Source organism: Episyrphus balteatus, chromosome 2 (genome assembly GCF_945859705.1).
Source record: "Episyrphus balteatus chromosome 2, idEpiBalt1.1, whole genome shotgun sequence".
In the NCBI taxonomy this organism is placed as follows: domain Eukaryota; kingdom Metazoa; phylum Arthropoda; class Insecta; order Diptera; family Syrphidae; genus Episyrphus; species Episyrphus balteatus.
In genome coordinates, this window is record NC_079135.1 from 29473923 (window position 1) to 29713394 (window position 239472).

At 32.1% G+C, this 239472-nt stretch overlaps 15 protein-coding genes and 1 long non-coding RNA gene across 27 annotated transcripts; 7 read left to right on the forward strand and 9 right to left on the reverse strand.

Annotated features, from left to right (window-relative positions):
* Nucleotides 1-8610: 8610 nt before the first annotated feature.
* LOC129910783 (probable chitinase 2) lies at nucleotides 8611-23935 on the reverse strand. 2 transcript variants are annotated; one of them, XM_055988324.1, is made up of 5 exons: nucleotides 23509-23935; nucleotides 15855-15951; nucleotides 15501-15665; nucleotides 9614-10113; nucleotides 8611-9460 (listed from the first exon to the last, which is right to left on the reverse strand). In XM_055988324.1, the coding sequence occupies exons 2-5, from the start codon at nucleotides 15946-15948 to the stop codon at nucleotides 8753-8755; spliced, it is 1467 nt and encodes a 488-aa protein (XP_055844299.1). In that variant the 5' UTR covers nucleotides 15949-15951; nucleotides 23509-23935; the 3' UTR covers nucleotides 8611-8752. The 2 variants fall into 2 exon arrangements, with proteins under 2 accessions (XP_055844299.1, XP_055844298.1); XM_055988323.1 differs by lacking the exon at nucleotides 23509-23935 and adding an exon at nucleotides 23325-23407.
* An 8053-nt stretch (nucleotides 23936-31988) lies between these two features.
* On the forward strand, nucleotides 31989-176946 carry LOC129910916 (DDB1- and CUL4-associated factor 8). 2 transcript variants are annotated; one of them, XM_055988516.1, is made up of 8 exons: nucleotides 31989-32564; nucleotides 32649-33081; nucleotides 39057-39423; nucleotides 41761-42275; nucleotides 42332-42477; nucleotides 42553-42697; nucleotides 44933-45025; nucleotides 176472-176946. In XM_055988516.1, exons 1-8 carry the CDS (start codon nucleotides 32479-32481, stop codon nucleotides 176532-176534), a joined length of 1848 nt encoding a protein of 615 aa, XP_055844491.1. In that variant the 5' UTR covers nucleotides 31989-32478; the 3' UTR covers nucleotides 176535-176946. The 2 variants fall into 2 exon arrangements, with proteins under 2 accessions (XP_055844491.1, XP_055844489.1); XM_055988514.1 differs by lacking the exon at nucleotides 176472-176946 and adding an exon at nucleotides 45110-45428 and having other exon boundaries at nucleotides 31991-32564.
* On the reverse strand, nucleotides 47427-67454 carry LOC129910911 (dynein axonemal heavy chain 12). The gene is made up of 14 exons (XM_055988507.1): nucleotides 65304-67454; nucleotides 65058-65238; nucleotides 60141-62795; nucleotides 59764-60078; nucleotides 57459-57701; nucleotides 57154-57393; nucleotides 56933-57097; nucleotides 52405-56875; nucleotides 52161-52322; nucleotides 48934-49091; nucleotides 48137-48876; nucleotides 47919-48068; nucleotides 47730-47868; nucleotides 47427-47671 (listed from the first exon to the last, which is right to left on the reverse strand). Exons 1-14 carry the CDS (start codon nucleotides 67352-67354, stop codon nucleotides 47477-47479), a joined length of 11865 nt encoding a protein of 3954 aa, XP_055844482.1. The 5' UTR covers nucleotides 67355-67454; the 3' UTR covers nucleotides 47427-47476.
* LOC129910915 (ankyrin-1) lies at nucleotides 86913-95667 on the reverse strand. Its single transcript, XM_055988513.1, has 7 exons — nucleotides 94879-95667; nucleotides 88806-89213; nucleotides 88513-88747; nucleotides 88299-88452; nucleotides 88056-88234; nucleotides 87889-87992; nucleotides 86913-87818 (listed from the first exon to the last, which is right to left on the reverse strand). Exons 1-7 carry the CDS (start codon nucleotides 95053-95055, stop codon nucleotides 86928-86930), a joined length of 2148 nt encoding a protein of 715 aa, XP_055844488.1. The 5' UTR covers nucleotides 95056-95667; the 3' UTR covers nucleotides 86913-86927.
* On the forward strand, nucleotides 98114-106920 carry LOC129910919 (eukaryotic translation initiation factor 3 subunit I). Its single transcript, XM_055988523.1, has 3 exons — nucleotides 98114-98247; nucleotides 98442-98931; nucleotides 106382-106920. The coding sequence occupies exons 1-3, from the start codon at nucleotides 98245-98247 to the stop codon at nucleotides 106864-106866; spliced, it is 978 nt and encodes a 325-aa protein (XP_055844498.1). The 5' UTR covers nucleotides 98114-98244; the 3' UTR covers nucleotides 106867-106920.
* LOC129910922 (DAZ-associated protein 2-like) lies at nucleotides 107076-112849 on the reverse strand. The gene is made up of 5 exons (XM_055988525.1): nucleotides 112716-112849; nucleotides 112581-112657; nucleotides 112129-112458; nucleotides 111915-112031; nucleotides 107076-107288 (listed from the first exon to the last, which is right to left on the reverse strand). Exons 1-5 carry the CDS (start codon nucleotides 112729-112731, stop codon nucleotides 107253-107255), a joined length of 576 nt encoding a protein of 191 aa, XP_055844500.1. The 5' UTR covers nucleotides 112732-112849; the 3' UTR covers nucleotides 107076-107252.
* LOC129910914 (E3 ubiquitin-protein ligase listerin) lies at nucleotides 115242-131537 on the forward strand. The gene is made up of 16 exons (XM_055988512.1): nucleotides 115242-115395; nucleotides 115464-116245; nucleotides 116301-116474; nucleotides 120991-121999; nucleotides 122066-123379; nucleotides 123440-123672; nucleotides 123737-123920; nucleotides 123981-124170; nucleotides 125371-125459; nucleotides 125522-125808; nucleotides 125887-126046; nucleotides 126105-126216; nucleotides 129101-129318; nucleotides 130892-131083; nucleotides 131155-131322; nucleotides 131399-131537. Exons 1-16 carry the CDS (start codon nucleotides 115348-115350, stop codon nucleotides 131456-131458), a joined length of 5220 nt encoding a protein of 1739 aa, XP_055844487.1. The 5' UTR covers nucleotides 115242-115347; the 3' UTR covers nucleotides 131459-131537.
* Nucleotides 127761-129060, reverse strand: LOC129910918 (uncharacterized). Its single transcript, XM_055988522.1, has 2 exons — nucleotides 128200-129060; nucleotides 127761-128138 (listed from the first exon to the last, which is right to left on the reverse strand). The coding sequence occupies exons 1-2, from the start codon at nucleotides 129002-129004 to the stop codon at nucleotides 127846-127848; spliced, it is 1098 nt and encodes a 365-aa protein (XP_055844497.1). The 5' UTR covers nucleotides 129005-129060; the 3' UTR covers nucleotides 127761-127845.
* Nucleotides 135370-157084, reverse strand: LOC129910912 (ubiquitin carboxyl-terminal hydrolase 32). 4 transcript variants are annotated; one of them, XM_055988511.1, is made up of 17 exons: nucleotides 156835-157084; nucleotides 147864-148098; nucleotides 147302-147807; nucleotides 147042-147247; nucleotides 145778-145964; nucleotides 145422-145697; nucleotides 144991-145353; nucleotides 144362-144930; nucleotides 143907-144300; nucleotides 143539-143847; nucleotides 143028-143311; nucleotides 139379-139920; nucleotides 138929-139095; nucleotides 138704-138858; nucleotides 138457-138642; nucleotides 137799-138389; nucleotides 135370-135855 (listed from the first exon to the last, which is right to left on the reverse strand). In XM_055988511.1, exons 1-17 carry the CDS (start codon nucleotides 156890-156892, stop codon nucleotides 135583-135585), a joined length of 5301 nt encoding a protein of 1766 aa, XP_055844486.1. In that variant the 5' UTR covers nucleotides 156893-157084; the 3' UTR covers nucleotides 135370-135582. The 4 variants fall into 4 exon arrangements, with proteins under 4 accessions (XP_055844486.1, XP_055844484.1, XP_055844485.1 ...); XM_055988509.1 differs by having other exon boundaries at nucleotides 142971-143311; XM_055988510.1 differs by having other exon boundaries at nucleotides 143028-143320; nucleotides 156835-157083.
* LOC129910920 (ras-related protein Rab-8A) lies at nucleotides 164773-177930 on the forward strand. Its single transcript, XM_055988524.1, has 5 exons — nucleotides 164773-165269; nucleotides 175149-175209; nucleotides 175289-175493; nucleotides 177018-177158; nucleotides 177218-177930. The coding sequence occupies exons 1-5, from the start codon at nucleotides 165146-165148 to the stop codon at nucleotides 177314-177316; spliced, it is 630 nt and encodes a 209-aa protein (XP_055844499.1). The 5' UTR covers nucleotides 164773-165145; the 3' UTR covers nucleotides 177317-177930.
* A 2484-nt stretch (nucleotides 177931-180414) lies between these two features.
* On the reverse strand, nucleotides 180415-198400 carry LOC129910917 (bifunctional 3'-phosphoadenosine 5'-phosphosulfate synthase). Of its 5 annotated transcripts, none has more exons than XM_055988517.1 (9): nucleotides 194458-195008; nucleotides 185047-185441; nucleotides 184737-184986; nucleotides 184408-184681; nucleotides 184212-184348; nucleotides 184004-184159; nucleotides 183675-183945; nucleotides 183460-183611; nucleotides 180415-181389 (listed from the first exon to the last, which is right to left on the reverse strand). In XM_055988517.1, the coding sequence occupies exons 1-9, from the start codon at nucleotides 194563-194565 to the stop codon at nucleotides 181183-181185; spliced, it is 1950 nt and encodes a 649-aa protein (XP_055844492.1). In that variant the 5' UTR covers nucleotides 194566-195008; the 3' UTR covers nucleotides 180415-181182. The 5 variants fall into 5 exon arrangements, with proteins under 5 accessions (XP_055844492.1, XP_055844493.1, XP_055844495.1 ...); XM_055988518.1 differs by lacking the exon at nucleotides 194458-195008 and adding an exon at nucleotides 189328-189384; XM_055988520.1 differs by lacking the exon at nucleotides 194458-195008 and adding an exon at nucleotides 186997-187113.
* Nucleotides 187200-188728, forward strand: LOC129910923 (uncharacterized). Its single transcript, XR_008771561.1, has 2 exons — nucleotides 187200-187292; nucleotides 188435-188728. It is a non-coding gene; the product is annotated as an uncharacterized LOC129910923 (long non-coding RNA).
* An 8616-nt stretch (nucleotides 198401-207016) lies between the features above and the next one.
* Nucleotides 207017-219516, forward strand: LOC129909013 (mediator of RNA polymerase II transcription subunit 12). The gene is made up of 11 exons (XM_055985925.1): nucleotides 207017-207796; nucleotides 212099-213200; nucleotides 213260-216218; nucleotides 216279-216466; nucleotides 216527-216776; nucleotides 216847-217089; nucleotides 217175-217459; nucleotides 217845-218112; nucleotides 218181-219098; nucleotides 219166-219319; nucleotides 219376-219516. Exons 1-11 carry the CDS (start codon nucleotides 207181-207183, stop codon nucleotides 219383-219385), a joined length of 6993 nt encoding a protein of 2330 aa, XP_055841900.1. The 5' UTR covers nucleotides 207017-207180; the 3' UTR covers nucleotides 219386-219516.
* Nucleotides 219517-221256: 1740 nt separating this feature from the next.
* On the reverse strand, nucleotides 221257-224635 carry LOC129910607 (isoleucine--tRNA ligase, cytoplasmic-like). The gene has a single exon (XM_055988042.1). It carries the CDS (start codon nucleotides 224508-224510, stop codon nucleotides 221283-221285), a length of 3228 nt encoding a protein of 1075 aa, XP_055844017.1. The 5' UTR covers nucleotides 224511-224635; the 3' UTR covers nucleotides 221257-221282.
* A 3859-nt stretch (nucleotides 224636-228494) lies between these two features.
* Nucleotides 228495-233380, forward strand: LOC129910182 (eukaryotic translation initiation factor 2A). Its single transcript, XM_055987455.1, has 7 exons — nucleotides 228495-228606; nucleotides 228926-229575; nucleotides 229718-229868; nucleotides 231970-232139; nucleotides 232222-232397; nucleotides 232457-232725; nucleotides 232867-233380. Exons 1-7 carry the CDS (start codon nucleotides 228573-228575, stop codon nucleotides 233358-233360), a joined length of 1944 nt encoding a protein of 647 aa, XP_055843430.1. The 5' UTR covers nucleotides 228495-228572; the 3' UTR covers nucleotides 233361-233380.
* A 4211-nt stretch (nucleotides 233381-237591) lies between these two features.
* Nucleotides 237592-238167, reverse strand: LOC129910584 (small integral membrane protein 8). 3 transcript variants are annotated; one of them, XM_055988012.1, is made up of 3 exons: nucleotides 238139-238163; nucleotides 237882-238029; nucleotides 237592-237816 (listed from the first exon to the last, which is right to left on the reverse strand). In XM_055988012.1, exons 2-3 carry the CDS (start codon nucleotides 238017-238019, stop codon nucleotides 237658-237660), a joined length of 297 nt encoding a protein of 98 aa, XP_055843987.1. In that variant the 5' UTR covers nucleotides 238020-238029; nucleotides 238139-238163; the 3' UTR covers nucleotides 237592-237657. The 3 variants fall into 3 exon arrangements, with proteins under 3 accessions (XP_055843987.1, XP_055843986.1, XP_055843985.1); XM_055988011.1 differs by having other exon boundaries at nucleotides 238106-238154; XM_055988010.1 differs by having other exon boundaries at nucleotides 237882-238167.
* Nucleotides 238168-239472: the final 1305 nt, after the last annotated feature.

Here is a 239472-nt window from a genome sequence, read left to right on the forward strand (position 1 = left end):
ATTTTACATATGTTCTAAATTACTGTTGGATTAATAAAAGACGATTTTTATAAATCAACGAAAAGAAAATATTAGATTTTATTCCACCAAGTACAAAATTCTTTTTCATTTGTTTTATTTTTGAGGTTAGCAATTTTCGCAGAAGTCAATGAGTGTTCTTGATTAACGAAAGCAAAGACTTAACGAGAAAATACAAAATCACTTTCCGAAGTAAGTACGTTCGCTTAAGAATTTAAAGGCCTTAAAAGCCCAACAGTAGAAGTAGAGCGTACGCTGTGGTATGAAAATAAACGAATACATACAAGTCATATGGCGCAACCATAATGGTGGATTGCTAAGTTTCGTTAAGTTTTATTTTCGGATGTCCCATTCCGGACTAAATATAACTAACTAACTTAATGTTTTTTTTCTACTTTCCATTTGAGAAAACGGAAAGAAATGGTTTGTTGATGTGCTGTACCTGCAATTGGTTCAGATGAAGTCGCTATATAGATGGTTACAATACAACATATAAACTTAACGAAACTTGTTACACTGCCTTTTGATTGGTTTCAACTTAACGTCAATGCAATCTAGATTTTATAGCCTTCTACCTTAATTTGATTTGAAAACAACAATGCAAGATTATTGTACTCGTTAAGAAAGAAAAGTAATCCCAATTATATTTTTAAAAAATGTAAGAAATCATGACAGTTGCATAGAGAAGGTTAAAGGTACAATGACACTATGAATCAATATTTTAGAAAAAAAAAATAAAAAAGAGAAACTAACCCAAAAGTAGCTATATAGTAAATTCTCAAGTTCAAGGAATTTTGTATTCAAAATCAATCTTTATATACTAGGCCAAGGATCTATATCATAAATGCACCACACTTATATTGAAACTCAACCGGATGAATGTATCATGTTGTTCATCGAAAGTAACCTTAAAATTTTTAATTATCCGTCCTTGATTTCCTTCAGAAGCAAAAGCATCAGAAACATGTGAACTGGTTATTTTCGATGTCCTTCTCATCATTTCGTGTGTGTGCATGGATATATAGACAGTGTATAGATGTTGTATACAATTAATGATTTATTTTTGAAATCGTCCGTCTGTGTGACATCAAATAAATTTATCATATAAATGTTTTTCGAGTACTTCTTTGCCTTAAATGTATATACTATGACTGTTCGATGAGGGTTGTAGGTTGTCTATAGATTCAATAAATTTATTATTGAGGTTATATCATATGTTGGGTTCTTGAAACTGTCAATGATTGAGTGTCCTTGTTCGTTGCTGAAGAGCTTCTCCATACATTTGAATTATTAAATTTAATTTGTTGTAACATTCGAACAGAAGTGCCATGTTCAGGTAGAGTTTTTTTTTTGTATTTATTCAATTTATAAAATCTGAAAGATACAAATAGGTCGGTCGATGAAATAGAGTCTCACTTTCCTTTATATTTTGTTAGTTGAAGTGTTTCAACAAAAATTGATGACATCAAATAAATTTGTGCCCCAAAACTAATTATCTCTTTTAGAGCCAATTTTTCAATCTTCTAATAAACAGTCAGTTAACTGTTCTACGAATAAAGTTATTAGGCTCATAAACAATCAGATAAAAACATTAAATTTTTCAATCAAAAATAATTTATTCTACAGAATAACAAAAAAAAATTGTCAAATTCAAAAATATTTAAAATTAAACGTCATTTTTATTAATGATTGTTTTTGTTTTCTTGTTTTCCACTGTATTTTTTTCAAAATTCTTTTAAAACAGCTTTGACAACTGACACAATATTTTTGTTGAGATTATTCCTCAGAATAATTTTTATTCGTCTCTGAAAGAAGCAGATAGTTTTATTCTTAGGAATAAGCTATATCTGCCTGTTGAAAAATTGATTTTTTCTCTATCTTTAGGAATAAGTACAAACTGACTGTTTAACTGACTATTGAAAAATTGGCCCTTAGATTTGTAAATATTTATTAATAAAGTTAAAAAAAAAAAATAAATAAAAAATAAACAAGGACATGCTTTAAAAAAAATATATTTAAAATGAAATATGAAAACAGGTAGACAGAGATATAAGTCATATTTAGTTTTAATAATATAGCAAAAAAAAAAAAAAACTCATAGAGAAGAAGGGTTCATAACTTGTAATATTATAAAACCTAAACTTTATTTGTTTATTATGTGATTTTTGTTAGTTTGTTAAATTAATTGTTTGTTTAGTTTGTTTTTTTTTTGTAATCTGGAAAAACTATCAAAATAAATTAAAATTTAAACAAAAAATAAAATAAATAAAATATATTTAAAAACATGTGTAGATTTATAAGCTTATGAATAATAAATATAATAACAAAAAAAAAAAAAACAAAGTTAGTGTATATTAAAAAAAAATATTATAGATAAGCATGATGAAGATACATGGATTGTTAACAAGTAAAATTAATTAAAAAATAAAATAAAATACAAAAAAAAAAAAATAATATTAATGTTAGTGCATAGTTAAAAATTGTACTATTAATTGTAATGCTCGAAAAATATAAAGTATTCTTTCAAAAATATACATAAGTTACAAATACGTAAGTTTTTACTTTTTATTTTGGATCAATAGAAGGACGTTTTTACAACGCAAAGGTTGACGTTAAAATAAATACGCTCATGAAACCAAAAATCGATGGCCTGGCGATAATGGTAAGTTCATACATCATCAAAGTTCTCAGGCTTGAGTCTTCTTCGCCAATTTGTTGGATCGTTGTCTGGTTTTACCTTTTGAATTGAGTTTTCGAAGGCTTTAACATTAACTTCAATCAGAATTAAAATAAAATGCACGACGCACAGTGGGGCAAAAGTAGTGGTTTTGTGCGATAAATTATTTTGAAGAGTCTAAAGTGACTTTTTGTGTTTAATAGTTATGTAAAATAGTAAAAATGAGCTCAAATTTAATTTTTACTAAGACAAAGTTGCTCAAACATAAATTTGCGTGTTTACACAGGAAAAAAAGGCATGAGTACGATAACTTGGGGGAAAAGAATTGATAACAGTATTTTGTAGAAGAGTTCAATACAATTATTTTTTACTATGGGAAGGGGGGATCTATCTCCCCCCGTTTAGGCGGAAGGGTCAATTTTCTAAAATATGACGAAAAATTAAAAAAAAATTATTAAAAAACAACGGCACCACTTACAAGTATAAATGATACCTTTTTCAAAAGTAGGAACTGTACACTTAATTTGAGTTTTAAAATCAAGTTATTTCAATTAATTGTTTTTAAAATAATCGATTTCAAAGTCAAAATTTGTGAAAAAAAAAATTTGAAAAAACAAATTGAATACTGTTTTTATCAAGACTGTGACTTTAAATATAAAATTAATCGATGAAATAAACTAGAGCTCTTGATACCCGGATACCCGAGTACTCGCCCGAGTACCCGGGTACCCGAGTTTTCGGGTATTACTCGGGTAGACGGGTACCCGGGTATTCGGGTACCCGGGTACTCGGGTATCAAAAGAAATAAATTGCACGACTGGGGTCGCACGTACTTGCTCTTATGCTTAAAGTAACTATAATGTTAAAGCTTTTTATTCAAGAAATTTAAAATTTGATATTTTGAAGAAATTTCATAAGTAGTATAAAAAAATTAAATCTGTTTTTATAATTAATAAAACTCCTTTTTAAAATATCTTAAAAAAAAAAACAAATATGCCATTTTATTTCTCGTATAAAAAGGTATTTTTAGAAAAAAAATTTTGAAAATTGTAGGAGCCGTTTTTTAAAAAAATAATTTTTTATGTATAAAAATTTTTTAACATTTTTCAAAAAAAAAGTTGGTATGCCATTTTGAAGAAATAATTAATTTACACATAAAAACTAAATTTCAAAATTTTTCATTGATCCGTTTTCAAAAAATTGATTTTTTTAAAAAAAATTTTGAAATATTTTTTAAAAATCCAAAAATGCGTTTTTTGAAACTTTTCTAAATTTTTAATATTATCTTTACTTACACACGTTTGTATAAAAATTTTCATTTAAATCGGGTTAATGTTGTACGAGATATTCAGAAATGAAAAAACCCGTTCTATGACAGGTACCGTTAATAACGGTACAAAAAATATTTTTTTTATTTAAAAAGTTGGCTCTTATGTGTAGTACTACACACAAAAATTTTAATCAAAATCGTTAGAGCCGTTTTTGAAAAAAATTAACTTTTCTATTTCCGTTATATGGCAGGTACCGTTAGTTTTGGTCATAAAAAAAAAATTTCAATTTCCCCTCTAGGGAATCACCAAAAACTGCTAACTACCAAGTTTGAAGAAAATCACTTCACTCGTTTAGGCTGCAGCTCCAGATAGAGACAGACACACAGACAGACAGACAGACAGACAGACAGACAGACAGACAGACAGACAGACAGAATTGCCGGACCCACTTTTTTGGCATTCTCCATCATCGTAATGTCATGTAAAATTGTTATCTCGAGTTCGATTTTTTTTACGAATCCTAAACTTGCCCTATAGTACCTATATCGCAAGTAAAAAAGTATTTGTTACACTGAGCCAAAAAACAACATAAAATCAATCTAAACCACTTTGAATCAATGGAAAATCACTACATTTTTAGCCTAAAGTGGAAAATGATTGAATCAAAGTAGCACACTTTAAATCAAAGTTGTTCACACATTAAATCAAAGTTGTTCACACATTAAATCAAAGTTGTTCACACATTAAAAAAATAAAAAAAGTAAAATTGGCATCCGCTGGGGATCGAACCTGCTATACCTGGGTTGACAAGCTTGTGCTTTACCACTGTGCCATCTCACTTATAAAAATTGATGTGACAAACTGTAAGTTAAGCATAGGACGACTTTTTAGAAAATTAATGAATATATTTTTCACCATTGATTCAATGTAGAACGGATTAAAAATTACTATGCGTTTTTTCTCTGGGTGTAGGAAAATTGTTGATACTGAGCATTTTAAACGGTAAATAACACACCATAGGTATAAAATTGAAGGCAAAAATTAAATTCAAAGCAGTTCTCCAGTCAAAGAGAAGAATTGTCGTCAAAAAGAGTTTTAACTTGGTTTACTAGCAAAAATCAAAAGATGCAATATCCGCATCGTCTCCATTCGTCTGGGTGGCCGAACTATGCCCACCGGAGAAGGGTCGTTGCCGTGTGCAAAGATACCTTTCATTTTGTTTATTTTGATTTTTAAAAATTTTCCAAAATATTAATAAAAAAAAAAAAGCGCAGAAAATGAGGTTTGAAAAAAGCTCCCATAGAAAAAAATAATCAAAAATTTGTTTGACATGGTTGTATTGAAATTTTAATATTTCGAGATATACGCAATGCATTTTTCAGATCAAAGTCTTAAATGGATCCTGATAAGATTGTTGAACAAATATATATATAAAACTACCAAAGTTTTTTCGAAAACTTAGAAATAGAAATAAAAAAGTTTCCACTTTTGATTTTTTAAAAATCGAAAAAAAAATCAATATGGCTACCTTCAAACGCTTATAACACAAGAACGACGCAACTAATGTTAATGGTTATGGGCTTAAAATGTTGCTGAGAATATACCAATGATTCTTGGTTTTTTGTGAAAAAAAAAATTTTTTAATCCAACATGGATGCCATGGCCTCCCCACTTCAGAGTTAAAAAAACAAAAAAAACAACAGCAACATTTTTGACAGACAGCTGCCAAAGTGTATGTACAGTGGTGCCAAATGTTTGCATGGATTTCAAAAATCCTGATGTCGTTTTTTTTGCACAAAATCTATATAGATAAACAAAAAAACACACCTAACGTTAGTGTTTACTGTCTTAAATTGTAGCTTAGAATATACCAATCATTTTTGGTTTTTGGTAAAAAAAAAATTTTACACCCATCATAGATTCAATGGCCCTAATACTCTTAAATCAAACGCTTCCAAATAAAACAAACAAATGGCTTTATTGTACCCGGGTACCCGGGTACTCGGGTATTATAATACATGAAACTACCGGGTACCCGGGTACCCGAACTACCCGGGTACCCGGGTACTCGAGTAATACCCGAAAACTCGGGTACCCGAGTACCCGGGTATTTGTGAGGACGGGTACTACCCGGTCGAAATCAAGAGCTCTAAAATAAACTGCCTCAACTAATTTTTTATCAAATACTGAAAACCATATGCTTCAATGCCTTCTAGTTTCCAAGAAAATTGAAAATAAGAAAATTACCTTTGTATCAGATTTTCATTTTCTTGGCTATTTTCGCTAATATTAACACCTTTTTAACTTAACTCCTATCCCCCTGCCAGCCCCCTGCTTGAGCACAATATAAGATTTGGGCTGGGGGCAAGGTTGGGTATGTACAAAGTTTCTTTTGAATTCGAAAAACTTGAATTTTAAAGAAAATTTGCCTGCACCCAAAATCGCACCCACCCGAAATACTATAATAGTGAGCCTAAGTAGGGAGGTTGCCATGTTTATGTAAACACGAAAACATCTAAAAAATACAAATCTGATAAAAAAGGAGTTTTTTAATTTCCTCAAAAACTAGAAGTCATAGAAGCATACGGTCGCACGACCTTGATCCTAGAGTTCAAGTTGCTTAAATTTTTAAGACTTTTTGGTATGCAATTTTGTAGAAATCACTAATCAACATCTAAAAACAAAATTTCAAAAAAATTCAATGTTAAAATTTATTTTTATAAAATCAAAAAATAATTTTTTTTTCGAAATTTTATTTTTGGCTTATATTAAAATTGTATAAATGCTTCTTTGGTTTATTAACAATTTTTTCACATACCCTCAAAATTTGTGTGAAAAATTCAAATAACCGAGTTTTTAATTTTTTATTTTTATATTTTTCAAAACAAACAAATTTTCCACGAAATTTGGAGAAAACTTACCTTATTACGTCCCAAATATACTTTAACTTATTTGTTTTAATATATGTATGTGTTTATTTTTTCACCTAAAATATCAAAAAATATCAGCTTTTTTTCAAAAAATCGGTAGACATTTTTTTGTTGAAATCTCTACTTTCTGATGGTGCATTTTTAGTTTTTCTCAAAAAATTCGGAGAACGGAAATGTGGCCTTGCCGTTTTTGCAAAAATTGACAGACATACATTTTATTAGGTTGGTAGGATTTCATCAAAGCATAATCCAATTTTAATCAAAATTTTTAGACAGGTATTTTACTTATCGCTTTGAAGTGTAATATGTAAAACAAAACTTTTAAAATAAGTTCGTGCGAGTCGTGCATTTTATTTATTTTAACACAAAAAAAAACACATTTATTATAAAAGATTTCAAATTCACAAAGCAGCAACCTTGTTTTAATTTAACAAACATGGAGAAACAAAACATGCATATTTATGTTACACTGGACATTATTTTTTTTTAAACTTTTTTTTTTAATATATTAAACATTTAATGAATAACAATTTTTTTAAAAACCATAAAACAACGTTTTTTATGCGATAATACCAGTTCATTAATATTGTTGATAGTTGTCAAATATTGCTTCGTTAAATTGACAATCATAATAAGATTCAAAAATTTAAATTTTAGCACAATGATCAAAAGCCTACTCAAATAATAGAGAAAAATCTCGACTTAAGTGACTACTGTAAAAATTTCTTCCTTAGAAATTTTATGGATAGATATTTTGTATACTTATGTAATAGTTGAATATATTACTTTTCCTTGTTATATTTTTCAACATAGCCATTACTTCGACATTTTTTTAACGAAATACAATGTTTTTGGTTTGAATTTTTGCCTTGAAACCAAAATTTTTATTTTTAAAAAGACAAAGTGCAACCAACAAAGCCTAATTATGTATGTAGTTTAATATTTATTTCACTGTAAGATAAAAAATCAATTGTCAAATCTCAATTGTTTTCATTTTCTATTTAAAATTTTTATGAATTGGTATAGTTGTAAATTAACCGGTCACTTTGGCGTATGCGTAACATTTTTTTCAAACGGATTTTTACTGGTTTACAGAACTGTTTCAAGTTATCTATGTGATTCATTTTCAGTCCGTTTAAATTAGGATGTTGACAGACCAAATTTCCCAAATGACTGTGGACTTTTCAGAGTTAGGGTAAATCGATAGACATACCAGATCATGAAACCAAGTTTTAGATAAAGGTCACTTAAACCAAATATACTTGCTCCAAATCTACCACAGTGTCAATAACATCATGCACTTTTCCGAATTTCAAAAAATGCCCCCAGTTTTCCCGGTTTAATTAAAAAAAATATTCGTTCAGAAATATTTCCACCCTTAAGGAATAATAATACTTTGTGAATTTTTTCTATCTTTTTTTTTATTGGATGAATATCTGCCAAATTTATTCAAAAATGAAAATTTAATAAAAGTGTTTTTGAATAATCCAAAAATCGCAGACTTAAAGTAAACCAATAATTTTGGCAAGATCTTTACGCTCAAAATTTTTAACTCGTTTTTCTTTTTTTTTATCAGACAACCAACATCTAACTCCTACAATTTTTTAACAATTTGTGTTAACTTCCTCAAAAAACTCTCGAGAAGCCCGAAATGCCAAGATTAAAAATAAATTTCCAATCAAACTACAAAGTGAGAAAGTTTTTTTTTTTTTTTTTTCTTTTTATTTTATACAAACGTCTTCTTCACTCTTAAACTAAATATTATTTTTACAATTTTATTTCTTTTTTTATTTATTTATAACAAAACAGGCAAACCAACTAACATTTTTAGGAATCTCGCATACACAAAGCTTTGTTCAACAAATAAAACTTACAAACGAATACGTGACCAGAATTGTTGACACCGCTATCGATGCAACACTTAAAGCTCCCGAATGTTTTCCCTTATGATCATCCACACTACCATGTGGAATCTCATTGTGTTCAATATGATGATTCCGTTCATTATCAATAGCATTTTGTTGATCGATTTCTTCGATAGCCAAAACAATACCTTCGTTAATTGTTCTCAAAAGTGGATAGTTTGTATTGATTCTTCTAGGTATTTGTAGTTTAACACCTTTTATGTTACCAAATTCAGCAAATGTATCTGATTCTGGTTCACATTCTCCAAGAAAATCATCAGTATCTACTGACCATACCATTGCACCAGCTAAATTCTTTTGCACAGCAAAACGCACCTTATTCGCTATTGATCTAGTACTGTCGTATGTTACAACTTTTGTGACTCCTCCTTCTTCGTGCAAACGGGCAATTGCTTGTGAGGTTTTGTTATCCCATAATTTGGTCCAGCCAGATGTCTTATTACTCAATAAGGGACATATTTCATTATAACCAAGGAAACCATCTTCTCTTGTAAATGGTCCTTGGAATCCGGAATCATCAGATTCATCGCCAATGTAACCGTCTAGAGCGGTCTTGAATGTTCTTCCATAGAACGGAAGACCTACAACAAGTTTTGAAGCTGGACAACCCAATTGCATTAGGTATTCAATTGTGAATCTCTGTAAAAAAAAATATTAAAAAGTTAAACCAAATACATTCCTGCACTCCCGACTAATAATTTTGCTGCTATAAAGCTTTATAGGTGCTATCGTTGCTTCTGTAAAGCTTTATAGAAGCGAAATTGTTTGTAGGGCTTTTAAGTAATAACTTACCACACTCAAGAATCCATCATCTTCCAGTGGAGCATTTGGGCCAATTTTTCTATCCCAACTGCCGTGATAATCGTAACACATTATGTGCAGGAAATCCAAGTATTTGGAAAGTTCTTTGATATCGTAGGCTTCATCAATAACAGTCTTTGAAGCTCCAATGGCAGTTGTCAAAAGAAGATTATGTTTTCTAAAATTATTATGCAGATCTTTGGCCAATAACACAAATGATTCACGATCTTTTGGATCTCCTCCTCTTTGTGTTGGATATTCCCAATCCAAGTCTAGACCATCAAAGTTATACTTTCGAATGAAATTGGAAGCTTGTTGTACAAAAGCTTGCCGACGAATCGGATCACCGGCCATAATGGAATAGTTCTTGGAACCTTCATTCCAACCACCAATGGCAAGGGTTACTTTCAAATGTGGATGAGTCTTCTTTAAGGCATTTATGCGATCAAAACCGGCCTTGCCATAATTATCTTTCAAGTCTTGCCATGGATCTATTAAGAAGAAATATACAAGATCAACATTAAGGTATTATTTAACTAAAAGCTTATAGTAGTAGTAAGTTGTATGCAAAATTAAAATTCTTTACGCACGATGAAACACCACACACAATTTCGTTTTTGAGGAAATGTTTTATTTTCGACTTTGGTGTGATACATGACACGAATTCTAATTATATTGGTATACGCAAATGTGATTTTTTTTTATAAGACTAGACTACTCTAAAGCCTATTTCTTGCAAGACAATTACTATGGTTAAATCACAACGCATGTTAAGAATTTTATTTTGTTACTATAAAATTGGTTAAATTAATTGAATCAATAAATTTAAGTTATAATTGGTTTTCTATTTAAATTTCAAGGTAATTTAAGAAAATTCAATGTTGTTTGTTTTCAATTATTTTTTGCTATGCGATAATTAAGTTTGGAGGTTTCAATGCAATTTTAGGGAACTCATAAACAACACACCAATATTAAAATTGGAAGCTTGAGTTTTTAATCGATAATTTTTGTATCATAAGCTGAGCACTAAAAACTTTTGTGTAAGAAAATTAATAATCATTTTTAGCAAAAAAACAAAACCGACTTCCATGGATCAAAACTAGGTTTTATGGTTTTTAAAATAGTTCCTATGGCAAAAAGTGAACGAAATTGAAATGGGACCACACTGCAGCCACCAGCTTTTTTGCAAACGGTTCAAGTATCTACAATTATCTACAATTCAAAAAAAAATTTAGCTTTCTACTACCCACGGGAGCCGAGTTATTATAATTTTAAGAAAGCATTAATCCGTAAGAAAATTCAAAAAAATTTCCCTTGTTTATGATTCGAATACTAGTTCTCAGTGAGAGGGGTTGTTTTTGCAAAATAATAAGGCAAGAGTTTGCTAAACAAAAAAACGACTTTGACTTAATATTACTTATTTTTTATTTGTTTCAACAAAAAGAATGTGCACTAAATTGATAGAAAATGTTGTAACGAACAATTCATTGCTTTATTTTTTGGCGTAGGACATTCTGAAGTCGAGTAATTCCCAAAAAACGATATTTTTGGGTGTTTTCGCACCGGTTTTGCATGCGTTCATTTATCAATTGCTCGGCCATCTTTGGTGATAAAGAGCTCATTTTTTCTTTAAAATGCAGGACATGAACAGGGCTACAAAATTGGTTAGAAAAATGTCAATCATGATATAAGCTTTTTTCGAAATAATGACAAAAATGTGTTTTTTAACAACAAGAATTTGACTTTAAATGGCTGCCATTTTATATTTACTCACTCAAATACAATGAAATTACATATAACGATAGAAAATATTATAAGGAAGAGAATGTATGTTTAGTTTTTGGTCTACGACAATCTGGAGCAAAGATATTAGCGTAGAAGTAAAATATCCCAAAAAATGCATTTTTGTGAATAACTCCGCTAAAAAGAATGATCAGGTGGTGAGAAATTGGGTTTAAGCCTTTTAAATATACCCCTATCGATATATGAAATAAAAACTGACAGTGCCTCTCAGCGCAAGGTCAAATGACGCTTTGACTGGAGTAAAAGGCTTCTTATTTTAGCCTTTCACGTGAATCGAATAGCAGAATAGGGCCGTTTGATTCACCTAATTAATACGAGTCTTAATGCTAAACTCCAATAGCCACTTTTTGAAAAATTACAGCATCAGAAATTAGCTCGATTAATTAAATTTTAGGGGTTAAAAATACATAACTCTTAAATTGGATTTACAAATGTTCGATGGAGTAAAAACAACAATTAAAGCAATAAATAAACAAGAAACTTAACAGAAAAGTCTCTAAATATATAGATTGTTAAAAAAATAATGTCTTGAGTTCTATAAAAAGCACCGCAGCGATATGTGCTAGGGTCTTCAGATTTAGGCAAAATTATAAAGTATCAGTTTGCATATATTAAGAATGTGTTGCTCAGCACCTTAAAAACTAAATTAAAACTAAATCTAAGTCTACGTTATAGTACAATTACAAAAATGGATTTGGTAGTTTTTTTTTTAATGTAATGAAAACTTATAGAGACTGTTTTTTTTTACCGCCAAAAGCTCGTATGGTAGTGTTCTGTATAGCACAAGTTTTTTCCTATTATTTCAACTAATAGTTACAAAAAAATTTAATTACCTAATGTTTTTTTCAGTAAACTGGAACAAAACATTGGTACAGAAGAAGAAAAGATCAACTTAAATAAAACTTTTCTTATTCACATATCAATTTAAACTTTAGTCTATAAATTCAAATCTAGTTCTCGGACTAAATCTTTATTTTAAATGTTAAAAATTTGAGTAATAAGTGAGTTCGATAAGGGTTGCAAGCATCTAACATACTTGTATCCTTTCTCAGCCAAACCCGTTAACAGATTTTGGCTTATGAAGCTCTCAATTTTTCATTTTCAGTTACTAATCGTCACTTCAGTTATAAATCGTCACTTAGAACTCATCTCCGAAATACCCTTACTGCACTAATTATTCACATCTTATGCCCCGATATAAAAACCTCCATCCAAACCCCTTTAACTTCTCTTTTTTTTAAGCTAAGTTATTAATATAATTTATGGTTTTTTTGTTTCCTATAAAGAAACATTAATGTGGGCCTTAGGGCCCGGTCTTACTACAACAAAAACAACACAAAACAAGAACCAAAAAAAAAATCAGTCTAAGCTAGTTTAAGTTAGTATTAATTAGTTTTTAAGTTATAGCTTAAATAAATAAATGTATTTATATTCGGATTTTAAACACATGTAAGAAAGATTTTCCTGACCGTTTTTAAAAATTGAACTAAGAATAGTCGTTTTTGATCAAAAAATTGATAAGCTTATCGTTATCTATATGATTCCCAATGTATAGATGATTTCCTACTTTTCTTAACAAGAATAATAAATTAAATTATTTTGTTTAGTTTAGTAAGTGTGATTATGGCTATGACACAGTGACTCAAAAGATACTACAAAATATTGAAATTGCATTACTCCTCTCAAACTATTTCCGAAAAGAAAAACTTCTCATAAAAAATGTATCGATACCTTTCATCCAGCTTATGGTAAACGCTAACAAAATCATGAATGATAGAGAATATTAAATTGTAATTTGTCCAATACTAATACCGTCTTCTACTAATAGAAGTTTTCTGTAAACTTTTTTGTCGATTACACTGGTCGGCAACGAAAATGGAACTTTTCTATAGGACTTTTGTGTGCTGATTCCGAATCTGTAGTCAAAATTTCACAGGCACGTCAAGTTTTCGAAATATTTAAATATTAACAGGTCAAAAACGCGTTTTTGTGGTACTTTTGGCGTTGAATTTCATCACCGTTAAATTTTTTTCGCAAAACTACATAATGCAATATTCAAATCCATATTTTATCGTCTTAAATACGTTTATTTTTATTTTCAAAATTATTTTTTTCTAAAAGATATTTGGTATAGAATGGTATGATATCTCAAAATCTTGGTGGTTAAAATAACTTATGGTTTTTGAAGCAGATTTGAAGTAAATTTCAGTTTTCGACTCCTGATTCGGTTGAAAAAATAGCAAAATATTACGAAAAAATAATATTTTTAGATCAAATGTCAAAAAAAATTTCATTTAAAATTAGTTTTTGGGACTTTATAGCTAAAATTGTAATGAGCAGAGCTCAAAAACTAGACGTGATGGAAAAAATCTGTAAACTGTTTTGAATTCAGCACACTCAAGTTTATTAAAATTACCTTACAGAGTTCTTGCTCCCGACTGTTTTAGTTTTTTTTTGCCGGCCAGTGTTACTATAGATAGATTCTGGATTTTAAGCCATGCTTCAATTCCTACTAGACATTGTTTCCAAAGATACTGCATCTTACGAGGAATCGACAGTCAACATATTTCCTACTTCTTAAAATGATTCATCTTTTTCATTAACAATAAAATGGCTTATGAAAAATCAAATTTTTATTTGCGTTTTTTTTTTCGAAGTAGATTTCATTGGACATTTCCAATGGAATCTTCAATTCTTTTTTCAATCTTCACTTTTTTTAAATTTTACAGTGTCAATAAAATCCATAAAAGTAGCTAATGTAATTAATGACTTTTATACTAACTTTGATATCCTTTTAGTTTCATGGAGCAATATCGTATTAATTTTTCAATTATTTATTTATTTTTTTATTTATTTCGAAATTATCAAAATTAACAAAAGTTAAAATATGTATTGTGAAGTCAATGAACATTTGCCAAAATCATTCAATATATTAAGGCGGTAATAAATTGTCATATTAATAATATTTCGTTCCAAAAGTCGTCATTGTTCAAACTTCCAACAAATGTATTAAGCAAAAAAGCTAAACACAGTGACATCAAATGGTACTTTATCACCAAAAGTCATAGCATATCAAGTTTATCCCAAAATATAACAACAACGAAAACAAAGCAATTTTATGAAACATATTCAAAGTAGGACCATCATTAAAAACAGGATTTGTTATGAGACGTACAGAACAATTTTTCGTCAAATAAAGAACTTCATTCAAAAGGTTAAAAGATTATTATAAACAATCAATTGGTTCTATTAAAAGTCATCTATGCAGATATTGAATATAATTAATGTCTATAGAAAAAAAATGTTACGTATACACCACAGTGACCCATCTTTTAAATAAAAATATATTTGAAAGTTCTTCTTAGATTTTACAACAAAGATATCAAAGGAAATTAAATAAAATGACTAACATATAATATCCACACTGAATTTGTAAATGCTTACATTATATTTGTTTACATTTTGCATGCTAAGAGTTCTTTGATAAAAAATACAAAAACACTGTATTTACATTATTAAAAACGGCCCATTGACTCTATCAACCTTAAAGCCGACCCTGGGAAGCTACACATATCACATCAAACCCAGACACAAAACAAGCGAGATATATTATGCAAAAGTTGTCATACAAAATGCAAATAAATATTAAAACCGAAAGTTTCACAACAAAGTGTTAAATAAATTTCAATACCATAAAAAAAAACACACAAACTAAGCTTTTGTTTGTTTGCTAATTTACCTACTTCCATTCAATGCCCTCAATTCAAAAATAAAAGCAAAACATTATATTGAAAGAAACTTAAAACCTTTATACAAGTAGACCCACAAAAGATTACAAAGAAGTCCTTAAACGACCTCATGTATACGACGAGAACCTACATGAAAAATACCAAACAGGAAATCCAATTTGTTGGAAAACCACAGAGTTTCCTTTATTTTCTGAATAAGAAGACAGAAACAGATACCGCATTCTTTTTATAGAGTTCGCAAAACTTCCTTCTTATTCATTTCCTATCGATATCAATTTACTTATTTGACTGGCGAAACTTGAAAGGAAAGAAAATTGAAGCCTTACCTAAGGATCTGATGGCATTTTGTGTGATGTCTAATCCAACAAACGCATACACAACATGGGTGCATAAATTTGCATCGAAATTCTCAATGGCGTAGGAACCTTTGCCAGGGCGGTAAACGGCCCATGTGGACAAGTAGCAAACTACAACTTTGTCATGTGTTGGACCTGAAATGGATAAAAAAAAAAATGTTAAACATGTTTAGTTTCATTTTAATCTTTATATTAAAAGACGAAGAAGAGGATGAAGAAGAGCAAATAAAAAAAAAAAAAATAACATTTCGACATTAAAATAAAATTAAATGGCGTTTCATTCGAATGCCCACTCTTTTCTGACCAACAACGAGTATAACTTACCGGTTTTGGCTAATGTCAGAGCGATGCATGCTAGTGCCCCAACTAGAACCATCAAAGGCCATCGCACAGTCGCTGCTGACAATGAAATCATCATCACCTGGAATGGAAATAACAAAACAAAAGTTTTTAATTAAAATCTGAATCGAATAATTTAGTCCAATTTCTTGAGAAGTTTTGCAGTGACACTTTTTTTTTTTTTTTTTGTTTTGGATAAACAAAGCCATGAGTAAATAACGTTGCAAGAGGTTTATTTATACAAAAAAGTCATCAATTTATCAATAAAATGAAAGTTCTTAAAAGTAAACAAAAACATCAAAATACATACAAATAGGTAATATGATTCATGGCACAATATTATTGTCAATAAAACCTGTTATGGGTCAGCTATGTTCTATGGATTGATAGTTACTGGGTCATACCACTTTTATTGTCACAAGAGTGCACATATCATCATCATGATATTCATTAAATAGAGAACTGAGAAGAGCGAGAATGATACATAAAAGCAAATTGTAAAAAGTCACAGGAAAAGTAATACTGATTGCTTTTTTCAACTTGTTTAAGCTCTAAATAGATTTTTTGTGAAAAATGCAAATAATTTTTTCCAAATTTAAATTTTTTCTTTACTTCAAAGTTTGCAAAATTGTAAACTTCGCAAATGCAAGCAATAGAATTTGCGATTCGATTAGTGACTCTTGTGACAATGATTTCACTGTCAACAACAACGTCTTCGTCAATATTAGACCAAAAAATTTTTCACAAGTCACAAGTAAGAGTTACAAAATCGAATTTAGTTTTTTTCTTTTACGTGGATTGACGGAATGTATCTGTTCATACGATTCGCAAAGAAGCATCAAAATCGAAATCAATTGTCGTTTGTATGTAATTTTATCAGCGCGAATAAAGTATCATTTCATTGTTATGAAGTATTTATTTATGATTTCTTGAATTTTCACAACACAAAAATATCAAATAAAATCAGATTCAATGACTAACATAATATCAAAACAGAGTTTGTAAATGCTTTAAATTATTTATAATACAGTAAAATAAGGAGAAAAAAGGGGTAAATCTCGGGATGAATGTTAGTAGAAATTTTTTTTGGCCAATATCTTCCTTTTGCCATTCTATAACATATCTCAAAAGTCTAGAAAAATCTCATGTCCGCTTGTCGCGATTTCAAGGTCAAATCGCGAAATGGAGATTTTCAAAATTAGCAAAAATAGGCTATGGTATTATATACACATATGATACATGACTTCAAGGTATTTTTTAATGCTAATTTCAAAAAATCTAAAATTAAGGCAATCTGACGTCTCTGGAAAAAGTTATACCTGTTTTTCATCTGTCAACTCATATTATTATAACAGTTGCAAACTTACTGCCGAAAAACCCTTAAAAGTTATGGTAGATGAACCAAATTTTGCATGAAGATTTTAGAATCCATCATTTATAAAAATCAAAACAATCCCTTACAAAAAATATATATACCTACGAAATAATGGTATTTTTTGATGGAGGGGCAAATTTTAGGATATGCACCAAAGAAGATTCTTGTTCATCTTAGGAATAAGTGCAAATAGGCTAATTTTTTCATTTTAATTTTTGTTTGGATATTCTTTAACTACCCTCAAAAATCTAAAAAAATCTCATGTCCGCAAGTCCTAATTTTCTTGGTTTGAAAATAAAGTGCAGATTTTAAAAAATTGGAAAACTACACTTCAGATATTTGTGTCAGATCAACATGAATAAGGTGCATTACTTTTCAGGGATGGTCAGGTTGACTTGTTTGTGAGTTTTGTTGGAATTAGTGTTAAAAAATACCTTTAAATCATGTCGCTTATGTTGGTATACATATAAAAATTTAAACTTTTCTTATTAATTTTTTAAAATCTGCACCTTATTTTCAAACCAAGAAAATTAGGACTTGCGGACATGAGATTTTTTTAGATTTTTGAGGGTAGTTAAAGAATATCCAAACAAAAATTAAAATGAAAAAATTAGCCTATTTGCACTTATTCCTAAGATGAACAAGAATCTTCTTTAGTGCATATCCTAAAATTTGTCCCTCCATCAAAAAATACCATTATATCGTAGGTATATATATTTTTTGTAAGGGATTGTTTTGATTTTTAATAATGATGGATTCTAAAATCTTCATGCAAAATTTGGTTCATCTACCATAACTTTTAAGGGTTTTTCGGCAGTAAGTTTGCAACTGTTATAATAATATAAGTTGACAGATGAAAAACAGGTATAACTTTTTCCAGAGACGTCAGATTGTCTTAATTTTAGATTTTTTGAAATCAGCATTAAAAAATACCTTGAAATCATGTATCATATGTGTATATAATACCATAGCCTATTTTTGCTAATTTTGAAAATCTCCATTTCGCGATTTGACCTTGAAATCGCGACAAGCGGACATGAGATTTTTCTAGACTTTTGAGATATGTTATAGAATGGCAAAAGGAAGATATTGAGCAAAAAAAATTTCTACTAACATTCATTCCGAGGTTAAACCCTTATTTAACTGGATTATTAGGTACTTAAATATATTTGTTTGTTTTGTATTATTATTTAAAATTTAAGGTTATGTTAAAGTGGCTGCCAGAAAGAAAAATATAACGCATACACCACAGTGACCCATATAATAGATGTAGTTGAAAGTTCTTCTTGGAAAATATCAAATAAAATCGGGCGCCATTTTGGTAAAATTCAATTCCGAATCTTAAAATAATATAATGTAAATAGAAACTACTCAAAACAAAATAGGGCCCGCCTAAGAATTATTTTGAAATTTGTCAAAGCTATTAAATGCATGTAGATCTTATATGTTTCAAAATAAATATTGATAATAAAAATAATAATACAAAAATTTCAAAAATTTGATATTTAAATATCATCCTTATGCTAAAAATATAATTTTGAAAGGTATTTTAATTATCATAAAACACATTTTCCAGCATTTTTTTGCTGATATTTAAAAAATGTTAATTTAATATTAAAAAAATGTTATAATAATGCGTGGTTTATTTTTCGGTGCAGAAGACTTGAAGTTAAAAGGCTATGCGTTATTGACTTAACGATTATCAAGCATAACTCAAACAAAACTCTGAGTTACATTACTTGACGCAAGGTCTCGTTATACAGAATGGAAAAGTTTACTGGAATATACTGTAACGGACTCACTTCGCGGGTTGAAAGAATTCAAATTTCAATTTTTCAAATTTTTATTTAAAAATTTATTTAAATGAAGAGAACATTGTGATTCACCCTTTCGATATCAAATACAAAATGGCATCTTTATCCCCTTTTTAAGCGGTAGCAACGTTTGTTAAGAAATTGTTGCATGTTTAACCTAATTAAAAACGGAAATTGCATTGAACTAAAATAGTAAATTTTGGGTTATATAAATATTGTAAAGTGTGTAGAGTAGACCTTAAGCAATTGTTGTAAGGATATTGGCCCAACTCGAGTTTTAAAAACACATCACAATGCATGCTAGGAAATTTGGATACGTATATGTGCCCTAGATTATGAAAGTGGACTAAGTCACTTTTTGCATTGTTTAAAGAAAAACTTAAATAATAATTTTCTTATAACGATTTAATTATATTTCTTTTATGAAATCACTAGAGGAGCAATAAAGAAGTTTATTTACTGCAATTTCGCGTTCAAATAAACTTTACCCCTTAAATAATAATTATTTTTAGGCTAGATTTGATGCCATTTTTAGGAGTGACTTAGTCCACTTTCATAATTAAGGGCACATATATTTGTTCTACCCAATAAGTAAGTACAGTGAAGAATATCACAACTGTGCCCCTATTCACTGGCGATAAAATGTTTGAATGACTTTAAAATTCGTTCTATCTCATCAAAATAAAAGAAATTTAGTTTAGAACCATACGTTCTCAACTCATAAATTTTGAATTTGAAAAAAAAAAAAAATTGCTTTATTAACGGAAGAAAGTGAATTTTAAGACCTTAAAAAAAATGGTTATCGCCAGTGATAAAGTTATAGAACAGGGGGAATGGTTTGATAGTGGAGGTTATCGCAAATACAAATTTCCTCATGAATATTCCCTTGTAAAACATGGGAACGAAACCGATCCTTAAAAGTTTCGCTCGGAAGTTATTGCAATAAATTTTCCGGGCTAATTTAGCTGTAATTTTATAGGATTTGTTGTTTTCGTTCAAAAAATTACTGAGAAAAAAAATATTTCCAGGCAAACAAAATATCCCTGATTGTAAGTCTGATTATGAAATGACATTTGTGGGAAACAATCCCCAAGTGCTGCCAAGTTATTGCAAGAAACATAAAATTAGATTCAGAATTGTTTGAAAGTCCGATTGGGTATCACGAGTAAGGAGTTACGAGTTCAGTTAATCTAGAGATAGTTCACCAAATTAGTGAGGTTAAGTCTTGTTCAAAATTTTATAGATTTAAAGCCAGAACCATAATTGGCGGATGGAATCGGAAGTAGGGCTGTAAAAGTAACGACAAAATGAGTACCCGCATGTATACGTTACTTTTGATATTAGTACCCGCATCAATAATATCGTTACTCGTTACTTTCGTATGTTTCGCATTTTTCGCATATTTCGTATGTTTCGTGAGTTTCGCATGTTTTGTAACTTTCGTTACTTTCGCATGCTTCGTGTGTTTCGTACATTTCGTATATTTCATGTATTTGATACGTTTCGTATGTTTGGTATTTTAAGTATGTTTCGTACATTGGTATAAGGGTGTACAAATTTTTTTTTTTTTTAAACCAAAAACAATTTCTATAATCTAAGCTACATTTTAAGGTCATAAACATTAAAATTAGTTGCGGCATTCTCAAGTAATAAGAGTTTAAAGGTATAGCTATATTGAATTTTTTTCGTTCTTTTTTAATCAAACATGGAAACTTTTTTGATTTTTTTACAAATTTTTAGACAAAACTTTGGTAATTTTTTGTTAATATTCTTTCAGTAATCTTATCACAATTCTTTAGAGACCTTTATTTCAAAAGTGCAACGCACAGATCTCGAAATATTAACACTTCAATACAACCATGTCGAAAAATTTTTCATTTATTTTTTCTATTGAGACTGATTTTCAAACCTCATTTTCTCTGTTTTTTTTTGTGTTGAAAATTTTGCACCGAAAATAAACTAATTTTTTGAAAAACCAAAAAACTTTTGTTCATTCTTAAGCTAAATATCAATACCATTAACACCAAGGCCATAAACAGATTGGTTGCGTCGTGGATACCTATACATATTTCGGCCAAATAGAGAAAATACAAAAACGTCTCTTTTGATATTTCTGTATAAATTATCGATAACACAATGATTATTGAACCTTGGCACTGCTGTTTTAATCGAGACAAAAGTAAACTCCAGATAATTATCTGCAGTTAGCATTCTGACTATGGTTACGATACCGACACGAGATGCGAAATGCGACAAATTGAGTGTATCACTTTCGTATCTCTTACATCGGATTTAGTATTGAAACTGGAATCGCGTCGTTACTCGTATGTTTCGTATCTCGTACGTTTCGTATGTTTCGTTACTTCAGTACCCAGTAACGAAACATACGAGTAACGATACTGTTTAGAAAGTAACGTTTCGTTACTCGTTACTGAAGTGAATACCCGCATTTTAGTAACGAATACATACGATTTGCTACAGCTCTAATCGGAAGCTACTATCAATTGTTGCTGTTTTCTTTGTATTTTCGATAAGTTTTTATCTGTCGAGTGTGATTGCGAGTGCACAAGAAAACAACAACAATTGACAGTAGCTTCCGACTCCATCCGCCAATTATGGTTCTGGCTCTACCCTGTTAAGAGTTCAATTTCAATCAATTCAATTTAAATAATGCTTAGAAATTTAAATTTTCTCAACAACAAAACTAATGAGATAAAATTAATAAACTATATCTTCTTCAAAATCAATTTTTATTTAGAATTACTAATGCAACGACAGCTTACGAAAAAATTCCACTTATACAATTAATCGATATCTAAAGCAAAATAATTATTCTATTCAAGATTTATTGGGACAAGCTTAATCCGGTGAAGAGCTTGTTATTTTTTCAAGTTAATTTCTTTTTTCAGGAGATAGTTAATTAAGATGTAAGTAAGTTCGATAAAAACAATTTTGAGATTTCTACCGCATATCCAGCTCACATAAATGTACAAATATTAACCTCGGTTCAACTCAAGATTTCATTTAATTTATGTTTAACCACATCATAATGTAAATGTTACTAAAGTATACATTTTATTTCAATTAAAAAAAAAAGAAACAAGAATTAATAAAAAAGAATCTTTAAATTGGTAAAGTAAACAGAAAATCCAAAAAAAAAAACACGTTATTTTTTCTAATTGTATATTCCAAAATCCAGATTATCAAGAACAACTTTAATTTATTCGAAATAAAAATAACACAAAAAAAAATTAACTACCCTTCTTCAACAAACATTTAAATTTATTATCATTTAATATCAATACACTCTGTGTGTGAAAAGTAGTGGGGGCGCATCGCAGTGTTAATCAGAATTAAATGAACTAAGTAAACATGTTAGATTGGACAGAATTAACAAAAATGTTTTTATTTTAATATATTTTTGTAAGTAAAGTAACAAAAAAAATATCACACAGAATGTCCTGTCCATTTATATGGAAATAAGCATAATAAATCCAATGATGAGTAATGCATTTAAAAATGTGCAATTGCAATTTATCGCAATTTAATCCGGATACATTTGTATCTATACATGAACAAATGTATAAAAAAAATGTAATTGGAAGTTTTTAAGCCAATTTAATGAGAAAATCAAATTGGACATTCAAGTGAAAAAAAAATAAAATAAATAATAAATTTTTAAATAAATTTGCAAGTTCAACATTAAAAATTGTGCAAATATTTAAATTTTTAATTATTATTTAGTGTGGGCATACTCTCATTTATTTTATGGATTGACCTCATTGATTTCCGTGAAATGAATATCAAAATTCACCATAAAATAAACTGGAGATAATAATATACTCAGGATGAGTTTTTTTTTTCTTCTATTTGACATAAATGCAATTTATGCCACACCTACAAAAATTTTAAAGAAAACAATTTTACAACTTGTATAAGTTGTACAATCAAGATGAACATAATTATAATAATTTTATAATCACTCTCTCAATTCAAGTTTCTCTATAATACAAAAGAGAGAAACGTCAAAATTATCATAATAGTAACTCAGTTGACAGTTCTCGGATTCATCTTCACCACACTACTTATTATTTGAGCAAGTTAGTAAAACATTGATCCATTGAAGGTTAACCACTATAATCCCGCATCAACCATGTGGTAAAACTTTAAGCTTTTTTATGATCTTTATAAACATACTAGATTCAATAAGTGAAAGGTTATTTTAGTCATTTTTATTACATTTTAAAGATTGACTTTCAATTTCACCTCGATTTGAAACATCTTCTTATAGTTCACATGCACTTCACTAGAAAATATTGAAAACAAGAAGAAAGCCTATATGCGGCATCATGCATCTTTAAATATTAAACAAAAAAGTTATTAAGACTGCAAAAATAAACCGGAAATATAGGTGCGTGATAACTTTTATTAGCAATATCGCAAAACTCACCTTTTATGGGGGATTTTGTGGTAAATTAAGAAAACAACTCTCAAAACTTGAATTCCGATTTGAATAAACAATTTGTCAAGATATAATGAAAAAGAAGAGATTGAAGAAGAGTGGGGGGTCTTATAAAATAGTCTTAAAGCTCGAAACCGTTAAAAAAAAGAGTAAAACAAAAGAAAAATATACACAACACGTAGGTAAGCCAAAACGAAACGAACGAACTAACAAACGAACCACTTCAACCAGGTCGATGGTTTTTCTTTAACTAACTCAGCTCGAAATGGTGAACTCTCACTTAAGCCATGATATTACCTATTCCCGCATATGAAACCTTCCGGACGGACAACTAAAAACCGAAAACGACGACGACGACAACGATAACGATGGAATGGAGACGGATAGTATAGTTTTCTTCATTTCTTCATTCTCCAACTCCTAAGCTCGCGATTGAATATAATTTTTAAGCCACTCTGTGAGTGACTTGACTGACTTTTTTTATATATAAAAAGTCGACAATGACGATGAAATTGTTTATATTATTATTTGTTGTCACGGTAGTAACTTTTTTGTTGTTGTGTTTCTCTGCGTCTTCTGTTAAGTTAAAGAAATCCCACATCTTTTCCGTAGTTAGGTCAGGTGAATAAAACAAAAAAAAATTTAAAGCAGGTATTGTTATTATAGAACATGCATACACAATGATAAAGTGTAGTTTCACTGTTACAAGTCGGTTTTATTGAATTAGGGTGAAAGTCATTGTTTAACTAAAGTATCCCGAGGGAGGGTTGAATCGCATATAGAGGTATGGTATACAAAGGTATAATGCATATTTAAATAAATACAGGTGGCAACTTAAAAAAAAAAAGTGGGGTAACTTAAAGTGTCTGTGAAACCTTCAAATGTTGTGTAGAATTTTATGTGACACATGGCTAATAACAAACTAAGGGAGTATTGTTGACCACAGTAACCGCTGTTCCATTGATACCTTACCTACACATTTCATTTTACGAATAGATAAAAATAAACAAAACAAACTAAAGTGCAACGATGACAGTAAATCACTTTTTGTTTTTTTTTTTTTTTTTGAACTCTGAGTCTTCTGAAAATTCAACTTCTGAACAACTCATGAAAAATTTAAAATCTTTATGATCTGGTAAGAAAATGTGTAAATTGGTAAAGATTTGTACTCTGATAAGTATCTACCTAAAGATTTGTTCTCTAAAATTGCTTAAGGATTTTAGGCTTCTATAGCTCACACTAAGGTGTAAAAGATTCCCTTGAAATCAATTTGTTGGTTTTATATATGTAAAGCAGAGGCAAATTAGAAAATTACTTTATCAAATTTTTTGCGGGACAAAATTTTTTTCATGGAATGTTTTCGGGTGGTTGTTCTTATCATAAAAGTCAATTTGTTGGTATTATAAAAGGTCGGGAGTGGCCGCCATCTTGAAAAAGAGAGTGAGTTGATTAAATACAAATTTATAGTTGGTAAAAGTGCGGGTTTTGTTTTGGGTAATTCTTGAAGAATGAACTATATAGGTACTTATAATTATCTATAAAATGAGCCTACAATTGTTATTGTAACCATCATATTGTAGAAGTAATCTAACGCTGAAATCTGAATTATGATTGGGTCTCAAATGATCCTTCTTTTCTAATATGAACCGTAAATTTAATTTAACGGCCATATTATTCACTCTGGATTTAGTTTGGATTGAAGGCCTGGTCATATAAAACTCTTGGAAAAGTTTAATTTTCTCAAAAATGGCTTCAACGATTTTCTTTAAAAAATTCAAGTATGTATTAGTTTTTTAGCAAGGTCTTTCTTTTGAAGAGAAATTTGTTTTTGAAATCATTATCAACGGTACCTGCCATAGAATCGTTTTTTTTTTTTTTTATCTGATTTTCATTCTCATTCTACTCATTCAATTTCAACTATTTTTTTTTTTATATAAAACCATTTTTATAATTTTAATATGAATTAAAAATAAAATTTTGAAAAAAAAATAATTTTTAGATTTTAAACAAATTTTGAAAAAATTGATGGTTTTAGATATTGATAAGTAATTTCTACAAAATGGCATACCTCCTACAAATTTTATTTTAAAACTCTAAATGGCTGATTTCATAACATTTTTTGTATGGAACAAACGTCATTTTAGGACGTAAAAGCCTGATAAATATTTAAAAGGGCTTTATGAAATTGGCCATAACGATTTTGAATTTTTTTTTGTAAAAATGCATCTTAATCAAACAAATCAAACTGCGTACTTGTTTTGGAGCTCAATTTGATCTTAAATACTGTTTTATGTCTTTGAAACCCGAATTTTATGGTTTTTTTTTTTAATTTTTTTTTTATATAACAAATTAACATCATTAAAAATTTAAAAAAATCAAATGGATTCCCTAAAAGTATGCAATATTTAGGTTCGACTTTAACAAGTCTACCATCTATTTGCGATGCCTTTGCTAAATTTTTTAAGTCAAATTATATCGATTCTAGTAATGTCACAAACACCTCTTTCTTCCAGTCCCTAAATAGTCTAAACATAGGTAATTTAAGTGTTACCATATCGGATGTGGAATTAGCTCTATGTAGTCTAACTGAAGACATTAATTCTTGTCCGGATGAAATTCCACCTATTGTTTTGAAAAAATGTTCCGTCGCTCTATCTAGAGTTTTGTGTTTTGTCTTTAATAGTTCGTTAAAGTATGGTGTATTTTTGCCAGAATGGAAAACGTCCTTCGTTACTCCTATTCACAAATGTGGTCCAAAACAGGAAATAACAAACTACCGACCCATAAGTAAATTGTCCTCAATACCTAAATTATTTGATATGAAATTGTTTGCGATAAATTGAATTTTATATTAAAAGAAACCATATCCCCGTACCAACACGGTTTTGTATCCGGTAGATCAACTTCCACTAACCTAACCATTTTCACGAATTGTATTCTCAATTCATTAGAAAAGGGTTACCAAGTGGACGTTATCTACACCGATTTTGCAAAGGCGTTTGATAGGGTGCATCATCAAATTTTATTACAAAAATTAGAGAACATAGGTTTTCATTCCAACATGCTTCAATGGCTGACAGCTTATCTTACAGGACCCAGCCAGATGGTTTCAATTGATTCTATTATCTCTCATCCCTTTTCTGTAACTTCCGGCGTTCCACAAGGGAGTCATTTAGGTCCAATGCTGTTCCTTATTTTTATAAATGACCTTCCTGATGTCCTTACTAACTCAACGTGTCTTATGTTTGCGGACGATTTAAAATTTTTTAGACGTGTAAAAAATTTAACAGACTGTACGCTTCTCCAAAATGATGTTAAAAATCTTATCAACTGGTGCAATATAAACCAATTAGCCCTAAACATATCCAAATGTCAATGTTTTTCGTTTACTCGTCGTTTGTTACCTATCGTTTACGATTGCAATATGCATAATCATGTCCTTTAAAGAGTTTCTATTAAAAAAGACCTTGGAGTAATTTTTGATTACAAGCTAAACTTTGTACATCACACAGAATTCATGGTAAACAAAGCCAACTCTATGTTGGGTTTTATTTTTCGTAATTCGTTTGGTCTTATTGACCCATACTCTCTAAAAGCCCTTTATGTTTCGTATGTTAGATCGGTCCTGGAATATTGCTGCGTAGTGTGGAATCCTCATTACAATGTTCATATTACAAGGATAGAAAATGTCCAAAAAAAATTTACAAGATTTGTAGTACACAAACTAGGCTGGAACATTGAAATGCCTTCGTATAACGTTAGATGTCAGCTTATTGGTATACAGACATTAGAAAACCGCCGTAAGATGTTTGCTATAAATTTTGTCAGTGATATTTTATCATATCATATTGATTGTCCCTATTTGTTATCGCTGATAGATCTTTACGCTCCTTCTAGAGAACTAAGAATTCGAACCTTATTCCGCGAAAACGTTCATAGAGTAAATTATGCGTTTAATGAACCTATGACTCGCAGTGTTAGGGAGATTAATAATGTGTCAAATAATATAGATTTTAATTTCCATTTGAGTAGAAACTCATTCAAAAATATGTTAAATTTGTATTTTTTAACTAATTAAATAATGTAAATATATAATTTTATTTTTTTGTGTAGCTTTAATTTTATAATGATTCTATGTATAATTTAAAAATTTCGTTAGTCTATTTGAGATTGTAAACTCTAATTGATATTAAATAAATAAATAAATAACATATTTCTATATAGGTACCTAAAAAGTTTTAAACATTTTAGCAACTTGAAGTCATAGAGAAAGTTCGTGCAACCCAATCGTGCATTTTATTTTAAATTAATACCGTTATAAATTCTTCACCCATATTATTTTTAAACATCCAGAATTTTTTGATAAAAATTGTTTTGTGTTTCTTCTTTTATTCAATGTGTTTGATTGTTATGGGGACTTTTCACGAGTCGATTTTTGCCGTGCGGCTAAGCTTTTCGACTCGTGTGAACGTAAGTCGCAGGCGACTAAAGTGACATTCCCCATAGAAAAATCCTAGTCGACCGACATATCGTGCGGCTGAAATCGACTTGTGAAAAGTGGGCATTATTTTTCTACTTATTTGGTGGTGTTTCGTATCAACTCTAAAAAAGTTGACAGATTTAGATAATTACACGGTGTTACAAAAATGAGGTTTCAAAATATACGCGGGCGGAGACCTATCAGGTTTTGTAGAGCTAGTCGCACTGATTACGAAACGGTATTTGAAAATCCCCTAACACCCCCAAAATCTGGAGTTACGGGCAAAAAACGGTTTTTTGGACCTTCACCCATTGAAAAAATTCTAGCTTCGACAATTTTTTACCCATTTTTTACCCATTTTTTACAGTTTCTGATAGAAGATAAATATACCTTTTCAACAATGTATAAAACATGTAACTCGGTTAAACCACTTAGAATTTATAAGCTGTCAAAGTTCAAAAATTTCCATTTTTTTCGTCATTTGCCCAACTTCGGCATCAATTTAAAGTATATGTTTTCAAAACAATATGCTATTTAAAAAATATATTCTAAAAATATATCTATTTCTCAATCAATCGAGGTACTGTTTAAGAAAATCACTTCAAAATTGGCTTAGAAAAAAAAATTTTTCGATTTCAACCCAGATACAGAAATTCGAACTTTTAGGTATAGAACAAAAATGTTGTTTCGGCACGTAGTAGGATAACTTGGGCGCCAGGATTTGATAACGGGTTTTTGTAGAGGAGCTCAATACAAACATTTTTTTCTTTGGGAGGGGGGTCTATCTCCCCCCGTTTAGGTGGGAGGGGCATTTTTCTAAAAAAAAATTATCAAAATAAAAAAAAATTATTAAAAAACAACGGCAACACTTACAGTAATAAATGATACCATTTCCGAAAGGAAAAATTGTACATTTGATTCTAATATTTAAATCAATATAATATAACCAATAGTTTTTGAAATAATCGATTTCAAAGTTAAAAATAGGCGAACAAAAATTTTTTAAAACTCATTTTATACTATTTTTGTCCAGACTGTGAATTTTAGTAAAAAAATTACTCACACAGAAAACTGCCTCAATTGAATCCTTATCGAACAGTGAAAACTATATGTTTCTATGTCTTCTAGTTTTTGAGAAAATTGAAAAATAAAAACAAATAAAAACAAAAAATATTTTGAAAAAAGAAAAATCTGATAAAATAATTTTTCAATTTTCTCAAAAACTAGACGAAAAAAACGTATCGAGGCTTAACTTGGCAGCACTGCACATGGAATATTCCGAAAACAGCAGACACAAACAAAATTTAGAGTTGTCATATTTTTCGCTTTCAGGTTTTTCTTGTATGTTTTACAAAGAGATACAAAAATGTATGCTAGCAGAAATAATTAAATACCTATACATTTTATCATTTCAAACGTCAGTTTTCACGTTTGTAAAAAAATTTTAAACAATTTATGAAAAAATTAGTTTGGTAGCACATATTTAAAACTGCTCAAAAAGTTAAGCCCAGAGAAATCTCCGAGCTAAAACATTAAGCGCAAGAGGCTAAAGTGTTGTTGCATTATTAACATGTAAATTGCTTTGCCCCGACTGCGTTTTTTCGTGTCCAGTTAAGACCGGTTGTAATAAAAAAAAAAACACATCAAAAGATAGTTTTAGCACGACCAAATTGGTTTTAGTACAAAGAAATAACCACTTTAAACCTGGGGTCAAATCGTCGCATACGTTAACTAGTAACTTATGAACTAAATCTGTTCATTTGGCATGATCCCGACAAACAATTTTAGTTCTATAAAGCTTTACAGATGCAATTGTTGCTTCTGTAAAGCATTATAGAAGCAAAATTGTTACTATGGATGTCATACGTAAAGCAAACGACTTCGTATTCAACTGAACGGAATGTCATTCGTTTGGTTTAAAGTTTTCAAACAAATCGTTAAAGGATTCAAAAAGTAAAGAAAATATAAATATATCTTATTTTAAAAATAATCAAACTGTTTGAAATCACGAAAACATACTAGGGAATTTATTAACAAAATAAAATTTCACGAAAAGAGTTCAAAGCACCAGCACCAACTCCCATTCTTAGAGGATATAATATATGGAGTGCTTGTTCCTATACCTAATACATTGTAACGCCATATGCATGGATAGGGGTCGCTGCCTTCGTTTTTCAGTGCGAGTCCATTTCCGCAGCTGCAAATAAACACGCTTGTTGATGACAGTCATCTAATGAAAATAAAATGGAGGCATGCACTCATCGAAAAACTAAAAGAAACTAGAGCCCTCTATAAAAGCTCACGGAACTAAGAGCACAAGCACTCCATATATTATATCCTCTAAGCTCCCATTGCAGACCATTGATTTAAGAAAAAAATAATTCCTCAAATTAGAATTATATGGAAAAAAAAAATTAGATTTTAAAACTAAAACAAGGTGATAAGCCAAAAAAATAATAAAAGTCTTAAAATATGTATAAATCATGACGATCACGAATTTTTTTTTTGTTGAATTTTTTTTTTTTCTGAAAACTTGGTTTTGGTTCCGTTTGAAAATGTTATAGGCCAAATAAAGCCACAATGACCTAAAAAGTGAAAAAGTGGGAAATTTAAATAAGTAAAAATTTTGTATTTCTTTCTAGTGCTATTTGTTTTTGGAAAAACTATAAAAATGTTGGAATTGGAACTTGTATCAACCAGCGCTCTGGCAACACCCTGATTGTGACACCAACTATTAATCTAAATAATCTCATATGGTAATACTGTAACTATTTGAATTCAAAGACATTTGCTGTCAAACAATTTTATTCACTTCTTAAGCCTGGTACGCTGCTCGCGCTAAATTTTAGCTGAGATAAAATTCCCATACAAGTTATCGATAACTTGTATGGGATCCATTTTATCTCGGCTAAAAATTTTCGATAATTTGTATGGGAGCTAAAATTTAGCGCGAGCAGCGTACCAGGCTTTACTTTTGATTTTGCTGTGCTGCGCACAAATACTTTATATTATTCTTTGAACTGTTTTATTAAATTAATAAAGTCTTTTATTAATATTTGTATTTGATTCTTCAAAAAATTGCTTTCTGCATCATTATTTTTAATTTTGTGGTTGGAAAAACTGTCACACAAAATGAGTTTGAAAATTTTCACTTTTTAATTTTTTGCCAAAAAGTAGCCGTTGCAGTTATAGCCTGGTACGCTGCTCGCGCTAAATTTTAGCTGAGATAAAATTCCCATACAAGTTATCGATAACTTGTATGGGATCCATTTTATCTCGGCTAAAAATTTTCGATAATTTGTATTTGAGCTAAAATTTAGCGCGAGCAGCGTACCAGGCTTTTCCAATAGAAAATTTTCCTTAAATTAAATTATTTTAAAACAAGTGTAAACAAGTACTTAAACCGATTCCCATAACGATTCATCAAGCCTGGTACGCTGCTCGCGCTAAATTTTAGCTCCCATACAAATTATCGAAAAATTTTAGCTGAGCTAAAATGGATCCCATACAAATTATCGATAACTTGTATGGGAAATTTATCTTCGCTAAAATTTAGCGCGAGCAGCGTACCAGGCTTCAAGTACAAACATAAGCCTGGTACGCTGCTCGCGCTAAATTTTAGCTCCCATACAAATTATCGAAAATTTTTAGCCGAGATAAAATGGATCCCATACAAGTTATCGATAACTTGTATGGGAATTTTATCTCAGATAAAATTTAGCGCGAGCAGCGTACCAGGCTATACCCTCAAGACGGTGTTCACATTGGCCTCACTCCGCCGTCTCATTTTGACGTTTATGTGTTGCTTTCTCACTTGCACTTCATGGCGTGAAAGAGATGTCAAAAAGAGGCAGGAAATTTAAAACTCATTTAAACTCTTCGGACTCACATAGCTGTCAAAATGAGTCAGCGGAGTGAGGCCAATGTGAACACCGTCCAAAGTATTTCCTCTACGTTGTCGTTCGCCAGTCGGTCAACTGTCATTTTTTCTTTTAACAGTAGAACAACCACAAAAATCAAAATAAAAAAAAAATCCTCCTGCTACGAACGACGAACAAAATTTTCTTTTTCGTTGTCTTTTTTTTGCAAAAACAAAAAGTTTATAATAACATTTTTGTGTTGTTAAAATAAAAACAATTTAATTAAAATCGAATTAAAATACCAAAATCTCCTAATAACTTTGCTTTGATATAACAAAAATTTCCTCAAAAAAGAAAAGTAGTTTACCTCGTAATGACATTTCAAGATTTTTGAGGAAAAATTTGAAAGAAAATGTCCGATTGCTATTTTTTGTTGCAAATTGATTTTCTAATTAAAATTATTTTTTTTCCAACAAAAAAACAATCAAATTAAGTAAAAAAAAAGAATATAAAAACTATTTATTCTTTTTATTTGCCAAATACCCGTTGTGGTCTCTAGTTAACAAGAAATTTACCGAATAAAAAGAAAAAAAGAAAAAACTTGTTCAGAGTAAAAGAATGGACAAGGAAACAAGTCCTACTAGGACAAGCAAAAGGCGTAAATCTGATGAAACTGAAGAGAATGATAACCAACCATTGCCAAGGTAGATTCTATATTCTCTATTAAAAATGCTCAAAAAGTCTCATTTCCATTGCATAACACAAACACCCTTTTTTTTTTTTGTTAGTACTTCTTCCCAATCACAACAAAATGAAAATGCCAATTTATCAATTGAATTGGATGAATTGGATCCCGCTGAAGCGGCACTCGATAAAATTATCGCCGACAGTGGCATTGCTTTCGGGGAACGGACTGAAACAGATGATGTTGAAGTCGTCGATGTTACAACAAGTCCAACATCGCCGCCAACATTGCCACAAGATGGTGAAGGTGGCGGCGGTGGTGATTCGGATGGAACTAGTCCAAGTGGAGAAGTCCGATTTCGTGTACGTGGCCGTCGTTTGTCGGGTGTTAGACCCAGTAACTATCGAAGTCGAATGATAACTTCGTCGTCTTCGTCTTCATTGGATTCGTTGACTGAAGTGGTTGTGAGGGAGCCAACACGTCGGCCACGTTCTAGGCCACCATCCGAACCCAATGAAGCTTCTAGTGAATCGGATGTAAGTATATTTACCTTCCCAGGGCCTTATTTCATAAAACTATTTAGTGTTGTACTTGTAGACTTATAGTTAGAAGAACAAGCACAAATAATAATATAGTATGGAGTTGTATAGTTTTCTGTTTCATAAAATTTTTCATTTATTTTGTAGCAGTGGCGTCTCGTCAGGGTGTGCAAGGTGTGCATTGCACACCCTGGTGTAATGAAGAATCCTTCAACGAACAATGTCTAATATGCACAAATATGCACAATTACACAACCCATGAAACCTACATCACAAAGTCTACATTCATATTACATTCATATTCCAGTGCATTTATGATGTTCATTTTTTGCTCATTCAATAGAGCAGGGATGGCGAACCAATGGCACGCCATAAAATATTTCCGGCACGCCACCAATTAAGTAATTCAATTGCCATTTGAGCGACATTCAACGATTTTTCCAGTAAAATTTTTCATGAGATTTTGTAAAACTGTAAAAATCTCTTTTTCTCAGAAGAAGATACTCACGTTCTGAAGAACGGATTGAATTTACATGAAAAACCAGACGAAGTAAAATTAACTGAACAGTTTTTTATGAGTAGGTAATTAGGTTTTCAAAAAATTAAAGAATTATCGGAAATGCTAGGTCTACTATGGACCCTGATACGACATTCTTTGATAAACTTAACATGTCTAAATTTTACTGGTAGGAAATTGAAGAAATTGAAATGTAGCTGAACGAATTTGTCCGATATCGACTCAAAAATTAGTCGAAACAAGGAAAGAGTCGGAATCAATCAAAACTAGAGAGGGTGGAGGGCAATACAACGAACTATTCCAAATTAATGGAAACATGAAATTGGAAAAGTTGGAGATCTTGACAATATTTTCACATACTTACGCCTGTGAGTCATAATTTGTCCAAATGAATAACATTAAAGATTAGATTAGAAGCATATTGTCAGATGATTCCAACTTTATCTTTCAGTTCAACCTGCATTTTGCTTAAAGTGACGAAACGTAGCCCTGATATAAACTACTTGGCATCGAGTTCACAACAAGCGAAGTCATACTACAATATTTCTTTTCACTTTTTGTTTCTTTGTTTTATTTTGTTGAGGTACATCTAAAAATTGAAAAGTGAAAAACTTCAAATTCATTTTTTTTCAAACTCAGTTTTTCCGAACGTAAAATTTGAAACAATGATGCAGAAAGCTTATTTTTTTGGTTCCAAAAACAATTTTTGTAGTTTTTTTTTTTTTCAAAAACAAAAAACGCTATAAGGAAATAATAATTTTGTAAATCTCCCACTTTTTGCAAAAAGTGGCCTCTAATCTGGAATTTTGTTTTTTTTTTTTATTAAAACGAACTACAATAATTATCTGTTATTGTCGAATTTAAATTAATAGGTGTTATTACAAATAAAACGCTGCGTAGTTTAAAATTAATTATTTTTGCTTCTAGTGGTCACAAAAAAAACTAGATCAAAACTGTATGGCACACAGAAGGCACCTCAAATAAATATTTTTTTTTTAAATGGCACGAGGCTCTCAAAAGGTTCGCCATCCCTGCAATAGAGCATTGGCTGAATATCATTACCCTGATTTTTCGCACTTTCGAAATTCACCTTTCGGTCGCCGAAATTTAATTGCCTACCTTTTTTGTATATACAACTTTTATGTAGGATAAATAGAAATCGAGATATTCAACAAAAACTAAAATCCAAGATGGCGGCCGAAAGGTGAATTTCGCAAGTGCGAAAAATCAGGGTAATGATATTCAGCCAATGCTCTATTGAATGAGCAAAAAAAAATTTGGGGGTGGTACAAAAACTAAAATCCAAGATGGCGGCCGAAAGGTGAATTTCGCAAGTGCGAAAAATCAGGGTAATGATATTCAGCCAATGCTCTATTGAATGAGCAAAAAAAAATTTGGGGGTGGTACAAATTGCTGGGTCAAATTATAAACGCACTGGACTATTTCTAATTGTTCTTTCAAAATTCCTTCATCGATCGTTGAGAAACAAAATTAAAAAATAAACACGTACGAAATCTCGCTGTGCATATTAATGACAAATAAATTCATCAAACTCAACTCCATCCGAAATATATAAGGCTATAAGATTTTTGCATTATCCATCTCCATCGTCTTGGATGAATTTGTAGTATGAATGTGTATAATGAATTTGTAGTTAACTCGTGCGGCGGTTTTCTTTTGTATCTAATCTTTTTAATGTATAAGATCAAATCTCGTGAGAAAAAAAGTAATGCACGAGAGTCTGGAATGTAGTTTTGTTTTCTGTAGTAGGTACAATAAGGGTATTTTTTGTTGTTTTTTTATTTATTTGTATCGAGAAAACAACAAAGGGAAAGTCTATTTAATAAATTAATTAATTTGTTGATATTTTTATATTTATCGATACATTCCGGTAAGAATGTTTTAAGGGACATTTTTAAAATTGTTCAGGAAACGAAAAAAAGAAATACAATTTAATGGGACATAGAACAATAAAAACAGGGAAGTAGCCTTTTGAATATGAGCCCGAGTATTCTTGATTGTTCTAAGTCCCATCATATTTTGTTCTAAGTCCACTTTTTAATTAAGGAAAAAACGTACTTGTATAGGAATTGTTCTATGTCCAATTTTATGTTTTTTAACTTTAAAAAATATTTAAAAATAGTATGCAACTACTAATGAGGTAAACTTGTATATTTTATTCAAGAGAAAAGAACAAACTTTATAAAAAACATAACTTGAATGGCAAACAAACAGAAAATTGTCGCTTTAAACCAATTTGAAACTTAAAAATTGTCCCCTGTAAAATTTGGTTTTTGTGACTTAGAACAATTTTGCTTTACGGCGACGATATAACTAGCCGTAGCGTATTGAGAGGGGGCTCAGGGATCTAAATCCCTGCAAAACATCACATGCAAAACTTATGCAATTTTAAAACTCCATGTTTTATCATCTTAAGTAGGTATATGCATTTACTTTTTTTTCAAAAATAATATTTTTCTCAAAGATTTGAATTAGAAATTTTTGATATCGCAAAATCTTAGTGGTCAGCATAACTAATGGTTTCTTTAGGGTTGGGGTCAAAATTCTGCCGGGGTCAAAATTCTTTTGTCAAAATTCTGCTTTCAAAATTCTGCTTTACAAAATTCTGCTTTCAAAATTCTGCTTTTCAAAATTCTGTTTTTCAAAATTCTGTTTTTCAAAATTCTGCTTTTCATAATTCTGTTTTTCAAAATTCTGCAAAAAATTAAAAAAGGGTTTGGAAAATGTTAAAAAGCGCGCGCTTTTTAACATTTTCCAAACCCTTTTTTAATTTTTTGCTAAATTCTGTAAAATCATCTTCTTGAAAAATGATCTGCTTATTTGATAACTTACCTACATAATTTGCATTCTTTGAGTGCATATTAATTTTTGTTTTATAAATGAATAAATTTGAAAATATTGAGAAAAGGTTTTTAATACTACCTAAACATTTCTGAAAATAATTCAAATTTTTTATTTGTCAAATAAAGATGAATATTCAAAAATTTGAATAAGAAAAGGAATATCTTGTAGCAAACAACATCTGTTCCAATAAGTTATAGATTTTATTTGCAAGAAAGTCAGTCTTTGCATTTTAAAAATATTTGCGACACTTACTCAAAAAAAATTTAGGAAAGTACCAATGTTGAATTACATTAATGAGGTGTAGTTTTCTTTAGTCAGCGCATATGCCATACAAAAAAAGCAGAATTGGCAGAATTTTTTTTGTTCAAGTATTATGCTGGCAGAATTTTGAAAAGCAGAATTTTAAAAAGCAGAATTTTGAAAAGCAGAATAGAAAAAAAGCAGAATTTTGAAAAACAGAATTTTCGTTAAAAAAGCAGAATTTTGAAAAGCAGAATTTTGAAGCCAGAATTTTGACCCGATCCCGGTTTCTTTAAGCAAATTCCTTTCTTTCACTTTCTGCATTTCACTTTTGGTGCATTCGCTTGCCGATAGTGAATTTAGGTCTGCATTTTTTCAATCATTTAGGTTTTCTGATGCAAAATTTGGTTCCTCTACCATAATTTTTAAGGGTTTTTCGGTAGTAAGTTAGCAACTGTTATAATAATATCGGTTGACAGATGAAAAACAGGTATAACTTTTTTCAGAGACATCAGATTGTCTTGATTTTAGATTTTTTGGCATCAGCATTAAAAAATACCTCGAAGTCATGTATCATATGTGTATATAATACCATCGTCTTTTTTGCTAATTTTGAAAACCCCCATTTCGCGCTTTGACCTTCAAAATCGCGACTTGCGGACATGAGATTTTTCTAGACTTTTGAGGTATGTTATAGAATGCCAAAACGAAGGCTTTGAGCAAAAAAAATTTCTATTAGCATTCATTCCGAGGTTAAACCCTTATTTGACTGGATTATAGATCGATTCTAATTTTAAAACTCGTTTCCTAAAAAAACAGTTTTTTTAGTTATGACAGTGTTCAAGTAAATGAGAGATTTATCTATAGGTACATTAATCTATAAGGAAAAATAACTAAATTTAATCTTAATTGTTTTTCCGCTTAAGGGGGAAATCCCTGGAGAATTTTTTGCATTATGTGCTTAAAAAAATTTGTTTTCAGTGGTCTTAGCGTTATATGAAACATCAAAAGTTCGTAGATAGTCCCCAAACCCATGCACACCACAATCTAACGCAGAAGGTAACGATAAATTTAAACGCATTTTTCTCGAATCCGCGCCGTGCAACGTAACTCAAAAACTTATGAACTTATCGACTTGAAATTAAGTGCAAATTACTCGTAAATTTATTGCATTTATAAAATTAGGTATTTGTATTTTTGGAAAGATCTTTAAATTGTATGTTTGAGATGTCCAAGTCTTGTAGTCTCTATAGGGAGGGCATATGGAAATTTAAATGCAATAACAACGCAGTATTTTGAAGTAATTGAGATTCCTTAAAAATGGCTGGCACCAAGATGAATAATTACTAATATATCAAAAAGTTAAGTTAAATGCAGAATAAATACACTGAAAAGCTCATATCTTGAGTGCTAATTGCAGGGAGATGAATACACACACATTTCAAGGCCAAGACTATCTGTCACTAGACAGTAGGTTGTGTCAAAATGCTAAGTATGGAATTTTTAAATGTAATAGCTTTTAAAAGTTGCATTACTTATCAAAAATAAATCCTGCGTTTACAATTTTCATTTTAATTAATATCTTTGGCTCGCTCAAAATATAGGAAGAAATCGAAGAAATTTGAATTTTTAGAGATTTTTGAAATATGTTTTTTTTTTTATTTACGCCGTTTGAATACAAAAACAAATATATATATCTTTATAAGAAAAACCTTTTAAGCTTATATTTCGCAGCTTCCTTACTAAGTGTTCAATACTTAGTAAGGAAGCTGCGAAATAATATGCGAAGAAAAAAAATCATTTTTTCATATAAAATCGTTTTTTTCCTAACAACTTCAACCGATTTGAGCGAGCCAAAGACGAACGATATTATAATATTTTTGTGCATATTATTAAACCTTAGACCCTAATAAGACTTTTCACCACTATTAAATTGCAAAATTAGGGTACTTTTTTTCGGCCATACAAAAGTGACACACCCTACTAGACAGTGACCCTGCCAATAATCAAATTTAAAGCTCACGTTAATATTTACCTGAATTCTACACATTTCACAATACCAAAAAGCAAGCAGTTACTAGTCTATCCGTAATAAATTTTTCAGCAAATACTTTTATGAAGCAGAAACATTCGCCACATTTGAATTTTTGCTTGAACATAGTTACAAGTCTACGATACTTGTAGTTATTAGTATATTGGAATTTTTTATAAAACAGATATTTGCTTATAATGTACAAGCTACAAGTTAATTCACAAATAAATTATTAGTTTAGTTTTATGAAATTGGGCCCTAGACCGTTTGAATTCGTTTTGTTTTTTTTCTGTCAATATTTTTTGTATTTTCCTTCAGCTGGTCCATACAAGTGCTCCAGAATTCTCTCTGGATTCATCAATTACAAGTGACTCCGACACCAATAATTATGAAGACTTCGCCAGTAGTAATGATGAGGCTGCTACTGGGGATGAAGTGGATGATCAGGCTTTTAATGAAATAATGAATAAGCCCAAGCCTACATACGCTTGGAACGTGGCATCACAGGTGATGCACCGAGAGCATGGTCTCTCGGGTGATGGACGTCGATCTATTCACGGAGGGATCACTAATACCTTCCAGTCGAGATTCTATGGATCTCGACATGTCGTTGAAAAAATAAAACTCTTGCATTCTATGCACAAGCATAGTGGATGTGTAAATTGCTTGAATTTCAATCGATCAGGTAAGGAGTTCTCCTCTTGCATGGTGTCCGCTAAACGGGAAAGTCGAGGAATAAAATTTGGTCAGGAAATTTGGAAAGCGATCAGGGACTTTTTTTCTTTATTATTTTTACTTGCAATCAGGGTTACTATATCAAGTAGTGATGGGAACTATTGAATGATTTGAACTATCGATAGTTAGTAACTCAATGATTTGAACTATGGAATATTTCATTCATTCATTTATTCATTCGAATGAAAACTATCGAATAAACCATCGAATATTCTATCGAATAAAAACTATCGGATTAACTACCGAATAAAAACCATTGAATTAACTATCGAATAAAAACTAATAAATATTCAGTTATTTAAAAAAAAACTATTCGAATGAAAAAACTATCATATAAAATACTATTTGCATGAAAAAACTATCGAATAAAAAAAGTATTCGAATGAAAAAACTATCGTATAAAAAAACTATCGTATAAAAAACTATTCCAATGAAAAAATTATTGAATTAAAAAACTATTCGAATGAAAAAACTATCGATTAAAAAACTATCGAATGAAAAAACTATTCGAATGAAAATAGTTACTAAATGAATGAATGAATGATTTAAAACTATCGAATGAATGAATATTTTACAATTATCGATAGTTTTTAATCGATAGTTCCCATCACTATAATATCAAGTTATGTATTCGTTAAAAAAATAGTTGAGATAACAATCAAACATGACATTACGATGATAGAGAATGGGCACGTTCAAACACCTATCGGATAGGCTATCTGGGATACCCGTATCTGGAATATCTTTTTGAACAAAGAGGTATCCAGATAGCTTGCCCAAGCAGCTACTAAAAAAATATGTAAATATTGAGAAGAGGAAACTTTTTCTTTTGAGCAAATTACATTTTTTTTATTGTTGAGAAGTACTTGCACAATCGCTTTGACTTTATTTCTTGCAATTTTTATTTATTTTGAAGCTGAATAATCGCCCGAAAAGTAATCAAAATAAAAAAAAGCCAAATGTATATCAGCTGATCACTTTGATACCTGAGGTATACCAGAAATTCTGGGATACCTTCAGATTATTTTTTGACAGAAAATGGTTCGTTTCCTTGCTAATTTTTAACATGGTTTACAACAACAAAAAGGTATCCGATAGCTTTATGTTAGCTCTTTGAACGTGCCCAATGTGAAAAAAGTGGGTCTCGAAAGTCCGTCTGTCAGTCACACCGTCGGTCAGGGGTCGAATCACGGTACACGATTACGATCATACGTTAACATTTTGACTGTTGTCGTCTCTGTTAAATCAGTAGAAAAAGATAGGGACATATAGCGGCCATACGTTAACGAACGTATGCCGTGATTCGACCCCTGTATAATGAGCTACAGTCTAAACGGATACGTCGATTTACTTCAAACTTGGTATGTAGCAGTTTTAGATACTGTACAGAGGGATTTTGAAATTAATTTTTTTTTTTTTACCAAAAATACCGGCAACTGTCATATACCAATTTTGGGAAAGTTTCATTTTCTCTAAAACGTCTCCTACGATTTTGATCAAAAAATTCAAGCATAAGTTTTTAAACAATGTCTATTTTTTGACGAAAAACGTGTTTTTTCAAAAATCGTTATTATCGGTACGTCCCATAGAACCGATTTTTAGATTTGATTTTCTCCCAAAAGATTTGCTTAATTTCAACGAAATTTTTTTTACAAAAGCACTAATAAAGTTGTAAATTAAATCAAAAAATAATTTTTGGTTTTGAAAAATCGTTTTTTTCGAAAACGGGACATTGAATTTTTTTTAAATTTAGGTTTTAGGTGATTGATTGAACAACAAAAAATTCTATTTTCAGTTCCCGAAAATATTAGAGTGGCGCAAAGAAAAAAAATACATTCCTCTACCTTTAAATAGTTTAATTAAAAAAGAAAAAATCGCGTAAAAACATCCATTTATCCGTTTCTAAACACTTTTTTAACTGTCTCTGAACGGACAAAATGTTAATTTGTCATAAAACAAAACTCAAACAAGAACGGAAAGAGACAGATCCTTGATATTGGGGTATGTCGTATGTGTGTTCTTCATGTTTTTCATGGGCTATCATGAATACAAATTTTCCTCGGAATGTTTCCCTTATTTCAAACGTGAGAATGAAAATGATAACAAAATGTTTTCCTCGATTGGTATCGGTTATAAATTTTCAGAATAATTAACGATTTTTTGTTTTGATGAGGGAAAATTTATAAATTGGTAATGGAAAGTCAGGGAATTTTATTTTAAAAAAATAGTGGACACCATTTCTTGGTTTGTTTTTATATATTTTTTATCATTTCGAAACTTTTTATAGGAAATCTACTATGTACTGGTTCCGATGATATGCGAGTTATAGTCTGGGATTGGGCAATGAATAAAACAAAATTCTCATACAAATCTGGTCATCAGGCGAATATTTTCCAAACCAAATTCATAGAAATGAACGGATGCATGAATATTGTGTCGACAAGTCGTGATGGTCAGGTGCGTGCTGCCATTATTCCACCAAGTGGCGGTAAAATAAAAACTCGAGCTTTATATAAACATAGTTCGGCTGTCCATAAGTTAGTTTTATGTCCACAAAATCCATTTGTGATCTTGAGTGCTGGAGAGGATGGTAAAATTGTTTGCTGTGATTTGCGTAAATCACCGGTGAATCGTCTCAAGACTGTCAAAGAGGATAGAAAGAAAGTTCCACTCTATAGTATAGCTCATCATCCGTTCGATCCAGAGATTTGTGTGTGTGGCAATGATAGCTATGTGAGGGTTTATGACAAAAGGAATATGAGCAAGACTCTTCATAAAATGTGTCCTCAGAGAATAGATGATGTAAGTTAACATCATGCTCCCATCTATCATTAATGAAATAATTCCTTTTTTTATAGCAAACTATTACACCACATATAACATGTTGTGTTTACAATAATAATGGATCTGAGATTTTAGCCTCGTACAGCGATGATGATATATATTTGTTTAATAGCAAATTTTATACACCTGGATCATATGAACATCGTTACAGGGGTCATTAGTAAGTTTTTTTTATTTTTTTTGTTTTTTGTTCTCATAAAATAAAGTGATGATTTAAATTTTTTTTGTTTTTTAGCAATCATAAAACTATCAAAGGAGTTAATTTCTTTGGGCCAAACTCTGAATATGTGATCAGTGGCAGTGATTGTGGGAATATATTCTTTTGGGATAAAAACACAGAAGCCATTTTGAATTTCATGGAAGGTGATAATTCTGGAGTGGTAAGTACATAAACATATCCATTGCTCCTTAAAGCAAGTTAATTTCCGAATATTATGTGCACGTTCAGGAAACATTATCAGATTTGATTTGTATTCATTTCATTAATTAAATGACAGATATTTAATGGGCTTTAGGGGCAAAAGCTCACAAAATATTTAACATTAAATTAAAAAATAACTTTTTTACGATTAATAAAAGGGTTTTGTTTAAAATATTAAGGGTTTAACAATCGATGAGAAAAAAAGTGTTATTAAAAAAGAGCGAAAACACTAATTTATAGATTTTTATATGATTTAATAGTTTCAATAGTTTTTTTAGGACATGATAAACAGAAAAGAAGGTATGCTCATAGAACAGAAGTAAACACCATATCTCCATTTTGGAAAAGTGATGACGTATTTGCCATCTCCGAGTTTGAGAATCGAGTTTGTTTTCTGCATCAGTTTTTTTTTTTTTTAATTTTCCAATCGGAAAAACTGTAAAGAATTACGTTTGAAAATTTTCACTTTTGTACTTTTTAAATTTTTGAGCCAATGTAGTTGAGAATTAATATTGAGGGAGATATGGCGAGCATACCTTGTTTTTCTTTTTATCATATTTTTAGTTGTTTTTTATTAAAAAAGCTATTTTAAACAGTTATGTTAAATTGGAAGTTTGCTACGCCCACTGAATAAAAAATCTCAAATTTTCTATTTGTTCTTTTGTATGCACCACAAGACCATACATCATTATTATTATTATTATTAATCTTTATTTTTTCAAAGAAAAGATACAAACTTATAATTAAATAAAAGATATACAAGCATGGCTTATAAGCCGTCTGCCGGTTATTTCAAAGTTATTTCAATTTGAGAGAGAATTATTATTTTTATAAAGCATTTTAATAAAGACCATACATCAATTGGATGTTTAAGGATACAATAATAAAAAAAATCGAGTGTTAGCCTTAAATGAATAAAAATTAATAAATTCGGTCCTGAAAAAAAGTAATTTTTTAAAAATAAAAATCACTCAATCTCAAATAGGCAAAAAATTAGCAGCTGATGTTATTACTAATGTCGTTTTCGATTGGCTGTCCGGAAGCGTCCGGAATCATTCAGAGGCCTTCTGAAAGTGTTTTATTCACACGGATATGACAGGCAGAACGCTTCTCAGAATAGAAATTCTCTTCTTGATTTCAAAACAGAATTCACTCAAAATCAGTAGATAATATATAAATAATTAAACGCCAAACGAAATTTCCTAGTCGAAAAAATTTGTATTTGATTATTCACCACTACAGATATTAAATTGGATTTCAGAATGAGTGAATCCTTGAGTGAAACCAATCGAAAACGACATAAATCTGTGGCAACAAGGAAAAACATTATAAGTCAGTAACTTTATAAGTTTGTAATTTCGTACATTATAAGTTCGTAACTCAATTCAGAGTCAAGAAATTTGGTCATATGCATAAAAAATAGTAAATTCTTTTACTTGAAAAATTGTAAAGTATGAACGTTTTTTATCCTCATTTTGTGCATATCAAACCTAGTTTATACTTATTAATTTCATATTGATTGAGGCAAAAACATCTTTCCAAACATCTTCAAAATTTGCAATATTAAATGAAAAAGAAAAGAGGGAATAATCGTAATGCCAATACATAGTTCAATTACAATCTCCAATATAAAAAAAAACTAATTTTTTATCTAGGTTTTTAGATTTTCACACCAAAATTCTTAAAATTTTCCCAAAAAACAAAAAATAAGAACACTTTGACTACCATTATCAGCCGAGTCCTTCAATCGACTTTAAAATTTCTTTCATAAAAAAATTTTCGTTTAAATCGGTTGATTAGTTTAGTTGATTAGAGGAGATCAGAAATAAATTTTTTTTATCAAAATCGTTAATGTCGTTTTTCAATTCATTTTAGTCATATGGCAGGTACCTTTAACTCGGTCCTAAAAAAATCAATTTCCGTTCTAGGGAATAACCCAAAACCCTTAACTTCCAAATCTAAAGTAAATCGCTTTAATGTAGCTTGAGAAGACAGACAGATAGAATTACCTAATAGACCCACTTTTTTGGCATTCTCAGCAATGTAAATTTTGACCTCCCCTCTTATTTATAGAGGAATGGAGAAGAATTGGAGTTTTTGTAAAAAAAAGGATAATTTAATATAAATTAGTTTTTAATCTATTATAAGATTTTAAACTATCTATTAATTAATTAATTTTAACTTCTCATTTAAGGTAAATTGCTTGGAACCACATCCCTCAATACCAGTACTTGCTACATCTGGATTGGATTGGAATATTAAAATATGGGCACCAAATAGTGAAACCGTAAATCTTAGCTTCTTCTAATCGCTTCTCGAACACAATTTATTTATCCATCAAAAATTATTCTTTCTATCCCCAAAATTATAGTATCCTCCTGTAATGAATAAACTAGAAAAATGTGTTAAGAAAAACCTCAAACGATCTGTGGTCGAAGAGGCCGATGGATTTGATGATCGTCAGTTTTATTATTTTGTTCGGCAATTTTTACGAAATTCACGGCCAAGCGATAATCAAGATGCTAGCGGAAATGATCCTGATGCAGTAACCGTACGCACCAGCAGTTCTGAGTCCGAAGAAGATGAATATAATTTTTCCAATGATCAGATGGCTCGTGTTTTTCAACCTTCGTGTCATCCTCAATAAAAAGGCTCCCGTGCACGTAGTCTAACGGGAGTATTATAAATATTATATATGTATGATGATATATTATATTTTTGTTTTGTTCATTACTTATGTTATATCCGTTAAAACAAATGGAAACTTTTTATTTAGTTAATTACGTGGTTTATACATATAATCCATTATTAATAGTAATAATTAAAAAATTATTCACACGCTTATTTTACCTAATTTCAGGACAGTTTATTAAAAATTGGCAAATAAATTTAATTTAAATGCAAATAGATTTCTAATTGTTGTTTGCAATTGGACCAAATTCATTTCTCATTGAAATATATTGACTTGAGTTTGGGTGAAATAAATGTGCGAATATGCTCTAAACAAATACTTGATAGCTATGAAAGTGTTTGTTTAATTTATTTTTGTTCTCTTTGAATCTTTTATTTTATTTAAAAAAGTTTCCTTCCTAATTATATAAATTAATACAAAAAAAAAAAATGAAATATTAATGAAGATTAAATTTTTGTTGTTACCAAATTAATTTTAATGCGTAATATATGTACATTTAAATAATAAAAATCCTGGAATATTAAGAAAATTTAGTTGCTTAGTAATTTTTGGACACTTGAAAATTTAAAAAATGTCCGGGAAGAAATTTTTGCTTCTAATTTATTAATTAATCAGTCCTACAGTGAGTTTCACGTGAAAATTTTTCCAGCCGAAATATTTCCGCCTGGAATTTTAAAACCTATTGCATGTTTCAACTGGTTACAAAAAAAGTCCATTTGTTTTCTTTTACAAAGATTGTTATAAAAAAAAAACAATAAAAATTAGAACTGTTTTTCGTTTGAGAATTGGCTGAATATCATAACCCTAATTTTTCGCACTCGTGAAATTCACCTTTAAATCCATATTGGATTTTAGTTTTTATTAAATATCTCAACTTTTTTTCATATTCTTCTGTAGTACAAAAAATGTAGACAGTTGAATTTCTCGTCTGTTATGTTAAAAACACTTCGATATTCTGATTATTAAAAACGTTACAAGCCAAAATAGTAAAAATAAAAAAATTAAAGTTTTGAGCACTTTTTATCAAAATTTTGAAAAACACGTCCTAGAAAAGATTGTTCATCTTAAAATTCTTTACAACTCTGGTGTACAACTTTTTTCTGTATCGCTAGAAATACAAAAGTTATTAATACTTTTTTGTTACAGAAGGAAGTACAAAAGGTTAACAAAAATTTATAGCACCGCCGAGAACAAAATACTTTACATTCTAATTCAAATGGTCTAACAATCAAAAGGAATATAAAAATATAATCGTTCTTATAACGAATTTCGACAAAAAAAACTATCGCAGTATTCGTTCGTAATGGAAATTTTGATACAACGTCATTACGAGCAATCACTATGTTTGTGATTTTTGGGACTTGTATACGAATGATATTCATGATAAGGCCATTTTATAGCATTAATAAATTTTGTTTTGTCTTAAAGATCGAAGGATAATCTTATGTAAATATAAGTCACTGTGGTGTATACGTAACATTTTTTGTCTATAGACACAAGACTGATTCTGTCGCTAGCCAATAAATGGAATCACATATTTTTTAAATGATTTCTTCTTTTAAAGGATAACCATTACGCTGTAGTTTAAAAAATTTAAAATATAGGATATAAAATATACCGGAGGTCAGAAAAATATAACTCAGTCCTCAAGCTGCGTGGTTTCTCTTCTCTCGTACATATTGATATATGTACATATTGTATCTAATTCAACAATATATATTGTTAAACAACTATGTATATTTTTCGGAAAATTTTGGTCTATTTGATAGTAAAATTAAAATTGCGGGCCCGTCTTATTGCAATCTGAATAACCTCATTTACTGTATTTTATCACGAATTGCTGCGAATTCAGAAAAAAAACAATCCCAGAACGGATTCTGCTATTGATTATGATAACGCCGAATATAACTCCTCAATTTTCACCAATAAACATTTTTTGTATTTTTTATTCTTTATTATAAAAATATGTAAAATACTCATTAAAAAAAATATAGATTCGTACATTGGTTATTTAAGAAAAATATAAAAACTTATGGAAAAATTCCTTCAAGTATTAGTCTGACATATCAAAGCTGCACTCCGTTTCACCCAGTGTGTTGCTGGTACCAATGTTTCCAACAAAATTGGTATCACATAATTTGTTGAGTGGCCAGTAGTCGAAAGAATACCCTTTCGTTCTGAAGTCTTATAAAGTGGACATTTATAGCGTGTTCCTTCATCTAATTTTACAGTCAAAACAGGCTAAAACAACATGATTATCGTTATCGAATAAAAAAAACTTATCCATTATTTAACTTACCATCAAATGAATAACGGGAACATCAGCAATCAAAATCTTTGGTATTTGTTCGTCCAATAAATGTTTATCCCAATTCCAACGAGCTCCTTCTAGAAATATCCCATTGATATAAACGCCATCTTCTGGCGGAATTTCCATACTAAAAAAAAATATAAGTTTTTGAAAAAGTTTTCGAAAAAGTGAAATTACCTTTTAGAATCTAAAACTACAAAATCAAATGTAAGTGTATCAATAGGAATTTTATATTTTCTAGCAAAGTTTTGCATGGCACCGGTTAGAAAAGCTTGTGTGAAAAAGAATCCCGAAATCCAGAATGTTGCTGGTTTCCCATGATCATACCTGCAAAAAAAAAACAGAAGAATCATGATAACCCGAAAAAACCTATTCGATAAAATTTTTTTAATTACCAATCCTGTAGCCATTTTAAACGTTTATAAAAGTCGACTATATACGAACTTAATGGCTTCAAACTAGGATACGATTTCGACATCCATTTGGTGGGAACTTTCTTAAACTGAATCGCTTGTATGACCAATTCCAACTGCGGGGTCATAACAGAAATTCCTTTAATTGCTTTCTGCAATTCCACACAAGTTCCAATGATTTCTTTTTGTAGCTTTGCAAAACGTTCCATTTCCTGCACAATAACGGTATTCATTGATTCTTTATAATCAACAGGATATTTTTCCTTAGCCTTTTCGATATCGAATTCTGGTGGCATATTTGATTGTATTTGATGAATTGTTGCCAAAAGACTAGCTTCGCTATTTTCATCACTTGCATCAGCTGACGAACTACCCAATGTGAGGATCATAGAATCCAAAAGGGTATTGGTCATTTGAAGATCACGAGTGATGCCAGCGTTACTGTGAAGTCCGTAGACTTCTGGTGGCGGAAGCGATGGTATGTATTCGTTTATGTAGCGAAGGATTTCGCGGTGTTCGGTTTTTCTTGGTAAAATGTATGCATCGTCATTGGCAAACATATAACGGTGATTTGTAGCAGCTTGCTCATTCACATAGTCAGCTAGAATTGTTATGATAGCTCTACGATCCCATGCATCGGTTACACGTCCGCCATAGTTACATTCAGCTGTAAGGTAAGATATTGCTGCATAGGGAACGTGGTCATATTGGTTCAAGAACATCTAGATTTAAGGATCGTTAAAATTTTTAAAACAAAGAAGAAGAATTAAAAATTTTACGTGGAGCTGTTGAACAGATATTTGAAAATCAGACTCATTAAATCCGTATTGAATGTTCCAGCCCAGAGGTCCGAATTTTCTGCGTTCCTGTACAACGGCATGGAAGAAACAAATTCCATATAAAAGTCTAGTGAATGCTCGATCTTGCTTGGGGCAACCTAAGAATAGAAGTAAAAAGAAAATGCTATTTACTAAACCTATGAGAAATAGGTCCAAATGGGCTTTTAGAGTCTCTTTGAATTTAAACTTTGATAGAAGAAAAAATTTCTTCAAGTATCGCATCAAATAGTTTGGGAATATCAGAAAGTAGGTATAGCTCTTCAATTTTTTGGGCGATAATTTATCCGAGATTTTTGAATAATTATACGGCCTCTAGACGATGCAATTATGCAATCGTTATACCGACACTGCATTTTTTCCTTACAACCGTTCGGAGCTTGCAAAGGTTTTTTGATTTTATAATTTGCACGCTTCCAAGGGGTTATTATACCCTAAAAATGTTGTACAACACAGTGCGTGTGTTTGAAAAATTGGAGGGGATGAAAGAGGTGATACCAGTACAAATTGATTTTAAACAACCTTTGTACTTTACGTCCGTAATTGGGCTCAAGGGTGATGGGCATTCCTAGATGCTCGATTAATACTTTTGAAATAATAAATGGGAAGAATGCAGCTGGCTATTTAGTAAACCATCCCAAAGGTTTGAGTAAGTTAAAGGAGCACCTGCCCAAACATGGGAGTTATACTACTAAGGTAGTTTCCAATTCTAAAGCACACATTTTGATAAGAGATCTTGATGTCAAACTTTCTCCAAAACGATGAAAAGAATTGATCAGATCACCATCGGATCTACTTTCGTTCATTAAGAAGCTTTCGTTCCTCGAGATGATTAATCAGAGCTTCCATGAACTTGGAAAGAAGGGTCGTTGCTGAAATCGGCCGGTAGTTAGACAGCGAATTCCGTTTTCGATTATACAAAACAGAAAGAGGCAAGTAAAGGAGGGCAGATCGAAGAGTTTAGACAGTGGTTTTGCCAATGAAGGAGAACACATCTTCCACAGCAAGTATTGGGACCATCGAATTTATATGTTTGTCAAGATCTCTTTCCGAACTCTTGCAACGGAGCCAATCCAAAAGACGATCGGATTGGAGTCATGACGTTTTCACCTAAAATGGAATTTGAAGCAAATTGCTTTGCGAGAAGGTTAGCTTTCGCCAGAAAGAACGAGGTATTAGTTTTTACAAACAAACACTAACTTTACAAAGTTTTTAAAATCGATTTGAATCGTTTATTTTCAAAACATAATAAGTCCATTTTCTCAACAACTCTTTTATATTTAATGAGTTTGATCTTTACTTAAAATAAAAATATTATTCTTATATATCAAAGGATCTAGTCCAGTGCATTTATAATTTGACCCAGCAGTTTGTACCACCCCCAATTTTTTTTTTTGCTCATTCGATAGAGTATTGGCTGAATATCATTACCCCGATTTTTCGCACTCGCGAAATTCACCTTTCGGCCGCCATCTTGGATTTTAGTTTTTGTTGAATATCTCGATTTCTATTTATCCTACATAAAAGTTGTGTATACAAGAAACGTAGGCAATTAAATTTCGCGTCTTTTATGTTAAGAACATTTTTCAATATTCTGAATATTAAAGTTACAAGCCAAAAAATTAAAAAAAAAAAAAAAGGAAAAAATGACAATTTTAAAGTTTTGAGCACTTTTTTATATTTAAGTCTCTTCATTTCGTAAAAAAGGGGTATTTTTTAACAAAAAAGTATTAATAACTTTATAATTTATAGAGATACAATAAAAAAAATTTATAGTTGAGTTGTAGAGAATTTTAAGGCAAATAATCTTTTCTCTATACGTTTTTTCATAATTTTGATAAAAAGTGCTCAAATCTTTAAAATTGTAATTTTTTCGTTTTTTTTTTTTACTTTTTTGGCATGTAACCTTTTTAATATTCAGAATATCGAAAAAACGTTCTTAACATAAAAGACGCGATTTAATTTAATTGCCTACGTTTCTTGTATACACAACTTTTATGTAGGATAAATAGAAATCGAGATATTCAATAAAAACTAAAATCCAAGATGGCGGCCGAAAGGTGAATTTCGCGGGTGCGAAAAATCAGGGTAATGATATTCAGCCAATACTCTATCGAATGAGCAAAAACAATTTGGGGGTGGTACAAACTGCTGGGTCGCCCATATATGAACATCATAAATGCACTGGACTAATCTATTAATTAGGATTTAAGAATAAATAAAATCCTCTTTTTTGTGGGTTTAACAAAAACAATTCAAAATTGACTTATCATGTTTTGAAAATAAACGATTTATTTGTATTTAATAAAAAAATAAATTTTAAACAATGTTTCTAAAAATTAAAAAAAAAAACATAGTGTAAATATGGTAAAAATTCCTTCAACTCGAAAAAAAAAAAAATTCAAGAATATTATGTTCACGCATCTTCTTCTTCCTTTTCTCTGTGCTGTTATGATCTCGAAGCGATGTTGAGGGGATCATAACTTACCCACGTATCTGCTTCAAACTAGTGATAGAACTAACCTCCCGGTTTTGTATTGTACCTTTCTTTTTACTTTACTTTATCACGTTCAAGCATAAGGCTTTTTAAATTTTCATTTTCCAGAATGAAAAACAAAGTTTAAATTCCTATTTGTTCATTGAAAAAATATCTCAAAAGCTGAGTTACAGTCTTAAAATCCGTCAAGTGGGCTACTAATAAAGGTACTTAAAATCAAAAAGACTGTTTCCAAAAGTTTACAGCAGTTTACAGCAGCATTAGCAAATTTTGTATTAATTTTAAATGTTTAAACTTAAAGGGTCAACGTGGCGTATGTGTAACATTATTTTTTATTCATTTTTTTAGTTCGTTTCTATGGTAGCGATTTTCATCATTTTTTTTTTCATTTTAATGTTAAAGAAGAAGTTAGCTAAAAGTTTACCTTCAAACCACGCGATTAAAAGAAATTTAACTCCCTCTTATAAATTCAACATACTCACCTTTTTTTCTCAGTAAAACGTTTTTGAATAAAGAAAATGTCGCAAAATTTGTAGCGATTTAGTAAAATGCTAAAGCCATTTAAGGAAGCGAACTTTAAAAGCAGACTGATTTGTAATTAACTAAATTATTAAAATGGATTTAGCCATATACTAAATCGTATAAATTTTTGGGCCAAAAATTTAGAGCTCACCAGTGTAAAACTTATCATCGTTCATAGGCTCCGAGTTATATGACCGAATTAGATTTTGTTGAAGTCCAGTTGGTGGTTCATTTGTCATCTTGACTCCATTTTGAAGTAACGACACAGGAAACTCATCGCTAGGATAACTTGTTAGCCACAAACGAAATGTTGCTACAAATAAACAAAAACAATAAGGCTTTCTAAAATATCTTTCACAAATATTGTATACTGAAAAACCCTCTTTGAAACTTACGAAATGTATTATAACTATCCATATTCTCCCACATGTATTCCAATGTTGGCATCCATGAAGCTGCCAAATGACAATTCTGCAAACAAACCCAATAACCTGACTCTTGTGCTTCTTCAATCATCTTCATTGCTATCGGACCCTGGCCCTGTCCAAGAGATATACTTTTGAATGTTTCATCGAAACCCATTCGTTCAGCAAAGAGTAAAAGTGATCCCATTGGATCAGCACCAGGCGATAAAATAAAAATCAACGGTGTCAAACAATTTGACTCCTGAAAAGAATTTCCAATATCAAAGGGAGGCGGTGAAACGAATTTCACTCCCAATTCAGCTACAATAAACAGATTTATAGCCATGAAAATTTTGTCAGGTCTAAATGCTTGCAATATCAATATCTTCTCAAAACGTGTACATTTGGTCTCCCAAATTGATGGCAATGCCAGTGTTTGAGGATCGGAATGATCATAATACTCCCGCCATTCTTTAAGATTTGTCTTAAATGATTCAACAAATGATCGGAATACAGGAAGATGCTCAAGTTTTCGAATACACTGCCAGACAATATCTGATATCCATGAAGGATCAGGATTTGGTTGATCATCGACAACATCTTCTGTGCCACCTCCTGTCAGCAAATGCATCACATGAGCCATTTCAATTTGCTTTGTATCTAGCATAAGTTTGGTTGTCAAAATAAATGAATATAAAAGCTTGTCTTTTTCGAAAATCGATCGGCAGACATTATTGTAGAGATTTTGAGTTATTGCATCGACAAGAAATTTTACCCTTCTAGCTAGATCTTTTGATTTATTTGCATTCTCAATCGAATACATATACAAATTGATGTACCAATTAAGAGAAAATTGATACATTGGATCTATGTTGGGCAGGTCTGTTATTGTGTAATACAAGATTGACGAATGAGCTGCTACTGGTTTGTAGTTCAATCGGAAAGCATCAATTTTCTCCTCAGTTTCCTTCGAAGCCAATTGTTTTGCTACAATATCGACGGAGAGATTTTTAGATTCGTCCAAAATGCGAATGGCACCTTCATCTTCCAAAATGTCTCCCTGTGATGAAGAGAGAGTCTTAAGTATCATATCTTCGGCGTCTTTCAGAGCAGCCTTATTTTTTGCTGCTTGTTCGGTAAGAGCTTCACGCATTTCTTGCAAATCAGGACGCTCTTTCGCAACAACTATGCTCAACAGCTGATCTTCCAATCCGCTTTGAGTGAGTGCAAAGTTTATTATTGTCACTTTGTTGTAGGTTTCAGGCAAAAAATGTGGATTCCTAAGATTGCAAGTCATGTATAAGCGGAAATTTTTTGATATCGGCACAACATTGTCCCCTAAACTAACAAATTCCTGTCCACCTTGGACAAAAGTGTTTTTCAAAAGAATCGGATCTAAAGGAACTTCAAGTTCTTCCAAAATATTTTCTATCAGAACTGGTTGACCACTTTCGAGTGAAGTCTCAATAACTTTCATGTAATTCTTCTGACTGAATTTGACAACCTTTAGCCGATTATTCCGTTCCATATTCTTGATCCATTTATTTGCTTGACCCTGAGGATCAATAAAAAGACTGTATCTTCCAGAGTTTGCTGAAATTATGGCATTCTCCGAGGAGAAGACATCTCTTGGAAGACCATAAATATTCCACTGCTGAATGGCTATCTCAGTACCAAGGCTACTTATAATACTATAAACTGTCGAACAGGGTATGTTCAGAGATTGACACTTTTCGAACCAGTTTTCAATACATCGATTCCGGAATGGTGCTGTTAATGTTGCCAAATAAGCAATGATACCACAAGATAGGAGTATATCACCAGGAAGATGATCATAGGTAGCTTGAAGGGTTTCAGCTGCTTCCGTCCAGCGGCTTTTTTCTCCTCCCAGTCCACCAATAAGAGCTTCAGCACGCATAAGTTTGTTTTGACATAAATCCGCTACGTCCTGGGTTCTTTGCATTTCCATATTTGCTTTCTCCAAATGCTCGTTAAGAAGAGCCACTTTCCTCTCCAAGGCCTCGGCCATTTCACGTTTTTCATTTAGAATTTGCATTGTATCGGAATATTCTTTCTCAGCTGCTTGTAGTTTTGCTTTCTTTGGAGCTACAACTTTGGCAACGTTGTCATACAAATCCATAGCAATGATCCATTTGCAAAGACCCTCGGCAGCACTGGAAGCCTTGGCGACAATTTTCGGCTGGAAATCTTTGTGTGGAATGAAGTCTTTGCGAATTTTTTTCATTATCTCAGGACTAATGTTATCTTTGTCGAAATCTTTTAGAGCCTGGAGGAAGTTCATGTCACCCAAAATACGTTTACTGGGACCCCAGTAGTCATTGACCATTTTTCCAGTAGCTGGATCGTTGATTCGATCAGCCGGGACACCTTTGATCACGCAAACAGCTGCCATGACCAGCTTAATTACCGAAGGAGGATTTTTCATAGATTTAACCAGCGTTATGTCTGCTGGCTTCAAGGTATTCAAAGCTGAGATAGCTTCTTCGAGCACCGGAATTGCCTGAGCTAGATCTTTCTCGCATTCGTCTTTCAGTGACTGAGCAGCTTTAGCTTGCGCTCCAGCGACTATTTCATCTTTTTTCACTTGTTCAGCTGCTGCACTAGCAGCTATTGTCTCAGTATTGATCTCCTCCATCATTCTTCGGGAGGCGTTAGCCATTTCCAATAGTTTTGGTTGCAAAGCATTCAATTGAATTTGCATCACAGAAATAGCTTCTGCAGCAACTTTAAGAGTTTCCAGTCCTCCAATATACCGCATTTTAGCTTCCATAGTTTCTGTTTGCTTGCGACTTACCAACGTCCGAAATGAACGAATCAGTTCTAAAAATGATGCAGAAGTGATGTAAACAATCCGATTGGTCTCTGCGAAAAATTCCTTGATAACATCATTCGCGCTCAAATGAAAATACTGGCAACTGACAACTATGGCTTCTTTAACTTCTGGCTCAACATTGACATCTTCCATTGATATTTTTGCAACCATTTGGAGTGCATCTTCAGGCCAGATCTGGAACCAATCAATTGTACAACAATTAACTAGCGAAGGATATAATCTGATTCTGGTCCTCAGTGAGTCCCCAATTGGACTGAAACACAAAATAATATGCAACTTTTGACGACATCGGTTGACAAAATACGAAAACACTTGCAATGGAGAGATATCAATATTTCGATTGCCTCCTTGAGCGGCAAGACGAACAAGTTCCAATAGTTCTTGTTTTTCATCAATAGCATAGATATTTGGTACTTCACCTTGATTCAATAGACAATCGATATCCTGAAGGAATAGTTCCATTTTGATTTGATTTTCGGTCATTAGGAAAACTGTGTGTTTGCCAATACCTCCAGCTTCCTTCAAAATATTCTTTATATCATCATGCCAATCATTAACACCGTAATTCTTTGTAATTTCTGGTTGGAACAGGGACGTTCCACAAATAGTTGCAGCAAGCTTTGTCAGTGATTGCCTTCCAGACCCTCCAATACCTACCAACAAAGCACTACCACCCTGAATCGATATAATTCGACAGATCTTGTTCAAGTGTTGCAATGCATAGGTGAACAAGGCTATGTCCATTTTGGTCCTTCGAGTGGCATTGTATTCTTCGAGATTCTGATAGGCCACTTTGCTGAAAGCTTCCAGCGAAACAACTTCTTCATATTTCTTCTCATCCGGTTCGTTATCTTCATCCATGTAAACGCCGAAAATCATTCGATTCACACCTTCTAGTGTGACCTGACCATCTTCGCCAGCATACTGCTCGAAAACCGACTCCATTCGTTCTTTGAAATTCTCTTTGATACATTCGTTAAGTTTTTCGAAAATCCATCGCTGATCATTTTCGTCAACTAAACGATCATAAAACACACGCATCGCTTCGTGATACCACAGACGAGCAAAGATCTTCTTATTATCCACTGATTCCTTCTTCAAAAGGGCACAACCTGTTACAACACGGGAAATATCCCTTGGATTGAAGATGTAATGCGACTTATCTGGTGTAGCCCTCAACTCGGTTTGTACATACTTGTATATCTGCTGGGTAGCACTTACAATTTGCTGTGTGCTTGACAAAACATCATGACTGTGTCCTGATTTCTTGAAACCATTCAAAAGGACATTAACGAAGATCCTGTTCATAGTATCCTCAGCGAAGGTATTAATGGAGAATATATTGAAATGGGAAAGGAATCGAGCGTAAACATCTTGTCGACTACCACCAGGCAGTCCACATGCACAAATTATAAGCAGGTTTTGAAGAAAGATCTTGGAAGTGTCTTTGAGGTCATAAACGTGACCAACGTCGAAGTATTGGCGAAGAAGTTCCAATGGAGGTTGAGCACCATAGACTTCTTTAGCTGGCATATTCATATCATCGACGAATATGAGAGCTGTCTGACCTTTTGGAGGTCCGTAAATACCCCGTTTAAGTTTAAAAAGCTGTAATATAAAAGCTTACAGCATGCACGTTCAGGCTTTTTTGCTTTTAATTCTTACCTTTGAAATAATAAGATCTTGTGTCTGATTGGCAGTGATCATAACCGTAAAAGTGATAAAAGTCGACATGTATTTTTCAGGAGATACCTTATTCATAAGCATGTTCTGAATATAAGCACTCTTTCCAGTTCCAGTTGGTCCAACAAGTAAGAATTTCTTTTCGTGCTATAAACAAAAAATGTTAAGCTGATTCCTCTATATTTTGTATGCCCTCATCTTACCTTAATATGCATTTCCAATAAATGCATATACCTTGCAGTGTCTATGGTTGGTATTTGAACACCAGAAGCTGATTCTTCGGGTTCCATTTTTTTGACCAACTCTGGCCAATATTTCCATGTACCTTTTTGTTTGTACATATAAACATAATCAGCTAAAAGACCTTCTGAGGGCAGTGCTATTTCAAGTTTTCCAATAGCTTCGGGGATAGAATTTTTATCTTCTTCATCTTGACTCCAGAACTTAAATACACCGAAATAAATTTATTAATACATAAGATTTGAGGAGGATTAGATGTTCAACTTACTTTTCTTAAAAATTGGTCAAAAAGTTGACGAGAATTTGTATCCAATATCCCACCAATTCCCCAAACTATTGAATATAATATTGATGCTTGGAAATAAGTTATCATGTAACGTTGATATTCTTCGGGATTTTCTTCAATAGCTTCTTGCATTAACATTTCAAAGAGATCAAATGTTGTTCGAAGAACACTAAATTCTCCAGGTCGCAGAAGTTGAGTACATGATCTTCTGATAAAGGCCTGACACTGAAAGGTATAATTTTATACAGTTTTCGAGTTTAATGTTTCAAGATTAATAAGAGTTTTGTATGGAAATAAAAGGGATAACTTCAGTGCCTTGAAGTTCTTTCCGGCAAATTGCTCATAATTACGGGACAAGCATGGACTTCAATTAACTCTATAACTAGACCTTCAAGATACTTTTGGATTTCAAACATGAATAGAGCTTAAATAGACTTTTGTTTTATGTCTCACTCGATGGATTTGAAGACATTTTTTTGTATGCATTTTTTTCGAAAGTCTAAAAACATAGATTTGTAATTTTTGTACATAAATGGATTGATCTTTTCATGTTCATACTTTCCAACCAAATCTTGTTTTGACACTTAGGTCCGAAGATACCAGTTTTCGAATAAATTTAAAAAATACATCATACATATTTGGTTTCAAATAACTCTACAATTAGACCTCCAAAAAAAAAAAAAAAAAATTTGGGTTTCTTCCATGAATTGAGGTTGATCAGACCTACTTTCTCCATGAATTTAGTGGATTTTTTTTAAATCCATTTTTTAAGTTTTGGATTTTTTCAGAAAGCTAAAAAAAGATTGATTTATGTTTTGTGTAACTAAATGGATACGCCTGTTCACTAAGAATTCATGCCTTGCAACCAAATCTAATTTTGAGACTTATGTCCGAAGATTTGCCTTAGAATGTAAGAAAAACAATGTTTGGGTGCTAATAATTCAGAAACCAAACCTACAAGAAACGTATGGTTTTTAGTTATGAATAGCACTTAAAGAGACCTTTCTTTTGATATCTTACTCGATGAATTTGGAGAAAATTTTTTAAAATGTATTTTTTTGGGCAAGGGGTTAACCTTGATTTTTTCTCGAAAATCCGAAAAAAATAAAATTTAATTTTTTCTAACTAAATGCATAGGCATGAACTCATATCTGTAAACCAAACCTTGTTTCGAGACTTTGGTCCTCAGATATCTGCCTTAGAATGTAAGAAAAACAATGTTTGGGTGCAAACTGCAAATAATTCAGAAACCAAACCTACAAGAAACGTATAGTTTTCAGTTATGAATAGAGCTTAAATAGATCTTTTTTTTGATGTCTCACTCAATGGATTTGGAGGAATTTTTTTTAATGCATTTTTTTTAATGCATTTTTTTTAATGCATTTTTTTTATTTCGAAAATCTAACAAAAATAGATTTGTAATTTTTGTAGCTTAAAGCATATACCTGCTCAAGTGTTCACTGTTCACTGAAGATATCTGCATGGGAAATTTAAAAAAAAATTCCGAACTTGGTTTGCAGACAACTCAACAACCAGTCCTCAAAGAAACTTTTGGGTTATTTCCGCGAATAGAGCTTGAGGACACCTTTCCTTTGATGTCTCACTCGATGGATTTGGAGGAAGTTTTTCAAAATTTATTTTTTCGACAAGGGTTTTTTTTGAAAATCTAAAAAAAAATATTTGTAATTTTTGTACCTAAATGCATAGGCTTTTCAACTATGAATTCATATCCTCAAATCAAAATTTGTTTCGGAACTTTGGTCCGAAGACGAAGACTGCTTCCGAAAGTAAGGAAAAAAACAAACAAAATATAAACTTGGTATATATTCATGAATTGAGCTCAAAGAGACTTTTATTTGATGCCTCCCTCAATGGATGTGGAGACAATTTGTTAAAACAAATTTTTTGGGGTACCACTTGGATTTTTTCAAAAATCTAAAAAATATAATTATTGTAGGTAATTTTCATGCCTGAATGGATAGCCCAGCTCACTATGAAAGCTTTTTACATTTCGCACTATTTTTTTTATCGCGATAGGAATTTATATGATTTTTTTTTTTTTTTTTGTTCAAAAAAAAGATCACGTATACGCCATACACATTTTATTACAAATATATTTTTATAAGGTTTTCTGCATATTTTTGTTAAACATTAAAGAGAACCTGTTGATTTAATAACTGCTCGAAATAGCAGTTCGGTTTAATAACAGCATTAAGATCAATTTTTCTTTAATCCGTCAAAAACTGAACTCGTCAATTGCTGAAAAACTACAATTATTCAAACTTACCGGTGGCAAAAGCCAACTGCATAACGCCATCACATAAATCTTCCCTTCAGCATCTGCCCATGTTTCATCGCACTTATTTAGCCAAGATTTTGCAAAAGTCTGCCAACCTAAAGTAGCTGTTTCCATATAAATCATACCACAACGAGACACAGTAGCCGGTGAGGCTTGAGCCAAGTCCATTACTTCGAAAATCATTGACATTTCGTTGGTCATGGTTACCACTTCGCCCGAAGTCAAACAAAGCTTTTTATTATCATCCAGAACAGTATTCATGTTTTCAATCCAAACAGCATCTACAGGGCCGTCAAAAATTACCTTAAAAGAAAACAAAAGTTTTAATAAGGTTTGAAATTATCAAGATCTAAGAAAAAACTTACCCATTTACGATCTGAAGAATTATCCATGGCAAAGTTTCTAAATATCGTTGCAACAATTCCATCTGTCCATTCATAAGAAACTGGATCGAATGCACCATAAAGTTGATTCATGGTTATAGCTTTGGGATTGACTACACCTATTTGAACATCTTGAAAATACGGACTTGACCCGGAGTCTTTTAATGAAGACAAAATCTTTGCCAAAACATGTAAGGTTTTTGTTTTTCCAGCCATAGGCTCACCCACCATCATAAATCCATGACGAACAATCATCATCTCATAGGTTTGAATGACTTTTGTCAAGAAGCTTTCAGTAGGCTGCAGATTCATCTCTCCACATATGCGATTGAATGCTTCAGTGATTAGATTATAATCTGGACTGGGTAATCGAATTCCAGGGAATAAATCCGATATGATTCCTTCAAACAAAGGTATATCAAAAGACAGAAACTTGGGCAAGTTCACATCCAACAGTGATCTTAGAAGAAGAATATCTTCATTTTCATCTGGAAACATCTTTTTAATGTTTCCACAAGCTGAGAGAACACTTTTTACAGCTCGCATTCCATAATCGTAGTGATTCTGTGATGACAGCTGTTCCGAACAAAGCCTATAAGTCGTAACAATCTTTACAGCCAGATTTCTAGCATTGACAAAGCCAAATGAATAAAGAGAAATCTCTCCAATCATTGCATAATCTGGAACCATCATTGCTACTGACCGAAAAAGAACTTTTAAATTGTCAGGAAGTTCCGAACGACCAGCATATCCAGGATTCATTGTAATACAAACATAACAGGCAGGATTTAAGGTCAGTTCTGTTCCTTCAAACATGAATTTTGTTGCGTTACTTCGTACTGCTTGAATTATACAAAGAATTTGCTGAGCTACCACAGAAAGAACTTCCAGTTCAATACGATTGAATTCGTCAAAACATGCCCAAGCTCCACACGAAGCCAAACCTTTGAAAAACTTCCCCATTGCTTTGTAATCGAGACCATCGGAGCAATTGAAAACCTTACATTGCACGGCCAAAGCCTTGGCTAAATCTTTAGTGGTTTCTGTTTTACCAGTTCCTGCTGGGCCCTCAGGGGCACCATTCAAGTGAAGTTGGTAAGCTCCAATCAAAGTTCGATAACACCGATCAGTTAGCGGTGTGATCACAAGTCTATCGGAGTTTCCGAGATATTCATTTGCATAAGGAACCGTTGCATTTATGATCCTCACAAGAGTGTCATCTTTCTCCCAATAATAACGCAACTGCGATAGCCAAGCAAAGTCGGATTCATCCGTAACATTTGCCTGAATGAGTTCGTTGATCACATCTTTAGCGTGAACGTTTATGACTATTAACGACTTGATGGTAATTCTTGCCAAATTTGAAATATCCTTCCGCCGAATCAGAGCTACAATATCTGTCAATTCAACATTGAGTTGTTTAAAAAACTCTGACATTGCATTTAGTTCGGTTGATCGCAGATGACGATGGACACTTGCAGCCCAGTAAATCTGAGAAACACATAAGACAACCATTTGTGGCCAATCTACAACCCAATCGCCAAGCTTTTTTGTTGTATAATCATTATAGCTGAGTTCTGTTTGGTATCGCACTGCAGACAACATCTGTTCTTCCACACCCACCAACCACTTTTCGACACTTCCCCCGGCTGCAGATGTAGACACCATTTCGACAAATTTGATATTTTCCTTTTCTGAGCTATTCATAGATAGAACATTGAGTTGTTTATCAAATTCTAGAGTACTAATACCCTCGAAACATTTCCCCAAATGTGGCTGCACTCTGAGGGGATCTTTAGTTTCAGAGAGGATCTCCAACATTTCATCATTGGATAGGAAGAAAAATCTTGGAAAATACAAGCGTTTCTTTTCCAAATATTCATTCACGCCATTTGTTATATCTTCGAGTAGTTCAACAGCTTTGTCGAGTGATTCGAGCATTCCCACAGCTGGACCGGTCTCCATGACCAATGGATTTCGTATAACCATTCCCATGTTTCGTTTAAAAGTTTGTTCTACTTGTGCAAATAATCGACCTTCTTCGGGCATCTGGGCTATGATATCCTTCGACGAGAATATTGGCAAAAGATAGAGGAAGTTTGCCTGAACCTTACCCCATTGCTCTAGAGTTCTATTGACTCGAATAAGTTTCTCATACCAAGCCAGTACCTCTTTTTCACAAGGTTTCATAAAAGCTGAACCACGCATCGACAGGGTTTTGATAATATGATCATCGAGCAAAGCTTGAATATCATCCAAATTTGATAGGATTTGTACGTTAGTTTCTTTGTAGGGACCAGTTGGAAAATTTATTGTATCCCATTCTTTCATCATGGAAAAGAGATTATTTTGCAGTTGAAGTTCTTTATTTGCACTAACGCTTATTATTTCGAAACTATCCAATTTGGCATCGAGTTTGTAGTTGATTAATTTTCTTAGTGTTGTTCCAGCATCGGGAGTTATATCAAAGTCTGCTATTTGGGACATTTCAGTCCAATGACGTTTACGTAGAGCTGGATTGCACATTATGTTAACCATGAATACACCCAAACGGAAGTCTTTTATCCAATTTATCATTTTGGCACAGAGTTTTAAGGGCACCGGGTGTTGTTCAGGGTCGGGATCTTCTGTTTGTCCCTGAAAAAAAAAACGTCTTTAATAATTTCTTGTATACAGGGTGTCCCACAGTCACCGCCCCAAATGAAAACCATGGATTCCTGAGGTCATTTTAAGTCGAAAAACTTAAGAGGTAATTTTCTCGTTTTCGTCCCGTTTTCGAGTTACCACGGTTTTTATGATTTTTTCTCTTTTGTCCTTTAACTGGCCTTATCTTTGCCAAACTACGTTTGATTTGAAAGATTTTTTTTGCAACCAATCAAGAATTTATTGCAGTTTAAGTTTGTCTCAAAACTTTTTTTTCTGCGGACAACCGTTTCTCCACAATTTTGCATCAAACACAACTTTTTTCGTTTTTTAAGTTGTTTTTTACACTTTCATATCATTTAAGTCAAAAAAACACGTTAATGAGTATACATTTTTTGTGCATTTTATTAAAGTCCAGTTTATTTTCATAAAAAAAATAAGTTTTATTTCATAAAAAAGGCTACTGAAAGTAATTAAAAAAAATAAACAAACTGAGTGAATGAAAAAAAAAATAATTTTTAAATAAAAAATTAATTTAAATGAATTAAAAACTTTTTCTGAGCAATTGTGGTTAAGAAAAGAACAAATAGATAAAGCTCAGAAAAAGTTTTAATTCATTTAAATTAATTTTGTATTGAAAAATTATTTTTTTTTTTAATTCACTCAGTTTGTTTATTTTTTTTAATTACTTTCAGTAGCCTTTTTTATGAAATAAAACTTATTTTTTTTATGAAAATAAACTGGGCTTTAATAAAATGCACAAAAAATTAATACTCATTAACGTGTTTTTTTGACTTAAATAATATGAAAGTGTAAAAAACAACTTAAAAAACGAAGAAAGTTGTGTTTGATGCAAAATTGTGGAGAAACGGTTGTCCGCAGAAAAAAAAGTTTTGAGACAAACTTAAACTGCAATAAATTCTTGATTGGTTGCAAAAAAAATCTTTCAAATCAAACGTATTTTGGCAAAGATAAGGCCAATTTAAGGACAAAAGAGAAAAAATCATAAAAACCGTGGTAACTCGAAAACGGGACGAAAACGAGAAAATTACCTCTTAAGTTTTTCGACTTAAAATGACCTCAGGAATCCATGGTTTTCATTTGGGGCGGTGACTGTGGGACACCCTGTATAACAAAAATATAAAAATTTTCAAAAGGAAATATTATTAAAACAGAGTTTTGAAAAATCATTGGTAGGTACCTTTTCAAAACATTTATTTTTCAGAAAAAAAGTTGAAGGTAACCCGATAGTGAATGTAAATTTTTTTCATAATTTTTGGAACCAAAAATATCAAAGTAGAATGAAACCCATTGGAAAAGGAGGTGAATATGATAAAAATAAAAGCAAAAATAAATTACGTGAAAAAGTTGTAAGACAAAGTTGTTAGTTGTAGGTAATACTTGCGCAACCATGCATTTATGAAAGCACCCTATAAATTCATATTTATGAAAACAAACAAAATTGAGAAGTGACTTGAATTAATATTAACATAGATCCGCTGTAACATAAAGTTAAATTCAATTGCAAAACTCATTAATGACATGCTCTCAAGTTTCATTAAATAATAATTCTGTGTTAAAATATGGTAAAGAGCAACAAATAAAAACAACATCATCTAGCATCTACCTACTTTTTTTTGTGGCGTTTCTAAACGTTTTACCGCCCGCAATTTTTTATTTTTGTTTTATAACAAGAGAACGTACTCATAACCTACAACAAATATACTTAATCATTAAAAAATGGAGTATCATTTCCTCATTAATCTGTATAGTGCTAATGTTGAATACAAAACGAAAGAGCTGAGACAAACTATGTATATATTTTAAAAAGTTTCTAAAAATGAATGACATAAGACTAGCTATTTCTAAAATATATTAACTGAGAAAAGAATATCAACTGGGATATATTTTTAATGGAGAGAAAGTTCCATGTTTTATGTGAACATTGTGAGATTCTTGCACACGTTTTTTTTTTATGAGTGATTGTTAAATTTTAAATTAAAACAAACAACAAAAAATTGAGTTAAAATTAATTTTTTGTTAATTTTTCAAAAAAAATTCTTAACAAAGACTAATGGATCATAAAAATCTCTCTTTGTGATCTCTTAATGGTTTCACTTTACATTGGATGCAGTTTTTTTTTTATATTTAATCACTTGCAAACTAATTTAATAAAAGTATTTTTTACCAAAATTTTATAAATTGCTTTGGTATAATTATATAAGTATAACATAAAAAATATATTTTTGAACTTACTCGAAAACGGCAAACGGGATTTCCAATTAAATCCTGTTTGATTTTATTGCGATAGTATTTTTGATTTTTCAAAAACTCCTTATAAAAGTTATCAGTCGTTTCTTCAACGAATTTTGGTTCTAAATATTCAAATGGTCCATCCATCCAAACAAAATAATATCTCAACCATCGGATGCACAATCTAAGAAAAACAAAAATAAGAGGTCACACTTTTATATATGTGATTAAAGTTCAAAAAATACTTACCTCATTAAAGTTGCAAAAGGATAAACAAATTCATTTAGCACCTCCATCGTGGGATACTGTGTCTGTGGTATCTTATACAATTTTTCCTCTTTATTGATCCACTTTATGTAGTCATCAAAAGTTTTTAATTGATCAATAAAGTTCTGCAACAAGATATAATATTCTCGAAATTTATCAGTATCACACATATCATCCAAAACCGTCATTTTGGGAATAAACTCAAGAATATCCTTGTTCAGTTTTTTCACCACTTCCTGCAAATGTTCCTCGAACATAAATTTATACTGTTCATGCTGAGAGGCATTCAACTCGAAGACCTCATTGATATCCCTCAGCCAATTGATTGTGTGGACAGTCAAATCAATATGTTCCTTTGTCATTTCAGTTAGTGAAACAAGATCAGTCCCGATTCTCAAACAATACTGAATTTGATCTCGCAATTCTGCCATTTGGGTATTTTTCACATAAATCATGTATTCAGCTCCTTCAAGCAGTTCCTCTGTCGAACGTGGGATCTTTAATGCTTTAGCCTTTATATCTTCAAAAGTATCACATATTCTCTTTTCAGCTCTCATATGCTCAATCACAATATGCTCTGTGATTCTTTGAATTAAACTTTCAGCAAGCTGCCGAAGTTTATCAATCGCAGGACCGTTATTTATCAGAGCTATCTCAAAGAACTCTCTCATTGGTTCACTTCGTAGCAGATCAATATAAGCAAAATAAGTTTCGATCTTCTTGAAATATTCTTCAAACGTTCGTGGCTTCTCCAAGAACTCCTCCAGATCAGCTCGAATTTCTCGACTATACAAACAATAATATTTGCATTGAAAGCGTTTTAAGTATTTCTTAACGGGGATATAAGTTTGAAGAACTCTCTTTTTCAATTTTTCCAAAAATTCATCAAGATAGGCTTTATTCAACTCAATTGGCAAGAATTCCCCACAATGCCCAGATAAATATGGATTTATCTGCGGCCTTAAAGGTTCAAGATCAGTTGAAGCCTCAGCAATTCCCAAAGCTATTGAACAAAATCCTGCTTCAATGTTTTCATAACTCGGACTTAAGTCAATACATTCACGATGTTGATCATAGTCGACATTAAGTTTGAATTGTGGCATTTCCCTAGCATTGCCACAGAGCTCTAACAAACCATCCAAGGTTCGCATTTTCAAGTTATTTATTTGCCGATTTATAAGTCCCTCAATGCAGTTAAAGGCTTTTGTCCATTTCGACATGGGTATGGTTTTCTTGCGATAGTGTTTCTTCACAATGTTCACAATGCGGGGATACCAATTCCATCGAATGAAAGAAGTTCTTTTTTCAATATCAGCCTTACAAGCCTTCACATAGGAATGGAGTAAAATCGTTTCCAAATCCTTGCTCAGGTGCAGGTATTCATTTCGGCCAAAATAGTGAATTATAAGAGGAAAATCTGACTCGGAAAGAGCCAAAACCGCTCGAACAAAAGGAAACACAATCAATAGCTTATCGGTAAGTTTCTTTCTATTTGAAATGAATACTTCAGCATAGCGTGGAGTTCGTCCTGGGAATTTAAATCGAAAATCCGGTCTAGGAAGATTAAAATCTTCTGGATTTTCATCATCAAATTCCGGATGACGTAGGATCTTTTTCATGCTAAAGATCTTCATCAGTCTATCGAAATCTGTGTGGACTTCGTCCATGTACGAACTTACCAAATCTGGATATTTGATCTTCAGTTGTGCTGGTGCATAGCTTTTAATTTTATTCTCGATTGACATGAGCATTTTGGGAACAGGAATTTTCCGCACATGAATTTTAAGCTGATCAATGTAGTAGGACTCTTTTTCGGGTCGTATTGATTCTAAATGAATGCGGGCTCTTCGAGCTAATTTGATTTTTTCTTCGGCGGCTTTTTGTTTAAGAAAAGCAAAGTGACGCTTCTCTTTCACATCGGACAGGCGGAATTTTAGAAGCGGATTTTTCATATACTCTTCGTTGTCGTACATGGTTAAGTCACATGGTGGCTTGTGAAGGCGTTCGAGCTTTTTTGTGAAAATTTTGCTCATTTTTCTTGGCTATATCTTGTTGCTACTTTCAATGTCAAGCTTATTTCTGTTGTGTTTTTTGTAAAATTTGAAAAGAAACTGAAAAACTGTTTGTTCGTGATCAATATTGAGGTGTATGAAGCTGTTGTAGCAACCATTAATTATGTTTACAAACAAAACAATAATGCATCGTTACAGGTTTCTATGGGTCATGTTTTATAACTAATTGTTTGGCTTTGAATTTTCCAACAAAAATACTCAATATGATGAAAGTTAAACTGAACTGAAATGCGTAATGAGAAGTCGGTCATGCGGAAAAAGTTACCTCTCAATTTTGTTCATGTACAACGACTATCCCAACCAAAGTATCTATGTTAGTGCAGGAAAAGATACAACTAAGGTTCAAACAAATATATTCATATAAGGTTTCAATTAGGGTAGGACATCAACTAAAAATTTCAAACATTTTAGAAATGAGTGTTGACGAATTTTGTTTTGAGCTACATTCAAGTGACCGTTTACGCTTGATCAAAGTGCTTGAAAAGCTTATATCATATGTTTTATTTGTCGCATCGCATTGGGGAGATTCAGGTATTCAGGTTTAGAGGCAATGACAGAGCATCAGTCCTTATATTCAGAATGTGAATTTATGCTATTTTAGCCTACTCAAATTTATTGGAAAACTCGCGTTGTTAAACCCCCCTAAAACCATATAAAGCTCCCAATGAACTTTTGAATTCGTTATTAGAACGGATAAGGCTATAAAACTGCTTACTCACATTTTGATTATGCCTCCACTCCCAAAATTTGCTGTGGGATATTAGACTAATAGATTAGAGTTGTGAAAAATTGAAATTCTCAAAACTGTAACAAGTAAAGTACGCCGAAAAATAATGCGAATATTCGAATTTGAGGACATGGGAGCAGGAGCATTGATTAACTTTAATTCACATTCCAGTGGATACAAATTGGTGCTTAATATAGAAATTTCATTATATTTCATTTGGCAAAAAATTTTCAATTTTTTTTTTATTCTGAGTTTGAGGACCATTTTTTACTTGCGATATAGGTACTATATATCAAGTTATGCATTCGTACAAAAAAAAAAAGTTGAGATAACATTTTTCCGGGTTGGGGTCAAAATTCTGCCGGGGTCAAAATTCTTTTGTCAAAATTCTGCTTTCAAAATTCTGCTTAACAAAATTCTGCTTTCAAAATTCTGCTTTTCAAAATTCTGTTTTTCAAAATTCTGTTTTTCAAAATTCTGCTTTTCATAATTCTGCTTTTCAAAATTCTGTAAAAAATTAAAAACGGGTTTGGAAAATGTTAAAAAGCGCGCGCTTTTAAACATTTTCCAAACCCTTTTTTAATTTTTTGCAGAATTCTGTAAAATCATCTTTTTGAAAAATTATCTGCTTATTTGATTACTTACACACATTTTTTAAATGCGAATTAATTTTTGTTTTATAAATGAATAAATTTGAAAATATTAAGAAAAGATTTTTAATATTAAACATTTCCAAAAATAACTAAAAATTTATTAATTTATCAAATAAAGATGAATATTCAAAAATTTGAATAAGAAAAGGAATATACAACATCGGTTCCAATTAGTATACATATTTTATTTGAAAGAAAGTCAGTATATGCATTTCAAAAAATATTTGCGACACTTAAATAAAAAAATTTAGGAAAGTACCAATGTTGAATTACATTGATGAGGTGTATTTTTCTCTAGCCAGCGCATATTCAATAAAAAAAAAACAGAATTAGCAGAATTTTTTTTGTTCAAATATAATGCTGGCAGAATTTTGAAAAGCAGAATTTTAAAAAGCAGAATTTTGAAAAACAGAATTTTGAAAAACAGAATTTTCGCTGAAAAAGCAGAATTTTGAAAAGCAGAATTTTGAAGCCAGAATTTTGACCCGATCCCCATTTTTCCATGACATTACGATGGTAGACAATGCCAAAAAAGTGGGTCCCGGAAGTCAGTCTGTCTGTCTGTCTGTCTGTCTGTCAGTCTGTCAGTCTGTCAGTCTGTCAGTCTGTCAGTCTGTCAGTCTGTCAGTCTGTCAGTCTGTCAGTCTGTCAGTCTGTCAGTCTGTCAGTCTGTCAGTCGGTCTGTATAAGGAGCTACAGCCTAAACGGATGGACCGATTGATGTCAAACTTGGTATGTAGCGTTATTTGGCGACTCTCCAGAGGGGTTTTTGGAACTAATTTTTTTGGACCAAAAATAACGGTACTTGTCATATACCGATTTTAGTAAAATTGAAATAACTCAAAAAAGGCTCCAACGATTTTGTTTAAAAAATTTAAGTAATAGTTTTAAGCTAAGGTCTATCTTCTAATGAAAAAATTTTTGTTTGAAAATCATTATTAACGGTACCTGCCATAGAACCGTTTTTTTTTTTCAAATCCGATTATCTCCGAAATTGCTTATTCGATTTCAACGAAACTTTTTGTGAAGAAGTATTTATATAATTTAAATATGAACCAAAAATTAAATTTCCAAAAAAATAATTTTTGGATTTTTAGAAAAATTTTGAAAATTTTTTTTTGAAAAATCAAATATTCGAAAACGGGACATTGAATTTTTTTGAAATTTTGTTGTAAGATGTTGATTAGTAATTTCTACAAAATGGCATACCAATTTTATTTTAAAACTTTTTTTCCAAAAAATTATTTATAAAAAATTAGTTTTTTAAAAAACGGCTCTAACGATTTTGAAAATTTTTTTTCTAAAAATGCATCTTAATATATCAATCAAAACTGCATACTTACTTTGGAGGGCAATTTGATTTCAGATTTTATTTTATTTTTTTTTTTAAACGATATTTATTTTTTTTCCAAATTTCTATATAAAAAGTCTTAAAAATTTCAGCAACTTTAACTCTAAGAGCAAGTTCGTGCGACCCAGTCGTGCATTTTATTTTAAAGGCATAGGTACCATTTATTTTTTTTTTTTAATGTTGGAAAATATTTTTTTTCTAAAAACTACTTTTTACTTACTTGGTTTTGTTTAAGAGATCACTATAAACGGTGTTTAATTAATTACATAAACACATTTTATTTGTTTTACATTAGTTATGAAATTAATAAAAAAAAATCAAATTATAAATTTCGTTAAACTTGTTTAGTGAAAAGTTTTAACATTTGAGTTACTTTTACCATAAGAGCAAGTATGTGCGACCCAGGCGTGCATTTTATTTCTATTTATGTACTTAATTTTAATTTTGCAGAAAGAAATATACTTCTGGCTTTGTTAAAATGTATATCTTAGTACTGTAAGTGTTGCCGTTGTGTTGTAATATATGTATTTTGTTTACATTTAAAAAGAATTTGTAAGAAACTTGTTTCTACCGCTTAAATGATGAAATCCCCCTCATATATGGTTTTGTTTTTGTGAGAAGATCGCAAAAACGTTGAAATAGAAAAAAAAAACATAAGTATACTTATGTAAGTTTGGGGGACATAATTGAAATTAACTTCTTATTTGTCCAACTAATATTGCACCTACGTATTTTTTTTTCTTTTTTTTTCTATTAATTAATATAATTATTCATAGCGTATTTTGTAATACCCACTTTGTATATCTATACCTATCCAATCAAAATTTTACAAGATTAAATAACACCCATTTTCGCTTAACTCATTTAGTTCTGACCAATGAGAAAAATGTTAATCTCTTGTTTGTATTTCCATAATTCCATATCGTTCCTCGCAATTGTTGCCAACCCAAAAATCACATGTCATAGCTTAACATAACTTTAGAATTCGTAACTCTAGTTTTTCGTAACTTCGGTTTCGCGTAACTTTGACGGCCGTAACTCTGTCGCCCGTAACTCTGGTATTCGTAACTTCGTCGGTTTCCCCATTTATATACATACATAGTTTAAATACATAGAAAGCAAACCTACATTTTTTGATTTTTTTTTTTTTTTTTTTTTGAAAAATCAAATTTTCGAAAACAGGAGGTCAATTTCCGATCTGTGAAACTGTGAAGTGATAAGTTTTACCACGTCTTCATAATGAATTCGATTCTTTATTTGAAAATAAATTTACAAACTTCAAAAATTTTTCATATGAAAACTGAAATGAGAAATTTTTTATCACTTCACAGTTTAACAGATCGGGAATTGACATCCAGGACATAAAATTAAATGAAACTGTTCTAATGATTTTGATATTTTTTTTTTCTTTTAAAAATGCATTTTAATAAAAGAAATTGAATTGCATACTTGCTTTGCTCGGTTTCATCTTTGATGTTGATTTTTCCTTCCAATTTGTTTTTCTTTTTTTTATTTTTTTTTACTAATGTCGTTTTCGATTGGCTCTCCGGAAGCGTCCGGAATCATTCAGAAGCCTTCTGAAACCGTTTTATTGGCTTTGAAATGACAGCTAGAACGCTTCTCAGAAGAGAAATTCTCTTCTCGATTTCAATTCAGAACCCACTCAAGAAGCACTAATACATGAACACTCACATGTCAAAAAAAAAACTCCGTCAAAATTTTTGGTTTTTCATTCAAGAATTTATTATTTTTTGAAATTGAAATTAATTACAAAACAAAAACGGATAAATAAATGCCATGGAACACTTGATATCATCATCTTCTTAAGCGTAGTCTTCAAAATTATAATTTTTCAATGTTTTTCGTTTGCAAGAAAAAAAAAATAATAAAAATATTTGACATTTAGTGAGGCGGCTTAGCATCTAAATCGTGCACTTTGTGATAAAAGCATGAAATTTATATCATGGGTATTACTCAATATTAGAGTTATTTTGAGATATTGGGCCACTTTGTATTCCATCCAGGAGCGTAGATACAAGAGATTTTCTGTGTTGCACCCGCATTGTTGCATATCATAGTATAGCTGATGAAACCTTTTAATTAATATAATACATGATTTCGAGGTAATTTTTAACGCCCGATCGAATAAAACCAATAGCAATATGCCTGGACCGTCATGTAAAAAGTTATTGCACTTTTTATAAATTGTCTTTTACTCAAACAGCAAGATTCAGAATATTACCAAGTACTCCTTGAAAAAAAGTGGTAGGTTGATAAAATTTAGTGTGGACTTTTCTAATACCATAGAAAAAAATAATAAAATATGTCCATCAAAAAATTTCAGGTCAAAGGGTGTTTTTTTTAGCGAGAAAGAACACTTTTGAAATGGTACCATTGCAACACATGGAAAATTTATGAATTTTTTTGAACCGCATATGTATTTTATACATCGTATGAGAATCAAAAATAATCAAAAAATGAATTATATTTACCATGGAACATTGAATTTTCATGCAAAACTTAGGCTAGGCGCACACATGCGATTTTTAGTCGTTGCTACTAAAAAATCGCAGTCGCAACATTAAATTACCGTGCACACACTTGCGACTAAAAAATCGCGCTATTATTTAGTCGCAAGAAAAAACATAGTGTTTGATCAAAATACATGACCGTTTTTTGATAAACAAAAATGCATCATCTTAAGATCAAAAGGGCCAGGTGTTAAGATGTTCAAATCTACACTAAGGAGCAAAAAAACAGAATCAAATAAATTATATATATTAAAAACAAAAATTGCAATCGATAAAATACTATATTGTTGGTACTTTGAATTGTTGGTAAAAACATAAAAATTCATACAATAGTGTTAGCGATATCTGTCAATTTTAGACAACTACACAACACTTTCTAGTAAAATCCATTATTAAACTGAAACTAAATTTTCCAAGGGTCGCAAATCCACGCAGGTGAATTATTTTCTTTTTGATATATCTTTATGTGCAACTAAAAAGAAGCACCAAAAATAGAACCAGATCCATTTTTTAAAAAAATGCGATTTTAAAATCGCATGTCTGTGCGCTCTCATTTAAAATAATGTGTTTCATTTCCTGCGTCTAAAAAATCGAGTGGTGGAAAATCGCATGTGTGCGCATGATTTGGCCTCTTTGCGACTGCTACTTTTTAGTCGTTTTCGGTTTAGTCGCAAGTGTGTGCACAACTATACTGGTCCATTTGTTCCATTTTAATTTGCGACAATCGCGTCGCCAAAAAAATGGGACAATTTTCAATTTTTAAATCGCGGCTATTTTTTAGAAGCATGTGTGTTCACCGGCATTGAAATCCGTGTGATCCATTTTTGCGACTAAATAATCGTGCGACTGAAATCGCATGTGTGCGCCTAGCCTTAAATTGCTTGCTTTTATTTTTTATTGAATTTTCATACAAATTAATATTTTGAAGGAGTGAGGTGCAAAAGTAAAAGTATGAAAAATAATTGTGCAGTTTGTGATAAAAGGATCAAATTAATAGGATTGTTAGTACAATATGTATGCAAGGATTGTTAGTACAATATTAAGATATTGGGCCTTTTAATATTTCACCTATGAGGATGTACATGAGCCATCTAATAATCACAAATTTCACAAAACTTCATTTAAATTGCTTTCTGTGCATCGTTATAAACATTTTTAAAGGTAACATATTAAGCGGCCCAATATCTTTAAATGAGGGTTATATATTGTACTAACAATCCTATTAATTTGATCCCTTTGTCACAAACTGCACAATTATTTTTCATACTTTTACTTTTGCACCTCACTCCTTCAAAACATTAATTTGTATGAAAATTCAATAAAAAATAAAAGCAAGCAATTTAAGTTTTGCATGAAAATTCAATGTTCCATGGTAAATATAATTCATTTTTTGATTATTTTTGATTCTCATACGATGTATAAAATATATATGCGGTTCAAAAAAATGCAAAAATTTTCCATGTGCTGCAATGGTACCATTTCAAAAGTGTTCTTTCTCGCTAAAAAAACACCCTTTGACCTGAAATTTTTTGATGAACATATTTTATTATTTTTGAAGTTATACTTCTTATGGGAGGGTGGGTATGAAAATTTACTTTTTGACAAGAATGTCAAAGGGATTATGACGCGATCACCCTGGGTAGCAGGGCTGTCGTTTTACCTTTGGAGTAGGCAGTACTTTAGTATTTAAAAATGCAGTACGCCGCAGTACGGCAAACATAAAACACGTTGCAAGTAACATGTTTCATGTGGCAAGTTGCATGTGGCAAGTTGCGTGTGGCAAGTTGTATGTGGCAAGTTGCCTGTGGCAAGTTGCCTGTGGCAAGTTGCCTGTGGCAAATTGCATGTGGCAAGTTACATGTGGCAAGTTGCATGTGGCAAGTTGCATGTGGTAATTTACATGTGGCAAGTTGCCAGGGTTGCAAAAAGCTCACATTTCAGCTCAGCTCACAGCTCAGCTCAAATTTGAGCTAGGTACCATAGCTTAGCTCATTTGAGCTGAGCTGAAAGTGAGCGCCCCAACTTCCAACGCCTATATCTCGGAATTTTGAAGAAAATGAAAAAAAATTTTTTTGATGCCAAAAGGTAGCGGGGACTCTAACCTACATTTGGGTACAACTCTCATCCCTGTAGGTCCACGCGTTCTCAAACCGGGAGAACTTAAAAGTAAAAAAAAAAATAGGCACGATTCTGAAAAAATAGGCATGATGTGGCGGTTTAACATGGAAGGCGATTTTTTAAAAATCTGACAATGTGCAAAGCGTAGGCCCATGACACAAGCTATCATTTAGTATCACTCCCAAAAATTGCTCTCAAGCGGTTTAGCTTCCAGGAGCGTTCAAAGATTTGGGGATTTTTCGAAAAAAAAATTTTACCCAACTTTCAAACGCGATTTTCTCGGAATTTTGAAAAAAATCGAAAAACCGGATTTTACCACTATCGGGTAGCTGAGAATATAACCTTTCATATAGCACCACTCCCCTGTCTCTAGATCAAAGCGTTCCAACGCCTATATTGCGGAATTTTGAAGAAAATGAAAATAAAATTTTTGATGCCAAAAGGTAGCGGGGACTCAAACCTACATTATTTGGGTACAACTCCCATCCCTGTAGGTCCACGCGTTCTCAAACCGGGAGAACTTAAAAGTAAAAAAAAAATAGGCACGATTCTGAAAAAATAGGCATGATGTGGCGGTTTAACATGGAAGGCGATTTTTTTAAAATCTGACAATGTGCAAAGCGTAGGCCCATGACACAAGCTATCATTTAGCATCACTCCCAAAAATTGCTCTCAAGCGGTTTAGCTTCCAGGAGCGTTCAAAGATTTGGGGATTTTTCGAAAAAAAAATTTTACCCCAACTTTCAAACGCGATTTTCTCGGAATTTTGAAAAAAATCGAAAAACCGGATTGTACCGGAATTTTTTTTATGATAAAAAAAGAAATATTTTACTAAAAAAATAGAATTATATTTAGCATTAAAAAAACCAAGAGAAAAGATCACGAAAAATTATCTGTCTTATTTTTAAAAATATCCATGTGTTAAAATAATTCCATTAATAACTAGAACCAAACATCTTAAGTTATGGTGTTTTATAAAAGTTTAAAATATCTTCATATTTCATTGTACTTTCCAAATAAAAATCAATATATCCTCTCACCCATCACAGCTCAGCTCAGCTCACTTTACCTTAGCTCACCCAACAGCTCAGCTCAGCTCACCGACAGCTCAGCTCACCCAACGGCTCAGCTCAAATGAGCTTAGCTATGGTACAAAGCTCAAAAGTGAGCTAGCTCAAAATTTGAGCTGAGCTGTGAGCTGAGCTCAGCTAACTTTTGAGCTTTGTGGCAACCCTGCAAGTTCCATATTGCTACTACTAGTGCTGAAGCACACACAATTCTCATAAAATTACCATATCGCACATTTTATGAGCAATTCATTTACTTTCGTTAAGCATATACCGTACGTTCTGAACCGCACAACATGAGTAAATTTCACAGAATAAATTGAAAACTACATGGACGCAAGGAGGATGAAAGAGTTAATTTATTGTTCACATTGTTCACTTGATAAAAATGTAAAAAAACGAATTGTGGATTAATTAATTTAATAATAGAAGTTAAAAATATCAAATGAAATTCATTTACATATACCGAATGAGAAGTATAACTTCAGTCGCGTGTACATGTGTACACACACTCTTTTTTTTTCTATGGTATATGAAACGTCCACACGAAATTTTATCAACCTACCACTTTTTTTCAAGGAGTACTTGATAATATTTTGACTCTTGCTCTTTGAGTAAAAGACAATTCATAGAGTCCAATAACTTTTTACATGATGGTCGAGACATTTTGGTATTGATTTTATTCGATCGGGCGTTAGAAAATACCTCGAAATCATGTATAGTCCAGTCAAATTATATTTGGTTGTATGGAGGTCTGAGAAATAATTCGCAACTGCAATTCGTACCTAAAATATGAAAGTACACTAGTACAGGAACTAAACCCCCCATTTTCCGAACAAATGTCTGGACGACTTTGGCCGCCATTTTGTTTTGAACAGTTTTGGGACTATCGCTTGTAGTTCGGCTAGTTTTGGTGTTAGAGAAAAATGTTATGAGACAAAGTTGTAGTAAATTTTATTTCCCACAAAATATATTTTATAACTTTTTACTCTAAAACCTACCATTTAGGAATTATAATGATTTTCGTAAAATGCTATGCTCACTTTTTTTTTATATGCACCATAACTTTTTATTTTAAACTTTTATCAAAAAATTGTTGTTATAAAAATTGAAGAACTATTAATTAACTATGTTTTTCTTATATAAAGTTTTTTTCTCCGACGTACCGTTCCCTCACTAGAACGAAAAATCAATAAAAAAATTAGAAAAAACAGGGTGAGGGGAGAGCACGATAACTTTGGCGCTGAGATTTGATAACTGTATTTTGTAGAAGGGTTCAATACAAGTATTTTTTACTTTGGGAGGGGGGGTCTATCTAACCCCGTTTAGGCGGGAGGGGAAATTTTCTAAAAAACAACATAATATTTAAAAAAAATATTAAAAAACAACGGCAACACTAAGAGTTATGAAGGATATTTTTTTCAAAAGCCACAATTAAACGCTTTATTTTAATTTTTAAATAGTGTTTTTAAAATTAATAGTTTTTGAAATAATCGATCTCAAAGTTAAAATTAGCGAAACAAATTTAAAAAAAAAACACATTCAATACTATTTTTGTCAGGACCATTAATTTCAATATAAAATTTACTATTAGGTACAATAAAACTACCTTGGCTGATTTTCTGTCAAACACTGAAAACCGTATATTTCATGACTTCTTGTTTTTGAGAAAATTTAAAAAAAATACTTTTTTATCAGATGTTCACTTATTTTTTTTTTTTTGCTATTTTGATAACTTTCGCCATCAACAAAAAAGTTGGCAATTTTCTGCTCCACTTAGGGTACGAAAAGTCGTCAGGTAGGCGCCAATGTCAACAGTTTTTTAACTTAAAAGTACCTTGCCTGCCCTGCTTTGCGGGTTCTCAGCATCTATGTGGTGAGCGTAAAATGTTTTTTTTTTTTTAACGCATAAAGCTCTCAACTAACTCTATATGTAATAAATAGCTACATAAGATCTTTTTTGTTTATGATATTGTTAGTACCAAAGTTATCAAAACAAAAAAAAAAAAAATAAAAAATTGTTAATCTGTTTTTTTTTTTTGTTTCATTTTTCAATTTTCTCAAAAACAAGAAGGCACAGAAAATCAGCGAAGGTAGTTTTATTGTAATAGTTAATTTGTATTGAAATTAATGGTCCTGACAAATATAGTATTGAATGTGTTTTTTTTTTAATTTGTTTCGCTAATTTTAACTTTGAGATCGATTATTTCAAAAACTATTAATTTTAAAAACACTATTTAAAAATTAAAATAAAGCGTTTAATTGTGGCTTTTGAAAAAAATATCCTTCATAACTCTTAGTGTTGCCGTTGTTTTTTAATATTTTTTTTAAATATTATGTTGTTTTTTAGAAAATTTCCCCTCCCGCCTAAACGGGGTTAGATAGACCCCCCCTCCCAAAGTAAAAAATACTTGTATTGAACCCTTCTACAAAATACAGTTATCAAATCTCAGCGCCAAAGTTATCGTGCTCTCCCCTCACCCTGTTTTTTCTAATTTTTTTATTGATTTTTCGTTCTAGTGAGGGAACGGTACGTCGGAGAAAAAAACTTTATATAAGAAAAACATAGTTAATTAATAGTTCTTCAATTTTTATAACAACAATTTTTTGATAAAAGTTTAAAATAAAAAGTTATGGTGCATATAAAAAAAAAGTGAGCATAGCATTTTACGAAAATCATTATAATTTCTAAATGGTGGGTTTTAGAGTAAAAAGTTATAAAATATATTTTGTGGGAAATAAAATTTACTACAACTTTGTCTCATAACATTTTTCTCTAACACCAAAACTAGCCGAACTACAAGCGATAGTCCCAAAACTGTTCAAAACAAAATGGCGGCCAAAGTCGTCCAGACATTTGTTCGGAAAATGGGGGGTTTAGTTCCTGTACTAGTGTACTTTCATATTTTAGGTACGAATTGCAGTTGCGAATTATTTCTCAGCAAAAGTATAACTTGACTGGACTAGTATCATATTAATACAATATTTCATTGCCTATAGGTAGGTAGGTAGGTAGAGATGGCGGTCAAGGCAAACCATGTTTGATTGACCCAATTAGCGCAGGATGCGCCGTTTTGATACCAAAACTTATGAAACCTGTGAGTGATAATTGGATTTATTTGAAATACATTTTTTAATTGGTTTTTTAAAAAAGGGAAAAACAAGTGTTAGGCAGTCCTAAATCCACTTTGTTGCATTTAGGAACGAGATCAAGTCTTTGATCTTTGATTCTGAGATGTTATCTATGACATTAAAGAATTCGCTCCCCAGAGAGAGTGCTCTATTCCTAGCAAGGGCGGGACATTGACATAGGAAATGGTAGACCGTTTCTTTTTCTTGCTGGTCCAAGCAGCTGCGACAGTAGGTATTGTGCGGTATACCCAACTTTGCTGCATGTTCCCCTATCGGCCAATGTCCTGTACACACCGCAACGATTCTGCTAATATCTTTTCTGGGTCTAGAGATTAGGTCATATGTTTTGGATTTATTATAGGTGGGCCAGATTTTTCTGGATATGACGCAGCTAGTCAAGTTGTGCCACCTATTGTTAGCTTTTGTTAGGTATTTTAAGAAGATATCGCCCTTCATGACTCCTATGGGAATGTTGACTATTTCTGCTAGTGACTCATGAAGGGCTGATCCTTGCCTGGCCAGTTCATCCGCCTTTTCATTGCCTTCAAAACCACTGTGACCTGGGATCCAGATGAGAGTGATTGTGAGGCTTTCACTCAGCAATGAGAGTTCCTCTCTGCACTGCTGAACCAATTTGGAGGATGTCGTGACCGAAGCAATTGCTTTTATAGCTGCCTGACTATCTGTTAGTATAGCTATATTTTGGTTTTGATTTGGATATACTCTAAGTAATTTGCAAGCTTCTTTAATTGCCAGCAATTCCGCTTGGAATACACTTGCAAAGTTTGGTAGTCGAAAGGATTTTGAGATATTGAGGGATTCATAGTAGACACCCGAACCGACCCCACAGTCCATTTTTGAGCCATCAGTGAAAATGCAGGTGTCGAAGCCTCTCGTCACAATGCCCTCTTCCCAGTCTGATCTCGACGGGAAGCTGACCTTGCAATTCATTACAGTATTCAAAATAGGGGTGCAGTAGTCCGTGGGTGTCAGAAGCATATCCGATGGTATTAAATTTGTTGTGTCACTGTGACCAAAAGATTTTGCCTTCCAACTACCTGTTTCTTTTAGCCTTAAAACGCTACAAGAGACCTGGTATTTGATATGAAGGTCTATGGGTAAGAGGTGCAAGAGAACGTTTAGAGCCTCCGTGGGGCACGACCGGAGGGCTCCAGTCGTCCCTACGCTTGCTGTTCTCTGGATTTTCTTAAGTTTGTTGATGTTATAAGCTTTACTGAGTGCAGGCCACCAAACAATGGCGCCGTAGGTAAGAATGGGTCGTACAACCGCTGTGTAAGTCCATAGAATCATTTTTGATTTAAGACCCCATTTTTTCCCAAAGGTTTTACTGCAGGCATAGAAAGCAATGCTCGCTTTTCTAACCCGCTCTTCTATATTAAGCTTCCAGCTCAGTTTAGTGTCCAAAATTACACCTAAATATTTGGCGCTAGAAGAAAGTGATAAGATTTGGCCGTTGAGCTGAGGTAGAGGGAAGACAGGGATTTTGGTTTTAGTTGTAAAAAGCATCAGTTCCGTTTTACTTTGATTAACTCCTAGGCCACAGCTTGTAGCCCAGTTGCTAACTTTTCTCAAAACCGTGTCAGTCATTTCACTGATCACAGGTAAAAACTTTCCTGATACAAGTACGACCAGATCATCCGCATATGCCACTGCCTTCACTCCACTTCTCTCAAGCTTCACGAGGATATTGTTCATGACAAGGAGCCATAACAGTGGGGAAAGAACGCCACCCTGAGGCGTACCCCTATTAACGCATTTAAAACAGTTAGAATTTCCTAAGCTTGCTTGAATTCTTCTCTCTTTTAGCATTGAAATAATCCAACTTCTGATATAGTCTTCTACTTCAAAAGTCACTAGGGCTTCGAGAATAGATTCGGTTAGGACATTGTTAAAAGCTCCCTCTACATCCAAGAAGGTAGCTAGGGTATATTCTTTAAAGTGTAACGAGTTCTCAATTGTTCGAACGACTTCATGGAGGGCTGTTTCCGTAGATTTGCCCCTCATATAAGCGTGCTGCGAACTGGCTAGAGGACATCTTTTAAAAATGTCTCTAATATGAGTTTCTAAGATTCGTTCTAAGGATTTAAGTAAGAAAGATGTTAAACTTATTGGCCGGAAATCCTTCGCGGATTCATGTCCTCTTTTGCCCACTTTGGGTATGAAAACCACGCTAACTTGTCTCCAAGACTTGGGCACATGATTAAGAAGAAGGCAGCCTTTAAAGATTTTTTCAAGCCATGGAACTGCTATCTCTTGCTGATTTGGCAGCATAATGGGCAGAATACCATCAGGGCCTGGGGATTTGTACGGAGAGAAAGTGTTAATAGCCCAAGCTATATTTTCTTTTGTTATCAGGAGGTTTACTTGCTCAGTCGTAACTGATAGCAAAGTGGGATTTATGTTCACTTCAGAGGTGCTATCAACGCACCCCGGAAAATGAGTAGTCATTAATAATTCTAAGGATTCAGCTGGAGATATTGTCCAGGATCCGTCAGACTTTTTAAGAAACGAGGGATTTGAGTGTTCCCTCGATAAAACCTTGCTAAGCCTGGCAGAATCCTTAATATCTTCTATGGAGTGACAGTATTCCTCCCAGCTTTCCTTTTTGGCTGATGCTATGCTACGCTTGTAGACTCTTAAGCAATCTTTATAGGGTTCATAGAATTTGTGTTTATGGCAGATGTTGAAGATTGTTCTAGTCATTTTCCTCAGATTAGACAGGTCTTCGTTCCACCAAGGGGGAAATATTTTGCTACTATGTCTCACCGGACAAGAGACTTTAAAGGCAGTGATCATTGCTCGTTCAAAGGTCATTACCTTTGATTCGAGCTCATCCACCGAATCTGTATTTATATTGGGTATATTGCGTAACTTTGCACTAAAAACTTGACCGAAATTCTTCCAGTCAGTTCTTTTGGGATTTCTATAAGGGGGTGGGATTTTGGTTTCAAACTTAAGTTGGAACAGAATCCAACTATGGTCTGAAAAGGATTTTAAAGGGGATACTCTCCAATTTTCAACCTGCAAATTGAAGTTGCTATTTGTAATAGTGATGTCTAGTACATCCTCCCATCCTTCATAGTTCCTTGAACTAGGAAACGTGAATGTTGGAGTAGTACCTCTATTGCAAAGAGTTAGGTTATTTTCAATGATATAATCAAATAAAGACTCACCTCGTTCATTGATCTCAGAACTACCCCAAAGAGTATGACGTGCATTTGCGTCACACCCGATGAGTAGGCTTGTCTTCATTGTACTGGCTTGAGTTGTCAGCCTACGTACTTCCTCCGGCGGTGACTGCTGGTCATGTGCCATGTACGCAGATGCCAAAAGTAGTCCATCAGTATTTGAACCCTCTAATTTGACAACGGTCAAATCAGAGGTGCTAAGATTGGGACACAAAAAAGCTTTTAAGTGTTTTTTAGCTAAAATACATGTTCTTGGCTTACCTTGGCTCGAACTGACGGGCTTGTAAAAAAGGTCATATTGGCTGTCTTGGAGACCTCTCACTCGGAGGCCATTAATCCAGGGCTCTTGTATGATGCCCACATCAAAGTTTTCCTCCCTTAGAAAAACTCTCAGGTTATCTGAAGCACATTTAGAGTGCTTCAGATTAACCTGAACGACGTGCAGCATGTTTTTAATTTATATCGGATTCTGCATCGTCAATTACCAGCCTCTCGCCGGAGAACCCTGCCTCTTTGGGGGTATCGTCATCCTCGACGATATCCTCAACTAGGTTAGGGTCCGCTTCCTGACTTTGCAGAATCTTTATTTTGGCATTCCTAATGCCAAAGCGGAGTTTAAAGTCGGCTTTTTCGAGAGCCCCACGACTAACCTCGCAGATCCTCAGAAGGTAAGACGCGCTGTTCTTTTGCGGCTCTTCAGTCTTAATGACTGCCCAGTCATGCATCGGAATCAGCGGGTTTAACCTCTGAAGACTGCGGATCAGCTCCGTTCCACTTGGCTTGATACTCATGAGGGGCAGCCAAATGCGAGCCAGTGGTTGTTTAGGAATCTCCTTAGCTGGGATAAGCTTGAGCTTCAAACCATCCCATTTAGTGCTGATCTCATCAACACTTTTACTAAGGAAATCCCTAGAAAACCCATCCTCGCACTTAATTACCCTGTATCCCCTGAGCATCTCACCAGAGTCGAAACTAGGGTAGGGACCCTCATTTGCCGATAGGGTGTAGAGGAAGACCATCTCAGAGAGTTTGGCCTCGATGGAGTTCCACACTGACATCAGACCTTTGTTGTCAGTGGAGAGCTCATCTACAATCGCCACTTGAAGATCGTCCCTGACGATCTCACTTAAAGTGCGCGATTGCGCCGCTCCCTGAGGTGGCCCTTTCTTTTTGGTGCCGCCGGTTTTAGCTTTCTTTTGAGGAGGGTTACCCTCCTCAAGAGATCTATTTCTCTTGGCGGTCTTTTCGGGATGAACAAAAAGATTGTTGTACTCTTCAACAATTTTTTCGTACCTGATTTTATCAGCGGCATCTTTTTCGTGTGGAGTTCCAGCTTCCTTATTTTTAGCAATCTTGCTAAGAAAGAAGGTAGCCCTCTTGAAGTCCACTCTACGATGCAAACTCGCTGTTTTGAGGTTTTTGTCGGTAGCACTGCTACCCGACGGATTTGTTTGGGCTTTATATGGTCGAGGCACAGAGGTACTACTTGTACTAGCTGTGCTTCCGGGGTGTGGAGGTTGCTTAGGAGCGCTAGCACTTCTAGCAGTCTCCGAGCTATCCACAATGGTCTCTTGGCTCGATGCCAAGAGTTCATCCTCCAATTCGGATGTTGTTACGTCTGTCTTGTCTTCGTCCATTTTAAAAAGATTTGAAAATAAATTAAGGTCCCACGAGTAGGTCGGAAAGAAAAGGTCAACCCCGGCAGAGCCGATTACCGGGGCAAGGCAAAAATTATGACGGATCCTGCCAAGGCATCCGAAAGAGCTCGTTCACGACTGGTTTATCCCCCAGCCTTCCATTTCTTCGGCACGGATTATGTGCACGCTCACCCCACCACTGAAAATTAGGAACCTTGTATCGATGGTAAAATTGCATTTCTGATTATTTAACTATTGAGGAGTTAAGAACAATACAGCTATGCAACCTGACCTTAGCTGATCACCATCTTGCCAAAAACGTACAAGATAAAACTGTGGTGATCATTACCGCCCGGCACCCACTAGGAGGGTTTGATACACGGATTTTTGCCGAGCTTCATTGCCTATACTACGATATGCAACAAATCGAGTGCAACACAGAAAAAGTCTTGTATCTACCCTTCCGAATGGAATACAAGGTGGCCCAATATCTCAAAATAACTCTTAAATTGAGTACTACCAACGATGTTAATTTCATGCTTTTATCACAAAGTGCACGATTGAACTCTTTTTTAATGCTAAGCCGCCTCACTAATTTGAAATTTTACACAAGCACAAAAAAACAAAATTGAGTGGAATGGATTCAAACTGTTTTATTGGATTTCAGAATGAGTGAATCCTTGAGTGAAACCAATCGAAAACGACATAAGCAACTTGAATTCTAATGTCGTTTTCGATTGGAAACACTCAAGGATTCACTCATTCTGAAATCCAATAAAACAGTTTAAATCGCTTCCACTCAATTCATTTTTTTTTGTGTTTGTGTGTTTTTCTTTGAAATTTCAAATGTCAAATATTCATATTAATTTATTTTTCTTTCAAAAAAAATCTTTAAAATTGTTCAAAAACGTTAATGCTCAAGAATTTAATGGTGAAATTGGCTTCTAAAATATTTTAAGTAAATTTTAAAATTAATTAAAAAATTTATTTCGGAAAACAATAATTTATTTCAAAAAATAAAAAAAAAACATTGATTGAGTGATTAATTTGACTTTCAAATATTCATGTGTTAGTGCTTTTTGAGTGAATTCCGATTTTAAATCGAGAAGAGAATTTCTCTTCTGAGAATAGCGTTTTGGCTGTCATATTCGTGTGAATAAAACACTTTCAGAAGGCTTCTGAATGATTCCGGACGCTTCCGGAGAGCCAATCGAAAACGACATAAGAGCATTTCGAACTACTAATGTCGTTTTCGATTGGCAGTCCGGAAGCGTCTGGAATCATTCAGAAGCCTTCTGAAAGCGTTTTATTCACACAAAACTGACAGACAGAATTTCTCAGAAGAGAAATTCTCTTCCTGATTTAAATTCAGAAGCACTAATACATAAACACTTAAATGTCAACAAAAAAATACTCAATCATTCTTTTTTTGTTGTCATTCAAAAATTTTTTGTTTTTGATATTAAAATTAATTAGATAATTAAAATTGGTACCTTAATGCAATGGAATGATTTGTTTACCATTTTCTTCTTCATCGCGGTCTTCAGATTTATAATTTTTATAATTTTTTTGTTTGGAAGAAAAAAACTAAAATCAATATTTGACATTTGAAAAATTTCACAAACACAAAAAAAACAGAATTGAGTGGAAGCGACTTGACCTGTTTCATTGGATTTCAGAATGAGTGGATTCTTGAGTGAAACCAATCGAAAACGACATAAGTTGTCCGTTTTATTTTGATTGATATATGGCATTTACAGTTATATTTTTCATTTCAAAAAATCCAAAAACTAATTTAGAGAATCATCTTAGCTTCCTGAACTATGTTTGAAGTAAATCGACACACCCTTTGATCGCAAACAGCAAATCCAGATTGATAGACTGCTAGGAGTGTGGGACATATATTTTTTCCATCAGTTTTTGGTCGTTATCTTAATTTCGATTCCTTTCTGTAAGTTTATATGTAACTTTACATCTTAAAACATTTTCTAACCAAGGCATGATTCTAGGAGAAGGATCCTTAAACAAAACAAAATCCCGGAAACTTTGCGACTTTTCGCTTTATTCCCAAAAACGGAAAATTTGAAATAGACCATAGTAAAAGTATCTACCAAGTAAACATTTTCACTATTGCCATTGCCACCTGAATTGAATTTTCACTTTTAACTTTATCAACCAAATAAAAAAGTCTTAACAAATTTAACGATTCAATAATTCTCTGTATTTCACATAGATAATGATAAAAATTTGTTTGAAAACTTATTTTTTTTATAATATTTTTGGTTAAAGAACACAAATTCAAAAAAAAAAAAATAAAGAATGAAAGCTAATTATATAACAATTATTTATAATTTAAATTTTAAACAACTTAATATATATAGAGAGAGAGTTTAACCGCATTGTACCTAATACATAATAAAATTATTCTTATAATCTGCCAAAAAAATAAATTTGTAAAAATAACATAAGGAAAATTAAGTCAAGTAAAAAAAATTTACATGTGTATTTACAATTAATTGTATTTATCATAAACAATTGTTTTTTGTTTTTTTTTTTTTAACTGTAGGAGCAATAATAACAAAAACAAATCAAAATTACAATAATTACAATAATATTTCTCTAAGGGTTATCACAAAATTATACAAATTTTACAATTATTCATAAGGAGATGATTTTGTTTTTAAATTTATTTGCAACAAATTAATGTTAAATTAACAATTTATAACAATTATACATAAAAACATGAAGTAAATTTATTGTTTTTTTTTTATTTATTTAATTCAAAATATTTACAAAACGAGGATTAACATTCAGCGAAACATAGATAGTTTTTTTTTTTTTTGTATGTTTTAAATTTCTCTTGACTCTTTAATTTGATTTAAAAACTAATTGATTTTTTGTTTGTTTACTCAATTAATATCATTATTTATTATAATATTGTTACCGATTGGATTCGATTGTAGATACTGCAAATCATCACTCATTTTTTGTCGTTCAGCATTTAGCAGCGTAAATAAATTTGCTAAGAGAACCTTTATTTTTATTCTTTTTCAAGTTCAAGTTGGGAGCGATATAAAGCAACAAGCTCACTTTGTTTGTTTTTTGTATATTATGTGTCAAAATGTAGAACGTATTCCTTAAGAGGACCTGGTAGATTAAGGCGGTTTATATTTTGTGCTAGTTTCTTGTTGAGCGCTTCGTATATCGCCACCCGACATAGTTGTTTCAAACTCCTCGGTTTGCGATAAAGTTGCGTTATTAGCGAGATAAGTTGTTCGGTTTTTTTACTAGGTACTTGAGCTACATAGAAATTGTGCAACGATTTGAGGCAATTATACAGCGGTTCATGCTGCATTGTCAGAAAGAACAAATGTATGATGCGCGTAAATGTTAGTTCAGGATCGTTTAGTATGAATTCTTTTTTTGTTATTAAAATGATGTAATAGAAAAGTATAAATCTAGAATTTGTACGGAATGAATTGCGAAAGTGATCGCCGAGGTGTTGACGCGACGGTCCGGCCGTTGGTCCACCAACTTGTACAACACCATTGGCTGAACTCACTGGGACATCATCGGGAGATGAATTTGCATGGCAAAGACCCTCCCCAAAGTTAGCTATTTCATTTGAGAATATAGTGCTTCCGGGTGTGGATTTGCCACTTAGCACGATATTTGGATCGGCACCGTATTGTATTAGAGCGAGGGTTAGTTCATAGATGCACTGCATATCGGGGCATGTTCGTACATTTTGCACCATATCCATAACAGCTTGCAAAATGTGTGGATAAGTTTGATTGCAGTCTAGACCATGTTGAAGTAATAGTAGAAGGATATTTTTTATAAAGTCAAAATTTGTTCGTTTTTGGACATCGCAGTTGAGGGTGAAGTTTTCGCTAACCGTAAAGACTAATACATGCAGGGGGGTAAGGTTCGAGCGATACGAACAATTGGGGTTTGCTCCATGTTGGAGCAGGATTCTCAAACAGTTTAAGTAACACACCTGCAAAAGTAATGTAATTATTTTAATTTATTTGTTAATGTTTTTTTTTAAGGATTTTTTTTTTGTATACCTTCATAGAATGTGTAAAATGATGTAATTGATCTTTGTTAATTAACGGCACCAAACACACCATTATAGGTACAGAACCATCACGTCCCACTATATTTGGATCTCCTATAAAATTTTAATTTAATTTTAAATTTAGCTCTTAGCTATGAGAGAGAAAGTTTGGCTTACCATCTTCTTTGATTAACATACTAAGAAGCTCAAAGCAAACCTCCCAGTCGCGCACATGACGAAAGACACATGCTAGAGCACTATTGCCCGCTTGGTTGATTGAGCTTTTTGCACCATTTTGCAGCAGAAATCTGACTAAATGAAGAACATCCCATTTACTCCATTTATCGTAGCCATATCTTTAAAAAAAAGAAGATGTTTTTAATAAAAGTTTTAAATTAAACAAAAAAAAAAAAATTATACCTGGCTTCTTCTAGCGCATAACGAACAATAAGAGCATGTAAAGGTGTATTGCCTAATGAGTCGGGTTCGTTTATTAGCTCTTTGCAGCCACGTTCCAAAAGTATCCGCAGGGTACTCAGAGTGTCTTCAGCAGATTTTCTAGCAGCAAAAATTACTGTAATGACAAATTTTGTATTAAATCTCTTCATTTTTTGAGAATACATTGCCAACTTACCAACATGTAAAAGTGTCATTTGCTGTGTACATGTGCGCACAGTTGTAACAGCTCCATGTTGAATTAAAAGTTCTAGAAATCTACCATCGTGTAATACTGCCTGATGTATTGGATAGTATTCATCCTTGATCAAATTTATCTCTTCTGTTCTGGTAATAACCAGTTGTTGTACACAATTCCAAGCACCTCGTTCACAAGCCAAATGTAAAAGAGGTTTCTTCACTCGAAAGGGAATCTACACAAAAATGTTTATTTACAAGTGTGAAATTTGAAAGAAATTTTTATCATCTTACCCATGGATCTTCCATTTTTTGTGAAAGTATATTCAAAACATTAATTTGATCACCATCGATTGCATAGCAAATGGAATTTTGTAATTTTGTACTAAATCTCTCACAAACTCCAACTTCTTCTTGATTCCCTCGATATTTGCCACTTTCTTCGCAATTATGCGAATGTGTTCCAGGGAAGCACAACCTTGCATCGGTATCGATTCGAGCACCATGTTTCAATAGCAACTCCACACATTCTTCGTAGCCTTTTAGGCATGCAATGTGCAGGGGAAGTGAACAAGGCGATCGATTGACATCGGGGCGATGTCGATGCAATAACCATTTGGTCAGATCAATGTGATTGAGTCCGACACTACGCTGTAGGATATTATATCCGCACTCATCATGGATAACCAAAATGTTTTCATTCTAGGTTAAATAAAGAAACAAAAAAACAAGAAGACTTTTAGCCATTTTTCTTTCTTTTAAATAAATAATAAATGTAGATTCAACAAATATCGATTATTATATCTCTTTTTTGTTTTAGTTTACGAGAAAAGAAACTGTTCGTACTAAAATATGTGGTGACACAATTTCCCTTAAGACACACTAGGTTTAGCTTCCGTATTTTTGTTTTCAATTTGAATATGTCTTCCGTTAAAAGTGAAGTAATTTATTTTTATTTAGCATTGTGTGTTTGAAAAAAAAACTGTACGTCCTTATTTAGGGGTTTTTTTATGGGTTATTGCCCATGAACTTTTAAACCAATTTAGCAAAATATCGTGGGCACAAAGCCAAAACAAAGTTGTAGTTTTGAGATAAACGGCTTCAAAGTTTTGGAAACTCATGCAAACTCATGGAAACTCGTGCAACGTACATTGTTAATTTAGGCTCCTAGGCAACTGATGGAGGTGGTAGTTTACTCGTGAGTAGAAATCTAGTAGAATAACTACACATTCCTATAATTAAATGTAGTACTAGATATAATCATGAGTAAACTACCACCTCCAATGGAACGGACTAACAAGTTAAATGATGCATTTAGATGAAAATGTCCAAAAACTGTGAAAAAAGGTGACAAACTAGGCGACATGGGTATCAATGATTTCAAATCTGCCTTTAGTTTTTTTCAAGCAACTCTAATTTGGTTGAAAAATAACGGGAATATTTCGAAAACGCGAGCTGATAGGAATATTCTGATTTCGGATTAGAGTTCAGCACCCCGAAAACCTTCGGAAAAGTTCATCAAACTTAATAACCTAAAACCCTTGTTTCCCAGTGATATGAATAAAAGTCGTAAGAGACGATTTAAAAAAAAAAAATTCCAGACGACAGCTCTTGTTATTTGAACATAGATAAAATATCCAAGTACCAACTTTAATTTTGTTTTTTGAATTCTCTCTCTACATACATATATAATATACCTCGATCTACAACCTAAACTATTGAGGCGATTTTCTTCAAACTTTGTACTTATGAGCAGCGCTGCCACCCCAAAGATAATTGAGCGCAGTATATTTCAAGAAAAAGCGCAGTAGAATAGGTAAAAATACGGCTAGTTTCCCAAACATGAACAACTTTTCGTCCGCAACTCAGAAGTAACAAGTGAAATTGAATTTTTCGTTTGCAATTTTGTTCACGTAAAAGTCACGATAGGGCTGCATTTCAATTTTTCAGTGAATACATTTAGAGTGAGTTAACGTTGCTCAGTATTTAAAGTTTTGAAATGGACAATAGGTACTATTAAAATGTTTAAAAGAGGAGTAGATTCATTTTGCTGGGCAGTAGATTTTCATTTGGGCTAAAACGCAGTAGATCTACTACTGAAGGAGTAAGGTGGCAGCCCTGCTTATGAGTTTTGGATGATTTTCTTGAGATGAAATTGAAATTTTGTTTTTAAGACAAAAAATAACGGTACCTGCCATACATTGGTTATATGTAGAAGTTATTTGTTTTTTCAAAAATGGCTGTAAATATTTTGCGTGTAGTGCTGCTAATGGTTTTTTTTTATTTCCGAGTTTCTCGAAAACGACTACGATGATTTTAACGAAAATTTCTATACAGAAGAGTCGAAGTAACCGTAATGTTACCATTTTAAAAAAGGCAACAAAATAATTTTATGTCGTTTTCCAAAATTATGGGAGTGAATCACTCCTTTTTCGTGCAATTTTGGAATTTGTTCACGATGAATTTGACAAGTGGAGTTATTTGAAGTTTGCTTTGCATGTGTTTGTAATACGAAATAATGAATAAAATAATAACACAATCTTTTAACTTCACTTTTAGTGATTTTTTACAATACTTTATTGAATTTTTTTTGTAAATAAATATAATTTCCTTCACAAAAAAAAGTCGAAACAACCACCCAACAATTTGACAAGCAGTGCATGAAGTCAAATGTAGAAGTATTGGTAATCACTCCGTCACTCCTTTAAAATTTTGGGAGTGAAGAATTCACTCCAAAACTTCACTCCTTTTTCAATTTTGGAATTTGAAAACACTCCTTTTGGAGTGATTATATAGCTAGGAGTGTCACTCCTTGAATTTTGGAAAACGACATTAGAATTAAAATGTTTTTTTTTTTTACCTTTTTTAGAAGGTCGTGTATTATTTGTGTGTGAAATTATTTGAAATATCGTCGGCTAAGAGTGAAAATCTGCTAACCAAAAAGGTTTCAAATCATGTCAATTCTTTTAAATTTAACAGTATGAAATCTAAGAAATAACTTTGTTTTTTTTGTATTTATTGAAACATTTAGATATACATATGTATGTATGTACATTGTACATATGGATTTTATTTATATTTTTCACTATAGGCCGACGAGATATGAAAGCAACAAGAATTTTCATCTGAACATAAAAGGTTATTTTAATTATTCACTTACTCAGATGTAGTATTTGTACTCGTAAACGAAAATACTCTTTATAGATTACAGCTAAATCAGAACCAAACATAAATGTGCCCTTAATTATGAAAGTGGACTTAGTCACTCCTAAAAATGCCATCAAATCTAGCCTAAAAATAATTATTATTTAAGGGATAAAGTTTATTTGAAAGCGAAATTGCAGTAAATAAACTTCTCGAGGAGCTCTAGTAATTTCATAAAAGAAATATAATTAAATCGTTATAAGAAAATTATTACAACGCAAAAAGTGACTTAGTCCACTTTCATAATCATGGGCACAAATATTTCAAAGTGTTTAAGACAACGTAAATTTGGCTAAATTTCACAGAGCATTGTTTGTAAAAACCACTATTTGAACTGTATGCCTCACCGATTTGATCTTTTAATACTTTGCACCTTCTGCAATATGAAGGAGCGAGAAGATACTCATAATTTCAATGCACTATGCCCTGTTTTGAAGGAGTTTAGGATGAGGTATTTTAAAAAGAGCTTCCTGAATAATGATGAGTTGCTTACGGCCAATTTCTTCACATAAGGCCTAAGTCAGCTTAGTACTCGGTCTAGCTAGACCAGGTACTAGCTCTGGTACTCGGTCCTAACGAAAAGTTAGTACCTGAGTATTTCTTCACATTTATAGGACCTGATCTAATTTCACAACGAGGTCCTAAGAATTAATACGTATAAAACTGGTCTAACTGTCATTTTGAGAATTTATTGAAGTTTGAAATATTTTATTTTTACATTTGATCAAATTTAACAAATAAAAAATTTAATAAAAATAGAAAACAAGAAGCAAATAATTAAAATAAATATTGGAAAAATGTTATGAAGATTAAAAACGCTACAAGCAATAAAAATTCATACATTTTATGAAGAAAAAGAATTCAAGAATGAAGACAAGAATAAGAATGCAGAATCAATCAGCCAGAAATGGCGAAGAATTATTCAATAATATGAATGCAGCCACGAAAGCCTGCCAAAAAGGCAGAAGGACCACCATAAACCATAATAAACGAAAAAAAAATATTTTTTATAGATTTATGTTCATTCTGCTAATAAAAGAAAAGCTTTTAAAAACGCAGTATTTAGTGATTTGGTATTATTATGTATGTTTTCATTCCATAATTGACCTCCATCGGAGTTAAAATTTCCGATTTTATAGTACGAAAATTCCCACAGATATTTTAATTTGTGATACGGTCCTCAAAATTATCCGAGCCCGAGGTGATGATTATTCATTGGTTGTACAGCCTCGTTGTCAAAAGCAAGTGTCTTGCAATTCGCCTCTACTGCAAGGCTTGTACATATCATAAGCACAATTTAAAAATACACCCGAAATCTTCTGTGGGCTTTGTCCAACTCTCGTGTTTTTTGGTAAATTAAAAAAAACTTTCAAAATCAAAATGGGAGGGGGGGGGGGGGCAATGGTGTGGGGGATGTAGTGTTTCACTGCTAACCTGGGAGGTGTGGGTTCGAGCCCCACCTCAGGCATCATTTTTTTATTTACAACACCCAAGTAATTAAAAAAAAATCTGTAATATGGACAACAGGTCATTTAAATTTTCAAATGGAATTAAAATTCACAAAGTCCACTAAATTTAAACAAAAAATAATGAAAATTCTTTTTTTACGTTTTTTCTTCTTTATTAAACTGCAATATCACATGAAAATATGAAATTCATTTATTTCATTCAAGTACTAAACGCTAGACTACCGATTTTGAGGTCCTAACTTCTACCGAGTCCCAACTAATACTCGGTACCAATTTAACAGTACTAGGGCTTAGTACTTTTGTGAAGAAATCACTTTGAGTACTAACGATTGGTATAATAACCAGGTCCTAGCTGATTTTGAGGAGCTAGCTAGTACCGAGTCCTAACTAGTACTCGGTCCTAAATTGACAGTTCTAAGGCTTAGTACCTGAGTCAAGAAATGAGTTGGTACCGATTTGAGTACTAACTTTAGGACTAGGACCGGTACTAGCGCTAGGACTCTGTGAAGAAATCGGCCGTTAGTGTGCTAAATGGAGAGAAAGGATGGAATGTACTAAACAGCTATGTTGTTGCTGCACTACGTTACAGAAATCTTATAATTGAAGAAGATTTTTAAAACCATAATTTTATGTATATAATTAGAAAAACTGTCAGTCTAGTAGACGGCCATAGGCCAAACCATAAAGACTTAAGTATATAATATAATCACACTGTACAATCTTTTATTTTTTACTTGCTCTATAGGGCAAGTATTGGTTTCGTGTCGAAAAAAAAAATTGAGGTTTTAATCAAAACCAACATTACTATGATGGAGAATTCCGAAAAAGTGGGTCCCGCAATTCCGTCTGTGCGTCTGTTCGTCTGTGCGTCTGTGCGTTCATCTGTACACATTTCCACAGCCTAAACGGGTGGATGGATTTTCTTCAAATTTGGTACAGATGATTTTTATGTAATTCTGAAGGTTGGTTTTTTTTTGTTTTTTTTTTATCTCGTTTAGAACGTATACCTCCCATACAAAAAAATACGATATAACGAATTTCTCGAAAACGGCTCTAACGATTTTGATTAAACTTTGTATACGTAATATTTAAAGCAGTGGCAATAAAACTGCATTTTTATTTTTTCTCAAAAAAGTCAAATAACAAAAAAAATTTTTTTTCATTTAACAAAATTTTGCCCTAAATGTCGGCTCTTCCCCAATATCAATTTTTTTTTAAATTTAGATCCAGCTTTTAAAATCTACAAGTAGACTATCATAAAAGTGCTTTGAACTGCAAGAGCAAGTACGTGCGACCCCAGTCGTCATTGAAATAAAGTCAATAACTAACTAAAAAAAAAAAACTAACTAACTACTAAGGATGAATGTTTCTGTTTTCTCAATGCAAGTTGCATTAATGGGTGGATATTGAAAAGAGGTATGAATTTTTATATTCTTTTATAGACCTTGTCCTTGCAGCAATTCGCCTACTTACTATCAATTTAAGTAGGTCAACTTTTAAAGGCAACACAATAGCGAAACAAATTGACCTTTTAATATTAACCATTGTTGCATGTTAATTTGAAAAGCAATGTATGACCTTTTCGTAGTTTTTATTTGTTACACAATTTAAAAAAAAAAAAACTAAAGAAGCAATTATAATCCTATTTATAGATATAAGCAAAAAAATGTTTAAAGTAAATTAAACATACTTACTTTAGGTATTTGCAAAAGTAAACTCTCAAGTGTATGAATTGATATCTTTGGGTTAGCTCTCAAGATCTCAAAGATTGTTTGAATTTTTTCCTCGGTGGCCTTGGAGACTTTATGACCGTCACGATGTGATAACAAAGCACTTCCAGATCTAAAAACTTGACTCACTGAGCCACCCATCTTCCACCACAAAAATATTTCATAATCTCTTTTTCTCACAAATATAATTTAATAAAATAAGTGAAAGGAGTTTTTTCTACAATTCAGTTTAGAATACTATTTTATAGTTGTGGTATTTTTTGTGTGTGCCACCGTGCGTCACTACTTTGAAGTAGGAGATGCAATAACCTTGAGAAGTGTTGTAGTTCTATGCGTTTTAATTGGGAGATGGGAGTTTTTTTATCTTTTCAAATTGATGATTGGGATTCGTGAGATTAATTCATAATTTTTTGCATCTTTACAAATCTTCTCAAAATGGAATTTGTTTTTTTTTTCTCTTTTCATTAAAATTAGAAAAAAAAATCAATATTCGTTTTCGTATCTCTCTCGTTTTGTTTACTATCAGCTGCGAATTTTCTAAATTTTGTGCGAGTCATTTTTTTTATTCAATTGAAAAATTAAACATTCAATTGAAAGCATAAATTGAGTTTTTGTTGTTCATTTTTTAGAGAAGTGTAATGTGCGCTTTTGTTTTAAACAATAAGAATTTTATTTTTGAAATTTGTGTAAAATTTCTTAACTTTTAATGTTTTTTTTTTTTTTTTTTCTTATGAGATTCTACTATACACTCTTGTGCGTGACCACCTCGAATTTACGTCAATCGAAATGTCAGTGTAGTGGGAAAAAAAATGTTGACAATTGGAGAAGTTGTGGTGGATTAATTGTAGAGATGCCATGGTGTATTTTTGAATTGTAGTCTTATCGTCGCCTCAATAAAATATTGTCGTATGTGCAAAATTGAGGTTTTGAGATTTGAATGCAGTTTTTCTAATTGATTTTTTCTCCTTCATTCTGTGAAATCCGTTTTTCGATATCTGTTTCCGAGACGTTTCCGAGATAATCGGTATGCATTTTGTCGTATGTGTAGGCTTACAAACATTTTCAGTAGCTTTTTGTCGTAAGTGCACAGAAAACGTGCACATACGACAAAAATTATCACATACTACAATTTTTTCATACAAATCTGTGTTTTTCTTTGTTCGGTAAATAATTGTCGTATGTGCTGTTTTTGCAACACATACAAAAATATTTTACTGAAGTTTCAGTAAACGTTTGTCGTTTGTCCCATAAGGAAATACGCTGACGAGTGTAATTTCAGTTGCAACCAAGATGTTGAGCATTTCGGACGAGTCGAATTGCGCAAAGTTTATCCGAGGAGCTTTATGCTCTATTTTATGCATACAAAATGCATAAAATAGTGGTTTTATGATTTTATTAATTTAGCATATTTTAGCCGCACGATATGTCGGTCGACTGGGATTTTTCTATGGGGGGTGTCACTTTTAGTCGCCTGCGACTTACGTACCTATTATTTTTTTTTCTATTTAAGCCTGGTACGCTGCTCGCGCTAAATTTTAGCTCCCATACAAATTAAGCCTGGTACGCTGCTCGCGATAAATTTCAAGCCTGGTACGCTGCTCGCGCTAAATTTTAGCCGAGATGAAATTCCCATACAAGTTATCGATAATTTGTATGGGATCCATTTTAGCTCAGATAAAAATTTTCGATAATTTGTATGGGAGCTAAAATTTAGCGCGAGCAGCGTACCAGGCTTTAGCTAAGATAAAATTCCCATACAAGTTATCGATAACTTGTATGGGATCCATTTTATCTCGGCTAAAAATTTTCGATAATTTGTATGGGAGCTAAAATTTAGCGCGAGCAGCGTACCAGGCTTAAGCAAAAAAAAATTGTCTACTGTGCTCCATTTGGAGAATAAAAATGAAAAATAAAACAATTTAAAAAAATAAATAATCTTCTATTTTCCCTTAACAATCTACTACACAAATTCTTCGGCACGCTACAAAAATTGATTTCCAAAATCAAAATGCGTTGTTAAATATTTTGCTGTTTAAGCCCAGTACGCAGATCGCGCTAAACTAAATTTTATCTCGACAATTTTTATCTCTACACGCGTTCGCTAAAAGCCAAGATAAATTTAAATTTAAAAATAACGGCTGAATCACAGTTTCATTTACTTATACCAGCTTACTTTCAATATAACATTACATTTTTTTTTTACCTGCAGAATACCTTTTTTACGCTCTCATTTTGTTTTATTCCTCTTCTTTTGTATATTCCAAGAGACTTTTTGGAAAAGTAGTAGATGAGAATTCGAATTTAGCGCGTGAACTGCGTACTACCTGGCTAAAAATCCTCGCTAAAATTTATCTTTGGAGGAAATTTGTATGAAAGATAAATTTAAGCGCGATCTGCGTACTAGGCTTTACTCAGCAAAGCTTCAGCCTTGTGCATTAAAAAAAAAAAAAAATAAAAAAAAAGATATAAAGACAACCACCACAAACAAGAGTATTTTTTTTTTCTATTTCACTCTTCTCAACTGGCCAGGCCACAGACGCGCGCCCAGGGATCTTTTTTTATTTATGTATTTTGTTTTCAACAAAAAAAAAAAAACTATTTTCTGTTTTTCCAATAAATATAATGGTTGTTTAAAAGAATTGTTTATTTGTTTTGAAGATTTTTTTTATTTTCAGATAAAATTAGAATATGGATTTTAGCAGTACGGATATAAACCGGTGAAATAGTTATCCATATATGTAAGTACTTTTAAAGTACACATTTCAGTGGTTTTTCTGTAGCTAAAAAAGTACTGGCAAATATACATCAGAAGCACTTCCAGATGTGCTTCGTTGATGTACTTTTAAAGTACATTTGTCTGTACTTTTAATGGAGGGGAAATTTATTTCATGTTGCATGCAAGAAAGAGATAGATGCTTCACGTATTCTTATATACAGAAAGTATATAACTGAGTTTTTTCCCGAGCTCCTATCTTTTTTCAGTGGAAAAGAAGTACTTCTTTTACGTACATATTTCACCGTTTTTTCTGTAGTTCTACGTTTGCTGGGAGGTTTCATTTTGAAATTTTATAATCGAAATACACAAAAAATGGTAATCGATTTTTGAATGTAATAAAAAAAAATCATATTTTGTAATTAGTGAAACCACTGCCTTAACCTAATTTTCCATTTTTCCACATCTTCTCAAACTACAACCACTCTGAAAAAAGAAAAGTAGTTTTGGTATCACTCTTTCACACGAAACGCTCTTTTTGACAGTCGCCTTTGCATATGCGAATCAGTAAAATTTACAATTTTTTTAATAATTTCGCATAAAATAATTAATTAAAAATGGTAAGAATTTTTTTAAATTGTTAATTAAGTATTTCTTCAAATCATAATAATTAATTTCAAATAAAAAACAATGAATTTATCGGGCAAAATTAACTTCAAAACAATTCTAACCTCGAAATTTTTGTGTGACGTTTTCTAAAATTATTCATTTATGTATCTTTATCAATTAATTTGCGAAATTTCTTTTAAAACAGAGACCTTTGATGCTCCAGGGACATGAGCGTTCCATAACGCAAATCAAATACAATCGCGAAGGTGATTTGTTATTCTCCTGCTCCAAGGATCAAAAGCCAAATGTTTGGTGGTCGTTGAACGGCGAAAGGCTCGGCACCTACAATGGTCATCAGGGAGCCGTTTGGTGTTTGGATGTCGATTGGACATCGTCCAAACTTATCTCCGGTGCCGGTGATATGTCGACAAAGATCTGGGATGTTGAATATGGATCAGTTGTTGCATCGATTCCAGCTAAATCTTCTGTGAGGACAACACATTTCAGTTATTCGGGTAATCAGGCTGCCTATTCCACCGACAAGGCTATGGGACAGAACTCTGAATTGTTTATCATTGATGTGAGGAATGCCGATTCGAGTATATCGGAGCAAGATCCAATTTTGAGAATTCCCATGTTGCAGTCGAAAATTACATCGATGTTGTGGGGAGCTCTCGATGAGACAATTATTACAGGTATATATACATTGCAAATTTCAATTCTCGTAGGTACTGCCAGTCAACATAATTATTTTTTCTAAAAGTAGCTTCAGAGATCTTTCAATGTCCTTTATAAAAATTGATCCCATTTTAAAGTTTCAATGGAGTTGATTTTTTAAGCAGGTGAAAAGCTTTGATCATACGCTGCGTTTTGGTTAATTTTATTCGCTCCTATTACCGATGTCGTAAACGATATTAAAATATACGACACGACTCAATCTGCATTCCATTTGCGGTTTTCAACTTTTGTCACTCGTTTTCTGTTGCGAAAAAAACGTCAATTTTTTTCATTCTGTACGCACATCGCTGGCATTTTTTTTCTCCGTTCTTCTCGACTTATTTTTTGTGCACTAAATCGTTACAGATGAAAAATGAATAGTTGAAAATAGGGCTGTAAAAGTAACGATAAAATGAGTACCCGCATCTATACGTTACTTTTGATACTAGTACCCGCCAGGGCTGCCACCTTACTCCTTTAGCAGTAGATCTACTGCGTTTTAGCCCAAATGAAAATTTACTGCGCAGCAAAACGAATCTACTCCCCTTTTTCAAAATTTTAATAGTACCTATTGTTGTCCATTTCAAAATTTTAAATACTGAGCCACGTTAACTCACTGTAAATGTATTCACTGAAAAATTCAATTGCAGCCCTATCGTGAGTTTTACGTGAACATAATTCCAAACGAAAAATTGAATTTCACTGGTTACTTCTGAGTTGCGGGCGAAAAGTTGTTAATGTTCGGGAAACTAGCCGTATTTTTAATTCTTTTTCAGCTAATTCGTGAAGTTACCGACATCTTGTTTAATTTGTGTTGTAGTAAAATTTATTTCTGTGATTTGAATCACAACAAAAACATTACTGTTAAAAAAAGAGCCAAGTTATCCTATGTTGAAATTATGCTGGCACAAAAAGTACTGAGATGTAAAAGTGTACCAAGTTCTAAAGTTTGGGTTCAAATTCGTATCAATAAAATTTTGATTGTTCTCTTGACAATTTTTCTTAACCATCGATTTTTAAAGTTATTTCAAAAATTGCCAAGTAAACAATCAAAATTTTATTGATACGAAATTGAACCCAAACTTTAGAACTTGGTACACTTTTACATCTCAGTACTTTTTGTGCCAGCATAATTTCAACATAGGATAACTTGGCTCTTTTTTTTAACAGTAATGTTTTTGTTGTGATTTCACTACTTTTTGCAAGGTATGGCTGTAGAATATAAAATCTCTTTATTTGATGAAAATTCAGTGAAAATGGGTGGTTGCCACGCCCCCTGCCTGAAATTCTCAAACTTTAAATTTTTTCCTTTGTGTAAACTACCAGCTCCAATATTCTACCAAATTTCAAGATTCTACGACATACAGAAGTGCTCTATAATAATTTATGAAAATTCAGCGGAAATGGGCGGTTGCCACGCCCCCTGGCTGAAATTCTCAAGTTTTAAATTTTTTTCTTTGTATAAACTACCAGCTCTACTATTCTACCAAATTTCAAGATTCTACAATAATCAGAAGTGCTCCATAATATATGATGAAAATTCAGCGGAAATGGGCGGATGCCACGCCCCCTGAATTGAAAATCTCAAATTTTCGATTTTTTCCTTTGTATACACCACAAGTCCTACCACCGTATAAAATTTCAAGTTTCTACGATATCGGGAAGTTCTCCATAATTTTGATGATCTGTCAGTGAGTCAGTTACGGTTTTTGCGATTTTTGAAGCCCTATATCTCAGAAACTACTCATCGCAGGAGGTTTTGCCGAGCTCAACAATAGTGTTCGTTAAACATCGATAGTTTAAGATTTCGATAGTATCGATAGTTTTAGGAAAACCCTATCGATACTATCGATAGTATCGATAGTTTTACCAAATTTCCTAAAAAGCTTTAAAGAGGCTTTTTTTTAATAATAAAAAACGTTTAATAATCAGAATATTGGATTTTAAAACTTATTTTAAGCAACTGGAAATGTATTATTTCAATTGTTAACTGGCAAAGAGAATAAAGGTCCTACATTCGAGTAGGTGCATGTATAAATACTAAAAAAGGCCTCAAAATAAAGTTTAGATTTTACATAAGTAACATTTTACAAACATGGTCGTGTTTCCACCGACCGGCTTGAAAAAAATACTAAGCAAGCAGATGATTTTTTATTTGGTGTTGTCATAACGAACCAAACTATTGCCTTGAATGTATTTATGAAATGATACAGCTAAGAACACAATAAAATAAAATATAATTTATTGAAACAAATCGCGCAGCAACCAAAACCGAAAGTAAACAAAATGCAACAGTGACATAGTATGACAATGTTAACAATTAGTATTATAATTCGGTGGTTTCCCAAACAAAAAATCATTCATAAATAATTGAAATAATGAGAAATGAAGATTTCACTAAATTTTCAAAAGTTTTTCAGTGTTTTAGGAGTTCAAAATTAAAAAGCTGGTGCGTTTAGAACGAAAAGCTTGGGGTAAACTGTTAAACTTAAAACTATCGATAGTTTTGTCGATAGTTTTTTAGAACTATCGATGTACGCGATAGTTTTTTTACTATCGATACTATCGATAGACTATCGATGTTTAACGAACACTACTCAACAAATGTAGTGAGTTTGAAATTTCTAGCATCTTTGGTGTGGAAGTTAGAGGGGGGTCGAAAATGGCCTGAGTTGTTTCCTGTAAATAAGGGTGTAGTGCCAAAGTTGCTAGAGAACTTGGCTGGGCACTACCGTGTAGTGATGGGAACTATCGAATGATTTGAACTATCGATAGTTAGTAACTGAATGATTTGAACTATCGAATAGTTCATTCATTCATTCATTTATTCATTCGAATAAAAACTATCGAATAAAACTATCGAATAAAAACTATCGAATAAACTATCGAATAAAAACTATCGAATAAACTATCGAATAAAAACTATCGAATAAACTATCGAATGAAAACTATCAAATATTCAGTTAGTTTTTACTCGCAATTTTTGTATCCGATTTATTTTTACCAGTTTTTACTAATATATTGACCTTGTAAAGGACATACTTTATTTCACTGTTTGCAGTTTTTTAACTAGAATTTAAATACTATTTCTTAACTGAGGTTACATTAAATAATAAATAACAAGTACTGAATCAGAAAGGAATTTTTGCTAAAATATGATATGATTTGAATTAAAACGAAAACAGTGGAAAACCCACACTGAGGCAAAACATTTGCGCACAAAAAGAAACAAAATATTATTATGGAAAGGATTTGTTTCCTTTTCTTACACTTTCTATTTTTGCTCGTCCACATGCAAAATTGCAAATATCAGAAGTATATACCTACAATAATCCAAACCAACCACACAGTTGCATCATATATTTGTCTAGCCGATTAACAACCCTTTACAAAATCCACTTGTTGACACAGATACCTGCTGTTTGTGCGTGCGCGAATGTTTTGCATCTTCCGGCTCCATGTCTCGTCAAGTGATTGAAAAGATGGGTTTTCCCACTAATTAGGATCATAAACTATACACTGGCTGAACAATGAATATGTTCCGCTTTCCAGGTAAAGGAGTTATTTTTTTCTCTTTTGCCACTTTTTTATGACACCGCACTGACCGAGAGATAACTTCTATTCTTTTCATGCACCGTGTTGCCTTTCTTTTTCTTCTTTACCGCCTTTGTTTTGAAAATATGGGCACTCCAACATATAACACATAAATTCAGTCCTGAAAAACTTTCAAGATATCATTTGAAAGATCACACAATATGTGTATCATCATTCATCTTCCTTTTCAGTCCTTCCTTCAAATGCAGATAAAATCATTTACAATTATATTGTGAAATCAAGAGAAAAAAGAAAATAGTAGAGAAATAAAATTATGACTGAATTAAAAAAAAAAAAACAATCTAATAGACTGAAAGAAAACAGTAACTGAATATAAAAAAATTCAAATGAAAAAACTATCGTTTGAAAAAACTATTCAAATGAAAAAAACTATCGAATAAAAAAAACTATTCAAATGAAAAAACTATTCGAATGAAAAAACTATCGTTTGAAAAAACTATTCAAATGAAAAAACTATCGTTTGAAAAAACTATTCGAATGAAAAAACTATCGAATAAAAAAAACTATCGTTTGAAAAAACTATTCGAATGAAAAAACTATCGAACGAAAAAACTATCGAATAAAAAACTATCGAACGAAACAACTATTCGAATGAATGATTTTAAACTATCGAATGAATGAATATTTTACAACTATCGATAGTTTGATAGTTTTTATTCGATAGTTCCCATCACTACTACCGTGCCCCTTGATGTTGTTTGTATCTACTGCGGTATTTTGCAATCTACTGCGCTTTTTCTTGAAATATACTGCGCTCAATTATCTTTGGGGTGGCAGCGCTGGTACCCGCATCAATAATATCGTTACTTTCGTTATTTCGTATTTTTTGTATGTTTCGTTAATTTCGCATGCTTCGCATGTATATTTCGTATATTTGATTCGTTTCGTATGTTTGGTATTTTAAGTATGTTTCGTACGTTGGTATAAGGGTGTAACATTTTTTTTTTTGAAAAAACCAAAAACTATTTCTATAATCTAAGCTACATTTTAAAGCCATAAACATTAATTTAAGTTGCGGCGTTCTCATGTTATAAGAATTTGAAGGTAGCTATACTAATTTTTTTTTTATTTTTTTTAATCAAACGTGGAAACTTTTTTTTATTTTTTTCCTAATATTTCGACAAAACTTTGGTAATTTTTTATTTATATTGGTTCATTAATCTTATCAAAATTCTTTAGAGACCTTTATTTTAAAAGTACATCGCTCAGATCTCGGAATATTAACACTTCAATACCAGCATGTCGAACAATTTTTTCTATTGAGAGTGATTTTCAAACCTCGTTTTCTCTGCTTTTTTTTAGTTGAAAATTTTGAACTGAAAATAAACAAATTTTTTGAAAAACCAAAAAACTTTTGTACATTCTTAAGCTACATTTCACGATCATTAACAAAAAGGTCATAAACACATTTATTGCGGCATGGGTATATTTCGGCCACATAGAGAAAATACTAAAACGTCTCTTTTGATATTTCTGTATAAATTTATTATCAATAACACAACGGTACCTTGGCACTACTGTTTTTATCGAGACAAAAGCAAACTCCAGATAATTATCTGAAGTTAGCATTCTGACTACGGTAACGATATCGATACGATGCTAAATGCGACAATTGAGTTTGGGTGTTTTCATAAACGTCTGCCTAACTTAGGCCTGCGTTAGTCGTGTTCATAAACTCAGATCTGCGATCGGACTAACTTAGTCCAACTGCAGTTTTGCTGTTCATAAACGTCAGTATGTCGTCAACATCGGGCAGATTGCGCAGCCAAAATTTTATTGCTGCAGAACTCAAGGAGAAATTTATTTGACTCTTGATTTTATTTTTTTTTTGTTAATAAATGTAAATATTGTTAAAAAAATGAAAAGCAAACATATTAATTAGGGTGGTGCAAAAAATGTTTCTTTTTTCATTTTTCAAAAAATTTAAATTTTAATGACACAGAAAAATTCGAAATCGTGTTTTTTGAGGTAATGAGTTTATATTAATTTTTTTCGTATTAGGGTGGCTCTAAAAAATGTTATCTTTCTACAGTTGCTTGAAGAATTCCAAAAAAAATCAACGTGGATATTGTTTTGACCAAATTATCGAAGAAAAAAAAATTCCCATTAGGGTGGTTCAAAATTTTTTTTTTTAATTAATTACAAAAAAAATTATTTTTCACTGCAGAGAAAGTTTGTAAAACATGGTTTATGAAATAAAATGTAAAATTGGGGTAGATATTTTCGAATTAGGGGACTCAGAAAAATGGTATATTTAACATTTACGCTTGGAATTCAACCAAATTCAATTTAATTAATTCAGCATGAATTTAATATTACTATAGCAAAAATGCACTTAACAAACTTTCTGTGCACTAAAAATCATTTTTTTTTCAAACGTATAAAAAAAACTTTCTTGAACACCCTAATTAAAAATATTTTTTCCATAGATAATTTATTTTAAATGTGAACTACTCGGTGTTTTAATAATTTTTTTTTAGAAGAAAGTATTTTTTTTTAGCCACCCTAATGTAACACGGTTTACAAATTTTTCGTGTTATTAAAAACAATATTTTCGGGAACTGAAAAAAAATATTTTTTTGAATAAACAAAACTCATTCTGTGGTAATTTTTTTATATTTTTTTCTGACGTTTATGAACACTCAGTGACTGCTGAAAATTGTACCAACGCAGGCCTGCAAACATTCTGCAGAAGTGATGTGTTCATTAATGCAGCAAAGCAGAAAGACGATTGGACTGACGCAGATTTCCGACGTTTATGAAAACACCCTTTATCACTTCGTTTCGTATCTCATATGTACATCGGATTTAGTATTGAGGTTGGAATCGGGTCGTTACTCGTATGTTTCGTATCTCGTATGTTTCATGTTACTTTAGTACCCAGTAACGAAACATACGAGTAACGATACTGTTTAGAAAGTAACGTTTCGTTACTCGTTACTGAAGCAAATACCCGCATTTAAGTAGCGAATACATACGATTTGCTACAGCTCTAGTTCAAAACGAATGTGTGATTTTCTAACTGACTCTGCGCACAACTCGGCCGAAATTCTTAAATATGTATATCTTAAAAATTAGTATTAAAAGTATTAACATCAATTCTTTGTCAGGTTGACGACATGGTTTTTTTTGAGGGCCTCCCATTAGACCCTATGTAATTAAAATTTAACACCTCAACGCGACACTATCCCAAAAACAAAAACGCATTAGCCTTCATAAGAAAAACTTTTTTTTAGATTTAAGAGCTTCAGAATTTAACAAAACCAAAAGTGATAGCTACATATCTTGTTGGTGAAGTTGACAGATTGCAATACAAAGTAAACAAAATGTGTTTATCAATTTTATTTAAATTGTTTATCCAGACAGTTGTATTATTTCTGAAAAAAAATCAATAAACTAATGGCGTTTTTAATTGGCAATCCGGAATTGTTTTTCGATTCGGAATCCCAATTGAACAGTTTTTTTTTATTCCGAAGAATCTGAAGTTTGGTGTGAATGTATTGTTTGAGTTTAACATGTTTCAAAAAAAAATAACTCCTTCGTAATTTTTATTTCGGTTCCTACAATTTTTTCCCTACGCCTGCTATCACTATTTTCTTCAAAGTAATGAGAAATTTGTTTCTTGTCACACACACATTTAAAAAAAAAAAAAATTACTTTCATTATGTTCCTTCACTCCAGAAAGAGGAGTACAAATTTCGTGTACTCCCAAATAGAGTGACGGAAAACGATTTACATACAAATTCCTTTTTCGGAATATTTATTCTATATTTTTTTAAAAGATCATACAACTTTATTTTTTTTTTTTTCAAGGTCATGAAAATGGTCAAATATCTTTGTGGGATATCAGAAAAGGCAAGGAAATCAACTCTGTCAATGATCACACTGCCGGTATTAATGACATGCAAATGAACAAAGATGGCACAATGTTTGTTACCGCCTCAAAAGATACATCAGCCAAATTATTCGACGCGGAATCGCTAATGTGCTTGAAGACCTACAAAACTGAAAGACCCGTCAATTCGGCTTCAATCAGTCCAATTATGGATCATGTTGTTCTTGGTGGTGGTCAAGATGCTATGGAAGTAACAACAACTTCAACTAAAGCTGGCAAATTTGATTCCCGTTTCTTCCATTTGATCTATGAAGAAGAATTTGCCCGTTTGAAGGGCCATTTTGGTCCAATCAACAGTTTAGCATTCCATCCTGATGGTAAAAGCTATGCATCTGGTGGTGAAGATGGTTTTGTTCGCGTTCAAACATTTGATAGCTCGTATTTTGATAATATTTTCGAGTAGTCTAATTACAGAAGAACGGAAAACCTAAAGTAAAAAGTTTGTAAATTTTTTTTTTACAAAACCAGAACGGCATCAAATAAAATAAAAATAACATCCTTGTAATTTATCGTGAATATATTCTCCATGTACACAAAATTTTATCGAAATATATTCATGTTAATGAAAGAAACAAAAAAAAAAAAAGAAAACCATGTTTGTTTGTTTATAAGATAAGTTTTATTTATTTGTCAATTTATTATTTATTTTTTTGTTTATTAATTTTAATTTTAACAATAACACATGGAATATGAAGAACAAGAAGATTATAAAACTCTTCTGTCGCAAAATACAAAGAAAATATTTATTTGCGCTGAGATACTACACCAAATTACACACACGGAAGTCCTTTAGAAAAATGAATTCTTTTTCTTCTTCAGTATCACCTTAAATGTAAAACAAAATAAAAGGTTAAATTTAAAAGTAAATATTTTCAAAAGCGAAACTTTCTAAAAATGTTGTAAAAAAAAATTTTAAGGAAGGTAAAAACCTGGAATATCTAATTCAGAAAGTGCGACTTACGGCAGAAATAGCGGCTATTCGGTCGTGGTTTTGAGGTAAAATACAAAAAAATTAGAAGTTGTTCATTGCAAAACTTAACTGATGCTGTTAACCAATGAAACTAAAACATTGCTGTGCACTTTGCTTCGATAGAACGAATAATTTAATGTCAAGGTGTAATTATTCTTTATCCTAAATTTTGTCTTCAGTATAGATTCCAATGGAAAATGCTGTTTTGGACGTACACACTTCTCTTCTAGTTATGATGATTAATGGTCTGCTTTTAGTTTAAGAACTTTACATGTACTCTAATTGCCACTTCGTCTTCAAAGAAAAAAAAAACATTTATGAACTTTCATAGTGGAATCATAATGCCCGCATTGAAAGTTTAAAAAGAAAGTTCATAAATGTTTTTCGTTTTTTTCTTTGAAGACGAAGTGTGTGAAATATTATTCCACCAAGAGGAGAAATTTCCAGAAGAATATATTGAGAACTAAGTTATTTATTGAACAATAGTTTAACAAATTAATTTTTACAGAGAAAATATAGCATATAGCATAGGAAACGTTGGTATTGATTATGGATGTAGATAATAGAGTCAATATCGAACAAAGTGGCAATCAGAGTACATGTAAAGTTCTTAAACTAAAAGCAGACCATTTAAAAATATACCCACATGACACTTTCAGACACCAATTTAATCCTTAATTTCAGCTTCGATGTGCTCTGAATCGGTTGGCATTTTCTAGAGTACATTTTAGCCTGGATAACACTTTTTAGATAATAGTGGAATTTTTTTCGATTTTCAGAATTTTTTTTAATTGAAATTAGATAAGAACATTTTAAGAACAAGAACAACAAGAACAAAAATTTTTAGAGATTCTAGGTTTTTTTTTTTTTTTTTTTGAACTTTTGATTGAACACAGATGGAAAAACCCGAAATTTTTGTTGGCAATAAAAAGTCATAAAAAGGGTTTTTGTTTTTTACCGACACCAAAGTGATTGATAATGCATCTCGTTGTGACGACACACCATCCTGGTTTGGCGGTATCTCTGATTATCTGGTAACGTAGGTCAAAGTTGAGACGGCGCATGGCGTAGCAGTAAAAAACCAGTTATAAGAAAATAATTTTCACGTCAATGCAAACGGATAGTTTTTAAGAAATTATTGGCGTTTTCGATTGGCAGTCCGGAAGCGTCCGGAATCATTCTGAAAGCGTTTTATTCGTACAAAACTGACAGTTTTGTGTGAATAAAATTTTTTCAGAATGATTCGGGACGCTTCCGGACTGCCATATATTTTACGATTTCTCACGAATGATAAAAAGTGAAAAAAAAATAATTTCATTCTGAAATTTTCAGTATCTGTATGAGAATTTTTTTATTTCGGATCGTGAGAACAGAAAAATGTGAGAAATATCACGATATTCTGTGTCCAGTGTTGGGTAAATGGCGGAATTTTGATCATTTATACGTATGTATAAACTTCTTACGGCCAATTTCTTCACATTAGTCCTAAGTCAGCTTAGTACCCGGTCTAGCTAGACCAGGTACTAGCACTAGTACTCGGTCCTAAGGAAAAGTTAGGACCCGAGCATTTCTTCACATATATAGGACCTGATCTAAATTCACAACGCAGTGCTAAGAATTAATACGTATAAAACTGGTCTAACTGTCATTCTGACAATATTTTGATGTTTGAAATATTTAATTTTGATATTTCAGCAAATTAAACTTGAAAAATATACAAAAAACAGTAAATTAATGAAATTATCATTAAAATAATTTTTAAAAAAGATGTGAAGATTGAAAAGAAGCCAACAAGAACAGAATATAATTTCTATTAAGAACTGTCACAATCAAGAATGAAGATAATGTCTGGATCGTATACAAAAGTGTCGGCAAGACTGGTTACTAGTTCACCCACGAATATAGGTTGGCTATTGCCTAAAGTCGCCGACCGAAAAAAAATCATTTTAAAATAAGTAATAAAAAAGACGATTACTATGCGGATGTTTGTTCATAATGTACATTCATATCTAAATAAAAACAACGTTTTAGAAAAACTGCAGCTTTATTGTTTTGGTACAGTTTTTTTTTATAACAGTCATAGGACGAACAGAATGAAGACAAGTTTGAGCATAATCTTCAATACTATATGTAATTTGGCCATCACGAATTCTAAAACCTGTCCTCTGCCCGTAAAATGGTACCGAAAGGTAATATTTTGAGTGAATATTGTATGTAGGTGACTCCATTTATATTTATACTTAACCATGGTTTTCCTATCAGAAATGCAGTGCCAACGATTTTTTTTCATAATAATTTATTCAAAAATTGCTTTGCTATTGCAATTTTTCACGGCAGATGAACGTATTTGTCGTTCTAATTCATGAATTATATCTAATGCAAAAAATCGGTTATTATGTTTTTGGTAAATAAAAACAAAATCATCCAAATCATTAAAATCAATAGAAACGCACTTGTCAAGTGCAACAACACCCAAGAAATTAAAAAATCTGCCAGATATCTCCTAAAAATAATTACATCCATTGCTTTGATTGAAGTACTAACCGCTAGACTACCGATTTTTAGGTCCTAATAAATGCCGAGTCCTAACTAATACTCGGTACCAATTTGACAGTACTAAGGCTTAGTACTTTTGTGAAGAAATCACTTGGTACCGATCTGAGTACTAACGATTGGTATAATAACCAGGTACTAATCGATTTTGAGGAGCTAGCTAGGATCAGGTCCTAACTAGTACTCGGTCCTAAATTGACAGTTTTAGGACCTAGTACTTGGGTGAAGAAATGAGTTGGTACTGATTTGAGTACTAACTTTAAGACTAGGACCGGTATTAGCGTTAGGACTCTGTGAAGAAATCGGCCGTTAATGAAATAGGGTTAGGAATAATAATTTGAAAAAAATAGGGCATTTTTTTTTTCCTGATTTGGAACCAATCTAGGGGACGTCCCCAATTTTTCTTTCCTAAGGACCACCCTAATATATATAAATATTTAAACATGATTTTGATTATTTAGTACAGATTAAGAAAAACAACGACAAAGCATCATAAAGAGAGGTTGGTTGAAATATAGATGTAGCAGACTTAAGAATCACAAGGATTTTCACTTATTGAATTAATCTCGCTGACACTAGTGTAAAATGAATGCGATTGTATACTTTTGTTCAGAAGTGGATACCTTGAAAGAAATCTAAATTCTGATCGGAACGTGCTATCGTTTCGGAATTTTCGCTGAACGGATACATCGATAGGGCTGAATAATTTAAAAACTTCTCCAATTATAATTGGAACAACGAGTTAGGGTGTGCTTATTAGACTGATTAAACATTTTTTTTTTGTTCAAAGCATTATTGAAAATATTGTTGGAAATGACGAAAAAAAAGTACTGTTAAAGTTTCAGCCCTTAATATTCACATTGAGTACCGCCGCATCGCAAATTTCTATTTCCCATATGATTTACATGGGAAAGATTGTGTTTTTGAGTTTGGAATTTTATAACTTTTTAATGGTTCATCAAAAAGGCTAGATTTTTCGTTTTCTTTTTGTATAAAATTGAACGCTCTACAAAAAAGCTCTTATTAATTTTTTTTATAAACTGCCCCGTTTGAAAGTTATTCAACTTTAAAATATATAATGTAATTTTTTCGTCATTTTTGTTGACGAAACTATTAGGTTTTTACAAAAATTTGGCAAACTTTTCGAATATTTGTATTTTGTGTTTTGGTTTCACAGATCATTTTATATAACTCTCAAACCCCTTATACTATCATATTAGATTTCTTCAATAAATTCGAATTATTCATTTTTTCAACTAAAAAATATTTTAATTAATTTTTCGCGTCGGTTTTTTTTTAATTCTATAAATGAAATTTTGTAGAGCGTTTAATATACGTTTATACAAGAAAATGATTTTTTTGATGAACCGTTACAAAGTTATAAAATTCCAAACTCAAAAACACAATCTTTCCCATGTAAATCATATGGGGAATACAAATTTGCGATGCGGCGGTACTAAGGTATTAAGGGCTGAAACTTTTACAGTATTTTTTTTTTCGTCATTTCCAACAATATTTTCGGCAATGCTTTGAACAAAAAAAAATATTTTTTTGAATCAGTCTAGTGGTTATGACCATTATTCTATCCTACCTAATCGGAGATTAGATTGGGATCTACTACTATTCCTTCGTCATATACATATGTATATCCAGTTTAGTAACTAAACGAAGAACAACTAAGCTGAAAAGGGGCTCTATTTTATAAAACGATTGTCCTTAGAATTATGTATACTACGTTATCGTAATTTTGATGAATTACTTTTACACATAACAAAATCTTGATCTACCCCTAAATTTTGTTTCTATCTTGAATACTAAATTTATCTTGACATTTCAAAAAGGTTTATTGTTTACTATTTTAGAATTTTTAAAAAAACTCCTCTAAATTGAATCTGAAATATATATTTTTAAATTTATACAACACCCACCGGTTGTCCTTGAAGTGCGGCTAGCTGTTCAGGAGTTGGTGCACAACCTGGAGGTGGGGGTGGTATACTTATAGCTCCTTGTCCAGTAAAACGTGCCCCACCATCAAATGTAACAGTCTACAAAAATCCAAGTATACAACAACAAAAACAAAAAAGCCATTATATTTCATAACTACTATTAAACTACGTTTTAAAAATTCATCATCGAACTCACCGGATATTGGTTTATATTGACCGAAGCCATTCTATTGGAAATCTGCTGTTGTGGTGACATTTGTGCTCCTGCAGGCATTTGCTGCTGCTGTTGTTGGGGAGTATAATTGAATGCATATTGAGGATGATTTGGCGCAAATCCTGATAATGCGTGTTGATGTTGATGGTGTTGTTGTTGTTGGGCATATTGCAAACTGGGTTGCTGGATACCAGCATAGGGCGGAGGGTTGCCACTCATCGAAGGATAAAAATTGCCACCACCTTGCTGTGGAGCATACATTGGCTGTGGATTCCATCGTTGACTCTCCTCGTAAGTTGGTGGAGGAGGTCGCTATTAATATAAAATAATTTCCCAAAATATATATGATATTGAAAAAAAAAGTTTCAGCGGGCAGAAAGAAGAGAAATATTTTTGTGATTTGTCTAAAGGCAGCAAAAAAAAAAAAAACTTACGTGGTAAAGACTAGGATCTAATTGGAATTGTTGTTGTCCACCGTTTGGGGCACTTGGCAATTGGGGATAATTATCATCTATGAATTGGAATATAATTAAGTAAATAATAAAAGTAACTTATTAAATTTTGAATACTTTTGTTGTCAGCCATTCCAAATAAAAAAACACTCAACTCGAATAGAATTAAATCGATAATTTTTCTTTCGTGTTTCGTCTCTGGTTCTTGGGGTGACGAAGACGAAGTGACAAGTTGACGTTTTGCTTTGCTTGTTTTGTGTGTCAGAAAAATGACAAAAATGTGTGTTATCGAAACTACCTAGGTCTGTACTGGAGGTGTTTGTTTAGAGACAAATGTGCTACATGTACACAGTACTGTGTACTGTGACATGTACAGTAGGGTGTGTCAAAATGCTAAAGTATGGAATTTTCAAATGTAATAGCTTTTAAAAGTTGCATTACTTAAGCCTGGTACGCTGCTCGCGCTAAATTTTAGCTGAGATAAAATTCCCATACAAGTTATCGATAACTTGTATGGGATCCATTTTATCTCGGCTAAAAATTTTCGATAATTTGTATGGAAGCTAAAATTTAGCGCGAGCAGCGTACCAGGCTTTATCAAAAATAAATCCTGCGTTAAAGCCTGGGGTCGAACTACGGCATACGTTCGTTAACGTCCCAACTAGCACAACAGCTTCTATAAATTGAGATTTCACAGGTACTACTTTTTATACAGCTTGTATTGAGCTTGCTTCAGAATTTAATTGCTTATAGAAGTTCGAACTTGTTTAACAACTTCTAATAAGTTGTTTAAATACTGTTAAAGAAACTTAAACGAAAAAAGTTTGTTTTCGGAAAAGCCTGCTTAGTGAGTTTATAGGAGCTTTACAGAAATGACCAAGTTTAGTATTTGATTTTTGGTTTTGATATTGAATAATCTAGCTCGGACACTTTTTGGTTTTGACATTGAATAATTTAGCTCAGACATTTTTTGACATTTCTGCTATTTGAACTGATTAAGTTTTTGATTTCATTAATGAATATACTAGGATGGCCGAGTGGGTTGAGTGGCCGACTGCCACCAAGTAGGTCGAAGTTCGATTCCTGGGTGCGGTAAAAAAAATTATATACTTTTAAAATTATTATCAATAGATATACTTAAAACTAATGGAATAATATATATAATTTCAGGTCAAAAGATAAAATTCATGATTTAAAATAAAATAAAAACCAGTTAAAAAAGAATTCTTTTTTGTTTTTGTAGTTGTTTTTTTTAATTTCGATAAGACATGTATTAAAGAGCTATACAAGCTCTTTCGAAGCTATCTGTCAAATCTCAAAGCTTCGGTAGAGCTTCGGTAAAGCTTCGTTTAAACTTCTTATAGAGGGTCAAACTTGTATAACGTTCTCCTTTTTCCATGCCCAACAACCTTACTAAAGTCTAAAAGAAGCTGAAATGTAGCTTTTGTAATACCTTAAGCCTGGTACGCTGCTCGCGCTAAATTTTAGCTGAGATAAAATTCCCATACAAGTTATCGATAACTTGTATGGGATCCATTTTATCTCGGCTAAAAATTTTCGATAATTTGTATGGGAGCTAAAGTTTAGCGCGAGCAGCGTACCAGGCTTTAACCGAAGCTGAAATGTTAGTTGGGGTATGGTTGCTATGCGTCCTTATTTGTTTCTACTGATTAAATAGAGAGAGAAATAGTCAAAACGTTAACGTATGATCGTAATCGTGTGCCGTAATTCGACCCCTGGTACGCTGTTCGCCCTAAATTTTGGCTCCCATACAAATTATCGAAAATTTTTAGCCGAGCTAAAATGGATCCCATACAAATTATCGATAACTTGTACGAGAATTTTATCTCGGCTAAAATTTAGCGCGAGCAGCGTACCAGGCTTTAACAATTTTCATTTTTTTAATAGCGCTGTTCACGCTAAATTTTAGCCAAGATAAAATTCCCATACAAGTTATCGATAATTTGTATGGGACTCATTTTAGCTCGGCTAAAATTTTTCGATAATTTGTATGGGAGCTAAAATTTAGCGCGAGCTGCGTACCAGGCTTTATAGCAAAAGTGCAAAAGTGTAGTTGGGGTTTTTCATTCAAAAACGTTTTCGGGAAAGCCGTTCCCAAACCAAAAACTGCAGAACGATAAAAGAAACATTCGCGATAGCATTTTTGCATGAAAAAATGTCCCAAAACGCTGAAAAATTGATGATGGCAATGGATGAGGGTTGGATTTTTCATATAAAAACGTTTTTTGTTGCTTCGCTTCAAAATTTTTCGTGTTGAATTAGGAGACCATCAACTCTAATCTGCCAAAACTAATTTTTATGTCGAACTCCTTTAAAGTTCTGCTGATTAATTTTGACAGGTGAAATTTTCTTTGTCAAGCCTGGTACGCTGCTCGCGCTAAATTTTAGCTCCCATACAAATTATCGAAAATTTTTAGCCGAGATAAAATGGATCCCATACAAATTATCGATAACTTGTATGGGAATTTTATCTCGGCTAAAATTTAGCGCGAGCAGCGTACCAGGCTTCACATGGAGTATTTCACTGTAGTAAAAGCATAACTGCCATATTAGTTCTAAAACACCCTGTGTCTGTAGCATAATCGAATATCTCAAAACAAACAAACCTTTTTACCGAAAGCCTACTTTTTGACATCTTCTGTCTGCGAGAGCTACTTGTCATCATCAAAAGTTCGTGCGCATTTTATTTTCCCCAAAAAAAAGATTTCACAAAAATTCTTCATTCATCATGGGCGGAAAAACAAAACAAGTACAACGAACAAAAAACAATGCAAAGGTAAAGCAAAAATACATAAAATCCCTTTAAACACACAACTAATAAATATACAAAACATCTCCTCACAGCCATCCAACAGTGGACGAAGTGCTGAACTTTTGGGCACTTCAGTGCCAGCATTCGTTGGTTTCTCTGCACACTCCGATCTTGGAATGATACCATTCGCTCCAGGATTTACAACTACCGACAAACTACCCGAAACTTTTGATTCCAGTGTTAGTAGTCAATTCCAATTAGTGCTACGCAAAATGTCAAAAAAAGATCCCATCACCAAAGTGAAAGCTTTGCAAGAATTCACCGAACTTCTCACAGAATCCGATGTTGACGTTGTCAAAGGCATTCTGCCATTGTGGCCAAAATTCTATCACAATCTAGCCAATGACGTCGACCATCGAGTACGAGAAAGTGCTCAAAATGTTCAGAATTTAATTGTGTCCAAGTGCCGCAAAGCTGTTGCACCTTATTTGAAACAATTAACACCTGTCTGGTTGGGTAGTCAGTTTGACAACTATCCACCGGCAGCAAGTGTAGCTGCTACAAGTTTCCAAACTGTCTTTGCTCCCAATAAATTGCAGGAAGTTTGTTTATTCTGCCAACAGGAAATACTCGAATATATTGTTCGTAATTTGACTTTTTACACAGCTTCGACTGTGTCGAGTGCCAAATCTTGTACACCAGAAGATGCAGAGAATAAATATCAACGGATTGTGGCTTGTAGTCTTAAGTTGTTGTCATTTTTCCTTGAGAAAACGGCGGGTTGTGATTTGTCGGCGAGTATGGAAAAGATTCAGAGTTTATTGGCACATCAGAAATTCTGGAGTTTTGCCAAACATCGAACAGCTCATATTAAGTAAGTAAAATAGTTTGGTACAATTGATTTTAATAATTTAAAATTTTGATTATAGATCAGCTTGGTTTGAACTTCTTTATAATGTTTTGCAATATCATCCACAATTGACAAACGATATTAAAGGACAACTTATTCCCATGTGTTTTCAGAATTTGGATGATAGCGATCCATTGATTGTATCGCATGTATGGGGATGTATTTTACTTCTACAAAACACCTATGATGACTGGTATGTGCTTTATATATTTTGAATTTAAAGTTTTGTTATTGTTCAGCATTTTCGGAACTGGGTTGTACTTTGTAATGAAAAATTTAATGAAATTCTTTAGATCTAGAAAACGTTTGGAAATTTAGATTGATTTTTAAATACAAATATCTTCTAAGGAAGTTGAAGATGAATTGAGAATGTTGAACGATGATAAACCTCCCAGAGCGGATGAAATTGTTTCAACAGTTTTAAAAAATTGTGCAAAAGCTCTGGCTTGTCCACTCTCAGTTATTTTAAACCGTTCCTGGTATTTTTCTTGATGCTTGGAAATTAACCTACATTGATCCAGTTTTTAAATCAGGCTGTAAGAATGAAATTTGTTACTATCGCCCGATCTGTAAAATTTCTGTAATACCTAAACTTTTCGAAAAAATCTTTTATAATAAATTAGTATTTCTTTTGAAAGAAGTTATTTCTCAACTCCGTGAATGTAACTTTCGGCGTTCCGCAAGGTAGCCATTTAGGACCACTATTGTTTTTTATTTTCATTAACGATATTCCGGATCTGTTCAATTATTGCAAATGTTTAATGCTGACGACATTAAACTGCATATCAGAATCAAATTAACTCTCTATTGCATTAATTTACAAAGAGACTGAATTGGCTTTTTGATTGGTGTGAAGTTAACGACCTTCATCTAAATGTCAGTGTGTTTTTTTATCGATTTCAATTCCCAATAATGTTTTCATATAGCCTAGGTGAAACACCTAGCCAGAATTATTGAAAAAAAAAAAAGATCTTGGGGTTATATTCGATATTAACCGTGTTTTATTGGTAACTCAGTACTTAGCTCAGTAAAATTTTAGACGGGAAACAACAACAAAAGATTGCTAAGAATAAACAAAAGTTTTTTATTTATTGTTTTATAGAGACAATTTTTTTCTAAACTTATACATTTTTGACCCTTCAACAATAAGGATTATTAATAAATAAATAAAAAGTAATCAATTATAATTGATTGGTCCAAAACCATATGGAAAGATAGGTCTGGTTCCTGGTACATGACACTTTTTTTTTTGTGTGCCGGTGTTATTGTTGTTTACAGCAAAAAATGTTTACTCAGTAAAATACTGAGTACCAATAAAACAAGGCTATTAAATTAAATTTTTCCGATCACAATGACTAGCTCAATACTTGGTTTTATTACCGTAACTCAAAAGATTTCTCAGATCCTTTTCGTTACGATCACTATATTTTAGCTTCGTTCGATCTATTTTGGAATACTACTGCATTGTTTGTAACCCTATGTATAACACTCATTCTATGGAAATTGAAAGGATTCAAAAGCGTTTCACCAGAATGGCTATCAAAATTCTCCACTCAAATGTTGATATGCCTTCTTATAGCTCGAGGTGTTTGTTATTGGGAATTCAATCTCTTGAATCTAGAAGAATATATTTTGAAATTATGTTCATAAGAGATATTATTGACTTTCGAATCAATTGCCCTTTCTTGCTTTCTTTAGTTTGTTGGTATGCTCCTGAGCGTAATCTTCGTTCTCGATTGCTATTTGAGATCCCTTTTTACAAGGTGAACCAACGCGAGTTATGGAGGTTTTGACCTCCAAATCAAGTATGCCATTTAATTTCTTGTACAACAAAGAATTTGTGAAAACAAAAAAAATTTTAAAATAAATAATTGGTATGCCACTAAACAGAAAAGATAAGCCAACTCATAGAAAACAAAGTTTCAAAAAAATTCATCTTTTTCAAAAAATAGATTTAAAAAAAAAAAAAAAAAATTGGAACTTTTTTTTTAATCCAAAAATTAGTTCTTTGAATTTTTTTTCATAATTTTCATGGTGTAAGGAATCAAGAAGCAGTTTTATGGCAAGAGCCGTTAATAACATACTAAAAAATATTATTTTTATTTCAAAAGTATATTCATTAATCCGTTAAGTCTTGCGTTAGAACTTAAAACTATTTAAAAAGAGTACGACCTTATTTTCCACATTAAATGTATTTTTTAAATTAAAATCAATTGAGCCGTTTTTTGGAAAAGACAACCTTTTCATTTTGATCATTTGGCAAGTTGCTACCGTTTATTTTGGTCCTACAAAAATTAAAAATATGTCAAGTAAGATTTTTTTCAAATCCTTAAATTCCCCTTTAGTATCTACAGCCATGGACAGAGAAATAGCACACTATTGAGAAAAATCATGCGCATCGAATTTTAGATACTAGGAATGCTTTTTATAATTTTTTTTTCTTTTGGTATATTGTCGAAATAAAGTGATGGAGACAAAAATATCTTAAAAGTACCGTTATTTCCTATATTTGTTTGCACTAGCAATATAATGCTTTTCCTGTCTCTTTCGCTAGTAGACACAGAAATAGCACACATTTGTTTAACCGTTAATTTTTATTCCTCGTTCAAAAGTTTCAAACAAAAATGCATTTATTTTATTGCTACTATTTAAATAACAAGTATTTTTGAAAAAAATAGGCAGAAAAAATCACAAAGAAATGCAAATGTCGACCTTTTAAGTCATCTCGCACGATTTTGCCCGAAGTAAATATAGAATTCGGTGAAAAAAGTGTCAAGCAGACTTTTAAGAAGGATACTTAATGATGCTGAGTTGTATAGACGTGTTAGCAAGAAAAATCCAATGATATAAAAAGACACATCAAAGATCGCCTAACATTAGGAAAAAACATCTGAATAAAAACATGCAATTTTGAATGAGAGTCTTTTGGAGTGATGTAATAAAGGTTAACCGAATTGGAACCGATGACAAAACATTTGTCCATCGCCCTAAATGTAAAAAAGACAAGCCAAAGTATTGTCTCAAGACGATGAAACTAGGAGGATAGGATTTGATGGTCTAGGGCGCATTTTCCTGGCATGGTTAGGACCCATTGGTTAGGTGGATGGCAGAATTGATAAATTCTTTTGTCTTAATATTACATTCGAATACCAAAGAACCATATTTCTCGCCAGTTAATTAGATATTTATACATGACAATGACCCAAACATGCATCAAAAATAATACAAGATAGGATTCCGGACGAAAAAAATCGATGTTTGCACCTAGCGATCTCAAATTCACGATCTTAACCCCATAGAAAATGTATAAATTTATATCAAGGTTAAGCTTGGAGAAACAAAATTCGAAAATTCAAACGATCTTTGGGCCAGAATCAAAGAAGCGTGGTACCGTACTCCACAAAGTGGATACCAGACTTTAGTTGAAAGTTTACCAAAGAGGTGCCAAGGAACTTTGAAAAACCGTGGTCTACTAACAAGTTACTAACTTAGTAGTATTGAATTTATTGGAAATTGTAAGAATGATTATTTTTATGATTTTCGGAATGTGTGTTATTTGCTTGTCCACAAGAAAACGGTATTCTCTACAAATCATAATTTTTAAAAATTGAATTCAAATGAAATAATTTATAATTATTAATTTTATGAATCCACATAAGCTAATGCATGCCCTGATATAAAAGTTATCATATATAAGTTAAAAGATCCCAAATAAATCCTATTTTTGTAAGAAAAATCAAAAGTGTGCTATTTCTTTGTCCATAGCTGTATATTGCAATTAAATTTTAAAGTTAAAAATCAAGAAAATTCAGAATCTTAGGGTGAATATGATTTTTCTCGATTGGCTCAAATTTTAGAAGAAGAAGATTTTCCATTAGTTTTCAATATTTTACATTAAAGCATTACAAATAAAGCTTTACTTATTGTAGAGTGAAATGCAAAGTCAGCAAAAGAACTTTTCTCATAAGAATGGCCTCTTGCACAAAGGGATTGACGAATTTTCTTAAAATTCCTAATTCGAGTTGTTGCAATTGTGTCTAAAACGACTAACAACTTTCATTAAATTTTGATTTTTAATTTTTCTCAAAAAATTTGAAATAGCAGATAAATGTTATTGCCATTATTTCGAAACTGTACTTGGTTTTTGTTCTCGTTTCCGTATGTCTCCTGATAAACTGATTTAAATTTCTGCAAAATTGTGTCCTTGTTTTTTATTGTGTCCTTCTTTATTATTGTAAGGGCATATTTTATTTGAATACAAATATACAAAATTTGAAAAAATAGAAAATAAAAAAGTGTTGGAAACCCTCATTTTTTTTTATTTTATTCGTAAAACCAAAAAAAAGAAAAAAGGGAAAGCTTAAAATAGGCGTGGATGGTACAAACCATTACATTGAAATTGTGATCGTCAGTAGTTGTAATAGCTCAAAAACTTAAGCGGTCCCTATGGCGAATGTGTAACATTTTTTTTCGAATGGCAATGTTGACAAATTTTTCATTCCCCTTGTATTAGATCTCTTTTTTCCTGTATGTTTTGATAATTTTTATGAAAAAATATGCTTTGTAATCTATTTATTAAACTATTACTTCCCTATAAGTTTAAAACTGTGTGTCTGATTTATTGGTTTAAAGATTTTTCAAATAACCATTTAACTCTAAGCTGAAACATGATTTTAAAACAAAATGATTATAATATACAATTTTTGCAGGTATAAATCGATAAATTTCAAAAAGAACGTTCAACCCAAACTAACAACATTCCTTCGTAATGCATGTGATGGCAACGCTGAAGCAGTTTGTCCAAATTTATTACCCTTCTTATCGAAAATAACTCAAGAGAGTCTTCAAGAAATCAACTTAGACGATTTTCATAAGATTTTCTTTACCGACATGAAAGAGGCAATCACATCGACCAAAGTAATTTCCAAATCAGATTGCTCATCTATAACTGCTGCTTATTATGAATGCATTCGTTTTATACTCCAACGACTCAATTCTAGTGCATCTTCTACTTCTGCTGAAAACGATAATGAACGAATAAATCAACTATCACAATTTATTCTTGAAGAACTTATCAACAATCCTATTCGATGGGCTTGTTCTAATCAAGGAAACGCTGTCAAATATATCTTTCTTCATACTTCAGCATTGGTCGCTTATTGGGCTGATAATTCTAAATCTGAATTATTCACGAAACTTCTTGCAGGATTTTGGGCTTCTCTTTCAGATGACATTGAAAATAAACAATTGAATGAAATTAATGTCGAAAATACTATTACACTAATAAATAATCTATTTTGGGCTAATCCTCCTCTACAAAGTCACAAGGTCAAATTTGCTGCTGGCGATGAAGATGAAGATGGAGACACTGTTGATGGAGGAAATCGACACAAGTCAAAAGCAATACCTTCTTATGTACAAAAAGATTTAAGAAAATTAGCTGTAAAATTGGTGCGTTTATGTCTAACCAATATGTCCCACGAAAATCCATTGCAATATGAAGCACAAATCAGAAGCTTGACAAAGCTTTATTCCGATTCTCAGTTCTATGTTGAACTATCAGACAAAAATGATATCGAAGATGCATTAAATTCATTTTCGGGACTACTTGCTAACTCATCAGGTGCACCTTCCGAGGTTATTGTGGAAATCGTTTTCGAAATACTCAACTATATGGAGATGGATAAAAAACTACAATTTATTGATAAACTTTTGCAGGTTAGTGTTGTTTTTGTTTCACTTTGCATCATCTGTTTTCTTAATTTTGTCTTTTTCAATTTTCAGACCAAAAAACCAGCCCTTCAACAATGTTTACTTCAACGTCTCTTATCTTATCCCATGTGTGTTGAGCCCAACGTTAGGGAAATGCTCTCCCAAGAACATATAATCCAAATAATTCTTAACACAGCCAATGAAGTCCTCATTGATGATTCCAAGGAAAAATTCAATCTTCTTCACAAATGTTTCTTTCAAACAGATTCTGGTGATATATTAATCAATCAAAAAACAGTCGATGGAATACTTGATATCATATCGAAACCTCTAACAAATCCTGAAGGATTCGAAACCATGATCGATCCATGTGGTAGTTTTATAGCACAAATAATGCCAGTTGTTTGTTCAAAGAATTCTACAGAAAAAGCCCAAAAAGAAATCTTTATTAAACTTTTCCAATTCACGATTGATCAAGTGAAAAGTGACGATTTGTCTGAAGACACTCTGTGGGAGATTACAACCTGCTGGCAGGATGCTCTTTCAAGCGAAGACATAGTCATGGATGATGTTTTGCTCAAAAAATGTACAAAAATAATATCAAATCGTTTATCATCGGAAACAATGACTTGCAGTGAGATTCATAATGTTGCCGATATTACATCTTCACTTATACTTTGTTCCACGGAAAATAGTGAAGATGAAGATAAACGTCATGAAATTATCGATTCATATTTGGAGGTTCTTTTTAAGCCTAACGAAGAATGTTTTGATGAGATTTATAAGAATGTTGCCAAATTCTGTACATATCTTGAAGCTATGAATGGAAAAATAGCCGTCAACCAATTAGCTGATGATTCTTGTAAGGATGTCGAGTTTAGTAAATTCTTTAAGAGAAATCTGTTAAATGTAACAGCTCTTATGAAAATGGTTTGTGGTGCTAAAGTATTTCGAGTTGAAAAGCCAACCGATGACGAAGAATGCACAGAAGATTACTGTGATCCAAATGAGACGTTATTAAAGAAATGGACTGAAAAAATGTATAACATAACTTTGGAGCTTATGAAAATCGCTGCACAAGCTGAATCTTTAGTTTCCAATTGTCTAAAGATAACAAGTGATCACATGGTTATTATGTTGGAATTTTCGGAAAAAGTCAAATTGCTGCTTCAAGGTCTTGGTGAGGAACAAGTGGAAGAAATCAAGGATCGTCTTTTGAAAGATGCTGCATTTGATGAAGTTGCTGCAACTAGAGCAATTCCATTCTTGATTAATATACCTCAGTATGCACAATTTGAAGAGAGTGCCTTGATTTTATTGCTAGAAGAATTAACTGAATATTTCATCACTAGAGAATCCCTTGCCAGCTATGTTAATTTGTTGCAGGTTTGTCTATAACTTTTCGATCATGTTTCAATAGAATCTAATGTATATTTTGCTATAAAGTTTATATTGCCAGATCTAACACCAAAAGTAATTAATCAAGATAATCTTATTCTACGAAGAAGTGGAGATGTTTGGCACAAGTGTGTAGTTCTTCAGTTATTGATTAATAATAATTTCAATCAGGAAACCAATGAGATATCTGATAGGCAAATTATTTCACTTGCATTAAATTACATAACTGAGGTTTCTGAGAATCAAAAGAAAATTAATAAAGAACTACTTCTTTATAATACGTAAGAATCATAAAAAAAAAATATAAGCAAGAAATCATTTATGTGTATTGTTTTATCATTTCAGAGATGTATCTAAACAAGAGTTTGTAACTGCAACACGAACTGTTGAATATATTAAACTTTTAACAGAAGTTCTTGAAAGGTTTCCCTATGAGTTGACAATCAAAAATTGGGATGCAATTAGACTTGGATTGAGTTCTTGGGTTTTAAGTGTTTCGAAGAGTATAGAAAATTATAGAAATTCAAAAGTATGATAAAAAAAACTTTGTTTCTAAATGATTAATAATAATTGTTCTTTCCTTTCAAAGGTTTCAATATTTGTAGCTGCAGTTTATAAACTACACAAAGCATTTGCTGATTTTATAAAAGCAGAAAAAACTAAAAGTTCAACAGAGGTGCTTTCAAATGTGATAGATGAGTGGGAGAATTTGTTTTCACCTGAAGTCAATATTGTGCTGTTTAAAAGCTTTTACAATTTTGTTACTTTAAATTCAGATGGTGAGTATTTTTTTTTTATCTATTGTTTTGGGCAATTTTTGTTTTGCTCAACTGAAGACAAGTGTCGGGTTTTTTTCGGCTAAATCAACCACAGATGCTAAAGTTTAAGAATCAGAATTTAGAAAACATCGTTATTCCTCAAGGGATTTGCATGTATTGTGCTATTTGATTTCGAAAAGGTATTTGATATATTATCACGAGATCTGATATGGATGTTCCTAAGATAGTAAGGTGTTCCAAAAGTTGGTGTATACCAAGGAAGCGTCTTGAGTCCTTTGCTCCTTATCACAGCCCTTGATTTTTATGAAATCAATTAGTATAATTTGAGGAGTGATAAAAATGTTTGTGTTCCTCTTCGAAAGAAAAAAAATACACATACGCCACAGTGACCTATTTAGGATGGACACGCACTCTAAAAATGGTATAAACTGTTTATTGCTGATTGAACAATACAATTATTGAAACACTGGAGTGCCATGAACGGTTTAGTAAAAAAAATTAAAATAAAAAAAAAAACACAAACAGTGCGAGAACAAGAAGGTAACACCATTATAAGTACACAAAGCTGCTTGCGTATTTAAAATAGCGCTCACAATCCGGGTTAAATGTCGGCGTTAGCTAACAAATCTCTCGGATCAGGTCGGTTCATCTCTTTCATCAAGCTTGAGAGTTTCTCGCCACACCTATTATAAATTTAAATGGTGATAAAGATCAACATTCCACTACTTAGCGGGCACAAATAGTCAACCTAATAGACCTAGAACTTCAACCATCCAGAGCTGATAGGCTATAGGCATTTTAAAAAAGCCATAATAAGGATCTGGAAATAAATATTCACCAATTCATTGAAATAAAGTTGATGGCAAGCATTCGTGATGAGTGGAATCTCAGCATCATCTGCCTGATTCAAACAAATTAAAAAAAAAAACGACCGTCTTTGCAATACTAAGTATTTTGAACCAGTTCGGCTTAAAGTATCAAAAATCCAAAAAGTTTCCCCAGAAAACAAATAGAGTGAAGCTGTATTAAGCCATATTCGTCGTGGGGTGTACCTCACACGAATCCCGATAAAATATTAAACCATTATTCCTGAATTCCATAGATTTAAGCTACAAAGTTTACACAAGTTTTTATTAAATTCAAATACGAAAATGAAACCCAAATTGTTGTTCACGAGATCAAATTAAATTTTTTTTTCAGATTCTGAAAACTATTCCTCCTGCTACTTAACAACGCTTAATGAAATTGCCGCCTCTATTCAAAGCCTTGATTATGCTGTTGTCTACAACGTAAATAAATTACAATTCTCATTTTCGTTTTTTTTTATTTATTCATTAAAAATTCATTTTAGTCTAGCAAAAACAATCAGAAGATCACTCTACAAGATCTAACCAAATTTCTGCTGGGCAAAATATCTTCACCAATTTACAGCCTTCGTATAACATCTGTACATGTACTCAACGAACTAACGAAATTCTTCATTGCAAATGATAAGGAAATATTTGACAAAACAACAGATTCTCTCGATGCAAAAGCTCGTGAGGGTAGCACAATGGCACCATGGCATTTCTTAAGTCGATTCCAAGAACATATGGAAATCTATGAAGCTGCAATTATTAAATACTTGGATGAGTTTACGTAATTTCTTTAGAAAATAAACTTATAATTTGTTTTATTAGTTAAATTTTTGTTTTCGTTTTTTTTTTTTTATTTTAGTTTTAAACTTACGGAATTACCTGAAATGAAACCAATTGATAGAGAAGAAGGTCTTTCGTATCTATTCCTTTGGGATTGTGTCATTTATGTATGCGCAAATGCTCCTGTTGAACTAAGATCTGTGTACACATCATGGTTGACGGAAAATAAATTTGATCAGGTAAAATGCTAATGAAGAATGTTTAAGTAAATTTTTCAATATATTTTTCTATTTCTAGAAATTCCTTCATTTTCTATTTCGTGCAATGCCAGTTGAGATATTAAAGAACCATGATTCAAAGCTTATGAATAATGAATTGTTTAAAGATGTTAATTGGAAAAAAACTAAAAGTAAGTTCTATTTTTGGTTTAAACTTTTGTTTCAAGCAGGTTTTGAGAAAATCGACTCTTCCATCCCCATAGGATTTTTTACTTGCGATAGTATAGTACCTATCTATAGGGCAAGTTTAGGATTCGTAAAAAAAATCAATAACAACTTTACGTGACATTACGATGATGGAGAACGCCAAAAAAGTGGGTCCGGCAATTCTGTCTGTCTGTGTGTCTGTCTTTATCTAAACGAGTGAAGTGATTTTCTTCCAACTTGGTATTTAGCAGTTTTGGGTGATTCCCCAGAGGGGAAATTAGAATTTTATTTTTATGACCAAAACTAACGGTACCTGCCATATAACGGAAATAGAAAAGTTAATGTTTTTCAAAAACGACTCTAACGATATTGATTAAAATTTTTGTGTGAAATATAACACATAAAAGCCAACTTTTGAAATAAAAAAAATATTTTTTGTACCGTTATTAACGGTACCTGTCATAGAACGGTTTTTCTGATTTATGAATAACTCGTACAAAACTTATCCGCTATCAACGAAAATTTTTATACAAGAGCTTTTAAGTAAAGGTAATTTTAAAATTTAAGAAAATTTTCAAAAAACACTTTTGGATTGTTAAAAAATATTTCAAAAATTTTTTTCGAAAAATCAATTTTTTGAAAACGATTTGACGAAAAATCTTTAAATTTCGTTTTTATATGTAAATTAATTATTTCTTCAAAATGGCATACAAACTTTTTTTTTGAAAAATGTTAGAAAATTTTTATTTATAAAAAATTATTTTTTTAAAAAACGACTCCTACGATTTTCGAATTTTTTTTTCTAAAAATACCTTTATATGCAAGAAATAAAATGGCATACTTCGTTTTTTTTTTTTGTAAAAGATTATTCAAAACTATGTTTTATTAATTATAAAAACAGATTTTATTTTTTTACACTACTTATGAAATTTCTTCAAAATATCAAATTTTAAATTTCTTGAATAAAACGATTGAACATTAGAGTTACTTTAAGCATAAGAGCAAGTACGTGCGACCCCAGTCGTGCAATTTATTTTTTCATTTTTCTTTAAAATTTTAGCAGGGTTATGTAAGGTTAAATAGCAAAAAAAAAAATAAGAAGAAAAATTAAGATTTTTAATCACTGAAAGACCATCACAGGGTGACCATTTTTTATTTCGATTTTCCGATTTTATTTCAAATACCTATAACTCACAAAAATACATATTTGCAATGGAAATATTTATATTTCTTACATTCGAAATCATGTAAGCCATGAATGTCTCGAAATAAATTTTTGTTTACAGATATGAGTTCACAGTGAGCATTGAGGTTTTTTTTTTTGGATTTTCGAAAAAAATTCAAGGGGTACCCCTTGCCTAAAAAATAAATACATTTTCAAAAATTACTTCCAAATTCATCGAAAGAGATATCAAAAGAAAGGTCTTTTTTTAGCTCTATTTAAGAGTTTCTTGGAGGTCTGGTTGCTGAATTATTTGCATTATTTTTATATTATTTTTCTGATAACTGTCCTATAACCCGTTTAGAATACTTATCTACAATTTTTTAATTTCTAAATTGATATGATACCAGAATTTATACAAATCATATACAAAATACAACAAAATAGAACTTCAATAATTTCCTTCATCCTCATATTCATTTTCACCACCAAATTCTTCTGCATCCACAAAGTCTTCCGATGTCGACATGCTGTGATACGAAATGTAATCTTCAACTGGAAGTAAAAACTCTGGATTTTCCATCTCCTTGCATTTAACTCTTTCGTCTTCCTCAGATTCTTTATCAACATGAGCATTTTTAAATCCACAATTTGATGTGAATTTTTCAATCCAAATTGCCAAGTTTATAGAAACTGTTTTAAGCAACTGTCGAACATGACTTGTTGAGCTACTATCATCACAATCTATACAAAAAAAAATTTTTTGTAACATTGTAAATTTTCAAATTTCAAAAAACAAACAAACCACAAAATTCAGTAATTTTCCTCTCAAGTACTTTACTCAAACTATTCACCTCATCCGAGCTCATTTCCAATTGATCACCAACAAGGAATTCCTTCATAACTTCATACAAGGCATAAATGATTTTCAACATTTGTTTTCTTTCAATTTTCAAAAGTTTCTGCTTTATCTGATTACATTTTCGAATGGTTTCACTCTTTACGATATTCTTTAGTCGACGTTCTTCATGAATATACGTTATTGCATTCTCAATGGCCGTATACTCCAGAGGCGGCTTCTGCAGAGTTTTCCTCAAATTTGTAGCTTGTCGAACGGATAATATATTTTGAAAATCATGGCAATTGTGTTGCACACGAATAGTTTTCGGATGTGCCAAAGATTCCACCCGAGTTGTACAATTGGGAAGATATCTCTTTTGGCAAGTCCATTGTGGAGGCTTTACTTTGCGACCCAAATCGGCTTTTGGTTGAGCCAGGAAACTTATGTGTTCATTTTTGGTAAGGATATCTCTGTCGAGTATTATTCTACCCACATGACTACATGGATCTGGTTTCTTTGGTGGCTTTGGAGAAGTATACCAAAATTTATAAACCGGATATTTGGCTACAAGGTCTCTTCTGCGCATCTGCTCATAGTAGAGTGGTTTGATATCAATGGCCTTTTGTCTTTTCAAAACCTGACGTTTCTTGTACAAATGTCGACATCTATTGATTTCATCCAATACAGAATGTCCATTTTCATTTAAATCGAATTCATCAATGGTATCGGGAATGCAATCGAAAGTTAATTCTTCTTGAAATTTAGACATTGTCGAGATTACGTTAATTTCAATTTAAAAAAAAAAATGAAAATTGAATTTTATTAATTTTTTAAATTCTTTGTTGATTTTTTTTTTTAATTCCAGGTGAAAATTTACAAATTGATAAGTATGCTTGTCATCTTTATTCAATGGCACTGAGTAAATTACCAGCAGTTGTACGCAAATGGTGGAATGGTTCTTACTCTCGACAAAAGGTATTCGTTGATAAGCTTACGACCAATTTCGTTTCCGAAATCATATGCCACGATGAATTGTCAACCCTTGGCAAGATGAACGACAAAGATAAACACAACAATATGCAGGTGAGTGATTATCACAGAAGTCTATTGAAAGAATGGGGGTTTTGATGTAGCGCACCTCAAGGATGTAAAGGGTGTTTTTTTTTTTAGACTTGAGGTTTTCAAGAAGAAATACAACGCATATAATTTAATGGTATGACTAAGAATTTAGTATTATGGATGAATACATTAACGGGTTATGCTTTTGCATCAAAAATATTTCTGATGCAAACGTGATGTTTTGTAGGTAAGGTATTGTTTTCGAGCGTTTAAAAACTTTTCATATCTTTTTTTATTGGTCAGATATTATTTTTTTAAAGGCAGTTCAATTTTTCTTGTCTGTGATAATTAACTTTGACTTGAGGTCAGTTTTCTTCGAAAAATGCGTCTTAAACATAACGTTTTTTTTATTCTTTTACTTTATAATAAGATAAGATAATAATAATGAATAAAAAAGTCATCCATAAGGTTGCCGAAAATTGATGGAGGTTTTGCAAATTGTTTTACCAGATCCTTGGGAGAATATTCCACCTGAACAAACTAGATATACTCGTACTATATTATCATCAAGATAAAGCTCCAACCATGTACGGACATGAATTGAAGAAGTGCCTGATGAAGAGTACGGTAATCTCTGAGAAATGGACCAGTAAATTGGCCTTAAGATCTCCCAACCTTACTGTATTAACTTTTTTAATAAATGACATTGTTTGTTTCACATAAATAACAATTCTTGTTAAGCAATGAAAGCTTATTCTTAAACCTTCCATTTAAATTAAAAAAAAAAAAAAAAACGGACTCTAGCGTGCGTTCAAAACCAAGGAGGACCGTTTGAATTATTCAAAGAGTCCTCATTATTTTCCTAGAATATACCCAAGAATAACCCATTTTATTTTCCTTATCTGATGAGAGGACACCCTTTATAGTAAACAAACTATTTGTTGTTCTATAATACATTCAATTTTTATAATTTTTTTAAAAAATTGTTTGGTCGGTTTATTTTGTCCCTTTACTGTTTTACATAAAATATCTCACTGAAAAAATGTATAAAATATTATTATTGACCAATAAAAGCTAAAAAACATACAATTTTAATACTTTATAAAAATAAATAAGAAATAAATCAATTTTATTTTAGAATGCCCTATAAACACTTAGGTGGTCATAGTTCTTGTTTTGAGCAAAATTAGGGACAGTTTTTAAAGTTTTACTTCAAATGTTTTTTCTGTAAATTCCTTTTTCTACGAAAATCTATCTTCGGTCAATGATTACGAAATACACTGTGAAACAATTTTCTTAAAAATCATTGTGTTAATGGACCTGGATGTTTCCTTCAATTGTACCGTTATCTTAATGCGTTCAAAATTAATGATTTTTGCCAAATGCCAAACCAAAAATGAGCTTCATTGCTGAAACCATCTCGTTTTGGACCCATTGAACTGAACTTGTAACGCGCTTGATGGTCGTTAATTATGAAATAGCAAACTAAACTGTGCCTTAACCAAGTTACAGCTGTCAAAAAGACCAAACCCTGAAAAATGTTTTACCAGGTTCAAACCACACTTTTAACTTACCTATTTTATTTTTTTTATTTTAGGTAACAGTTCATACATCGACTCGCGAAGTAAATGCTGTTTATGTGATTGATGAAGCACGAATGGAACTTATTATTACTCTGGCTCCAAATTACCCACTGGGTGGTGTTAAAGTTGAAAGTGGCAAGCAAATTGGTGGTCGTGCTTCATCACGAAATATTGCAATGCAACTTACAATTTTCCTTACACATCAGGTTGGAGAACTTTTTATACAAATATGTATCTCTCTTTTTTAACTCAATTTGTCTTCTTTTTTTTTCTATAGAATGGATCAATTTTCGATGGACTTTCACTTTGGAAGAATAATTTAGACAAGAAGTTTGAAGGTGTCGAAGAATGTTATGTTTGTTATACAGTCATACATCAAGATACCTGCCAATTACCTAAACTTTCTTGTAAAACTTGTCGAAAGAAGTTCCATAGTCCGTGCTTGGTTAGTTTAAAAACAATATATTAATTACTGTATTACTTACTGACAATATTTTTTTTTTCTTGTTGTTAATTTTCAGTATAAATGGTTTACGACAAGCAGCAAATCAACATGCCCCATTTGCAGAAATATCTTTTAAAAATAAATTGTGTCTATTCTTTCATTATGTGCTAGTTTAATGTTTTTATTTCAATAAACACTTGATAATAATAATATTATTATTGAATTAATTTTTTATTGGAGATGAAAGGAAATCAAGTTATTCAATTATAAAAGATATGATTTTTTTGTTAGAATATTGTATCGATTTTAATGAAGCGAAAGATGTCAATTATTTAATGCATTTTGCATTTCAGTTTTTGTTCACATAGGTGTGTGATGAACCTTGTTCTTGAAGTTAATTGGTTAAAAATAGAAATTTTAAGAATAAAATGTTCCACATACGCCATAGTAACTGTTTGAAAATAGACATTTTAAGAATAAAATGTTCCACATACGCCATAGTGACCGAAATAAACAGCCGGGTTCAGCTTTTCATATCGGTGGGAATTTAGTTTAAGTCGTTAGCACTGCGTGGGATTCTGTTATTCGCGTGAATGAACTATTTCCATACAATTTCAATCCGCGTATAAATTGTTGGGGATTTATTGTTTTTGTTTGAAACAGTTCAATCTATTTGGTACCTGTGAACAACAAATGAAGTTATTGAGTGTTTTCTGGTCTTAAAATGATAATCGGCCTTATCACGAATTCCATTCGTATCGGGATTTTCTACGATTCCAAAAAAAAAAAACAATCACAAAATCCGATCGTATTGGCGATTTAGTATAAATTTTGCATTACGAACGGATTCCGTGATTGTTTTTCGGGAATCGTAGCAAATTTGCGATACGAATGGAATTCGTATTAGGCCGAATATAAAGATCTATCGGTAAATATCATCATGTTGTTCTAATTTTGGTTAATACCGCATCTCGCAAAACAGTTGCCAACTTTTCTGAAGGCTGATTCCATGTTCTCACTCATAGAACCATTAACCCAGTATAGACAAAAAAAAAAGCCAAAGAAAGGAAAAAATTTCAAACAATCTGATTTTTGTCATACAGGTTGGTAAACAGGTGGTTTACAATCTGTGAAAAGTCCTGTCCCTCCGTCTGCTAGACCCGTTCTAGTCACAAAGGTCACAAAAACGGATTTTTCGTTTCTATCTCAAAAATAGTAGGATTTAAAAAAAAACATGTTCTTCAAATATGTAACTGAGTTGATCTTACATAATATTGTCCTTAGAAGATTTCTTGTATCATTTATCGTTTAGAAATTACAGTACTTAAAGTGTTCGTATCTCTGCCATTCGTATTCCCTTTTTCTGTATGGGAATAGATGCTGTGCAAAAAACTAGAACGGAGTTTTAGTCGCATTTTTTGTTGCTTTACGTTTTGTGGTTTCTGGATTATTTTACATGCTCTCTAATTTTCTTTTAGATGCCCAATAAGAAAGTTCTGTAAGAATTCATCGCCAAACGCAAAGATTTGTATGAAAAAAACGATAACGAATTTTTGATATAACGAATTGATAAAATCATTCGTTTAACTGAACCCCCACTGTAATTCAGAAATACCAAAGTTTTTTCCCGTACGTTCGATGGTACGGATAAAGCAGTAGCATAAAGCAGTGGCATAAGCCCCTGGTCAGAAAGCTTAAAATTAATCGGTTAAAATGGCTGGGTCATGTGGAGCATAATATGAGCACCAAAACGTCGAGTTTTCATGTCCAAACCCGATGGGCAACGTGGAAGAGGAAGCCCTCTTCTTAGGTGGCGCGCTCAATTGCAGAACAATATTAACTAACTTGATGTACACAACTGGAGGCAACTTGCTTGGGACCCACCTGGCTGGAGAAGCTTGTTGGTTGAGGTCGGATCTATCCTGGACTGTGAGCGCTACCTTAGTTAAGTAAGTAGGGGTATAGCCACGAAGTAAGCGGTAGAATCCTTGGCTTCAATTTCGAGTGACGAGGTGTTCCATGCAATGAGCTATAATCCTGATCGGCAACTTATTAAACTCTACATATGCTTTTAATTCGATGAATTTATTTAACCCTCACCCTGGAGTTGTGATAACCGTAGAATCAGGGTGATCTAAGTTGGACATTGAAGATTTAAGAAAACAAGAGATTTAAAAAAAAACATGTTCTTCAAATATGTAACTGAGTTGATCTTACATAATATTGTCCTTAGAAGATTTCTTGTATCATTTATCGTTTAGAAATTACAGTACTTAAAGTGTTCGTATCTCCGCCATTCGTATTCCCTTTTTCTGTATGGGAATAGATGCTGTGCAAAAAACTAGAACGGAGTTTTAGTCGCATTTTTTGTTGCTTTACGTTTTGTGGTTTGTGGATTATTTTACATGCTCTCTAATTTTCTTTTAGATGCCCAATAAGAAAGTTCTGTAAGAATTCATCGCGCAAACGCAAAGATTTGTATGAAAAAAACGTATTCGATAACGAATTTTTGATATAACGAATTGATAAAATCATTCGTTTAACTGAACCCCCACTGTAATTCAGAAATACCAAAGTTTTTTCCCGTAGGTTCGATGGTACGGATAAAGCAGTAGCATAAAGCAGTGGCATAAGCCCCTGGTCAGATAGCTTAAAATTAATCGGTTAAAATGGCTGGGTCATGTGGAGCATATGAGCACCAAAACGTCGAGTTTTCATGTCCAAACCCGATGGGCAACGTGGAAGAGGAAGCCCTCTTCTTAGGTGGCGCGCTCAATTGCAGAACAATATTAACTAACTTGATGTACACAACTGGAGGCAACTTGCTTGGGACCCACCTGGCTGGAGAAGCTTGTTGGTTGAGGTCGGATCCATCCTGGACTGTGAGCGCTACCTTAGTTAAGTAAGTAGGGGTATAGCCACGAAGTAAGCGGTAGAATCCTTGGCTTCAATTTCGAGTGACGAGGTGTTCCATGCAATGAGCTATAATCCTGATCGGCAACTTATTAAACTCTACATATGCTTTTAATTCGATGAATTTATTTAACCCTCACCCTGGAGTTGTGATAACCGTAGAATCAGGGTGATCTAAGTTGGACATTGAAGATTTAAGAAAACAAGAATTTGATTTTTATAGACTTTTACACTTTCTCCTTTATTGAATGATTCAATACAACTGATAACAATAATAATAATAATTATAAAATTAATCATAATAATATATTTAAAATATATATAATAATAATAATAGTTATGTATAAGAAAATTACAAAAAGAAAAAAAAAATAAACTTCACAATTTGTTTTTAATACAATGGAAATACTTAAATACTGATATTTCCAGTATAAAATGAAATTTTATAACAAAACAAAATAAATGTAATATACACAAATATGTATCAATATGTTTTAAAAATATATGTATATTATCTATATACATATATTTAAATAATATCAAAGTACATAATTATAATAATTAATTAATGTAATTTATAATTAATTACAAGCAATAAATTAAATTAAGTGGTAAGCATTTTTATTTATTTTCAAATGATTTCATCTTTTGTTATAGTATTGCAGGCATTTAATATTTAATATTTTCTATAATATATATATGTATATATTTAACCATAATAATAATTGAGAAGATGGCAAATAGAATCAAATAAGTTCAAATAAAAACCCCATTTTATTCATGCTGATTTTGCAGCTCTGAACTGTGAGACTCTAAAAACGTAAGCATCGACTTATTCGTTTCTGTTCGCCATTATCTCAATTACAAAAATAGAAAAAAGAAAAATACATATTTACGTATGTATATATGATTGTGTTTTTTTTTTGTGTACATGCGCGCGTGTTATTACAAATAATTAATATTTAAAACAATATATATGTATACTTATTATGATAGTTTAAATTAAAATTTAAAAAAATAATATAACAAAAGTTGAATTTTGATTGATACATTCACATTTATATAGTTTAATGTTAACATTTAAAGCGATTGCGGTTATATCACGAAAGAATTATTTAATGTTTATATATTGCGTGTGTTTTTTTTTTTTTTTTTTTGTTAATTATAATATTGGTTTAATTTGAAATGGCATCGTTGAAATTTTTATGGTACGTGTTTAACGAATCGAACTTTGAGCTTTCATTGAATTTTTTTTTTAATTTTTTTAAATATTTAATTCTTGTGTGGACTAATTTTTTTTGTTTTTCAAATTATTTTTTTTTTTATATATAGAAGATATATATTTTTTTATGATATTACGCACATTTTTTTTAAATCATTCTCATTATCATCGATATCTAGAGCATTTTCATTTGGTATGGTTTTTCCTTCGATATTTGGTAAGTATGGTTCGTAATCTAAGCCACGACGTTCGTAGAATAATAAATAAGCTGAACTAGGATCAATGTTTGGTTGTTTGGCAATTTCACGACATGAACTGTCATTGTAACAATACCAGGATCCATTTGGATTTGAGGCATATGAGATGTAGTGTCCACCATTAAGCATTCCGGAATGTGACTAAAAAAATATAAGAAAACAAATGTACATATAGGTTAGTGGAAAAGTTGTGTTAATAGAGAGATTTCTTTGAACGTAATATCCAGTCAATGAAAATCGATTCAAAATTGACTGGTAAAAAAATTTTAAAAGATTTAAAGCCAATAGATACGAAAATGTAAAAATTTCATGTAAAACTACCAACGAAACGGGGTTGTGTTGTTTTGTACTCAAATGTTTAGATTTCTGCAAGGTTTGATATCTTTTAAATTTACAACCGATCTTCATAAAAAAACCATAGTTGGATTTGAAAACGAATATACATATTTCTGAAAAGTTAAATACAAATAACATGTTCTACTTTAAGTAAATACATACATAGATACCTATGTTCGTTGAAGTGGGGAAATCTTGAAAAGAACAGTATTTTTGAAATTCTTATCATTTTATTAGTCTATTTTTTTTACAACATGTAAACAAGGGTGGTCTTTATATTATTATTTGGGTTTTTTTTTCGGAATTCGTTGGTGGGTAAATAGCGAAATGACTCTGGTCATTTGTGATATATTTTTACTCGAAATAAACATTTTTTTTCTGTACTACTCAAAAACTATATCTTGCCATATAAGCAGGGTAGCGTAGTTTTGAAAAAATTGAAAAAATGAACTGTGCCTCGACAGGAAAGCGGTAGGCAACCCATATGCTAACTGTTTTTTTTAGACACAACCTTTAGGAACTCAACTGGTATAACGATGAGGGACGGTCGTCCTACTATAATACCTCTAACGAACAATTTTGAACATGGCTTAAAAGGTCAGGAAACGATTATTTAAATCCATTGACTAATTAGTCGTAAAAAAAATTTGGTTAACTGTAAATAAAAACTGTTAACTGTAAATAAAAAATTTACGTATACACCACAGTGACACATTTACATAACATATTCGATACTTTTAAACACACATTCGCTGTATTCATTTTTACTGTTTTTCAAATCACTGTAATATTTCGTAGTATCACGTGGCACTATGGTTGGTGCAATGGACTATGGAGCTAAAGGTCTGGGTTCTATTCCCACTCTCCACCACCTAAAAATAATTTTTTTCAGGAGGAATTGACAAAGCCTTCAAGAGTATCATTGTCTTGAAAAAGTGACTCTCTGCATAGCCGGATTCGGATTCGGCGGTGAATTGTAGGGCCCTTTCATTATTTAATTACACGCGCACAAGAATGGTTGAGATAATAAATATTAACCGCTGAGGGGGCCAGAAAATTACCATATAGTTGGGTGAAAATATGAATTAATTTTATATTTAATTTATTGTTTTAATGGTCCCTCCATTGACTACTATACATCGACTGCTAGTCATGTGAATATTCCATACAAAAGTTTTAAAAAAAAATAGTTCGATACACAAGCGTCAAAGTAAAAAATCGGCTAAGTTCAAGTTTTGCTTGTATGTATCAATTGCTCTTATGTCAGTTCACGACTAGCAGTCCATGTATAGTATGTCAATGGGTCCCTCAATTCAATGCGTCGACCCAACCCTCCATCTGTTGCCTAGCAGCCAAATTATCAATATTCGTTGTCGATTTTTCGTTGATCTCCAAAGCTTTGAAGCCGTTTTTCTAAAAACTACAATCTTGCAGATTCGTGGTTTTGGCTTTGTGCCCACGATATATAATAATAAAACAAATACGTTTGGAAGAGTCAGAAATAAAAATTATCAAATAAATGTATCTATGGGAATTTCCTTGTTCTAAGAGCAAGTTAGTTGAGTTATTTTTATGGAAATCTTAGGGAACCGTTATTTGATTCGTTAAGAATTCTAAAACTTTTCTGGAGTGGCCACAAAAATCGATACGCCAATTCTGATTCTTTTCTCAAGTCCGATTTTTTTTTTAATAAACCTGCCTTTTAATACTTATGTCGTAAGTAAAACAAATTACAAGAAAAAACTTACCACAACAGCATACAATTTGTACTTCAAATCAAACGCATCAACACCTTCTTTCAGCTTATGATGATGGAAATCTTCAAATTCACCATCTATAATCGGTGTTTTTGTCAAACTAGATGATACCAAACGTCTTCGTCTTTCATTTCTTGCATTAGCTAATTTCTTCGGTGTGGCTATCGAATTATCTAAACTACTTCTAGTATTTCTTAGGACTACATTTTCGTTTATCACATCATTGCCGTATTCTTTTGTTGTTGTGTTCAACGTCGTCGTCGCACAATTATTTTTACTCATTATTTGTTCATTATTCATTTGAATTTCAGATTCAACTGCATCAAGATCATTACTCGATTCACTGCTACCTTGACGACTTGAAGTTGAATCTTCCTCAACAACAACATCATCATCGGCAAATGCATAATGATCCATTGCATTATTTTTCAAATCGAGTAATTCTTTGTGTCGTAATATGGTTTCTTGTGGAACTGAGGCCAAATACGGTGTCGGATCGAAATCATCGAATGGAAAATGAACGACTTTTTGAGATTTTACCCATTTGCCATTCACACAATTGAATCGTTTTAGATGAATAATCTAGAAAAAAAAAGAAGATAAATATATTTTACGGTTTTCAATTAAAATAAACAAACAAAATTCTTACTAAAATGGGTGGTAACTTCCAGATTTGTAGCTTCTTTGTTGCTCGTTTTTTACCCTTGCAATGACTGCAATGATAACCCTGCTCCAGTTCCTCTTTCGAGGTAAACGCTCTTAGACAATGATTTAAATCAACAGGCTCTGTTCGCTCTTTGCGACAAATTGCAAGCGACTCGTGATCTTCCCACAACTGCAATGAACAATTTCGTCAATAATCTCTGATTTAAAAAAGTATTTTATAAAAATCATACCCGTTCTCTAGTGCTCTGATAGCGTAAATGCAGCGCTGTGGGATCCCAGTCAATGGCAATGTTGATTTGATCGGGTTTCAAATCCATTGGTTTCTTTGGTTCCAGATTTGGCATCGATGAAAATTTTGTCATCAGTTTTGGCGTTGAAGCATTACCTAAGGCAAAAAATAACAACAAAATATTTCATAAGACCTTATAGAAATTTAGAAAAGCTTTGGCACATACTTGTAGCAGCACTAGAAGGAATCAAGGTACCTCGCAATAACAAATCATCATTGCACGGAATTTCACAGCCCCTGCAGAAGCTGGTCCAAGGACAAAGAGCGCACGTCAATCCATCACTTGTAACAGCTCTTAGTGTGAAGGGGAAATCATAGCCAAGACTGTCATCGCTTAAAAAATCATAAAGATATCAGAAGGATACTTTAAATTATCAAGCTCGAATTGTATATATGTACATATTGAAAAAGTGGCCATAATTTGTTTTTTTATTTAAACCGAAAGGTTTTAGAAGCGATTTCCGATTAACAAAAATGAATTTAGAAAACCTCGCACTGGGCGCCAAATATATATTTTTTTTTAAATTTCAATTATAGAGAATTTGTATGAGATTAAGCTCAACAAAACAAGGAGACTTCTTAAATTTTAAATATAATGAAAGTAATTTTAATTTACCAATCAGCAGCATGGTTTGATTGATCCGGTGCCAATGGCAATGGACTGAGTAGTCGGTTGACTTGCACCCAAACCGCACAATACAAATCCTTATTGGTCCCATTTTCACCACAAGGTATAAGCAATGGCACCCCAAACAAGCTGGGTCTTGTTTTGTGATACGACAAAAAGTACGTATCTTGTCTGGTGATCTTCCGATGTACAGCCATTAAATACTTCCCAACTTTATAATGTTGCGATGGCACTCTCGAGAATATTCCAGGTTTGGTTGAATTCATTTCGGAATTCAATGAATTGCTATCTTCATCGTCACAGCTATCACTGTTCGAGGCACCACGGCACGGACAATCACTTTTTGTTGGCTGGCTAATATCGATATCGGCAATGTCTACCGGTGATTTACCTATGCTACTGGCCTCATCCGAACTGCAGTTGTACGATGAGGTATTTTCGTTTAGTAGTTTGGAGGACGATACGCGTTTGCGTTGGCAATTTTTATGGGCAAATGTATTCTCGGGGCTAGTGCCTAGCTCAGGTGATTGCTGAAATATTTACAATTTTACAAATTTTTCTTCATAAAATTAGTTATTTTTGGAATTTGTGGAATTCAAATTGTTACTTTTTGGAATGATGAATGTGAGGTGAGAGTTAGGGAATATTAAAAACACTTTAACGCACTAGTTATAAACTACAACTATATAAGGAAGGTATAATTGTATAAAGTAAAAAGGTACAAAAAAAAAAATAGTAAATATACAAATTAAATTTAAATTACACACAATAACTGTGCAAAATCTACATAAATACAGCACCAAACAAAGCAATTAATTAATTAATTATTTATTTTTTGTTACAAATTTTAATTTCAAAAATACTAACTTTTCAAAAAATGGATAATTAAATTCAAAAGCTATTATAATTATGTATGGTAAAAAATTATACAGGTAATAATATTAAACTATATTTTATATAAATAATGTTTTAATTTTTTGCTCCATTTCCAAATTACTACAAATTTTTCAAATTTACGTGATCCAATCTAAAATTTTTTTAATTTTTTTTTAATTTTGATTGATAAAATATTAATTAGGGGAAATAATAATTAATCAATTTAGAAACAAAAAAAAAAAAAAACAAAACCAAATTTTTTAATTAAGATAAAAAAAACCAAAACCAATGGCATCATTTTTTAACAAAGCTGTATTTAATATTTAGAATGTACACAAGTCATCATCAGTCTTACAATTTTGGATAATCCTGATTATATTCACTTCTATTTGAATAAAATTGCTGTTGTTATCAAATTTTGATTGTCCCACAAAAAAAAAAAAACTTTTTATTGTAAATTATTGCTTTTGTTTTAATTTTGATAAAATCTATAAGGAGAAAAAAGTCAGGCTTAAAACAAAAATGGAATCTGTATTAAATTAACCGGATTTCTGCATGGTTTTTTACCTCTTCCAATAAGTGGACAACTCTTCTTAACTACTTGGACTTAAACAAACATCTACGGTGCAAAACGTATACACAAACAAAATTTTTGTCTTATCTTCTAATTTCAATAAAAATGCACATAAAATTAATAAGAAATCAATTCAAATTCCTCAAGTAATCATTTCATTCTTAGCAAACACACTTTAAAATTTTTTAAGAAAATTTTTATTAGAATAAAGTGAAGTTGATTTTGATTTTATCAGAACTTAAACGGATTCCATTTACTTTTATTAGAAATATTATTGTTTTAAGAAGATGTGATTTAATAGCATCATCACGATTCTAAGTGCTTTATTTTTCTCCGTGTAATGCTAACTAAAAATATGGATACTTAGAAAAGATTTAAGTTCAGAGGTAAGAGACCCATTGAATACTTTACTAACGTCCTTATTGAGATTGTAAGCTATCATTTTTTTATAATTAACGCGAACTCAGGGAGTCACGAATTTACTTTATATGGTGAGTTACAGCCCAGTCCGAGAGTTTAGGAAATAGCATGTAGGAGATAACGATGTACATACATTTAAATGTCTGGACACTGAAATGGGAAGTAAAATTAAAATTCTACATTCGTGTAGTTCTAATAAAAAAAGAATCTCTATACTTGATGGTTCGTCCGAAATTTTACTCAGGGGTGTAACGATGGGTATTTCTGGCTATTACGGAATATTGTTTCAGGTGAGAAATTCATGTGGCTATTTTGCTAGTGCACAGATTTCTAGAATATTCTAGTGAAACGTATGATTCTGAAATTGCCCAATTATTTTTCAGACTCTTTTCTGGATTTTTTCCACTTCAAAACTACTTTTAATTTATCGATCTTTTGTATGGAAACATTAAAAATTGAGTTGCGTCCGGTTAGCATAAAGATAGGGACTTGAAACTTTGGGAATATTTTTTTGTATTTATTGCGAAACTTTTGAGCCCGTATGTGCATTTAAACTCAGGTATTTTCAATATAAGGGACCCCCGTGTGCATAAACGTCTTTCTCTAACATTGATATTTGGGAAATTCTTCTGCGAAAAGCCTTGCCAAAAAACACACATAACATCAGTTTATTGATAATTGTAATAGATTAATATTTGTAATTTTTCTAGTTGTTCCGCGGGAAGATTTTGTCGCCTAACCTCATGTCAAGAATTTTTTTCCTACGTAACGGTTTTCTCTCTAAATGCTTATGTACATAGCTGTGTTCACTAAGGCGGTTGTTAGAGGTCGCCCATTAAATTGGTTTAAAATAATAATAAAAAAAAAAGTAAATCGCTTGATTTTGTCCTTTAGATGTATTTTTAGAAGCAAATCAGAATCGTTAGAGCTATATTTATTCTAATGACTTTTTAAAAATGTTTGTTTAAAAAAAGGACATTTTATCTATATTGGGGCTGCCTAAAAGCTAATGCAATAAAAACTTCGTTACATCGGTGTAGTTGCCTGGGATAACAAAAAAACGGTTTATGGGAGGTACCGTTATAGTGATTATTGAAAAATAAAACATTTTTATCATAGAAATAGACTTCTTATGAAAAAAATTTTCATCAAAATCCTAGGGAAAAAAGGAAAAACCTCTCTCGAGTCAAAATCCACTAGGTGGTTCACTGCAAAATTAGATTTAAAAAAAAGCAGTTCTATGGACGGTTTCGATAACAACAGTTACAAATGATAGCCAAAATCGTTTGAATCGTTTTTGAGAAAAATAAGCTTTTCCACTATTGTTGTATCATGGCAGGTACCATTCATTTTGATCCTTTGCAAACATTTTGATTTCTCGTTTAGATAATAACATAAAATTTTTAGCCGTGAAATTTGATTGAAATCGTGTCCATGGTTCAGTGGTTCAGACAGTAGGTTGAGAAAACTATGCACAAACACAGAATTGGAGGTCCACTTTTCTTCATTCTTTATAATTTTTCAACCTCTATTCGATTTTTTCTTATGAATACTAAGCTTACCCTAAAATACCTGCATCGCATTTATAAATTTAATTTAAAAAAAATGTGGGACAATCTATTAAACATTTTTTTTTTTTGTATTCACTTATTAATGGTAATTTTTCGTGAGTATCTATATATTAAATACATTAATGTTATATAGCCATACCTTGAAGCACAACAGATTCTGGGGCATGCACATGGTGTTTCCAAAGCACCGCCTTACCTTCGATGATCTACTATTGTCAACAACATCTGAAGTCGTTTCGGCATCATCGATTTGCAATTCTTCATCCAATGATGGCTGTCTAAAATGATGATGATTACTTCCAAGATTATGTAAATGATTTGATAATGTCGGCGGTATTGTTGTTGCTGTTGTAGCTATTGATGATGATGGCGTTGAAGTAATGGGTTGAGTTTGTTGTACTTGTGGAAGTACTTGTTGCAGTTGCTGCTGCAGCTGGTGTGTCGGTTGCTGGTAATTTGCCGTTGTGACCTCGGGTGCAACTAGTAGAGCTTTTTTAGTTTTTTTTTGTTTTTTTTACACAAAGAGAAATTTAAAGAAAAAAAAAATTCCAGTTAATTCTAATCGTTCTATAATTCTATATTCTAAACTACTTTCCCACGAACAAAAAATAAAGTAACAACAAATTACATAATACGAAAAAATAAAAACGAACGAAAAGAAGAAACAAAGGAAGAAGTAAAATGAAATGAGAAACATCTTTATATACCTGAGCTTCGTTGAATGTCTTTAAGACCTTTTTCAATATTAACACCAAGTGTTGAACTGGTTCTTGATCGCGTTTCATTGCAATCCTCTGGCAACTGATAGACATAAAGTTCGGTGGCACTTGATGACTTGATCTTTTGATCGTCAAATAATATTTGACGAATTTGGGAATTAGAAAGCTCACAAACGAGCATGAAGTATGGTTTAAGGTGGCACAAAGTTGATAAATTTTTCTTTAGATCCATGTACTTGGAGTCGGGATTTAAACGTAGTCCATATTTTATTGGAATGGCACCATCCAATGGAATTACTATAAAAAATTAAATAAAGTACATACACAAGTTCTATGTTGATATGTCTTTGATTTACCTAGCACTTCAAAGTACAAATAATTCTCAACTGGTAACGGTAAACTAAGCAAGCTAAATGGATCAAATCGAACTGATTCTCGTCCACAGCACAAACAGCTAACCTTTGACTTTAACTGACCATAAAACAAATCGGTAACAATACTTTGATTTCTCGAATGATGTTGCGACCAAGCTTCGAAAGCAACCACTTTGTCAGGTCGTCCGTCAGAATCTTTGAGTTCGCTATAGGGTTTCTCGGTAACCCTATTTAAGTCTTCGTGCAATGCATCCAGCATCCACTCAAGTAATTCTTGGGAATCATGCTGTCCACCACCAGCAAACTGAGGAGCATGTTTGGTAACACAGAACCGTAGTTTTAATGGTGCTACTGATCGAGTTGAAGCAGTCCAGATCTGAAATAAATAAACATGATGAGTGGATTTTGAAATGATTTGATACACAATAAAACTTTACCTCCTTAAGCAATTCTCCATAACGTGTTGCTAATTGACCCTTTGTGCCTAATTTATTTTGTTTATTCATCTCGAAAAGGTGCACATTCCTCCTAAAATACTGCGCCAATGGTTGTGTATTAAAGAGCACTTGCAAAGCGGCATTCATAAAACATGTATTTCCCAAATTGTGAAGGCCAGTTGCTCCAGGAGCATGCACCGAATGTATTGATGCTCGTGTAAGTCGTCTATCCATATGCGAGTTACCGTGAGTCAATGAAAGAGATCCCAATTCTTCGGGCCATGTAAGGTCCTTATTGCGAACTTCTAGTAGTATTTGATCGTTATCTCTTATTAGTAATTCTTTAAGAGTCATATTTTCCTCCTCGAGCATTATTGGATTATTATCCGCTGATGTACTTGCGATATGCCATAAACGAATATCTTCAGGTTTCCATCGCAATTGATCGCATAGAAATTCTCCAATTTGTTTTATTGTAGCCAGACGACTGAAAGCAGCCGTATAAGCTAAGTACTTTTTGGGTGGTTGAATTTCATTTGGAGTTGTAGACAAAGCAGCATATCCTCCTCCTGGAAATTTTCATTTCATTAAATCTGTATGGTGAGGAATATTTTTATTTTTTATCTTACCAGAAACAGCACCCCAATTTGAGACAGCTGGCGAGTTAAGTGGCATTTGTTGATGCATCAATATACGCAGATTCAAAGGATACAATTCAAGTTCGACTTCACCAGAATTAGGCGGTTGGATTACTTGTCGTGGCAGTGGTAAAATTTCTCCATACCAGCGTGTTAGAGCTTTCCACAATGACTTAGGAACTAATTCAAAATCATGATTCTGAACCAATGGCGTGTCGCGCTTCAAATGACCACCCTCGCCAGTTAGAGTGCGAACACTTTTATAAGGATTAATAGTTATTAAATTCGTATTATCAATTGGACCTGGCCTTAAGCTAGAGTGTCGTCCATCAGATATGCCGCTGCTTCTTGAACCTTTAATTTTATTTTTATTTTCGATTATATCAAAAGTTTTTTTCTTCATTAAAATATGATATAGTCACCTAAACTAGTAGAATCTGCTGTTGTAACAATTTCTCCAACAGATTCTGATGAATGTGAGTTAAAACTTTCATCGCAAACCATAGCCTCATCAACACCAGACAAACCACCCTTGTGATTGATTCCATTGGCCATTGATTTTTTACAATAATAACAGGGAGTGGTAGAGAAATTTTGAGTATATTGTACCCACGAGACCCACCATTCTTTCGATATTAAATACCAAAATTGTCCAACACAATAGCCACGTTTTTCTTCTCGTGTTAGCCATCCTTTAACTAAAATGTTGAAAATAATATTTAAAAAAAATATTATTTCAATATTATATTAGTAAAATGAGTTTTTAAAAAATTCTTACCAATATCATATTCCATGTGTTTGCATTGTGGTGACAATCCAAAAACTATATGACAAACTTCGAATGTTAAATCAAGGAATGGTTGAACAAGATCTAAGCTGCTCTCAACGTTCCACATCATAAAGTCTTCTTGAGTAAGGCTGATAGATTTTTCAAGGTTGATCTTGTCTTTTGGAGTATCGGGGACCTTTTTTATGAAGGAATTTAAAAAATAAAATTATTTACAATTTTGGTAAACAACAAAAGAAGCTTGGGGTGATTATTTTGCAGTGCTTTCTATATAAATCGCCACTTTACCTGAAAATACGTTCGACAGTTTCAACAAATAATTTATTTGGTTCGCCAAATTAATCAATTTATTTTTACACTGGTGGCTAAAACACTGAAGGTGCGATGAGGGACACCAGAAAATTTAAAAACTATTGTTGTAAAAACTGCTATCTCTACCAGATTCTATCAAGATTGATGTTATCAGAAGGTTTGATAATAGTTTAGCAAAAATGAACAGTTATAAAAACACCCTCTGAATGCAAAATCACTGTACGAAATTTAAAGTTTTTATGATAATTGAAATTGTTTCGATGAGTATGTACCTACTAAGTAATAGATATAACTTAATAACCATTGTTTTTTGTTTGAAAATGAAGGTTTATTTAATAAAAACTGTACGCTTTTTTTTTAGAGTATTGTCTATATACTTTTTATCATCTTTCTGGCAATTTATGGATTCCGTCCCAAAAGAACTGCTCAAATGATGAAACAAGCCAATTGCGGATACCCTGTTCTACAGTAAAGCTATTCAAGTGAGCGCGATTTGTATCGAACGAAACAAATGGTAGTCAGACGGGGCAAGGTCTGGACTATAAGGCGGTTGAGCCAAAACTTCAAACCCGCTGGTCGCAAATTCTGGCCGTTTTTCGGCGAAACGGACCAATTGTAAAGGTTCCCTGTGATCGTCTGACCTGATTTCAGTAGCTCATAATAGAGCACTCATTTTTTGACATTCTTTTGACATAAATCCTTTGGAAATTTAATTCCAACAATATTACTTACGACATATGGCGTAAAACGATGGAAATAAAGTTATACTTCCAATAGCTTCTAAATAAAAGTAAGAAGAGGGTTTAAAATTATCTGAGTTGGTTCCCGTAAATAAGGATGCATTGTTCCTAGAAAACTTGGCTGCTCTTTGATAAACTAACTACTAGCCCAGATAAAACACTGTACAATTTCTCCTAAAACAACAAAAATATTTCCTTCTTACATCAGATTGCTTTGTTGGTGGGATATTGGAAACATTTTTCCTTGCGAATGTAAGCAAATCGTTTATCACATCATTTTTGCTTATGACTTTGTAATTATTGGCATTGTGGTTCTCCTTTGCAACGAATATAAGAATATCAATCATTTGTATTGTTTCCTCGTAATTAAGTATTCCGTCTCGATCGATATCAAATATTTTAAAACAAACTGTAATGAAAAATAGATCAAAACTTATTCAAATCTTGCATCATTACCACTTACACTTGGAACGTTCCACATTTGGGCCTCGACATGCTGCCGACACACCACAACATAGTTCTTTAAAATCTATATGACCATCACGATTTTCATCGAATGCACTAAACATTCCAGCCAATGCTGTTTTAGGTATTGGAGGACTTATTAAAGGTCCCAATAGCTGCAGATCTAGTTGGCCAGTAATTGAAGTACTCTTCAATCGCCAAAATTCTTTTTCTAAATCTCCAATATCCTTCTCCTCAAGGTGGGTAACACCGGCAAGACTTTGATAGAATGTCGGTGTTTCCAATTCGGAAGTGAGATTTATACAGGTATCCGAAAGCAGCCATTTCGATAGTACACTTGAATTCCGATGACTTAGAATCCAATCACGAAATTGTTCAAAATTAACACGATCCGATTGAGCGAATAGTGAAATCGCTTCGTTTCCATGAAAATTTGTTGATTTTACATACTCTGATTTGAGCATATATGTTCCGGAATCATTGCAATAAAGATTCCATAAGAACCTATGAAAACAAAAATAATTTATTTAAATACAAATTTTAAAATAACAAAAACTTACCGAATTTTTTCTTCTTCAGTACCACGTGTGAGTAGTACCAGCCCACAGAAAACATCTTTAAATGATATTCCTTTTTGTGTTCCACCACAAGCTACGTAAAGTAATTCAGCAACGCTAAGTGGAATTCCCTCGCAAAGAACATCTTGTTGGAATGCATTTTGACTTAAGAATGTACTTCCTGGGCCAGCCGATTTTTTGAAAGCCTCTTTAATACGGCGAAATTCTGTATCAGTAACTGAAAGAAAAAAAATATATTTCATTTGTTAATAAAATGATTTATTGTTTATTTAAATTGCATTACAGAGAAGATAAATAGATAGCAGAATTAATCAAAGTATATTCGATTTTAAAAATTGATCAACAATTAATAAAAAAAAAATACTTAAAAAGCCTTTTTCTTTAATTGCAAGCAAAACTTTTGTTGTCAATAACAAAAAATATAACAATATAACAAAATCTGTGATAATTTTTTCATAAAGATAACTTTGTTTGTTTTACTTATGTATAATAAATCGATTTTCACGAATCAATGATAATGAATCATTGCATAGAAATTCCAGAGTCATTTTAGCTTTTGTTTCGGTGCAGTTTAAATGTGAATGCATTTGTGGCATGTTCAATAAAAGAGACATTATCTTGATTGTAATTATAAAGATTGGAAAGAATTTCATATAAAATGTAATTAGGTCATTGATTGACAAGATCTCAAAATTTGGAGTATAGGCATGATTCTATTGTATTGGAATATAGAAAATAGCCTTTTTCATTCAACACTGAAAAAATTGGTAAATAATTTCATACAGTAGCCGTGTCAATTTTTTGTAATATTTGATTTTAAACCAATTTTTGACGTTCCTTAGACCTTCACAAAAGCATCAAAAATTAACCATTATGAACCAGAGGAATGACACGCTTTCGTAAGCAAGGTGATACTAACTGCCTAAAAAACCTAGCTCAATTTTCTTTTTTAAACTTTCACATGAAATCAAAATTAAGATTTTGAGCAAAAATAATTCAAAATCTCACGGAAATGGGAAAACTTCCAAGATGTTTGAATTGAATTAATTAATGTTCTCATGTCACTTATAAGCTGAATGGTTAGTTCCACTAACCTACAGTGCTTTTCAACTTGATTCATTTGGGGAAATTTAGTGTTTGGAATACTTTCATACAGCTTTTTTGCCCCTCATCGATTTGGTACCAGCCCAGCTATTTTTTTTTTTTTTTTGTTCCTAGGAATTATTTAGTCTCAATCAGTCTTGTAATTGCTGCTCAATTTCAGATGAATCTCAGTTACATTAAGTTTTCGCATTAAGCTTTTTGTAACATTGTATGTATTTTTTTTTTTTTTGTTAGAAGTCTACACCCAGTTTGTATAAAACGACATGCATCTTAATAGTTTGAAATTTGCATAAAAAAAAAACTTCAGCATGTTTTGAGAGAAGTACAATATACACTTTTTGCTTGCTTAATGATTATATGCAGGTTTAGTTAGGGACAGTTGTTCTCATTCCCCAATGCATTTCGCAATAATTTCTCTCTGGGTGATTTTTATGATGACTTTTTTCGTTGAATTTAATTTTAATAATTATAGTGGAGTTATAGGTATGGAGACCTCGTTACCCTTACTTTTTACTGAAAAAAAGATTTGAATGTCATTTCATTAGAAATTTGTCAGCGCAAAAACCAAGAAAATTTTGTATCATTTTAAACCCTAGTTTACGGACATTTAAATGCTTTTAACATTTTTCTAAATATTCTTTTAACTTGACATAGATAGTCAGCGAACAAAATTAGTTTTTCTCAACATATTTTGTTTTTTTTTTTTTTTCATCAAAACAATTTAAGATAATTTTTTGGAATTTTTGGGATCATGCTCACTCCAATTCTTAAAATGGTCACCAAAGATTTTAACATAACACGTATTTAATTTGAATATGAATTAAAGAGATGATGCTTTACCATATGAACATGATAAGTATTAAATTAATCAAAAATAATTCTGGAATCGTTGATAACTCCGTGAGAGATCCATATAAAATTTTGATGACGAAAGCAACAGCAACAGTGTATTCCACAAAAATCACATGTAATATTGATCTTCCAGTGTGCTGCACTTGGATGTTTATGGCTGCTAGTCTTTTGGTAAATAGATCCCTGTACTGTCAATTTTGCAAATAATAAACAATTCGATGTGCATACAATTTTGGGCGCGAACCTAAAGTTTGGTTATTGCTTTATTTTACGTACCGAAAAATGGGTTAGTACTCATCATGTTCTCAATTCGGAGTACCAACAAAAATTCTTTCCTATCTTTCTATTCCTTTTAACTAGCGCTGTGCAATTAGCATTTAAAAGAACTAAAGTCTTTTAAAATTATGTACACATATTTTGCTATTCTGTAGACGTCCTGGCGATGGTGTACGAGCAGAGCACAAACACTTTTAACCTTATGAAGTTATCAATTATTTTTTCCAAGATTTTCATCGAAAAGGAATTTAAAGAGTCTGAAAGACTTTGCATGGGTTCTGTTTTTTGCCAATCTTAGAAATAAAAAATATAATATTTTGTCTTTTTTTTCAAAATTTGGAACTTAGGTCAAATGTAACTTCTTCTACTTTCACTAGGAAAGTATTTCATTTAAGTTCAGAATGTGAGCCAATTACTTCTAAAGAATGGTGAAGCTGAAATTTATGAATGATCGTCGTTAAATTTTATTCGCTTAACCATTGCAAAAGACTTTTGTCGGATAGTGAAAAATTGAACTCAGCTTTTTCTGATCGAGTAGTAAGTCTTCAAGTTTTAACAGTTGTAAGAAAATTAAGGTTGCTGGCGATGGTAATTATTATTATTATTGAACTGAATTTCACAAGTTTTATGTTAAAATTTTCCCGTCTTCCAGTTCTTTTTTTTTCTAAATTATTGTTTTATTTAGTTTTAAAATTTCCATTCTAGTAGGATATTAAACAACCTCAAAAAAAGTGGATTGCTTTCTATGCCGATTCATACAGGCTCTAAGTTGAGGAAGTTAAAGCTTGGTCAAAGCTGACAATTGAGGAACGGTTCATAGAATAATTTTATAAATATTATATTTCTCAAGCTTCATGTTTAAAACAACAGCATTTTTTGTCATAATCGATTTTCTTTTTTTCTTACTGTTTTTATTTCTTTAGTGAAAAAAAAACAACGAAAACTGTAAAGTCGAAAAAAATTCCACGTACTTCAACTTAAAATCAAAATGAAAAATAAGTACCTATAAACTATCTTATCTATCTGGACCGATACCAACTTAGTTTATTTTTTTTTTTTTGTGAACCTACGCCCCACCATTCAATTAGAAACAAAAAGTCTTAAATATTTTTTTTGCCACTTAAAGTGTAATTGGTTTCGTCTAGCTAGCAAAAATTGTATAATATAAAACCCGACAATCAATGAAAAAATCACATTCAACAATAAAAATCGAAAACAATTCTACTATAGCAGTTCTAAATAGATTTGTACAAAATATAGTTAAATAGGTATTTTTTGAATACAAAACCATTGCTGGATCAGGAATGCAAAATATAAAAAACAAAACAAACTTATAAAAATCAAAAGAAACCCAAAGACTTATTTAAAGACTAATATTCAATAAACAAAACAATGTGTTTGAAAATTTGGAGTTCCAAAAGGCGTAAATTAAGTATAATCAACCTGTCACTTTTAGGGCCAATTTTTCAATAGTCAGTTAAACAGTCAGTTAGTACTTATTCCTCAGGTAGCAAAAAAATCCATTTTTTTCAACAGTCAAATAAAGCTTATTCCTAGGAATAAGACTATTTGCTTCTTTCAGAGACGAATAAAAATTATTCTAAAGAAGAATCTCAACAAAAATAATGTGTCAATTGTCAAAGCTGTTTTGAAAGAAATTTTGATAAAACAAAAACAATTATGAATAAAAATGACGTTTAATTTTGAAAATTTTTGAATTTGACATAGCTAATTGGGTGATTGAAAAATTCAATGTTGTTATCTAATTGTTTATGAGCGTAATAACTTTATTAGGTGGACAGTTAACTGATTGTTTATTAAAGTATTGAAAAATCGGCTCTTAATGTATTAATCCGACCCTGTATAACACGCAACAACAACAACAAACGGAAAAAAAAATATCTCTAGTATGATAACTATCTTGATATTGTTTCTTTTATGTATCGCTTGCAAATCCAATAATTAAAAAAAAAAAAACAACAACAATAAATAGTCAAATACTGTGCAATCTATTAAGCAAGAAGAAAAAAGCCATAAAGAAATAAAAAACAAAAACCCCAAACGTGATTCTGATTGCCATTTCAACAAAAATCAAAGTACAAAACAAAATAACGATATATTGTATGAAGCTATAATTTATTATTTGTAAATTGCTTCAAGTACATTTTCCGCCTATTCATCATGTGTGTGGCGTCTGGTCTGTCAACGGAACAACTATCAAAAGCAAAATACACAAACGAAAACGACAAAGAACCTTTTCTCTGACTTTGGAATTCAGAATTTGTAACTGTTGATTCTATTTTTTTTTTTTTTTTTTGTAATTATCTAACATTTCTTATCAAATTTAAATAAAATGTTCTTTTAATTATTTTCAATTATTATTTCGAGAATAGGACTCTTTTGCACCTGTATATTTGTTTATTTATTAAGATATCCGACACTTAAAAAATTCGACAAGGAGTGAATTTTTTTTTTTGTATATTGATTTAGAAATTTTAATAAACTTAGATCGGATCAGTTCACTGATCTTTGCTTGTTAGTTTAACCCCTTCTTGTTACTAAATAACTTGATATCGTTAATTTAAAATAGCTGATTTAGCCCTAGTTTGTTCACAGTCGATTATCTTTTAATCAATGATTATTCCATACAAAATTCCTTGATTAAAAGATAATCGAGTGTGAACAAACCGGCCCTTAATCGTAAACTTTCTTTCACAAATACAATTTCAAAGTTTTAATCAAAATCAGGGGGTACATTCTATAAAAAACGAAACGAAACCGATCGTTCGTTTTTGAAAAACGAAAGAAAATTTTCGACATATACAGAACAAATTCTTTCGTTTTTCAAGTTGTATGAATCAAACCTTTCGCACACACGAAAACTTTTGTTCGTTTTCGCCATACAGAATCTCACCCCAGTTCTTAATATCATTTGATTTCGACATATCATAAACGTTTAAGCAAAGTATCCATAGATGTAAAAGTTAGCGTAAGATTCAATGATCGATTTTAAATGACCGTGAACGTCCGGCAACTGGGTCCGCAGGCGTAACCTTTTATCCTATAAGGATAATTTGCGACAAGAATGTGTTGCCAAAAACTGAAAAAGTCTTTCTTTTATTTGTGCGCGAAGTATGAAGAGCTCTCATTATGCAAAAAGATTCCCAGCGGATAAAATGTATTTCTTGCTATTTGCACATAACGAAAAATTGTACTGTAAGGATGTAATTATCATTTTTTTATCGGTTTCAACGTTGAAAGCTATTTGAAAGCATTCAGAAGATTCTTGAGATTGTTTTAATGGCACAAAAATCAAGCAGATAACAATTTAACATGAAAAAGAATTTTAAAAAACCCGAATTAATAAACTCGGATATTAAATATTATTCTTTGTAGGCTGCAGGTTCAATTTTCTTTAATTTTGTCGGCATTTTGAGTGTGCTTACACTCTTGTTCTGAAAAAACGTAAAAATATCGTCAACTGATCACAAAACGCTGATTCTGCAATAATATCGAGTATTTTTACTGAATTTGAAGTTGTTTTGAAAAATAAAAATAAAAAAATAATTTTTGTATGTAACCGTTTGTTATTAATGCACAAATTTATTTGTACTTCAAGAGGAACTCACAAACAATTATTGTCAATTAATAGTAGATCAAAACGAAACATTAAACGGAAGCAATCTGTTAAGCATTTGATGCAAACTGCTTATTTGTTCATGAAATTTCTGCGGCAGTTTTGTTATAAAGTTTTGCAAAAGAGATAAACCCTTTAATGATATTTAGGATTCAGTGTCCGACGAGTGACAATTAAAAGCCCCAGCACACTACATACTTTTTACCGGCCGACAGTTTTTTTCGTCTATTAATTATGTATACAAATGTACGAAAGTCCGCACACTACAACAATTAAGTAACGGCTCATCAAAAAGTTTTAATGACCAACAAAAAAAAAATTTCTTCTGCTACGTATTTAGCTTCAAACTAAAAAAAAAACATTCGAACCTCAAATAATCTTTATTATAAATTAAGTGCGGGAGGCACCCGCAGAATCTATCGGAATTCACATTTAATAAAAGGATGTTTCTAATTGGCCCAATTTGTCGAAATTAGATTCTCCAATGCTGTTTTGCCACGGAGTCCTCTTTCGCCTCAACTTTCCACATAAGAGAGATGTTTTATGTTTGTTGTGCCCATGTGAGTTCTCATTAAATTATTTTTATTATTCGCATTTAAATATCTCAATAAGAATTTTCGATACTATACAATCAGACCAAATTACACTTCGTCCTTGAAACCCTTTTCTACCAATATGGAACATAGCTAACTACTTCATAATTTTCTTTATTTGTTAATCTAAAGTAAAGTGCTTTAACTACTTATTTTGTTACTAAAAAATGGTACTCATACACCACAGTGACAGCACCGTTTAATTTGATTGATAAGTGTTTGGCTTTTTAAAATGATAAATCGTCAAATCAAAAAGTTTAATTTCAAATTTTGTATGATATTTATCATCAACATCGGAATATGAAATAGCCGAAGTGTCCAACTGATAGCTACTAAGTATTAAACTAGTAGCTGATCAGGCTAATGGATAGAGCAAACAACAAACATTAGGCTTAACAAAAAATCTTGAATTATGGACAACTTTTAATTTTTTTTCTTCAATATTTGAAAAAGAATAGAATATAATTAATTTTTTTCTTAGCTTTATCAACAATTGCAAATAAACATCGTCACCAACAAGGCTAAGAACAAAAATGAATTGAAGTTCTTCTTTAAAGTATATTCTCAATTCCGATAAAAGTGAAAAGGCTCGATATGTTTAGCTAAGGAATCTAAAACTATAAATATTCACTATGATATGTTTTATGTTTAAACGTTTTTGAAATGTTTTTAAGACATACTTTTTAAAAATTTAACTAATATTTGGTTTTAGTGAAAACTCTAAAGGATTAAAATAATTCATTTTTCAAGTCAAACTATTAGACAAAGAATATCAATACAAAAAAAGGATTATTCCTACAAATATGCTCTAAGAGCCGTTTGCTCAATCAAAACTTAAGCATTTATGTTCAACATAAATCCTTATGCCGACTTTTGACGAGTCGATTTTTGCCGTGCGCCGAAGATTTTCGACCCGTGTGAACGTAAGTCGCAGGTGACTAAAGTGACTATACCCATATAAAAATCCTAGTCGACCGACATATCGTGCGGCTAAAATCAACTCGTAAAAAGTCGGCATTATGTGACAGTTTGCGCAGAGGAAAAAGTAGAGAATAAGAGTTTATGTTCAACTTAAATTTTTTAGGTTTCGTTTCAGCAAATGGCTCCAACTGAGTTTTAACTTCCTATTGAAAAACCAGTATCTATTTTGTATACGCGTGCGCCCTTTATATTTTCCTAACACAATACGCCCCTGTAAAGAAGTAAAGAGAGAGGGAGAGTATATCTTCACAACAACAACAACTGTGGGTAGAACAGGTTCATTTTGATATTACATATTTGTTTAGTAATTATTACAACTTCATTATATACGTGCGTCGTGTGTTCTTATGAAAAAGCTTTGCGATCAAAACGGAAATGAAAATGAGAGAAAAAGCAACAACTAGGTATACTAAAGAAACTGAGAAAATAATAATAATAAAAATAAAGAAAAAAAAAAAACAACTCTTGTCAACAAATCACCACACACAACCTGTTTGCAAGAATTTACACTATCAAGTGTATGGGACTGGGAGACTGGGACATAGAAAAAAAAAAACTTCCAAAAGCACCATACACAAAAACCAAGACAATGACAAAAATGACGACGATGAGGAAACAAACAAATGTTTACCTCCTATTCGCATGTAGGTTTGTCGATTTGATTTAAACCTGGATAAGCTTTAAAACTTATGACCAACCGATCACCTACTTTTTGGATAAGGCCTGTCTTTCCATCAAAATCACATAGCCTTCTGAATATTTCTATGATAAGATTACAAAAAATGCTATATTTTTGTATTTCTTTTAAATTTTTTTATCAGCTGGGAAAACAACCCACAAAAGAGACCCAATTTATAAAAATTATAAAAGCAATTAAATAATAAAAAAATAACAACAACAAAAAAAAAGAGAATTTTTTTTTTTCAATGCACACAAATGCTGCGCTGTGCAATTTCCCAGTTACAAATCGAAATCAAGTGGAATTTTCACTTTTACACACGTCCAAATGGAAAATTATAAAAATTATCGAATGAAGAAAAGTAAAAAGAAAAAAAAATAGCAAATAAAATTGTATAGTGTGTGATCCAGTTCCAGAGAACTGAGAAAAGCTAAAGCAGAGTTCGAGTAGGTAGTTCCAGAGAAGACAAGGGGAACCAACAAAAAAAAAAAACAAGTAAAATACTAAACTAATTGGAATCGGATGGGAAGACAGACGAAGACGACACAAACTACCTAATCTCTCTATCCAAGGGGCAATGTCGCAGTTATTAAATTGGCATAAATAAAGTGTGTTTTAAATCATGGACAAAATTCTAGAGGTATAAACTTTTACGATAGACTGCGTGACATTTTGAACAAAACAATAAATAATTTAGTTTCCTCTGTTGTCTGAACTTGTACGCATTATTATTGCTTTTTTCCATCATCAAAATACAAAAATTAAAAAAGAAAAAAAATCTTCTATTGAAAAGAAAGAAAACGAAAAAAAGTTCCCCCCCTTTGAACTTACCTCTTTTGATTGCATCTTCATAACTAATACACGATGGTTTAGATTCTTTTGCACCCATTTTTTTTTATTAATATTTTTGATTAATTTTAACTTATAAATGACATAATTATTGAATGTTTTTTTGTCGTTTGTGTTTTTTTATTGGCAATATATTTTTCATCACAATGGAAAAACAATTAAAAAAAGAAAAGAAAATTAACCTTTCTTCAAAACATTAGTCCTATGACTTCTCCCCTACACAAAAAATCACGAAATCTACCATGGTTCGTTTTTATTTTTTTGACAGAAAAGGAAAAAGTTTTTGGCTGAGGTGAAAATGGGAGTGCGGTGGGAGGAATGATTTAGGAAATGGAGATGGTGTAGAGGGTGATACTTAAAAAGTGGGAGATAATTTATATCGATACCTTCCCGTAAGAATGTATTAAGCCTGGTACGCTGCTCGCGCTAAATTTTAGCTCCCATACAAATTATCGAAAAATTTTATCTAAGCTAAAATGGATCCCATACAAATTATCGATAACTTGTATGGGAATTTTATCTCAGCTAAAATTTAGCGCGAGCAGCGTACCAGGCTTTAAGCGACATTATTTTCGAAAATGGCTTTTTGATATTGAAATATACTAGGGGTATTCACGATCCGATGCAACTGGTCTAGTATCATTGCAAAAGTGCAAAAGTGTAAAATCTTGCAACACTACAACAACAAAATATATGGATTGAAATTTTACAATGGTCTTGCACTTTTGCTATACCCTAAGGCCCATTTCACACATCGCCAAGAACCGTCTATCCGGCCCGGATACACGGTTTTGTCAAAAAATGAGTATCCTTTCACACACACCCGGCAGCCGGTCGGTTGCAGCTGCAGCAGAAACAAGAATTTTTCTTGTAGGTTTCACTTCGACTTGATGTTGATATACCTAAACAGAAAAAAAAACAACCCCTTCCTTACCTCACAATATAAAAACACAAAACAACCCTATCTTACCTCACAATACGAACTGACATCAAAATATAAAAAAAAAAACAAAACAACCCCTTTCTTGACTACAGCACATGAGAAGGAAACCAGAACGGCAGCTAAGTTGAAGCAAAGACAAGAGAAATATATATTTCTTCTGTCTCTGGTTGTAGTAAGCGCATTTGGTTTCATTTCGGCAGCCGAACCGTGTACACGGTTTCGGTTTCGGTTTCTACGTGTGAAGGCGCCCATAAGATTGTGTATCCTAGCAACCGTGTATCCGGGCCGTTTATCCGGTTCTCGGCGATGTGTGAAATGGGCCTAACCCTATTGCAAAATAAAAATACAATGGAGTAAAATTATTTTTGACATGATAAACAGTTTGTCTTTTTTATCCTGTTTATAATGGTTGTCGCTACTCATGTCCCGTAATTTAGTTTCTTTTGATGTAAAATAATTACTGAAAATTAATTAACCCGAACAAAACAAAGAATTAAATTATAAAAAATGGAAAAAAAGAAGAAGCAACGGTGGAGGAAAAAAACATCATTCATGCTTCAAGCCTGGTACGCTGCTCGCGCTAAATTTTTAGCCGAGATAAAATTCCCATACAAGTTATCGATAACTTGTATGGGATCCATTTTATCTCGGCTAAAATTTTTCGATAATTTGTATGGGAGCTAAAATTTAGCGCGAGCAGCGTACCAGGCTTCAATATTTACTATAGATAAGAAGAGGGGCGTTCACGATCTATTGTAAAAAAATAAAATTTTACATTTTTACTAGGCCTGTTGCACCAGATCGTGAATACCCCTACTATAAGTTGAGCGCCACGTTTTGGTACCACCCAGCGATGCCAACTGAGGCATAATTATGCCTTTTAGGCATAATTTTCCAATTTTCCATTCATCTTTAATATTCGAGCATGGTCTACTGGTAAAGCCTGGTATGCTGCTCGCGCTAAATTTTAGCCGAGATAAAATTCCCATACAAGTTATCGATAATTGGTATGGGATCCATTTTAGCTCGGCTAAAATTTTTCGATAATTTGTATGGGAGCTAAAATTTATCTCGAACAGCGTACCAGGCTTTAGATAAAATTTTTCGATAATTTGTATGGGAGCTAAAATTTAGCGCGAGCAGCGTACCAGGCTTAAGATGCTGGCTTGGTATGCAGAGGTACGTGGGATCGATTCCTGGCCAGGCCATGTGATGAAAATAAAAAAATGTGTTCTTTTTCAATTAAAATAATATTCTCATCATTTCAGAAAGAGCAGTTGAATTTCCAAAAAAGGAAAATAAACAAAATAGGAAAAAATTAAAATAAATAAAATAATATGTAGAAAATGCAAAACAGAAAAAATAAAAAGAAAGTATAAAAAAATGAAATAAAATTCAATTAATTCTTTTTTATGCATAAATTCAACATTTTCTACAACACCTACAACAATTTCTATAAGGCCTTATTATAACATCCTACGCAAGTAATCCGTTTTGTACATTAGATAAACCCTCTGCAGGAAGACCTCCGTAAGGCCATTTTAAGCTGTTTGTCACAAGCTATTAGCTTGTGGATTACTTGTGAAGGAAAGTCCTATGCAATTTTGGTAAAATGCGCCAAAATGATTTGCATAAGACCTGTCCTTGTTATGAAAGCCAAAAAATAGCTTGCATTGACCCTTATGAAAGCTAAATTGTTACTTGGGTAACACTGCCCTATGTAGGGATATTGGATATTAAAGCCTGGTACTCTGCTCGCGCTAAATTTTAGCCAAGATAAAATTCCCATACAAGTTATCGATAACACTGGTTTACAAAATTTTTATTTATATTTATACTAGCTTACCCCACCCGCTTCGCTGAGTGTATTTGAATCATTTATTTTCAAAACATGATAAGTCCACTTTTTTTCAAAATTCGTTTTTTTGACTAAATTGTTACTCTAGGGATAACCACGTCTATCTTCAAAATAATGTAGTATCTACTCCATCTATGTATATCCGATTTTACAGCTAAGTGAAATATTTTTTTAAGTATCAAAAACAGGATAAGTCCCGGACTTATCATCTTTTGAAAATAAACAACAGCTTTTTATGTGTAAATGCTATATTAAGCTACTGGCTTAAGTTTAAAGCTTCTTTAAAGTTAAAGAAGCACTCCGGACATTATATATACATTATATTTTAATCTCAAATACAATTTTGTGATAGATTGGAGATGAAAGCAAAATTGTGTACCCATTTTAAAATTAATTTCACATCCGTATATTTTCAAAGTATGATAAGTCCAAAAGCGTTTTTATTTTTTATCTTTTGAACTATCGCTCCAAAAATTAAAAACGAAACGGTATTTTGTACCTAGGCAAAAGTTCTACAAAATATATTTTTTATAAATTTTTCTACACACATCAAAAGAAAATAGAACGTTTTTTTCTTCTCCTGCAAAATTTAAAATCATGGACTTATCATGTTTTGAAAATAATGATTCATTTATAAAAAAAATTTAACCTGTGTGAAAATATATTCAAACCGAAAAGTGAATTTATATTCATTGCAGTGAACATTTCTAAATTTATTCTAATGTTTTTTGGTTAGATCAATACCTCATAGTTTCAACAATGGACTTTGCGCTTTATTTATGGTTTAAGCGAACGTAAGATGAACACAAAATAAAAAAAGCAAGTCTGACGGAATCATTTAACATCTTTGTCTTTAAATTTTCCACAAAAAATGGTAGCGTCTATTTCGAAAACGGTTGATTTTACAGAAAAATGCATAAGGCAATATTGGTAGATAATTTTATGACAAATAATTTTACTACAGATCCCTATTGACCTTTGAGCAACACGTCGCGAGATATATGCGAAAAACTGATTTTCGTGACCTTTTGACCTCTATAACGCCGGCACGATATCAATGTCGATTTTTCACATCTTCATTACAACGTCGTCGTAACGAAGGTGTATACCCAAATTCAGCCCAGTAGGAATTTTTCCGCAGATTGGGGTTAAAAATGCCTAAAATTACTGGGCTATCGCATCGTGCTAAAGTTTACTATGACTTTTAGAAACTTTTTGCTTTTATTGCTTATTCATTTAACGAACCGTGATTTTTGTAATTTTTATGTTTGGACACTCAGTTTGAATCAAATCATTCCTCGAACTTGCATTTCAAAAAAAATTCGTTCGTATTGTAGTTTGGCCTTCAGAATCAAGTGGCATTATTGTGTTGTCCAATAACCCTACTTAGAAAATTCTGCCGCTGATATATAGATACTTTATACCAGAAGAAGCCAGATCCAGTGCTTTTTATTTATAAGATGTTTTCCCCGTACCATCAGAAACCAGGTGCATATGAAAAACACAAACCTAAACACTGAATGACCATACCTTCTTTAATTCTTAACTTTTGGTACTGGGAAAACATCTTAAAAATAAAAAGCACTGGATCGTGCTTCTTCTGGTATAATGTATCTGCCAATATATCAGACTTCACAAATCAGTTGACACAATTAGAAGTGAAAACGATGTAGTTAATTACCCGACGGAGTTATTGAATTCCTTGGATTAACCAGGAACTCCGCAATAGGACCACCAATTATATTGCTCCGAAATATCAACCTACCTAAAACTTTGTAATAATACCAGTTTTCCCGTAAGGAATTTAATGGCAGCTCTGATTGAAGACCATTTTTTGTGGAAAATTCAAAGACAAAGATGTTTTGCTTCATCGAATTTAAATGATTCCGTCAGACTTGCTTTTTTGATTTTGTGTTCATCTTACGTTCGCTTTAACCATAAATAAAGCGCAAAGCCCATTGTTGAAAATATGAGGTATTGATCTAACCAAAAAACATTAAATTAAATATAAATTCACTTTTCGGTTTTAAAATATTTTCACACAGGTTAAATTTTTATTATAAATGCACTTAGCGAAGCGGGTGGGGCTAGCTTTAAACGATAATAATTATAATAATTTTGAAATCCTGTCTGAATTAATTTGTTTACAAATTAAGCTAAGTTAAATTTTTTAAAAAGCGAGAGTGTTTCATCACTCGTACAAATTGACAGCTATGTAAAGATGGGAGAAAAGGTATTAATTTTTTTTATACAAACCATCTACACATTAATACCTTTCAAACAAAAAAAAAATTACCAAAATCGGACCAGCCAAACGCGAGTTTATCGGCCACACACAGTTAACGAACTCTTTTTTATATATAAGATATTTATATTTCAAAAACGAGAGCTGATTAATTTTTTTTTACTTCGGATTTGAGTTTAGCACACTGAAAACCTTCCGAAAAGTATATTTTTGTTTCGGCAACAAAAAAAAAATTTAATTTTGTTAACTTAGTGTAATTTGTATGGGACTCATTTTAGCTCGGCTAAAATTTTTCGATAATTTGTATGGGAGCTAAAATTTAGCGCTAGCTGCGTACCAGGCTTAAACAAAAAAAAACTCAATATTGAACAACATAGAAGAAAACACAAACAAAAAACGAGCATAAAGTGGATTTAGTAATATAGAACACATAATAGGGGTATTCACGATCCGATGGAACTGGTCTAGTATCATTGCAAAAGTGCAAAAGTGTAAAATCTTACAACACTACAACAACAAAATATATGGATTGAAATTTTACAATGGTCTTGCACTTTTGCAATACCCTAACCCTATTGCAAAATAAAAATAGAATGGAGTAAAATTATTTTTGACAGATGGCAGCTCACCGTCGCGTCGCCCATGATAAACAGTTTGTCTTTTTTATTCTGTTTATAATGGTTGTCGCTACTCATGTCCCGTAATTTAGTTTCTTTTGATGTAAAATAATTAGTGAAAATTAATTAACCCGAACAAAACAAAGAATTAAATTATAAAAAATTGAAAAAAAGATGAATCAACGGTGGGAAAAAAAACATCATTCATGCTTCAATATTTACTATAGATAAGAAGAGGGGCGTTCACGATCTATTGTAAAAAAATAAAATTTTACATTTTTACTAGGCCTGTTGCACCAGATCGAGAATACCCCTAATGGTTTTATGGTTTAAAGAATTTCGAGAATACTACTAAAAAGTCAAACACTAGGGGTATTCACGATCTGGTGCAACAGGCCTAGTAAAAATGTAAAATTTTATTTTTTTACAATAGATCTTGAACGCCCCTCTTCTTATCTATAGTAAATATTGAAGCATGAATGAAATCCATGATGTTTTTTTTTCCTCCGCCGTTGTTATTCTTCTTTTCCATTTTTTATAATTTAATCCTTTGTTTTGTTCGGGTTAATTAATTTTCACTAGTTATTTTACATCAAAATAAACTAAATTACGGGACATGAGTAGCGACAACCATTATAAACAGAATAAAAAAGACAAACTGTTTATCATGGGCGACGCGACGGTGAGCTGCCATCTGTCAAAAATAATTTTACTCCATTGTATTTTTATTTTGCAATAGGGTTAGGGTATAGCAAAAGTGCAAGACCATTGTAAAATTTCAATCCATATATTTTGTTGTTGTAGTGTTGTAAGATTTTACACTTTTGCACTTTTGCAATGATACTAGACCAGTTGCACCGGATCGTGAATACCCCTACTGTTTTCTTTTATATAGTGTTTAAATAAAATGACTATAGTTTTTTGGTCTGAAAAATTAAAACAAATGATGCAGAAAGCTTATTTTTTGGTCAAATAAACAATTTTTCTACTCTTTTTCACAAAACAATTGCGCTAGCCAGAAAAAAAATATTTTCACTTTTGTAGTTTTTCAAAAAGTGGTGTATGTAGTTAAGCCTTTAAACAAAACCAGAAATTCGTTTTCTTAATCTTAAGGCCTAGTACGCTGCTGATGCGAAACGAAAAATTTTGAAGTCTCCAAAGTTAACAGCGAAAATGTTAACGAAAAAATACCATTGGGTATTATAGCAAAGGAAAAATAATAAAAGTACAAGTCAAAAAATTCAATAAAAAACTTCAGCAAATAAGTTTAACAGCAAAAACAAAACAAATTTAATTTCGTTTAAAATTTAGTAAACGAAATTTTGTATGGAAATTTCGTTTCACTTCAGCAGCGTACTAGGCTTAAGATCTTATTTTGTACTTTATAACAGTAAATACATTTAAAAAATAATTTAAAAAAATAACAAAATAGACATATGATAGGGAAGTTCATACGCATAATGAACAAAACATCCAAAAAAGTGGATATTGGACGGGATAGAAATTATGAAATTCTTTTTTTTTCCATTTGTTCAATTTAATACAATTTAATACGTCCCAAAATTATAAAGACTGCATACTTAACTCAATTTCGTAAAAAACGGTCTTTAGAACAAGATAGCATCCAAGAGACGAAATGTAGATCCATCTAAACGGTTATTATAATTTGCAACTTTTCTGTAACACCCTGTCATTGACAAACTATAAGTGCCGGGCTACACGGTGATTTTTCAATCGCCTAACCAGTCAGCTTGTTGGCAAGAGGGGTGAGGATTTTCGTCATTTTGACGTTTGTTCCTAGAAAATGTGAATTGGAACGTGATTGGGCACAACACTGTGTAGCCAGGCACTAATACAGTAGCCCTGTCCCATTGGAGGTGGTAGTCTACTAATAGTAGAAATTTTGGTTAATCTAGTACTATCATCTACTCATGCTCTTCTTCTCGAGTAGATACGATTTGTATTGAATTCGTTGAAAGTGCGTTCCATTGAAAATCGCTAGTAAACTACTATAGTAGTACTTTGCCACCTCCCAAAGGAACATAGCTAGTATAGTTTGTCGATGCACCCTGTATCCAACATACTCACCTGAAGTTATTCCCACTTCATATCCATTCATCATCTGTTTTTCTACCACACAACACTACTCATCTCTTTCACTCTTGAATACACAAACTATTCAAGCGAGCAAACTATACAACTCACATCTTCATCTCTTGTTGAAAGTTATCGAAAAACATTTGTGTCATCAAAAAGAAAAAAAAATTTTATATAAAAAAAAAAAAGAAATATAAAATTTTCTACACGAGCTTTGTCTCTTCCCGTCTCTTCAACTTTGTGAACTTTTTAATTTCATATATTATTATAATTATTAACAAATAAAGATAATCTCCCTAAACGAAATAAAATCAAAGACCTTCCCTAGAAAAAAAAAAAAATAAAAAAAAACCCGAGACATAGATGCGCGATAACAAGAGAAGAAACAAAAAAAAAGTGAAATCTTAATTTAGCAAAGAAAAATAAGTAAATCAAAAAAAATCATAACACCTCGCAGTTCTCACATTATTATTCGTCTAAACACACACAAAGCAAATAAAATAAATTAGCCAAAAAAAAAAAAAATCCAAACTATGGCCAAGACGTACGATTATTTGTTTAAGTTGCTTTTAATCGGCGATTCTGGAGTTGGCAAGACCTGCATTCTATTTCGATTTTCCGAGGATGCCTTCAACACAACATTTATCTCGACAATTGGTAAGTTTAAAAAAGTGTGTTTAATTCTGCTTTGCGTTAAGTGGTTTAAAGGTATTTCGATGTTGTCATTTCCATGTAAAAAAAAAGTATGACTCGGTTCTCTAGAGTCTATAAAGTTGTCATCGTTGTTGTCTTGTTGGTTTGTTAGTTGCCCTTTGACCGTTTTCTCATTTCAACGAGGCGCTTTTCTATTATTTAATCAGTCGTGGTCATCACATTTTTTTTTCTTTTTTAGCTTGAATTTGTATATATTTCCTCTTAATAAATGATAAGGCAGATAAAACACACCCTGTTTTTTGTAGTAGTTTTGTGACCGTGGCGGGCGGTCATGATGATGTATTACTAGCTTCCTTATCGATCGTTTTGGTCTATAATGATATCCAGACGATGATGATCCAAGTTCTAGACTTCAAACCCATCTTCTTTCAAAACAGTGTCAGGCACTTTTTGACTTGTTTCTCTGTCTTCTCTGTCTTTTCCATGAAGTAAGCAAAACCACTTGCGGCCATCAATGGTGAGGTGGTGGTGGTGGTGGCTGGCGGGCAGTTGAAATCGGAATATGTGTCTCCCTCGATGATTCATCCCGCGAGGCACAGTGTAATATTTTGACTTGAAACTTGGTCATAAAACAATTTTCTCAACTTTGCCTCCCATGATTAAGCTTATATCCCATAACAGATATGTAGATAACCAGACTACTCTTTAGTGAAGTCTATCTAAAAATTGGTCATCACGGTTCGCGACACCATCAATTGCAACTTGCACTAATTGAAAAAGCCCGAATTTGTATGCGATTAAAAAAAAAAAAAAAATGCACGGCTGGGGTCGCACAATCTTGATCTTATGGTAAAAGTAACTCTAATGTTTAAGCTTTTTATTCAAGGAATTTCCCTAATTTCCTTGATATTTTCAAGAAATTAAAAAAAAAAATTAAAAATAAAATCTGTTTTTATAATTAATTAAACACCGTTTTAATTGATCTTTTACATAAAACCATACAAGAAATAAAATGGCATACTATTTTATTTCTTGCATAAAAAGGAATTTTTAGAAAAAATTTTCTCGAAAATCGTTAGAGCCGTTTTTAAAAAAATAATTTTTATACATATGTACATAAAAATTTTCTAACATTTTTCAAAAAATGCCATTTTGAAGAAATAATTAATTTACATATAAAAACGAAATTTCAAAATTTTTCACAAACCCGTTTTCAAAAAATTGATTTTTCAAAGAAAAGGAGAATGGACAAATTTGTATGAAACGTGGACGTTACGCGGCCATTAATGAATTTGTTATTTTATGATGTTATTAAGGCCGTGTGCGAATTGCGTTAAAATGTTGGTTAAAATTTCAACCACGATTAAAATTTGACGTTTGGTTAAAAAATCGATCAAATTTATTTTTTTGCTGTGCGAATTGGGTTAAAATGTATTAAATGGGACTTTTTTCTTGGCACTATTTTGATCAAAATTCCCTCAAGATAAAACAAAATTACCCTCAAAAATGGTTTTTCATTTATTCAATTAATTATTTTTTAAAACAAAACCCAGCTGAAAATATATAAAGTTAAATATTCTAGTATAAATATCTAAGGAATTCTCAATTTCACATTCTTTTCTTTATTTTAATCGATAATTTTCCAATTCATTACTATCAAAAAGACATTTTTAATTCAGTCTTCGAACACTTATTCAGAGCTCACTAGCTGCCAACAAAATAGAAATATACAAATTAAAAAACAAACAACCAATTTGTACATTTTCAAGATGAACAATAACTTGAGGAAGTCCTTTGTATTAATACTTTTACATTTCTAAAAAAATCAACGCATTATAACAAAAATAATTTCAAATCTATCTTGATATTTCTATCTTGAGAAACGTCAAATTTTAACCACTAGTGTCAAATTTTACCCTGCTCCGCAGCTGGGTAAGTTTTGACCCATTTTATTTACCACGCTAGTGTCAAAATTTAACCAAACGTCAAATTTTAACCAACATTCTAACGCAATTCGCACACGGCCTAAGTCTTACATATGTTTTGAAAAAGTTTTATCCTTGGGACGTACAGCAAAAACGGAAAAAATGCATTTTTGCATTTAACACTTTATGCATATTGTGTCTATGTTGTAACTTTAATATGTATTTTAAGTGCATATTATGATATTCTGTCATTTTCCCTGACTCTGAAGACCTTAATCTTGAATATCCAACCACTAGAACCCAAACTATAAGCTTTTTTAAGCAACAATTTCAAGCCTATTTTGAGAGTTTTGTTGTTCAATTTTTTTTTTAGTTTGAATCGATTGAAAAACTGTCGAACAAAAACAAAAGTGGTTGGCTTAAAAATCTTGTATTATGAGTACTATTGGTCCGATTTTCAAGATCAATGTCTTCAGGGTCAGGGAAAATGACAGAGCTTCATATAACTAAATTAAAATAAGAATATAATTTAATTTCTCTTTCACACATTAAACGATGCATTAACAATACTAATATTGCAATAACTTGCATTCTTAAAGCAATACAGCGAAACTTCCAATGTAAAAGTTTTTCCTAAGCTATTGCTCTTTCATTTGATACCGATTTTATTAATGGCCGCTCAACGTCCAAAATGCCCATTCTCCTTTTGAAATATTTTTTAAAAATCCAAAAATGTGTTTTTTGAAAATTTTCCAAAATTTTAATACTACTCGTACCTTTGCTGGAACGCTTTTGTATAAAAATTTTCGTTGAAATCGGGTTAGTCTTGTACGAGATATTTATAAATGAAAAAAAAAAAACGTTCTATGACAGGTACCGTTAATAACGGCGAACCCCACATGCGGAGCCGGAGTGTGAAGCAGTAGAGTGGGAGAGTTGTGACCCCATCCGAGATCATGACTATCGTCGATAATGGAGAAGAAGAAGTACCGTTAGTTTTGATCCTAAAAAAATTTCAATTTTTCCTCTGGGAAATCACCCAAAACTAGTTAACCTGTAGGTTGTAGATCGAGCTATAGGTCGTTTCAAATCAAAAGTCCTGACTCAGAGTTTATTTTCTCCCTTCCAATAAAATTGAGAACAAAAAAACAAAAAACTCAAATTTATTGGCTCATTGCTACAAATCAACTCAAAAATAACAACAAATCATGCTTGTTTGAATGAAAGAAATGCTAGAGAAAAAAATAAGCAAATGAAAAATCTGAATTTGTTTATTTATGATTTCTATGGTGACGACTCCAAAATAATTGAAAAATAAAAATAAGATATTTACTGCGCAATTATACAAATGAAAAGATGTGAATAGAATTTTAAGTTATGAATTGCTATCATATAAACTGGACATTTCCGGTCCATATTCACCTAGTCCTATAATAATATCTTCGGCAAAGTTATCCCAACTGCCTTCAAATGATAAATAATTAAATAATTGTATGTTTTTTTGTATTGTCCGCGGATATGGAGTGATGCGTGCCCCGGAGACTTGCCTCTGCTTTCTGAGGCTAACCCAGTGAATCTCACAGACGGACCAATTAATTAAAATAGGGATATCAAGAACTGTTCTTCATTAATTTATCGTATTTTAGAAAAAGTTCAGCTGCCTCATAAATGCTTCCTTCCAGTAAGCGAATGAGTTTTTTTATTTTTGCTCAATTTTCCATGGGACTTTTGATTTGAAACGACCTATACCATTTTTTTAGCATTCTCAATTATCGTAATGTCATGTCTGATTGTTATCTCGAGTCGGATTTTTTTTTTTTTTCGAATCCTAAACTTGCCCTAAAGTTATCGCAAGTAAAAATTGAATTTTGTAAGTGAAAAGAGAAAATTTCCCCTGGGATACCTTAATATGTGTATACAGAAATATTATTCTAAATTTCAAAAGAAGCGGTGCAGTAGTTTTGAAGTTATGAGGGGCACCGACTTTGAAAACGTTACGAGAGCGATTTAAAATTTTGAACTCTGGAATAAAACGTTCATAAGCGAAGTATTAAAATATTTTCGTCAATTTTGCTCCAATCGTCTTAAAATTTTGACACAATATTCTTGGGATATTATGCATTTAAAAAATGCAATACAAAAATTTTAATGCAAACAAAAAAAAAAAAAAAAAGCGTTTCCCGGAAAAAAAGTGTCTTAGTTTTCTTTTAATTTCTTAAAAACTATAATATTTATTAGAAGGAGGTCTTTATTATTTGACTAAAAACTACCAGGCCATTGAATAATGATAAAAAATGTTCATAATATTGCAAAATTTTATACAAAATTAATTAAAAAACGAAAAAAAAAATGTCTAAATTTAAACTTTGAAATTTAATTTCTGAAAAACTATTTAAAAACAACTTGAGTAAAAAAACAAAAACAAAAATAAGAATAAATTATAACATGGGATTCTACGTGCGTTTTTTTAAGTTATAATAATTTTTTTTCCTCCCGGCTAGTCGGGAGGTAAGTGGGTAAGCACTTAAGTGGCTTTTACTGTACAAAGAAAATGAAAATGAAAAACTTTTCCTTCCAAATAACTTTTTAGTCATTTGATACCTTTTTTTTTTTTTTTTTTTTTTATAATAAGCGCGCACTAAAGGGATTAATGTACCCTTAATATGGTGAACACAGTACGAGCATTAGGAAAATAGGGAGGGGTTTGAAAGGAGATACCGATGAACATTAGTTTTGAAGTTCTGAGTTTTGAAATGGGATGGGAAAACAGAGGCGGGTAACGCGTTCCACATTCGTGTAGTGCGGCTGAAGAAAGAATCTCTGTATTTGACGGTACGTCCGAAGTTGGACTCTAGGGTAAACTGATGAGCATTCCTTGAAGCGCGAGTATTACGGTTGAATTGTTTCAGGGGAGGAATGCAACTAGCTATTTCATCGGAGCACTGCTTATAAAAATAACGATAGAACAACGTGAGACATGAGACGTTACGACGGTGCTCGAGAGACGTAATTGTATCAGTTATTGATCTATCACCTATCATTTTTATAGCTCTATTTTGTATTCTATCCAAGAAACTCAACGAGGTTATTGGAGCACCTGCCCAGATGTGGGAGTTATATTCAAGCTTTGGACGAATGTACGCCTTATAAATAATTGCTAGATCAGACGGGGAGAAAAATTTCTTGCATCTTCGGAGGAAACCTAAACATTTCGCAGCGGATTTAGCGGTGTCAAATATGTGTTCATTCCACAGGAGGTGGTTTGTAATGCACATACCGAGGATGGAAAGCTTTTCGGTTTCTTCGATGCAAGTACCACTCATGGATAGTGGCATGGGAGACATGTTCCGCTTTAATGATAGTAAGCAGCATTGAGTTTTGGAAGCATTAAATTCTACGCGATTTCTTATTCCCCATTGGACAATGCTATTAAGATCAGAATTTAATGAGTTTATCATATTTAGCCGATCAAGATCCACTTCCGAAGAACTTGGGCGAGAATCAGGAAACGAATATGAAAAACTGAGGGTACTATCATCTGCAAAACAGTTTAGTGGATTAGAAGTTTCAGACAGGAGATCATTTATAAAAATGAGAAAGAGAGTCGGAGACAGAACGGAGCCCTGTGGCACACCAGCATTTATTTTGTGGGTTTCAGACTTGAATCCATCCAAAACAACTTGTATTGAACGGTTCGAAAGGTAATTTCTAATCCAACGAAGAAGAGATTCATCGACTCCAAAAGCACGCATTTTCGAAAGAAGAGCTTGATGCCAAACTCTATCAAATGCCTTTGAAATATCAAGTGCAACAATCTAACTTTCTCCAAAACGATGTAAAGATTTGTTCCACTGCTCGGTGAGATAAACTATCAGATCACCAGTGGACCTGTTGCTACGAAAGCCGTACTGCCGGTCATTAAGAAGCTTCCGATCCTCAAGATATTTCTTAAGTTGAAAGTTAATCAACGTTTCCATGACCTTGGAAAGAAGGGACGTAAGTGCGATCGGTCGGTAGTTTGAGGGTGAGGAAGATTCGCCTTTTTTAGGGATGGGCTGGACAAATGCTGTTCTCCATCCACTCGGAAAGAGACCTGTAGAGTAGGACAGATGGAAAAGCTTACGCAGTGGTTTTGCCAGCGTGGAAGAACACCTCTTCAGAACGATGGGGGGGATACTATCCGGGCCAGCGGATTTGTGTATGTCAAGATCTTTAAGAACTCTTGCTACTGTACGAGTGCGAAAGAAGATTTGTCCCATAAATCCGTTTACGCGCTCAAGTACTGGCGGAGTCATGACACTATCAGGCAGTGTTGAGTTGGCAGCGAACTGCCTCGCAAGTAGGTTAGCTTTGTCAACAGAGCTAACAAATGGAGTGTCATTGAAGACGAGCGTTGGAACCGACGACGAGGTAGTGTTGCGAATATTTTTTACAAATGACCAAACATTTTTACTACCTTTGGGACATTGTAGTATTTTTTGCCTTAATTCTTGATCATGCAAAAATTTGGTTCGTCGAATATGGGCGTTGCTGGCCTTTCTAGCTTGTTTGAACTTTTTTCGGTTTTCCTCAGTGGGATTGGCTTTATAACATCGAAAGCTTGCCTCTTTAACCCTGATAACCTCTTTGCAGCTCGAATCAAACCATGCATTCTCTTTCGGTTTGATTGTTTTAACCCTATTCGGGATAAAATTTCTCATTCCGGAGAGAATTAAATTTGTTATCATATCAGCACTGGAATCAACGTCACTATCGAGGAAGCATAGCGACCAGTTAAAGTTTTTGAAGAATTCGTTGAGTCCCTCCCAGTTGGCTTTCTCGTATTGCCAGACGGTTCTTCTTGGTGCTTTTTCTTAAACTGGGTTTGTTTGACACGAGAAATTCGCTGATATGACACAATGGTCTGATGTGCCTAGAGGCGATAATACACTAACAGTGTATTTATCAGGGTCAGAGGTAAGGAACAAGTCTAGAGTGTTTTCAGCTCGACCATTAACGTCCGATATTCGAGTCGGCTCGTCGACAAGCTGAGTTAGGTGGTTTAACTCAGCAAAGATCTCGGCATACCTTCCTTCGGGTGTTGTCTGGCCAGAAAAGCGAAGCCACGAAGAATTGTGTACATTGAAATCGCCCATAATAACGATTTCAGTGCGAGGATAAAGGGTAACAATCCTTTGAATGGAGTCGGACAGAGCATCAAGTTCGTTAGAAGTTGAATTACTGTCCAGATTGGGGCTCCGATAAATAAAACAGGTATGAATGATGCGCTTATTAACCGTGAATTTAAACCACATGAAATTAAAATATGTGTTTGTACATGGACCGTATTGTGGTTGAAGTTGGTATGCGACATCGTTTCTAATATAAACGGCGAGACCATGGTGGGAAAAGAATAATGGCACCAAGCTATACCCAAATAGATTAAATTCAGAACAGTCTGTATTTTCACCTATTTGCGTTTCACTCAGTGCCAAAACAGCTGGCCTGTTTTGTAAACCTAAACCTATTTGATGTGAAAAATGTGCTCAAATACTTTTGGCCAGGTTTAAGACTAAAATATACCGCAGTGTGCGACGGCGACAAGCGCGTTTTATATATTTTTTTTTTTTGTTGGTTCTCTGTCGCATTGTTTCGATTTTAATTAATCAAAAATGTTAAATAGCCAACATACTCGTAGGTTAGTACTGTAGTTGTCTATTGCATTCGAATGGTTGTTTATGGAAAAGAATTTCATTCCCGATTTTAAACTCTAGCTGTGTCTAGAAGTTAACGGCTAAGGTTTTAGAATAATCTCTGACACTTCTTTGTGCTGTGGGTTTTTGTTATGCGATGCTGTATGAGTGACGGAGTTGGCCGTTTAAATCCACGACGACGGACGGGTGTTTTCAATTAAATTGAAACAAAAAAATTAAACTATCTCATACTTAAGATTACTTTCGTCGACAATAATGCTTGGAATTCATTCATTCGATGAGAATTGTTGCGCAGTTTAGAATAGAAAGAAACTATACGACTATCGAGAGTATAACAACAACTTACAAGTTCGCAAAAAAAAAAAAAAAATAAAACAAGAAAACAAAATAAAATACAAAACAGCAGGTTTCCATTCATTGTTGCTAAAGATATAAAACACATGCCAACATACCTACAGCCAACAGTAAAAATTATTATTATTATTTGAATTTCTCTGTTACAACAGATAAATTTAGAACAAAGATTCTATTCTTGAGAATTTAGGTAAACTGTTGTCTGTGTCTGCTTCTGTACGTGGGGATAAGCGAGAGTTTTCCCTTTATGTTGGTATTGTTGTTGGTGCTGTTGTTTTCTTGTTTTTAATGATAAACTACAAATTTGATGTTTGGTTTTGCCTTGAATCTCTCAAGAGTCAATCGATTTGTTGTTTGTTTACATTGATATTGGTTTTTTTAATGTCTTTTACGAGAGATAAATGTTGTAGATATTAATTGGCTTTTTTTTTGTTTCTATTTTTTTAGTTATATTCAAAATATTAATGAATCTTATGTCAAGTCAAGACAGAGAGGCAAACATTCAGAAGTATAATTTTATATGGTTTATTAAAATTTCGTATTTCTAGAGTTCTGAATATTTTTTTTTTGCAATGGAAACAGAAATTTTTGAGGATAAAGAACCATTTTTTTTGTAGTACTCTGCTTCTCATTGTCACTGATAGTTCACAAAATCACAACGAAGGCAAAATCGGGTATTAATCAAATTCGCTAATATTTTTTTTTATGAATTAATACAATTGAGACAACTTAGTTTCCAATTCTGATCTTGGGTTTGAGGAAGCATTAATGTATTAAAGAAAACTTGCTCATCAAAATTTTAAGAAGATGTATAAATAAATTAAATGCATATCCATTTTCTGTGCACTTACTTTTGTTACAAGAATTGAATCATTGTTTTTTTAAAACATGATAAGTCCATTTATTTCAAAATTCGTATTTTCAATCAAATTTGTTCTATAGGAGAGATAACCACGACTGACAGTGTCAGACAGTGGTCGCTCTTAAAGTAATTTAGTTGTATACAGTGAATTTGAAGCTACTATGTGAGTTTACAAATATAGCTGGACGATATTTGTCTTATGAATAAAGTATAAATTCATACAAATGAGGACAAAATCTCATAGTTATTTCAATATAACTCGCAATCGAGCTGTGACGAACTTCATACATACAAACAAAAATAAGCCAAAAAAATATAATATAACCCGGCCCTACAGCGCCGATTTTGATGATCTTTTTATTTTCAAACCACTTTTCAAAATTCTGAGTTTGAGGACCTGTTTGAAAGAAAGATCATCAAAATCGGAGCTGTACGGCCGGTTTCCCTAATATTCCTTTTTTTGAGTTTAGTTCCTCAACTATTTTCTTTCTTTCAAGAACGATTTTTATGCTTATTTTTTTTTTAATTAAGGTTCAATAAAAACCAACTTTCATACTGAGAACTCATCATATATCGTACTTTTAGTTGTCTACTTGTTTTGCGTGTCTACGTTAATTACGACGAGTCATTTAATGATAAAATTGATGAAAAATGATCGATATTTTATAACTTATTAATATGTACATTAGGGTGGTCCTTATTTGGGATATGCATTTGGATAGCCGCCATCTAGTTGGAAATACTGAGAAAAATTTTTCCTATTTTTGTTCGATTTTTATTTGATTGCCTTCCTCTCCCGGATTTAGAGTGAAATTTTCATGTCATGTCATTTCATGAATTTTATTTGGGGGTTTTCCATTAAACTTGCGGATTGTAACGGGAGATTAGGCAATTCCCAAAAATTAGAGATTTTTTTCGCTAGTTAGAACAAATTGATATCCTTCCACCGGGGAAGCTAAGCAAAAACCAATTTAAGGGCCACCTTATTGTACATAATTATACTCGTACTTTAATTAAATTTATTTATTTTTTTTTTTTTTCATTTTAGGAATTGACTTTAAAATACGAACCATAGAACTTGATGGAAAGAAAATCAAATTACAAATATGGTAAAGTTGAAAATTGATGATTTTTAATGAATAAATTATTTTATTTTTAATTGTTATCATTTCTCTTAAAATAATATAGGGATACAGCTGGACAAGAGCGTTTCAGGACTATTACAACTGCATACTATAGAGGCGCAATGGGTATAATGCTTGTGTACGATATAACGCAAGAGAAATCTTTTGAAAATATTAAAAACTGGATAAGGAATATTGAGGAAAATGCATCAGCAGATGTGGAGAAAATGTTACTTGGCAATAAATGTGAACTAAATGAGAAACGACAGGTGAGAAATTAGATTTTGAAAACTTGCTAAAGAGCAAGTTGAAAGTTCATTAAAAATTCAAATTCAAAATAATAACTAAATATGAAATCAAGATAATAGAGCAGATAGGGTGATAATAAGTAATATTACTTTTGTCAGTAGCCGTTTTTTACTATCCCACTTGATCCATATAGATCATTAATTAACACGTATCACAACAACTACATGAATACATGAATTGTGAAAAGCAAGATCTCATGTAGTTGTTGTAATACGTGTTAATTAATGATCTAAATGGATAAAGGGGAATAATAAAAAACGGCTAGTATGTACCTGGAACTAGACTCGAACAAAAAAAAAAAGAATTTACAGTTTTCGCCTTCTAAAAACACCAATCGCTATAAATTCAATATTTTTGTTTAAATATTTAAATCGTTATTGAAATTAAAAACGATTTTTGTTCATGTTGCCAAACTACGGCGAGAAAAAAAATGAGCCAATCTGCTGTGGCCCAGCAACTTCAACTGACAATATTGTATATTAACGATCTATAGACAGTTTAGGCGGGTATTAATAGCTTCTTAGGTTCTTTGACTGGCGTTGACGTCCAATAAATAGTCCAGAAGATGACTTAAACAAGCAGATTTTACTTCGAAACGTCCTACCACTGGACCAAAATTAACGACAAATTACCAATTTCCTCCCGGTATTGGAGCGTGAAATCCAGCTCCTTAATCAATTCTTAAACTGAAAATTGCACTGGTTAAAAAATGGGAAGACATGAAAAGCATTTACTTACATTCAAATAAAATCAGTCTACAAATCGTACGCCAATCTTCTTTTTGAATGCAATAAAAGAGCTTTCATACAAAGCATGCAAGTCCATGCTTTTATTCTATGCAAAAGTACAGGAATTATAAAGCGGCTCCTTTATTCTGGCGATAGGGCTTTATTCCTCAATTACTTTCTCAACCCAGAGAAACAGTGATCAGATAGAGTTATCCTCCCCTTGAGATTTTGGCTGATATCATTTACCGAGCTGACACTTCTGTTCCCAGATAAACAACTTTTTTGAACTCCTCAAAGTTATAACTGCCGTAAGACACGTTCTGACCAAGTCCATAATGTGAGCCGAGTATATTTGATAACATCATGTTCTCCACATTTATGACAAGCCCCACTCTGTTGTCCTCCGAGATTGAAAAGGCACCAGATAGAGCTCGTAAATTGTGTAGTGTATATCTTTATCCGCCGAATCAAATTTATTGTAACTCGGGAACAGTTATTGATTACTGAAAAGGTAATCTCTTTATTGTGTTGTTGTGAACCCTGCTGAAGCTATTTTTAATAGTGATTGGTAGTACAATGGCTCAGTATACAATTTTAGCAATAAAATTGCCAAAATTGTCACATAATTTCGTATAATGTCATTTGGCCGATTTTTAGTAGGAGAAATTAACTTATATTTTAGAACCTCTAATCTTTTGACTTCTTTTGGATTATTTATCTATCCTTTACTTAACTTTGGTTATGTTATGTTTAAAGGTCTCTAGAGAACGTGGTGAACAATTAGCTATAGAGTATGGTATTAAATTCATGGAAACGTCCGCGAAGAACAGTACAAATGTCGAAGAGGCATTCTTAACTCTTGCTAGTGACATTAAAGCGAAAATGGAAAAGCGAATGGTAAATACAAAATCATCTTCATCAATTTACAATGTATTCATTCTTGTGTTTGTGTCTAGGAGGCGACTAACCCACCCAAAGGCGGTCATCAATTAACTAAAAATTTCGAGCCAGCAAGAAAAGCGGACAGTTGGTTGTCCAGGTGCAGTTTACTTTGACGTGGTTGTAGATATATTTCTTGTTAAGATTTTAATTTATATAAACAAAAAAAAAAAAAAAGATTTTAACAAGAATAAATTATCGAAAATTAAAAAAATAAATTAAAACAAAAAAAAGAAAACAATTAAAACTTAACATAAAAGAAAAAAAAAAAAACAAACTCAAACTCATACATACAATAATAAAAATTAAAAAAAAAAAAAAATAAAGATAAAAACATAAAAAAATAACATAAACAAAGTATAAGGCCATTGAATGGCAATTAAAATTTTTCAATTTATTTTTGTATTTCCTTAGGTTTCCTATATATTTACTGTTTAGGTCCGCGTTTATACATAATTATTATATTTAAATAATTCGAACTGGCACGCCTTTGTGTGCTAAAAGACTCATTTGTGTTCTGTCTTCTTGAACTTTTTTTTTTCTTCTTTGTTGCTCCTTTTATTTGATATCTTCTTTTTGTATGATGATGCGATCGATGGTTTACTTTTTTTATAACATGTTCTTATATTCTTATAAAATTTTATAATATTTCAAACAGCAAATAAATAATGTTTTCAGAAGAAAAAAACAACTTAAATTAACTAATTAAAAATAAATAACAAAAAAAAAACGATCGTGTATGTTAAATTGCTAAATGAAGCAATGACTTTGTAACTGGCACAGTTTTATATTACAACAACAACAATTATTATTAATAAAATACTTTGTACTTTGAAATAGTGGCAAATTATAGATTCATTAAAAAAAAATAAAAAAAAAGATGAAAAGAAAAAAAAAATAGAATACACAAATAAAGGCAGTGTTTTGAAGAATTTTTCAAAAGTGTTGTAATTTCAAAAATTTCATGTTTTTTTTATTACATATTATTGTTTTACTGCGCAATTTAATCTCACTTTAATATCTCACAGATACGCACAACATAAAAGGGCAAATTTCTTTGTTCTATTTTATGTGTAATCCCTTTCTCAGTAAGTTTTCGTTATTTGTTATATTATTTTTACATTCAAATCACACTTCGCACTGTGCTTAAAAAATTAATTCAATTCATTTATCATTTTTTGAAGGTTTTTTTTCATGCTTCGACTATCATTTCTTTTTTTAATAATTTTGTATAAGAAACTTATTTGGTTGTTATAGAAAAAAAATTAATAAATTAATAAAAAACAATTGATTTGGTGCTTGCATACAGAAAAAAAAATGAAAAAAAAAAAATACATGCTATCACATTTGAATTTGCAATTTAAATAAAAAAGTTCGTTATTAAGAAAATAGATTTAGATAAAAATTAAACAAACAAGAAATAATAATATTAAATAAAAAAAAATATTAAAATATATTCGCGCCTTTTTGTGTTTGTTTGTTTTAAAAATTTATCTTTTCGGGAAGAAAGAATTATTATGAATACATTATTTGTATGTAGTAGTTGGCAAACATAGAAAAAAGAAGTTATTAATAAATAAATTAAAAATCAAACACAAAAAACACTCATTATTATACATTACTAGCGATTAATAATGCCAATTTTTTTTTATAAGTACATAAATTGATTGATTTTATTTTATATTTTTTTAAATTTTTTTTTCCTTTTTTATTTATATTATATCGAATATTATAAATTAAATAAAATTTTTACAAAATATTTCGTAGATATAAAGTACATTTTTGAAGGTTTATTTGGGGATTCATTGTGTGTGGTTTCCCTTGACTTAGATTTTTTTTGTTCTGATTAAAATATAGTTTTTCTTAAAAAGAATCTATCTTTTGGAGCAACTGGACCTTGAAGTATGTACAAATTAAAAGAGGAGAGATTGAAAAAAAATGTTCTATCCGTTCATTCGATTATTTTACTTTTAATAACGAAATCAGAGAATAAAAATCCTTCCTTTAAAAAAAAGTCCTATTGCAGCTTTAATTATGACTTTAAAATGGTTAAAATATTTTGTATTGCCAACTTGTTCACGTATAATCAGCGCTATTCTAAACGAAAACTCTTGAGAAAATACATATGTTGGGGGAAAAGGCTCCAAATCAAAAGACTTTCATAAAATTTGCTCTCTTTTCGCTTTTTTATCATTATCAATCATTATTAATAAATAGAAAAACAAAGTAAGAACAAAATTAAAACGGAAAGGAATACAATTGGGAGCACTTCTTCCGAACACATTTATCTTATTCAGAATAAGACAGAATGTATTTTTTTAAATTTTAAATCAACTAAATTATTATTAAATATCATCGCCTTTACTTGCAGTCGGCAGCAAAAGGACTCGCCCTCGAAGCGGAGATTCCCACTTTAGCAAATAGATTAAAAAGGTGAAAAATATATTGAATGGTTAAATTGGAAGTTTTAATTATGTGTCCATAGTCGCTTCTAAGCTTTTCTTGTCGATCTAAAAACAAAATTCTTAAGAAACCAATCAAATCGATAGTTTGAAATTTGATTTGTAACAAAAATGCCAAACTAAAGAGCCTCACTCATTACTAGTGAACGTAGATTGACAACTATTTTGTGAGTTTAGTTCCATCGGTGTAACAGTTAGTGAATTACACTGGTCGACAGAATTCTTCGTACAAAAAATAAAAACGCTGTTTTCCAATTTTTTTTTTTATAGGTATAAATGGCCTTTTATGAAAACTGAGATTCTTGAATCTCGGGGATCCAATTCTCAGTTCGCTATATCGTTAGTGTGGCATACGCCACAGTGACCATTAAAGGCATATTTTGCTATCTCCAATTCAAGTGAATCTTTCGATTTACTTGATTAATTTTATTTTAAATTGACTTTGAAAAACTTATTTCTTTCTATGGCGAAACCTTGCTTCTATTTGTTTCTGTATTTTGACCCCTTTAAAACGCTTCGTTTTATACATACACGTGGGTCGGATAACAAAATGGAACTGCAAACATTGAAAATTCTTTGTCGATTCTTTATGCAGATGATATTCTTTGTTCAATTCTTCAAAATGATAAATAACTTACCCTTAGCATTTTTTTTAATAAATAAAAACACCAACTTTTATTAAAATAAAATATTTCTTTAAAATTTATTATTTCAAATAATAATACTCTGGAAAAAAATAAAATACTTACAATGAACTAGTTATTAACTATTTTTGATAACAATTATTTAATAATTATAAAATATAAATTTATAAACTTTTAACTTAAGTTGCACCGGAAATAATTATAAAATATAAACAAAAAAAAAAAAAAGAATATTGCATTGCACATTATTTGAAATATTAAAATTGGAAATGCTTTTTTTTAACAAACAAAACCTTTAAGGTTTTATTTGAAAGTAAATACATATTGGAAAAAAAGTAATAAAGTATACAATTAAAGTAAACTTTTTAAAACAAAATAAATAGGTAGGAATAATCAAGTATAAATCAAATCACTCACATTGAAGAAGTACGTTAAGTTTTGTTTTGTTTAATTCTATCTAATAACTTGTCTCATATTTTCGATTTCAAAGTTTGTTTTAAGCACTACGCAATTCTACATTGAGTTATATAATTTTGAATGTTTACTTTACTTAAAAACAGTGATTTCACGTAAGTGAACTTTGCAATTTAAATTTAAATCGTCACCACCTTGTTGGCATAATTGTTAAATTTTATTCGAGCGACTTTTTAGGTGAATATAAAAAATCTATACAAAAAAAGTTTAAGTAAGAAGTAAGTATAAGAACAATAATTCGTGTTATCTCAAAAATTGTTATGATTTTTACTACTCTTAGCTTTGTGGAAGAAACAAAATTAGAGGTGGGCGATTTAATTTTGACCTGAATATAAATTTTTAAGTTGCTGCCTAGAAAATATTTAAGAGATTTTTGTTTTTGTTTTGATAAAAGTACATTTTTTAGTTCTTAATAGTATTTTGATAAAACTCTGCAAGTATTTTCCATGCTTTTGGTTCCATAAAACCATCGGGTGGAAGTTCTCCCGTTCTGGCTAGCGTGCGCATTTTTGTTCCTGATATGAATTCAAATTCATCTTTTCTACTTGGATCGAAGAAGGCCATTTTCGATGAAGACTTATCGTAGGCTGCTACTCGGAAAGGTAAAATCTGAAAAGAGAAAATAGGAGTAAGTAAAATTAATTGATTAATTGCTTCTGTTTTTTTTTTTTTTTTAATAATGCATCTTTAGTTTAGTTATCTGCTTCCATTTGTGGAACGTCGATTACAGCATTAGATTTTTTCACTCAGAATATATTCTAATTATAAAGTTGATTTTCCAGTCGAAGTTGTGTAAGGATCTATTCTGCCGTCCTAACCAAAAAGGGCATAAGTTCCAAAATTCCTGTACTTCTAAAAAGCAAAATGCGTTTATGAGATACGCATTTCGAAAGCTAAAGCAATAGGTATACTATTTGTGGAATCTAAGAAATACAAGTTTCCTACTACAAATTGCTTAAAATTTTGAAATTCTCTATTCTCAACACTGTCCCTTGTACAATGCATTTATCTCAAAACTTAAGAAATGGATATACGCCTCTTTTTGCTAAGGACGGCAGTATTGGGCCCTGTCGTGATGCTCTAGAGAAATTTTGTTTACCAGAAAATGTTTTTTTCTCTCGCCGTTTTTGTATACGATCGTGAATTTCCTTCGGAATTATTTTCCAGGGAACAAAAAAATCATATTCTTCCCTATCGTGAGTTTTACTTGAACAAGATTCCACCCGGAAAATTGAATTTCACTTTTCCGTTCGAAAAGTTGTTCACGTTCGGATATCTTCCTGTATTATCAACTTTTTTTAAAAGTAATTTTCAAGCTATTAGACGCTGTAAATTCCCTTCAGGTGAAACTTGTATTATATTTAATTTAATTATAATGGATATGAAAACCTTGAACCTTCATGCAAAATTTGGTTCCTCTACTATAACTCTTAAGGGTTTTTCGGTAGAAAGTTTGTAACTGTTATAATAATATGAGTTGGAAAATGAAAAACAGGCAGTGCTGCCATTTCGAATTTTGAAAAAAACATGATAAAAAACATGATTTCAGTTCAAAAAACATGATTTAAAAAAAATGAAAAAACGGATAGGAAATGAACAACCACATCGTGACTAGGGAGGAATAAAACAAATTATTTCGAGTTTATTTTATAAAATAGTATTAATAAAGTATCAAAGGTATAACTACATAGGCTCCGTTTGCAAAAATTCTAAAAGTGAACAATTTTAAACTCATTTTATGATGCAGAAAGCTTAGATCTTGGCTTCAAACATTTTGTTTATAGCTTATTTTTCCGAAAAAATGGACTTTGTAGGAAAAAATAGTTTTTTGTTTTTGTAATTTTCCCACTTTTTTCAAAAAGTTGTAGTTGTAGTTATAACTTAAATTACTAAATGGCAGGAATACAACTTGAAAACATAAATAAGATTATAATTTGTACGCATTTAAAATTAATTTCATATAAATACTTCATGTATTCAGTAACTTATTAAAAATTGGTTAACAAATAGATTGTAAAGATTTTTCTCTTGGATTAAAAAAAAAAAAAACATGATTTTGGGCACGAAAACATTAAAACATGATTTTAGTTCAAAAAACATGAAAATCATGCTAAATCATGATTTCTGGCAGCCCTGAAAACAGGTGTAACTTTTTTCAGAGACATCAGATTGCCTTCATTTTAGATTTTTGGAAATAAGCAATTAAAAATACCTTGAAATCATGGATCATATGTTTATATAATACCATTGTCTTTTATTGCTTATTTTGAAAATCTCCATTTCGAGCTTTGACCTTCAAAATTGCGACTTGCGGACATGAGATTTTTCTAGACTTTTTAGGTATGTTATAGAATGCCAAAACGAAGGTATTGAGCAAAAAAATTTCTATTAGCATTCATTCCGAGGTTTACCCCTTTTTTCTCCTTATTTGACTGACTGTATTATTAAGTTCCCGGATGCTTCGTGTTTCGATCCTAGCTCTCCTCTTCATTCTTTTCTTGATAGGTTCGCATTTTGCTTCGTTCACCGGTTGAGATAGAACTGTAAGTCACATCTCCTCTACATAATGGCTAGCAATGGCGTCCAAATTATGAATGATTCCCACATTCCGAATACTACTACTATTTGTGACAGTTTTCTACCGCTGAATCTTAAAATAAAACTGAATTATATACTTACTTCTAAACTATCAAGCCCTTGTGCCATTTTCAACACCCTCGCTCCATGGGTGCCATCATAGAGATTACCATCTGCATACATATTTTTATCTGGATGCGGCATGCCAGCTGGATCTCTTCCAACAATATAAAAGTTTGCGCCAGCATTCATTCCTTAAAAAATTGATAATTGTCATATTTTGTGTACTTGTTTATATATACTTTACTCATACTTACGAGCTTTAGCATGCCATTGTACTTCAGTTGGTCCAGCATACATCATTGGTGAGGGGAATATCGCCAATATTGTATCCTCTCGTTTCAATGCTCCCGAATCAAGCACAGCTTGATGTTGAGCCATTCGAACATCTAAAGGAACATCATCGTCTTTTGTCCAACCGCCCAGCGGATGTAATAGTAAAACGGGTCTTTTGAAACCTCTTTCGAGAAGTTGTCTTTTGGTATCTTGCATAAGTAGTGCATGTCCATTGTGAATAGGATTGCGAAGCTGTATGAAAATTATTTATTATTTTCTTCAAAAATGCGATTTAATATAATTCTTTTACCTGAAAGGCAAAAATGGCATCAGCATTGAGGTCTCTGAACCTAATGCGTAATTCATTTGGCGTCAGACGATACTGATCCAAACCGTCATTCCATTGGATGCGCTCGTAAACTTCCAAATCACCACCTACCAAATACTCGCCAGACTCATAAACCATCTGAAACAATAGCAATCAAGAATCAAGTCTCAAAAAGAATAATATTACTTACTTTACTATACGGATGGAGGGGATTACTTGTGCCAAATTGTCTTGATAGGCGTTCTTCTTTCCGCTGAAGATAGAATTCTGGCTTTCTCAAAATTGCTACTGGTTTTTCGTTGTAAGTTAATGTAATTGCACTAACACCTTAAATATACAAAATAGTTTAGAGAACTGAGATGAACCATAGAATAGCAAGTTATTACCTTCATATTTCTCCCTTGCTTCAGCATTTACAGACAAAACAATAGGCACTGATTGGTTATCTCGAAATGCACCATCCTCACTGAGAATAGTATTGAAATGCAATGCCTGAAGGTATTCACTTTCTCGCATGAAACCTTTTAATGGGAATGCCCATCCTTCGGATAGTACTTGTACCCACTGCAGTTCAACAGTGGTAATAGGAATCTTTGGTAATGATTTGGTTTCATGTAAAAATGCTTGTTTTAAACTGCTATCTACAAATAATTCTGGAAGCTGTAAAGAGAATGTTATCAATTGAACTAGCAAAATTTGATTTTAAAATATTAACCTGTTGAATGTCTCTTAAAGCTTTGGGTATGATTCCTTCATCTTCAAGAAGTTGAACAACTTTTTTTGTTGATTCTTGAATTGTGAAGCCGTCAGTGTTTACAACCAAATCTGGTTCATTTGGTCTTTCGTATTCTTGAGTTACACCGGTGAATCCTTTGATGGTTCCTTCTCGGGCTTTTTTGTATAGACCTTTAACATCTCTAGACTCACAAACTGACAGTGGTGTATCAACAAATATTTCATAGAATCTGAAAGCATATTTTTGGAAATTAATTTCATTTTATTGAGACTTTTTTCGGTGTACTTACTTTAAATCAGCATCTTTGTGAATTTTCCTTGCCATTGCACGATCGTCACTAAATGGCGACACGAAACTACATATCGCTACAACTCCACTATCGGCAAATAGTTTTGCGACTTCACCAACCCGACGAATATTCTCTTCTCGATCGGATGGAGTGAATCCGAGATTCTTATTGAGACCAGTTCGAATGTTGTCGCCATCTAGACCATATGCAGGAATTCCACGTGATACGAGGTAGGCTTCGAGTTCAAAAGCAATCGATGTTTTGCCAGCTCCACTGAGGCCAGTTAGCCAAACAGTACAACCACGGAAACCTCGACAAAAACCCAAATGTTTACCTCGCACTTCGCGGGTAACATGATGTTTTTGTTCAGTGACATTTGTAGCCACTTGCAAGCACTTTAAGAAAATACGATTAGAAAGTTAAAGAATGTTACAAAAATAAAATTTTTAATTATGGGACAAATTGGGTGTAATGTTTCAAATTTCGTGATTTTGAGCTTATTCTTACATTCGAAATCAAAATTGTTTTGAGACAAATTTGTCTCATATGAGAGATTTTCTTATTCAAATGAGGTAAAGCTCGTATAATTTTGGGACTAAAAATAAGTTGTTTCAGGAATCATAATGGCTAGATATTAAAATATATTTGCTCCCGTTGAGTCAACGGGAAGTTATAAAATTCTTTATAGGTTTACCATACTCAAGTTGAGACCTTGTGAGTAAAATAGAGGAATGGATTGAATTTCCTAATTGTAGTACATTATTAAGAAAAACACGCCGACAAAATAATTTGGTTAGAGAAGTATACAATTCCATTCTGGATTGGTGTAATTGATTGCACTCACGTGCGCATGCGCATTAAGAAGTGTACCGGCATAATGATTAATTTATAAATAGAAAAGGTAGCTAAACAGCTTAAGATCAAGTACGCGCCACCCAGTCGGGCATTTTTTTTTTATCAGAAACATTGACTTCACTTGAAAAAACAATTTAGAAAATGAATGGTTTTTTTAAAAACTTAAATAGTGAGATGAGACAATCCTTGTGCAATTGTGCATACCAATTTGAGATTTGTCTTATTGCAAATGCTCTATCTCACTATTTGGACTTCATTCTCAGAACTCATTCTCATGAGGCTCGAGATAAAGCTTTCTTCTTTCGTGACAACGGAGGGTTAATATCGTGAAATATTTTTTTTCGAATAATATATGTAATTTATTCAATTTAATCTTTGGTAATAAGCCGAGTAAGTGGGGAATATTCTTCTTAAAAAGGTTGATTTAGTACATGCTGTTTAGATATTGACTATTATAAGACTAACATTTTTCAAAACAGAGAATGTAGTTGATGTTCACTTTTTAGAGTAAAGGTGCAGTCAAGTGCATTTCGTTAAATGATTCGGTACTGGCCCATGAAACGAAAAAACTGGAAAAGCTTCAATGGCCTAAAAACATTATGGGTTTTTTCATTGACAAAAGAAACAATTTAAAGAAAAATGCATTAATTCCGGCACTGAAAAGGATGAAACTTATTTATTAATTATTTTTAAAGAACTATCAAAAGAACTAGCATATTGAATAAAATACACTAGCGGTCATGGACATCATGTTAAAAGATGTTGTCTTTTTTTTTGTTAATCAAATGAAGATATTGTTAAAGTTACTCCGCAGAAATTTCCATTTTTTGTTTAACTAAGTAGTTTCTTTCTATTTTGAGTTAAAAGAAATATTGTTACAAAAATTTGAGAAAACCCCATTACTTTTTGGTGTAACTTCGTATTTTCTTAGAACTTATTACGTTGCGTGGTTATCTTAGCTGCAAGTGGAGTTATGTAATTTTTATCAATTGAAATTCCACGTCATATTTTAATTTTACAGAAAACGTATGTATATAATAATAAAATTTAGATAGCACAGAAGTATTTAGATAATAATTAGTAAGAAATAGTTACCCTTGAAAAACCAGCCCAAGAAGCCATTTTATATTTAATTTTCACTTAAACTACGAAACGAAATTTAAATAAACTAGCTATCTTTTTAACATTTATAAGCTGAATAACCGTTAGCAAATGACTGATTAAATTTAATAGAAGCTCTCATCTTCCAGATATAATAATTATCTTTAAATTCTCACTACAAAAAATAAGATTTTTTTTTAATTTTAGACCATTTTTCTAAATCACAAGCATTCATAATCCCCTTATTTGAGGGAAGATAAAATATAAGCTGAGACAACAAGTTTTTTGCGGTAGGTATACTTTTCTATTACATTTTTATATTGTTAATCGTGACAGGAAAATATAAATATTTTTTTGTGCGAACATTAACTTGATAAAAATTAAGAGTGTCATAATTTATTTTTGTATATATAAATATTTTTATGAGGGGAGAGTATTATACATATTCCTGAAACTCATTAAAAAAAAAATCAAATTTTAACCGTGTTTTATTGAGACCTGAGTACTGAGGATAGTAACTAAGATTTAACACGGTTTTGTTTGTTGTGGTAAATGTTTGACCCTTCAACGACAAACGATTACTTAAATAAATAAAAGCAATCGTTTGTTGCTGTCTTTATTCCTAAATGTTTACAGAGCTGAGTACTAAGTTAAAAATTGCCAATAAAACACGGTTTATATAAAAAAAATTTCTAGCGTAGAATACAATTTTATAGGGCTAAAATGAACTTCTCGATAAAATAGCATCAACGTCAGATTTATAGTTTGAAATTACATAATTAAAAGTAGATCTTTGAAGATTACAAAAGGGACTTGAAACTTGAAAGTTGGTTTTTTCAGAGATCTAAAGGTTAAAAAAAACTATGTGTTTAAATATCAACTATATGTTCCTTTGGTCCATAATTAACTCATTAATTTTGTTGAGTGGGGTCACTTTTATTAAGTTTCGTTAAGCATTGAAAACTTAGATTGCGAAATGTTATTCTTCTGTCTTATTATGTTGGTTAAATGAGTTAACCTCGGATTAACTTAAATCAACCATTGAAAAATTGGGATTAAGAAAGTTTATTCTACTGTCTTGTTATAGCGTTTTAAAAATGATGGGTTTAGCGACGCAGTCTCGAGATAAAAAATTTGCAGTTTCATATGGGTCATAATATAACACAAGAAACATTTATAGAACATTTTGAAACTGCTTATAGAGGTGAAGGCAAAAGTGAGTTTTTCTTCCATTGAAACGATTATAAGCTAAAAGTCACAATATATGGAACGTTTTATTTGAAGGAGATGAGTGAGCACTAAGCTTTAAAAAACGAGCTTCAGTTTTATTATATAATTTATTTCTTTTAAAATTTATTTACAGAAATGTGTTTATGATAACATCCAAATAATTTATGTTTATGTTTATTACGTTCTTTTTTTTTCTAAACAGTTGGCAGAGATATTAATGCACGTCATTATGGAACTTTTTTGGGATTTTATACCGAGGTCTTCAAAGTCTATTGGTTTAGCACCGTGTTATCAATGTTATTATTATCAACTTATTAAAAGATGCTATGTTTACACTCTTAGATTAGTGTTTATTATTTCAGTAGCATTATTAAAAAAAAAAAACAGCGACACATTCATCTGTCTCAAAGCCAACATGTGAGGAAGCAGAAAAGAACTTTCCCAAAAGATAAAGCAATACAGGTTAATAAAGGGATATAAAATTGATGTAGAAATCGAGGTAAAAAAGCACTTAGATAAACAAATCTTAAGGTGCATTTTTTACATTCAAATGGACTGGAACTTTACGATTTTTTAAAGCTTTCCAATTTTATTGATTTCTTTTGTGAATAAAAATTTACAATAAGCTTGGAAGATGTAAGATGTGGATTGATACCCTAAGCTAGAATACCCGCACACTGTGAGGCTCAATTTTCATACTGACGATTTAAGAATAATAATTAAATTTTATGTAAACAACTGTTCTCTATCGCATTTGGAAAAATATATGAAAATTTCTTCCATTACGTTAAAATACCAATTCACTTATTTTGATACTAATACTATCATAGAATTTATTAAACAAAGTTTTAGGTCTCTAAAGATCTTATTTAGTAAAATTGATAAGAGCTTCTTGGAATGTACTCGTAACTTTAACTTTAATTTTATGGTGTTTCGCCACTCAAAAATCTTGTCAACTATTATAAATTAAAATCTTAAAACTTGTTACGCGTGGATAGTAAGTGTATACACACGTCATGTAGTTGTTTTTTTTTTAATGATTAATTGCTTGGTACACATTTAAATATAAACACCAAAAAAACAAAAACAACTCACTCTTCGTTTAGCCGGATTGAAGAGAAATGCTGGATTTGGCATATTTTTTTTGTTTTGTTTATTTTTAACTTTTTGATGAAATATGTTTTTATTATTATTTTTTTTTTTTTTTTCAAAAATTATAAAATTACTGCGCCAAAGCTGAGAACCAACTGAGCATATTATGCACGAAGTAGTAATATTTGTTGCCTCAAGTCGTTCTTAAAATCAGTAAAAAAAAAAAAAATATGCTTGACCTTTTTTTCTTGAAGTTCAACGATTTATCGATGATGGGAAAAAAGTTTTGAGGTATTTGCATAAAGAAGAAATGCCTGAAGCATAGCACACTTTTTATGATTATTTATGTTATTTAAGTTTGATTTTTTTTTTAAGAAAGGTATTTCTAAGAGTTCCAATTCAGACACATTGCTGAGTTTGCAAACCACACAGATTTAAGATACATGGGAGGAGTGTCAATTTCAAAGTGATTAAAGCTTATATTTGTCAATTAAGATTAATGACTTGTTAAAGCTTTGAATACTTTGACTAATGAAATGAATAAAATAGTTGTTTATTTATGTTTAATAGATTTGATGAATCTTATTCGAGACACGGTTTTAAACCACATTTTGAACCATTTTGACGCCAATTTTGTGTAAAACTATGTAAAATTTTAAAAAATCTTATGTGTAAATGACGAAGTGGACGTACAAAATTTTTGATTGCATACCTAAAACAATTCCCTTTTGCGCTGATATTCTATCTACCACACACAAAAACAAATTCAATTATACCCAAGACACTCTATGCATAATTTTATTATTAATATTGAATGAAACGCTTTATTTAAATTCAGACTCATGTCACACGAATGACCTACATCTTTACAATTCTTAATGGAATGCCGATTCCCAATTTATTATCTCAAAAATTATGTGACACATTTTATAATAACCTTGAAAAACGAAAATATCTATTTATTCCACAACAATGCGAGGAAAACATTAAATGAATAAGTCTATAAATTTAATTACATAAGCATAGAACACAAAATATGTACATTAGGGCGTTCGTTATTTTTGAATCAAGTTCCGAAGTGGAAAAACTGTTTCTAAATAATAAAAAAAAATCCCCTAATTCTTTCAGATTTTTATTTTGACGCTAGATGGCACCCTAAGAGGGTTAAAGTTTTTTCTCATTTGAAATAGGTGTATGTTGACTTATTAGGCCATTTTTTTTATATATATAGCCAGGACATGCTTGTCTTTTTTGGGTTTTATTTTATTTTTCATGGTACTCGTATGCTTGTTTTAATAAAACATGCTTTGTTTAATAAACCCTAAAAAGATATACATGTCCTGACTAAACCCCTAGTCCTAGAAAAATGGTTTATACCTTTTTGAAAAGGGTGTTCAATATAGAATAGAACCTCACCATTTTTTACATTTAGGCTATAAATAAAATGGCCTTATAAGTCAACATATACCTTGTATTTCAAATGAGAAAAAACTTTAACCCTCTTAGGGCGCCATCTAGCGTCAAAATAAAAATCTAAAAAAATTAGGGGATTTTGTTTTTATTATTTAGAAACAGTTTTTCCACATAGGAACTTAATTCCCGAAAAAAACCTAAATAATGAACGCCCTAATGTATGTACATAATGTTGATAAGAAAATTTTTAAACAAAATTTAAAATAATTCATGATACATAATGTTCTTAAAATTTTGATATACAATCGTTGAATTAAAAAAGAACGCGAGTAAGAAAAATGTACATACAATTGAAAACAATTTGGCTCGTGTGGATTTAATTTGTAGGTACCTTCAAAAATCCCTAAATAGGACAAACTTACTCTATTTTTCTGCATTACTTATAAAATGAAATTCGTTTTTTTATTGATGATTTCAATAATTTTGTACGGTAGCCGTAAATTTTTAATAATTATTATTAATTCTTCGTATACAAAAATTGTAGCATTAAAAATTAATATTGTACCAAAATTTTAAAAAATTACATTTTCCTAAAAAAAAAAAAACAAATTTAAAAAATTAATTTTTGAAAACGGGTTTTTAGGAAGGAATTCGTGGTATTAACTCAAGTTCAGAACAGTCTAGACAAAATTGTCATAGAAAAGTGCAAACCCAGAAATAATTCGCATAGAGCTGAAAATTGGTACAGAGCATTGAAACATCGATTTAAGTAAAATGTCAACAGTCCCCCAAAAATCCCATGTGTGCAATTCTTTATGAAAAGCACATAATGTGCATGTTTTTTAAATTCAACTTTTAGATATTTTCGACATTTGACACATTTTAAAATCGCGTAATCTTCTAAACGATTGCTTGTCGAAAAAAAAGTGTCATAATATTTTTACTTGCGATATAGGTACTATACAATATCAAGTTATGCATTCGTACAAAAAAAAAAAGTTGAGATAACATTTTTCCATGACATTACGATGGTAGACAATGCCAAAAAAGTGGGTCCCGGAAGTCCGTCTGTCTGTCTGTCTGTCAGTCTGTCTGTCAGTCTGTCTGTCTGTCTGTATAAGGAGCTACAGCCTAAACGGATGGACCGATTAATGCCAAACTTGGTATGTAGCGTTATTTGGCGACTCTCCAGAGGGGTTTTTGGAATTAATTTTTTTGGACCGAAAATAACGGTACTTGTCATATACCGATTTCAGTAAAATTGAAATATCTCAAAAACGGCTCTAACGATTTTGTTTAAAAAATTCAAATGTTAGTTTTGAGCTAAGGTCTATCTTCTAATGAAAAAAATTTTTTTTGAAAATCATTATTAACGGTACCTGCCATAGAACCGTTTTTTTCAAATCCGATTATCTCTGAAACTGCTTATTCGATTTCAACCAAACTTTTTGTGAAGAAGCATTTATATAATTTAAATATAAGCCAAAAAAAAGATTGCGAAAAAAATAATTTTTGGATTTTAAAAAAAATTTTGAAAATTTTTTTTTTGAAAAATCAAATTTTCGAAAACGGGACATTGAATTTTTTTGAAATTTTGTTTTTAGATGTTGATTAGTGATTTCTAAAGAATGGCATACCAATTTTATTTTAAAACTTTTTTTCCAAAAAATTATTTATAAAAAATTAGTTTTTTAAAAAACGGCTCTAACGATTTTTAAAATTTTTTTTCTAAAAATGCATCTTAATATATCAATCAAAACTGCATACTTGTTTTGCAGGGCAACTTAATTTCAGATTTTATTTTATTTTTTTTTTTTAAACGAATTTTATTTTTTTTTTTTCCAAATTTCTATATAAAAAGTCTTAAAAATTTAAGCAACTTTAACTCTAAGAGCAAGTTCGTGCGACCCAGTCGTGCATTTTATTTTTAAGGAAATTATAAAACCTACAAGTCCTTTTTTTTTGTTAGTTTCCCCCTTTCAAAGTTATTAATGAAAAACCAACATTTTCGACAGTGAGATTATGTTAAAAAAAATGCAAGAAAAATGTTAGAAATGACTAACATATGTATAAAAAAAATTAAACAATCTTTAAAACATCACACAAAAACTGTTTACAGTATTGATGAAATAACCTTGTTGTTTGACAATACGTTTTAATAGCACTTTGGCAATCACGCAACAAGAATTATAAAACCAAATAATTACCTCGTATGTGACGACGAGTTTAAAGTTTAATATCAAAAAGTATATAATTTACCTTTAACATATTAACGTTACTTTTAATAGCTTAATTATTACACTATATGAGAAGCAGCTTAGCTGTTTTTTATGTCATTTTCAGTAAATAATGAAAGTTATTATGTTATGGTTTTTTTTTTATTTGTTCACGCCATTTATTATTATTATTAGTGAGTCATTCAGTCATATTGTAAGTTTCACGTGAACAAGAATCCACACGAAAAAATCGAATTTCGCTTTTCCCCGGGCAAAAGCTGTTCATCTCCGGAGAAAACTCCACGCATTTTGATAAGAAAACGAGGTTTATTCCCTTCGGGTGAAACTCGCAATAGGTTTTAAAACTACAGGCGAACAAAAATATTCCGGATGGAGCCGTTTTTTTTTAAATATATTTTTAGACAATATTAGCTGTGTTTTATTTTCCTTGTGATCCAGATCATTGTTTTTATTAGCTTTATAACAAAAGCAGGATTTTGTTTTGTTATTGTTTCGCAAATAAATAAGTGAACTGATCCGGATCACGAGGAAAATAAAACACTGCTATTAATAACAAAAAATATTATGCTATTTTGAAGTAGTTACATATTTATAAATTAACATATAAAAAAATTCCCCAATTGGTTTTCGAAAAATTGATTGAAAAGTAAATTCAAATTCTAAAAACTTCTTTCAAAATTTTGTTTTTGATTTACATATATAAAGGTTTGTTTTTCATGTAAAATTTCAGCAACAAGGATATCGTTGTTTTTATTTTACATGAAAAATAATTTCTTAAGGACTATTAAATGTGCAAAAAAACAACTATTTTTGTTTTTCTATAAAAAAAAAATATACATAATATTGAAATAATTTCAGCCTTTTACGAAAAAGTTCAACAAACAAAAAAATAGTGTGATATTCTTGCTGTTAGTACAATTATTTTAATCTTTTTCAAAATTGGTATATGGCCGGCACTGATATATTGCATTCAAAAAATTAGTTAAAAAAAAAACTCTGCAGACACTACACAAACGCCACATACCATGTTTAAAGTTGATTGCTTTATTTCTTTAGGATGTAGCCTAGTATAAAGACAGAAAGACGGACAGACAAGACTACAAAATCCCCTTTTTTTCGGGTTTTCTTTTCAAGACTGATGTTGTGTATTTTAATTGACTGTGAAAATGTCGTTAATTCGCTACCCTGATTGAATAATTGTTCTCCTTTAACTACATATTAAGTTTTTTGCGACAAAGTGAAAGTTTTTTAAGATGCATTTTGGCTACACACTTGTTTTCTTATCTCCTTGTTTATTTACAATTAATTAAATTGTGGCAATTTATAGAGATAACTTTTTTTACTATAAATAGCTTTGTAGTTTATAATTGCACTCGCTCTTTCCTAGAATTAGATAGTCTTAGGTTTATGATCTATTTGTCAAGATTTGTTTTCTTTAAACGAAAATATAAACCACGAATTTAATCAACGTTTGCTTGCTTACCATCTCCGTATTGTTGTCATTGATTCCATAATTTAGAGATCTCTGGAAACCATTGCTATCACCGATGCTATTATTATTGATAGCAATTATTCTTCTTCTAACAAACATTTTACTCAATAATTGACAAAATACTGGTATTACTGTTGTACCAACTTATTGTTATGGAAATTTAAATATTTATCGATAAAATGTTAAGCAAACACTTTGCGAACTTTCTTTTTTTCTACACAAGAAAAAAAATTATTATCGCTCTTAACTTGATTTAGCACAACAACAACAACAACAAAAAATAAATAATCAAAATGAAAAACAAACAAGAAATGGAAAGAGATTTAATTTTTTCATCAAAAAGAAAGCACTTTCTGGCGAGAGGTCTTAAATGCAACTGCTAACCTACAGCCGGATGATGAGCTGCGGAGGCTTAATTTCTCATTTCGAAGCTACAAGTTCTCTGGGACAGTGGTCGCCAGCCATCAGAGAGTTCAATCATAGTAATAAGGTGAAATTGAAATTATGGAATCTTGGCGTTGTCGTCTGCTCTTCTTCCAGTCTCTGTTTTAAATGCAGTCTGTACACTGATATAATAAATAAAATACAATTCAACAGATCGCATAAAGACTATACTATAAAAAGTTATTATGTTGTTTATTGCTGTGGTAAAACATAATTAAAATGTGTCACACGTCGAATGGTGTAGTAATACTTGGCCATTAACCTATGAAGTGTTGGCTTAGCAAAATAAAAAAAGTCATAGCAAAATCAATCGAAAGAGGTAGAACAGGTTTGTTCATCATTCACAAGAAACTCATCAGATACATCTTATTGTTAGATATTTTTATACACATAATTTTATGATGACCCATTGTTAATAAATTGACACGGTTATCATCGCTCAAGGGCTTGAACTATGAACGTTTTAACTTAAATGGTCATTCACATTTGGTAGTTATGCGATTGGATGAATTTGAATGTTTGTAACAAAAACAGTAAACGGCAAGTCGAAGTTCTTTATTTAATGAGATGAACTTATTTGACAAAAGATGATTTTCACTTTCTTATCACTAAGTGGTTGATATTTATTTTAATAAATGAAAAGCAACATGCAAAAACAAAGAGAGGAAAATTAAATGAAATAATAGCTGCTGTTATTTAATAAAATGAACGATACAGGGTAATCCTAGTTATACATTCTGTAAATAGGAAACTATCATCTCAAAACATCGATTTTAATTTTGAAAATTTTTTAGTGGCTCACATATATGTAAAAATTTGTTAATGCTGTTTTTTTTTTGTTTTACATTTTGTATATATCACTTAGCGATGATTTAAGAAAACGCTTACTTTGGTAGATTTGATAGAGTTGGGCACTTGATTTAAAAAAAAAACATTTTTGAATTGGTCCACTACAATCCTCACTTCATCGTATATACAAAATATTCCAATACATATTTTTAAATAAAAAAACTCGACATGAATCCAAAGAAAAAATTAATTAAAAAACTTTTTAAAAAATTAAATATATTTATACATAAAAACCTAAAACAAGTCATTTGAAACATTTTCATAAATTTAATATAACAGTTACAAAAAATGCCTGAGAATACAAATATTCCTTCAAATCGTTTTAGGCGTTTACGAGAAATTTAAAAATTGAATAAACATTTACCTTTGAGCCGTTATGCTCAAAAATATTATGTTTATTTATAATAATCTTTTTTATCAAAAAACAAAACCGACTTCCATGGATCAAAACTGGGTTTTATGGTTTTTCTAATAGTTCCTATAGCTATAACTGAACGAAATTGAAATGGGACCACATCGCAGCCACCAGCTTTCCAATACAAAAAGAATTATCAAAATTGGTTCACTCAGTCCAAAGTTATGAGGTAACAAATACAGGCGAATTGAATACCTCCTCCTTTTTGGAAGTCGTTAAAAATATAGATCGTTAGAGCCGTTTTAAAGAAGTGTAAGTTCATCTATAATTGTGGTACAGCAGGTACAAATTAACCAAATTTAAGCAAATTGCTTCAGTAGTTTGGACTGATACTCGAAATAGAGACATGAAATAAGAGTTTCGCGACCTAATTTTTCGCATTCGTTTTAGTTTTATATTGTAACTTTGGTTTTTGGTATAGACATGATAACTGCATTCAAAAAATGTCGTTAAAGGGCTTTTTCTATGATCCTAAAAAAACAGCATTCTATTTATTTTATTAAAAATAAAAAATAGGTTCCAATTCACTCTATTTCAAAATTACTTTGCCTTTTTGTAGCTAAGTTTAAAAATTTAAATTTAAAATTGCTAGGAGTTGGTTAGCTATAGTCCGATTTTGATGTGTTGGCAATTTTGTTTTATTTTTTTCTATAGGTAGGTATTTGAGTAATAGAATTTTAGACCATTGGATTTTGTTTGGATTGATTAATCCTCTGTTGGCACGCGGGTGCGAATGTGGCAGAACAAAATTTTTAAAGTAACGATTTTTCAAAAAAGGTTTTCGCTTAACAGTCTCATTATAATGGTCATGGTGACAATATATTTTTTAAGAATTGTGAATACAATTTACAATAGTATAGTGTTTATTTATGAAAAAATTGTCTGTTTCACCTAAAAGACAGGAAAGTTTGAGAGTTGTAATTCACCACAAATCTACCGAAACCTTTAAATAATGAATGCATTCTCTATCAAGCAGAAGGCCTAGTGAGTGATATACAAATCTCAACCATTCATTTGTTTGTCTTTTGTTTGTGTGTGTCGACTTGTTTGTACTATGAGTTTTTTTCGGTTCTACTTTTGGACTTTCTCATAGTACAAGGACGGAAATTGAAGCGTTAAGACTTTCTTGTATGCATATGTTTATTACAGCTACTTTCAATTAATTAATTAAAATTGAGAAATTTGATTTATGACCACGTTTTAGGTCAAAATACCGCACTGTGGGACGTTCACTCGTGCCAACCAAATCAGCAAAGTTTTGGGCAGGATTTATTTAAAATATTCCGGACTTCAAAAACTGTTAAAGATTTTCAGGAATTTCTTAATTAAAAATATTTTTCTACAATCCCTCTACTTAAATTAAAAAAAAAAAATCTCCAAATTAAATAAACTAACAAACAACCAAGTTTTATGTACAAATACCCAAACTTTCACTGGTCTTTGAGACTTTTCGTATAATGCAATGCAAATCACATCATGCTAGATGCTAGTTTGTGGGGCAATTACATGGATACTATTCAACTATCAAATTCCTATTAATTGCGCCCGATGAGTGGCAATGATGAATATTTGGGAAAACAAAACGAAAATGAAAACCTAGACTTATCAAAAACGGCAGCGGAGCGGCGGCATGTTTTGTAAATTAAACAAATAATTCAACTCAATCAGCAATAAAGTAAACAGACATTCTGCCAGGAAAATTAATTTCTCTTGTTCGGTTTTCAATTAACATAAAAATCAACGAAATTTTGTGTTGAAGCATATGTTTGAATTTTTGCACAAGAAAATTCATTTTTTTGTTTGTAATTAGGTCAGACAGGCTGAGAGTTGGTAAATTTTTCTATCAACGTGTGTAATTTGATTTTTTTTTTCTTAAATTCATTTAATTCAATAAAAAAAAGGATTTATTTAAACTTACCGTTTTTAATTTTTTAGTGCTTGTAGGTTCATTACTCATTGCTTTTTATTTTTATTTGTTTATAGTTCTTGGAAAAAAAAACCGAAGAATTCTTCTATTCGAGATGAATGAAGGATTTTTTTGTTTAGTTTTGGTTTCTCTCCTTTTGTGAGGCTGCAAGGTGGACACTTAATTTTTGTTGAATTGGTTTGAATTTAAAGAAATTTATTTTAAAGTGATTTTAATCATGAAGAATAAAATTGAATTGGAAAGTTTACAAATTTACCACAAATCAACAACTACTACACAAAACACTGCAGCACCTAGCACGTCAATTTTTTTTTCAGCAATTTTTTGTTTTTGACATTTGTGTTGTAATTTGATACGTTTACACTCTGAAGTTTATGGAAGACAAAATAGTTGTGTTCAACGAGGCTGTTCAGTTCTGTTTATTGAGATTTTGCTGTTCGGAACTGTTTTTGTTTGCTGTTAATTGATGCTGTTTGGAATATCAAAGGAGTTTCAAAGGCGGTGTTCTGGGCTGTACAGCTTTTTGCTGTTCATTGAAGTTCTTTGTTTGCTTTTCATTGGGTTGAATCACGGCACACGATTACGTTAACGTTTTGACTATTTCTGTCTCTATTTAATAAGACGAAAAAGATAGGAACACATAGCGAGTATACGTTAGCGAACGTGTGCCGTAATTCAACCTCATATTCGTGAGAACTGTCAAGTGCCCAACCAACAAATTTGCTTCTATAAAGCTTTATAGAAGCAACTGTGGCTCCAGTAAAGCTTTACAAAAGAAATACTGTTTCTTGTGTGTGTTGTTGTTGTTTTCTGTTCTGAAGTTTCTCTCGAAACTGCTCTGTCCTGTCCTGTTCTGACTATTTCCTCATTGAACAGAACTATAAAGTTGTGGTCAATTATCTGTTATGGTCTGTTCGGGACAGAAAATGTGGTTTTCGCAAATTAGGTCAGTTCAAATTAATTTTTGTTTTTAATACGATTTGACATTCGAAATGAGATATTTTGCGAAATTATCTCAATTGGGCTCTAGTGAAAACAGGCTTTTACTTCTATGCTGTTCAATAGGAGTGGCAAAAGGCCACATTTTAAATTCTTTTACGAGTATTATAGGTAAGAAATTAATCATGATCTGAATCTTCTGATGATCACTATAGAAGCGAATTTTTTTAGTTAGGAAATTTTTGATTTTATCAATTAAGATCCTACAGAATGAATGAAGAATACAATTTTGGTTTTTGACATTGAATAATCTAGCTGGGGCCTTGTATATATAAACTATAGTACTATCATGAACGTGAATTTATTAGGTCCGCTTCCTTTAACTAGGGTGCGCTGTGATAGTTTTATTCCAGCTTTGAAAGGTAGAATGAAGGAATAAAATACGTGTGTAAGAGGGAGAAAAATCTTTTATCAATTTAATAGGATAAAGAGAAAAAACCGAAATCATATGTTTGAATTTCGACAGTCTGGAAATATGGAAGGAGAAATGTAAACAAAAATATTTTTGTTTACAACGCTTTGTTTATTTCTGGTTTCCTAGGTGATAGTGATTTGAGCATTTTTGAACCAAATAATTTATTTTTGCAAATTTGAATAGATTTTTGTTTTGGGACTTTTATTTAATATATTCTAAGGCAATATGTTGCAACATTTAATTTATCTTCTATTGCTTATTATTTATTAAAGTTTTTACTTTATAATTTAAATTGATAATACATATTAAAACAAGTTTTAAACTGCATCATTTTGAGTTATAAAGTAAATAAACCTAAAAACTTAATAATAAAGGGGAGGCAGATAAAATTCAAAGGAAGGTTGTTAGTTTTTGATAACACAAAATGTTAAATGTTTTCTAAAATTGTATTTTTTGTCAAGTTTTAAACTTTTTGCTATAAGAAAACTGTTAAAGACTATATATGTACCACAATACCAACTTATTAATAAAAAGCTCAAATATTGAACAAAAATCTTAAAATAAAAAAAAAGTTCAAAACAACATAATAGCCTGTTTTCACTAGAGCAAATGAGATGATTTCGATCAAATTTGCCAAATGAGGTTCGAAATGAGATAATTTCCCATACAAATTCCAAATTTGAAATGAGATAATTATCATCTCATTTCAACGAAATTAGCTAGGAAATTAAGTCAAATCGCCTGAACGCACATAAAACTTCATTGTGAATAGGTCACAATTATGACATTTTACGAAACGTCAACCTATAAAAAAAAAATCATAGCGGTAAAATTAAATTTCAACTGTGTATTTCGCGTCGGTAAATAATAAAATTAAAAAAAAAATATTATTAACTTTGATTTTCATCATTTTCATTAGTTTATGCTTCCGCATTTTATTCTGTGAACTGTACTAAAGCAATTAAATGTTAGAGGTATGTTTCAAATCATAGAAATATGATGATAGAACAGAATTGACTTTGTTTTTTTATAGATCTTTACTAAAAAAGCTGGACGTGGCAGAGTCGGAACTATTCAATATATTGCAAAGGATGTATAGCAGTGCATTTAGATGGTTTTTTCGCGAAATTAGAACAGAAATGTTCAATAACGAAAAAGTGAAAAATTTTGTTTGCCTTGAACAATCCTCAGCTTTAAGTACTGCGGAACGACAAACCACTGGAAGTTGTGAAGATTCAGCCCCATTTGTCATATGTGCCGACTACCAAGTATACTATTTCAATAGCAGCCAAGCGCTTGGCGAGCCCGAGCAGAACAATGTATTAAACAACGTAGCTCCAAGCAGTTCAAGAGTTTCTCTGCGGGTTAGACGTTAGATTTACATATGAAATTAAGCAGGACAATCCATTGCTCTGTTTAGATATTGGCTACCCCGTGGGGTCTTCGAAAAAAATAAAAACGCAATACAATTTTCTTTTGGTTAACCAAATATAAAAATGTTTCTCTTGTTTTAATTAATTTTTTTCTTAAGTTTCAATTTTATTTTGTAGTCGAAAACTATAATACATTTCGTTGGGCCTTCTTCATTATTTCAAGAAGGTTATTTTGATGACATGGTAACGTGCTGCTGCGTTGTCCCCTTCGTCATCGTTGAACGTCGGTGGTGGTTTTTGGGCTTGGAGCCATTTTTTTCTTTTTTTTATTTTACTTCCAGGCTTCTTTGTTTAAGCAAGGCATTTGTTTTTATTCTGAAAAGCAATTTGAATGCGTTGCAATTAAATTTTCAATAGATAATTATTTTTAACTTACCATTGTTTGCTGGCATTTTGATTTAAATTTTATATTTATTTTAATTTTTTTTATGCATTGAGTGTCAACAAAAAACTGTCAAATAAAAACTCATACTTCAGTGTTGACACTTCTTGTCAGTCCAAATGAGATAATTTGTAGTGAAAACACTTTTTTGGTAATTTGCTAAATTACCTCATTTGGGGTGTAATGAAAACAGGCTATAAGGTATACAAATTTTTTATTATAAAAATCAACATTTCTAGAATCAATTATTGTATTATAGTGCCCTGTAATTAAGAAAAACAAAATCTTTGGTTTCTCTATTATTATAGCCTGTTTTCACTAGAGCAAATGAGATGATTTCGATCAAATTTGCCAAATGAGGTTCGAAATGAGATAATTTCCCATACAAATTTCAAATTTGAAATGAGATAATTATCATCTCATTTCAACGAAATTAGCTAGGAAATTAAGTCAAATCGCCTGAACGCACATAAAACTTCATTGTGAATAGGCCACAATTGTGGCATTTTACGAAACGTCAATCTAAAAAAAAAAATCATAGCGGTAAAATTAAATTTAAATTTGTGTATTTCGCGTCGGTAAACAATAAATAAATAAAAAAATATTATAAAGCATAATACTTTGATTTCCATCATTAGTTTCTACCTCTATTTCATTCTATGAAGCAATTAAATGTTAGAGGTAAGTTTTTGAATAATAGAAATTTGATGATTGAATAGAATTGACTTTGTTTTTTTTTTTTAATAGATCTTTGTTAAAAAAGCTGGACGTAACCGAGCAATTAACTAGGAGTCGAGACTATCCAATATCATCCCAAGGATGTAAAACGTGTATATTTGTTTTTCGCGAAATTAAAACAGAAATATTTCATTACGAAAAACTGAAAAAAATGTTTGCCGACAACAGTCCTCAGCTGCAAGTACTGCGCCACGACAAACCACTGAAAGTGATGAAGATTCATTCCCATTTGTCATATGTACCGAGTATATTATTTCAAAAGCATTGAAGCACTTGGCGTGCAAAACAATGTACAAATCAACGAAGCTCCAAGCAGTTCAAGGGTTTTCTATGCGTGTTAGATCAACATATGAAACCAGGAGAAACCATTGCTCTGTTTGGATACTGACTACACCAAGAATCGTGTAAAAATAAAATAAAATCTTTTCTTTTAATTAATTTTTTATTAGTTTCAATTTTATTTTGTCAAAAATTATACTACATTTCGTTGGGCCTCGATTATTTTAAAAAGATTATTTTGAGGACATGTCTTGCTGCTGCGTTCTTCCCTTGGTCATCGCCGTCGTCGAACGTCGCCTCATAAAAGTGATATACCTAGATCTGCTGTATGCTTTTCTTGTGTTTCTTTCGCTTCTTTGTGATTGTTTGTAGATTATCCTTGAGTTGGGTCAGTGAATGTTCGAATACAGCATTACCCACTTCTGTTTGTACTGTCGTCTGGTTGGTGAGCATGGCATAATAGATTATATGTAGCTTCGTCTTCATTACCTGATGCGAGTTTTAACTTCAGGAATAGCGATGATGTGTGTCCCACTGACTACGATTAGTTTCTTCGGTGGTGGTTTTTGGGCTGGAGTCTATTTTTTAGTTTTCTTTTTTTATATTACTTCCAAGGAGTCGTATTTGTTTTTATTCTGAAAAACAATTTGTTTGTATTGCAATTATTTTTAATAGATAATTATTTAACTTACCATTTTTTGCTGGCATTTTGATTTCCGTTTTATTTTAATATTTTTTTTTCCATATGAATGACAGGCCTGTCAACAAAACTCATACTTCAGTGTTGACACTTGTCAGTCCAAATGAGATAATTTGTAGTGAAAACACTTTTTTGGAAATTTGCTAAATTACCTCATTTGGGCTGTAGTGAAAACAGGCTATTATATCAATAAAATAAATAAGAGTTAAGTTAAATGTTGCAACTTTGCGTAAGAATAAATATCAAACGAAAATTCCAAAACAAAAATGTATTCAAGTTTTTAAAACAAAATATTCTATTCGACAGCAATCACCTAGGAAACAAAAAAAAATATTTGAAAAAGAAGAATACAAAAAAAAAACAAACATTTCTAAAGAAGAATACAAATTTTAATTTTAATTCACACGTGATTGCCACATTCGTCAAATTTAATAGCCTGTTTTCACTATACCCCAAATGAGGTAATTTAGCAAATTAGCAAAAAAGTGTTTTCACTACAAATTATCTCATTTGGACTGACAAGAAGTGTCAACACTAAAATTTGAATTTGACGTGTCAGGCATATGTTGACGATTGACACATTTAAATGTTTAATTATTCAAAGAATTAATAAAATGGAATAATTCAAAGAGGTTCTGGATAAAGGTTTGTACTTTCTCTAATATAAAATATGTTTATCATTTATATGCATATAAACTTCCAGCCTTTTCTTCTTCATTATTCTGACTTTCTGAGCATTTGCAACCTCGCTGTCGAAGGGAAAGAGAAATCATTACCTACCCAACATTTGGTAATTGTGGCATTATACCGTTTACCCAACCTCGGACATGATTATGGAGCAGGTTGATGCAGATACTCTTGCAAAGGTGAGTTTGGAATGGAAAATATGTAAGACTCAGTGTAATCTTTGTCTTACTCTTCAGCTCGTGACAGCATTAAACAACATCAAACCAGAAAACAAAATGATGCCGTCCCGCTGCTCCAAAACTTTGGCAAAGATCATCAATGCCAGTCAGGACAGACTTTCCTTGGTTATTGGGCTCGATTCCCGCAAGACCAGAAAACACTTTTAAACTTTGAATGCTCCTCTTTTAATGAATAAAAACAAAAACAATTTTTTCGTATTTTTTTTTTACGTATAATTAACTTTTTCTCTTTTGGACAAAAAACTATTCAACTAAGTTCCAAATCTTAATGTTTCTATCGTCACTACACGACAGCAATTGGCCAGCTACTGAAGGATTCCATTTCACACAGTTGACGTCTTGCAGATACGCTTTGTTCACAGCAGTGACCAGCAAAAATGTTGGTCGTCCTTTGATGAACCTTCGTCTTCCTTGAAAATGTAGATGTAATCATCCACACGCCGTTGCTTCCCCGGTCTGATGGCACCAACTTATGTCATAAACCGCTCGTGTGTGTTCCCCAGAAATGGTGCACACGGTTTCGTTGTCAGGTGTATGGACGTCCTTCGTTGCCAGGCAGGTATGCCAGCCAAATCTGGATGGTTTTGTCATCGGAGTAGGAAGCCAGTCGTATACCGAGAGATATAGAAAAGAGTGTTATTCGTAGCCTTCAAACAAAAGTTGAGCATTTCTTGTTTCATCCTGTAAATTAATATATAAAAAGGATAAATATTAGGTATATTGAGAGAGAAAATTTGCATTTATATTCTTACATCAATTTTTGCTTAGGTTGAATCATTTGCCAAACCACAGTTTTCTTCAATTTCTTCAAAAAATTGCTGAATATTGAGGAATTTGAGGTTCCTTTGGTGGCACTACGATCTGGCATAGTTATTTCGGAATTATAAGAACTTTTATTTACCGACGCGACACCATATATACACAATTTAATTTTACCGCTGTGCTATGGTTTTTTTTTTTTATTTTTTTAGTTTGACGTTTTGTAAGAATTCATTATTGTGACCTATTCACAATGAAATTTTATGAGCGTTCAGGCGATTTGACTTAATTTCCTACCTAATTTCGTCGAAATGAGATGATAATTATCTCATTTCGAATTTGAAATTTGTATGGGAAATTATCTCATTTCGAACCTCATTTGGCAAATTTGATCGAAATCATCTCATTTGCTCTAGTGAAAACAGGCTAACTAAAATAGTTAAGTAGATTATTATCATTTTGCGAATACATTTAAATACAGTCATCTATATTATCATTATGTCACATTCACTGCAAGTATTGACGAAATGTTTCGAAATCACTTTTTAAATATGATGTTTTATTAGGGGTATTCACGATCTGGTGCAACAGGCCTAGTAAAAATGTAAAATTTTATTTTTTTACAATAGATCGTGAATGCCCCTTTTCTAATCTATAGTAAATATTGAAGCATGAATGAAATCCATGATGTTTTTTTTTTTAACAGGGTTGTTCCTCCACTGTTGCTTCTTCTTTTTTTCCATTGTTTATAATTTAATTCTTTGTTTTGTTCGGGTTAATTAATTTTCACAAATTATTTTACATCAAAAGAAACTAAATCACGGGACATGAGTACCGACAAGCCGACAACCATAATAAACAGAATAAAAAAGACAAACTGTTTATCATGGGCGACGCAACGGTGAGCTGCCATCTGTCAAAATAATTTTACTCTATTGTATTTTTATTTTGCAATAGGTCTAGGGTATAGCAAAAGTGCAAGACCATTGTAAAATTTCAATCCATATATTTTGTTGTTGTAGTGTTGTAAGATTTTACACTTTTGCACTTTTGCAATGATACAAGACCAGTTGCATCGGATCGTGAATACCCCTATTATTTTGTACCTATGTGTTTACAACGCAATTACTAGAGAAGATGCGAATAAATATTTTATTTATTTAAAACTTATTTACTTTGTTTCTGACGGTTATGCAATTTTCGTTTTCAAGAAAAATTGAAATTCAAAAAATATTAAATGTTTCTCGACATTGGGAGAATTTTATAACTTTTTTTATATTTTCCTTGTTTTTTTCGAAATGTGTATTTAATTCCCCATTTTTTATTTTATTTTAAAACAAAAACAAAATATGTTCTTAGAAATCTAAACTGTTTAATTACAAAAAAAAAGAGTGTGTGTCAGGGTTCGGACTTCAGTTTCAAAATTTCGAAGCAAATTAAAAAAAAAAGTTTTTATATACAAGGGCTGGGGGCATTTTTTGGCTATGTTTTTGTTTCTACCCGACAAACAATTTTTGTTCTATAAAGCTTTACAGATGCAATTGTTGCTTCTGTAAAGCATTATAGAAGCAAAATTGTAGGTAGGGTATAAATTTTCGATAAGACTTGTATCAAAGAGGTATACAAGCTTACAAGCCTTTCCAAAGCTATCTGTCAAATCACAGCTCGGGTAGAGCTTCGGTAAAGCTTTGTTTAAGCTTCTCATAGACTTTTTACGGTATCCTAATAGAGGCTTCACCTTGTATATCGTTCTCCTTTTCCCATGTCCTACAAACCTTACTGACAGAATCTCAAATGTAGCTTCGATAATACAAACTATTGAGTTCAATTTTAAAGCTCAAGTGACCTCAACTCCAAAGCGTTTCGCCCAGGTACGACAGTGAGCTCATCAATTTAATAATTTTTATTTTTTTTTTTGTTATTTTTCTTCGTTATCAAACTATTGAGTTTTAATTGGCAGGGCTTGTTCCAAACAACTTACATATCAATACGGAAATTTGTTATTAACTACTTTAATACTACCTCAATACACTTAACTAGAAACAATACCACGGCAATACTTTTAGGGCAAATGTGAACCTCTCTTTATATAAACAAACCACTTTTCACCTCGATATGCATATGTATGCCCAATCAGCTGATGTAAACAAATCAAATTTCACCACACCAAATATGTATTTGTCTCATTTTCTCTTTTTTATAAATTTCACAATTCTATTCATCTCACTTCCTCAAATGCATTGTTAAGTGGTGAATTACTTGTCAAACTACTTTTTGACAGAAATCTTCGAAAAAATAATTTTCGCATCATCCATTATGGCTGACTACTAAAATAATTTCCAAAAAAAATTTCTTATTAATATTTTTCCAATAGTAAAAATGTTTTTCAATTAATTTAAATACTCTCTAAACAATCTACATTTACCCAAGAACAAGTGAAAAACCAAAATGCTTTCACTATTACAAGAGAAAAGACCTCTAAAACGTCCGCGTTTGGGGCCACCCGATGTCTACCCCCAAGAAGCCAAACAGCGAGAAGATGAGCTGACCCCAAATAACGTTAAACATGGATTCACTGCTATACCACAATTGAATGCTGAAGAATTTGGAACTGCCCACAATAGCAATGTGAATGCGAGTAAAGTTGGAGCATTCTTCAATGCAATTGTGGCCAAGAAAGAAGAACTTATGACGCTTCAGGACAGTGGACGCAAAAAACAGCAAGTCAATTGTAAAGATAATTTTTGGCCAGTTTCGCCACGTACCAAAGGTGCTCTTGATGCTTGGTTGAAAGATTTGGCTGGCAATAAACCTTTGTTAGCTTTAGCTAAAAAAGCTCCATCGTTCAATAAAAAAGAAGAGATCTTTGTTAATTTGTGCGACAATGAAGTCAGTATGCAAAGGGCTACATGGTTTATTAAACTAAGTGCAGCTTACACTGTCTCATTTACTGAGTCGAAGAATAAGAAAAGAAGCATTTATGATCCGGCTGTGGAGTGGACTGGCAATTTGATAAAATTCATGAAGGAATTGCTGCCCAAATTGCAGGATCATTTTCATAATGGTAGGTTGTTTGTTTTTTTTTTCTTATTTCTTTATTTCTAGTTTAGTTATGCTTAAATGAATTGTATGAGTTGTTTGTTAGTTACGTCTATTAATTTGGTTAATTTTTCATATCTGTTATTAATAATGATTAAGAACTTTTTTTTCCATGAGAAAACTTGTTTGCAACCCATGTAAATTTAGGGGTCATTGACCTCGCATTGTTAAATCGACAATATGGTATATGCGTTGGCATAGGCAATAGCTAACACGAATCGGGAGGGCTCCATATTAAGTTTGTAAAGAATTCGACAGGGAATGATAGCAAAGTTACGGAAATAATCAATTCCTTATGAACTTCAAATTATGCTTTTCAAATGGTGGTGTACTAAAGTGGATCAAAAAACTCGATTTTTTTTTTGATTTTATACATACTCCGAAAAATCGATTGCTCTAGAATATATTCACCAAATATGGGAAGGTTCTCCGCTTTGCAATTTTTAATTTTTACATCAAACTTCTACTAAAACTGGGGTCGCACGCACTTGCTCTTATGATAAAAGTAGCTTTTATTTCAAAGCTTTTTAGGAAAAAAAATTTCAATTAGTTATAATTTGATTTTTTGAGGAGTTTCATAAGAAATGCAGAAATATGTAATTTTTTTTTTTTTTATAATTTCTTACGCCATATTTCTGTTACCCGTATTTTTTGAGAAAAAACTAAAAACGCAGTTATGTTAGATTTACGTACAACATAATGTGTGTTAAATTTAATCAAAATCGTTAAAGTCGTTTTCGAGAAAATTGTAATAACTCATTAATGGTGTACGGGAAGAGCCGACATCAGCGATTTAAAAATTTAATATTATATTTGCACTATCCGTATTTTTTGAGAAAAACTAAAAATGCAGTTATGTTAAATGTACATACGTATAGCATTACGTCAGTCAAATTTAATCAAAATCGTTAGAGCCGTTTTCGAGAAAATTGCAATAACTCGAACACGTTGTATGGGAGGTACATGTTCTAAGCGAGATATTAAAAAACAAAAAAAAAAAAACCAACCTTGGAAATTACGAAAATTCATTTATACCAAATTTCAAGAAAATCCGTCCACCCGTTTAGGCTGCAGCTTCATGTACAGCTTTTTTTGTCATGACGAAAACCACTTTTTCGGACTTCTCCATCATTAATGTTAGTTTTGATTAAAACCTCGAATTGTTTTTGACACGAAACCAGTACTTGCCCTATTGAGCAAGTAAAAAATCTTTTTTTTATGAATCGACTTTTTAGCATATATCTTTACATATTCTTGTAGGCAATTGAACGCTCTACAAAAAAGGTCTTGTATACTTTTTTCGTTTAGTTTTATTTCGTTTGGTTTTATTGTTTGCATTCGTTATTTAAAATTACTTCTTTATCATTTCACCACCACCACCATGCAAGAAATATTTGCAAAACTTAGAAAATATTAAAACAAATAGTAAGGGCCATTTTATTCACTATTAACCAACTCTGGGAAAACTCTTAAGTTGGCAAGCTTCAGAGTTAATTCCGACTCGAGATATAAATTACAATTTGAAAATTTGTTTTATTCAATAATTTTATTCTTAACTCCTTTGTTTCAATCCAAAATTTGGCTTTGTTTAAGGTTTTTTTTTTATTTAAGCTTTTTAAAGAACTTTTATAATAAATTTATATAGAAAAATTCTAAGTAGCCAAAGACTTAGAAAAAAGTTAAATATAACATGCAAAATATGATATTAATCAAAAATTTTAAAAATATTCTAAGTAGCCAAAGACATAGAAAAAAGTTAAAAAATAACATGCAAAATATGATATTAATCAAAAATTACAAAAAATTTAAAAAAAGTAATTCCAAGTAACGACCAAAGACATGGACAAAATTTAAAAATTATTATGCAAAAATATTCGAAGTCACCAAAGACTTGAACAAAACTTACATCCAAAATAAGTGTAAAAAATATTATTTTTCAAGTCCTTACTTTCACTCCGAGACTTTAAAATATCTATAGAAAAAGTTCAACTACAATTTTATAGATAGTAGGTTTTTTAAATTATTTTTTGTGATACTGTGAATCTGTGACATTATTTATGTAATAGAACAAAAACAAAAACACACTGCGATACATTCGAGACATGAAAAATCCATGAAAAAACTTTACTCAAGTCAATTTTATACAAATTATAAAAATTTTTTAAAAAGTCCCAGCATCAAATTCAAATTCAATTGAAAATATATAAGAAGAAAAATAAAAAAATATTTCGATCGCAAATAATTCAGCAACCAGGCGTCCTAGAAACTTTTGGTTTTCATTAACGAATAGTACTCAAAGAGACCTTTCTTTTGATGTATCACTCGATGGATTTTGAGAACTTTGTTGAAAATCCATTATTTGATTTTTTCTCGAAAATCTTAAAAAAAAAAAATTGTAATATTTTTACATAAATGGATAGGCATATTCATTGTGAGCCCATATCTATAAAGCAAAACATTTTTCGACACCTTGATCCGAAAATATCTGCTTCAATTTAAAATCTCAAGTTTACTTGACAAACTTCTGATATTTTCGAAAGTTGAGAAAATCAAAAGTTGATAAACTTGAGATTTGAAAACTAAAAGCTAAAACCGTCAACTTTCAGTGAATAAAATCGAATTCTCAAGTTGAACATTAAAATCCTCGAGTTGTTTTCAACTTTAAGTGAATAAAATCGCCCTAAATCTATTTTCATTTGAAACACATTTTATAAAATTAGAAAATAGTTTTGGGATTTAGGATAAACGATATGATATGAGTTTTTTTTTTAATGGAGGTATTAATTGATAAAGATATATAAAAACATACAAAACTCCTTCTTGTAAAATGTGTTAATGAAAAATGGCAAGATTTTGAAAGTCCATATTTTATCCAATTTTAGCCGTATTCAATTTTTGTGATCATTATGTTGAAAGATAAAGTATTTTCTTTTCTAAGTTACATGTTCAATATCTATAAATACCCAAAAGATAAAAATAGACCATTTAGTAAAAACATCAAAAATATAATTTTTTTCTCTCGTTTGAATAGTTTTCCTTAAGTTTTTTACAATGTTTTAATTTTTAATTTTTTTAAGAGGATATTATGTCGATATAAAATTTAATTATGTATCTACAAAAAATTACTTAATAAAAATTTTCAAATTCGGCTTCCTTTTCAAGTCATAGACAAAAACACAAAAAGCAACGAAAAGAGTCGAAAATATTAATCGTTTCAAAAATAATCATATCTTTATGACTTATCCATAGATTTTGAAGAAAATTATCTTTTTCTCTGCCAGAAAGTGCACTACACATAAAAAATGCAAAAGTATGAGCATTCGAAAGATTTAAATTTTTCATTTCTGTAACAAATTTTTTTTGGCAAAAATTTCCTTTAAAAATCGATTTTTTAAAAAGTTTTTGATACATTTTCCAGTGTTTGTTGTTTATTTATCCAGCTACCGGGTTGTTTTTGTTCAGATTGATCGTTTATTACTCAAGATATAGCCCGAATACCAAAAAAAAAACGACAAAAAATTTTGAAAAATCATATCTGGAAAACCTATCCATTAACATTTTTTTTAATAAGATTTTCGAGTTTCCTGGACTCAAATCTATATGAAAATTATAACGGCACTTGGTGCCCAAAAAATTTTTATTTTTTTGTTAATTACATCAATTACAGCAACAATATAATAATTGTTTATTGGAATCGTCAACTCAGTTTAAAAAAATTAGAAATCAATTTGTTTCAATTTCATTTCTTCACCAAGAGTCCTGAGCGTCCTGAGCGTCTGAGTGGCAAAACTAAATTAAAATATAGGAAAATGTTTGTGGGGGTAGCTACGTAGACCCTAAGCGGCGGCGGCGTCGATAGAAACCTAAACCCCTTTAGTGCGCCTTCATTATACAAAAAAAATTGTGAAGATTTCTTCAAATTCTATCTTTCTTTTAATTCAAATTCTTCAAAATGTTGAAGAAACTGAATGAAAAAGTGGTCTGGGCCTTGTGCTGACTGCCCACAAATGACTTCCGACACAATATTTGACACTCTTATAGATTTTGTTGGGCTTTTATTTAGTTGGGAAACGATATCAGATTCCAAGTAGATTTCAATTTTTGCAACCAAAAAAGTCAAAGCGGGCCACTGTGCGCCGTCGCTAAGATGACTTGTTTAAACTTCTTTTTTTTTTGTTTTTACTAAAAATTTGATGCAATGCTTTCAAAAATATTATGAAGCTTTCAATATTCTAAAAATTCGTGTACTCACTGATGTTTTCTTTAGGTACTTTGGAAAAAAATTCATCTCATCAAACAACCGGCGGAATGGGACATACACCAAACTCTATTCCGATTCCCTCATCAATGACAAGTCCAGTACCAATGCTCAGTCCAGCCAACAATAGTGCTTCTGGTATGTCCAATCTAACAACACCACAAGAAGATGGCAAAAATGCCGTCAAATACTGGAATTACTGCACTCAACTAAGTAAATACATGCACGAAGAATCCCTCCTCGATCGACAAGAATTCCTCAATTGGATTCTCGATCTATTGGATAAAATGCGCTCGCAAAACTCTGACAATGGACTAAAAAAATTAATTCTAACTTTTGCCCTCCAATATATGCAAGATTTCGTACAAGCCGAACGTCTATGCAGAAAACTAGCCTACATTGTTGCAAAGAAACTAACAAGTTTATTGCACGCTGTTGTCGATAGTCAAGCTGCAATTGCTGCTGCAGTCGAAAAGAATCCCATCAAACTGGCAGTTGGTGAAAATTTCGAATCGGACAAAAGTAAAAATCCCATTGTTGATCCATTTGAAAGTGCAATCAATGATTACATGACATGTGCTCATCATCGAGATATTGTTTTGTTTCTAAGTTCGATTTTACAAGTTATAACAATCGAATGTCCAACTGCAATGGTTTGGTGTGGCATTGGAGAGAATCGAACTCCATCGGCTTTGCATGGTAGTCCTTTGGATAATTTACCAATTGCACCATCGCTACTGCCCATGCCGAATAAGTGTGAACTTACAAACAATGAAATACGAAAACAACTGAGAAGCGCAGAGAAGGAAATCATTTTGCGCTCCAAACATGCCGAGAATCGTTGGTGTGCTGAGAAATGGCAAAATGCAAATAAGAATTCTTATTCAAAGATTTTAACCATTTTGGATCATTTGGACTCGCATTGCTTTGATAAAATGGATCCGAGTAATTCCATTGAATCGTTGTATGCTAAAATATTTACACCGTTTAGTATGATTAAGCAAGAAATGGGACCCAATGGAGAGATGAAGGAAATCAAAGTGGAATATGATCCGAAACAAGGTGCCGACACTGTCAAGATTTTATGCGAGTGGGCTGTTTCGTCGCAAAGGTTTGTTGAAAGCCTAAAACAATCTTTCAATTTTCTTATAAAATGTTTGTATTTTTTAGATGGGGTGAACATCGTGCAATGGTCGTGGCAATACTTCTGGACAAACGCCAAATGGAAGTGACCACACCACCGGACAATGATTATGCGAATGGAAACAACAACAACGATGATAAAGACTCCATAGCATCTGGTGTGGGATTAATTGGTGGGCTGCCAGTATTTCAATCAGTTCTAATGAACTTTCTCGATCATGATGCCCCAGTTCTAGATGAAAATGGCTCTCAACAAAATCGCACACAATTCACCAATCTTGTGCATCTTTTCAGTGAACTCTTCCGTCATGATGTCTTCTCATACAATGCTTATCTCTGTACACTCATATCTCGTGGTGATCTCTTAATGGAAAGTGTTATCTCGAAAACCACAAACTCAATAACAGGAACAGGTCCAGTTTCGAATAAACCATCATCACCGAATCAAGGTTTCGAAGATGTATTTGAAGAATTCGATGATTCCAATGTGGATGATGATTTGGATAAACTCCTGCAGACTATCAAAGAAAAAGACCAACAAAGTGCCATGGAAGCACCAGATAGTCCTAAAGATCCCGATCATGTTGCTCATGGAATCGGCTCGAATGATCCACCAATTTCAAGGCATTTTATCTACACCAAGCATTTTCCCATTCATCAAGACGATCATTATGCATCGTACAGTAGTGAATCCAATCAACGATATATTCTTCTCTTTGGTGTTGGCAAAGAACGTGACGAAAAGAAACATGCCGTTAAGAAAATGTCCAAAGAAATTTGTAAACTCTTCTCCAAGAAATTCAGTATCGATGTGGCTGAGGGTGGTAAAGTAAAGAAACATTCACGAAGTGAATTCAATTTTGAAGCCACTACGAGTAAGTGTCAAAATATGGCTTATTTTGATCAGCATGTGGTGACTTATCAATGTGCGGCAACAGTATTGGAACAATTAAATAGCTTCGCATCGGGAAGTAATAACTATCTGCCGGTCCAAGAGCATGTAGCGTTTTTGTTTGATTTGATGGAAATGGCACTGAATATCTTCAGTCTGCTTGATTTGTGTAATCAGATTTTAAAGGAACTTCCTGAAGTCGAAAATCAATTGATTGCCAAAAAATCTAACTTGGCAAAGAGTTATACTACTTCTCTGGGGCTGTATATAGTAGGAATTCTTCGCAGATATCACAGTTGTCTGTTGCTCTCACCCGAGCAGACTTTCTCTGTATTTGAGGGATTATGCAAAATTATCAAACATGTCAATACCCCAAGTGATTGCAGTTCAGCTGAAAGATGCATTCTAGCTTATCTGTCTGATCTTTATTCCTCTTGCGCCATGCTCAAGGGGAAGGCTCAATCTGCTGAACACTTCCACAGTGCTAATGCCAAGTTCAAGTTGATTTTTAATTCGCCAGTTCAAACTCCAATCACTCCACCATCCTATAATGCACAATTTCTAAATGATCTCTTTACTGCACCGAAGAGAGGTGGCAAAATCGATCCCATGTGGGCACGTCAGTTGAACGAATCTCCCCTGAACATGTACAGTTTTGTGTGCAATGCAATTATTGCCATTTGCCGAGAAACCGACAACGATCGATTGAATGATATTGCCATTTCTTGTGCTGAATTGACTGCCTGCTGTAATGCCTTGTCTCAGGAATGGGTTGCTGCACTTGGAGCGCTATGCAATTCAAACGGAGATCCACGCTATCAGGATCTCTTCAGCCAAATTGACATTCAAAACGTTAACATTCACAATTCATTGGCAGTTTTCACCTGCATCCTGATTGCCCGTCATTGCTTTTCATTGGCAGATTTCGTCATGAAAATAGCTCTTCCTGCTCTAGCTAATGCTTGCGATATAACATCAGATGCTGAAGCTGGTGCAAGATTGACATGTCATCTGGTATTGAAGCTCTTTAAAACCATTGAGATTCCTCAACCAGGATTGTATTCTGTTAGTACATCACCGAATCCCATTAATGTGGCTGGATTAGCTTGTAATATTAAATTGAGCTGTGATCGTCATTTGTTGGTTGGCGCACATAAAAACATTCCCATCGAAGCCGTTTTGGCTGTTTTAAAGGCGATTCTTTTAGTTGTCGATACTACAGCCCAAAAGACTCCATCCACTGTGTTTAGCAGTGGCAAACGCAGCGGACTTAACACTCCAGTTCATCCAGGCAGTACTCCCAAGAACTCAGATCACCCTGTAAATCTTAGTACAATACTGGGAACATGTGATTTTAGTGTTTTGGGAGAAGCCGAAGACGCCATGCATGGTTCATCGACAAGTGATCAGATTTCCTTGTCTGACTTTGCTCAGCATGTGCTCAAGCAGATATGCTCCCAGGAGTACGTGCTCGAGAGATGTCTGGAGAACTCTGAAAAACTCTGCGATATGATTATTGATGATATGTTGACGTCCAAACAAGTCCAGCGGCTATTGCATATGATCTTCTATGCAGAAAACGAATACAATTTGATAACTGAAATGGATCAGAAGGCAATTATCGTTCGGATTCTAGAGAATTTGGAGCAATGGACTTTACGTATATCGTGGCTTGATTTGCAGTTAATGTATCGTCAGACATCGTCCAATAGTACAGAGCTTACGAACTGGCTCGACACAGTGGCCAGAGCTGCAATTGATGTATTTCAAATTGATGAAAACGCAGCCAAGAATCAAAAAACAAAGCCATCTACATGGCTAGTGGCTCCACTTGTATCCAAACTTACAAGTGCCGTTCAGGGTCGAATACTTCGAGTAGCCGGACAGGTTTTAGAGAGTATGAATTATTTCTCGAAAATCAAAGACTGTGAAGAAAGGGAGAAAATGGGTGTGAATAAGAAAAAGCTTCCAATGAATAATCAACCATTTTTGGGTTTGGTTCTAACTTGTCTGAAAGGACAAGATGAACAGAAAGAAGGTCTGTTGGTATCTCTTCATTCGCAATTGTCGACATTCTTACAATCAATATCAGAGGTGAGTTGGAAGCAGAAGAACATTACTCAAATAAGTTTTTTGTCTTTTTTTATTTTGTAGTTTGAAGAAATTGGAGGAATCGATGATCCACAGGGAAGGACAGAAATGTTAGATGCATTACAATTGCGTTTCTCATTGGTGGGTGGAATGTTTGAAGCTATACAAAAGAATGGTACATCAACAACCGATTGGGCTATTCTATTGGCTCAACTTGTTTGCCAGGGAGTTATTGATTTAACCAACAATAGGTTTGGTGTTTTAATTTGGGGTGTGATTAAGTTTTCTTTCATTTATATTGTATTTTTTAGTGAATTATTTACAACTGTTGTGGACATGTTAGCAACTTTGGTGCATTCTACCTTAGCTTCGGATAATCAATCAGAAAGGGACGAAAACAAAAAACTCTATCTAAATCTTATGAAAAAATTGAAAAAAGAAATTGGAGAGAAGAACAATGCATCAATTAGATTCATACGTCAGTTATTGCCACTTTATAAACAAACAACAGAAGTTATAGCATGTGAACCAGCTGGTGTGGATGCGAAGGATAAAAAACTTGTAAGCTAAAAAAATATACTAATTATAATCATCTAATTGAGTCTTATTGAATTGAATTTAATACACACAGCTTCGGATATCTGATAAGCAAAGAATTAGCGTATGGGATATATTAGAGGGTCACAAAAATCCAGCACCTTTATCGTGGACATGGTTTGGAGCAGTTAAATTGGAAAGGAAACCATTAGCTTATGAGGAAGCTCATCGTCATCTTAAATATCATTCACATAGTTTAGTTAAGCCAAGTAGTTATTATTATGAACCATTGCCTCTGCCACCAGAGGATATTGAACCTATTCCAGAAAAAATTGTGGTATACTTTTCTATTTACTTATATTTGCTCAGTTTTTTTTTGTTAATTTCTTTTTTTCTTTTACATTTGTTTTAAAAATAATAAGAAGGATGAAATGAAAGCTGATACTCCATCATCTGTTGATCAATCGCCAAGTGCTCCGGTAACTGGTAGAGGTAGAGGCAAAGGTAATCGTAAGCCTAGGAAACCTAAAAATGCCAAAACACCTCCAGTGAATACTCAGAATCCAGCACAATTACCCCAACCACCACAGCAACAACAGCAACAGCAGCAACAACAACAACAACAGCAGCAACAACAGCAACAACAACAGCAGCAGCAACAACAGATTAATCCAAATCAAATGAATCCAATGCAAATGAATATGCAGGTGAGTGAATGATTTATTTTTCTATTTTTATTGGATTGTTTTTGAGTGACCTCTCAGAGCTTGAACTAAGTTGTTACACTGGATGATATTCTTCTCTAAAGCATTTAGTTTTTGGGTTTGAACTCAACCAACCACGCCATGTCGCCTTGTCGCCATGCTGCCTTGTCGCCATGTCGCCTTATCGCCTTGTCGCCATGTCGCCTTGTTGCCATGTCGCAACCAAATTGCAACCAATTTATTACAACTTAAATTTTGTCTCCATTTTCTAATATTCTCTGCCGAATACAACAATTTATTTTGAAACTGTTTGTGAGAGAAAAAATACCTCATTGTTTTTTCATTAAATTCTAAATTAATTTGAATTTTATGTTTTTGTGTTCAATAGTTTGCACCAAATCAAATGATACCCGGAAATCCCAATCAAATTATGCAACAACAACAAATGCCAGTAGTGCCTGGTAATATGCATCAACAACTTGGCCCTGGTAATCCTCAACAAAATACACAAATGGGATTTGTTGCTGGTGCTGGTCCAGGTATGGCGCAAGGTCAGCAACAACAACAATGGCCTGGTTCGGGATATCATCCAATGCAGCAACAACAACAGCAGCAGCAGCAACAACAACAGTTTTATAATCAACAAGGAATGCAAAGTGAGAAAAAATATTATCTATTTACATATATTTTATTGGAAAATAATTTGTATTTGTTTGATTTTTAGTGAACCGTTTCGAGAGACCTCAAATGAACAACTCGAAAGCTGCTTTGGAAAAAATGCTACGTCAGCGACAACCTCCATTTATGGGTGCCAATCAGACCAGCGGATCTAATTTCAATATGCAACAACAGCAGCAACAGCAGCAGCAACAACAACAACAACGTCAACCACAAGCGGTTATGCAGCAGCAACCCCAACAACAACAGGTCCAACAGCAGCAACAACAACAACAACAGCAGCAGCAGCAACAACAATTCATGCGAGGCACATTACGTGGAATTGCACCCAATCAAATGGCAGCCACCAATCAAATGGCCACATCTATGAATCAAACAATGGGTCAAATGGGTCAGCCCAATATGGGCCAGGGTATTAATCCCAATGCCATCATGACACAACAAAATCAAATTCAACCAACGGGCATCAGTCAAAATCCTCAAAGTCAGCAAGCCATGGCAATGGGTCAGGGTGGTAATATGATTGGAGGCAATAATGCTGGCAACATGATAAACCAACAAACAGCTGGCATGGTTAATACTGGAATGAGCCAGAACGCTGGAATGATGCAACAACAGAATGTGGGCATTGTCAACCAAGGACCTCAGTTCCAGAACTTTAATAACTACAACAATCAAGGCATGAATCAACAAGGCAACCAGCAGAGTATGATGGGTAGTTTCAATCAAATGGGCGGTCAGCGAAGCAATCCCACTGAGTACCTAGCCCAACAGCGTGCAATGCCAGCCAACAGGGGTCAATATATGAATCAGGCTCCAAATGTAACAATGAACAGTATGATGGCACAAGGTCCAGCACCTCCGTATTCGAGGCAACAACCGACTGGTGGTAAGCCGGCAGTTGTGTCTGCACAACAATTCCAACAACAACAACAGAGAATACATCATCAAATGATGATGCAAGGTAAGTATTGCTTGTAGTTGTAGTTGCTTTCATGCAGATATTATTTGATTGTTTTTTGAAATCCTAGGTATGGGTCAGCAAAATGCTGGGCCGGGTATGGGACAACCACAGACTCAGAGCATGGGTCAGCAACAGACACCGAATTTGGTTGCTCAACTTCAGCGGCAAATGCCCAATCAGCAGGGAATGATGGGTCAACAATTCTCACAACATCCCCAGCAGTACTAAGTATTTTTTATTTTTTTAATAAATATTATTTCAACGTAGTTTTTGTCAGGTCTACGTGAATCAGTTTATACGATGTTTATAATTTATTTTGTAAAGGATTTTTTTTTCTTATTTTTTTTTTCGAAATTAGTACATGATTTAAAGAGACAAAGACGAAATTACGTCGAATAAAATTATCTTAAATGCAAAATTAGTATTTTGAGTTACCCATTTTTATAGTACATTAAACCAGAGTTTGAGAATGTTAAGAAATTGATATTTTTTAAACTGTGAGCTCTACCCGGAGAAGAAGTTTGTTCCTGTACATTATCTACATCAAGGGACACGGTTCTCTAGAAACTTTGGCACTACACCCTTATTTACAGGAAACACATCAGACCATTTTCGACCTCCCTTTACTTTAAACTAGATACATTTGTTAAGCTAGTCTACAGAAATTATTTTAGAAAATTTCAGCTACATAGGAAGAGTACTTTCTGAGATATAAGCTTTCAAAAATCACAAAAACGGTAACTGACTGAATGATTTACTCACTTACAGATCATAGATACAAATTTTGCGCAGCGATTACACTTGTTTTCGTGGGGCGTGGTAATGCCCAAATTCGCTAAATTTTCATCAAATATTACAGAGCATTTCTGATCATTGTAGAATCTTGAAACTTGGTTAAAAAGCATAGGAATAGGTAATATCAAAAACTTGAGATTTTCAAGTTTAAAAATAAAAATCTTAAAAATTAATTCAAAATTTTTTTCAAAGTTCATCGCTTTAAATGGTTTTGCTCTTTAAACAAAGTATTCCATTTAATTTTTTATTATAACTTTATTTTTAGAAAACAATTTTTGAACATCGTTGGAACCGTTTTTTTTTTTTAATACATTTTGTACATAAAAATTTTCAAACATTTTTCTACAAAAAAATTTGGTATGGCATTTGAAATTCATTGCTCCGTTTCAAAAAATTGAATTTTCAAAAAAAAAAAATTGAACTTTTTTTAAACCCAAAAATGATTATTCCCTAATTTTTCCTCTGCGTAAACTGTCACATAAGGATTTATATGTAGAACATAAATCCTTAAGTTTCGTTTGAGCAAACGGCTCTAAAGGGTTTTTTTTTTACAAAAAATTTCATTGAAATCGGTTACATATGAGGCCTTAACCTCGAATCAAGCGAGTTAGAAATAAATATTAAACTTAAGCGGTCACTGTGACGTATGAGGAACATTTTTTAAACTAATTTTACGGTTGATAAATTACACAACCACTCAAAAAAAAGGTTCTGACTTGGGTTAATCATATGATTTTTGGGTCGCTGAAACCAATTCCGAAGTCCACATCAGGATAAGCTCAAAGAATGTCACAGCCACACAAAATTAAAAATTTTTGATCTGGGGGTTGCGACTACCTTATTATTTTGCCCTATTACGTCAGGTTTTGGAAATAACCTCAAAAAAGATGATAGGGTGTCTGTGAACATTTTTTCCGGCTATCTAGAAACCCTGGACCCTGGATCGCGTGAAACGGATTCTGTTTCTGTAATTAAACTTGTTGAATTTAAAGTTGGTTACAACCTGAGTTCTATTTGTGAGCTTGTAAAAAAGGTAGGGCTTTTCGATTTGAAATATGTATGTACTTATTTTCCAGCGTCTTTAAGCCAACAAAATATTAAAAGCAATGTTAAGAAAACTAATACATCTGTAGCTTGCACACTTTATAACGTCTTCTTTTTGTGGTTGGCACTAGTTTTGGTAAATAAGATAAACTTACCTCTTATCAAATTGTTCATATGGATGAGCTACTGTTGTTTTCTCCTGAATAATTTATTTCACATAAAAAAATAAATAACCCACCTGAAAAGCTTCTAAAATCTAGAAAGATGCTCAAATTAAATAGACTAAAACGTATTTGTTTTGTGTAATTTATTCAATAAGTTAATTTATTTCTAACAAAAAAAAAATCAATGTTCATAGTATAAATGCAACCTCATACAAAGCCCTTTTATATCAACATCGTCTTGGATAATCTTTTCTCCAGATTTTTGTAAAGACTGAAAACCTTCCAAATCCATCATCTCAGATTGTGTTGGTTGATGAATGAAGTCATAATATTTAAGTATAATTTTCTGAAGACTCTCTTCTTTAGTCTCATACACCACCAAAACCTTATCACTTGGTTGCAATTTAGCTTTCTTCTTCAATTTTTGTATACGATTAATAATTTCACGAGCAGTCCCTTCTTCAAACAACTCCTCACTCTTGTTAAAGTCCATGAAAATTAAAACATCATTTTGACTGATGGACTCAAAATGTGTATCATTGTTCTTTTTAAATGCAAACGCAATTTGTATCTCTTCCAGCGAAATTTCATGACCATTCACTTCAAATCTTTTCTCTTTTAAACCTTTTTCGATCTCACCATCAGAAAGGTTCTTAATTTCTTTCATCATAATTTTAAATTCATTTTTATATTTTTGTCCAAGTATTTGAAAGTTTGGTTGTGCTTTAAATGATGCCCCAAATTCCTGACGGTCAGTTGTGAATCTTATCTTACGAACATTAAGCTCTTTTAGGATGATTTCTTTCATTCGTTCTAATTCGTTGAGGAAATCTTCACTCAAATGGACAATAACCAATTCAGCTACTGGATACTTAAGTGGAATGACATTACGTTCTCTAAGAACCCTTCCCAAATCGATGATTATTTGCATTCGTGCAACACTCAACTCGTCCAATGGTTGAATAAAGTCATGGTTTATCTTGGGAATGAGAACACTGTGAACTGAGGATTTCTTCCCTCCATCAAACTTGTAGAAAAGTGCAAGCCTTTGGTAAACATATTCCGAAAAAAATGGTGCAAATGGCGCCATTACAATCGATAGCTTTGCTAAAACATGTGTAAGAACATTCAAAGACTCTTGACGATTTTGATCGCCTTCTTCGTTCTTTAAACGAGATCTGTTTAGTCGGATGTACCAATTGGTTAATTGCTCAATGAATTTAATAAGTTTCGGAAGGACAGTATAGAGCCGATAGGCTTGCATTTCCATCTCAAAAAACTCAACCAACGATTCTGTGTATGAAAGAATCCATCGATCCATGATGTTACTTAGGTTTCCTTTATCCGTTATCTTCGAGAACATTGAATCCTTATCGATATTAAGAATGCAAAATCTAAAAGCATTATACCATGGCAGAAAAACAGTTTTAATAATATTCTTAACCCCTTCTTCCTTAAAACAAAGATCACCTCCTTTAACCAAATTCGAGTTGATAAGATAAAGCCTTAAAGCATCAGCTCCATATTTATCCATAATTGTCTCTGGATCTTGATAGTTTTTCTTTCGTTTCGAAATCTTTGATCCATCAGCAGCAAGAACCAATCCATTAACAATAACATTTTTAAATGGAGGCTTATTAAATAAAGCCGTTGACAAGGCCAGCAAAGTGTAGAACCATCCTCGAGTCTGATCAATACCTTCTGCTATAAAATCAGCTGGAAAAATCTTTTCAAAATGCTCTTTATTCTCAAATGGATAGTGTTGCTGAGCATAGGGCATTGCTCCCGATTCAAACCAACAATCGAATACCTCGGGAATCCTTCGTAGTGGTGGGTTACCTGGTATTTTTGAGGGAAATTCCAAATCATCAATAAACTCACGATGAAGATCTTTGACATCATCCACACCCGACAATCTTTGGAGATCTGCAATGCTTCCAATGCAACGTATTTCTGCGCCAGATGGTGATGACCAGATTGGAATTGGAGTTCCCCAATAGCGATTGCGACTAATTGCCCAGTCACGTGCATTTTTAAGCCAATTAGCAAATCGTTTCTCTTTAACAACATCTGGAACCCATTGAGTTTGGGCATTATTGGCCAAAAGTTGATCGGTAAGTTTTTCCACCCGAATGAACCAAGAGGGAACTGCCTTATAAATCAAAGGAGTATCCGAACGCCAGCAAAATGGGTAACTATGTATGATTTGTGAAATTTGAATAACATGACCATGTTCTTTTAGCTTGGAAATGATAAGAGGATCAGCATCTTTGATATAGAGTCCAACGAAATCAGGAACATCTTCAGTAAATCGACCACAATCGTCAATCGGACAAACTATCTTACTGGATTTGGTTATAACTCCATTAGCTAGACAAACACGATGATCATCTTCACCGAAGAATGGAGCTTGATGGACAATACCTGTTCCAGAGTCATCTGTAACATAGTTATCCAATAGAACCCGAAATGCTCCAGATTTCTGGCGGTAATCAGAGAAGTAGTCGAATAGTGGTTCATAAGAAAGATCTTTTAAGGAAGAACCTGGGAATTCTTCGATTATGATATAGTCACTGGGGTCTTTAAAGACAAATTGAAGACGATTGCCAGAAAGGATATAGACTATATCGTCCTTAACCGCCAATGGTTTGACCTTGACATAAATCATCTTTGGATTGACACAAACGGCCAAATTGGATGGTAGTGTCCAAGGAGTTGTCGTCCATATGAGTAATTTCTCATTGGAATCAACAACATTCAGAGCGATAGTCACACTTGTGTCTGTGACATCTTTGTAATTCTGTGTGGATTCAAAATTCGAAAGAGGAGTACAACATGCCGTCGAGAATGGCATCACTTTAATGCCCCTATAAACCAAACCCTTATCAAAAAGTTGTTTAAAAACCCACCAAACGCTTTCCATGTAAGATGGATACATTGTCTTATAGTCATTATCAAAATCAACCCATCTTCCACTCTTTTCAACTGTCGTTTTCCATTCATCGGAATATCTTTGGACAATTTGTCGACATTCCAAATTGTATTTAGCAATTCCCATTGCTTGAACATCTTTGGGACCTTTGATGTTCAATTTCTTATCAATTTCATGTTCAACTGGCAAACCATGACAATCCCAACCAAATCTACGTTCAACTAATAAATTCTTTTGTGTAGCATACCTGCCGACTATGTCTTTGATAGTTCCAGCTAGAATGTGGCCATAGTGTGGGAGGCCGGTGGCAAATGGTGGACCATCGTAAAAGGAATAACAACCGGAATTCGATTGACGACGTTCTTGTTGGATTTGTTCAAATATATTATTTTCTTTCCAGTAAGTTAAAATTTCTTGTTCTGCGGATGGGAAATTTAAATAATCGGGAATTGTGAATTCGTTACGGTTTTGAAACATTTTTTGTGTGTGTCTTTTATCGTAGAGAAGATCAAAGTTAACAACTTGATAGCTTTAAATATACTAAAATGTGAATGTTTTGATTAAAATTGTTTAAGTGCAAGAGTTTCGATTGCATGACGAAATCTCATTTAAAAATTGATCATTCCCTCTAGTCGGAAAAAAACGTCACATTTTTTTTTCTGGGAAATCAAAAATTCAAATATTTTGTGACGCCATCTAGGGGAAAAAAATGAAAGTTATCTAAAAAGTAACGGATTCTGAATTTGAAAAAAACACGTTTTTAACTTGGCTCAAAAAGTTCAAAAGTTAAAATTTTCAAACGAGTTTTTGTTTAGTTTTTCGGTCTGAAAAATTAAAACAAATGATGCAGAAAGCTTATTTGTTGGTCTAATAAACAATTTGTATACTCTTTTTCACAAAACAATTGCGCTATAGCCAGAAAAAAAATATTTTCACTTTTGCCTTAATGCTGACTTTATTTTACGAGTTGATTTAAAAATGAAAAAAAAAGGGTCTTAGGCAAAACAGCGTAGCCACCAAACGAAAACCACAAGCAAATTATTTGAACCTGCAACCAAGGCGAGATTCCAGCTGTCAAATTTAAGTAAGAAAATGTTTGGAACACATCCCATCTAGTCGAGCAGAAAATTATATGTGATAAGTCAGCTATTACATGAAGCCTCAAGAGGCTTGACTCTTTTTTCTAATTTTCTTTTGATAATCATTCTGTGAGGCGCGTACTATTACACGATGCCTCTTGAGTCCAGGACTCAAATTTGACATTTCTCTTTTGATTTAAAATTTGTTGTTGTATTGCACCAAGAAGCAAAAAGAAATGAAAGGGAATGTTGAAAAAAGAAAGAGTGGAAAAAGAAACGTCAAAAAAGAGTCTCGGAATTTTGGCCCACGACTCTCCGGTCGGATAATTTTTTGTTTTATCTTCTTTCTCTTTTGCACTCATTGGTTTTGAAAAGAGGCGCGCCTCTTGAGGCTTCATGTAATAGCTGACTAATAGCTGCTTTCCTTTGGAAATATTTATCTACTGCTTAGTACTTAAAACTGCTTTGAACTACTTTTTCAGTATAGCAAAAGTAGTTCAAAGTAGTTTTAAGTACTAAGCAGTAGATAAATATTTCCAAAGGAACGCAGCTAATAGCCTGTTTTTACTACAATCTTAGTGTCAGTTGTATAAACGTGGATCAACCTTGGCTCAGGAATTTAACTCGGCGGATTAGATGCGGGTCAACCTCGATTCAATCATGGATATTTTTACATATATGGACTTTAAACCAATGCTTAACATGAGATTTACTTCTGATTTCGCTAATCCACGGATTAAATATTTGTACAACTGGCCCTTAATGAGACAATTTTTATAGAACCAAAATTGTTTGTCGGGTACCACTACGGAGTTAAAAAAAAAAAACATGAGCACGGCACATTTTTGACAGACAGCTGCCAAAGTGTATGGTACAGTAGTGCAAAATCCCGATGTCGTTTTTTTGCACAAAATCTATATAGATAAACAAAAAAACACACCTAAAATCGGGAAATGATCACTTTGTGGAGTTTTTGTGACTTGTGAGGTTTGTCAGCTATTACATGAAGCCTCAAGAGGCTTGACTCTTTTTTCGAATTTTCTTTTGATAATCATTCTGTGAGGCGCGTACTATTACACGATGCCTCTTGAGTCAAAGACTCAAATTTGACATTTCTCTTTTGATTTAAGTATTGTTGTTGTTGTATTCCATCAAGAAGCAAAAAGAATGAAAGGGAATGTTGAAAAAAAAGAGTGGAAAAAGAAACGTCAAAAAAGAGTCTCAGAATTTTGGCCCATGACTCTCCGGTCGGATAATTTTTTGTTTGATCTTCTATCTCTTTTGCACTCATTAGTTTTGAAAAGAGGCGCGCCTCTTGAGGCTTCATGTAATAGCTGACTTTGCCAAAATAGGGTCGTTAACTTGCTGATTTCATTGGATTTAGCTGTGGTTTCACTTTGTTCAAACAGGGATTTGATTATTTTAACATACCTAATATGAACCTTGAACGATTTCATAAGATAAAATATCCCGAACCACGAATTAAAAAGTACAACTGGCGCTAAAAATAAAAAAACTGGAGCTCTTATAATCAAAATGTTGTCGCGTTGGTTTAGGCGAATTCTTTATCTATTTTTTTTTTTTTTTCATTAGGGCAATTAATAGGGGTATTCACGATCCGATGCAACTGGTCTAGTATCATTGCAAAAGTGCAAAAGTGTAAAATCTTACAACACTACAACAACAAAATATATGGATTGAAATTTTACAATGGTCTTGCACTTTTGCTATACCCTAACCCTATTGCAAAATAAAAATACAATGGAGTAAAATTATTTTTGACAGATGGCAGCTCACCATCCCGTCGCCCATGATAAACAGTTTATCTTTTTTATTCTGTTTATAATGGTTGTCGCTACTCATGTCCCGTAATTTAGTTTCTTTTGATGTAAAATAATTAGTGAAAATTAATTAACCCGAACAAAACAAAGAATTAAATTATAAAAATGGAAAAAAGAAGAAGCAACGGTGGAGGAAAAAAAAAAACATCATTCATGCTTCAATATTTACTATAGATAAGAAGAGGGGCGTTCACGATCTATTGTAAAAAAATAAAATTTTACATTTTTACTAGGCCTGTTGCACCAGAGCGTGAATACCCCTAATGATTCGATGCAAATAGTCTTGTATCGTTGCAAAAGTGTAACATTTTCTTAAACTTAAACAGCCAAATATACTAGGGGTATTCACGATCCGATGCAACTGGTCTTGTATCATTGCAAAAGTGCAAAAGTGTAAAATCTTACAACACTACAACAACAACATATACGGATTAAAATTTTACAACAGTCTTGCACTTTTGCTATACCCTAGACCTATTGCAAAATAAAAATACAATAAAGTACAATTATTTTTGACAGATGGCAGCTCACCGTCGCGTCGGTCGCCCATGATAAACAGCTTGTCTTTTTTATTCTGTTTATTATGGTTGTCGGCTTGTCGGTACTCATGTCCCGTAATTTAGTTTCTTTTGATGTAAGATAATTTGTAAAAATTAATTAACCCGAACAAAACAAAAAAATGAAATTATAAAAAATGGAAAAAAAGAAGAAGCAACAGTGGAGGAACAACCCTGTTAAAAAAAAACATCATGGATTTCATTCATGCTTCAATATTTACTATAGATAAGAAAAGGGGCGTTCACGATCTATTGTAAAGGGTTAACTACATTGGCTCAAAAAGTGAAAAAGTACAAAAGTGAAAATTTTCAAACGCATTTTTGTATAGATTTTCGGACAAGAAATTTAAAAGAAATGATGCAGAAAGCTTATTTTTTGGTCTAAAAAACAATTTGTATACTCTTTTTCACAAAACAATTGCGCTAGCCAGAAAAAAAATATTTTCACTTTTGTACTTTTTCAAAAAGTGGTGAATGTAGTTAAGCCTTAAAAAAATAAAATTTTACATTTTTACTAGGCCTGTTGCACCAGATCGTGAATACCCCTACTGACTACAATTTTTTTTACACTTTTGCACTTTTGCTATACACCCTAACCCTCATTGACCTACTTTATATGGACTGCTAGTCGTTCGACTTTTCCATACACAAATTGAAAAAAATTGATTCCACTTCTTTCTAGCTCTATAGTAGGTCAATGTAAAATACAATGGTGCAAAATTTGTTTGTTGTAGTTGTAGCATTAGGTAAATAAAATTTAGCAATTTTACACCATTTCATTGCACCGGATCGTGAATACCCCTATTGTTATGAAACAACATTTTCACTGCAAAAAAACGCTAAATTTGTTATCTGTCCTGTTTGGTTTGGGAGAGTCTTTAATTTTTTTTTTTTTTTAACTTGTAAGTGTGGAGGTAGCCTAAGACTTTTCAAGCGCCACCTACTGCAATTAAAAAAGGGAACTAATCAACCATTACGAATTCGGAGTGTTTCGGAATTATGTCAGCTTGTCACATAAACTACGGAATATTTTTTTGTTTTTTAGGTTAGAATTTTGACACAATGGCTGTGGAAGGTGTTTCTCCTGCCCTTGCAAGTAAATAAAATTATTTTTTACATATTTTTCCATATTTTCAAAATTTTTTTTCAAAAACTACCTTATTCCATAAACTATTCACTTTCAATTTTATAAAAAAAAAACTAATCCAAACCCTCTTCCAACATCAAACTTTGAGTCATTATCAAAGTGCGTTTTTGTTGAAAACACATCCCAAGTAGCTATTTGCAAAAAAAGAAAGAAGAACAAGCACAGAGAAAGAAAGAACAAAAAAAAAAAAATACTAATAAACTTTCTCTCCTTTAAGGCAATAGTAATTAACTAAAATGAAATAAAATCAAAAATGTTTTCTTTCTAGTTCGCTCTAGCGCTGGAATTGAACTTTGGGCTTCGTCCGGTCTCAAAAAACCCTTCGAGCCAAAAGCAAATCTTCCACGAGAGGAGACGAAAAATTCTCGGTCAACTACATTTAGCCCAGACGGTCGATACTTTGCCTATTCAAATGGCCTCGAAATTAAGATTCTTAGCACTTGCGATTGGCAATTAAAATGCTCATTGCCAAGACCCAAAGCTTTTTATCTTAAATTCTCGCCACGTGGCAATTATCTATCGACTTGGGAAATATTTGCCATTACCAAGGATAAGCCCGAAGGAGCACCCAATCTCTATGTGTATGAAGTAGAGACGGGCAACGAAGTATACGCAGTAGTTCAGAAGAAACAAACTGACTGGGAACCATCATGGTCATCGAACGAGTCTCTATTTGCCCTTGTTGTGGGCGGAGAGGCGTTGTTTTATGATCTGGGTGGTGAAGGTGCAGGTTTTACAGCTACCTCAAAGAAAATGGGTGGCGGTCGGAATGGGTTGCTGTCGGTGGGACCTGGGAATAGTCCACCATTTTTGGCATTTTATGCGCCAGGGGCTAAGGGGGCCCCATCAATGTGCAAATTGTACAAATATCCAGCCGTTCAACAAGCTCAGACGATTGCGTGTAAGAGTTTCTTTCAGGTATGTATACATTACACTTGGTTGAGAGAGAAAATCTGACTCATCTCAATCACTTACCATATTCATTAATTTGACTTTGTTTTTTTTTTTTTCATTCTGAAATTATTGGTTTTTTTTTGTTTTTGATTTTTTTAATTAACAGGCAGATCGTGTGGAAATGTTATGGAATAAACGTGGTACGGGGCTTTTATTGTTGACTAGCACCGAAGTTGATAAAAGTGGTGCTTCTTATTATGGTAACCAAGCTGTACACTTTATGTCAACAAAGGGAGATACCTGTTCCGTTCCACTGTGTAAGCTTTAAACTAATTTTTATATTTATTTTTTTTTTAATTTAATTAAGGATTTGGAAATGTAGGTTAAATAAAAGAATAATTTTTCTTTAATTTCATAAAAAAAAAAATTTCAAGGTCATATAAAATTTGTAACATTGAAACTAAATCGATAAAAAGGAATAGAAGTTCCGATAAGAGTATTTAGCAGACATATATAGAATTTGAATACTAAAGTATTTTATATATGAATGAAATTTGATATACATAGATACAACAGTTAAAAATGTAATTTTTCTAACTTAAGCTGCAATTCGAGGTGAAGCGACTTTTCAGCAGGAACAATACATCCAGGCAAACATAAATGTTAATGTTATTAATATTTTTTAACTCTTACGGAAGATTATTAAAACTATTGAAATCCATATAAAATATTGTTCTCTGACCTCTGGATGTTCTTGATCTTTCAATTCTAAGGTCACCACTGTTTCTTAAATTGTATTCTACAACTTCAACATTTTCACATAAATAACCGGAGTACATGTTGTTTTTAATCTTAAATACAAATATCATACTTAACATAAAAAGCCTTTGATTTACATTTAACCACATCAGTGTATCTAACATAATTTTGTATTGGTGTGTATCTATTACATTTTAATATAATATGCATGACTTTATTTTTCTGAAGCTGCAATCTATTTTTGTGACTGTGGACACATATACAATAAACTAGAACAATACTCCCAGTATTGTGCCTTGTGGTTTTCCTACACTGACATGAATTGCTGATGATATTTTTCCATTTACGGTAGCACATTGGGTTCTTCCTTGTAAAAAAGATTTGAACCATTTAAATTCTGTTGATTTGATACCGAAATATTTTAATTTCTTAAGTAAAATTTCGTGATTGACTGTTTCAAAAGCTCGTTTCAAATCCAGGAAAACAGCAATCACAACGTTTTTGTCATATATTTGCTATTTCTTTCCTCCAATTATTATTAATCACAAAATTCAAACAGCTTTCACATGAGTGATTTGCGCGAAAACCTGATTGATAATTCTGGGTTCCAATCTCAGCCTTCACCACCTTTACATTTTTTTTCAAGCGTCCAAGAGTATCATTGTCATGAAAAAGTGCATCTCTGCTAAGCCGTTCGGTCTCAGCGGTAAATTGTAGGTCCCTTCCATTGTTGAAAGTTAATTACACGCATACAAGAATGGTTAAGAGTTGTTAGTCAGAAGGTCTTGCTACTTCATGGACCACACATTTAACAGATTTGGTTTCCCCTTACAAAATAGTTCGATAAAAAAAAATAAATAAACAATTGGTAGGGTGCATCCACCAATCTATTAAAGCGAGATCTTTAATGTATATATTATTGGAAGTATGTAATCATCTTAAAAGCCTAAAATATAGTATAAATCGTCACTAGATTTTTCTACTAATCGCTTAAGTAAAATAGCCCAGAGGTTTTGGCAAGGAGATTTCTTCATTAACTGAAAGTTACTACTCTTTTAATGAGGTTCATTAGTCAGCTGCTGATAATGGTGCTTAATTACATCTATTATCTGTGCTATGACATTGCATAGAGCTAGCGTGTAAAGGTTTTCAAATACGCAGTCAAAACTGACAACTTCGGTGGAATAAAACGTCATACTTCAAATTTCTTCTTTTTATCAGTTCCTAAATTTTTTTGTTGGATACACGACCAAATAATTTAGCCGCAACGGGTAAATATCGAGTGGATCCTTAATCTAGTGAAGGTAGTGCTACTTTTCACCGTATTGCGCTGAAAAGTTAACTAGTCGCAATCCGTTACCTTATTTGATTTAGTTGGGACTCTTCAAACGAGGCGCCAAGGATCCCATCAAAATTTCACTGTTCCAACTACTTGGAGGCGTTAGTGAATATTTACAGGCTTTGGACTGAAATGTCAGAAAGTTCCACTTATTCCAACAACGCCACTCAAGTAAAAATTTATCTCTAGTATATGCTTGAGAGTTATGATCCCATTCAAGTTAATCATGATTGTCGAAAAGAAGAATAAGATATTTTTGCAGGTTGCCAACTAAGTTTGTTGTTGTTTGATTCAACTATTATTTTGTTATCTCTTTTCAGCCAAAGAAGGTCCCGTACATGCAGTTAAATGGAGTCCAAAGGCAACTGAGTTTGTTGTTGTTTATGGGTACATGCCATCGAAGGCATCACTTTACAATTTGAAATGTGATGTCATTTTCAATTTTGGTGAATCTCCCAGGAATTGTGCTTATTTCAATGACTTTGGAAATCATATCCTTTTTCAAATTACTTCTCATCTCATTTTTACTTCATATTTTGTTATAAATTTTTTTTCCTTAACTCCCATAAATACTTCTCATATTAGCTGGTTTTGGAAATTTGCGTGGATACATTGAAATGTGGGACGTAGTCAAAAGGAAGAAGATTACTGATATGCAAGCCCCAGACTCAACCCTATTGGAATGGAATCCCGATGGAGAAACCTTTGTTACGGCCACCACAGCCCCAAGACTTCGTATTGGAAATGGGTAAATTAAATAATTTTTTTTTTTTTGGTTTCATTAAGGCTAAAAGACTCGATTTTTAGATTTAAAATTTGGCATTATTGTGGAGCATTATTGCATGAAACAGTGTGGCCAAAGGGACAAGAACTGCTCGGCGTTGAATGGCAACGTTTTGCCGATGGAGTTTTCAAAGAGAAACCCATTTCTGATGCGAAGATCGAAGGAATTAAACCTAGTCAACCAGAAGCAAGTAAACAAGTCTATCAACCACCAAATATCCGTCTGTTGAAAGAAGGAAAAGACCCAGAAAAGCTAGTTCCACAGCCATCAGTAAATATTCCGGATTCATCAGGTAAACGTTGGAACAATCGCTATAAGCCATATTATAATAAACACAGAAGATATTGAAAAACCATCTTGACACATAGCTTATTCTATCAATAAAAACATATTTTTAAGAGCCTAACATTGTTTTTGTTTTTTTAATTTGAAGGAAAAAAGAAGGGAACACCAAATTCTCGTCAAAAGAAACCAAATCCAAAGACGAAGAAAGAGCCATCTGCCAATGGTCAAAATGCCAATGGCACAGCACCTGCCATTACCTCTGAAAACGATGCCAACAACGGTGCAACTTCCGTAGCCACCCCAAATGCCAATGCCAATGCTAACGCTAACAAGAAACGTACTTCATCTTATCAAAAGCAGCAACAACAACAGCAAAAACAACAACAACCAAACTCTGAGTCCGCTGGAGCCAACGCCGACAATGGCCAAGCTAATGAAAACAACAAGAACAAGAATGACAACCGTATTATCAACAGCGAAAAGGAGAAGAAGGTTCGTCATGTGGCAAAGAAGTTGGCCGACATTAAAAAGCTTAAAGTGAGACAGGACCAGGGCAATGTCTTGGAATTGAATCAGCTGAATAAAATTTCCATGGAGGCCAAGTTTTTGGAAGAGCTTAAAGCCTTAAAGCTCTCCAATTGATGCAAAGCTCTCCACACACATCCATGTATTTTACTTATTTCATTTTTTTTATTTTTTACAGCAGAAATTCTAGTTCCAAAGTCGTCGTCCTGTTTATTTAAAAATTTCTATCTATTTTTTTTTTTTAATTACAAAAGTGAAACGTGATCGACTTATCTAATTCTTTTTTGTTATAAAGATTAAAAAACAAATTATTATAATCGTTGTTTTGTTTGCAACTTTCCATTTATATATTACGTATGCGCGCAACTACAGAAAAAAAAAATTACAAAAACAAAACTACTTTTACATCAGAACTATGTACACGAAATTTTATTTTTGAAAGTTACCAAATTACTGGTCATAAAAACAAACGCAAAGAAAACGAAAACATTTTTTGGTACCTAGCAAGCAACCAAGTGATTTGGAAATACATTTTATACTGAACCTCAAGATTAAAAATTATTTGTTTTATTTAATTCACGGAGTTAAAAGTGTTTATAATTATTCTCCTTAGGCATTGTTTCAATTCCGCTCAGGACAAAATTTAAAAATAATACGCTGATCTTGTTCCACGACTTAATATTATAGGGTAAAGATGAGACAATCAAGAAAAAACTATTAACCTCTTCGGGCGATTTCAACATTATATTTGAAAATTTTAACGCCAAGATAAAAAAGAAAGACATCTTTGGGTCGGCACGATAGGAAGACTCATCCTGCAAGAAAACATGTCCGGCACGGATTCGTCTTTACAGTGGGGTGAAACGTCTTTACAACACTTCTAAATTTACATGGGGACTCCAACAAACTATCCACCAAATTGGTCATATTAGATGTTCGACTCGGATCACCTAGTTGAAATGCCGATACGAATCAAAGAAGAATATCTAATAGCGAATACCTTTGCTGAACAGTGAAAACACCAGATGCAGCTAAAGATGAGGCATATAAAACCATGCTGCAGCCAACAACCATAAATGCTGAAAGAGCAATCCGAGAGATCTACGTTAAAAAAAAGTGATGAACACCGATTGGTAAGAAGAAAGAATATAGAGAACGAGGTAACCGGGGCGTGCATACCAATTAAATATTGTTGTTAACCTCAAATAAAATTTTGGGTTTCAGTTATGAATAGCGCTTAAAGCGACCTTTCTTTTGATGTCCCACTCGATGGACTTGGAGGACATTTTTTTCATTACATTTTTTTCAGCAATAGATTGTAATTTTTTTTACCAAAATGCATAGGGCTCTTCAGTCTTATTTATTTAATTCGTTAAATACTAACGTTACATATCTTAATATTAAATTTATAAACTAAAAAAATAAATATTAAACATATACAGTGGCGGTCAAAAAAATAGCAGTGCATCGAAAAATATTTCAAATAAAATATAAAACATAAAAAGAGTTTCGATGTTGGATTTATTTTTTAGTAAAACTATTTTAGATACATTCTAGATTAATTTTTAGTATGAATGAAATTTAATTTATTGCTAATAGCTAAGCAATAATCCAAAAACAAAATAAACCTAAAAATTAAGCGGTCAAAATAATAGCAGTGATTTTCTTTTTCTAGTAAATTTAAATAAAACAAAGGCACAAAAAGTTCAAATAAACAGTATTTTACTTGGAAAAAGCTAGCATTTGCTCCCTTGACCTTTATTTTTAATTAAAGCTTGGCAAAAACCTTTTATGGGGCCGACAAGTCGCTGAGATCTGTGAGGTGTTTTAGCTCACCAAACCTGGTCAACAACGGTCCATAACTGCCGTTATGTTTGGGTTTTGCTTTATAAACTTCTTCTTTTATATCCTCGCAATGATTCTAGAAAAGATCGAGGTTCAAAGACTAAGCAGTGCACTCTATAAGCTAAATCTTAATGTTTTAAAACCATTGTTTGGCTGCTCTCCTGAAGTATTTTGGGTTATTATCTTGTTGGAAGACCCATTTAAGCGGTATTTTGAAGTCGACGTATAGCAGCATACTGTTTTACAAGATATCCAGGTACTACTGCTGGTTTATTTTAGTTTTAATCTAATATAATAGACCAAGTCTTTAGTAGGACAAGTTTCTCCAAATTCTTATACTGGACCCTGGAATATTCTCTGGACTGATGAGAGCAAATTGATTCCGCATGGTGGCAAAGGGTCTCGGTAGTACTACAAAACACGAAATATAACCCTAGCTATAGCAGAAAAACTATTAAACACGGAGGATCCAGTACAATGGTTTGGGGGAACTTGTCCTACTACGGACTTGGTCTATTATATTAGATTAAAACTAAAATAAACCAGCAGTAGTACCTGGATATCTTGTAAAACAGTATGCTGCTATACGTCGACTTCAAAATACCGCTTAAATGGGTCTTCCAACAAGATAATAATCCAAAATACCTCAGGAGAGCAACCAAACAATGGTTTTAAAACATTAAGATTTAGCTTATGGAGTGGACTGCTTAGTCTTTGAACCTCGATCTTTTCTAGAATCATTGCGAGGATATAAAAGAAGAAGTTTATAAAGCAAAACCAAAACATAACGGCAGTTATGGACCGTTGTTGACCAGGTTTGGTGAGCTAAAACACCTCACAGATCTCAGCGACTTGTCGGCCCATAAATGGTTTTTGCCAAGCTTTAATTAAAAATAAAGGTCAAGGGAGCAAATGCTAGCTTTTGCCAAGTAAAATACTGTTTATTTGAACTTTTTGTGCCTTTGTTTTATTTAAATTTACTAGAAAAAGAAAATCACTGCTATTATTTTGACCGCTTAATTTTTAGGTTTATTTTGTTTTTGGATTATTGCTTAGCTATTAGCAATAAATTAAATTTCATTCATACTAAAAATTAATCTAGAATGTATCTAAAATAGTTTTACTAAAAAATAAATCCACATCGAAACTCTTTTAATGTTTTATATTTTATTTGAATTTTTTTTTACGATGCACTGCTATTTTTTTGACCGCAGCTGTATGTAATATTGTATATTACATATATGTACATTATGAATATGATCTTTTAAAGTAACTGTTTTCCAACCAGAATTATCAAACATTTTAAAAAAAGATGATTTAACTCGAGAGAAAAAAAAATTGTATGTATGAGTTAAAAATTTCTCATACAAATTTGTATGGGGAAAGTATGACCCTAGAGGCACGGGTTAATGAATTTTGCTAAATTCCCCTTATTTAGGCCCTAAACTTTCGATCTAGGGGGTGTCTCCCCCGAAAAAATCACTTTGGGAAATAATGGACACCCTACTGTACATTAAAAAAACTTTGTTTGAAATTCTTACTCTTAAAATTGACATTAAATGAACAAATTATAAAATAGTATCTGTTGAAGACTGAAATCAGTTAATTTACGGGACTATTTACACCATAGTTTTGTTCTGCTAAATATTGGATTTAAAATAATTTGTCTACGTAAATTAGCTTGACTGTAGCTAAAATTTAGACGATCCAGAGCTGATGGAGATGTTATTGACCCATTTATTAATTTTAAGATAAAACATAACTGTAAATATTGTCTATGGCACGATAATAACAGAATATTGATTAACCTTAATCTATTTGCGTATGGGGGAAGTGTATATCCTGGAGACCACGGGAGAAAACGTAGACAAAAACGCATGAACCTTCTTTGGATGCTCTCAAGGCGGTCTATGTGAACTGAGTAGTATGGTGCCCATATCACACATCCGTATTCTAGAACTGGTCTGACAAAAGATACATAATAGTAGTTTAACGACACATATAGTAGTGGAACTCACGAGAAAACCGTTTAGTAATTCCTAAAATCCTATTTGCTTTTTTTACAATAAAATTGTAGTGAACAATGAAAGTCAGTTTTTGGTCAAGAATAATTCCGAGGTCGGAAAAGACTGCAAACTCATATCTATTAATCAAAACATATTTCGAGACTGGTTTAAAGTTATCTGCCTCCGCAACTCAGAAGAAAAAATATTTGGATGCAGATAATTCAGCAACTAGACCCCAAGGAAACTTTTGGTTTTCAGTTATGAATAGAGCTTAAAGAGATCTTTCTTTTGATGTCTCACTCGTTGAATTTGGAAGAATTTGTTTAAATTGTATTTTTTTTTCGGCAAGGTGTACCCCTTGAATTTTTTTCAAAAAATTGAAAATAAAAACAATTGTAGTTTTTTGTTTTTGTTTTGAGACTTTTGTTCTCTTCATTTAAAATCACGATTATGTGCAACCTGCTCCAAGCATTAAGGAAAATTACGAATCGTTGCACTTTTTTTTTTTAAACAGAAACTTTAATAGCTACAAACATTCTCCTATAAATACATTTCATTATATTCTACGTGTCCCATTTCGATTGTTTTTTCTTAAATACTTCTTTGCCATCCTCCTGAACTGCCGCATAATATCCAGCTTCTTCATATTTGTATCTCATGTAGGCAATATAACCAAGGACACCAGTGATACAAGTCAATCCAATACCCATGACAACGACATTCTGCATTTGAATATAAAAATTTAAATCTTTCCATTTTTAATACAAATATTTTTTAATTTACTTACAGGTTTAGCATACAATTCAAAATTTATTGCTCGAAAAACATTTGTGGTTTTTATTGATCGGACACCATCACCGGGCGCAGCAGTTCTTACGGCTGGATCTATTTTTTCATTGGTTTTGGTATTGTCATTGGATGGCATGCTGTGTAAACTTTTGAAATTGTTAAATAGATTATATTTATGTTTTAAAATCATAGTTATTTATTAAGAAAAATTAGCTATTACACAATTCAAAATATAAATAAAACAGAACACCACACTTTTTTTAATTTCGTTCGAAGGATTTTGCAAGTGTCAAAATTTGTTTTTATTGTTGACATCTAAATGGGTGCATTCAGTAAAGAAATTAGTGTGACCAATATAGAGTTTCTTTCCTGTATTCAGAAAAAAAGTTCACGAGGAGAAGGAAAAGGGAACTACTATTACTAAGAGAAAAAATTGTGTACATGTACAGCAGGCATGTCAAACTCAATGGTTACAAGGGGCCAAAACAGCGAGATAAAAATTTGTGTGGGTCGCAGAACATACTTCGGAGTCAAACTAGAAATCGCTTTCCTCCATTTTCACATGATTCTGCATTAATTCTATGTTTATCGAACAAATTGGAAAAAATCAAGAGAACTTGTCTTTCAAGAAATAAATATTCTGCAAGGAGGTGCATGTGTGTCGAAAGCTGTGAACATAAAACCTAAATTATAATCTAAAACTCAAAATTAATAAAAATGTGGACAGGGCCGCAAAGTTATTCGTTGTGGGCCGCAAGTTTGACATGCCTGATGTACAGTGTACACAACATGTAGGGGAGAGGTGCGGAAAGTGAGACAGTGTAAACAGTGAGACAATCCATTTTTCTCTTTTCTAAAAATAAGCACAGTAGCGCTAGTTTGGGTCAAAACGTTTATTTCCCCGTCTGCGTCTTTTAATTTTGTCCCAAGATTCAGAATTTTGAATCTCAGATTCATTTTTTTGAATCTCAAGCCGCAAATAGATCATGAAATCTGAGATTTTGCCACTATATCCTCTCTTAACCCCTCCTTTCAGCTGTCAGATTCACACATCTCATTCTGAATCTCGTCAATAGAAAACGACATAAGTTTGCACCATAGCAAATCTGTTTTACAATTATAAGCACTAGATGGTGCTACTTTGTAATTCCTTTGACATTTCTTTTTCAAAAAGAAAATTTTCATCCTGCAACGCTTCAAAAGAAGTATAACTTCGAAAATCAAGGTTCTCCCCTACTAACAATTTTGCTTGTATAATGCTTTACAGAAGCAACAATTGCATCTGTAAAGCTTTATAGAACCAAAATTGTTTGTCGGGTCGATAACTTTATGTTGCCAAATCAATGACATGGCCATAAGCCTTTAGTTTGAAAGAGCCATAAAGCACATATTAACACCTATAAAATATATATTCCATATGGAGATCTTTAAACCGTTGAACAATATAACACTTGTCAACAAAGGTTGCGTTTTATTAAGTATGATGAACTTTTCCGAAAGTTTTTGGGGTGCTGAACTCGAATCCGAGGTCAAGAATTTTCTTTCAGCTCGCGTTTTCGAGAAATTCTTGTTAAAAAGTCAATTAATTT

Coding starts and splice junctions, on each gene's coding strand:
- LOC129910783 (XM_055988323.1), bottom strand. Junction 15,666..15,854: donor TCTGACATTAGCCAAAACCG/GTAAGTTATACT, acceptor TATCCATTTCAG/GTCCAACACATGACAAAGTT. Junction 10,114..15,500: donor AAATGCCATCAGATCCTTAG/GTAAGGCTTCAA, acceptor TCTTCTTAATAG/ATCCATGGCAAGACTTGAAA.
- LOC129910916 (XM_055988514.1), top strand. CDS start 32,479: ATGGACAAGGAAACAAGTCCTACTAGGACAAGCAAAAGGCGTAAATCT. Junction 42,276..42,331: donor GTCCTCAGAGAATAGATGAT/GTAAGTTAACAT, acceptor CTTTTTTTATAG/CAAACTATTACACCACATAT. Junction 45,026..45,109: donor GGGCACCAAATAGTGAAACC/GTAAATCTTAGC, acceptor CCAAAATTATAG/TATCCTCCTGTAATGAATAA.
- LOC129910911 (XM_055988507.1), bottom strand. CDS start 67,354: ATGAGCAAAATTTTCACAAAAAAGCTCGAACGCCTTCACAAGCCACCA. Junction 57,394..57,458: donor TTGACCAATTTTTAAGAAAA/GTAAGTTGAACA, acceptor GGTGTATTTAAG/TTCTGGAGTCAAGATGAAGA. Junction 48,877..48,933: donor TATCTGTTCAACAGCTCCAC/GTAAAATTTTTA, acceptor CCTTAAATCTAG/ATGTTCTTGAACCAATATGA.
- LOC129910915 (XM_055988513.1), bottom strand. CDS start 95,055: ATGGGTGGCTCAGTGAGTCAAGTTTTTAGATCTGGAAGTGCTTTGTTA. Junction 88,453..88,512: donor AATGACACTTTTACATGTTG/GTAAGTTGGCAA, acceptor TTGTCATTACAG/TAATTTTTGCTGCTAGAAAA. Junction 87,819..87,888: donor ATTTTACACATTCTATGAAG/GTATACAAAAAA, acceptor TTACTTTTGCAG/GTGTGTTACTTAAACTGTTT.
- LOC129910919 (XM_055988523.1), top strand. Junction 98,932..106,381: donor CGATGAGACAATTATTACAG/GTATATATACAT, acceptor TTTTTTTTCAAG/GTCATGAAAATGGTCAAATA.
- LOC129910922 (XM_055988525.1), bottom strand. Junction 112,032..112,128: donor TCAATATAAACCAATATCCG/GTGAGTTCGATG, acceptor GGATTTTTGTAG/ACTGTTACATTTGATGGTGG. Junction 107,289..111,914: donor CCGCACTTCAAGGACAACCG/GTGGGTGTTGTA, acceptor TTTACATTTAAG/GTGATACTGAAGAAGAAAAA.
- LOC129910914 (XM_055988512.1), top strand. CDS start 115,348: ATGGGCGGAAAAACAAAACAAGTACAACGAACAAAAAACAATGCAAAG. Junction 122,000..122,065: donor TTATTGATAAACTTTTGCAG/GTTAGTGTTGTT, acceptor TTCAATTTTCAG/ACCAAAAAACCAGCCCTTCA. Junction 129,319..130,891: donor ATAAACACAACAATATGCAG/GTGAGTGATTAT, acceptor TTTTTATTTTAG/GTAACAGTTCATACATCGAC.
- LOC129910918 (XM_055988522.1), bottom strand. CDS start 129,004: ATGTCTAAATTTCAAGAAGAATTAACTTTCGATTGCATTCCCGATACC. Junction 128,139..128,199: donor GAAAATTACTGAATTTTGTG/GTTTGTTTGTTT, acceptor TTTTTTGTATAG/ATTGTGATGATAGTAGCTCA.
- LOC129910912 (XM_055988508.1), bottom strand. CDS start 156,892: ATGGGTGCAAAAGAATCTAAACCATCGTGTATTAGTTATGAAGATGCA. Junction 139,096..139,378: donor TCAAACCATGCTGCTGATTG/GTAAATTAAAAT, acceptor TGATTTTTTAAG/CGATGACAGTCTTGGCTATG. Junction 135,856..137,798: donor ACAAATTGTATGCTGTTGTG/GTAAGTTTTTTC, acceptor ATATTTTTTTAG/TCACATTCCGGAATGCTTAA.
- LOC129910920 (XM_055988524.1), top strand. CDS start 165,146: ATGGCCAAGACGTACGATTATTTGTTTAAGTTGCTTTTAATCGGCGAT. Junction 165,270..175,148: donor AACATTTATCTCGACAATTG/GTAAGTTTAAAA, acceptor TTTTCATTTTAG/GAATTGACTTTAAAATACGA. Junction 177,159..177,217: donor CGAAAATGGAAAAGCGAATG/GTAAATACAAAA, acceptor GTTTGTGTCTAG/GAGGCGACTAACCCACCCAA.
- LOC129910917 (XM_055988517.1), bottom strand. CDS start 194,565: ATGTTTGTTAGAAGAAGAATAATTGCTATCAATAATAATAGCATCGGT. Junction 184,987..185,046: donor CACAAAGATGCTGATTTAAA/GTAAGTACACCG, acceptor ATATGCTTTCAG/ATTCTATGAAATATTTGTTG. Junction 184,682..184,736: donor CTTTAAGAGACATTCAACAG/GTTAATATTTTA, acceptor TTCTCTTTACAG/CTTCCAGAATTATTTGTAGA.
- LOC129909013 (XM_055985925.1), top strand. CDS start 207,181: ATGCTTTCACTATTACAAGAGAAAAGACCTCTAAAACGTCCGCGTTTG. Junction 216,467..216,526: donor ATTGATTTAACCAACAATAG/GTTTGGTGTTTT, acceptor TGTATTTTTTAG/TGAATTATTTACAACTGTTG. Junction 217,090..217,174: donor CTATTCCAGAAAAAATTGTG/GTATACTTTTCT, acceptor AAAAATAATAAG/AAGGATGAAATGAAAGCTGA.
- LOC129910607 (XM_055988042.1), bottom strand. CDS start 224,510: ATGTTTCAAAACCGTAACGAATTCACAATTCCCGATTATTTAAATTTC.
- LOC129910182 (XM_055987455.1), top strand. CDS start 228,573: ATGGCTGTGGAAGGTGTTTCTCCTGCCCTTGCAA. Junction 228,607..228,925: donor TGTTTCTCCTGCCCTTGCAA/GTAAATAAAATT, acceptor TTTTCTTTCTAG/TTCGCTCTAGCGCTGGAATT. Junction 232,726..232,866: donor AAATATTCCGGATTCATCAG/GTAAACGTTGGA, acceptor TTTAATTTGAAG/GAAAAAAGAAGGGAACACCA.
- LOC129910584 (XM_055988010.1), bottom strand. CDS start 238,073: ATGATTTTAAAACATAAATATAATCTATTTAACAATTTCAAAAGTTTA. Junction 237,817..237,881: donor TTGAATTGTATGCTAAACCT/GTAAGTAAATTA, acceptor ATTCAAATGCAG/AATGTCGTTGTCATGGGTAT.